General features: G+C 42.8%; 5 protein-coding genes across 9 annotated transcripts; 2 read left to right on the plus strand and 3 right to left on the minus strand.

Annotated features, from left to right (window-relative positions):
* Window positions 1-1306: 1306 nt before the first annotated feature.
* CKMT2 (creatine kinase, mitochondrial 2) lies at window positions 1307-25311 on the plus strand. Its single transcript, XM_005529457.3, has 11 exons — window positions 1307-1415; window positions 5809-5882; window positions 8800-8957; window positions 10593-10791; window positions 12361-12456; window positions 14874-15095; window positions 17936-18021; window positions 19846-19969; window positions 21624-21758; window positions 22039-22164; window positions 25082-25311. The coding sequence occupies exons 3-11, from the start codon at window positions 8806-8808 to the stop codon at window positions 25199-25201; spliced, it is 1260 nt and encodes a 419-aa protein (XP_005529514.1). The 5' UTR covers window positions 1307-1415; window positions 5809-5882; window positions 8800-8805; the 3' UTR covers window positions 25202-25311.
* A 6489-nt stretch (window positions 25312-31800) lies between these two features.
* On the plus strand, window positions 31801-36981 carry ZCCHC9 (zinc finger CCHC-type containing 9). Its single transcript, XM_005529480.3, has 5 exons — window positions 31801-32091; window positions 33276-33426; window positions 33650-33742; window positions 34628-34696; window positions 35997-36981. Exons 1-5 carry the CDS (start codon window positions 31816-31818, stop codon window positions 36110-36112), a joined length of 705 nt encoding a protein of 234 aa, XP_005529537.2. The 5' UTR covers window positions 31801-31815; the 3' UTR covers window positions 36113-36981.
* Window positions 36982-37118: 137 nt separating this feature from the next.
* Window positions 37119-60625, minus strand: ACOT12 (acyl-CoA thioesterase 12). 4 transcript variants are annotated; one of them, XM_088054498.1, is made up of 15 exons: window positions 60462-60625; window positions 58009-58078; window positions 54775-54835; window positions 54062-54163; window positions 52011-52143; window positions 50043-50193; window positions 47243-47362; window positions 46473-46623; window positions 45319-45374; window positions 44906-44966; window positions 43508-43591; window positions 41603-41736; window positions 40535-40663; window positions 39405-39531; window positions 37119-38642 (listed from the first exon to the last, which is right to left on the minus strand). In XM_088054498.1, the coding sequence occupies exons 1-15, from the start codon at window positions 60568-60570 to the stop codon at window positions 38508-38510; spliced, it is 1623 nt and encodes a 540-aa protein (XP_087910624.1). In that variant the 5' UTR covers window positions 60571-60625; the 3' UTR covers window positions 37119-38507. The 4 variants fall into 4 exon arrangements, with proteins under 4 accessions (XP_087910624.1, XP_087910623.1, XP_087910626.1 ...); XM_088054497.1 differs by lacking the exon at window positions 60462-60625 and adding an exon at window positions 59604-60151; XM_088054500.1 differs by lacking the exon at window positions 60462-60625 and adding an exon at window positions 58707-58758.
* Window positions 60626-64170: 3545 nt separating this feature from the next.
* SSBP2 (single stranded DNA binding protein 2) lies at window positions 64171-200705 on the minus strand. Of its 2 annotated transcripts, XM_005529451.3 has the most exons (17): window positions 200572-200705; window positions 168312-168384; window positions 164199-164260; window positions 162337-162421; window positions 108973-109062; window positions 96699-96758; window positions 94965-95031; window positions 94727-94797; window positions 92596-92663; window positions 88456-88504; window positions 87443-87478; window positions 85337-85391; window positions 83762-83832; window positions 82945-83023; window positions 81756-81784; window positions 78872-78970; window positions 64171-76511 (listed from the first exon to the last, which is right to left on the minus strand). In XM_005529451.3, the coding sequence occupies exons 1-17, from the start codon at window positions 200628-200630 to the stop codon at window positions 76482-76484; spliced, it is 1083 nt and encodes a 360-aa protein (XP_005529508.1). In that variant the 5' UTR covers window positions 200631-200705; the 3' UTR covers window positions 64171-76481. The 2 variants fall into 2 exon arrangements, with proteins under 2 accessions (XP_005529508.1, XP_005529511.1); XM_005529454.3 differs by lacking the exon at window positions 108973-109062.
* Window positions 200706-225272: 24567 nt separating this feature from the next.
* On the minus strand, window positions 225273-230985 carry LOC148184391 (uncharacterized). Its single transcript, XM_088054480.1, has 4 exons — window positions 230365-230985; window positions 228176-228357; window positions 226608-226814; window positions 225273-226184 (listed from the first exon to the last, which is right to left on the minus strand). The coding sequence occupies exons 1-3, from the start codon at window positions 230555-230557 to the stop codon at window positions 226767-226769; spliced, it is 423 nt and encodes a 140-aa protein (XP_087910606.1). The 5' UTR covers window positions 230558-230985; the 3' UTR covers window positions 225273-226184; window positions 226608-226766.
* Window positions 230986-235814: the final 4829 nt, after the last annotated feature.

Below are 235814 nucleotides of genomic sequence, written 5' to 3' on the forward strand. Positions count from 1 at the left end.
ACAATTACATTGGAGATGGAAATAGGCCATTATTTATGGATGATCCTTGGCATGCCAACTGCTTCAGTAGCTGAGTTTCTCACAAAACAGACCACAGTCCAGCAGCAAAGCCGAGCTGTTTTTTTAAGTATTAATGATGTGTTCTTCAGAAATCATTAGGGAACTTGCTAACAATGTTTTTCCAGGGGTTTGTGCTGTAAATGCACAGTCTGGGGTTTGTTTTTCTCTTCTGTTCTCCCCGACTCTCAGCTGGAAAATAGCTGGAACTTCTGCATAATCCAGCCAGGCACTCGATGGCATCACCTGCTTCCAGGGGAAGTCCTGGTCTGTTCAAGGCCTTTACAAAAAAAAAAAGGTGAAAAGGGTAAAAGTAGGTGTGTGCCTCCATCACGAGCCATGGATTTGCTGTGCCTATATTTCCTTACTCAGGTTACCTCAAAAGAGCCACAGTTGGTTTTTTTTCTTTATCAACCCAACAGGAGCACAGTGTTGGGTTGGTAAAAGAACTGGTGTGCTTGAGATGCTGTTTCTAGATGCATTGATCCTGAATGGCTGTTTTGGTTTTAATTACTGGGTGTGCATGGCTCCCATTATCCAAAAACGGGCATGGCATTTTGGGGGAGAGATGTCCGTGTTTTGTAAAGTTCCAAAATTCTGAAGTGTGGGTTTAGGAAACTGATACGTAAAATTAAGAGAACAATAAATGTACAAAGGGAAAAGGACTTTCAAGTCTTGTATTTTTAAATGCTGCACAGTGCTGGTCTCTGTGCTCCTCTGTCAACCTTGACACATGTTCAGCTCTGGAGCACAACCAGGTGAATGAAATGGATTATTCTTTCACACTTCCCAAACCACGGTGTGTTATCTCTGTCATTCACTGAGACACAGCAACTCTCAATAAAACTGAGTAATGCAATAATAGTAATTCCAGATGGGAGGCCTCAGAGGCCACTGGATGTTTCTGGGCCCCTCTGCCTTACGAGAGGCCAAGAATTAATGTCACATTAATTAAGAAGTGAAGGGGAGGGTGTGAAAAGCCCCAAAATCTCTCTGTGATCTCAGCTCCTGCCCCGCTCCCAGCCTGGTGTGAGCAGCTGTGGCACTGCCCTGCTCGGGGCTCTCTCTGGAGCAGCCCCAGGCAGGACCAGCCTGTCCGTCTGTCCGGCCGTGTCCGTCTGTCCTGGCCGGAGATGCTGCTGCCACATCCCGCTGGCAAGGGCACCCTTGTGCGGGCAAATGCCGCTGATGTAACCCAGCAGGGCAGGATTGGCCCCTGCAGCAGAATTATTTTTGTTGCCCTCACCTCCTTTTGGCCGTCTCGGGTTTCCTGGGCTGCTGTCAGTGCCCAGCCTCCTGCTGCCTTTACACTCTGGGCTCGCTGCAGGCAGCAGGACGTCCCTACCTCCAGCTCCAAGGTCAGTGTGACTACAAATATATTGCTTTTCCAGACTCAAACCCTAGCATTTCAAATGGAAGGGTTATTAAAAGCGGATTCAAGGCACCACAGGGTGGTGGTGTTAATTTGGTTATAATTTATTGACTCGTGTAAGTGCTTGGTGCAGGGAAGTATGTGCCAGCCCCCGCTGTGCAGCTGCTTCAAATAATGGGATCACAGGATTATTAAGGTTTGAAAAAGACCTCTAGGATCATAAAGTCCCGACATTAATGCTGACCCTTAAGTAACAATTTCAGTCAGACAAAGATAAGAGTCTTTGCAGATGTGTGACAAGGTCAGAGAAAATGTCTCCTATTACATGAGTTTTTTGTGGTTTTGATTGTAGCTCTCTGCACTGCGAAGATGAGAGGTTTATACTGCAAAATGGCACCAGATTGGCTCAGAAGGGTGAGCGGTGCCTGCACCTTGGCTGGGCTTTGGCAGGAGAATTTGGGCGTCTGGGTCTCACCTGGTCGGGTCTGACCAGCCAGACCTTCAGCTTCAGAAACCAAAAATCATGGTGGTACCAAGGGGTTGTGGTCTGATCTATGAAGAGTTACCATGCCTTCTCTACTCACACGAATCTGGTCACAGGTTCATAGCTTGGAATTTTATCCTTTTTTTTTTTCCTTTTTTCCCCCCCAAATTAGTAAGTTTTTATAACCATTGGCTGCCCTCTGGAATTACAAGGAGGAAGACCCTGAAATGTGGTTGGTATTCTGTGTTAGAGATGTTCCACGCTGTGATTAAGGCACTGCCAGGATGATGTCTGCACTTGATGCTGTTTCTGCACATTGGAGGCTGTATCTCAGAAAACTCAGATGAGTCAAAGGGGTTTGAGTGATGCTGAGAAACTGAAAAACAAAAAATCACCAGTATTGCTTTGTGGGGCTGGATGTTTCAATGTGTGTCTTACTCTCCGAGCTGGAGGGTGATGCAGCAAGCCAAGGGAGATGTAAACTGATTTCTGGGTGTCTAAAAATGGCCTCTGAGGCAAGCAGTGACTCATGACAGCCGCTGCAGATGTTTCTGAGGCTCCAGAACCTTCCACGGGAGGGCGGGGAAAACTTTCCACTGCCCTCTGTAGGCTTTAGCTGGAGCTAAGGATGGCTTAGAGGAATTACTTCTCAAATCTAAAAGGCCAGGCTCCCTGTCCCTGCACCACGTGAGGGTCCAGCTCAGCGCAGGGATCCTCTGGCTAAAGAGCTTTGTGGGGTAAGACGTGCACACACATCCCCCGTGGTGCTGAACTTTAGCTGTGACTCTGCCATTCCTCCCAAATGTCACTCAGGATCACATGGCGTGGCAATTAATACCACCCATGACACGGCTCAAATATTTAATCTGCCTCTATTTCTAGAAATGTCACTGTAACCCCGGCACTTGCCTGCCCTCCAGGCAAGTGTGAAATATTGGATAACCAATACCTCTGTTTAAAAGCATCCAGGGAAAGATGGAGCTGGAAACTCCCCATTTAGAAGAAGTTCAACAAAGTGATGAATTAGCAGGAAAAACACTTTTTTATATATATATATATATATAAAATATATATATAGTATATAGAAATATTATATATTATTATATATATTATAATATATACTATTATAATATGATATATCTTTCTTCTTTTTTCTTTTTTTTTTAAATATTAGAAGGAGTTGTGGACTTCCTGGGGTTCCAGCTGTGGTCACAAGGAGCCCCTCCACCTGCAGAAGTGGCACCTGCAATGCTTTGGGCTGTTCTTCAGCCAGCAGCAGATTTCCTGCAGTGGCTTCTTTCAAGCCTTGGTGCTGGCCTTTGTGTCCACCTTTTGTGCCTGGCAGGTGGCAGAGATGAGAACATACCTGCATTTAAAGGTGTGAGAGCCCAGGTGCAGTCCTGGCAGGGTGGCAGTGTCCTGCAGTGTCACAGCTAGCCCAGCAGAGCCAGAAGGGCTGTGACCTCCAGGGCTGTGACCTTTTTGGACACGTGCTGGCTCCCTGGCCATGGCATGTGGGAATTCTGCCCTGGGAAAGGCAGAGCTGGCTTGGATCCACGCTGGCTCGCCCTTCCTGGAGCCCAGGGGGTGAGGATGAGGAGGGTGAAGGAGGAGCCCTGGGCTGGCCCTGGGGGCCACCTGCTGCACTCCCACCCCGCAGCCCCACAGGGGGGGATTCCTGTGGAATTAACCCAACCTGGAATGAACTCCCTCGTGCTGGAGGGAGCCTGGCTCAGGGAGACTGCTCCTGGTGCAGCAGCACTTGTGCCTTCCCTGGGTCAGGCTGGGCAGGACTTGGTGACAGCCCCAGCACCGAGCTGTGCCCCATCCCCTGGGCTGGCCAGGGGCACAGAGACATCCTGGCCAGCACTGAGGGACAGCTACCAGGGGAAAACGCACAAGGCAAGTCGTGGGGACGTTCTGTCAAGCTCACAAACCCTCAAACACCCGGCAGAACGCTTGAGGAATAAGAGGAAAACCCAAAGCCAGCCCTGGCTCCAGGTGGAATCACCTGTAGAAAACAGCCCTGGTGCAGAACACGGGCTGGGACACGAAACTGAGCCTCCCTCCAGGACAGGAGCCCGGACAGAGGACAGCAGGGCAGCCCAGCCCTCACTGGTGCTGCAGCAGCTCACTTTGGGACACATCTCTGAGCATTTCTTACACAATGTGCCAGAATATCTGCATCATTAAGGTGCTGATGGAGGAGCTGCCTCTCAGTGTGCTGACCCATTACATTTTGGAGAAAGAGTTTTATTGCTGCAGAGCATTGTCAGAGTGACACAAGAATGAGACCTTGCACCAGGAAGTCCTGTTAAAAGTCTCAAAAATAAAGTTGTTAAGGTTTACACCTAAAAAGGTGTTGTGTCTAATCACACAGAAATCAGATCTCTCTTGGACAAATAACACAATAATAATTGTCAGTGTGAGTTTAGAGGCAGCTAGTCCTGTTTAAAATAAAGCCAAATTCTCAGGTAGCTTGGGGTGGACTGAAAGAACCTGAAACTTCCAGAAGTTAATATTATGGAATTAATGAACCACTTACCACAGATAGAAATTTAGGTAGAAATCAGTAAATCATAATCAAGAACCCTCTAAGAATTTTTTGTCAGTGCCTTCAGAATTCCACAGCAGAAGAGAAAACTCCTTTGCCTATGAGGAGATATTCCAGTTTAAAGAGAAAATTAAAGTAATAGCAAAAAAAAACTTGATGGGACTGATAGAGTTGCAAGACAACCCCCATCACAGGCCATTGATTCAAACTGAACAGATGTGCAGGCCAGGAATTGGAGGTTTTTTGTTTTTTGTTTTTTTTTTTACCTCAGGCTGATTAATCCTTGCAATTTATTTCTCTTTCCCAGACCATGCTGTCTCTAAATGGCTTTGAACACAAAACAGATGTTTTCCTTCCAGCACACCTGGGCAGCTCAGGCAAACACTCCATTCCTTCCCAAGGGGTAGAAACAAGACCCTCACAAAATATTCTGTTTGTGAAGCAGAGTTCATCCCCACTCCCAGCTGCACCAAGACACTCACAAGAAAATGGGTTTTCTATGGTGGGCACAAGGGAAGGCACTCAGGAAACTCCTACAGGAGGAAAACCTGCCCTTGCGATTTTTAGGCTGTGCCGTGGTTCAATTACCCTGATGAAAGCGAAATCCTTGCAGTGGAGGCTTAAAGATGGTCTGTGCTGAATCCTGAATCACAGCACAGTAATTCTGGTAAAGTGCTCCTAGGACAAACACACTCCTTTAATCAGAGGTAATGATGGAGCAAACCTACTGCAGAGGCAGGCTGGCAATTTCTGTGGGGAAAGAACAGCTGAATATATTAATGGTTTGAGGTCAGACTTGACAAAAAGCTTTGATGAGGATCTTTCCTTAGTCTGGGGCCTTTGCATTCGGACTCTTTCCAAATGAATCTTTCAAGAGGCTTGTTTTGAGGCAATGCAGTACTTAAAAATCATGCAATCTTTTGAAGGGAAAAAATTGGCCTCCCATCCCAGATAACATTGTTTCTCATCAAATGAAGTTTCTTTTTCAATTTGTGCCCTCATTTCGTAAGAACTTTTATTTTTGCCAGGCTGTACAGCGTGTTTTTTTCTGCTCCTGCTGTTTTTGTGGCTCTGCAGCACATTCATACCTGGGACTAGAGCCCACCCGTGTGGCCAAAGCCGAGACTGAGCCCGGAGCCAGAAAGGACCACACTCCCTTGCCTTCTCCTAAATTTCATCTTCCCCTGGCCCCTGGAATTACCCAGACAAAAATGATGGCAATTCCATGCTGCCATCACACCTGCCACCGTAAGAAGAGACGTGTAGTTGAGCACTGTGGGTTTTTTTTTTTTTAAAAGAGGGTAGAAAAACCCTGTTTTACTCTGGTTTCTGTTTTTTTAGGTAGACAACCTGTGCAGTCTGTGGTGTCTCCTGAGTGGGAGGCTTCTGGGAGCTGCCAGAGAAGTGTCTGTCAGGTAAAGCAGAGTCTTTTCTGTGACCCAGCAGTGCCAGAGTGCCCTGGGACACAAAGGGAAAACGCTTTGCTCTGGGACATTGCAAGGCTGGTGTGATAAAGCTGCCCGTGCTGGGGGGTGAAACCCAGCGAGGCACATCCAGACATGTGGACATGGACAGACAGACAGACACAGAATCCCCCTGCCCTGGGCATCCCTGGCAGGCCACAGTTACCCTGCTGTGCCCAAAATCCTTCCTAAGCACACCCTGCAGGTGATTCCTCCACTTTAATCACATGTACAGGTACATGTCCCATAAACCACACAGGGCTCCACAGCTCCCAAAAATTCCTCGCTGGAGGGGGTGCTGGTGAGTGCTGGGGGCTGTTTAAGTCATAATATCATCATCTGCAGTGGGATTGTGATGTGTCTGGTGGTTTTCAGGACAGGTTTTTGACTGCCAGCCAGCTCCTTGCGATGGTGACGCAAACTATAAATACACAGAGCTGTTGTGAAAATACATATGGTGTTTCACAGACACTAAGGTGTGACAATAGTTCTGAGCAGATTAGTCATAAGGAAATATTTCCAGAGTGTAGGATGAGGGTGCTATACAGTGAAAAGGCACAAGAACCATCTGCTAAAAACACAGAGGCGGAATCATCAGGAAAATCTCCATCAGAAACCTCTGACTTGATGTTTATTTACAGTCAAACACTGCATTTTGGGAGGGAGAAATCCTGCTGCAGTCACAAGAGCCTGTCCTGCAGCTCACCTAAATGAATTCATCGATTCAGGGGGGATCTTTCAGTGAAAAAATACCAAAATTTCTGTCAGTCAGCACCTGTCTCTGGAAGTGACATTATATTAACTGTGTGTTGTGTTTCAAAGGCGTGGAGGAGGCAGAGGGAAAAGATTCTGATAAAAAATTGCTGAAGCACAATAGAGGACATGAAACTCATGACTCCAAATGGGAATGCTGGGAATTTACTCACTAAAATTTTGCTCACTAAAAATAAAATCAAATGCTTCGAGGAGTTTAGTATAACCTCCAAAAGGATGGTGAAGAGGTTGCAAAAAAAAAAAAAAAAAAAAAAGTCACTCTGGAAAAAGCTTTTGGAAAAGCAACTGAAACAGCAGAGCCTGGAAGAAATGGCACGGTTTTTGGCAAATCTTCCATGCTCATTTCGCAGAGGTGATCTACCAGAGCCCAGTCTGGGAAAAAAGCCTCTGTCAATTACACAAATTGGAATTTAGATTCATAGAATTGTCCTTTATTTGGACAGTATCTTGCTAAGGAACTCAGCAATCCTAACCCAAACTTGATTCTTGTAAGGAAAATCATGGGCTGCCTCCTTCTGACTCCCAGAGAAATGCCAGATCCTCGGCCAGCCTTAGGCCTGGGACACTGTCCACATTTATCCAGAGTGGATAAATCCACTCCTACATGGGATAAAAGGGAGTTTTACACTGCTGGGTGCTGGTAAACTGCCAGAGGTTAACTCTAACAATTCCTCTTATGTACCCTTCCATGACATTGGTCAAATGCATATTGATGAGGATTGCACATAATCCAACATTCCTTGGGGTTTACATGTCCTGGGAATTCTTTTGCTTGGTTCCAGCCCTGACCCCTCTTCCTAAAGCACACCCTGCAGATGAAACGTGTGGATTTTACATCCTCACCAGGCCCCTGCTCTGTGCTTTGACAGTTCTTGACAGGCTCAGTGGTAAATTCCTCTTTGCATTCCTTCTACCACTGTTTATTTACCTGCTTCTTTTCAGTGTTATCCTACAGATAAGATACTCCACCAGTGCATTAAATCAACATCAGCTCTTCCACAAAATTATCTGAGTTATTATCACCACTGTCACTTAGCCACACAAATAAAGGCATTAGCGAGGTCTGCAACAGTTAATGTCATCATACACAGCAGACAGACTCTACTTGGATATTCTGAGAGAGCCTAAACTGCAATTTTTAAATATAAATATGTATATTGCATATTTTTATTTTAAAATAGATAAAATTTTACTTATAAATTATTTCATTATCCATTTGTAAATTATATTTATTTATAAAATATAAAATATATAAAATTTTAAAATTTATAACTGTTATAGTTTTATACTTTTTATTTATCTTTATATTAATATTTATCTTTTATATTAATATTTATCTTTAAATAAAAATAGAAATAAACAGAGATATTTGTCACACTAAAATATATAACCCACTCAGTGAATGGGTTATTAACAAATTGTGCTACACCAAAAGTAGTTAAAAAGTAATTATGAACTATACTAATAGTAGTATATTATATAGTATATAATATATTAGATGGTATTATACAGTAGTAATAGGCATCAAATATATATTATGTATATAAACTATATATTATATATAAAATATATATTATATTATATTGTAATATATTGTATTACATTATATTACATTGTATTATATTACATTATATTACGTTGTATTATATTACGTTGTATTATATTATATTATATTATATTATATTATATTATATTATATTATATTATATTATATTTTATTATATTTTATTATATTATATTATATCATATCATATCATATCATATCATATCATATTATATTATATTATATTATGTTACATTACATTACATTACATTATATTATATTATATTATATTATATTATATTATATTATATTATATTATATTACATTATATTATATTATATTATATTATATTATATTATATTATATTATACTAAATTATACTATATTATTTATATATATTGTATATTATATCTATGGCTATATATATTAATATATATATACACACGGTAATAATTGATATTGAAATAATGGTTGAAAGCGGATCTATCAGAGTGAGGGCCAGCCAGCAGAGAGCTGTTCCTGCAGAGCTGACCCTGGCTGTGCTCCTTGCAGAGAGGAATGGCTGGCACCTTCTGCCGTCTCCTGGCCGGGCGCGCGGCCCCAGCGCTGTTCGCCGCCGCGGGCACGGGGGTGCTGGCCACGGGCTACCTGCTGGGCCAGCACAACGTCAGCGCCGCCGTGCAGGAGAAGAGGAAGCTCTTCCCGCCCAGGTGAGCACACGGCAGCTGGGGAGGGAGTGGTGCCACCTCAGCTGCACACCTGAGCTGGGCTCCAGCATCTCCAGCACCCCCAGGTCTGCTCCAGCCTGCCAGGGCTGGGATGGGATGGGATGGGATGGGATTGGATGGGATGGGATGGGATCCATGGGATGGGATGGGATGGGATGGGATGGGATGGGATCCATGGGATGGGATGGGATGGGATGGGATCCATGGGATGGGATGGGATGGGATGGGATGGTGATGCCTTGGAGCATCACCTAACCAGAGGCCAGACAAGACTGAGAGAATAAAGTGTTTATTTATTGAAGGCCTTCAGTAGCTGCACCTTGGGCTGGCAGGAGCCTCCCAGGGCCTACACCAAGCTGGACAATGGTCATGGGTGTTTCAGACAGTTCTAACTTGGGTCCATTCACATATCAGGGTTAACCCTGCAATTACAGCTTCAGCTAATGAAGTCATTTAGCCCCAGTTTGCTCCCCCCAAGTCACTTTTGTTTGTGCTTTTGGGGCCTGAGGCTGTGGGGTGTCCTTGAGCTCCGGGCCCAGAGGGATTGTTGTGTGTGACCAAAGTGTGAGGACAGTGGCTGACACTCTGCATGCAGCTCAGAGCTGTGCACCAGTGCACTGCAGCAGCTGAAACATAAAAAAACTAAAATCCTGAGGCATCAGTGAAATATCAGCTCTCAAAAAATGCCCCCAAACCAACCAAAACCAACACTGCTGAACAACAGCAAGCCATATATATGCCTCAGGTTTAGTAGTACATCATTATATTTATATCATTACATTGAACTCATCACCAACCAACAGCTTTGCAGGCCCACCAATTGGACTGCTGATTGCATGGACTCTGCTCCAGCAGAATGTGAAAATATGTCCTCCATGCAAGCAGTAATAATCTCCTGTATTACTGTTGTACTGGAAATACTCCTAATTCTGGTAAAAAGTGACTGGCTGATGGTTAGAAATTATTTACAGGCCTTTTTCTCTGACTTTGCCAAAGGTAATGTGGATCAGGCTCTGACAGACTCATTTTATTATTTAATTTATACAATCCTAGCTAAAATATATTCTTAGAGAAATACCACATAAAGCAAACCACGACCAGTACAAGAGAGCTGAGGACTGACAGAGTTGAAAAATCCCTTGCCAAAGCCTCACATCTTTATTTTGCCTGTCTCCACACAGCCTGCTGCCTCCTGCGGACAGCAGTGCCACCAGCCAGGCCCTGGTGTTTCAGACACAGCTGGCAGGGCTGACAGTCCCTCTGGTGCCCACCAAGCTGTGAGAGCACCCGGGGCTGACACCTACGGAGCCCTTCTTCGTCCAGACTCCAATCTGTGTCCAGCTGCACAAACCAGAGCTGGGGCTCTCCCCTGCCTGCCTGAGATGTCTCAGTGGGGTCAGTGCCCGTTTGGGTCCCTTTGACCCCATTTCCCTGCCGGCCCCGAGCACAGCCCAAAGCGCAGCACAACACAGGCTGTGCTCAGCACCAGAACCTTCCCTCCCTCCTGAAGGGCAGCACAGCACGCAGCCCAAGGGGAATTTACACTTTTAGCTTCCCACAGAGTGGGGGATGGCTGTCCAGGGCACAGAGTAATGCCTCGGGTTCCTGTCCCCACAGCGCTGACTACCCCGACCTGCGCAAGCACAACAACTGCATGGCCGAGTGCCTGACCCCGGGCATCTACTCCCGCCTCCGGGACAAGATGACCCCCAACGGGTACACCCTGGACCAGTGCATCCAGACCGGGGTGGACAACCCTGGCCACCCCTTCATCAAGACGGTGGGCATGGTGGCCGGGGACGAGGAGTCCTACGAGGTAAGAGGGCACACGGGCCTGGCCGGGCCTGTGCTCGTGGTGCTCCCATCAGGTGGAAACAGATTCCCAACAGGGAGCGTGTTCCTCAGACAAGTTGTGTCCCAGAGGGTACTATGACTTTTTAATCTGTTTTTCTCTGATTCTGCTGCACTTCTTCTGCAATTCTCTTCACACCTGGATTTCTCAGCTTCTCTGAGCTGAGCTCCTTTGGGATCCTCCCTCGTGGGGAGTCCCGCTTATCTCAGTTCTCTGGGTCCAAAGAAAACTCCAAAGCTTGTGAGGATCTGTTTCTCGTGTTTATTAGGCTGTTATCACAAAACTTGGCAGACTTTTCTAGACTTTTGCTCAAGTTCAATTCATCCTGCTGGTTTTGGCTCACTTTAGCTTTGCAAGCACAAAATGGCCCCGAACTGCACAGCTTCTTTATCTTTATACTTATTCTTATCCAATTAACAATAGACACGTATATTATTTTTCTTAATGACCCAATGACCCATCACCTGTGTGCTGCACGGTGACATTTTCTAACCAGTCACCTCCTACTACCTAAAAACTTCTATGACAAGAAAACGAAGAAGAAAGAAGGAAAAGAGACACCACTCTAAATCTCCCATTTTGTCTTCTGCTCTCTAATCTGGTTTAAACTCTAACTTTTTCACCCAGTGACTTAAGAAAACTCTTTAATCTACACACACTTTTAGCTTTTCTAACTTTAACAGTTGTTTTCATGAAAACATGTCCATAAAGTTCATGTTGTATGAAATTCAGTGTTTTTCTGGATCTCAGAGCCAGGCACCAGAGACAAGGGCACACACACTGTGTGTCTCAGACTCCAGCACGGTACATCAGGGGCAGGCTGGTGCTCTCCCTGCTTCTCCAGGTTAGGAAAAGCAGGAAGACGTGGCATTGCCACAGGTGTCCCCTGTGCTGCAGTGGCAGGTAATGAAATGTACCCGCTTGGCAGCAGCTGGTACCCGCCTCCAGCAGTGCCCTCCTGCCTGCAACCAAACCTAATTCGTGGAAAAACAACGATCCCACTCCGAGACACGCCAAGTCAGCCTAATGTGGAAATCACATTGTGAGGCAGCAGAGGCAGAAATGTCTCCTGGGCAGTGCCAGACATCACTGAGACACAGCCTGTGGACCATGAGGAAAACCGAATACAAACAGCATTAGGGTGGACAGATCATTTAGCTCTGCGGGGAGAAGAGGAAAACAAAAGAAAGACCTCACAGTTATTGACCCTGTGGTCTGGTTGGGGCAGTGGTGCCTGTTCCTCCCCAGGGTGTCCCAGGGAGGGTGGGCTGGCACACCTGCCACACCTGGCTCAGGTTTGGTGTGCCTGTGCAGATGTGCAGCACACCTGAGCCAGGTGGCTCTAACCAGGACAGGGAGCACAGCAGGGAGGACTCAGGGTGCTCCTGCACGGCCTACAACCACGGGCTGGGGGGCTCTGGGGGTCTGTTCTGGTGGGCAATACACCCCAAAGCCCAGCTTCTGCCTGGAGCTGCTGTGGGGATGTGTCTCTGTGGTGCTGCAGACTCTCTCTAGACTCTCCTGACCCCACAGGTGTTTGCTGAGATTTTTGATCCTGTCATTAAGGCCAGACATAATGGCTACGACCCACGGACAATGAGGCATCACACGGACCTGGATGCATCCAAGGTAGGACTGAAACGGAGCAATGACACCAGAAAGGCTCTGAGCTGCTTATTCCAGTGATGATGCTGTAAGCACCAGTACTTTCATTTCCCTTGGTCCAGCTGGGAAGACCTAATTTTTTTATGTTTAAGGAAAATGGTGTGGCAGTCTTGGCCCTGTCAGCTGCATCCCTTGTTCTCAGCAGGGAATCAGCCCCAGTGGTACCAAACATTAGGAACACAGCCTCAGTGGGCACTGTGGGTCTGCTCATGAGCTTACAGGTCACAGACCCATCAGAAAATGGGTTGGGTTGGGCTGGCAGGGATCCTAAAGCCCATCTCATTCCCACGCCCATGCTGTTACAGTTAGATGACCTCATAGATTTATTCTGAGCTACTTAACCACAATCTCGCTGCAGATTTTTGCAGTGTTTGCACAATTCACTAATTTGCAGATGTCAGCAGTCTAGGGCAGTCTGCTGATGCTACTTTGAGCTTGGTACTCTTTATAGTTTTCATTTCTCTGCTCATGCTATCTTGGAGATACATTTTGCAGTATCAAACATATCTTAAAGTTCACCTTGCTGAAGCCCACTTGCACCTCCTGAAAGCCTTGCTTCTCCTTTTACACATTTTATCATACCTAAAAGCAGTTTAAAAGCTGTGGAAGCAGTAAAATCACGGACAGAGGACTCTCTAAGTATTTCAGATTAGGGAGGATATGTTTATTATGGCTGGGTGGCACATGGAGTCCTCTCCCAAGGTCGTGCATGTCCCCCACTGCCCCTTATTCTCTATTTATTTCTAAAGTATTACATATGGATAGGATGACACACCTATACATATTCATTGCCTGACTCCGCCTGCTCTCATTTTGTATGGTAATGAGCTCCACGCCCCTCTGGGCACGCTCAGTCCTTCTTTTGAAATGGGTCTGGGGTCCTTTTAATGAAATCTTCCTCTTCCTTGGGCTTGAACTTTCCCCCTGTGTGCTGCTGGCAGCTCTCCTGGTCCTCTTGGACAGAGTTCAGGTCCCTCACCTGCAGGAGGTCACTCACCTCCTTCCTTTCCACGAGGCTCCTTGTATCTTGTCTCCTCCTACAAAGGCAACTTAGCACCAGTAAATGACACATGGTTTTATTCTAATTAAGCTTTAGGACAAGTGGAGTGATTTATGTACCCTGGTCTATTTTATATATATATATATATATATATATATATATATGTATATATATCTCCTTGGTCTACTCATTGCATCTTGGTTTTTGTTGACTATGTATTCCTTCTACAAGCAGAGGGTGTATAGCCTAACCACACCTAGAAATCATTAAGCACTTACATTGCTCTTTTCTTAGATTCTTTTATTAATTTTTTTTCACTTTGAATGTCCTTAAATAATTTCCTTATTGAATTTCCTTAAGTAATTATTTATATATAATAAATATAGATAAAATATGCAATATATATTTTACAATATATAGAATATATATAAATATTTACAATATAAAAATGTATATAAATATATAAATATATTTTCCCCTTTGAATTTCCTTACGTTATTATTTATATATAATAAATATATATAATATATATAATATATATTTCATAATATATAAAATATATATTTATATATTATATATAATTTGATTTATTATATAAAGTAAATAAATATTTTTTCGTTTCGAATTTCCTTAAGTAATTATTTATATATACTAAATATACTTATATAATATACAATATCTATTTTATATATAATATATATATTTATATATAATTAGATTTATTGTATATAAATATACAATAAATAAATATTTTTTAATTTCGAATTTCCTTAAGTTCTTATTTATATATAATAAATATATTTATAAAATATATTTTATAATCTATAAAGACATATTTATACATTATATATAATTATGTTTACTAGATATAAAAAATATATAATAAAAAAATAAGTTTTTTCACTTCCAATTTCCTTAAGTTATTATTTCTATATAATAATTATATATAAAATGTATGTAATTTATATTTTATAATATATAATTATATATAATTATATATTATTATAATTATAAGGTATAAAATAAATATAAATAAATAAATGAGTGTGTATATATATGTGTGTATATATACACATATACATATACACATATACACATATACACATATACACATATACATATATACATATATACATATATACATATATACATATATACAGATACATATACATATAAATATACATATACATACATACATACATATATATATATACATACACACACACACACATATAAATTATTCCTTATTCCAGTCAAAATGTTAATTTCTTAACTCGCCTAACTCGTCACAACAAGCGGCTGCCAGCAGCGGCGGCGGCGCCCTAGCTAAGACCAGGTGCAGCGTTTAATGTGTGGTTTAAGCGAGGTTTAACTCCCGCAGATCACGCACGGGCAGTTCGACGAGCGCTATGTGCTGTCGTCGCGGGTGCGCACCGGGCGCAGCATCCGCGGGCTGAGCCTGCCGCCCGCCTGCAGCCGCGCCGAGCGCAGGGAGGTGGAGAACGTGGTGGTCACCGCGCTCTCCGGCCTGCGGGGAGACCTGTCCGGCAAGTACTACAGCCTGACCAGCATGACCGAGCGGGAGCAGCAGCAGCTCATCGATGTAAGTCCTGTTGGACATTTCAGGTTCATCCCCGCCGCCCCCGGGGCTTCCCTGCAGAGCCCAGCACCACCACCCTGCGCTCCTGGTGCCTAAAGAGGCTCCAGGGGCAGGGGCTGGGCAGGGTTAGAGGAATAAAGCAGGGATCCATTAAAAGCCCTTCCAAGGATGCACCTTGGGCACTGCAGGAGCCCGGCCCTGGCTCCAGCCAGGATGGCTCAGGAGTTTCACCCTTGGATCACTTTGGTCCATCCCCACCTCGGGGTGAACCGTGCAATTCCAGCTGCAGGGGATGCAGTCCCATCCTCCCAGCTCGCTCTCCTCAGCTCGGGGCTGTTTGTGCTTTTTGGGCCCAAAGCTGCAGCGCTGCCCTTGGTTGTGGGGCTGGGAAAGGATTGTTGTGTGTGCCTGAGCTGTGAGGAGAGCTTGCTGTCACTTTGTGTGGAGTTCAGAGCCACACACCAGGGCAGGGCACAACCTGGGAACGCTGGAAGGCAAAACTTCAGGCATTATGTCAATACTTTTAATGGCAAAGCCAGCCACCCAGGGTCTGTATTTCTGATAAGTACATCACTGTGCAGGTCTGTGGCAGGGATTTATATTCCAGAGAGTGGGGCCTGTGTCAAATCAAACACTCGAGGCTGCTGCCACCTCTCTGGACAAGTAATGAGACAAATTCAGGACCTTTCCTTGAGCAAGGATTGATAGTTTCTATATTAATAACCATTCCAACTAAAAGTATTACACTGAGATAGATATTACATGGTGTCTGTATTCTACACTGTAGGGGCTGGGGGCATTGCCTGTGATTTCTCTACGTCAAAATGACACTAATTCTAATTTCCCAAAATTTGGCTGTAACTTCATAGGTGAACACTACACAAATTCTAATTTCCTAAAAGTGGCCAGGTGACTTTTTCCCAGTCCTGTCATTGTGTTTAAGGAATTGAAGGGTCAGGCCCGTAAGAAGAGTTCTCATCGTCACACAGATGGAAACACAAGGATTTTCACCATGGACTTTGTCACAGCATGTCACATGTCAAACAAAGCTTGCATGTGCGTTTTAAGTATCCAGAGGAATGGCTGTACACTCTTAGCTATATTCATCATAGAATTTATTGACATTATTCCATAACACCAACCAAAGGGGAGCTAGGAATAAGGTAACTATTTATAACCCTGGAACCAGGTGTCTGGATTAACCAGGAGTAAAGAATTTATGTAAGGTCAGTAACTTCTTTTAATTGAATGTCCCTGGTAATATGTTTATTGACAGGACGTTGATGACCTACTGCAGGTTTTATTTTCAGCAGGAGACAGCTCCTCAGGAAGCAGAGGTTGAAACAGGAGTGTGGAGAATGTAATTCCTTCACAGTTTAAGGGAACCTTCCTGTGGGAAGAGGAACAGGCTTCATTGGTTCAGCATTTTATCTCATTTTGTTTGGTTTCATGATTGATAATGCAAATTTAGAGAGATCAGAAACTGACGTTGTAACCTGAGGTGAATTCCTTACCTCACAGCACAGCTCACCCCAGGACCTGGCACCTCTGTGGGATCAGGCTTCCTGACAGCTTTTAAAAGCTGCCATTTGAGCCCTGTAAGATCAAAGTTTATTTCAGTGAAATAAATCAGTGCTACTTGAATTGCACTCAGCACAGAAGGCATTTGGTGTTTTGGAGATTTGGGCCATAGGCTCATGAAGAAAACTAACAGCTCTTTTCTGGCAAAAAGCAGAGTTTTTGTTTCAAGCGAAGTGTCAAGTGGAGCGGGCTGAGGGAGGAAATTTTGTGTCCCTTTGAAGAACAAAGGGAACTCGACACCTTTTCTTCCTGCATGGTTGGAGTTCTGGCTGCACCGTGTCCATTACAAAGCATTCAAAGATGAAAACCTAAGTGAAATGAAGAATGTAATAATTACTATTACATTTTTCATTAAGGGAAAAAAGCCACATCAATGTGTCTGCCACGTCATATGCCTTCTGGATAAATTGCCTCACTATTTCTAGTTAAGCCCTAAGTTTAAAAATAAATAAAAATAAATAAAACCAACAGCACTGACAGCAAAAGCCCCCCAACATTTGATACGGTGGTGTTCAAAGAACTAAGAAATACTAGTTTTTAGCACACAGGTGAAAATCAATAATAAAATACTTATTTTCTTCGGGGGGGGGGGGGGGGGGGGGGCGGGGAGGAAAAACCCCAAAACAATTAATTTTTAAAAATCTAAAGTATTAGGCATAGGGAAGTTGGTGGCACAGCAAGTGCTACATTTATTAAGTCACAAATAGCATCTCTGTTAAGGAACACAACAAGCCTGTGATTCCAAAAGGCTGAGATTAGCACTGATTTAATTCCTACCTTGAGTTCAAGGTCAGAATAAATATCTCAATCTCCATGCTGGAGAAGTATCTTTCCAGACATAGCAGTTTTTATTGTTTGGGTTTTGTTTTGCTTTGTTTTGTTTTTTTTCAATCTTTATGAACTCATTGTCCTCTCCTCTGCTGAAATGTGTCTGAATGCAGAGAAGATCTCTGGAGCCAGGTCCTGCAGAGCATCCTTTGGTGTGTCCATGTGGATTTAGGTCCCACCTCCCATGCCTCCCTACATTTGAAAAATGTTTTTGGCAAAACATGTCAGCAAGAATCTGCATGACTGAGGAAAATCACCCTGAAGAGATTTTAGTTTCCAGGCAGAGGAGCCAGGTTCCCAGGCTGTACTGTGTGATTTGCTTCTGCTTCCACCTTCACAAGAAGGGTTCTGGAAAGTGTTAGAGTTCTTCAGGGATAACCTGGAGTTTTGTTTTTGTTTTCTCTGTCTCGCTCTGGCCCTGTCTGTGTGCCCAGGATCACTTTCTCTTTGACAAGCCCGTGTCCCCTTTGCTCACATGTGCTGGGATGGCCCGTGACTGGCCGGACGCCAGAGGAATCTGGTATGTTGTGTGACCTGCAGAGTCCTGTGTCCTGCCTAAAGATCGTCTTACAAACCTCCCTGCTCGTCCTAACCCTGCACAGCTCCGGCCCTGCACTCACAGCATGCACAGTTTGCCTTAAAAAGAGAAATGTTTCAGTTCCCGGGGCTGAGAACGACCCTTTCCTCCCAAATGAGCGGGATGGAAAGGAGACAGGGAATTCCTGCTCTGTTCTAGGTCTGCTTCTCCTGTCACAACACGCTTGATATTGCACCCAAATACAGTATCTGCTGTGGAGATGAAGGGTAACAGCTCTGAGATGGGTGCCCAAAGCATCAGCAGAGGATGCAGGTGCATCTGCATCCATCCTGCTGCACTTGTGAGCATTGCCAGGTGCTCTGACTCCAAAAAGCATCTGAGGAGTCACCTGGTGTGACACCTGATCACCCATGAAACACAGCTGGGAAACTGTGAGGGTTTTTCCATTTCAACAAGATTCCTGTTAGATTCAACAGGGTGCAGATTCTTTGGTCCCCATCGAAGTCTGGGGAAGAGGAAAAGGATAAAGCTTGAGGCACCTCATTCCTTGTCTCCACAAACAAACAGAAGTACCAACAGCATAGGTACTATCCAGGGTTTTCCTGAATAAAACAGACCTGGGTTTTGGCTTCTTTTGCATGTGGAATATCAGGGAAAATGGAATAAAAAAAATTACTGTGATTGGAAATTTCTTCTGAAAGCCACATCTTGAAAATCTGCCTTGTCTCCTTGCAAAAAATTGCTGTCAAAAAGGGACATTTTGCACAAATTGCAGATAATGGAAATCATTTTGCTTTTGATGGTTTCCATCCTGTCCATGTTACTGGCTGCAGGACCATTTCCACCACCAGCACAGTCAGCAGTGGCACAGTTTAAATGTGAGAGCGATGGGGACACTTGTTTAACTAAAAGGGGGAGGTGAGTTAGGCCAAATTCAGACTATTTATAAAACCCTCCCTCAGCATTTGTGCGTGACTGAGGAGGAGGTGGCTGGACCTGGCCTGACCCCAGCCTCAGGACACAGGATGTTTACACCTGCTCAGCACTGCTCACTGCAAAAAGAAAAGGAGACGTGGCAAAAGACCAGCTGAAAGTCAGGATCTCAGTGATCTTGAACTTTCACTTTCGTGTGCCTTAAACCTGGTGATATTTCACTGCTGGCACAAACAGGTCTGATCCCATCAGTCACCTTCTACGTGCTGTAGGAAGGCAGTAGTAGGAGACTGGCCAAGCAGAGAAAAAGCAGGGAAAGTGACCCAGCCCTGACTGCCTGCTTGAGGCAGGAGTGGGTCTGCAGGGGTTCTGTCCTTTCTGGCAGAGCAGGGTCACTGAGGGATCCCAGACACATCCCTTGAGGGATGCAGACATTGGAGGCAGGGGAGAACAAAATGAAGTAAGCACACATTACTTGGCTCCCAGCAGCACGTAGGGGTTTGGGTCTTGTGAGAGCAACAGAGCCCTTCCCTGAGGACAGAGGGTGCAGAGCTTGGCTTTTCCCTTGGCTGTGTGCACAGCTGTGCTCCTGATGGAGGAGCACACGTTTTCCTTGCCCAGCAGCACAGCAGCATGGTGTGAGCAGAAAGCTCTCCTCACGCTGTGCCCAAGAGATGCTGCAATGCCACAGGCGTGAGGGATCCAGGGTGCAACCAGCTGCAATCCCTCTCTCCAGACAACAGCTTGATTATGACATGTTTAACGTCTCTGCTGCTTGGAAAGACTCTGATAAAACTAAGGACACTGAGAATTATTTCTCAGGGCTTGCCTTTTTAAAGGTATTATTATTTTTTTCCCTCCCCTCTTGACTAGGCACAACAATGAGAAGACATTTCTCATTTGGATTAATGAAGAGGACCACACCAGGGTAATCTCCATGGAGAAGGGCGGCAACATGAAACGTGTCTTTGAAAGATTCTGCCGTGGATTAAAAGAGGTAGCGTCTCCACGAGTTTATTACTCCTGTTTGTTCACTGCTGTCAGCCCTGCTTACGGTGGTTCACACCGAGCTGACATCTCTAGGAGCAACGAAACGAAGTCACATCAGGCCACAACCCACATCAACACAGGTGAAGCAGGAAACATGGGCAGATTGCTAGCTGAGTTTTAGGGGAAAATAAATGAATATCCCTTTTCTTTTTTCCCCCCTCTTTTTTTGTGCCTGAAGACTGTGGGAAATCGTAAATGAATAATTTTATTTGGATTGTTTGGTTTGCTTGATTGAAGGCTTTATTTGGCTCACCCTCCTCATTTCTGAGGCTGGGAGCAGAGTGGAGGCTGCTGAGGTCGTGCACAGGACTCAGTGTTTAGGACCCACAATTTTGGGGAGGTATGGGGGTTTCTGATTAAAATACTGACAACTCAGAGCCAGGGCTCCTCGGTATTATTTTGGTCTAGCTAATCACAGTGATAAGAAAGGCTTCCTGGGAGAGGGTGTGGTTTGAAACAGTTTTACCCAGACAATCCAGGTATGGCTCAGGTTGGGTGGGGGCCCAGTGCAGCCCTCTGACCTGATCTGGCACAAAAAATGTTGAGTCACCAGAGAAACAGAATATTACTGCACCCCACAGGTAATATCAAGGAACCCTGGAATGGTCTGGGTTAGGGTTTGCAGTGGGTTTTGGGGCACAGAAAAACAAAGCCATCTGATTTGTGCTGTGTTGGCATCAAGGTGGCCACTGAGAGTTTCCAGGGTGGGTTTCCAGGCACACCTGGGAGATGGAGCAGTGCACAGGTGGTGGCCCCACCAGATGTTGCAGATGTTGCTCCCAGCTTTGCCTCTGCTGTTGAGCTGAGCTCATGGCAGCCTGTGGACATGGAAAGTGGTGGGGCAGTTTTGGGAGCTGTGCCCCCAGTGTCTGGGGCAGCAAACTGGGTCTAGTTTCCCACCATCAGTTGTGTTATCCTCACAAAATACAGAAGCAATCCTAGGAGAGTCATTTATTCTGTATCCTTCTGCAGACCTGAAGTATTCAGCTGTATTTGTAGGCGTCTTGTGAGCTGGTTTATGTATCCGGTTCTCAGGGGGAGACGAGAACTGAACTGAAACTGTATTGGGTTTGCACAAGCATAGATGAGTGAACAGGTTATTCAAAGGACAATAGACCCTTGTGATTTTCCTGCAGGTAATTATTTCACTCTCCTGTCAATTCTGGTCAGAGACCAGAGGCCAAACATCCTCTTCAAGGAGCTGTGACATCAGCTAGAAAGCTACACAAAACTCAGGTTCAGCCCCTTCTGTTTGCTTTGTGGTGTTTGAGTCCTTTGGGGTCCTGTGTTGCAAACTCGCTTCAAAATTCCAGAGTTGCAAACAAATGGCAAAAGCCACAACTCTTAGGTGGAGACGTGGCTCCAAGGGCCAAGGCTTTACCAAAACACCACGACAGGGAGTTTTCTGATGAAGTGACCACGAGTCTGCAAGATTGTGGTCATGAGAGGCTGGTGAATAAACCCTTGTGGCACCTGAGGAGTGCAAACATTTGTGTCACACCCAGACCAGACTGCACCCAGGTGTAAATTCCTGCTGCTCCACGGGTAACTTCAGACAAGACACTCGTGGATGCTGCCCTTTCTGTTTGTTTCCACCACAGGTGGAAAGGCTGATCAAGGAGCGGGGCTGGGAGTTCATGTGGAACGAGCGTCTGGGGTACGTGCTGACCTGTCCCTCCAACCTGGGCACGGGGCTGCGCGCAGGAGTCCACGTCAGGCTGCCCAGGCTCAGCAAGGTACACGGCGTGTAAACCTCACCTAAGCCACACCAGCCAGCTCTCCTGGGGTGTGAGGGAGCACAGGAGAAATGGCACTTTAGCAGGGTGTGTGTAACGAGGGATAGTGCATGCAAAACCAGTGTGGGAACCAGCAAAGATGGGCTGTAATCGAAGGAGTGAGAAAACTCTCCCCCTCTGCTTGTCCTTCTGGCAGTGCTGTAAGGATCACAGCTCTGTTGTGACTCTGCTCAGCACACCAGGAGAAAGGCAGTGAGCTCAGAGCTGTTCCTCCTGACAGGACCCCAGGTTCTCCAAGATCCTGGAGAACCTGCGCCTGCAGAAGCGTGGCACCGGCGGGGTGGACACGGCGGCTGTGGCCGACATCTACGACATCTCCAACCTGGACCGCCTCGGCCGCTCAGAGGTAACCTGCTCATCTTGGCATGTCTTTCCCTGTTCTCCCCTTGCTTTTTAGCTGAGATCTGCACTGGCATGGGTCAGTTTCCCTCTGCTGACCTCAGTGGATCTGTGGCAGTTTTTACTCCTGGTGAATCTGGTGGCAGTGCTCACTGAAAGGAAAACTGTTAATGTGCATGAGCTGCTGGATAAATGCCCCTGTTGGCAAAAACCCAGCCCTGAGCAAGTTACACAAATACAGCCATGTCATCAGGGTCTCTGTGAGGGTGTGCAGGTGCTGGAAGGAAGCAGCCACAGAGTCCTAACCCAACCTGGGACTCAGGCACCAAAGAAGTTTTGGTGAAGGGCGCTGTGCTCCTTTCCGTACCACGTCACACATTTTCTCCATGGTTACACAAGGCTGCCACCCCACAGTGACCGAGGAGTTGGGGCTGTTTCACCTGTCCTGTGTGGCTCTCAGCAGAGCACACAAGAGAGCTGTGTTTAAATCAGAGATTGAAACCAGGGCAAAGATTTAATAGTGTGCCCTGAGCCTTCCCTTGTAGGGCACAGACTGCAGCGAGTTGGGTGCACCTCAGACATGTGCTGCGAAGATGTCTCACTCCCCTTCAGGGAGAAGGAATTTGTTGTGCCAGAACATGGAAATTACCCTGCAGCCTGGAGCAGCTGCTGCCCTGCTGGCAGCTCGGGTCCCACCCCTCACTGCAGCCTCATGTTTAATATTTTATAAGGTAGAGCAGTTCTAAGGGCAGAGCTAGTGAGGATGGGGAGCAACAGCCATGCCCAGGAGCTGCAGCCTCCTCCCACAGCTCAGACTCAGCCAAGCCCTGAGGCTGTGGCAGGTTGGATATGGGTGCAGTCCTGGTGTTGCAGCCCCAGACCTGGGGCCAGACTCATTCTAGGTCACTTTTCATAACAGAAATATAACCTGGGATAATGCAGGTGACAACAGCATTCACCCAGCCCACAGTGCCCTCCTGCCACGGGGACAGCCCAGCCAGGGTGACCTGTGCTTTCTGCCTTTCCATGTCCCCACAGCCATGGACAGATGTCTGGAAACTGTAAATATTGAAGTTGGATGTGGGCACCTGTGTTCCTTTGGATCTAGAATGAAATAAGTAACAGGGGACAAAATAAATAAGAGTGAAATGCTATCAAGCTGTATCAAGTATTATTTGCCAAAATAGCCTGTGACAAAGACATCTATTAACAGACATCATCATGTGTGTTTTACATTGAAATAACATTAATAATAAAAAAGGGATTACACAGCATGATTAATTGAGTCCTGCTGACAGACTGCCTAAGCCTACAAATTTTTGCTTATACAAAGAGTTACACTGAAGTCAGTGGTGCCTCCTACAGCAAGGATCCAAAGGATTAAGGCAAGAGATAAGACAAAAGCCCTGTCTTGGAGATTCTGAAATCTAAATAACACAAGACATACTCAAGGGGATAAAAAAACTTTTATTATAGGATAATTTTTTTCCAGTACATAATTAAATAAATTCCATTATATGGTAAACGTGTTTGCAGAGCTGAATTATGTTCCCAAAGGTGCAAGATAAAACTGTTTGCATTTTTGCTCTGTTTCAGTTACTGGTCAATACAAACTTAATATGAAATTTGTTTTCTTATGGAGGCTGCAAATTCAGACCTCTGAATTCCCAACACAGCTAGTCTGCAAAAAGACAACAAACTACTAAGCCACCAAAATGCTTTGTAGTAAAAACAAATCCCTTGAAAAACAGCAACTGTCACAATAAAGAGACAATGGGATTTAGTCTTTGCATTTGGTTTTAACAAGCCAGTTAAAAAGTTAAATTAAAGGTTGCTAATGAACCATTTCATGGAGATTAAGAAATATCAGCTTCATCTTGCTGCCTCACAATGTCACAGGGTCTGTGGTCCTCACATGTCAGCTGTCTGCTGGGGACAGGGCCCCTTGTGTTCTCCAGCAATTGTGAAACAGGTTATTGCCACCACCCCCTGCTATACAGAATTATGAGTTTGGGTGCTGCTCTGGGCCTGGGGCGAATCCCACCCTGGCAAGGTCACTCTGATGCCTTGGAGTGGCTGCCTGGAACAGAGCCTAGACAAGGTAAAGAGAGAATAAAGTGCATATTTATTAAAGACCTTCAATAGATATACCTTGGGCTGTCAGAAACCTTTGAGGGGCTACACCCAAGGCGGACAGTGGTCACGAGTTTTTCATAAAGATAAAGGTTTGGTCCATTTCCATATCAGGGGTTAATTCTCCAATTACACCTTCAGGTAATGAGGTCATTTTCTCCAATCTCCCCCCCTCAATTCTCTGTTGTTTACATCTCTCGGGACCTGAGCCAGTGAGGTGTCCTTGAGTTTCGGGCCTAGAGGGGATTTGTTGTGTCTGAATAAAAGGGGAGATCAGCAGCTGACAGGGCATGGAGTTTTAGGGTTACACACTGAAGCAGCACAGGATCTGAAAAATATAAAAGCTAAATCCTGAGGCATCAACTCAAAATCTGGGAACAAAAGAGAGCTGGGTGCTGCAGAGCAGTGTGAGTCCTGAGCTGTGAGTGCTGTGCCCAGCAACACCTGTGGAGTACCTGCACAGGGGTCATGTTTGAAACAGGTCCCTCAGCTCCCTCCTCAACACTTCATATAAGGATTTTTGCCTGGTTGGCTTGTTCCTGTGGGAGCACAGTTTGGTGGAAGTTAAGGGACTTAATTGAAGGTTTCTGCTGCTGGTGGTCCAAACTTGGGGCAAACAGAAGGGAATTACTGTGGCTTTGCACAGCCACTACTCCCTGTGCCAGAGGAGGTGTGATGTCTGTGACCCTCCTCACTGACAGCTCTGCTGTTGTGACAGCACAACTTCCCACTCTTCTATTAACAGATGTGCTAAACCTTCTGTTACTACAATTTTCTTGTTGTTGTTATAGGTGGAGCTAGTCCAGATTGTCATCGACGGGGTCAATTACCTCGTGGACTGTGAGAAGAAACTGGAAAAAGGTCAAGACATCAAGGTGCCACCCCCCCTGCCCCAGTTTGGCAGGAGATGAAGCTGCTGCTGATGGCTGCAGCTGAGGGTAAACGTGGCTGCCGTTCTGATGGAAAGGCACCCCTGTACATCTCTGTATAAATTCATTGTGTAATAAAACACTACCTGACACCTGAGGTCTCCTCCATGCCTGGCTGCACTGGCACAGACTGGCCTGGGTGCAGCTTTACTGGGGTGTGCTCTTTTTGGGGGCACTGCTGCCCTTTCCTGGTTGGTGATAAGAAAAGTGCCACTTCAGCTGTGCAAAAGGCACAAATCTCTAATTCTGTGCAGCACTTGCACTTCTGGACATATTTACAACATCTCCTATAAGCACCCTGCTCATTTCTGCCCTGTGCCCTTGGGCTGCAGCAGACTGGCCCAAAAACCAGCAAGCAGATCAGTTTGCTTATGTTCTGCATCCCAGCCAAACCAGCACAGCCTGCTCCAGCCCCCTCCTGCACCTCTCAGCTTCAAAGGCAGCGGGGTCTGGCTCAGCTGCCACTCCCCAGAGTGCCTGAGGATGTGCTGCCACTCACATCTCCATGGTCCCATGTGCTCAGCAGCACAGTGGAAAGGAAAAAAACCCAGCAAGTGCTGAAAGTGCCACTGATTGCTTCTTTTTTGCACATATGGAAACAGGGCCAGAACACCATTCCCCAGGAAGGTCCCTGGGTGAGTCATATCTGCAGAGCTGTGGCTGGATAGCTGGCCCATAGCTGGCTGCAGTCTCTAAAAGTCACAATTGGAAGCTAATTGAGAGCTAGATGGTGAATTAGCTGCTGTTGAAAATCAGCAGCATGGTGTGCTGGCTCAGAAGGGAAGCTGCTGAGTGTAAAGCAGGCTGAGCTCCCATGTGACTGCTGTTACTTCCTCATCTATGCTGGGCACATTCACCAGCATTTTGCTGCTGGCTTTCCAAATGATGGTTAATAATAGTAATTCTGGGGGAGGGAAACAGACTTTTGCTGATTTTACATAGAAACAAAACTGGAAAGGCTTCACTGTCGGCTCTCCAAAACTCTCAGCTCAACACAAAATCCAACTGTGGGCCCTGAGATTTTAGCCTGTAATTTGCTTTTCTGCTGCTGAAGGGCAGCAGCACACTGTCCAGCAGGCTGCCACTTGCTAACAGAGCTCCTAGGGGCTGGTGTGGGGCTGATGGCTCTGCTCCAGTGCCTTTAAGCACAGCCTGAGGGGCATCACCCAGCCAGCCAGCCCACTGATGGGGCCACATAAAAGCTGGAGAGCTGAGCTGCCCTTGAGAAAGCATTTCACAGTGGAAATGGGCTGCAGGAAACCTCATGGGGTTCAGCACAGGAGGGCCTGGGAGAGGAAGGCTAAGAGGATAGCTTAATGATGTCCACCACTGTCTGCATCAGGGGAAACCAGGCTCAAGAGTCTCCTTGGGGGTGCAGAGTGACAGGACAGGAGACAACAGACTCAGGATGGGACACTGGGAATTCCTTTTGCCCTGCAAGGGTGCTGAAAAGTTGGAACAGACCCAGAGATACCCAAAACTAGAGGAACAAGGTTCCAAAAAATCTGATCCAGGCTGGGGTGGGATTGGTGGCTGTTTTGGTAAAGAACACCCTCAGCCTACACAAAGGTGTGATCCCTGGCTGAACCAATCACTGCAAAATGCCTGAGATGAGCAAATAACCCAGAGCAATCCTGTGCTCTGAGCAGACAGGGAATTGTAAGTCTGCACAAAATAGGGACACCCAGGTACAGCTCACTCCCTGCTCTGCTCCAGCTGCGGCATTCTCTGTACTGTTGGCTTCCAAGCATGTCCTTCACAACCAAAATACTCCTCCTCACATGGATTATTTTGCAAAGGCTTGTTACCACCTACATTTTCCACTCCCGTGACCTTTCTCTCTCTCTCCATGACCTCGAAATGGTCAGCAAGAGCAGGTCAGCTGCTTCATAGGAATGACATATTTTCATTCTTCACATCACTGATTAATGTTTTAAATCAAACTTGGGCAGTGACCTACCTATTAAATCAATGCAGGACATCTGTGCTCAGTCCTACTCCCTCATGACAATGCTCAGGACAGTTTTCTCTTTGCTTGGAGCCCATTCTCCTCTGAGTGGAGCAGGGTCAGTGCCCCTCAGTGCCTTCAGGGCCAGCTGGGAGGTGTCTGCACTGCTCCCGACGACAGAGAATGGTGCAGCAGGAAACAAACAACCTCAAACGTTGTGTGCCCACACGAAGAAAGAAATGCACACAGATTAACAGCTCAACAAGAAAATATTAAAGGTTCAAAACCCGAAAAGCTGGGTTAGTGCACTAACTCTTGACATAAAATGCTTCTTCTTGTTTCTCATATTTATGGTCCCCACGCCACAAGTACTGCACTGTCGAGATCCTTTTCTTCCAAGCAAAACTCTTTCCTGATGGACACTGTTTCTCTATAAATCTTTGAAATTTATTTGATTAAGTGCCTCAGGAGCTATGTGCCATGCCTCAAGCACTTCTCTAATGCTCCTGACAAAGCAAGTAGGGATCAGCAGAAATAATCTCTCAGGTCGAGCTTCATCTAAGCCCGAATCTGCCAAAACCCACCTGTGCTCCATTAGGCAGTTCATGCAGGGTGGGAACTGGGCAGGAATTTCCCATTACAAAACAAGAGAAAATGGTCACTTTAGATGGGATCTTGGGCAGGAATTGTTCCCTGGCAGGGTGGGCAGGCCCTGGCACAGGGTGCCCAGAGCAGCTGGGGCTGCCCCTGGATCCCTGGCAGTGCCCAAGGCCAGGCTGGACATTGGGGCTGGGAGCTCCTGGGACACTGGGAGCTGGCCCTGCCGGGGCTGGGGTGGGAATGGGGGGGCTCTCAGGTCCCTCCTAACCCAAACAAATTCTGTGAAGTGCTTAGCTACAACAACTTATCTCACATGTGACACTTCACACCTGAAATCCTTGTCTGTCCCAGCAAAAACTGACAACAGACTCTGCAGGTTCATGACTGTGTCACTCCTGCAGGACCAATGCACACCTGAGCACACCTGACATAAACATCAAAACCAAGAGGAGCAGATAACATGAGGAATGAGTTACAGCTAGTATTTATAGACAGAATTATTTTACTAATAAGATTTGCTGCAATGCAATTGAAGACCTGCATGCTCATCTTTCCCCTGCAGTGCCTCTTACAGTTTGCCTTTAGCCTAAGGTTTAATTAAAAGATTAAAGACTTAAACAGTCACTTAGACTGCAAAAATGCCTGGGGGAAACACCAAAATGCATACAGAAGTCCTACCAAGCCAAATCTTCCAAGAGGGCATGGAGTCACCTACTGCCCAGCCTACTGCTGATGACATACCACATTTTTAATTCATCCTAAATTATTATAGGAACATATTGGGCTCCTAATGAGAAAATATCAGTCATATTACAGTAATAAGTCTATCAGTAAACAAGGGTAATGAAAGTATTTTTAGTTTTTTTATATCCACACACTGTTCAGGGAATTCAGGTGAACCCAGCAGAGCAGAAAAAGAAGTTGATAAATTATGCCAGTTAATTTTTAGCTCATTTTATGTGTATTCTGGTTTGAAAATGCTGTAAGTTTTCAGTGTACACCCTTAAGAAATATCTGTCTCAGCTCTCATTACTGGCATCTCTACTTTTTTTTTTTCCCCTGTAGAAATGAGAAATTTACCCTTTTCTTCACGGAGAGAAATACAAGAAATTAGTAATACTGAAAAGATGAGAGCACTCTCCTTTGCTGATCCCACTGCCCGAGGAATCTGTACCTGTGCTGCTGCCTTCAGTTCCAGCCAGCTCTTTCTCCTCTGCTCTGTGAAATGCAGCAGTTTTTCCAAGTACAGCCAACACTGCAGAAAAGACCATTTTATCCAAACACAGGAGGATAACCCATTCTTCCTTTGCTCTTTCAACCATAGAAACTACAAATTTGTGATCTGAAGACACAAGCTTAAGTGAAGTGCTATGCAAATCAAGTTGAAATTCATTCATTTCCTCACTATGGGTTTCTGAAAAAATAAAAAAGTACATTTCCCAGTGAGAAAACAGTGATTTCTGTTTAACAGGCAGCCACCAAAAATCAAACCAGGTAAAATTCTTGTGCTATCCTGACAGTGCATGTGTAACACTCCTACTCGAGCCACGTTTCTCAGATTGTCACTTTGATATAAGAAAAACAAACAGCAGCTTTGCAGTGTAAAACAGCCAAATAAAATAACTGACCACAGCCCTTAACCTTCAAAGGTTCATTCAGGCACTTAGACGTTTAATAAATACAAAGCAATCAATATCTGAGTTGATCCAGCAACAAAAGTTGATGGAGCAACTTATTTAAGCTCTTGTTAAATATCCTGAAGGAATCACAGCTGTGAGCTGCGGAAATGACATCCAGTGCTGGTCAGCTGAACAGGCTCACTGAAGGGGTTGCTGCCCTGGTTGGAGCCATCAGAATCCAAAAATATTTAAGATTCAATATAGCATAGATAATCATTTAACACTGACAAGAAAGCAGAGCAGTAAATGCTAAGCAACCTGCTCATCTTATGGAGAATAAATCAAAGTGAACCTCCTGCACAGGAGCCTTGTAGTTTTGCAGACATCATTTATAACATTTATAACATCATTTAAGAGGGAACAAGGTCTATTTTTTTCTTTCTCTCCCCAGGCTTGCATTCAAACTAAAATAACCAGGAAAAAAAAAGTCACCCTGACACTCTGCCAAGTAGTATTAACTACCCAAACCATACAGGCAAAAAAGAGTGAACAAGGATAACATCAGTTGTGTGTGTGCACAGCCAAAGCTTCTGATACCCCTTCAGCAGGCAAAACCTCCTTTTGGGGGTATGAGGATTTTGAACATATGAACACTATGCTGTGTTCATACAATTCGCTGTTTCTAAGGAAAAAAAAAATGATTTTTTTTTTAAAAAAGCAAAAATTGATGCAATTATTTGCACTGGTGCTCATAACTCACCTGGTGCCCAGGTACAGGGGAGCTCCCGGCCCAGTAATGTCAACTTGCAACAAATCCCAAACCAGTGCAAATTAAAATTGGTGTGGCCTCTGCCAAATAAGTGGTATTTGAGGTAAATGCTGTATGATTTATCAGGAAGGTGTCCTACACCCTTTTCCACTGCTGGCAAAGCTGGATGTTAAGGACGGCTGATCCTGCCTAGACACACATACAGATAGAATTTCGGCTGGAAAAGATAGGACGGCACATTTAGGGCTTCATCAAAGCAGAAAGCAGAGCAAGCTGCAGCAGCAACTGGGATCCCACGCTGTGGCCGAGCTGTAACTAAATACACCAGCAAAGGGAGTGTTTTTATTTTTAAAAAGACATACTGGTCCCTTCTGGTTTTCTTTCCTGGGATTTAAACAGCGTTCATCAGTTATTTTTATTTGCAGTCAGCGCTAATTCCTGTCCAAGCCCTGCTCGTTCTGCCTGGCGCAGTTCAACACACGCTTTGTGCAGACCTCCCTCTAGCGGGCTCAAAACCCGGGAAATCGGCAAAATCCGCCAATTCCTCCAGGGAGACCCAAGTGCTAGGGATAACTCCTAGAGGAAGGACAATATTCTGTATATATTTTACACAGCGCGTGTATAATGCATATGTACCTTTACAACATCAACCAGGGACCGTCCCGGGGCTCTGGGGAAATGCGGAAAGCACAAGATGCACCAGCCCGACGTGGTGGGGCGGGGGAAGCATTACTTGGCTCATAAACATTTATTTAGGCTGCTGAGTGGCCTCCTGCGGGAACACAGCCCCGGGGACTGTCCCCGAGGCTCAGGTCAGCCCTCAGGCGAGACCTCACCTGCAGAGCTGCTGCTGCTGAGGGACGGGATCCCAGACCCTGTGCTGGGCTGGGCAGAAGGAGCAGCCCCGGAGGAGCCCTGGGAGCCCAAAGGGCTGTGCTGGGCTGAGCCCCAGCGTGGGCAGCAGGGCAGGGGGGATTGTGCCCCTCTGCCCCTCAGCTGAGACCCCACCTGCAGAGCTGCCCCAGCCCGGGCCCGGCACAGGGAGCACCTGGAGCTGCTGGAGCCGGCCCAGAGGAGGCTCCAGGATGAGCAGAGGGACGGAGCAGCTCTGCTGCCAGGAAAGGCTGCCACAGCTGCCATTGCTCAGCCCGGACAGGAGAAGCTTTGGCCTCGGCTCCCTGGGGCCTCGCAGGGCCCGAAGGAGCCGCAGGAAAGGTGGAGAGAGACAATTGCCAAGGGCTGCAGGGCCAGGAGCCAGGGAATGGCTGCCAGTGGCAGAGGGCAGGGCTGGATGGGATCTTGGGCAGGAATTGTTCCCTGGCAGGGTGGGCAGGCCCTGGCACAGGGTGCCCAGAGCAGCTGGGGCTGCCCCTGGATCCCTGGCAGTGCCCAAGGCCAGGCTGGACATTGGGGCTGGGAGCTCCTGGGACACTGGGAGCTGGCCCTGCCGGGGCTGGGGTGGGACTGTCCCCACAGCCCCTTCAGGCACCTCCTCCCCCGGCATCCCCATCCCGTCCTTCCCCACGGCCCCCGGGCCTCCCGCTCCTCCTCTTCCTCCTCCTCTTCCCTTCCGTCATCAGCGTGCGCGGTCCGGCCGTGCCGGGGCCGGAGCCTTTGCCGGGGGCAGTGTCTGTAGCGGTGTCGGTGCCGGTGCCGGGCCATGACCCGCTGGGCCCGGCGGAGCGCCCCGCCCGGGGCCCGGGCGCTGTCCGCCACGCCCGGGGAGCAGCTGGCGGCGGGCCGGGAGCCGGAGCCGCCGCCGGCAGCCAAGAGGAGGAGGAAGAAGAAGGAGTACGAGAACCAGGACGTGAACGGGTTCGCGGAGCACCGCGGCGAGCAGCGGGCTGGGGAGGAGGAGGAGGAGGAGGCGCGGAGGAAGGACAGGCGGCGGGAGAGCAGGAGGCTGAGGAGGCAGGACAGGAAGAGAAACGCCATGGTGAGTCCTACCCTGCAGCCCCGGAGGGAAAAAGGAAGGAACCCTCCCTTTTTGCTCAAACCCCTCACGTTTAGGGGGTGTGACCAGTGGGCGCAGTTACACCTTTTGTAATAAAATGTGAGGGGTTAAGGCTCGAGGGATGCCGGTGGCAGCTTCTGACTGCGAAAGTGTGTCCAGAGCAATCTGTTCAGAGCAAAACACAAGTTCTAATTCCTAGTGAGGCTCACACAGAGCACAGTCTTCACCTCTTGGGGCCCTCTGGGATACAATAGGTTCAGCTGGTCCCACAGGTTACGATGGAGTCTTCCCAAACTTCTCCCCGTTCCTAATTCACTTTTATACGGTTTTGTTTTCATTTACATGGGGATTTGGTGATTCCAGTCACACGTCTTTGTTAGGGGTGGCTGTACCGTGGCAGTGGGTGAGTCAGGGCAGTACCTGAGGTAGCCCTGGGGTGCGATGTGGTCAGTCCAGACAGAGGGATTTCACCACAGCTGCTGATCCAGAACATCCTCCTCCATCCCCCTTGACTTTCAGCTGCTGTGTGGCTGATCAGCTGCAAGGTACCACCAGGTCCCTTCTTCTGCAGGGATTTTGGGCAAGCTGTGGGGTCTCTGCCCTGCTCCACCCTCCTGGTAGTCTTGCCTGGATTGTGCAGAGGGGGTCCCATCCACTGTATTTTCCCCTGAAATTTCCCCTTTTAACTCCCAATCACGTTCCCACAATGTTGCTGAAAGAGAGCCCCATGTGGGAGGCTCTCCTTGTGGTGCTGCTGCTGTGGGGCTCAGCAAGAGCTCAGCCTTCCCCTGCCACAGGCACAGCGTGCTTCAGATGGAAGATGAGAAGTTTGGAACAAAAGATGACTTTCAGCCCCAGTCGTAGCCTTTAGCGTGGCTCTCCTGGCTTAGCACTGTTCCCCCTGCCCCTCTGAGGAGTCCCCAGCCCCTCTTGGTTCCTGGGTGAAACTAAGATAATTTCTGTGTGTGATTCATCAGACTGTGTGTTGCTGATTAAAGGAGAAAAGTGCCCATAATAATGTGGTTAGATGGCAGAACACAAAGTCTCATCCTGGCTGCTTTTTCCTGGGGACAAGATTGCGTTTACTCTTTAGGCCCAGTGAGGCTGGGATTTCCAGGTTTGCCAGGATTGCCACTCACAGAATCACTTGATTTTCCTCTTCCAAGGTGTGTTTCCACTGCAGAGAACCTGGCCATGGTGTGGCTGATTGTCCTGCAGTGCTGGAGAGCCAAGACATGGGGACGGGGATCTGCTACCGCTGTGGATCCACGGAGCACGACATCAGCAAATGCAGAGCCAAGGTGGATCCAGCTGCTGGTGGGTCTCAGGAATTTGTGCTGTTGTGAAGTGCTTGGGTCTGAATTGTCTGACTGCTGACCCTGAAGCTTTGTCTGCTAGAGATTTAACTTTTGCAGTATGGTAATGAGGAACCTGACAGTAATTTGTAGCGTGAAGTGATTAAAATATTGTCATTGCTGTGTTGGAACTGTGACTTCACAAAGGTTTTGATGTGGACCATAAACCCTTTGGGATTTTGCAGGGCCATTTCCCTATGCAAAATGTTTCATCTGTGGTGAGATGGGGCATCTGTCAAGGTCCTGTCCGGATAACCCCAAGGGGTTGTATGCTGAAGGTGAGTGTACTGATTCACTATATTTAGTAAAATTAAATTTATGTGTCCTTCTTACCTGATACAGAAAAAAGTAACACTGCAGGTGAATGAGAATGTGGCTAAAAGGAATTCCCATTATCTTTCAGTAAAAGCAGAGTAATTCTGGGGAATTCATTGTCAAATAATTACCTGGGGATTTCTATTTTTATGTGTAGGTTTATATTAAATGTCAGGATGAGGTGCAAAGTGTGGGACTTTGCACGTGCCTCAGTATCAGGAAATGCACAAAGGAACACAATCCTGTGTGAATGTGTGCAGTGTGTATTTAGGTGCACCCAAGGAGGTGGTAAGAACGTTCTCACACAGTAGCTGAAGATTCTGGGAGGTTGTACTACAGGGAGAGTATCTCCAGTCTGAGTAACTTCAGTGAGAAATGGGGTCTCACACTGAAGGTTTCACTGCTCTGTTGGCTCCAACAGCCAGCATTCTGTCTCCTGGTGTTTCCCAGCACAAAGTAGGGTCATGGCAAACTCCGGAAGGTGATCCTGCAGCCCAGTTAAAGTGTAACAAAAATCACCTTGCTGCCAAGTGTTTGTATTGTGGAATTTTGTGGTGTATAGAATTTCACATCACAGTACCTGCAGTTGGATTACCTCCCTCAGGAGCCCCTGTCAATTTTTAAAGTTCCTTTGAGTATGGATTTCAGCAGAATTCAGCCCGTTTCTCAAAGAGAGAGCTTCCAGCAAATCAGAAATACCCAGTGGCTGGAATTTGTGGTGTGTGATGCTGTACTGAACGGTGTGACTCCAAACAGCTCTATTCCTCACAGACATGGGAAGGGTGTTTTCCTGGGTGTTTTGTGGTGGTTTTTCCCCTCAGATGAGTAACAACTGTCTGTGTGAACAGGTGGGGGCTGCAAACTTTGTGGTTCTGTGGAGCACTTCAAGAAGGACTGCCCGGAGAAGCAGAACGCAGGTGAGCTGCAGAGGGTGTGGGGTGGGTGTGGGCCCTGCTCTGCATGGCTGTGGGCAGGGAAAAGGCTTTGGGAAGAGAACTTGGAAGCAGCAGAAGTGACCTTTTGTTGGGACACTCGGGCAGGATGTGGAGGAGGCAATAAGGTGCAATGTGAAACTAAGATAATTGTATTTTTTTTTAAAGAAAGTTAATCTTGTGTGTATCTGAAGGCCATATGAAATAATCCTTGCTTTTTTGGCCTGTATTTGTGCTGCTGTTCACAGTTTGGCAGCTGTACAGCAGAGGTGGCTGCTGCTTTTTGCAGATTTCAGTGTGAAGTGCTGGAGCTGAACCCGATGCCAGCTGCAGGGTGGTGCTGTGTGCAGGCAGGTGTGTCAGGCACCCAGGACAGGGACAAAGATCTCCAGCTTTGGATTCACAGCTATTGGAACTGCTTTCTTACCTGTTCTTCGGCTTTCCATCTGGATGGAAAAACTAAATTAGGTTCGCCAAACCCCCACTGTGCTACAGGAGGCAAAGTATCAGACAAGGGTTTGAGAAGTGATCCTCTTACAGGAGTGGTGACATACCTCTGCATTTTTCTACTTTGTTTCTATGATACTTAGTTAACGTGCCAGTAAATAATTAGCCACTTCGGTGAAATTTATGTAAGAAGTATTTATGGCATTTTCTATATCTGATCCTATGACATTTTTAAGGTCTGGGACCATATGTAGGATTCTAGGTGTGTGCTGCTTTGCCACTTTAGAATGGGTCAGACTTGGTATGAGACAAGTTTATAACACCCAAAAGACAGAAGTTTCCCCAAACTGATCTGCAAGTAGTGAGGCTGTGCCCACTTGGGTGACTGATGTTTTAGAAGCCTGTAACTAGATTTTTTCCACCTTTTTCTGGTAAATTTAACATCCATGATGAGGACTGTAAGTGCTGTTTGTTTTCCAAAGGGACTTCTTTCAAAACTAGCACTGCTGTTTATAAGCAGCGTAGTTAATTGGAACTGTGACACCATTGACAAGAATTGTGATGTTCTTTGAGATCAGGTGTGCACTGTGCAGAGTATGTTCAGGTACAGGAGGCCAGGTGAGAGCTGGCAAAGGAGCTGCCAGTTTCCTCAGGCAGGCTGGGCCAGCTGTGGTGTCCAGAGGCAGATGTGGGTACTGTGGCATTCCCTGTGTGCAGCGCTGGGTTCTCTGCCCTGCTGGGTTCTCTGCCCTGCTGGGTTCTCTGCCCTGCTGGGGCAGCCCCCAGGCTGTGCAGGTGGCAGAGCTGGCCCTGGCACTGCTGTGTTGTGCCCCTGCAGAGCAGGTGACAGTCGGGCGCTGGACCCCCGGCCTGAGCGCGGACCACGAGGACATCACGGCCGCGCCGGCGCCGCAGAGAGCACAGCCCAAGCGACCCAAAGTTGTCACTTTCTGAAGGACTCCTGGCTCTCCATCAGCTCTCCTGCACTGCTGCACTCCAGATTGGTGATGACAGAGAGCAGATCCAGAAAAACAAGCAGGCTGCAGAGGACTTGCTGGGTGTTTTCCTCCCCTCATTTTCCCCCTTTGCCTCCCAAACTGGCCTGTCTCACTGTGAAGCTGGGAACAACAGGAACACAGCAAGTGGCTATTTTTATTAAAGCATTTGTGGGCGTGTTTTAAAGGTTCTTTTTGGATTCTGGTGTGGATTTGCCTTTTCCTTGTAGGGATAATGAACTTACTCTTCTGTATGTTCCAGCTTGAGCAACCTCGTGCTGAAGTTACAGATCAGCCCTGTGGGCTGCTGAGCTCGGGGTGCAGTTCCTGATGGCAGTGCTTGTTACTATCAGCCATTGATTGGTCATGCACACGGGGTCATTTGAGTCTGTTCACTAACAGAATCAAGCCCTTCCTCTGAAACCTGTGGTGAAACACACCCCTAAAGAATTGGAGAACAAGTGACGAGCTTTCTTAGGTTATTTACTTCTTTTTCAAAGAAAATGCTCAAAAATCTGCAGTGTTTCCATGCCTTGGTGAGCTTGGTGAGCTGGTGAGTAAACTTTTCTTTGTAGTGCACCTGCCTGCTTCATGGCAGATTTACTCTTTTTAAATAGAGACTGCAGCCTTATAAAAACTGATGGATATTAAAAGGAAACATAAGGAAACCAACTCCAAACACAGTTCCTGCAGCGTTACTGAGAAGTGCATCCTGAGCTCCCCTCACACCCTTTTCTTGCAGCAAAAAACAAATATGGGGAATGAAATTGTGTGGAGATATTTTATATTTGTACAGGTAATTGTTTTTAATAAAATGCTGCTAAAGAATTTCAGTGGTTAGAGGTCTTATTTTGGTTTCTTGGTGCTGCTGTGGAGACTGAGTTAGGGGGCGTATGTTCAGTTTGTACTAATCTGAGCACATTTTTAGATGGGGAAGAGGAGTGCATGTGCATGAAACCAAGGATTAATTATGGAGTTTTAATTAAGTATTGGATAAAAACTCAAAGCTATCAGTTTACTGCGGACATTTTGGCAACAGACATTTATCCCAGCTTAAGAAGTGCCTCCCTTTCTATTCTAAGAATTAAGTATATTGTTTAAAAAGCATCTTTTTAGATAATTTCCTGTCTCCTTGGCTTTGTAATGTGTTCTTGCAGCCTTGGGGCTCGTCCTGTCCCCGTGGTAGCAGTGCTGCCCAGGGAGGGCTGGGCAGGCAGTGGGGTGTGCTGTGTCTGCAGGAAGCTGGAACGCACCTGTGCAGGTGCTGCCTGCAACGGTGTAAATGCATTAATTGACAGTGCCTGGTGCAGGCAGCATCTGGGCTCGTCTTCCCGCTGCCTGTGTCCAGAGCCAACATTAGGGGTCTCTCTTCACCAGCACAGGGACCCAGGGCTGCTCTGCCATTACCTGCAGGGCTCGGGGAGGGAGCCGGACCCTCCCGAGCTGGCAGGTGGCAAGCACGACCTTGGTGGCCTCCGTGCTCCCAGAATGAGGTGCTGCACTTGATGCAGGGGAAGGGAATCTGATCCAGACGTGGGTGTGTGGTGGCTGCTGCTGAGTCAGAGGCCAGGAGCTGTCTCTGCCTGCGCTCCTGGCGAGGCACAGCCCGGTGGAGTGGCTCAACAGGCAGAGCTGGGCCAAGCTGAGCCGCACGACAGGGGACACCGGAGAGGTGGCACCGGAGAGGTGACACTCCCGGCGCTCCCCCCGGTGCCTCCCCTGCCACCAAGAGAAAACCCACCAGCAGTGCAGGGCAGCCTCCTGCATCCCCAGATACTGTGATGAAACCTGTGGTGAGTCTGTAACCTCAGGAACAACAATCCATCCAGTCACAGATAAACGGAGGGGCACTGAGGTACAGACATCAGCAAACACTCCTTTACATGGGCTGTAATCAATTTATAAATAATGGCTGTGCAAGGACGTGCATGGCAAGGTCAGAGCACTGGCAAAGCTACTTGGTAGCACTGGTTTCTGCAGATTACAAGGGATGGTATTTTAAAACTGCCTGGATGTCTCTCTGTTCAATGTAACATTAAAGTGGTGAAATAGTCTTATGAACTATAGCTCTACTGAGCCAAGTTCTGCCTCCATTTATATAAAATTCATTAATGCAATCAAAAGCAAAATCTGTTCCTTAATCTTTTTTAAATTAAAGGTTGAATTGAGAGCCTAAGGCCTAAGCTTGGTTTGATAGAAAATGCTTGTACCAGGTATTTTCAGGCTGAAGCCCAATACTGACTACATGATCTGAAACAAGTAACCTACAGAGAAATGACTGACACCCTTGCAGGAATTCAAGCCAGAACTGCTTGGTAATCTTCAGATGTCCCTTCAGAAATCTGTTTTTAACTTCAGCACTTGCTGTCTTCCAGCTCCAAGAACTTTATACATTCCAAAGCAGTGTCTTCAATGGATTTTGATGAGCCAGTAAGATTTGCAGCTAAGTAAGGCATAACTCCTGATGTCACTTGATTGAAGTAACACACCTGTTTGAACAAAAGTAAATGAAACAAAAGAGCCTATGGATTGCAAGTTAGCCATTTTTTTTTGCAGAGCCTGGATGAGTACCACAGTTTTTATGGATGTGAATAGAAGCACACAGTGCTTCTGAAACTGAAGGCAGTAATTTGCAAAAGGCATGCCTTTTTCACAGCACTCCAGTGATGTGGGTGTCCTTGCTGCTCTCACATCCTCCAGCATCTGCAGGTAAATGTACAGAGCAGTGCAGCAGGAAACACTGTGCACAATGTGTTAAATATGTGTGCTTTGTGAACAAAGCTGTTGCCTGAAAAAAGGAACTGCAGCCACCAAGAGCTGCTTAAAGTTTTCAGAAAAGTGTTTTCTTAAATGGAAAAGTTTTAGCCTTGCCATGGCAAAGAAGATTGGCATGGGTCCAGAGATGGGAGTCAGATTGTGTGATTCCTGGCCATATGGAAGTTCAAGCGAGGAATTTAATTTGAACTAATTAACTATGGCACACCACCAGGCACCAGTGTAATGCACATCCTCTAGAGGTGTATTTTAGGACTCAGTGAAGGACTCTGGAGGGGCAGGGCATCCTCCTGTGCTCGGTTTAGAGCCCATTTCTAACACTCAGATTGGCCAAATCTGGGCAAGACAGACTCCACACACCCAGGATGAGCTTTTTTTGGAGGTATTTTTCTGTTCCCTTTGCAGACTGTCAGCTTGGGTGGGGTAACAGCCCCAGCACAAGGGCACAGGGCAGGGGCACAGCACGGGATACTCACGGTGCAGGAGCTGCTGCTGTTGCTGTGGATCTGGAACCCAGCGCAGAGGATTTCACTCCTGCAGAACTCCGGGCTCGGGGGCGCCGTCCCGAGGGTCACCGACCTCACAGCCACCGTGTAGGGCTCCCTGCAGGGCAGGGACAGCCGTCACACCCTTCCTCTTGTTAAAACCGGTCACCAGGCTACAACGTGTCATTTTCACAGGAGGGCAGAGGAGCTCGGGTGTGCCCAAGGATCCTGCTTCAAAGCCTGGGCCCTGCTGAGTCTCAGGCTGGAGCACAGACTCCAGTTCAGGACTCTGTGGCAAACAGAACAATTCCCCACCTTTTCTTTTTAATTCACCCTGCTCTCCTCAGCCCAAGTTTACAGCATCAGGGAACAACCCTTACCCAGAGGCTTCACAGTGTGGCCACAGTCCAGGTATCCAAATTCATTCAACCCCCTCGTGCAGGGGGAAAGCTAGCACAGTACAGAATATTGCCTTTTAGTGTTAACTTGAAGAACTACTGAATGTGAGAAAAGAAACAGAATAAAGAAGGGTAAGATATACCAAAAGGTTCCATTTGCCTGTGTTTCACTGTGTAAAAACAAAAAGGAATCTAATAAAAAATAATAAAACTTTAGAAAGCAGGTGTGTTAAACTGAGCAAGGGACTTGGCAGAATTCACAGGTACAATAAATGTGTGAGGTTTCAAGCACTTCCTTGACTAAGTAAAAACTCTGCAATTACATGGAATAGGAGTATAAAGTCACTTCAAACAAACAGGAAACAAACTCCCAGCTAGGTGCTTCAGCCCACTGGCAGGCTCTCTGGGACATGAGTTTTTACCAATTTCCCCATTTGAAATTCTGGCCTATTTGCCCTCCTGGTAGGCCACTCCCAAAGCATCACCGTCAAAGAATCAATACCAGACCATGCTAAAAATTTATGATGATCTGGATTTACCTCACTGCACCTTCACATTGCAAAGCAAGTCTGGTTGTACAAACTCAGGCATCAACAAAGGAATCTCACTCCTTAAAACGTGAAATGCCATCTTTATCACCCGGAGACAGATCAAGGTCACAGGACTCCAGAGCTTGGCTCCCAAGTGCTCAGAGTTGAAATCAGAGCCTAATAAAATACTCACTGTGGCCTGAAGGGCTGCCTTTGGGACACCAGAATCACAAAATCTCTGGGTTGGTGGCCTGTCATGGGGGCAGAGGTGACGTGGTAGATTTTCTCCTCCTCACTCACAGCCTGCAGGAGCTCGCATGTCCTGTGAACACATTTATCACAGACATCAGGCCCTGGCATGTGCAACAGCACCTCCTCCAACAAACCCAGCACAAACAGGCTCCACCCTGACACTCAACCTCTGATTTTCATGTTCCAACAGCAAGGCAGAGAGAGTGAAAAAATTAAGGTTTCCTGCAACACCCCATCAACAGTATTTCTTTAGGTTTCATTTGTTACAAGCTGTAAATTCAGTAGAGTTTGGATTTTCAAATATCCCTAAGGTTCCACTTCCACCCTCTGGTAAAAATCTCCCAGGGTGTAATAGCTAACTGAAAATGCTTCACCAAATCAAATTAGTATAATTTCAATCCAACTGTCTCTAATCACTATTCTACACCATAAAAAGTAAATAATGAACCTCAAATACCTTTTAGAGCCATTCCAAAACCTGTGCCAAATCATACAGACTTTCAAACGTTATTTTTGTGAAAATATGCATTTTGAAGGACCTCATTTCTTGATTCCTCACTTTGACTGTACAGTGAAACTGAGCATCATTGTCCCCAACAGCACAAACATGATAGAATCCAGGTTTTTCTTGATTTTTAAAGCTAGCATGCACAATATATATCCACCACAGTTAACTTTTCCTTTTTTTACTTGTTTTGGGTTTTTGTCACTTTGAACATACACATGTCCAGGATTTGAACTGTGCTCATTTAAATGGAGGATGACCTCTGTCCTACCCCTCTCTTTTGACAGAGCACTCTGTATTTTGGAGCCAGACTAAGCACAAACCAAATTTTACTTCCACAGTAAAACACCAAAACCCATGCTTTGACCAGGGAACACTTGATGTCAAATTCTTGCAACACTTTCTTGCTAAGGGAGCAGCCCAGTGCCAGCACATCAGGGGGGTGTGTGTCAGGGAAGAGGGGTGGTCAGGGGGCTCAGAGCCCAGGGAGGGGCAGGGTCTCACAGGAAATGTCTGTCCCAGCGCTGGCGGAGGCTGAAGTCGGACAAGAGGGAGAAGGCGACGTGGGATGGGACCTTCACCTGCATCTCCACCTTGAATGACAGCACAGCACCCTCCTCGTGGGTCCAGATTTTCACCTGGAGGGGAAAAAATAAAAATAAAAAATAAAATAAAATAAATAAATAAATAAAAAGCGTGTATTAAAAACAAAGAGTGATGACTGTAAACATTTAGATGCATAAATGCCACACATTTAGGACTTGAGCAGGTTTTCTCAGGAGTTCCTGGGAAATGCCACAAGCCTTTGTTCAGGCAAATCAGCCACACCTTGGCCTAGCCCCCCTGCCCCTAGAGCAACCCAGCACTTCCCTTTCCAAAATGGCCTTTTTTTATTCCTGCTCTCTTCTGTGAAGCAGAGCACCCAGAACTAATGATACTCTAAATAACTACTAAAATTCATAGTTTTACACTTCTTACCCCACACCTGTACTATCTTGCCTTGGTTATTTTGCATCTACTTCTACTTACAGGCCTAAAACCCAAGACAGAGAATTCAAAAGGAATAACCTGTATGTAACAATGCACACACAAAAGAAGCGTTTGGCACCTCCCACAAACCCCATAAAATGGAAGAAGATGGGTACAACAGAATGCTTAGAATTAGAGGATTTTATCCCCAAATTCGCGTGCCTTATTGCTTCTCAAATCCTGAGAAGTTTAACAGAGTTTCATTTCCAAGTGATGCAAAATTCCTAAGTTTCATCATCACTGTTGAGGTTTTGCTGGGTTGTTTTGTTGTTTTGGGTTGTTTTTTTTTGCTGCATCAAAAATGAACAATCTTTTGGTTATACTGCATTTTGAATTTCTCTGGATCTTCCTATCTTGGAAGAGGAAATAAACCCCAACATAATCCAGCAAACACCTTGCTGAAGTGAAGTCTGGGGTAAAATTAAACGTTGAAGAGCTTTAAAAACCATCTACAGGAGGTCTGCATCGACATTCCTCTAAGGCACAGAACAGAAATCATGTTGTTCTAGGAGACTTGAAAAATCACAAAACAAAGCAGGAGGTGCAGCTGCCAAAGTGAACATTTAAAAAAGCTGTTAAGTGAGCATTGGCAAGGCTGGATCATTTCTACAGGTTTTCAAGCCCTGTGGTTTTGTGTCAAAGACATCAGAGTTCCATTTTTTAACCTTCAAAAATGGTCAGTCAGCTTGGGGTCATTCCAGCTGCAGAGAAAAGGGAACAAACCCTCTGCACTTTAGGGTCATTCTCCCTTGTGCTGTCCCTCTCCAGACTACTTGAAAGCCCCCTTTAGGTATTGGGACGTGCTTCAAGGTCTTCCCAAAGCCTTCCCCAGGATGAACAACCCCAGTTTTTCTCTCTGCCTGTCTCCACGAGCTGGTTCAAGCTTGCTTTTCCCAGCACCAGTGTTGTCTGCTGTTTATTTGGCACAGCAGTGTCTTTAACCACTGGAACAACCTATACATGGCACTGGCAGTTTTGCCATCACTGGAATTCATTATGATTTGTATCTGCCCTTACTCAAGTATCTTACTCAAGTACCTTACAGTGTTTCATAGCCTGTCAGGCACAGGAGGTCAGACTAAAATATTGCAAAAGTCTTTTACTGTCCCAAAACACCTCTGAATCCACATGACCTTGAAGTCAACTTAGTCAAGATAGCCAGCCACTATCCACATTTCAGAAACTCAGCCTTGGCAGATGCCTGATGTCTCTCCATTGTCTGGAAAACATGCACTGCCACAGGGTTAACACCAGGATTTTCCCCTCTGCTAGAACTGGTTTACATGAGTTTTCTCACTGATTTTGGGTTTATAACACAAATTTCATGAACAGGGAGGTGCTTTTGCTTTCAGATCTCTGTAATTTCTTTTCTGCACTTACATTATCCAGAGTCTTCGTTATGTCCCACCCTGGTTTTCTTGCCAGGTGTGTCAGTGCAGCTATGTTGCTGTAACTCAAATATGCCTGAAACACAGGACACATGTCTGAAAATGGAGGGGTAAAGGTACATTTCACTGAACATTGCAGAAATGAGGTGTCCTTTTTTCCTATCATTATGCTCCAACTGCAAACAAATGTTTATTTTCCTTGTAAGTGAAAACACACTTCAGTAGTTTCTGAATTAAAACACTTCCAGTGGCTTCCTGATGCACTCATATGGCTGTTGGCAAAACAATCTTAATTAAAGGACAACAAAACACTATTTTCAGCTTCTCCAGTTATAAAGCTGTGAAGAACAACTTTGACCACCAGGGAGACAATACAGATAACCTCTCAGACCACTGAATTAATGGTTTTGTCCATCTTCCTCTTAAGTAATTAGAATCGACTCAAAAATTAACCTCTTCCTTGCTACCAGGCTGGGTCCATACTGGCAATTGCTTTACACAGCAGGCTCACAGCAAAGAAAGTGCAAATACATCCATTCTTTATGCTTGGCTACAGTGGATGGAGTTCTCATTTAACCACTCCATAAAGAGAATATGGCCTTAGAGCCTTTTACTGGCAGGTTTTGATTTCATAGGAAATAAATCTTAGACAAGCCACTTTTATCACTGTATGCATATTTATCTTATATGTTCTGCAGGGGGAAAAAAGAAAAAAAAGCAAAAAAAAAAGCTACTTTAACCACACAAACTGGACACTGAAACAACATTTAGCTTATCTATAAATCCACCTAACTTCAGGTTCAACACCATTCATTGCAAGACATGGGCACAGTACAAAGCAAAGACACCTGGTGAAGGGTACCTGGGAATGAACAGGATTTCACTTTTCTTTTCCACAGAAACAAAGTTGATGCTATTCCAGTGTTCATATCTCTGTTGCTATCTCTCCCCTCACTTTTAGCACATACTAAATGGCTTCCTCACTGCAATTTTTCAGACATCCCGTGGCTGGATAAAGCCAAAAAAAAAAAAACAAAAACCCAAAAACCCCAAACTAGTTCCTCTACAGGAGAATTCAGCTTTTACAACAGCTGGGGACATTGAGGGATAAATCTGCAGAATCTGCAGGAGACCTTAAGGGACCACTTGTATGCATCTGTTTTAAAAAGACTTTTTTTTTTATCCTTTGTATTGAACCTACTCTTAGATCAGTAGTGAATCATCTACTCCTTCCTTTTAGAAGAGAAATGTCACTGTCTTACACATCCATCCATTCCTTGTGACTACCACAACACTTCAGAGGGTCCACCTGCACTGCCACAGCCTGAACAGCTGCTTCACACACCCCAAAAGGTGCACAAATACAGCTTTTTATGCACCTACAGATTACCTGGTTGCTTGTCTCCCAGGCATCAGAAGGCTTGTCTCCTCTAGCAGATAGCATGCATTTTCTAAAACATAATTAAAAAGAGACATAGCAGCATAAATTGGTTCTTTACACATCTGTGTATGCTAGGAAAAATCACTTTCTATAGGCTTAAGTGTCTTCTAAATACAGGTACTTAATCAATTTTTGGTTTGCAATAACTGCTTTTCCTATCTGAGAAAGACAGTGAGACAGAGTAACGTCCAAAGCAAAGTAATTTTGAGACAAGTAGCCTCTAACAATTTTAGTGCCACGGAAACGAAATTATTTGTAAGTGTAAGCCATGTAACAGTCATACACACATTAAGGAGAGTTCAGTTACTTTATTTAGAGGACTAGAAAATTAAGTTCAAGGTCTGCCAGTGACCCAGCTATACCTGGTGAGTCGAATCCTCCTCCGGGCAATAGCTCCATAGTACCTCCTCACACAATCCTGCATGAAAAGTGAACCAGAGAGAAACACATCTCACTATTTTAGAACAAAGTCCGAAAAAAGACAAGTAAAAATTACTTATTGCAGATGGGCAAATGTCAGAGCAGTAATAGAAGCAAATAAAGAATAATACTTTGTGCACTGGCCTTTCCACAGGCTGGTGGTTTACTTTTTACCTTGGCAATATTTGAAATTTAAAAAAAAAAACCAATGTGATAGAAGAGTGGTATCATTGTAGCATCCTCCTGGTGCTTTTTGGTCCTAAAGCAGGGGCAGCTGGGCAGTGCACCACACACATTCTGCTCTTTCTAAATGTGCCACCCACCAAATAAACTATTAACCCACTTTATCGTCATCTGGTGTTGAAAGCACGAAGGAAAATTTTATTTTTCAAAGTCCTTTTCTCCTCTTGGGGCAGCCTGCAGTGGGCAGTAGTGAAACTTATGCCCCAGTGAGTACGTAAGACGCCTTGATCCATTTGTCTAGTTCCCATCCTACAAAAAGTAAGGTCCATGATGTAAAAAAAATAATTTCATTTCTGCCTGAAATGGCTGAAATACTGGCTCTCTAAAACTCTTGTAACTGGAGCAGGAAGATTAGTGACAGGTGTCACCACAGCAAATAATTTAACAATAGCATTCAAACTGCTTCAAGTGCTCATGAACCACTTTCAGGGAAACATGAAGTGAGATCTCCATGTCAAAGGAAATGAAAAGCCCACCCACGTCATGGCATTTGATTCCCACAGACTTCTTTATTCACTCCATTTCTCATCTTTGTTAAGGGTTTATAAAAATAACTATTCACTGAATACTTATAAATTTCATCTGCAGTCAGAGGAACTTGCAAGAGACGTAGACAAGTGGAAAAATCTCCAAACACATCAGATTCTTCTTCTCTACCCGTCAACCACAGAATCTTCAGTCACGAGGACTCTCCACTGAGCCTCCCAGTTTGAAGACTCAAGCTAACAATAACAAACCTCTCACTCAAGGGCAACCACTTCATTTGGAGCTTTTCTCCCCTGCAGAAGACGCACTGCATGGTCCCTGTGTCCCCAGCAAGGCTGTGCTGACCACCCTGCTCCTGAGAGCTCACCTGTGTCCTGGGCTTGACCTTGGGGAAGGTCAGCAGCTCCCCTTTGTCATTCACAGCATTAAAAATGAGGAATGCACTGTTAATGTGCCGTGGCTGGTCCTTGATCCACTCCTCACAGTTGTAAGCCTCAACACGGACACCAACCTCCACACTGAAAGGGAAGTTTAAACAAATTACTGAACTGCTACAAGTGATGCAGAAGCAGCCCTGAGACTTGCTGAAAAGGACAGCAGTACCTCCAGGTGTGCAGGAAGCCTGACTCAAATACCTTTTGTAGCATAGCAAATCAATTAATCAATCTGGACAGACACACTTCTGAAATAAAATAAAAGATGGCAGTAGCTAAATAGCATTTAAAAAAAATTTAAAAAGCAATAAATAGGACCCAGATCAACAAATGCCCAGACAGGAAGATCCTGGCAAGAATCTGGCATCTTCTGAAGAATCAGATCTTGGGGAGCAACTCAGCCCTTGAAAATCCCTGTATTTCACAGGAATATTTATTGTCTGCCTTTGCAGGAGTGGAATTTGGAGACAAATGATCTTTAAGCTGAAAGTCAGAGAATAATTTTTTTTAAAACTTCCACTGATCAAAGTAAACAAAAAAAAAAAAAAGGCACCTATAAGCAGTTACAGTTACAGATACACCCCTCAAAGTCACACCTGAAAAACAATTAATTCACTAATGAAATCCTACTGATGGAACCCGAAACACACAGTGTAGGCTGGTGCTGGGATTGCCAAGGGGGACAACAGATGAGGAGCTTTACCTGTTGTGAAAAGTGTTGTTGACAATGGCATTGAAGACGAGGCGGTCACCCACAAAGGATGGCCCCCAGAATTTGAACATGTTAACTGACTTCAGGATGGGGTGAGAACGACAGAGGCGGCTGAAACAGAAAGCCAGAGAGACCAAAACACACAGTTGTGCCAAAAGCACAGCCAGGGTGACTGACCACAGAAACAGAGTGTGCAGGACCAGGAAGGTCACAGAATTACCCTGATCTACTCCATGTTAGCATGTTCAGCTCCAAGAGTAGGTAACTCGAGCTTCAACCATCACAATACCACTTATGTCATGCTGTTTCATTTCCTACACATTTTACAAACACCAATTAATTCTCACTGCTTGAGACTGCCCTCTCTTAAAGCCAGACCATGAATCCCTTACCTACAGAGTAACCACTTACCTCGCAGTTTCATTAATTTCTGCAGGACTGCACGGGGAGCAGGCTCCTGAGCAGCGTAAAAATGCCAGACCTCAAAGCCTTTAAACAGGTAAAGGAAACCTGAGCAGAAAGGCTGAGCACCAGGGACAATGTCCAAGCAATGACATGCCAGTTTATCTAGTCTTAATATTTGTATTTTTGCTTTTTTTAAGATGCTTTCTACTAGTGGGATATGAAATGAGAATTTAAAAAAGCCTCACATGGTGACCAGATGCAGTCTGTGTAAACAGAATCTGGCTTCCAAGCTCTCTGGAGCAGGCAAAAAAATCAGGTTTCTCCATCGGTTCTGCATGTGGTCAAAGCCCCTCACTTTCTGCTGGGATGTTTGTGCATCAGAGGAAGAGGGGGCAATACACAACACACACCATTTATTTTTAGCCTCTGAAGCAGCACACTGCTCTCAGCAGGGAACCCATGTGCACATCTAGCAGAGACTGCTCCACGGTGAAGTTTCCTAAATTTGAAAATACAGTTTTGTGGCACTTACAGCTTTTAACTCAACTGCACTTTGAAAACTAATGTACCGGTATTGTTAAATGCACACAATTATCTGCAGCTAATTAACTGACTGGTACATCTCTTCAATAGTCTAATACATTTGAATTACTTTGTAATTAAATTAAAATAATTTGCTCTTCTGATTTAAAATGCTAAGCGTTGATTTTATTTACAATGCTTACTCTAAAGATGCAAACACAATAATGATGAGGAGAGGAACAAACCAGAAATCAGGCTTAAATATTAATTTTTTTTCCTGGAAAAGTACACCCCGATTGCTTTTATTGCACATGTAAGGAATAAGAAAGTATACATCAAGTTCAAGCTAATATTATTAATATTCAAATGGTTTTAATGCTATCTGCAAGAGTTTCTTGTATTGGCCAGCCAAAAAAAAGGTGGTGGGGAGATGACAAGCCAGAAGGAGAGTGAGTAACCTTTAACATGCCCTTAGAAATTTATTTTTCCACAGCTATCCCCTCCTCTTCCATTCCTCCATCACTGTCTGTGGCCATAGAAACTCTTACCTGGCACCTTCAAAGGTGGGGTCTAACTCTGAGTGGCCTCACAAAGGGTTCTTAGTGAGAGTAGTTGTCCTCAAGCAAAAACTACAAAATCTCTGTTTTCAACCAGCCTGTGATGCCAGCTATTATTCCTGAAATTTTCCAACGTGAGTAATCATGTTTGACATTAATTAGTTCAAAGAAAATTTGTTCAATACTCCGTTTGCTGATGTTTCCCTTCCTTTTTTAAATCTAATTGTGACTTCCACTAAAATTTGTCAGGTGAAAACAGGTAAATATCCTGAGTCATATTATGGCAAAAATCTGCAAAAGTCCCTTCAAGCCACTGTAACTGCACGTGGGGGAAAGGTCAGTGCACTCTGATGTTACTAAAACAAGTTGTTTATCCAACCACTACAGAAAATCTGTTGTTATCAGTACAGCCACTGGCTACAAATCAAAACCATATGAATAATGAATGGAGAAGTCATTTAATTATTAAAGATAAAAAGGGAAAACATATCTAACGTCCCTGCAGTGAATTAGGTCACTCGGTATGCAAGGAGAATTCAGACTGAAACTTGAGTGCTGCTCACAAAGAAGCTTTGTACAGTGTCCAGGAACAGGAAGGGAGACAAACAACAGCTTGACTCCAGGGAACAGGAATTAAATGGTTATGTGCCTGGGTCACACTGACAAGCAGCATCACAAAACATACTTTGTTCTTTTTACCTGAAGATGCCCGAGCCCTTTAAACTGCTAAAATTGATGCAAGCCATAGGATGTCCAACTCAGAGGGACTGAAAGGTCAAGTGACTTGCTGAGGGTTATGCACCCATTTGTGTACACACCAATAAAACAGAGCCTGATTATGCAGATCCTTTTTCTCTGACTTATATTTCTTCTGCCATCATGAGGATCTGAAGAGTAAGTTCTAGAAGGCTGTTCATTTTTGGATGTCACTTGATACATGGTCAGTATTGGTTTTAACCTGATTAAGCAACTACCTTTGTTTTTTAAACACTGCACCAAGCACAAGGAGGGCAGGTTTCTGCTCCTGTATCCAGTGCTGGCTTTCTGCAAAGATTCCCAGGAAGGTAACACAGTCTCTTTTGCCTTAGGGTCTGTATGTGTAACAGAAGAATGTCTGAGTCTCAGTGGCACGGCATACTGTGGGAGATGTACCCTGTAAATAGTTCAAAGCCCTTCTGTAATGTGAGGAGGAAAAGTCTCAAAGGCCTGAGTCTGTATTCTTCATACAATAAATCCCTGTGAAACCTTTAACATTAAAAGCACATCCATTTAGAACCACATGCAGAGACAATGCTATAGGAGAGTACCTTGCTGAAATGCTTGCCACTGTCTGCATCCAAGCCATGATCTGGCCACCGAAAGTGTTTCCATGATGGTTTGCATGAGGAGGCAGGACAAGCTCAGTGCTCTGTACGTGAGTATGCTCAGTTGAAACTGCATCTTTCTCTTCACAAGTGTCTGAAACACAGCAGCAATGTATCAATGAACGCTTTCAGAAGAAAACACACCCAGTGAAGCGTGCAGTTTGCTTCAGAAGCGGTGAAAAGAAGAGGAACAGGCACAGAAGAGCCTTGTGGCTTGCAAGGGAAGCAGTAAGAGGCTGACCATTTGCTCTGCTCTCCCAGGAGCTGCTGCTGCCAGCCCTGAGTGCATGGCCACATCCTGTGTCAGGGGCAGGTGCTGTGTCCCTGTGTGAGGGGCAGGTGCTGTGTCCCTGTGTCAGGGGCTGTCCCAGCTAGGGGAGCAGCAGCCGAAGCCCCAGCATGTGCTGGGCTGTTGAGGGCTCCCAAAAGGGGCTGTCAGAGCAGCTCAGCACCAGCTCAGATGTCTGTCACAGACTGCCCTGTGTGTGATGGACACCTGCACACACTGGTTAATTAAGGTTAGAGCAGGACACCGTTATTTCAATTTGTTACAAATCTTGTGATTGTCTGAGACAACAGCAAACAGATGAGAGAAATGAGGATCCGAACCAGTGGCCACCTTGTATTACCAGAGCATTTCTGATGTCACTTTCCAGGGTTTAGCCATGCATCCTCACCCTAATCTCAACACTTTTTGGTGGTGTTTCACAGGAAAAGGTTTAGGCAGGAGATTACATCAAACAATTTTAAAAGTGCCTGTCTGTGCGATGACCTGCTTGACCCGAATGGTACTTTTGACTTATGCCATAATTAACTAACTTTGTGGTTATGTAAGTGTGTGGAAACCTGTGACTAACTTGTACTTTGGACCTACTCAAGGTGTTCCCTAAGATCCACTCACAAATAAACCTCACTTTCAGGGAATGATTTGTACCTAAGTTGCTACCTAGCAGCCTTTACACATAATGTTCTCTCCTCTCTTCTCCCATTCTGCTTGTTCTGTCTCCTTGAGGAGGTGAATTAGTGCCATAATAATATCCTTCAAAGAAGTTTCCAGGAAAGGCAGTGGAGACAAAGCCCATCGACCTCTGATTTGTCACTCAGGTTATTAAACTGTACCCCGTGAGACAGTTTCCATGAAGACAAATAGCATGTTTTCTTGTACCAAACAAGCCTCTTCAGTTCTATGAAGTCTTACTAAATTGTTAAGGCTAGATCTTTGTTTATAACAGGTTTAATCTCTCCTCAGTAAAACCACATAATGCCTGTTATTTATACATGGCGCTACAGCTCAGATTTTCCAAACACCAGCATATTTTCTTAACTGCTCTGAGTAATTTCTTTTGTGGGGGAACACAACAACTTTAGAGCACAACTTTCTTCAAGAACAGAAATTACTGCCATAAATAAAGAAGAACCTCTTTCTTCACTCAGTTTTTCTAACTTTTTTACCTGTTTTGACCTCCATGTAATGAAACTTCAGCTTGTTGGGAATCATCTCGGGGCATAAACGTAGTTCTTACTTTGCTTTCTGGAAAATACACGGCCATCAGCCTGAGTGAATTTCATGCTTCTGCCTACACCACAAGCAGTGTCACAGCAGCTCATTGCTGCAATCCACAGCTCTGTGTGACCTCACTCACAGAACTTTTCTGAAGATCTGCATTTCACACCTAATGCATGCTTGGCTTTCAACCCTGTGTTTTTAAATCTGGAATTTCTGAGAGACAAAGAAATACCACTCTATTAGAGTAACTCTCTAACACACCTCTGGCACTTCTAACCTCTAATCTGGCACAGACTGTTCTACCTGATACCATAACCCCAAGGAGATATTTTGTCTGCTTTTTTCCTTCCTTCTGGCTGCCCATAGGTGTTTGTTTCTCCTTCTATGCTGAGTGCAGAAATCACCTTCCTTATTGCTCTCCTGCATCAGCTTCTGAAAGACCTGGACATAGCCCAGACGGATTCTTCTCCTCTCAATAGCCAGGCTGTGCTCCAGGTGGTCCTCTGCAGACAGCAGCTGTACAGGTTTTAACTCAACCTGTGCAAATGGAGAGGAAAAAACCACAACAGTTCTGAATTTCACAATCATAACAAAGCACACTTTGAACTTAAAACGCCATCAGCACTTTCTACAAATTTCTCCTACGAGCTGTCCAAGATGGCAGGTTTAATAATACAACAGAGTATAAAGTTCAAGAGATTCTGCATTATCCTTTCAACATCATTCATTAAAACTCAGTGACAAACTGCTTTTAGCTTTAAATACAAACATCAGTGAGAGGTACACAATGTTTAAGACAGCTCTCATTTAAAAAAAATAAAAATAAAAAAGACAGGAAAAGATGGACTTAATATCAAGGTTTTCAGGGTTGAATTTTTGAACCCGAAAAATAATTCAGTGGCACTGGCCAGTGGTGTCAGTGCAAATTCCTGTGTATGTCAGTTCAATGACAAACTGCATCCAAACCTGTACTGGCTTAAGAAAATTACTGCATTTGGATACTTACAGCACAGGCGTCACTGGACAACCACCTGTGAGATTTGTCTAGAAGGCTAGCCTCAGAAACGTTAAAATTATGCATAAAGTAGTAAACCACGGACAAATTCAACGTTCTGTGTCTTGCAGTGCTGCCACTAATATTTCTCAGCTTTTGACTCTTCCTTCTAACCCTCTTGCAGATTCATTGCCTCCTTTCCAGTCCTTTTTAAGAGCTTCCTAGATTTTCCCAGATGGCCCAGTTAAAAAATTAGGATGGTGGGTATGTTGAGATTCTCTCTGTACAAATTCAGAAACACTTGTTCAGAAAAGTGGAATTGGAAAAAATATTCTTCATTATCTCTGAGACTTTAGTTTGTGATGGAATTTGAACTGAACTCTCAACCTCCCTCTGGAACATTCCTGTCTTAAGCCTAATCTTAGTTAATCATCACCAATTTAATCCTGAATTAATCTCCCCAGAAATCTGGGCAAAAGGTAAATAGATTGATGTTATGGGTATGATATCAAACTGATAACGACCAGTTCTTACTTGATAATATTTTAGTGCTCTCAGGGTAGCAATTTATCCATTAGCCTTTCAGAGACAAGAGCTGGGCTTTACTTTCAGTAAAACTGCTCCAGAGTGTTTCTCCTCCAGACTGTGCCACATCCTCACAGAAGAGAAAGCAGCAGTGACTGGATGAATTAATTGCTCATGGGATGACTCTGCCAATCTCCAGTGGATGTTTGACAGCCAGATGTGCGGTTGTAACACATCCAGAGAGATGGGAAACTCAGATCCAGTCACATTCAAGAAAGCAGAATTTCACATACAAAGGGAGTTTATTACGAGAGCCTGAGGAGTGTTTGGCCTTCCTCACAAGAAAGCTCTAGAAGGAGTGTGCCTGTCTGGCACAGTGATGGGAAGGCCAATGGTACCGTGACTGATGGCCAAACACCTCCAGAGAGCCAAACTCTGGGGAGAAGAAACAGCCCTGGCGTGAAAACTAATCAACATAAATGGCAAAAAAACCAATTTAGATTGGAAGTGAGCTTAAAAATAATGTATTCTGTCTGAACAGTGCTGTCTGAACAACCTCCCCAAGAGGGGAAGTGAAGGATGAAAAATCCCACCCTGCAATCAACTTCTGGGAAGGAGAGGGACTCAGAAGGGTCCCACTTCCACTGCTTGCCTCTGTCAATGCTGTGGCCCTCACAAAGACCCCAGTTCTATAATGAAGGAAAGTGCAAAAGGAAATGGAAATAATTACAATATCAACAACAACAACCTAACCATTTCAGAGCAGCAAACTGGAAAAAAACCCCAAAAGCCTATCTTATAAAGTCTGGACTTCGTGTTTTTTTCCTGCCACTGGTCAGAATAAAGAGTGTTTCTGCTGTGTTTCACAACCTGAAAATTTGGATTATTTCCTAGGAACTCAGTGACTCCAAGCTTAGGAGAGAACAGGAAAAATACCTTTCCAGCACCAACTGGTTTGGCCACGTACGTTGCATATGCCACACTCACAATCTTTTCAGCATTAGTCAAAACATCCTGTACTGTCACCTTGATGCCAACCTACAAAGAAGAAGGTGGTGGAGGAAGGTATTTGCATCATTGTCAATTTATTTGAGATAAAACAGTGTTGTTTTTATCAGGCCCTTGCATGTAAAAGGCAAAAGGTAAAAAACCTGCTCTAATCACTGATACATCCCTGGTCATCACAATATTAACTCAGCTCTGAAAGGTTTTTTAGTACAACTGCTTTTATTTTTGTTAAGCATCACTAGTAGGGTAAAATTACAAAGCAGGAAGGACACTTAGAGGTAGTTTTGTAGGTATTTCCTTCCATTTACTTCTATGGAATTTGCAGTTGCCATCTGAAACAGTTTCTAATGCAAAAAAAGTGTGTTTAGAGGTGCAAAGCACAATGAAACATTTGAATGTGACACACTGGATTTGATCCTGTGGCATAGGCCTCATATACACCAAAATTCTGACTTCTTCTAATTCTTAGAAACTTTTGGAATACATCACCTGTGAGAAGCATCACTCCCATGCATAATAATGGGAATTGGACACAGGCACAGTGCACAAATATCTGGAACAAATAAACCTGGACCCATGCTGTGTTCCTCTACTGCTCCATCCCTTCAATATCTTTAGGAAAAAGAGTGATGATATCTTACCTCCATGCTGGTTTTGAATGCTCTGTTCACCTTTGTTCTGATGGCAATAATTTGTCCAACCCTGTTAAGAAGAGTAAGACCTTACAGCATGAAAACATGCAGCTTTATAAGGGCATTAATTAGTCTCTGTCTTCCACACTGCACTGAAAATGCACTGGAAAATGTGCATTTTTCACTGTTTTCAATCAATGCTGTTATTCACCAGTCAGACCTGGTCAATGAAATTACAGCCACTCAGAGATCTGCACACCCTTAATGGTCACATTCCTTCTCTCTGCTGGTGTCTGTATGACGGCAGGTGTGCTCCAGGTACACCCAGAAATTTTGGCTTTTGCTCAAAGGCACATCCTGCACCACATCACTGAGCACACTGAGCTGCAAAAGCTCTCAGATACCCTCTGCATGCACCTCTGGCACACAGGTACGTGCACAAGAGGAGATAACCCAGCCCAAAAAGTGCTCCTGGACATCTTCAAAGGATGGGGGAAGAGTTCACATTCCAAGTCTTGGCCAGGAACTGGGCTGCTTGTCCATTCTGTGCTAACATCATCCCTCTGAAGACTACTCTTCCCCACTGACCTACATAAAATATCTAAGCAGAATGTTTACTTCATTATCTAGTGTGATTTTATTATAGTATGTATTATTTTTATTATAGGATTACTTTTTATTATATGATTTGTTTTACTATATTACTTGTTTTTTATTACATTATTTGTTTTTATTATATTATTTATTTTATTCTTTCTTATCTTTTAAATTATCTTTATTATATCATCAAAACAAATTAAAATGAGGAAATCTTTTTCTTTCCTTCTGGAATTCCTGAAGCACCCGCTCCATGTTGCTAACAGGAGCAAAGCTTGTTTCCAAACCCCTCCAATCCCAACCCTAAGCAGAGCTGAGAGGGTGCAAGGAAGGCAGTTTGCCCTCAAGTTCTCCCACTGAGCAGGAAGTAAAAGGACACAATGTGCAGGGTAAGCCAGAGCCACAGCCAAAAGAGAGGGGTGTCAGGCCACTGCCTCCAGGGAATTCAAACTGAGTTACAAATGCTAAAGAGCAGTCCTGGGGCAGGCAAAGTGGAGCTAATTACAGCCAAGACTGAAGTAAAATGTAACTCAGAGCACTTGGGTACTGACAACACATTCACAGCAAAGGATTTCCTGCAGTTATTACCCCAGTTTATTTAAAGTAGTAATAATAATAATTGCTCCCTAATTTAAACTAATGAAGTTTTGACATTTAAAGGTAAAGGTTTACTTAAGTTGCTTATTCCACTGCAGAACTAGAATGGGAAATAGGAAACCCGCTCCTTCAGAGGACCTGACAGGACCAACAAACCACACCAAATTTTCTCCCTCTTGTTCACATCCAAGAACACGGGTAGAATCCTTTGGGCGGACAGGGCAGGGGAAACGGTCAGTGGGAAGAACTAAGAGCATCTGCAGGTGCACAGCCCTCATCAGCCCCTGCAGAAGATGCTCAGAAGCAGTTTTTGCATTATTCATTGCAGAGAAAAAGCAGAACTGTTAAGGCAATGTTCCCAACTGCACAGCTAGAAGAGTGCTCAGAACTACAAATATGCAGGGGCAGAAGTCACACAATGCCACACCTCCACTTGGAACTGTCAGAAACTTACCTGAATTCACATACAGAACACTAATAAAACCTAAATAAATGATGTAATTGAAAATCAGTACCACTGAACTGCTGTGTGTTACAAGAAAAGGAAGAGGTTATCGTGGTATAAAACTAAGTTTTTAACTATATAGATTTTTGACAATTTCTGTTTACATCTCAGCTGAAATAAACACAGAAGTCTTAATCCTTGCAGAAGATTTAGTAACCTGGTTTAGGCAAATAAACCTGACAGTAAGTCACTTACTTAAAAAAATGTCTTATTAATTTACCAGAGAGAGCAGCAAGAACTCTTTTATTTATGCAAGATGTTTGTATAATGAACTAGATTTGGCAAAATTTAGGAAATTGCACAGTAAGCTACAATAAGGATGTTAGGGATGACCTGACAGAGAAAAGTAATTTCTTAAATAATTTCTTTCACAGTTACAAGATTTGAACCGGAAATTCTTGTTACAAATGGAACATCGTTATTACAAGTGAAAGAATAACCAGAAATACTTGGAAATAGATTTGGAAGGAAAAGTATTTTCATCATATTTCAGAAGCTTTGCTCTGCTCTCAAGAAACTAGACAGAAAAGTGCTCTGAAGCTACCAAGTCTGAACTATTACATCTGAAAGGGAAATATTACTCTGACTTTGATTAGTTTTCACAGACAGGATTTTTTTCCTAAGGACAAAATTAAAAACATGGAGCAATTCCAGGCAGAACAAACACTGCAATATTGTGAAACAGACCCATAAATTCTCTTTTGAGTTCCAGATTTGGTATGGTCACGTTCTCTTCTTTGTCACTGGCTCTAGTTCTTACTCTGATGGACACTGCTCTAACAGCCTCAAGTCTGACTGGATGCTTATTTCACACTTATGCCGTGAACAGCTTTAAAGTGACCTCAGCTGCACCTCTGGCAGTCGGTGTTGCCCTGCTCACAGCCACAACAGCTGCATGTGCACTGCTCTGTGCATGCAGGTCTATCCCATCTAACCACTCATTAACTCCCAGGCTGCTCCCTGTAAAACCACACAAATCCCACAGAGTAATGGCTCCAGGTTTCTGTGAAGATATGGCATAAAGGTCCTATTTCCTCTTACAGTGTCTTTGATCCCACTGAAAACCATGAAAAATGGCTAGAACAAGGCCAGCCCTGTGTTATCTTGTAGACTCAGTGAATACAAAACATTTCTCTTTTTTTCTAAAGGAGCTGCAAGAAAAAGATGTTAAGAAGTGAACCAAAACAAAACTTGCCACAATAAAAACACTAATAGCAGAAAGTTCTGTAAGTATGTATTCCTTATTTAACAGAGATAAGCAAGGGCCTGCAGCAATTCAGTAGAGCCAGAGACCATCAGTTTCTCACCAGGCACCTCGATTGCCAGGTCAAGGTAACAACAGTTTATTTCTGCCCTGTGAAAAGGATCTGCTCTCTGGGTGGGTCAGGCTACCACAGGCAGAAGAGAGCCGTTTTGAGACCTAGCCCTGTGGCTGTGATGAGTTCACAGGTCTGCTATCCCCCATTTAATAACACCTTGGTTTATCTCTGCCAAATAAAAACCTACAGAAGGAAAACACCTGACTGCTGTCAGCCGGTCTGTACCTGGCAGCCTCTTCAAACTGGATGTCATCCATGGACACTGTCACGCAGGACACCCCAGCATGTTTCTCAGCTTCAAAAGAGACACAGGGGCACACAGTTACCACTCTGCACCTGCAGGGAGCTATTCACCTGTGGGCTGGAGCCTGACACACAGGGACTGCGCACCGCAGGTCCCGCTTCTTCCTGTGAACAACACAGAGCAACTCTGCAGAGCGCCCCTCGGGAAAAAAGAGAAGCTAAGTAAGGTTAAAGTTAACACTTTTTATCATGATTTTGTTGTAAAGGGTGTTTGTATTAATGGGTAACATCAGAAGACGAGACTAGATGATGCTACTCCGTTTGAAAACTTCTGCCTAAGGTCTTTTCCTAAAAATGAACATTTTGGTAAAAGAACCTTAACAAGCATTTTGAAAGACAGAAAGAGTCACAAAGTGTTAGCAGGCTCACAGACAGCTCATCATTCTTCTCAAAACAATGTGTCATGAGCATCAGCTAAGGTAATCCAGTTTTATGTCAGCTGAGGATTCTGAGATGCAGGAGAAAAACCTACTTATTGGTAGATAAAAGCCTTAGTTTATTAGTGCAGTCACAACAGTGGAAAGCAGCTAAGTACAAGTCCTTAGTGCTGCACCAAAAATGCAGGAATTAAAGAAGAACAAAGACAAACAAGATTTAGAAAACTCAAAAACTGAATTCACCTGCTGTGAAACACTTTTACCTAAATTTGAACAGCTATTCATCTCCCTGGGATGCATTAGACTGCAAAAAAGAAAGCACAGTTTTTGTATTAATTATGAAAGGTAATATGGAAAAAGTAAACATCTTATTTACTGTTAGTATTTAATCACCTGATAGTTAAGTTTTTATAGCAAGTTAATATATATTATTTATTTGACCATGGCACCTAGAGCTTCCAGTCAAAAGGCAGATGTCCAGTGAACTAGGAGCTGTACAAACCTCTGCTCCAAAGTCCTAAGTGGCAGAGGCAAGAGAGGGGACCAGCAGGAAGCTTGGAAAGCAGCACTGCACAACAGGCAAGAGCTCTCGCTCCTGAGCAGCCTCCTGTGATTAGTGAGCATCACAAGATAAGCTCAGAGAAATCAGAGGTTTTGTATCAACATCTGAAGAGTTCCCTTTAAAAATATGAGGGGAAATCAGAGTCTCTCCTCAAGAAGCACTGCTGAGGGTAAACACACTGCAGGGCTGGAATCACCCCTCCACAAAGCTGAAAGGAGAGGCAGGTTTGTTTGGAGCAGCTGCCCCAGGCCAGGCAGTCCCGGGTTACGCAGGGCAGGCAGGGGGGGGAAGGCAGCTCGCTGCCAGCGCTTCCCCTGCAGCTCACAATAGGCACACACACCTCACTTCTACAAGTTACCGAGGCGGCTTTAGGAGCTTTCAGAGCCGAGATAGTCAGACATGGAGTGCCCTGCACGCTGATTGGATTTGTGGTTGTTTCACAGAATAGTTAGGGCTGGAAGGGTCCTCCCGAGACCATTTAGTCCAATCCACTGCCACGGCAGTGGCACCTTTCCTTCTTTTTGGCACACATGTCCCAATAATCTTAAATTAGTACTTTCCTTCCTTCTCTTACTTACCTTTTCTCACCTCTTTTTTTCCCTTCTGCTGCTCCTTTTTAAAACTCTCCTCATCCTCACATTCCCTTCCTCGCTCTGCCGTGCCATCTGACGCCTCATCCTCGTGGTGTCTGTTCCTAACTGGACCCCAGATCTCCTGGGCTCCTCGAGAGATGTGGAGCTCTTGGAGCGGGTCCAGTGAAGGCTGCCAGAATGACTGGGGGGACTGGAGCATCCTCCTCGCTAGGGAAGGCTGAGGGAGCTGGGTCTGCTCAGCCTCGGGAAGAGGTGAGTGAGAGGAGACCTCATCCACGTGTATAAATGTCCAAAAAGGGTGGCACAGCACGGATCAGGCTTGGTGGTGCCCAGCAATGCGACATGAGGCAAGGGGCAGAAAGCAATGCCCAGGAAGTTCCACCTGAACACGGAGCTGTGTCAGGGAAGTTCAGGCTGGAGATCGCTCTTCCCTCAGAGGGTCGTGGGGCCACTCAGCAGGCTCCCCAGGCTGACAGAGCTCCAGGAGTGCTTGGACGGGGGGGATTGTTGGGGTGGGACTGGGCGATCCCTGTGGGTCCCTCTCAGCTCAGGATATTGTGTGATTCTGTGATGAAGAACTTCAGTGAGCACTGGAACACACTGCCCAGAGAGGGTGTGCAGTGGAGCTCACCGGGCCCGTCCCAGCAGCGTCCGCAGGGATCCCGTGTGCCGTGCTCTGGGATGACCCCGAGGCGGCACAGGATGACCACTGTGGCCCTTCCTCCCTGCCCCACCCTGTGACCCGGCGCAACCCGCAGAGCCCTCTCCCCGTTCCTGGGGACGAAACTTTCCCTCAAGCCTCCCGCGCCCCAGGGCGGGGGCTGTCCCCTCCCGCTGCGGTACCTGCGAGGCAGGCGGCGGCGTCCATCCATCGCAGCAGCGGCCCCGCGCCCAGCTCGCCGCGGGGCCCGGCGTGGGCCGGCAGCACGGCCTGGCACATGCACACAGCCATGGGGGAACGCTGCCCCGCTCGGCCCGGCACCGCGGCCAGCGCCCGCCGCCGCCTCCGCCTCAGCCATGGGCGGGACCGGCCCGCCCGGCGCCGGGCCCGGGGCGGAATCGCCTCCGCCGGCCTCCCGCGGGGGCGGGACGGGCTGAGGGGAAAGGGAGCCCGGGCTGAGGGGTACCTGGGATGGGCGAAAGAACAGGACAGCACTGAGGGTAAAGGAGGGTCCGGGACGAGGAGAAAGGGGTGTGTGAGGATGCGGAGTTCGGGGTGAGGTGCTGAGGGAAAGAGGCTGCCTGAGATGAGGGGAAAGGAGTGTCTGAGGCTGAGGGGATAGAGATAGCAGGGGTGAGGGGGAAGGGATGCCAGTTAGGAGTGCTGGGGATGAGGGGATGGTGTGCCATTCTGAGGGGAATCAAGGAGTGGTTTGGGTTGGAAGGGACCCCAAAGCCCCCCCAGTGCCACCCCAGCCCCGGCAGGGCCAGCTCCCAGTGTCCCAGGAGCTCCCAGCCCCAATGTCCAGCCTGGCCTTGGGCACTGCCAGGGGTCCAGGGGCAGCCCCAGCTGCTCTGGGCACCCTGTGCCAGGGCCTGCCCACCCTGCCAGGGAACAATTCCTGCCCAAAATCCCACCTTCACCTCAGCCTGCAGCCATTCCCCCCTGCTCTGCCACCTCATACTCTGGTACAAAGTCTCTCTCCAGCTCTCTTTAGACCCTTGAGGTACTGGAGGGTGCTCTGAGGTCTCTCTGCAGCCTTCACCTCTCCAGACTGAGCAGCTCCAATGAAGGGGGTGCTGGTTGTGTACAGGGCACCACGGAATAGATGTTACCGCCACTCCAGCATTCCCAACGTCACCTCATGGCCTGGCACCAGCCGCTGCTGGGCTTGGTGTGTCCATTGTCACTGAAATGTCTCAAATCTGACTCATATTTTCATTTTTATGTCTGTGTTGGAGCCTTGCCCTCTCATGTTGTCACCAACTTGACAGCCCAGCAGATGTGTCCAGGGCAGACACGTTCCCATTCCAGAGGCATCGGAACCACTGGCACTTCCAGCATGGATGTTTTGATTCCCACCTCTGTGGCCACGGCCCTGATCACACAGTCTCACAGCAGTCAACAGCTCGAGAGCTCACAAATAACTCCTCTTACCTTCTCCTCAAGTGGCTGGTAAGGATATTGCTGCTCTTGCACGCTGTGAAAGTATAAGCACTGCTGAGGAAGAGTAGAGCAATCGCTTCTGAGCTGACAGGAGGGTCAAAGTTTTACTATTGCCACGGATACAGTGCTATTGCTACTGAAGGCTCAGCCAGTTTGGGGATGCTCAGTGCCTGGGCTTGTCAGCTGTTGGTGAGGCAGATGTGTTACTGCAATGTAGCAGAGAGTATAAACTGTAAATGGTTTTCAGGAAAGAATGCAAGGCTTGTATTTGACTGCTCTGCTGTTGTGCTGTGTGCTTTCAATGCAGCAGCAAGTCTGTTTTCTGTATCCCTTCCTTACAACCTTTCCTCTTGGTAGTTACTGTTCCAGAGAGGGCTTCCCATGTTTCTCAGAAACATATATCCATGAGCTTATATCGTGAACACTTGTTCATTTAAACATTGTTAAAGATCCAGCTTTAGCCTACAACAGCCAGGAAAATTTGAATTTTAACCAAGACAGAATTTCTCAGTGCAGGAGGGGTTCTCTTCCCACACGGTCTGTTCCTGTCACTGCTATAGCACTATCTCTGTTTCTGTGCACATACTCTTTTTATCAAGCAACACCATGGCTGTACCATCTCACTTGTTACATTTCAGAAGAGTCTGGCTCTGAAAACCAGCATGTTGTTCTATTCCCTACATGTAGTTTCATTCTGTTGCTTCAGAAAAAAAAAAAAAGTATTACTGGTATCTCTCTCCTTCTCTGGTATCTATCTCCTTCTCCTTCTCTCTCTTCCCCTTCTGTAAGGGGAAAAACCAGACTGTCACAGCAGTGAGACACCTTGGCCTTGCTTCCTGAAGAGTGTCTTTAAAAGGTTTGCACCCAGTGTTTTCTCCTTCCTCACCTGCTCAGTCCAGATGACAAAAACTCAGATGATCAGTTTCTCACACTGTGGATCCTAGAAGTTAGAAGAAGTCTGTAAACAGAACCGAACATTTCCCTATTAAAAAAACCCCTAACTTACATTTTGCCTGCCTAGGCCAACAATTTGTAAATTTGTTTTCAAGTTTACCATGTCACACTCAGGCATTCTGTAAGATAATGCTGTTTGCTGTTCCACAGGTACTGTTAAACACAGTCCTGGTGATCGTGTGCCTGGCCTGTTATAGATCTCTTGTTTGCTGCGAGATGAGGAGCTATAAAGCTGCTGGGATCAAATTTACAGAGGGCAAATTTACTTTGCTGGGGGGCCAAGTAAAATCAAAATCTGCTCACCTGAAAAACCTGCAGTGTTGGGGGGGAGCACGTGCTTGGGGTCAGGGCAAAGAGAAGCACCTGGAGCAAGGGAAAGTTGTGGTTTCAAAATCACACCTCTGATCTGCAGGTAGCTCCTGGCCTTCGGGGAAGGATGTCACTCAGGGGTGTCCTTTGGGGAACAGGGATACACAGAAGCAGTGCCCAGGGAACTCACACTCCAGAATGAGCTTTCCCAAATGACTCTTTGCTTTCACAAGCTGCATTTCCTCTGCCCTCCAGCTACAGGAGACAGAAGCTAAAGGAGCATAATGGACTGCAAAGGAACCCCTGAAGCTGACTCCTGTAGTTTCTCACTCTATCTCCACTGGACCAAAGCAGTGTTTTACAGGTAATACCTGCCAAGGTGGTACTGTTCTGCTTTCACTGCTGAAAAAGAGAAATCAAGCTGCTGGCCCCAGTTCAGAGAGGACACCTGTGCTTTCCAGTGCTTTCCCAGTGGAAAAGTACTTTGTGTGGCACAGCTACAGCAGCACTGTGGCACCACCTTAGCAGGATCTAAGGCAGCCTTTGTGGAAGTGCCTTTGTGCATCTTTTCCACTTAATAAACAACAAGCTCAGTCTTAGATATGCGTCCCCCTGAGAATCAGGCCTTTCGGTATTGTTTTTCACAAGTTCTAGCCACTTTCCCAGGAAAGTAACTCTAAACATAGGTGTTTATACATTCCATTAAAGATTTGCCTTTTGATGGATGTCTCTCACAGCCAGTGTGGTTGGGAAGGTGTTAACCTGACTATCCAATTCCTGGTCATGGTCAGAAACCTATAAATACTGAAAGAACAAATTAACAAAAATTCTTCTTTCACCACACCTCGAGCTGCGTCCGTGTGAATCATTTTGTGTCCAACAGTAACAGATATGAATAAATCTTCTGTGAAATAAAGCCATTAGAGCTAGCAAGAAGAGTTCCAAAATGCATCATTTTGGGAACGTTTTAAATACAGATGTCAGCTCCTGCAGTAAATCAGCTGCAGTATAGAGCTGTGCATTTCTGTAGGCAGCATACTTTTATGTTCTACAAACAAATGTATTACTGCCTGAAGTTATCAATGTGTTATGTATGCTTCTTTCATAACCCTAGTTATTTATGGAAAAAAGGTGTTTGGTTGTGGGGTTTCTTTGGGACACAGCTTGTGAAAATACAACTACTTCTTGTAAAATGAAACTTTATTCTAAAATGTATCCAAAATTGCAAGACACAAGCACCATTAAACAGATAAATAGACATATATTTATGTACAGAGAGCATCAAAACACAAAACAATTGTTAATATAATTCTTATACCATTTTAATGAGTATCCATCAATAAAACTTTACAATTTAAAGGAGACTTTTCAGTTGCAAAACAGTTGTAAAATCATATGTATAAATTATGTTTACTACAATTCCAATAACAGAGGCAAAGTAAAATACAAAAATAATAATCAATCAATACTGCAAATTCAAATACAAACCCCAAAAGTAATGCTGCACAGGTACGTATGTACACTGGATGAATTCATGCAGCCAGGCAGTGCAACAAATTAACTGCTGAGTTTAACTTATCACAAAATGGAACCACCATGTCGGCAAACAGAAGAAAATATACTTTTGTAATAAATCATAGTGCATTTTGAAGTTAGACTTTATAAAATGATTGTTGAGTGATATACTTCTAATATTCCCCATGTGATCTGAGATCCCCCCAACTCCTTTTTTTCACAAAATAAAATACAAATGACAAAAGCTAAAAACCCCACTGTAGAACAGAGTCTGATGTACTGGTACCATCTTGAACGCATTTGTTTTTAATTCTCGGTATCAGACTTGTTTGCAAGTGTCCATGTCCACAGGGACATGTGTTTTTCCTTGCTACCAGAAGTAAATCTTTCACGCTCCAATGCTATCTCCATAAACTGCATCTCACACGATGCTTAGACTGCACTGGTTTGAAGAGACACAGCTGAGCCTTGAAAAAAGAACCCTTAAATCCCTATGAAGCACAGAGAGAGTAAATGGAGGATAGAGAGACCTCATTATTCCTGAAGCTCCTATCCCTAATTGCTTTAATTACATAAACAGAGATTAACATAAGAGGCTTTTATGGCTTGGGTGAAATTTCTGCTAATTTGCTGGGCAAGTGCGAAGCCCGTGTCTCTCCACAGGGCTTTGCCTTTCACAGTGCAGAGGGCTACAGACTTTTGGTTGGTGAAAGGAAGCCTCAGATAACTATATAGAAAAATACCTCTGCAGTGAAAATGTGGTAAAGAAACAAAAAATCAAAACAGGACCTCTGGAAAACTGTGACTTCTTGTGTAACAAAAACATGGCTGTCACCTTTCAGGTCTGTGTTGGTTGGTATAGCATGAACACGTAGATAAAACTGGTTAAGTGTCAAAATTATATGATACAATTACACAGTCTGACACTTTTTTTCTTAAAATCTTAAGTGATAAGCACGCTCAGTGTTTTCACTAGGAAGTTACTGCTAAAATGCTACATTTCGTTGCTGAAAGGACATTTATAGCAGCCTGTAAACTACTGAAGAGTTGCTCCCTGCATCCTTCTTGCTTCCAAAACCTCCCCGCTTGAGCCACGGCTAACATCTAAGTTAATGGGAGTTTTGAGCAAAGAAGGGATGCGGAAAACCACCTGTATTGGGTAAGTAACGTAGCAATTTACACAGCAGCTCTTCAGATTTTCCAACATGCAAACACGTGTAGAGAGAAGCTAAGAGACAGCATGCACTGCAGCGTTATGTCATTGTGCTTATGTCTGCCGAGGGCACTATGGCGTTTTCACTCAGAAAAACAGAAATGTTAGCCCCAGAAGACTAAAAGAGCCAATATTAATGAAGCCATCAGCTACTGTTGTAGTAAAGAACACCCCAAAAGAGGGAGGAAGTTCGTCTGCTCGTAGCGTATATATACTGAAGCTGAAGAGAATTACAAAGGCACAATACAAGCCTATATTTCTGGTAAATTATATATATTCATAAATTTCTGCTCATACCACCTCAAGATAGTGAATGGTACAATAATAACTGAAGGTACAAATGTTAATTGAAAGTGAAGCTCTACAAACAAAGGGATGCTGGAGAACAGAGCTCATTACTTGCTACATTTCTTCTCTTTCTGGGTGGTGAGCTCATCCACCTTTCCTCCACTGGCTGACAACAACATGGTGACCCAGTGAGAAAACTGGAACTCTGTCAGATGACAGACAGCATGGCTTTATGCATCTGAAAAGCCATCAGTGAGTGGCTGCCACAACAATCTTTCCCACTGCTTTACCTTTGGCTCAGAATTCACAGAGAAACCAGGAACAGCAACTGGAAAATGCATACCCATCTTCATGCAGAGCTGAGGCTGAGATAATCCATGAAGGTAGCATTTTGGTTAACTTCAGCACTCAAAAATATTGAACAGCAGAGCAGGAATTGTACCAGCTCATCATAAGAAACAAATCTCTATTTTTCTATTCATAGCTACACAAGATCTGTATAATTTCCAACAATGAATGACTCACAACTTAGGAAATAAAGTGAATGGATCAATACTGCTCCTGTTAAACTCCTGGAAAGTGGCACCCACTTCTGTGTGATGAAATTACAGGGCAACTGTGGAGGCCACTGCTGTCCCAGCCCAGCTCTGAGAACGTGGACGCTTGATGAAGGTGAAAGGTGCAGCTACAACATCCGAGTTTCAACCTTGAGCTGCTCCTCAGCTCACCACAACAACCGGCACAACTGCTGTCAGGATTTCGTACCAGCAGGGAATGGAGGAAGGCATCAAGGGGAACTAGAGGAGGAAGCCGCTGGAAGCAGGCTCTGCTAACCCACAGGAACGCTGCCTGCAAATCTGATCTATCTGGCATGAGATAGTCCCTCATCTCCAAACCAGCACATCAAATCCCAACATGTTTATCACAAGTTTCTCCCAAAAAAAAACTATCATAAACTGCCATTACTACATGTATTCTCACAATCCTCAACCAGGACCTCCTAGATTTATTCCTTAAAGCTCTCAGGAAAGGAATCTTTAGCCACACCTGGGCAGTATGAACATTAATACCTTAATTAATTTATTTGAGTTACAGGCTCACAGCTGGATTTAAAAGCTGCATGTGCTATTGCTGGTGTTGACTGATCTATGCAATGGTTTCTCCCTGTGTTGCTTCCAATGAAAATCAGTGCAAGTAACAAGGAAGCCCACGAAACTAATAAAGGTGAGGATTCCTATGCAGGGGCAATCCCTCCAGAAATGTTCCAACAAGTTGCAAGTTCAAGCTACAGCTGCTCATTAAAACTGAAGCAAAAATAAAGAAAATAGCATTACAGGGCATAAATCTCATGGTTGAGATTGAGTTCAGAAAGTCATCTGTAAGTCACCTGGATTCAGGTTCAAAGGAGCTGCATTATTTTCGCCCATTCCAAGCTCAAATAAATACACTTCTGCACAGAGGTGTGAGAAGCCAATTGTGCACACTTGGATTCATCCCACCTAATTCCAGCCGCTCATCACTGGTGAGGGCAAATAATGCCATAATGCAATCTTCCAGAGGCAACTCCACTCGTGTCCCTCCTCTGATTCACACACGAGACCCAGGCTGGTAATTTTCAGCCAGCTGAAATTAGGGCAGGATGAATGAGGCCGCAGCATGGAGCGGAAACAAGTCTGATGTGGCGGCACAGTATCACCACGACAGTGCAGTCTGTCAGCCGTGTCTGAGGCTCCCAGGGCTGGGTCAGTGACCCACACCATCCGTGCCTTGGCAGCTCACAGGCTGGCAAGGAGCTCATCACACTTCAAACAGTGAGGCTGGAGTTCATGACGATCCCCCAAAGCAAGACCCAGAGCCACCTGGGATGAGAGTGAGGCAGCTCCGGGGCTGCAGCCCTCCCAGACATCCCAGAGGCTGCCCTGGAGAGTTACACACAAGGTCTGGAGGGCTTTGCAGCCGCAGTGGTTACTCATCCTAACACAACACGCACACATGTCCACGTATCCATGGTGCTGTGGGAGTTCTGCATCCCCACGCCTTGGCTATGGCATGGGCCGGCTCTCTGCAGGAGCTGTCGGTAATGAGGATGAAGCACACACTGAGGAGAAATACAGCGTTCTGAAACACACATTTGTGAGATCCCCAATAGTATCAATAGTAACAATTAAGGTCAGAGGCAGTATCAAGTTTTGCATGCACTTTCTACATTAGTATTTATATAGACAAGTTTCATTCTTGCTGGTTTGCAAAATTACTGAGGTTTCCTTTACTTCCAGAGACTGGAACATTAAACATTAGTTTCATTTACGATGTTTCGTCATTCTTTGTCTAAAATACACCTACAAATACTTGGGATTATGGGACTGGGATTGCCCTGTTGTTCCCTGTAAAGGGCTGAAGTAACTGTAGAAATATTTTTTCATCTTAGAAACACAGGGAATTTATCTACAAGTTGGACTGTAAGCATGAGGAACACTTATTGCAAGTTCTCAAAGTCTTACATGAAAGGGCAAAGGTGCAAAGTCATTAAGACTGCCTTGATTCTAAAGATTAGCCTACTCATTTTATTAAATTATCAATAGAAACACAGAATTTAAAATAATCCAAATAAGAATCCCCTTCAACTTTCCAAGTTTCTTCATTTTCCCATCACTGCCTTTCAGACTAGACAGGACTTGAAATTCTGACGTCAGAAACCAGCAAAGAACGCACAGACATTTTCAGGTCTTGTATATCATAAAATACTGTAAAAAAGAATGCAGAGTCCCAGAATTCAGGTTATTTTTCTCTCTAGGTAACCAGACAGAGAGTTCAAATCTCCTTAAAACACCACCTCAGGTAAAGCCTGCGGTGTGTGGGGATGAGGACACAATGCAGAGGCAGTGCCGTGCCTCCCTTAGAGACGGGCTTCTGTCTTGGCACTGCTGCAGTTTGTGGGGAGTAAAAAAGACACCAGCTCACACACCTGGGTAAGGCAGCAGCCTGCCCAGCTGCTGTGCCTGGGGCACCCCTCTGCCAGGGGACACTGCACAGGTGTGACACCCCTCAGGTGTGCAGGCACAAGCACCTGGGATGCCACAAAACCTGCAGCTGCCTGCTCAAATCCAACCCCAAGCTCTCAGAAAAGGGTATGAACTGGGTTGAATTCTCTTACATTACATTTAATATTCCTGTAAATGGCTTATAGATCTGCTGTTTGAAATAAATTCTGAAACCACTAAGCGTGCTTAACAGAGCTCCAACTCTATGTGGACAGCGAGTTCAGAGGACAGAACATGGACTGTTGCAGTATAACACACATGACTGTACAGTCAAATGCCACCTCTTGCTTCAAAACAAGAATTTACAGTAGCAAGCAGTGGTGGCAAGATTGCTTACACAAAACCTACAGGAATTTACAGGATATGCATGGATCACCAAAGTTATAACACCAGCAGCAGACAACACAGAGTATCTTGTGCAATGTGAACAGAGTTGACAGTAGTTTACCAATGCTGTAATTAATTCACATAAATATGCTAACCCACCAGCTAACAAATCTTCTTTCTCTTCCCACCAGAACCAGATGCAAGTACAGCAATGCATTAAAAAAAAAAAAAAATGGTTTGTTTTTGTGGTTTCAGCCAAACATGCACAAAATAGATGCACTCCAAGGGGATACTTAAAAAATAAAATAAAAAAATCCCTCAAAACTGGTGTCCAAGCACACACAGCAATTCGATTCACACTTCTCAAACAGCCATGACAGAGCCCAAGTTTATTGTATGGGTGCTTTTTGTCCTGGAAAAATAGTAATATAAAAATTCACTTGATTTTTAACAGAAAACTCCAGCTTTACTCACACCACACTTCCATGTCTCTAATTCCAGCCCTGAATCATTCCAGCCCTACTTTAAGAAATGTGTTCTCTTCCTTATCCATTAATGCAAATGCAAATCAAATCAAAACTAAAACATAATCAGAAAACATAAAAGAGACTAGAAAAATGAAAATGAAAAGAGCTTACACCTGCTTTTGGATGTTATGTTTATTGATAACAATTTAGTAACACCACTTTGCTTTCCCACTAAACCACTGGATGTGCTCCGTGCCTCTGTTACAGAGGGCTTTAGTAAATTTCTACCTCAATTAAATATATCCTGTATTTGGAATTTTCCTCCAATATGCATGACAAGAATCAGCTTTTCTTCCAAGCTATTTCCTATCACTGTTAGGAACCATCTCGTCTAGCTTGCGAGTATGCAGGATGCTAACTTCCCTGATCTCGAACAGTGAGAGCTCTCAGGATGTTGCAGTGCCATTCCTTATCTGCTGTTATACTCAATTTCTAATGAAATAAAACTCTCTACAGCACAGCTCTAGTTACAGGTGTCAACAACTTCCTGCATATTTGTTGGGCAAAATGCTCTTATTTTTGTGTGAAGATCTGGCATAGTACATTTAATGGGGAGGTCCAAGTGAGAGAGGGTAAAACATGAAGATTAAAACAACACAAATAAAGCCTAAAATATCCAATTCATCCAGTTGACAATCTGACTCCTCAGGGATCAGAGCAGTTGTTCCACAACAATAATTTTTCCCACCAAAAGCAATTACTGATGATTTCAGTATCTCCGTAATAGCCCAAACTCCTAGACTGTACAGTCTGTTTCCCAGTTAATCCCAGGCCATCAAGAACACACCACCTTTCAAAATCCCCATGTTTTGTGCTGTTTCCTTATGAAAACTGATGCTAAAACTGCCAGAATTTTCTCATAGCAAAATCCAGCCTCTTGTCTCAGCACTGTAAAGTCTTGAAAGGATCCCCAGAACCTAACGGCAAGAAGAGTTGTGCAAGTTCTCAAGAGAACAGCGAGGTAGCGAACGAACACCTTGTTTCTGGTGGATAACTGCCCAGTCCTGAGCCACCTAACCCTGGGAACAAGCCTGCTCGACCACCTGGTCACTCTTCTGAGACCACAGAACCTTGAACCATCCACGAGACACACTGAAAACACTGACCAGGCAAAGTAAACAGCTATTTGTGAATTAGGCTTTGTACAACGTCACACAAATCAGATGTCAAGCAGTACACTTTTGGAGATGTGGAAGGAGCTTTCAACATGAAATCCAGCTGTATGATTTACAGCAACTAGGTAGCAAATATCTCTTTGATGTCATCTCCCAAAACCATGTCTTTCAGCAAATATTTACAATGCTGAATTAAAATAAAGAAAAAAAAAGGTGGTTTTTTTTTTTCTCTCTCCATTTCTTTTGCACACAAAACTGAAATAGTGGCTAGAAAGTGACCATTTCAAATTATAACTGAAAACTGCATTTATTAAATTTGAAAACATGTACCCAAGAAAACCTTTATACATTTTTATGGCAAGTTGTCCTATTACATGAGAGGCTTTCTTACACATTTTAAGCTTAAATGAAGAACAGCAACCAAACAGAAGTTTGGACTAAAACTGCAAAGCTGTGGGCTGTGTTGAGGAAAACTATGGCTGCACAACTCAAAACAAGATGGAAGAACAAATTCACAGAAATAGTTCATGTAATAGTGAACAAAGCTCTAATAAAGTAAGAAACAGAAGAAAGCCAAATCTGCTCTGCATCTCAGTACTGTCGATACATAAACATGCTCCTGCACTGGTAAAATCTGTAAAATAATGTATGCTTTGGGAAGACTTAATTTGAGCTCTAGACTGTCCACGTTCAAGCATGGGTTTAGATTATTTCAGTCCTACTTTTTTAATTCCCTGAAGGATACTACCTGTGTTCTTAGATCTGTTTAAAATTAACTATGTCCAGGCTGAGTTTCAAATCAAGGTTGGCAGGATCAGAATTTTCATGTGCTGAGTAGATGATCCAGTTATTTTTTCTAGATTTGGTACTGTAATTTGTTTCCAGGATGTAGAGCACTCAAAGCAGTATTTTAAACTCTCTTTTCTCATTTTTCAGGTTGAAACATCGTTTTGGTAATTTCAACAGACCCTCTGTATTTTGCTCTGTGTACTCAGTTTTGACATCTGCCAAATAATGTTACACCACAGGTAAGTTATGTATTTGACCCAGACTAGGGTGAAGTCCTACCCAAAAACGACCTTATGGAAGTGGTTTCATCAAAGTTTCCGCAGAACTGGCACGAGCAGCAATTTATAGAACTGTGCCAGTAATTTCTGAAAAGTAGAGAGAGCTGCATACAGCAAAATTTAAACCTAACTAATTTATTTCTGAACTTTTGCAGTTGTTTTGAATCACTAAATCCTGAACTGGATCCTCAGTGTGAGATAACAGTATTGAAATAGTTTTAGGGATTTATTTGAAAGATGTGCTCTGTTAGGATTCCCATCCTTAAGTAAGCCTGAGCAAACCCAAGTGTGTCTATGACAGCACCCACAGTTACATCACCACTTATACTAAATTAAAGAAAAATAAATTTACCTGTACTTTTTACATCATTAAGGTATATTTTGCATTCTTGAAATGCAAATGTGTAGAGTCAAATACTGAAGAATCCAGTCCATACTTAGCCACGACAACAACAACAACAATGGATCAGAGCTGACTAGGAACAGGGGAAAACAATAATTAACTGATACAGAAATAGAAACCTGTGCAATATGTATCAGCTGAAAAGTCATTTTGAATTAAGTGATGGACACTAAATATTGTAACATCTGGTCCCTCATTAAATTTGATTCCAAATCATTTGCACATGCAGTATTGCATTTGCTAGCCACAGAACAGAGGAAAATTCAGTTGGTTTTAGGTGGTCCAAGAAGCTGTCCTTTGATGCATCCTTAAAGAAGCAAGCTTCTGTTCACTTCTTCCCAAGTGGAATTATTTAAAATAAATGATTAGCCGATAAATTTCTCACTGAGCACTCCTGTTGGAAGGGAAAGGAACAGCTGGATGTCCCAGGACATGGAACATTAATCCTACATTATGAGGAACGAGCTGAAAGCCTGGAAGTTGTTACTGCCTCTGAACACGTGACATGTTGGACAGCCAGGGCTCTGCAAACAGAGGGCTTCCAAATAAAAATCTGAATTTTGGGCGGGTAGGAGGTGCAACTGCAGTTATTCCTCATTCTCAGGTAGCTAAGAATTTAATCCCTCCATGCAAATATCCAGGTATTTTGTTAATGCATGCCAGGCCCCACGCTTTACCTGCGATTCAGACAGCTTCCTCCTTACCTCAAGCCCTGTTCTTACACATGGCAGTGACATCTGGGTGATGTGGAGATACTCCTGGATCTGCACGCTCCCTTCCATAGGTTTAAGCAGCAGGTAAGACCCTGGTTCCACTGTGAAGTTCACAAGTGAATCCAGTTTCAGCTGATTTCTACAAAGCTGGAATATTTGCAAGAGTTCCCACAGCGTAAGAGATCCCTTACTCTCCATTTCTGCTGCCCTAAGATTTAATCGCTTCTGCTTTTAAAAAGGCTTACTTCAACTTTGCCTGAAAGACCCATTTACAGAATTCACCTTCCATTTATTTCTGTACTAAAGAGCAAGATCTAACTAAAAACCCAGTGTGAGAAGATCTACCCTGCACCACTGAAAACAGAATTCCTACCAGAGCTGGACAAGTTCTGCCATTATCAACATTGCTGTTGTGTAACTGCAGAACCAAACAGCAGTTACATTGCTCCTGGTATCTGGAGCATAAAAAATGTAAGTGGCAGCAAAAACTGAGTGCTTGGAAACAGTTTCTTCCCATATGGATACTCCAGATACCATGGAAATCCTAAAAGGATTTGTAGGGAAAAGAAAGGCAAATCAACAAGCAAAAAGCCCCATACATATTAAGAAAAAAATAATCCAAAGGTGTAATTTTGAAGTTGAGTAATTAGCACATAAGATTGTTTTCTAGTGGTTCAGCTGCAGAACCTGGCCTCTCCAGGAGCATGACTGAGGCTGGGTAAAGCCTTGGACAAAGCATGAGTGACATCAGCTGCTGCCTGTGGGGCTACGTGGGTATGAGAAAAGCAGGGCACGGTGACTAAATTATGTGCTGAAGGGACATTATGCTCCTGTATAAAAGAGAGGATAACATGTTTCAATAATGATACCCAGTCTGTGTCAGCACTTCCATACACAGGTTTAATGGCCAGACTTCCATCCTTCCCAGGTGCCCAACAGCTCACCTGGGAATGGGCTTTGGCACTTGATGTTCCCATCTACCTCAGTCCATCAGCAGTGACATCACCCGACTGAAACTGGGCCAGACAGAGCTCTTGGGTCCCTGGGAGGCTACCACAGATAACACAGGTGGCAAACACAGGCTGCAAGGACTCCTGCACTCTGGGTGTGATGGGGACACACCAGTGGTGTTAGTGACAACAGCAAAGGGTCTGAGGAAATCACACCTGATTTTGTGTTTGTGACTCAAGCCAATAGCAGGGTCTTCCAGCATCTTTGGAGACAGCAACAAAGTGTTTTCCAAAGAGAAGCAAATGAATGTGACCTTCATAATCAATAAGAATACAGTCTACAAAACCATATAATAACTGTCTAGGTCATGTTTACATCTAATCATGTAGTTCTTACTAAAAAGTAATGCTACCAAAATCTTTGATACTTCAACATAATTTTAATCCTCTGAGACTTTCATCTTTGAACAGCCCTAACAGGAAAGTGTTAAATGCTTTTATTTCCATATACTATACAGATATAATACATGGAAATAAAAATGAGTTAGGAGATTGTAGTATTCCTTACACATCCTGTTACATTCAGCTACCATCACAAGCCCATCATGTATGTTCCTTTATCACAAGTTCATGAAAGAAAATCCACTTGCATATGGACGTACCACATCCCAGAACTGCTCCTCCTCTGCAAGTGGCTCTTCTGGATTTAAGTTCAAGGAGAGGAATTTGCTGTTTGTGGCACAAACATCTGCTGAGCCACTGTGCCTGCGTTGCTGATCATCAGCCTTTCTATCACTAAAAACTCAGAACTTTTGTTTTCTTGGGGGAGGAGTTCAAAATCATCAGGAACTAAGTAACTGTACCATAATCTTGGTTTCAGAGCTCTGCCTGAAGAGAAATGGGAATGTTCCAGAGGCGTTTCCTTTAGGCCTTTTTCTGCATTCTGTCCCCAGCTTTCATACCTCCTTATACCTCCTTATAAATGGGCCCAGACCTTTGTTCCTTTTCTGTTCATGGCAAAAGATAACACCCTCACAACAAGGCTAGTAGTCATAAAAAGTTTACTGCGGCATTTTGGCTCAAAAAAAAAAAAAAAAGAAAAAAGAAAAAAGAAAGAAAAAGAAAAAAAAAAGGCTGCTGACTGTAAAGTTCTGTGGGAATTAATGCTGGCAGATATGGCAGAAAACACACACCCAAGCAGCAGGGTGACCTGATTTTCTAAATGAGCTTGGGAAATTCTGTTTATAATTAGGAACACAGATTGCTCATATTTGTTTAAGAATCACTGAAAATGGGAAACATAATTGTGATTTGTTAGAAAATGTTTTGGTGATAAGGACTCTACTGTATTTCCACTAACTACCACCCCTACAGAAGACCATGCTAAATAGAAAACTCAATTCCAAGGGCAGGAGAAGCCCTGACACTTTATTGCTAGATTCTATAGCAATTGGAGCTCACTTACAGTAACCTTATAGTACTCTATATAAACTGAGAAGCTTGTATCAAATTCAGGCTTCCATTTAAAATAGATATTGCAGATATTAGGCTTCAATTAAAGAAGAAAAATAACCTTCAGTGCTTTTTTTTTTCTCTTAAAGGCAAAGTATCAAAAAAAATCCCCAAACTAGGTGGAAGTTATTAAATTTCTCCAAAAAAATTAAGATGAGCTTTCTTCTATTTCTTGAGACAGTACAATTTGTGATTCACAGGGTAGCTGGTATCAAGCACAAGGTAATGAAAGCTCGTATAAGCAATTTTATTCCTATCCATAATTGCAGACACTAACAAAATCAAAAGAATTTATCTTTTGAGTTCAACTTAAAAAATAACTTATAAAGCAGTGATATATGCAACATAAAACAGTTCAGGATGGGAGAGGGAAAGCAAATTTTAATAATTAAAATGTAAACGTGAGAAAAAAAAAAAATAGAAATGGAATAGAAGTCCCTACTTCTGATTTCTACGTAAGATGTCATGTGATCCTACTTTACAGTCCTGGGGTCTGTGTGTGTGTGTGTGTTTGGTGTGCCACACACACACACCCCACGCCGACCCACACATGTACACACACAGACAGGCGCTGGCAGCTCCACCTCGGGCACTTCTCTCATGCCACTCCTTGCAGTTGTCTCAAGCATGTTTGGGACCCACTTTCTTGACAAAACGGGGGAAGATGGTAGGAAAAAAAAAAAATAAAAATAAACAGGTGGGTCTGATTGTGTCTGAGATCCTTTAGTTAAACTGTACACTGGGACGAATAGTTTTCTTCTGCAGTAGCTCTCTGGAGAGGGCCAACTCACTGTGGTCTTCACGGCGACACTTGTGAACAGCTCACACACTCATTGTCATGCTAGGGGAGTACTGGAAAAGAGGAATCCACATTTTAACAAACATTTCTCCCCCCCTCCCCACCATCCCCAGGCAACTACATCCACACCTGGACTGCAGCAATGGCTTCAGAGCTGCTTGAGCTCCCTCCTGAATTTGTGCTGCAGCCTCTGTTGGGGCTGCAGTTCAGTTTGTGTCCCCAGAACTTCTGCTGTGCTTCTCTCATGCAAGAATTCAGCCAGTGCTGACAAAGGCAGCTCCCCTGAGGGCTGTTTTGGTGTTACCTGGGTGCTGTGATGAACCAATACCTCACTGAGGCTTTCCACACCCCTTCCTGCCCAGTGCTGGCTGCTGGGGAATCTACCTGGGCAGGTGCCTAGTCTGAAGCAGACTGGCTGCATTCATGGGGAGCCGAACCACACAAGACTTTGGGGAGTTTTTGATTACTTTACGGGAAGAAAGGAACAAAGATATGTATGACTCTGATTAAATTAGGTCTGTATTATTTTGTGTTAGCAGCTTTAGGGGGCAAGCTCAATCATTGACCACTGGTCACTCTCCTTTGTGTGAACCAAAAATCCAATCACCACATCATACTGGTGATGTCACAGCGTGACACAAACTCAACTGCAGCCCTCACCCAAGCTACAGCTGCCCTCAGGCGAGCAGTGCTCATTAAAGTAATCAATGGGACACCACAGTGCCTACAAGAAATGCACACCTATACACATAATTTGCTTCTAAATTGAAAACTGTCGACTGCAAAAAACACTTAATTTGGTCTAACATCCTCTAGGTAGAGGAAAACGTTCAAATGCCAGAAGATCAGCATTTTGAAAACTGACAGAAGAAAAAGGAAAGATAAATTTGCTTGTGCAAAGTCACATGTGCCCTAAATACCCTGCCAAGTTTTAAGCTCCAAGCTGGCATTTCCAAGTGTCCAAGCATTTAGAAAGAGTATTTTAGATGAGTCGTCCCTGTCAGGTAAATTACACAGGTCCAACTACCAGCTCTGAGGCCTAAAGCAGAGCACTTGCTCAAGTCACATCTGAGCCAAGGTATCTGGGGAATCACTTTGGGAAAAGAACCAAAGCATGGTCTCAAGGGGTTTAGGATTTTTAACTTGTTATTAAGCCCTGCATTTCTATCTATCTCTAACCAAATCCCTGGTGAACCGAACAGCCAATCTCCCTGAGAAAGGAGTCCATGATAACACCTATTCTGAGCAGCCAAGTGGCAAAACATGGACCAGAAAGCAAAGCAGTTCCTCAGGATGAGAGAGCAGCCCATGTTACAGAGACAGCAGTCCCTGGGAGCAGGCAGGGACACCCCTGGCATGTGTCACTCCTGCCTTGCTGGCACACATCTCAACAAAGAAATCTGAGTGCCTGGCTCTCCCAGGCAGCACACCAGCACCCAGAACCCAGGGAGTGTCTGAGAGCACTGATTTTCTCCAGAGTACCACTGTGTCTCTTGCTCCCACGGCCCTGTTTCAGTGACCCTGCCTGCCCTCAGCCCAGCAGAGTGCCAGACTGGGAGCCAAGGGCTGCCAGGAACAGGGACCACATTTCATGGAGGCTCTGTGCTTGCTGCCATCTTGGCAGATAATAAACATTGCTCTTTTTAGGCTGTGTATGACAGTTTTCTTCAACACTCCACACAACCCGAATGTGTGCCCACCAACAGCTAACTGGCAGAAACTCTTCCTTTTCACTAGCTAAAAAAGCTCCCAAAACCCCTCAAAATATGATTCCCAGGGAATTTTCCATGGGAATGGAAATTTCCAATTTTCAGCTATGCTGTTATCTAACAGAAGCTATAGGTCATCAGTGGCACAGGTAATGAGCTTACACTCCTATTTAGCGACCTAGATGTGGATTTAGAAACCCAGCTTCAGGCACGTTATGACAATACCACAGTCTTGCTCTGTAAAATGTTTACATGTTTTGCTGCTTCGAGCATTCCATATTTTAAAAAAAATAAGTATATTTTATTTTGCCCCAGAATGAACACTAGTGGGAACCTCTGCCTTTTATGGATGTAACAGCACACTATTACATTATTGTAACATGCAACATGGAATCTACTGGTGCTCTCATCACATACTTCAGTGTAAACCCTGCTTTTTATTGACCCCGTGGCCCAGAGCTTCTGCACTAAATCTATGCCTCCCACCTATTCCGGTTTCAGCCCTCTTTTGCACAGCATTTTTTATTCAAATCAATACTGTACTTCCAGAAACTATTAAAAAAACATGCAAAAACTATTAAAAAAACATACAGTGCTGCACTACAAGCACATTACAAAACTTGTACATTTTCTTATTCTAAAGAAAAGGCCAGAGATACAGGTTCACCTTTGCCATCCAACAACCCAGGTAATCAAATACTTACACTCTCACTCTGGAAAGGGTTTAGGAAGTTTCCACCCATCTCACTGTCATCCCTGGGAGTGCCAGGCTGGTTGCTCATGCTCATATTACTGGGAGAGTTCTGTTAAATAAGATTGCAACATAGAGATTCAGTGCTGAAGGTTTTGGTTCATTTCCCAGCCTCACCAGGTGTGCCCAGGGCATGCTCCACAACTTGGTGCACTCAGGTGCACAGTGCAGTGCACTGGGCCTCTCAAGGATGAAAAATCAGCCCCAGCAGGGTTCTGCATGATTCAGTCACTAATTTTAGTCTGTTAAGTAATTCTCTCTTCCCTGAAGCAAGGATTATTTACCTGTGCCTCATTTCCAGGCTATAGCCAGCATCTGCTTCTGCTGAAGTGAAGGAAAGCTATGAAAGGCTGCAGCAGGGCTGTGAGGAAGTTCTGTCACCACATTAAATCATGTGGTTGAATGCAGTCACATCTGTGAGCCCTGACATATATGAGTTATGGGTATGTACTTAGACAAAAGATGTACTTAAAGGCAGGATGGATCAGGTCTGCACAGACCTTTGCATAGGCCTGTGCCTGCGGGCTGCTCATCACGGCCACAATCTACTGAAATATTAACAACCTAAAGCCTTCCAAAATTTAATTGTTACTCTTTTCCTTACCAAAGTGCACAGTGGCCTCTGCAACTTCAGAAGGAGAATGGGTGAAACAAGGAATTGCCATAGAAATTGTTGTGCACCCACAGCTCACACATGGTTATTGTACACACTTTCATTAGTCAGGTGCTCTTACAAAGCTGCTTTGCCTGGACCATGGGCAATCCTCTTTCCATCACTGCTACATCTGCTCAGAATACTCATGATGGAAGAAGAGTAGTCAGGGAAAGGGAGGAGTGAAACCATGGACCTGATTTTGAAATCCTTACATCTATCACAGTTCTTTCCTCAGCTTTTATTTTATTTTTTTTTTTTTTTTTACCCAGAAAAATGGAATGAAATATAAATATAAATATAAATATAAATATAAATATAAATATAAATATAAATATAAATATAAATATAAATATAAATACCAAACTAATTACATACATGACGTGTGAACAGAAATTCTTCACCAGCATCTGAAATGCAGCTCAGAGAGCTGGGTCAAAAGCTCTTTTGCTTTTAGCCTTAGCCCTTCTGCTTTCCTCAGTCTAATTCACTACTTCCAGAACTGTGATCCTCAGGGCCATTGGACAACACGTCCACCAAAGACAAGGAAAAGCCTAACGAGGTTACTGACATCAGTTAATCAAGGCTGAGTACACCAAGCATTCAGGGACCCAGAGCTCAGAGGGGCTGAACCTGTTGCCACTGCTGCTGTCCCTTCAGCAGGCATTAATTGAGGGGAGCCCTGTGCTACACAGGTCAGGCCACACAACCACATCACTCCCTCTGCCCTCAACACCCAGGAATGTAAAGACCTTGTCACATTTATTTTATATCATGCACTTTTGCTCGCTCCTGGGGGATTTCCCCCTATTTTATGCTGCTCTGTGTAGAATTAAGCTTTGACATCCTGACATTGCTGCAGCACACCAGTCCCAAAGGGCCAAATTCCTGAAAAAATTCCATTTTAGTGAGTCCCCCAGGCTGCTTTTGTGGCTATTTGGGGTCCAGCACTATATCTGCCACTGCAATTCTCCAAAGCAAAATGCCCCTGATGCTTGCATAATTTCCATGGGCATTGCAAAAAAATGCAGGTTATTAATGTTAATTTAACATGCATAATTTCAGTTCATTTACTGCCCTCAGCTGAACTTCATAGAAAACTTTATTTTCTGCCATTCAGCCAATTTAGCCAAAATCTTCTCTAGAAAGGTATGAATTCTGTGAGCCAGGACTAGATCCATTTTCTATGGACAACTATCTTATAGGCAAAATGAACAGCATTTTTCTTTTAGTTATTCAAAAACAACATAGATCAAATGTGATTTCCATGAGTTATTCATGCAGGTTAACATATTATGAGACTTCAAGGTAAATTTTTGTTTAGGACCCAAGTTTTCAGAGCTGCTGATACCTGTACCAGCACATACTGAACAGCTGGAAGTGGAATATTGGCTTTAAAAATTATACCATGGGAATGAAAATGTTTTGGCTTTTTTCCCTTAAAAATGCTGCAGTTTGCAGTAATATACTGAAGAAAAGATACAGACTTTGATTAAAAATGTGCTGTATGCTGTTCATCTCACAGGAGGGTTTTATTGAATCCCTCACTGCACAGCCCAGCCCAGCACAACTGAGGCAACGTGGTCTTTTCCATCCATCACTTTACATCGTGCAGAGTCTGAAAATGTTATGAAACTTAAGAACACAGGGTCCTCTCTATTTATGCCCCTTTGCCTACACCATGTCAGCTCATTAATTTCTAAGTTAATGATGATCACATCCACAGAAATTTTATTTTTACAGAAGTGACGCATTCAAGTATTATTTTTGTAGATACAAAATCCCTGCAGATTAAACTCATATCCTTTTCCAGCTATTTTATGGTTGTGATATCAAAACAGTGCTCCTTCTGAAACTACTTCTTAATCTAGTTTTTGGAATTTAATCCTAAGGATTAAGATATTAACATTACCTCACAGATGTGACAAACACAATCCTGCAACACCCTAAGGAGACTGTCCCAAATTTACATTTGACTAGAATTGATTATTAGAACTGGCTTCATTTATTTTAAGAGTATCAAACACTACAACATGGTCAATCAGATTATGAACTGGAGATGATTATATATAATACAGATATGATATAATAAAGGTGCATAACAAAAAGATTCGTAACAGATACAAAGGAAATGAGTATAGAGTGAAACACTCTAAAAATTCCAAATATTTGATTAGATACTCACTTTGGAAATACTGTCCATGTCTCCTGAGCCTGAAATTTAAACAGACAACTGCTCAGTTAGTTTTGAGTTGAAGCTAATCCAATAATTTTTTTCATAGGAAAAGACATAGTGCAACATCAACACTTTAATAAATAACCAACTTAGAAAAAGTTTACAGTTGGTACAGAATAATCCCCTCAATCAGTCTGAGGCTCCATCAACTTATGCTGCACTACATGTACTGAGTATCTCTTAGAACAAAACAGACCATCCTGATGAGCAGAGTAATGGAAACCGAATAAAATGAAATATAATGAGTGCAAGACTATTGAAAACTAATTGAGGGTTTTTTCACATGCTGTAGCTCTCACCTCAGGTAAAGGAGAGAATAAAGGAAATGCAATTTTAGTGTGATGAATGAAGGAAAGCATTTTTTTTAGCAGCAAAAGACAAGTATTTTCAGGAAAGACAAATTCTGGAAGAGCATTGAGTAATAAACTAGAAGAGTATCACAGCCAAATGATCAGAAATGGAGCTGTGGGAGAAGACTGAAAAAGCTATTTCATACAGCCAGGCAAATTAAAGAAGGAATATGATTTCTCTCCCTAAAAACATCCGACATGTAGATGTTAGCAGGAGTTATTTTGTCATGGCCCAAAAGGATAAATTATGTGCTAGGTACATGTAAAATCCTCCTGAAACTGTTGCAATTTAATTTTTCGTTTTAGCTAAGGAGGAAAAATTCTCAGGCTGTAGAAAGCAACAGAAAAAGGTGTGGCTGCCTCTCACACAGACTTTCATTGACTGGAATGCAATCTGCATCCTCAGTAGTTAAATCAACTATCCATTTTAGCATTGTAGTAGGCAAAAAAAGGCTGTAAAAGTGTCCCTTTAAAACGTAATCTAAAATTTCAGGGACATGCTTTCCTAAAAAAACAAGTAATTCTCTTCAGGAGCCAGATGCCTATGCTGAATTGTTCACTGAACAATTGTCATTGTTCACAGTAACTCTGCTCACTGAGCTTCAATGACTTCTTCTTTTTCATTGCCACAGCCTCTTCAAATCATTCCCTTCATCTTACTGATCTATATACAATTTTTTCCATACATTTTAACAAACTGTCTTCCACAGAACTCCAAGGATTAGTCACAGGAAATAGCATGGCCACTGAAAATTCACCACACTGGCAGTATTTACTGTTACTTTTACCTAATGATCCATTCATATGATGTGAGTCCATTCCACCCAGTCCGCTCATGGGTCCATCTGAGCCTGGCCCCAGTGGAAACTACAAAAGGAGCAGGCATTAAAAACTGAGCAATTGTTTTTCACACAACCTAATAAAGAGAAAATACTCCTCAGGAGAAGGGGAAACAAATTAAGAACAAATCCTCAGCTCTGAATCAGAAGAGACTCTCAAGTCCCACTCAGACCTTTATGAGAAGGTCTCTCGTGAAGACTGAAAAACAGATTTTTTTTTTTAATTTTGGTCAATTTAATGAGTTTTGGAGACTGCCATCTCCGTAGGCTGGAATCCAACACAGTAATAATTTATTATTTACTTCAATGCTTTTTGTACAACTTTTCAGACCACTGCTGGCAACTCAGCCCTATCCCCACTGAAGTAATAGGGAACTTTTATAACTCTCTTAAATCCATCAGTGATTAATTAACAGCTTTCAAACCATACCTGACCTATCCTAAGTCAAAAAGCTCCTCATCACCTTCACAACTTGAGCAGTTTCTGTCCAATCACATAATTAATCTTAAATTTAGCTCTTCATATGTTTGTATGACATTACCATTATAAGCCAAACAATATGTGATTTACTACACAATGACTTAGCATATCTACATATATTTATTTTTAAGTTCTACTGGCAGTTTTTTTCCCAGAGGCCCATAACTGAAGAGCCACCCATAAAAATGGAAAGCTTAGCAGTAATGACAGCTGCTGGAAACACGGTGCTTGGATAAACAAAAGGCTGCACTACTCAAAGAAAGGTGTAAGTAGATTCATATTTACATTAGGTCTGTTGGGTCCAGGTGGCACAGCGTTCATTAAAGTGTACATGTTGTCTCCAGAGTTGGTTGAATCTGTAATAAGAGATTATTCTAAGTGCTAAAATACACTTTTCAATAAAATTACTCACCTCACACATTTCCTGTCTTTTTTCTTCATATTATTACTGTGCCTCAATCCCACACACAGTGGCAATATAATGGCAGATTTTATTCCCTTTCTACCCATTGCTGCCACACAACAGGGCTATGAAAAGAAATAATTGCCATGGTCCCCAAGTGACTACTTCTGGGCTCTAGTTTTATGCATGACTGTTAAAAGGCTTATAAATCACCAAGAATCTGTAACTATTTAATTCCTAAAGCCCCGTTTCCTGGAGTTCTAAATTTATTCACTCATCTTTGATATTATCCATAGAACAGGAGCTTGTTTCTTATCAATACTTCCTGTAATTTGTTTTCCATCTGTAATAAATGATAAAAAGCTTCTCCTTACACAGGCCTAGGAGTTACAGTTTTTACTCTCATCCTTGTCAAGCCCATATGATTTTGAATATATCCAAGTCTTCAGTTAGATCACAGTGTAAAGATCCTTCACTCCTGAGGAGGCTTTAACTGATGTGTCTTCATGGTACAGCTTGGTGCAGTGCTTGCAAAAAACCCCAAAATGACAAAAGCTGGAAGGAGAATGACCTGACAGAAGCCTCTACACATCCCTAAGTGGACAGTGGGATTTCAAAGAATATATTGGCAACTCTGGGAGATCAGTATCTTCACAAAGAGTAAGAAGAATTCAGTACTCGGTACCCAGACCCTCCACAAGCCCATTCCACACCCAATGGTCTTGTGTGTACAACAGGAAGATAAATCAAGGGTTTTGTCTACTGATTAATATTTCCAAGATGATTTTCTAAGCATTTATTCAAGCAAATAATTCCATTATATACAGAGCACTACGTTATCAGTAGAACATTCAAAGATGCTGTCTGAGGAACAGAAAAGCTTTCAGCCTAAAGAAAAATCGGCCTATAAAGTTATTTTTAATATCCAATGAGGCAGGCAAAAGGTTCTTTATTCACCAGATGCTTTTGCAACACACATCCCTGGCTGTCCCCAAGTTCTGCTGGCTCATGTCAGAACACACAGGGGATGGCTGGCCTCTGGAATCTTTAAGTTGCTGGTCTCAGAGGTGAGTAAACACCTTGGCAAAACTCACAAGTGGCCAATTTCTATGTGTTTTCATGCTTTGGAAAACAGAGCTTCAAACTATCTTTACCTCAGGTTGCCTTTTTTCATTTGTTCATTTTTTGAGGGTTTTGTTTTGATGTTTATTTTTATTTATTTGAATCCCTGGAATTGTATTCAGTGAAGTTATTATACTGGTGCAGTAAGTTTTTATGGCCAGTCAGGAAACTTCCCTATCCTCCTCTGCTGGAGAGGTTAGCAAGCAGGAAAAAAACAACTGATACAGAAAATATAGACCAAGTAGCTTAGTTATCTGATTCTTTCCTAAAAAAAATTATTTGTGTACCTCCTAAAATCCCTTATAATTTTGCTAATTCCAAGTATATTTCAGTACCTGCAGGACTAGGCATGATGGGTGTTCCTGGTGGCCCTCCACCTCCTGGAGGACCCTGGGGAGAGTAAAAATTGTTAGTTAGCATGAATTAAAAGGCTGGAAAAAACCTAAAACAGACACACAAAAAACCCACCCCACATCAGGGAACATTTTTTTTTTTTTTAAAGTTTTGGGTATTTCCATGTCACAAATCTGACCAAGACTAAGAAAAATGGAAGTTAAATAAGAATTTCAGGATTCTTTAGGACTTCTCCAGAAGTTTTATTCTAATCACCCTAATCAATTACTAAGAAAAGAAACATAACATCTTGCTTCCTATGTTTGTTGAACCCCTTCAGGTAAAAACCACCAAGTTCCACTTTGGTAAAAATGCCTACAGCAATTAAAGCCAATGAATATTGACTTCCCATAATAAAACATATACTAGTAATAATTATTATTTTCATTGCCATATGACTCTGACTGTACTTTATCTCTTTAGTTATAACTTAAAACAGCAGATATTCTGTTTTAGACAGGGATATCTTTTCAGTGGCAGTGAGTACAAGGGTCTGGTTGTGCTGTCTGCTTACAGGTTATCTGTCCATATGCTTTTTACTTATAAACTTCTATCCACAAATTAACATCTAAATTTTATTCATACCCGTATGACTCCCTAGGCATGACTTTTTATCCTTATATCTGTGTTTTAAGCTCCCTTACTTGATTTTTCTTAAGGGCTCTCTCTGCATATTTTTCAACATCACATGAGAGATGTAGGAACAACTAAGTGATCATTTATGAGAAAAGTTACTTGTCTGCATTAACTTTTGCATCTCGTTTTAAATTTGCTTTTACTCTCACTGTTGGTGTTTTTTCTTCTCTTAGAGTTTCTTGGTATGAACTATTTTCACTCTGAGAATATAATTTTATTTATTAATAAAGAATATATATTTGTAAATTTATAAATATAATATAATATAATATAATATAATATAATATAATATAATATAATATAATATAATATAATATAATATAATATAATATAATATAATATAATATAATATAATATAATATAATATAATATAATATTATATTATATTATATTATATTATATGATATAATAGAATAGAATAGAATAGAATAGAATAGAATATACCAGATAGAATACATAATATGTCAGTAGATAAGTTTATATATTAGTGTATACTAATATAGTATATATAGATTAATCTTATTAAGTTCTCAAAGTGAATAATTCCAGATTACAAATCTTTTTACCAAAAAGTTTTTTTAGGTGCTCTCCAGTCCATCCCTCATCCCTAAATGCTTGGTCCCTATGAAGCCAAATATTCACAAAATTTGGAATTTTATTTTATTTCATTTTTTATAATGTTGAATTTTTCAACAAGAGAACATGGCAAACCCACAAAGCCTCCTTCAAACAGAGAGTTCTGTGAAGTTCTGCGTTGAAAAAACTGATTTGGAGACAACAAATCTTGGCTGTTTCCACTAAGCTGTGGCAAAATGAGACCTATAGTTACAGACACTTGCAAGAATTACAACCTTTTCCACAGCTAATTGTCCAAATAAAGGACAAAATAAATTGCTTTCAATTATATAATCCTCCCTCGTCACCCTGTGACACCAGCCCTGTGCACGTGATAAAAACAGAATAAACAATCTGCCTTAGAAGAGCTCCTCAGCCACACAAATAACCTGGGTGCAACAGCAACAACAATAAACAGTCTAAAATAATAAACACAGTTTAGTGACAGAGACAAAATCCAGCACTACACACAAACACTTTTTTCCTGCAGAAGCTCAGAAAGTCTCACACAACATTTCTTTTCTGAGAAAGCTGAGGGGCTTTCTGTCCTTCATTATTGCAGACAATACACTGTATTAGGTAGAGAAATATTTTGTGAAGTGAAGCAGCACTGGGGGCAGTTTGGAGCAGGCTGATTCTGGGGAGGAACACCCTCACCAGAGGTGGCAGGGAAACCTCTGGTGCAGGCCAGATGTTCAGCTCCCAGCCAGCACAGGGGGCTTCCCTCAACATCTGGGCAGCTGTTTCTCTGCCTAACCAAGACGCGACACCCAATAAACACACACAAAGGTACTCACCACGTAGTTCCCAGGAGAGGCTGAGGAATAAGGTATCTGTAACACCAACAGAAAACACAGTGATTTCCTCTGCTGGGCTGGGCTCCAGGCAGCTGCAGGTGAGTGCTCATTCAATTCAAGAGTAACTACAGACACAGCTAAAATCACGGGGGAAAACACCTCTGCTGTCAAAATCAACACCTCTTTTCAGCAGTTTTAAAATACTGATGATAAAAATAGTAAAGTATTAAAATGTTAAGGTATAAGATTATTAAGGCAATGTAGTTCATAAGGTTTATGAACTCAGGCAGCAGGTACTTGCATTTCAGTAAGCAGGACTTCAGTCAGCCAAGAATGAATTGATTTTGTATGTTCTTAGAGATACCTAATTTTGATTACAGTCTTGACCATAAAAGGAAAAGAAGCTGCCATGTCTTTCACCTTAAGAAGATTCTGGTATTTATTTCTAAGGGCAGTGTCCTGGAGAAAGCCTGTGAATAATCTGGTTTTCAATTCCTTTTCTGTTATTCTCTCCAAAGGAACATGGGCCAGTGCTCTTGTGGGAGTAGCAACTGTACTGAGAACGCCACATTTCTCTACAGGCAACTTGTCAGCCAAATGAGTGTCACAAATAAATGTATTATTGAACTTGCCAACTGATTTCAGGGATTGAAAAGACTTTACATATCAGTTAAAAAATAACCATTTTAATCGAGTACATGCAAAAGAAAACTGAAGAAGAATTTCACTAATAGAATTAAAAAGCCAAAAATGAGAAACCAGGGAGAACTGTTTAGCAGGGCAAGCCAGACACACCTTATCCATCTGCAAGTACCAAAAATGGACATTTTAAAAATAATGATATATGATCCTGGAATGAAAATGAATATTCTCTGCCTTGTGGACAAATAGCAGACACTGGTGTTCATGTAGGATCCCTGCACAATCTTTATGTTACGGCAGTGCTGGGCCTAGCATGGAGATACTTCCCTAAATACAAGAAAATGTCAAATACATGTGTAATAGTTACTTACAGAATTGGCATTGGTTGGGTTTGGCCAAGGTCTACCACCCCCAGGACCCCTGAAACAGAAGAAGAATGATGAGACACAGAACCACCCCCAACCTCTGACCAGCTCTGAGGAAAAAAAATCTGAATAACCTGTTTCCAGAGGAAGGAAATTGCTTTTTTCAAACTAAAGCATGTTTACAAACCATAACTACACCAAGTTAAAATGCAAGAGCAGAATGTTTGTTGTTACACTGCTATTCAATCATTTGGTGAGTTGATTAATTTATTTACTACTCAGAAAATAAATTTAAGTCATAAAATAAATAAATGTTCAGTCATAAAACCAGTAATCTTGCTCACATAATTAAGCACACGCCTGAAGTACTGAGGATGCATTAATTTTCTGTGGATCTAGAATACTGCAGCATAGTCAGGTTTCATTAGTAAAACTTGTGCAATTAGCTAATCAATGTTTTGGGAACACCTAATTTACAAAAGAACATACAAAATGTGTTGCTCTGATTCCTCTATGGTGATGATGATGATGATGATGGCCATGATGATAACAACAGCAGCCATGACAATAAATTTCATGTATTAAACCCAGGAAACCCTTGGAGGGTTTTTCCTCACAACTGTTGCTGTTATTTTAAGTTTCTCACTCTCAGCTAAACCCAGAAAAATAACTTGGGGGTGAGGCTTCATCTCTTAACAATCCAGAGGGGACTCAGACACACCAGAGGTAAAATCTCCATGTTTGCAATGCCTCAAACCCATAATTATTTCTGGGAGCACCAAGAGCTCCTGCTTGTTTATAAACAAGACTGAATCACTTTCTGATGGCCCTGACAATGGAGAGGAAGAGCAGATGACAAAATTTCCACATTTTCAATGGCATTTTGGCCTCATTAGCTGTAGAAAAGAACATTAACCAGAACAGCTCACCAGGCATGGGAGAGACTGAAACAGAGAGAAAGAATCACCCCTTATTAATGAGTTCTAAAAGTTTTCTAAGTCTTTTAGAAATAAAAACTATTACGTGCACACGTTGCCTGAGGGATTTAATACTGAATCTTCTTTTTTTATTACATTGTTGATGAAACTATAAAGGAACCCTCAAAAAAAAAACCCCAAAAAACAACAACAACAACAAAAAACCACCAACAAAAAATCAACAGGAAATTTATTCATTTCCACTGTCTTTATTGTTGCAATGCTGGAAATCAAGAGTGTTGGTATGGTCTTTTCTGCTTCGTTTAATGAAAGACTGAGCAAATAAATGCTCCTCAGGTCATTCATAGTCAGCAATTTCTCCTCTGCTGATGATCACATGGTGAAATATTAAGGGGTTGGTTTTTGGCTTTTTTTTTCCTTTGTTGCTCTTTTTCTTATTTTCCATTGGTTTATTGGATCCTCCCTTTCAGAAAAATCAGAAATAATTGTAACAACACTTAGAAGTCCCTTCCACTCATTTCTGTGACATGTACTGACTCAGAGACACAACTGGGTTAAGCCACAGGAATAAGGAAACTCAGACCTTACACTCAGATATGGGAACTCACCTTTCATCTAAAAAGCTGTTGGAATTTTCAGATTTATTGGACAGCTTTCAGTATAGACTTAGAAATCACTGCAGCAGATTCTGCTGGAAAGCCACATGGGTTTTGTGGAGCCAAACGCTTACAAAACACACATTAAAAACTCTCAAACTGCATTTTTTTCCCCCTCAGTTCTATGCAGGCAGGTCTTTTGTGTTTTCCTAAATGTTTATTCTGGAAGCACCAACAAGGTCATAAAACATAACCATACAAGTACCTATTCCAATATACTTCACAAAGTATCTGTTGCTATGACCAATTTTTTTAGCTGCAATTCTTTTTTTTAGAGTTTGTCCTGTAAGTGTCAATCCTGGCTTGAAAAAGATAAAAGTCTGAAATTTTAGTTTTCCAAGAGGCAAATATATTCCATCAGGAAATGAAACATCTAGACTCAAGTTTGTGAATTGAAGTTAAAAGACAAAAATCACACCTTTTTTTTTTTTTTTTTTTTTAAATCTGAGGCATGACTGAGATATTCTTAGTGCTTGAGACAGCACTGCAGGTCACACGGGGTGTTAAAAATCACCAGTGAAATGTAACACTGCTCCCTGAAATCTGCCTTTTTGTTCCAAAAACTGGCAGAGACATGAAATCTTCCTAAAAATGGCTATGTCAAGTTTCAACTGAAAAACTTACAGCTAAAATGAAGTTATTCTGTGGAAGAATATGGGCTGGGCATCAGCTGTGCCCAACAGAAATCCGATGCTGTTATTGATGACAAAACAAGGAATTACCCAGCAGTGCTGCATTTGTGGATTGTATGGACTGAAATGCTGCCTTTATGAGCCCTCAGGCTGCCATTTCTGACCACAAAGAACAATCTCTCACCCAGAAAATTTGTACATTTTAATTGGCAGATAGTCTGCTCTTAACCAAAGCAGCTTCCCTTCACACCTTCCAAGGGGGAAAAGCTGGATTTTAAATGGCAGCTGTTTCTGTGGAGCACACATTTCTGTACTTGACACTGCCAAAAATCCAAGAAACAGAAGAACAGAACACTGGGAAATTGTCATGTAAAGCAAACACTCAGGTACCAGGGTACCTCATGTACATTTGAAGTGTGATTTCCCAGCTGATTTTCCCACACTGCTGCTTCCTGTGCTGGGATAAAGGGTGAGGGAACACAGGGACCCACTTGGGTCTGTGCTCTGCCCCTGACTCTGAGGCCTCACCACAATTTCAGAGACAGCAGTAAATTTACAGTAGGAAAACACACTCATGTCCTGAAAACACAATTCAAAGACTCCAAACTCAGAGAAACCTTTTGATGAGATCTATTTATAAAAAAGCAGCAATATTAGTACTTCAATCCATCTTCTCTCTTCCTGGTAGGCCCAGGAAGTCTTTTTGTCATCCAGAAAACTCTTTTCTTATTTGTCCTGTGCAAACTCTCATTTAGGTGAATAAATGGTTTCAAAATATCTTATCTATCCCTCAGTTTTACTTCTGGAAAGTTAATCTGCCTTTTTTTGTAATTCAGTCATCTGCTGGTGAAAACCTCTACAGTGCTTATACTTGACTCACACTGAATCTCAAATGTCTAAGTATTTTTTCAACATCAATTTAATTGAAAAACATAAAAGCCTACCCTCAGGAAGGCTCCTGTCTGAAATCCCCCGATGTGATGTCTGTGATAGAGCAACACACAACTTCAGATTTTATTTGCTTCAAGAATTCAATGTATGTCTTGAAATCCAAACCAATTAGAGGTATGGTGGATTTTTAAAATTACATTATCTATTTCTGTACCTCTTTGACTTCTTCAGGTGGTAACTTTTTACTTGAAATCAAAATTATCATTTATTTTTGTTTTCTATGAAAACTGGAGTAAAAATGAGTATCTATGATATAATGAGAAAATCATATAGAAATCTTTACTGCTTTCTTAATGTTACACCTGAAGTATTTCTACATGCTTTAAAGTGGGGCTGTCCTCAGGGATACAAGGTGCAACACCCTGCCACAGCTAAATCCATGTCCGGAACAAATCTGAACTCAGGTTATATCCATTTTTACCAGATGATTTTCCAGGCCCAGAAATACACATAAACACTGACAAAAATACTCTCATATCTGTAAAGATACTCCATCTGTTTAGACTGGAAATAGATGTTATTAAGGAAATAAGAACTGCAATTGAGGAAGACTTTAAAATCAATTGTGTCTTTCTTTTTCTTATAAATAGTTCTAGACAAAGGCTATTTTGCTACAATTAAATACTGACTTATTTTGAGGAGAAAAGAAAACATTCCTCACAAGATATTTAGTAAGTAGAAATATAAAGAGTGATATATATAAATATTTTTTTTAAAATGCATACAAGGTTATATCAGTGATTATATTGACAGAATATTCCCAGTAATTGAAGTTTGATCTGTGAAAGAAACTGAGTATTTGTACAGACTTGTTAGGACAGCCAAGGCTCCTGTAGGACTGGGTTCACTTTTAAAATTGCATTTATTGATCATCAAAGCATGTTCTCCTTCCCTTATCTTTCCCATCTGCTCCTTCTGCAATGCAATAATGTCATTTCCTAGGTACAGTAGGATTTATGTTGTGCTTACATGTTCATCCCAGGCATCCCCGGGCCACCTAAAGCGTTCAGAGGGGGTCTCATGGCACCTCCATAGTTCTGCAACGACAACCAAGGGTCAGACTACCACAAAACAAAAAAACAAAACCAAAGAGGAGGGGGAAAGAAAGGACAGCAGGTTAATGACATCCCTGTGCAACTGCTGCCAGGACAGGCCATGCCATTCATGCTCTCAGGATTCCCTGACTGTTGACTAAAAAACACGGGATCATTAACCCCAAGGAGAAACAATACAAACAACAGATATTGACTAAGAATGATTTCAGGAGAGATTACATAACTTACACATATTAAGCTCAAGTTACTGGACAGAAAGGGTCAGGTTTTATAATGATTCAATTCATTATAATGAATTCTAAACTGAGGCAATTCAAAATCAGCACCGCCTACTAAGATTCTGAGATACCAAATGGGTATTATTTCTACCTAGACTTCATTATGTTTGTACAAAATTAAACCACATGATATAACTTTTGTAATGTACTGTTACATTTCTCTTCCCATTATTCAATTCTAATAAATCACAGAATCTCAGGATGGGACCTTAAAACCCATCCAGTGTCATCACTGCTCTGAGCAGGGACACCTTCCACTATCCCAGGTCTGTGATAATCAAAATGAAGAGTATTTAACATGGCAATTAATGTCCTAGCAATGTTAACAAATTAAATTCCCATCCCCTATAAAATCTGAGTTTATGCCCTGATATCATGACCAAAGTTTGACTGCACTACTTACAAAAAAAAAAATAAAATAAATCACTCCTATTTTTATTCAGTGGAATAGAAGCAGAACAATCTGTCTCACCTGACAATCTACCTTACAACTGTAATTACTGCTAATCCTAAGCAGATGCACTGCTTTGCCCTAAATAACTGCACTGCCCTCAGGGCCACCCATACAGGTGTCCTTTCAGAGCAGTGATGCTCTCTGCAGAGCCTGGTGGCCCAGGTATTTGGTGAACCAATTATGGAGTCATTTGTGAACTTGAATTTTGTGTAGGTTAGGATGTTGAGCACAAGAAAAGCAGAAGCTTACAAAAACATTGGATCTTAAATGACAGCAAAAATGGAAAAATTATCCTCATAAAAAGTGGCATGAGATTTGCCTGCTGTGTGACTAATGGTGCTGCATAGAGGATCAGCTCATTCTCATATGGCAGCACAGCAGAGCTTCTCTTTCTACCTCCAAAAACGGTAAATACATTTCAGGGCCACATAAAAAACCAGCAAATACATTTAATAATGTTTTGTTGAACAAAACTCAGCAGAGATTGTGAAGAACCGCACAACTGGTTTCTAGCAAGAAGACCCAAAATTGTACAGACAGTTGTGAACAGGCTTGGAAGGCAAAGCTGTTCAATCATTTGGAATTTAGTTGTTATTCAAACAAGAAGCCACCAGAGAGTTTATCTGAAACAGGGAAGCAAAAATGCACAGTGTGGGCACTACAAGCACACTGCGAAACAAAACACTGTCACAGCACCACGTGCTGCTCGCTGGCAGCGCTGACAAAACCCAGAGGAGCCTCCTGGACCTGTGTTCCAGGGGTGCCCAGGACTGTTTGTCCCCTGCCCTGGAGCTCTGCTGGGACAGAGACACCCAGATGCTCCAGGTGGACACAGGGACAGTGGCAATGTGGCTGTCTCATTTTACACCAAAATCTCTGCTGCATGCACCAAAATTTAGATCAACATGGATGAAAGAAAAACTTGACAGAATTTGGAGAGGTATTTTTGGCAAAGTTGGAGGGTATTGATCCTTCATCCTAAGCAGCATAATCAGTGAGGGGGAGGAGGAAACACCTACTCGTCTCCTGGTCTCCCTTGCCAGCGTCAGTCTTTGATTACAAAATATACTTTGATAAAGAAAGCAAGTGAAGGGATTCCTCTTTTAAATCCAAATATTAATGAAAATGACAGATTTTTCATTTAGATTTTGTACAGCTGCAACTCAGAAAGGATTTTTTTTTTGTGAAACAGGAGGTTTGTTTTAAAAATGGATTATGGAAAACAAGTCCTGGGCCTCTTCAAGCTACACAAAGAATATAATATAGACTAAGTACAGGCCCGTCACTAAGGATGACACATTTGTAGAAAGTACCTGTGGTCCTAATGGCACCATTCCCCTTGGAGGAGTCATCCTCTGCATTGGCCCACCCATGTTTGGATGACCTGCAAATAAAATATAAAATACACAATTAATTTAATTATGCGAGACACAAGCACCTTCTACAGCTACTTTTAATGAATCATCTCTTTCTAATTAAGAGAAAAGACTCAGGATCTGCAGAAAGGTGCCAGTTTGTGAGGACAGCACTGTGGAGAGGTCCCACACTCACCCTGCTGCCGTGTGGGGTCCATCCCGCTGGGCAGGAGGGGCTGACTCCCTGGGACACCTCCGAGGGCCTGAGGCAGGGAAAACACAGCATAAAACCACAGAATGCCTTGAAATTCACGTTAAAAACACAACACACACGTTTCATTCCTAATTGCTGGATGTTTTCTCTGAGTCAAGAGTTAAGACATTTTTAAATCCCCACATTAATCTGCCCTCTGGGTTTACTGAATTAGGTTTAAAGCTCATTTTTACAGGATTTTACCTGTAGCTGGGTCAAGTAGAAAAACACTTTATGAATGGATCTTTGTAGCTGATCCATGAGGTGCTATTTAGCGTTTCAAAGCACCATTACATCTTCAGTAAAAATGTATCCTGAGCGAGCAGGATATCAGAATGGTTTGGGTTGTAAGGGACCTTAAATCCCATCTCCTTCCAACCCCTCTGCCATGGGCAGGGACCCTTTCCACAATCCCTGGACCAAACTATCCCCCCTAATCAAAATTTGGGCTTTAAAGCTGTGCCATGATAGTTTATTGCTCGCACACCTTGTGCATCCACGCCGTACCTCGAGTTATGTCAGTGCTGCTAAAGCAGCAATTCGTGAACTTGGCGTAATGTGGATGTGGCAAGAGCTGCAGTTCACTGGGATTATGTGATTATCTTCCAGTCTGGAATGAAAGTACTGCAGTTTGCAGACAAAATCACTCCTGAAACCAAACCTGCAGGCTGGCAGCACTTCCAGCCACCACATCCCACCTGCCAGGATTCACTGAGCTCAGGCACTGAGGGTGTGAAACCCAAACACTTGGCTCAGGGGCTCAGACACCTCTGGCTAAAATAGTGCTGGGAAGTGCAAAAATCAGGAATGCACTGAGTTACGGCAGTAAAGTGTTATCAAATGAGTGCAGCACTAATGGCACTGCAAAGGTGATCACTTCATCAATGTTAATTTAAGTCCCCACTGCCCTGGTGAGAAAGCAGCCCTGGTTCAGGTAACTTAACCTGATCCCAAACATCAACCAGGTAGAGCAACACCTGGAGAAGTCTTGCCACCTGATACATCCAGCTCACTGAAATTTAGATTTCATACCTTCTGGTGACAGTGTGTCAAAAGGAATGACAAATTTGTTGAAACTGTGTTACACAAATATAAAAAATAGCCATAAATGAGGCTAGGGCTGTAGTGTGACAATAGAAAGGCAGTTCTGGAAGCCAAAGCTGAATGAAACTATCTATTCCATTTATCCTTTCTCCCTTTCCCAATATTGTAAATGACCTAGTTTTTCTCTCAGAGCTCCACTGATGTTTTTCTGTCTGCTTGTCTTTAACTTTTCATCTGCTGAAAACTCTTTCTCCTCCTCTATCTGCACTATGGAGAACTTGAAAACACAAATGTTCTCTACTTCCAGAACCCTCTTCTCACAGATGGGCCAAAAAAGGTCCCTGCTGATGAACAGCAGCTCATTACTCATCCTTGTCTCACTGGCATTACACATCCTTTGATGGAAAATTGGGAATCCAGCACTTTTAGAAAGTGCTCAGAGTGTCTGTAGGAGCCACTGAGCACTTCATGAGACCTATTTCTCAGCAATAATCCCCATATTTACTGTGAAATAAATACAATCTGTGTGTCCAACAGAGATGGGCAGAGACTGATGTGCTTGACACAGAAGTGAGTAACACAGGGACAGAGCCCTCGCCCTGGGCCAGCAGAGCAGCAGGGATGAAGCCTCACCTGGTTGGGTATTCTGAGAGGTGGCCTTGGACCTCCAGGGTACCGGGGTGACATGAAAGGCTGCAGGGAGAAGAAGAAACTCTTGAATAATCCCACCCATCCTGTAAAAGTCACCCTGTGCCGCTGCCACGCTCACACCCACCCGGCCTGAACACTCACACAGAGAGCTTTGGACATTGTTCCACAATGTTTAGCAGTACTGCACAAATTCAGAGGATAGATTATTTAACCATTTGTTTCAGCACTTCTAAGTGCAGAATATAAAAAACTTAATGCATTAATAGGGACCAATAAACCATCATCAGACATCTCTAGTTTCCACTGGAGAAGGGGGAAAGGTGGGAACCTTGAAATAGAAAACAAAGGTGTTCTTGGGAGACTTCAGAGGCAAAGAAGATCAAAATAACTCACAAATACTTTTCATTCACTTTTTCATAATACAGCAAAAAGCAACACAAGATTTAACCTGCGGGGGCACAGATTCTGAGTTCATGATGCAAATATTTAGAATTTTGCTGGTTTCAGCTGCCATATCAATTCAGTGCTGCACTCCTGCCATCCCTCCCTGTTCACACACTGGCTCTCCTCTCTCCCACCTCAATTTATACCCAAATCTGGCACACCATCCACACTTTGTGAGCTTCTGGTGGCTCTTGGCTACTCCTGAGCTACCTCACAGCTCTCAAACAAGGTCAGGCCCCCAAATAATCAAGTGGTATTGGCAGCAAAAGCATTTAACTTCCCTGCTCGTTCCACCCCAAAATGTGGCAATAGCCTAGAAATCTAAAAGGATGAGTGGCAAATCTACAGGAAAAAGGCATAAATATCTGACTAAACAGAAGATGAAGAGGATGGCTTTGGCAAGCAGGAGTACCTACAGCTCCAGAAGAAATGAAGAGATAAAAGTATGCTGTGACTGAGCACAGGGACAAAAAGACTGATTTAGACTAGCAATAGCTAGAAGAGAAACTGCAATTATTTTACCAATAATTACTACTGGAATTTTTCCTGTGATCTTACATCAATAAATTAATGAAACCTTTCACATCCTGGAATCAGATGAAAGCTGGAGTAATGTAACCTACATAAACATGCTCTCAAAGTACTGCTAGAAAGCAATTTAAAGTACAGAGGGTTTACAAACTGGAGAAGAAAGTTCAATAACAATTGTGAATAGATTAATAAATTACTTGATGTGCTGTAGAGGAGGGAGGATCCTTTGTGCACTCTCTGATGGTGAGAACCTCTGATAAGAAAGAGAAAGGGCTGTGCATGGGGTGAGGCCCCTGTGAAACAGTACAAGTATCAGGAAATTAGAATTTCAACCATTCCCACAAAGGTCAACCAAATGCAGCCACTCCAGTGAGGACCCTGGGTTTGACTTGTCTCCTCCAGCAAATGAAACTCGACTTTATTTACATCTGTGCAGTGCAAAAAAAAGGAAATCTGAAGTGTTATACGAATATTACGTAATAGTAATAAAAAACCTGCTCCTTCCAAGCTTACGAGGCTCATGTACTGTAAATATTCATGTATCTCTGTTTCCCCCTACACCCAGGTAGAACTGCAATCAGTGACAAGCAGATTTCACGTAGTTCCTGGTTTGGTTTACCACAAAAATTTTACCATTACAAACTTAAATATTCTCATTTTTGTGTCAATGACTGAACTTCTCCCTCTCCACTACCAATATTTCGCTTGTCCACTAAAAGGTTCCACCAAGATGTTTCCAGAGAACAAAGAAGTTGTGTCCAACGTTTTAATGAAAACAGATTAAATACTCTCAGCTTTTCATGACAGTGAGAGTAGTTTTAAAATACACACACACATTATTGAGCACTGGATTCTGAAAGACACAAACTCACACAGCAGGAACTTTGTGTCATGTGTTTATTCACCAGTTCCCTTGTCATTTCCAGAATACCTGACATTTAGTCTCTGAACTAGTTTTACTTTCATTTTCTACCCTTTTTATTTTATTAGGAGTTGCTGGAATGCTCATTAGGGAAGAACCACTGTGGGCTTCTGTTTCTTACAGCAGGCATCCCTCTCTCCTCAACAATTTCTTCTCCTTCTCTTGCAGCACAAACACTCCTGAACTTACTGGGCTCAGAATACTGCTACTGAATTAAAGCCAGTGCCCACACACCCTGGATTGGGCACTCAGATCTTGTTTCTCAAGGTGAAAATAAAATGTTTGCATGCTGAAGACTTGGACATTTCTGCCTGTTGTCTCAGCCTTGTCTGAAAAATCAAGAACACAAAATTCAGCATTTTAAATGCACCTTAGATGGATGCTCACACTGAATTTTCAGGAAGACAGACTCTTTATCTGTATTGGGTTTAAGCTGGAAAAATACCCAATAATGCAGCCAACTGCAACTTTAGCCAAAGCAACTTTAGCCAAGGGGAAGGAAGAAGGCAAAAGGGCTAAAATCAACTTCTCCAATGGAAGTTCAAGGACTGGCAGACATGATAAGGTGCTGGGAAAAGCATAAAAAACCCACTCCAAAACAAACAAACAAAACCCCAACAACAATAACAACAAACAAAAGAACATCCAAAAACCCAAACAGAAACCCCCAACCAAACCCCAAACAACAACAACCACCAGCAAAACCCAAAAAAACCAGCAAAACACCAGCAACCAAACAAACAACAAAAAACAAACCAAAAAGAAACAAAGGACACATGGAACCCAACCCAATTAAAAAAACAACCCATACAAACAAAACCAAACCTCCTCCAAAATCCCTCAAACCTAAACCAAAAAACAAGATAAAAAGAAATGACCAACCACACAAAAAAAGGAGGGAAACCCCCAAACTCAAAACAAATCCCAATCAAACCCAACCAGCAAACAAAAAAAAAAAAACAAATAAACGAACAAAAAAAAAACCAAAAATGAGTAAAACACAGTAACAGGCAAGCAAGCCAGATCTAAGCCACAGCTGAGATGGAGATTCCACCAACATCTGTTGACAGCAATCTATTGTAATTCCTACCCACAGGTATGAAATTCACTAATTTGGTATCACAAAAAGGATCCTGAAGGCTGCCATCCTGCAGCAGAGAGCAAAGGAAGAACCTTCTACTAAACTGGGTGAAAAAGAAGCCAGAAAGGAAAAATCTTTTGTGTAGTCACTGTAGAATATTTGCATTTAACAAATTACAGTGAAGGTTAAAAAAAAAAGGTCAGAAACCTAAAAGGAGGAATTTATTAGAATACTAGAATAATAAGAGATGACACAAAATAAAATCAAGATGTGAAATGTTAAATTTAATAAGCTTCCTTCTCTTACAGCAACATTTCATGTTGAATTGTTAAAAGTATTTTAAAGAAGGGCGAGTTCAGGAACTTGAATGATGGTGCCAGAAATTGTAGCACTTTTTTGTTATCCCTCTGCTCAAGAATAACCCAGCTGTGTACAGGGAGAGCAAAGGGTGTCTCTTAACCTGTGTGTTTAATGCAAGTCTGAGATGTGTAACATCAAAATATTGAAAATTCCTGTTTTTCTCAGTTCTCAACACAACAGAAAATAAGTTTTCTCAGTGGGAAAGTCCTTGAGAGAGCAATGTTGAAGCACAAGGCCCTCACTACCCACATTTTGGTGCCAGAAAATGTGATTTTACAGAAAGTATCCACAAGGAAGCTGATGCCATAAAGGCACAGAGGCTGGGATGTTTCTCTGCCAGCCATGCAATTCTAACTCTCTTTTTTAGCTGTCCAGGAGACTCTAAAATGTGATGTGGATTAGTTTTCACTTCCACCTAATAGCGGTGAAATAAGGAATTCAGAGGGTGGTGCTCTACTAGGCATGACATATTTGAATAAATCTATTGCTTCTTTAAATTTACTTCCCAAAGCTGGGAGTGTAATTTACTTCCTTCCAGATACAGGCTTCTTGCACTGACATTTTTATCCTGCTTTTAACTCATACCTTTGCATTTATCAATCACACTTTGTCTCACATAAATTTGCAAAACTTACAACAATGACTAGTCCAGAGAAGTAATCCTGAATATTTCAAATCCTATTGAGACTCAATTGATATTGATCACTAACAAAAATCACATGGTGAGACACAACTTCACACTTGGTGTGGAGAAAACCTAAATAGCAAACAATTGATTTTTATAACTCAGCCACCTACAGCACAAACATAAACACCACTTATCCTAGCAGCTGAAAATGGAACCACAGACCTTATTTGTACACACTACAAGTGATCTTAAATTAATTGTGCTGCTACTTGAGGTGCAAGTACTGGAAAACAGTTCAAGCTGCAAGAGACAAAGATCACACTTCCTCTTGTAATTCTGAAAATGACCCAATCTTTCCATCTATCCATTTAAAAGTTCTACATGATCACAAGTGAAACAAATCAAAAATCTTTGCTCTCGTCTCTGATTAAAAATCAGTCGCCCAGTTACACATTCTGTGTAAAATACCATTCATCTTCACCTTTTTTGTTTCCAAACTCTACTCTGGGCTAAAAGGTTTGGCATCACTTACTGCTATGTATTACTAGTATTAGTATCCAAAATATTAAAAATAAGACTGCTGGCCATTTTTATTTCATTTTCCTGTAAGGGAAAATAATATTTCAATATATCTCTTTAAGACTCCAGTGTTTTAGGAAACACTCTAGAGGTGTTTTACACCTACGTCTTCCATTCCCAAATCGAAGGGGGTCTGCCCTCCTAGGAGGACCATGGGGAACCATTAAATATGTGTGAATTGAATTTATCTGAGTTAGCCTGCAATTCATTTTTCATTTCATTACTTTTCATTTTTCAGTTTCCTCTGTGATTTTTTTTTGGTGGCATCTCTCTCAGCAGTAACAAATCACTCAAGTTTCAGGACACTCTTCATTAACACATTTTAGTCTTAACTGGGACCGAACACAAAATTATTTTTTTTCTGAAGTATTTAGGAGATGAAATTTGGGTTGTACACTGCCCATCTTGCAGTTTACCAGCGCAAACCAAAACAGCTGATTTTATTTATGGTATTTCATATAAAAATGTGTTATTCTCAGCACTGAGAGAGGAGTTCTCTCTATATTGGCCTTTCCTGATGAACAAACCTATTTCCGTGAGCAAGTTCATCTCTGTGCTTCAGGGAAAGATCCCTAAAAAATAATTCCTGTATTTATGGTTTTCTAAGAGCAGACTGACAACTTAAAAATAGCACCAGTAAGAGGTCTGATTTAATTCATAATACAGAGCAAAAGTGGTTGTTTTTTTCCCTCAATTGAAGAGCTCCCTCCCTATCCAGAATTCCAAGTTACAGCAATACCAGCTTTTTAAATAAATTTAGTGTTTTATCCCTGGTCAAGGACATCATATGGAAGGACACTGTAACACACACCTTGTATGGTATAGAAAAATGAAGAAACAATTCTGTACTTAACAGAAAGAAAGAAAGAAACAAAGAATCAGAAAAGCCCCAAACAAAACCTCTGGTCCCCAGCTAGGCATCTCTCTCTGAGATGCTGACAGCCAGATCTGCTTTTAGATGATCTGTAGGAATTGTATTGTTATTACATTTATGTCACTTTGTGGGGAACATCATTATCTGAAGCTCAAGATTTCATAACTGGGACAGAAAATTGCTAAGTTCTGCACATAATGCTTAAAGGAATTTTTGAAAGAAATTAAAATTTTATAAAAAGCATTACTTAGATGAATTTTAAACCAGGTAAACAGTTTTTACATTAATTTTATTAAATGCAAATAGAAGGGAAAACAGAGTATTTCAAACACGACAAGCCAAAACATTCGAGATGTAACACCTTAAAAACCCTCAAAAATAAAAATCCCTGTGTTTTTAGAATTTAGACATCATCCAGACAGATGACTGAAAGCATTTTCCCCAGATTGATGAACCTGATGATGATACATGGCTGACTCTTTGGAACAGCTGATTAGCTCCTCAAACTGAGCAGTTTTAATTTGTTCCAACAGTTACGAGCAGTAAAAGCATTTCCACATCTGCAGGGTGGGATTATTGAGGCCAGCAGGTTCTGGATAACTTCACTTTTTAGAAGTTGACTTTATTGCTGGTATTTAGGGAAAGGAACCCAAACAGGAGAAAAACACAAACTACTTATAGATCTTTCTAGATGATAATACCCTCTCACATAGTGCAACCAGTTAAAGTAATTTTTAAAAATGGAATATTTAAAAATGCAGTGTGATACCGCTGAGGACAAAAAGGCACATATGCCAATTCTGCAAAGAATTAGACCTATCATTTTATGAATTTGAAGATTCCCAGACTGCTCTACTGGGGTGGGTGCATCGACAAACCATGGAGATTCCAAAAATACAGTAAAGTTCTTCCTACCAACATGAATTATACAAATTATATAAAGGGGAAAAAAGTCCCCTTTAAAATCCATTTTCAAAGTTTCTCAAGGCTACCAAAGCTGCTATCTTTGCTCACACGCTGCATGTGCAGCTCTGGTGACGTTTCATTCTTCCATCACCACGTTTTCACAACCCAGGATGGTTCTCAAGCTTCTGGCACTTCCCTATGTCTGCCCTGCTCGGAATCTTTAACTTTTCACTCCTTCATCTGCAATTGCCCCACTTGCTGCACTGGAATTGAGGCTGGGTGTGGACACGTGCCAAATACAGCTAATTCTGCTGTTCTGCTACAGTTTGTAACCACCTCAGTTGCACAGAAAAGTCAATGCTGCAAAAATGGGGAACACAGCGGGAGTGTGATGGATCCTGGGACAGATAACGAGGTGAGGCTGCAGGAAGTGGGGAGATAAAATACGGAGAAACTCTGGAAAACCTGGAGACTGTGTGAGCATTAAGGGGAGAGCTGAAAGAGTTCAAAGGGGTTTAAAAGGAAACAAAACTTTATTTTAGACAGGCAGAGATACAGGTGCTGGTTCTGCACAGAGCAGGCTGAGCCACAGCACTTCCTCTGGCTCCAGCTGTGCCATTCTACAGCTGGAACTGGGATTCCTCATTCCCTGCACAAATAGTAACCCCCAGTGGAAGATTCATTCCAAAATGGCTTTAAAGAGGTGCTGAGGGATTCCTCCCTCCTCGTCTTCCTTCCTTTAACTGCTTTAACCAAATGCTGCATTTATTTGCTCTGGAATACAAACTCTATTTTTTAACAATGTGTCATGCCATGACTTCACTGTAAATATGGTCAGTATTAACTACGAACTAAAATATTACATTACAGAGATATTTTACAGCCTTACACTACACCTTACAAATCCATTTTCTTTCCATCTGTACATAGTTCACCATTTCTGCCTCAAAATGCAGGAGATGCATGTTACTAATTTTTAATTTGCTGACTTTGCTTATTCTCACTTAACTAGGTGATAAATTTTGATTTATATTTATTTACATATGGTAGACATATATTTGTAATGCATTCATATATAATAAATATAAATGTTTATATATACATATTTATTTATTTATTTTCCTGCCCAGCCTTACTGTTTGAGATATGTATTTATATCTCAAATAGTAAGGCTGGGCAGGAAAATAAAAGTCCTTTCTGCTCATGTGCCTTACTGTAATAACACTCTCCTGAAGCATTAGGTCAGCTCTACTATGGCAAACAAGGCTAAAAATAATACTTGAGAATAATATGTATTGAGCTAAAAAGAGCAGGAGCAGCTGCCACTAGATGGCAAGGCAAGCTCACATAACTTTTCAGGGCTGGGTTTGGGTTGGGTTTTTTTTCCCCCTTTATATAAGAGGAATATGTAACATTTGTATTTCGAACATGGTGTCGACACTTCTCTCCCATGCCATTCCAAGTTTATCTGGTGATCTGAAGTTGGTGAACGAAGCCAACCACTTGAAAAGCCCTTTAGAAAATACAGGCACCACAGAAATAATGTTTAGTGGTAAGTTGAACTTGAAGAGATTTTAACAAATGTGTTGAAAAAAAGAATGTGTTTAAAAGAACGGGCGCTTCGCTTATGTGTGAAAAGGTACAGACAAGTGCTAGAATTTGACTTTTAACAGAATTACCAAATTAAACAAGTGAACTGTCAATTGGAAAACAACCTGCTTCCCGTACAGCTGCCAGCAGGGTCTCCAGGTGAGTGCCTCTAAAGGCAGTCACGCTCGTCACACAGCCAAACCTTTGGGCAGCCATGGAATACAGGAGCTGAGGACAACTGAGGTTTAATTAAACATACATTGAAGTTTCTCCTAATTGCAGTGCAAAAGCAGCAGCCAGGGTCAGGCTCTGGGCAGCGCTGGGAGTCAGTAACTTGGAGAACCAGTGAAGGTAAGGTGCCCCTGCCCAGACCTGGGGTTGGAACAGGAGGGGCTTTAAGGTCCCTTCCAAACCATTCCATGGTCCTCTGTTCTAAACTCTGCATTTAGGAGTGCTAAAACTGGAAATTTAACTAAAAGGCAAACAAAATCCTGTGAAATCAATAGTTTACATTCTGTTTAAAAACTCCAAACACCTCAATGAACACACTTCCCTCTGGCCTCCGCTCATTTGCTTACTAATAACAACATTGTCCACAAAGATCAAATAAACAGTCTGCAAAAACACAAATGTGACATCTCTCAAATTATTTAGCTGCCTTAAAACATCAGTGAAGAGAGGGATGGAAATGGTCCTCAGTACCTGAAGAGCAGCAATTGCAAGACTGGATGTGGAAAGCTCAAAGACTCTGAATTGTATGACCTGAACTTCTTTGATCACAAGTGGAAGATTTAACTCACTGTAAATGAGTTTGTAAGAGCCTTGTGTAAAGCTGTGGCTGCTGACATTATATACATCCACTAACATTAGACCCAGAGGTAATTATTTATTATGATCTTATTCAACCTTTCAGTTGCTCAGTTACTATGCCAGGGTCAGACAGGACTCCAGAACCAGGGACAGAGAGCACAGGTCATGCTGATATCCAAGACTGGCCATATGAAGAAACTAACAAATGAAGTGGACTAAAAATGTCTAATAATGACACAGAAAATGTCCCAAATTACTTTATTTTATTATCACAGTAGCTAAGTGCCTTCCTCACACCTTAGTTCCATGTCCAGAATGTTACAGATGGGAAAAAGAAGACTTTTCCAGACTCAGGCTGGGGCTGGTTGGGCATTTCAGACATGCACAAATAAAATCATCTCGCTTGTATGCAATCTAGTATAGTTTCATGACTTCTGTTGCCCAAAGCAGCTGTTTGGGTTATAATACTTGGGGTTAAAGAGTCCTGTACGGCAGAGGTATTGTGCCCCACACATTCAAGTGCTGCTGCTAACGAACCAAGAGCAGCTTCAGGCTCTGTTTCACACCGAGTTATTTCCAGAGTCCCACTGCTGCTCAGTCTGAGAGAAGATGAAGACAAAAAGTATGTGTCTATGAACTTAAAGTTACATTCAAACACAAAGACAGCAGTGAGGGAACTGAGGCACATCCTAACTCCACATAAACACTGACTTTCACATTTGACTTTTGACACTGCAAACAATTTCTCTTGAAAACTAGAAAACCCACAAACAAACAAAACTCCCAAAAAACTCATTTATTTGATGACAATAGCTGGGAACAACTCCACCACCTTCCCTGCACTGGGCCATTTTTTCTGGACAGTCAGCAGTGCAGTGACCATCATCCCTCACCTGAACTGAAGCATTAAAGTTCAACTACAGAGAGATACAAGACAAATTCAGCTGCTGGCCTCAGAACTTCTACCTCTGTGGACCAGGCATGAAATGCCACAGGTTGCTAATTAACATCAGTGCTAACGCTCTACCTGCATGAGAAAACCTTTTACAAAGAGCAGAGTTTTGCCACATACTGTCTGAGAAACAGCAATTCTCCAGTATTTCTCTACCTCCAAGTGCTATACCAGCAGACAGCATTATTTTTAAAAAATAAAATATCTTTATTTTGTTCTATAAAAAGTAAATGTCTGAAAAATCATGTTAGAGGTCAACAGTGCCAACCAAAAGCAAAGCCTGTTGGTGTTTCTTCATTCCCAACACATTTTCCCCCCTGGACTGTGACATTCCCCTGATCTGGTAAGAACCCACTGCAGCAGCAGTGACCCCACTTTGCTTATGTCCCTGTGGGTGCCCATCCAAAACAGGAGTACAAAACCAAGAGGGAAGAAATTGCTTCAAATCATTTGTGACCCCTGAGTTCTGCAAGCAGAGCTGGCAGGTGCTGGCTGTCAGCAGCTTCAGCTCAGCCTAACCCAAACAACTCCCTGAAAGCAACAACAGGCACCCTTATCATTCCAGGGTGACCTTCCAGATAAATTTTGGGTTAAAGGAATTAAAATGTTACGAGGCCTTTGTGGAGCAAAGTCTCAGTGCACTAAATATAGACACAAGCACCTCTCTCCAGCTCTGCCCATGTGGTCTGACTCTGGAGAACGAACTGTTTGCTGTCATAAAGGAGTGAGGGGCAGGTCTCGGCTCCAAACTGCTGGGGGGAGAAGAATAAAGGCAGCCAGCTCTCAGAGCAAGAGAGATGAACCTGTTCTCTGGGGTTTGTTTTACCCTGGGACCAGAAGAATTGCAGGAGAGGATGGAGAAAGTGCCTCAGGTACAGGTCTACAGCAGCACCCATGACGAAAGGAGGAGGATTTCACCGTGAGTTTCCATTTCTTGCCTGTGATTTCACCTGTGTTTCACAGCAGCAGATGATAGCCCTCCATTTTCAAGTTTCACACACGCAGGCTCTGTCTGCCAGCACATTTTCTTGTCTTGAGGCGAGCTGACCTTGGTGAGGCTGAGCTCTGATGAAGGTTTCAGAGCCTGGCACTAAGTGCTGCCTGACAACACTGCAGCAGCAGGGCTGTCTGCACTCACACCTCAGGCTCTCACTGGGATGGAACCCTCTGGATTCTGGCTGAGCTCCCCTTGCTGGGATTGCTCCCGAACACATCAGCGCATCCACTACCACACCTGATTTCCAAACTCGTGTATTTTTAGGCACACAACTACAGCAAGGATTAACAATGTCTTGAAAAAATGTTCCTTTTCACTCTCAGGCCTCGCAAAAAGAGCAGGATGTCATTGTGGCTTCAGATCAGACTCAAGCCAGATACTGGCATACAATGAGATTTTACCCGCACTCAACTTTCTATCAGCTTGTCTTTCTTACATCTTCAAAGATCTGGAGTGGCTAGAAGTCTATTCACGCTTCTAAAAACAAAACTCCCACATCCTCCTTCTGCACAACCTTTAAAATAGTTACTCTCTCCTCTGTACTTCACACACTTGTCCTATCTGTGCCCCTTCCCCATCCTAGTAGTCGTCATAGACAATAACAAAAAAAGTTAATTCCTCTGACATCACAGCTGAAGTGGGAGGCTGAAGTAAAAAAAATAAAATAAAATAAAATAAAGGCAAAATATTGATATGATCTAAAAATTGAGACAAAAATTATGTGCAAAAGAGCCTCCCTAACCAGCTGCTCAAAGCACTAAAAGCAGAAATAAATTAATTAATGAGTTCTGCCAGCTCCCGAGAATTTTGTGACTGGCAGCAGCCAGATATTTTCCACTTCACTTCCAAGTATCTTTTCATGTGTTACAAATCAAACCTCAGTTTGCCAGTGTGGAGGAAAACAACCAAGTTTTGGCGAGGAGGAGATGTAAGCCCAGCCTGGGAGCAGTGCAGCCTCAGGTCACAAACACCACGCTGGCCTTGCACTAAAATGTCATTTCTGCCACCATCGTATCCTGTGCTGTTACTGCCCAAAGTCATAAATGGGTGTTCAGCTCCACGTAGGACAAAACTGAACAGAAGCAGCACAAGGTGTAAATGCCTGATTACATCCCTGATTTAATCCCTGATTAAACTTTTTAGGCACTTGGGCTGAGATCTTCAAGGTGCAGGGCAATGCTCACTGGGACATTCTGCATTGCTCAGGCTGAATTCCCACACAAGCTCAGGAACCTGGCCCGTGGCTTTAGCACAGAGCTGAACACAACCAACAACATTCTGACTTTAAAATTTCCATGGAATGTTATGTATATTATTGCAAGAAATTATTTTAATATTGTACTCAGGCATTTTCAATCTGCTAAAAAACTGGCACCATTTCTTGTTCTGTACTATTTCATAAATTAAATGCTTGTCAGTCAGGTCCCTTCCTTCCCACCTGTCCACTTCTGTTTAAAAATAAACTCTCAAATATTGCACCACACAGTGAGACATAGTTCAGAGCAGGACCTTTTCTGCAAACAGTATTACAGAGGATTTTCTATCCTAGAATTCCTGTAATGATAATTTTTTTTCTGAATACCTGAAAAAACCCCGGTGGTACTGGACCTACTGGCATGCCATCTCCTGGGGGAATGTTTCCTAGCACTGGGCTGGGAGCTGCTGCAGCACTCTGAAAAGAACAAAGGGAGAATAAACCTTTGTCATTGCATGGTAGGCATTAAACCCCCCCCTCAAAAATCCCCAAACCTGACCAAAGTGCAGAAAGTAATTCTCTGGATATGTTATTATGCCATTGTTTCATCTGAAGGTAAATTCAAAGTGTTTAGCCTTTTGTCCATACAAGTACCATGATTTGTTGAAATAACAAATGTGTGTTGAGAGGAGGGGTGCCAGAGATAGCACAGGCCAATTAGACAAATGTTGACTATATTTTAAAAATGTTGTATCTGAGTGTTTCTACATGCACCAGTAGTGTAACTTGCATTGCTTGAATGTAACTTGCATACTTAAGTGTATGAACAGTCTCACACATGCACAAGGATATACACAGAGCATAAAGAAAGTAATTTATGCATTTTATCAGCAATTTCTAAGCACTTTAAAGATAATTTCAGCAGCCTGTAATATTTTTCCACAACAAGAAGAAGCTTCAAAACAGGGCTCTGTTATAAACAGTACAAGAAGGGAGGCTCATGATTCTGCTGGTAATGCTCAAGATTTTACCAACCCCAAAAATAACCACCATGACAAATTAGAGGAATTCAGGTTATGTTTTTGGAAGGGAAGAGAAAAAAGGGATTTCTAAGGAATGAATCAGAGGATGAAATTAGTTACCTTTGCAAATCCTTCAGCTGGAATAAGCGAGTAAAGAATATTGCTCCTGGCAATTTACACGCAGGAGATTGTCACAGAAAAGAGAAGCCAAACTGCTTCTGTTGTCATGTGTTGGAACCTCAATTACTTTTAATTTCTAGCATTCTTCCTTCCTGCAATGTGTTTCTGTAGGGCATGAGGCTGAATCACCTATAAATGCTCAAAATCTTGTGTGAAAGTACTGGAGCACACAGAATGCTCCCAGAGCCACTGGCAGGTTACTAATGACCTGCCAAAGCCTGCCCTGCAGAACACACAGATATTAAATGATCACTCTATTTATTGTGCACTCACACTCCATACCCTAAAGATGCAGATCTGGAAATTGCATTTCCAGGTGTTTGGCACAATACCTAGGAAAGGAAAGAATAATGCTGGAAAGATCTGAAAACTGGCACAAAAGGAGGGATGACCTTTTTCAACGAAGCAGAAAGGAAACACTCAGTTAATCACCACAGATTTCTTCAATGGCTTAAGCTGCGTTTTAGAATTAAAATTCTGAACAACTAGCAGTAAGATATTTAGCATCCAAGCTCAATGTTCTTTGGAAAAGTCCAGAATGTATCACTCAAATATAAAGTCTGCAAAAGGTGCTGGCTTTCAAAACCTTTTTGCAAGGCTTTGATTCACAAAAAAAAAATCCTCTCATAAAGGGTATTATCTATTCAAGGATCAGTGCTAGAACACTGTGGAATTGCAGCTGACAGGGAAAGCCAGCCAGGTGAGCTGGATGCAGCAAACACTTTGGAATCATAATCACAGATGATGCAGGGAGAGGCCACCACAAAGCAGCCAGAGCAGCCTGGGAAGCTGGGGCCAAAAAAGCTGGTGCTCTGCCAGCCACTGCCACTCATGTCTAATCATTACTTTGCTATCATACCCATTTCTGAAGGAAAACAGGAGTAAAAGCTGTTGGTTTGCTGTTGTTTGGTTTGGTTTCTTTTTGTTTTGTTGTTGTTGGTTTCTTCTAAGGAAATACAAGCTCTTTAAGCATCAACATGCAATAAACCCACGACAGGCACAGTCTGAGTGGAGCATGTTGGATGCACTTCTGCAGGTTTTCTGGATGAAGGATGACAACAGCAGCACCAGTGATGGAGAAAATCGATGATGTTAAAAGCCTGAGCATCTCCAAATGCCCAAAAGAGCCTGAGCTGCAGTGGCCGACCAAGGAGGAGCAGCTCATTAAAGGGGCACTGATGGGCTTTATTACAGCACCATCATCCCCGAGTGCCCTGGGCTGAGCCACCTCACTGGCCATGGGACGTGTCCTTGGGATGAAGAGCTCCCACAGGGATACAGCACCCTACCCTGCTGCTGACACCCTTTCCCACTTTAAAATTTATCTTTTAAAAAATAAAATGGCAAATTTAGTTTAAAAATAGAGGGGGAGGGGGAAATAATGACTATTCCAACATGCAGGGAGAAAAGGGTTAAAGTTACAACTGTTAGCCATTTGCTGTCATAAAATGGCTTTGTAAGAAATACACCTAAAAGTAACATTTTCATTTCATTTCTGCATCTCCCCTGCCCTGCACCTGTGAGAGGAAGGAGGGAGGGCTCAGAGTCTGCGTGGCCACAGCAGCAGGGCAGTGTCACTGACAGCTGCAGTGCCTTTCCATAACTGTAAGAATTCTGCAGTTACAGGCATTCTGCAACACTCTCAGGTGTTACAGAAACCTCCATTTCTGCCCTTCATTATGCAATTCATTGGGGCTTTTTTTTTTTCCGTTTTCATGTTTGTTTGGGATTTTCTTCCCTGATTGGCAATGAAGTCCCACAGCCAGAAATAAAGTATTTCCAGTGTTTTGGGTATATTACATTTTCTAGCTTGTGCTAAATAATGAATCTTTTAAGAACTTCTACCAGGTAGATCAATAAACAAACCTGCAACTGCTGCATGGAAATATTCTTATTTATTCTATCCTGATGAATTATTCATTCTTTTTCCATAGTCCCATAGCAAACCATGGCCTCCTTTTGCATGCCTTACAAGTTGTTCATCATTTATACTTCCATTAGTTTGACATTTTAAATATTTGCAAATTGCTTTCCCTGCTTTTCATAAAAAGATAAAATTGGAAAATTTAGATGGTATAAACTCCTTGTACAGTAGCTTACCTCCTTAAAAATGGAAATCTGTATTTGCTTTTGTAGCTAAAATAATGAATTTATACTAATGAATTTATAATAATTTACAATTATTAATTAAAACTGTGTACTTGAGTGAAAGTTATTATGGTCATTTCTTCCCAAGCTACTCTTAGCAATGCAAAAATAGATTATTATAGTAACTAATAAAACTAGCTATGGTTTAGAATGGATTTTATAATAAAGAAATCACAAAGTAAATAAAATGTAAAGTAAAATAATTTAGCTATTCCACTAGAAGAGTACCTGAAGTATAAAATTCCAGAGATAAACCTGCAATGCTCGGTTTTTGAGGCCATCTCAACAAGTGGTTGATGAGGGAAGCTTCCAAAGAATTTCATTTGAAACCAAAGAATTGTACAAAGAAATTACTTGACTTTATGAAAATCCTCACCTGGCTCGTTCTTTCACCAAGAAATTCAATTTCAGGTATTTTGCTTACAGTAAGACTTCCTTACTTTTAACAAAATAAGCAGTTTACTGCATGTTACCAAATTTGTCCACTCAAGGGAGAGTTCTGTTTTTAAGAAGTCTCACTGCTGGTAAATTATGTAATCTACTGGATGATGGAAGGGAGGAGTTAGACCTTAAAAATAAAAGTGCTGGACATCCAATTCCCTAATCACCTCACCCTCCTGCACATCAGCCCCAAATCTGCTCTTATAATTTAGGAATATAGTGTTTTCATATATTCAGACAGACAACCAAAGCATGCTGTCTCCAGACAAAGATATTTCCATTCTGCCATGGAAGGTACAGACACAATCAGCTGAACCAGAGAAGAAGGCATAAACATCTCAGGATATTTTTATGTACACTGGTATTGGGTTAATGAAAGAAGTTGAACAGTGAATGTGGACCATGAAAGACAACCACAACCATGTTTGAAATGCTGGTGAGAGCAGTACAGTCAGAAGGAAAACCAGAAAATGTCAAAACTTAAACAATTGCTGCTTTTTTTTTTCCTTTTCTCCTTTTCTGTTCTGGGGAATAAATATCTGGTACAATAACTCAGGAAGTTATGGGAAGTAAGGAATTTAAATGTAGTTGGTGGCTGGTTTGGGTTTTTTTCTGGACAGACAAGTGATGGATGATTACTATTTCCAGTCATATTTACCACATGTTTAATTTCTGGTCATTGATAGCTTTGAAGCGCCAGACATACTGCAGCCGTTAAAAAAATACCAAAATTTACTTTTGTAAACATTTCAACTTGTAACTTACCAAGTTTCTAAGACATCAATTGGTTCCTGTAACAGACCTTCCCTATTTGTACCCATCACAAATTAAAGAAGTATTAAAGGAACTACACTGATTAACCACTAGCAACCCCCTCGCTTCCTCCAAGAGGGAACATAAAACTACTTATCACTCTGAACAAAAAAATAAATAAAATTCAAAAAACTCCCCAGCACTCTGAACAAGTCTCTGTGCCTTTCACAAAGCCTTTGAACACTTGGCTGTACACCAAGCAACCAAAACCCCCAGATTGAGCAGCCTTGGTTTACTCAACACAGATTGGAAGGTCATGGCCAAAAAAGGTGGATTCATCACACTGAAAGAGGCAGGTAATTTGAAAGATCTGGATCATGAGACCTAATTAAATCCTGGCGTAGCTCCACTGATATATATTTGTCTAAACTGCTTAATTTCTGTTGTGTAACAGGAAGGCATTCACATGACAGCACAAGTCTGAGAAATGGAATTGTGGAAGGTCATTTCTTAAAACTTCTGTGTTCCTCTAGTCCCAGCTCCCTATGGTTTCATCTGGACTCTGGTATTTTATTTCTCTTCATTCCATCTTATTTACGGGTAATAGAGAATAATAAAAATAATGATGCCATCAGAGCAGATTAAAAAAAAATCATATTTAATCCTTGGAAATACAAAAAGGGTTGCATCATCAGACGTGGTCAGTTAGGGAAGAGCAGACCTGCTGCTGCTGCTGCTGCTGCTGCTGATGATGATGATGATGGTGGTGAAGGTGCCAACTGAGATTTCCCCCATCCTTCTTCCCCAAGAAAAAATTCCATCCCCAAACCCACCTCACATCAGCAAAGCTTCCCCATATCTGAAGTGGGATCAGAGTTTGTATCCCAGTGCCCAGTCTGGGGATTTCATCCTGCTTAGCTGAGACACAGAAATTGCATTACAGTGCTGAAAACTGGCTACTGGGTTTGAATATAAATTAATTTTGAGCAAAGCTTTGTTATCAGTGAATAAAAGGACTTCAAATTTCTGTTAACAGACAGCATTTCCATCCTGTCTCTCAGCTGCTGCTTCTTGTATTATTTAGAACATAACTTCCAGACAAGATTTTCTCAAAATTATAGTTATAAAATAAAGTTATTTAAAAGAAACCTTCATTACTGCCCGGAAGTTAATAAAATCAGTACTTGGAGTAGGTATCAATGGACGGTTCACTGACAAAAAGGTGCAAGAGTAATTTCTGTTGTAGATATGGAAATAAACCTATGCTATTCTTTTCAATTTCTGCCCAGTCTTCTGGGTTATTTTTTTCCAAAACAGACCTGTACTGAAAAGCGGAATACCCAGCTTTCCTCAGTCAGAGGATCACAGAATCACAGAATGAGCCAGGTTGGAAGAGACCTTTGAAATCACTGAGTCCAACCTATGACCCAACACCCCCTCATTAACCAGACCATGGCACTCAGTGCCACGTCCAGTCTTTTTATAAACCCCTCCAGGGATGGTGACTGCAGCACCTCCCTGGGCAGCCCATCCCAGCGCCCAGTCCCTCTTTCAGTGAAGTTCTTCATGAAGATTCATAATCATGAATTAATCATAATGAAGTGATACTTTGAGCAATGCTTCCAGCCCATTTTCTGTGAAGGCCAGGGCACTCATCTGAGGTGAAGCCAGGCGCGTCTGAGTGCAGGGTCCCGGCCCCGCAGCAGCGCCGTCAGCCCCAGCAGGAACCACCACACTGCTGACAACAAAAGGCACTTGAGGACACAAAACGCTGCTGCTGTTGAATCCTGGAGCCGAGTTGCAGTGATATTTCAACAAAATGACTTCTTTTCCAGAAGTGACACTTACACCCCTCCTCCAGACTCCCTGGAGACCGAGGCAGCTTTGCTCGGCAGCCGCAGAATCCTCCGCACGCTCCCCGCACTGCTCTGCTCCCGTTTCCCTCCAGGATCGCAGCAAGGGCCACTGCAGACCACGGGTCTGACCCCTGCCTGCCCCTGGAACACGCTCCTCCTCACACAGGGAACGGCTCAGCCCCCACACGTTCTGTCTCCAGCTGGGGTTTTAAATTCCAGATATTCCCTGTGCTTAAGACATGCCCTGCTGCACAAAGGGGGCTGATGGCTGCTCACCCTTTCCTCCTTCTCCCCCAACACACTCTTCCATTTTTTTCCATGCTGTACAGATAATTCATGGTTGGTACAATTGTGCTAATTGGACTAGTATGACAAGACTATCTCATACCCTGACTTCCCCTAGCAATTAAGTGGTTGGCACACTGTCTTTTAATCATTTAATTAATCTAATTGTTAAACCCACTTTATTTTCCAAAGATTTTAAGATTGCCAGAGTATTGTATCCTAGTTCTTATGGCCCAGCACTCCACATGAGTCAAGTGCTTTTCCATTTTAGGAATACAGTGATTATTAAGATGAAAGTTTTTCTGTATCTCTCAGTCCTTTCCAAGTTATGAAACAAATGAACAAATATGCTGTGAGCTGAAAGACTAAAATTTGATTATGAAATGCAAAGTAGCCTGGTTTGGGGTTATCCTCAGGTCGCCTGGGAGTGATTCAGCAATGCTGGCAATACATGCACAACTTCAGAAAGGAAAATACACCAAAAACCCCTCAGTAATTCCCTCACAATTCAAAATGGATTTTTGTCTCCATATGTAGCTGACTGGGAAAGTCATATGCACAAAGAGCTAAATTTTACTTCAGAGAGACCCGAATTGCAAAATTTACTTTATGATGAAACTGCTTTTCTGCTTCTCCAGAGTCTGAAAAATTGTTCATTTATGTGTTCTTGTCTGGACCTTCATGTCATGAAATTCCTTTTTAATAATTTTTAATAATAATATAAAATAAAATAAATAATAATAAATAATAAAAATTAATAATAATTAATTCCTTTTTAACCTGTATTTAATAGCTTATAAACATCAATTTACTAAGATACCAACCATGGATTCATCTCTGCTTTCCAAGTCTGTGCTCCCTAAGTTATTCCTCCATCCTAAAATGTGAAAACATGTGACTTCAGAACACTAATTATGACAGCCCATTTTCATAGACAGAACTTACTGAAGCATCCATTTGGGGGTTTTATTTGAACATTAGCTCCATTATCACTGGAATTAGTGGTACACAGCACACAACACACTACACACTTCAGAGTCTCTGGACTGAATTTTATTGCTTTAAAAACAATTGTATTTCTTCTGTGTGCAGGTGCTGATGATTAAATACTTAATTCCCTAACAAGTATGTGTTCATTCGAAGAAAAAGAGGATAAATTTAAAACTTATGGAAAGCTAGCCTCTAAAGTATCTCATTTTCTCATGTTGCCTGAATAGCTATCTTTGGATAAATGTAACTTGTTGAGCAGAGAGTTAACACCTCTAAGTGCTAAACCAGAATTAGGCACTGTGCTTATGGAGACCTCACATTTTCATGCTGGTGACTATTTGCTATGAAGGAGTTATAGGGCATAGTCAATGAGCAACAGAAGCCTCTCAGCCCACCCCAGGGGGTACCAGATATCAAGGAATTTCCATCCATCATCCATCCATCCATCATCCATCCATCCATCATCCATCCATCATCCATCCATCCATCCATCCATCATCCATCCATCCATCCATCCATCCATCCATCCATCATCCATCATCCATCCATCATCCATCATCCATCCATCCATCATCCATCTATCATCCATCCATCCATCCATCCATCCATCCATCCATCATCTATCATCCATCCATCCATCCATCCATCCATCCATCCATCCATCCATCCATCCATCATCCATCATCCATCCATCATCCATCATCCATCCATCATCCATCCATCCATCATCCATCATCCATCCATCATCCATCCATCATCCATCCATCCATCCATCCATCCATCCATCAACCATCCATCATCCATCCATCATCCATCCACCATCCATCCATCATCCATCATCCATCCATCCATCCATCCATCCATCCATCCATCCATCCATCCATCCATCCATCAACCATCCATCATCCATCCATCATCCATCCATCCATCCATCCATCATCCATCCATCCATCCATCCATCTATCATCCATCCATCATCCATCCATCCATCATCCATCATCCATCCATCCATCATCCATCCATCATCCATCCATCCATCCATCATCCATCCATCCATCCATCCATCTATCATCCATCCATCATCCATCCATCCATCATCCATCATCCATCCATCCATCCATCCATCATCCATCCATCCATCCATCCATCCATCCATCCATCCATCCATCCATCCATCCATCCATCATCCATCCATCATCCATCCATCATCCATCCATCCATCATCCATCCATCCATCCATCAACCATCCATCATCCATCCATCCATCCATCCATCCATCCATCCATCATCCATCCATCATCCATCCATCCATCCATCCATCCATCCATCCATCCATCCATCCATCATCCATCCATCACCCATCCATCATCCATCCATCCATCCATCCATCATCCATCCATCCATCATCCATCCAACCATCCATCAACCATCCATCATCCATCATCCATCCATCATCCATCCATCCATCCATCCATCCATCCATCCATCCTTCCATCCATCATCCATCCATCCATCCATCCATCCATCCATCCATCCATCCATCCCTCCTCCCATCCTCCACAGACAACAAAGGCAGAACAAGGCTCAGGCCCCCAGGAACCTGTTTTTTGGACGTCCTTCTGAAAAGAAAAACAAACTTTAATTCCTTTTCTTTAGGAATTTGATCCAAGAAAACCCAAGCCTGTGAATGTCCAGCACGCACCCCAGGGCTGGTGAGCGTTGGGGCAAGGAGAAACAGCCAGGCCAGGAAAAACCCTGGCTCCAAATATGATAAAACTCGCTGGTCCCCAAGTCACAGAGCAGAGCAGGTGAACCTGTCTCAAGTGGCTCCTCCCCAGGGAACCAATTATTTTACACCCTGTGGTGTGAAAATCCATAGCAGTGATGAGAGTTTGAATCTTTCAGGGTTAACTACCTCCAACAGCTCTTAAGCACACATTTAAAATCTTATTGTCCTGTTTATTTTATTATTATTTGGGTTTTTAGGAGGTGCCCACACGGACACTGAAGGGATGGATCCTTGCACAGCTATTCCACCTGGCTGGTCCATGGACTACTGGGTCACCCACACAGGAAACAGCAGCACTGACAGTGTATTTTTAAATACATTATGTTATACAAAGAACAAGATTCAAAATTCAGCTGATGCAAGAATGATTGCTGAAAACTTCTGCTTCACCATGTAATTCTTCATTGCACTTCATTTAAAAAAAAAATCAGCTAAACCCAGGAATATTGTATGAAAAATTGCCTTCATAAACAGTTTTATACATGCACAGATTGCATATAGAAACAGACTGGGTTTAAATGAGAATTATGTGTATATGTATCTTCACTAAAAATGCACATTTTGCAGTGAAGGAACCGTTATAAAGTAAAGCAGGTATAAACCCCCTTGTTTACATAAATAAATCAGGTCACATTACACAGATCCAGAACAAAAGCAAGCCTGTTTTCCCAAGGTTCCTGAGTCTGTGAGTGCAGACCTGTCAGGGTCACCTTCACCTCAGCACTGTGTCCAAGATGACCTAAAACACCCGAGATTAATGTGAGCACTTAGTGGTTGCAATAATCCATATTTCACTATATATAAAAAGCTGGCTTCCTCCTCAACTATCACAGAGAGGCTTACAGAAGGAAAAGTACAGACAGATCCAGTTTAGCTCTGTAATTTAAAAAAATTAACTACAGGAGAGCAGCAGTCACCCATGTGCCACCTGAACAGCCCCCGGCCCACAGTGTCTTTGGAATTAAGTTTAAGCTGAGGTTAAATCACAGAAGAATGAGAACTATGTAATGTACAGGCTGGAAACAAGAGAAAATGAGAACTGAAGTCAATTTGAAGCATTCTCCCCGTACGACAGAGGCATTTTCCAGGAGGAGGAAAATGTGGCTTTTATTGGGTTTGCTCTAAACAGCAGCCAAGGCACAGAACTCTGAAGCTCTCCCATTCCACCATTTCCTCTTCTTCACTTCCAGTCCTAAGCCTTCCAATCCCTCAAAACAACTCCAGCCTTTTCACTCTCTGGAGACTGCAGCCCATCACACAAAAATAAGCAGGTTTCTGCAGGCAGAGGGTCCCAGGGGAGGGATATTCTGCTTCCTACAAAAGCTGACAAAACTTAAGTGTCAGGTAACAGTGGATAATTGTAGTATTTCATTTAACTGCCTCATCTACCCTAACAGCCTGCACAGAGCAAGCGCCAATGAAAGGGACTGCAAATTCCTGGGATGGTGACGTTTCTTTCCTGCAATTACCTTAGAGCTGCTCACCTGTGTGATTGACGTCCCTTGTGCCTCCAGCTTCATATGAAATAAACAGAAAACACTTTTGATTTTCCCTGCAATTACCACTCCACAGAAGGGACTTTCCAGGATCTCTTTTCCAGAAAACACCCTTTTTCCTCATTCCTTATGGTTATCGTTTGCATGGGTATTTTACTAATCAAGACCATATCCATCAGAGGCTGTTCTGCTTTCTATGAACTCAACTTGGTACCTCTTTAGAATGTCTGGAGTGTTTCATTCCTACTCAGGTCTATTTCATCTGCTGCATAATTAAAATGTTACCATTCCAACCTGAAAATCCAAGAGAAATGTGCAAAGTTTATAGAAAAGGACAATCAAGGGGTTATTTTTAACCTTAGTGGCCCCACTTTGATGTTATTCCTGTATGAACTTGTATTTGCAGCACACTTTGTGCAACTGTACACATAGCAAAATTCACATTTAGCTCAACTACTTCAGGTTGGTGAAAGTCTAGCTAGAGCAGACTGCATGAAACAACTTGTAATCTTCAGACTGAAAACCACCCTAAAACACAGTACAATGTGTGAAAAGGTGACAAATATATGAGTTTAAATATATACAATATGAAGCTTGGAAAGAATTTTTTACCTCTCAGGTTAAGGCAACACTATCACAAACTGTTATCAGCCACAAGAACGAACTTGTACAGGTTTTGCAATTATTTTTAAAGTCCTTCTTTGTGCCCAGGATAGTGTATGCATTTTCAGCATGACAATGACAAAGGCACACTTGATAAAGCACTGAAGAAAAAACCCAAAACAAACCAAAAACCAAACCCAAAAAGTGTCTTATTACTTTTCTCAGTGTCATTGTTAAATCCTTCTCATCCTAACTCTACCTGTGGTGCCCATTCCTGATGTGCTCCTCAAGCACTCAAGTTGTGCATATATTGGTTATTTTGGAGCAGGAAACAAGGTTTTTAAATAAAATTAGTTTTTGCTGCAATACAGTGCCAAGACAAAATTACAGGAGGCAAAGAAAAGCTGCTTGGTGTCTTCCAGTTGAAGTTGTGCCACGGATGAAATGTGAAGAGAAAGGTGTGTGGTACCTGCAGGGAGATCAGGGCATCCCCAAAACCCCAGACCTGGCCAGGCTCTGACCCAACAGGTCCCACCAATGCCTGGAGCTCGGAGAAGGTTTTTGGGGTGACCTCTGGGGGTCTCAGGAGGATGGGAGGGTGGGGAAGGTAAATGCAAATGCTCCCATTAGTGCAGTTCTGAGTCACCTCCATCCCCACAATTAAAGAAGAAAGGGCAGGAAGTTCAAAATGCGATTGCAAAGGGCATCTTAAAACTGCCCACAGGTCTCAGGATCCTTGTAACCAGCATTTCACTCCAGAGATGGGAACATTTTGCACAGGCAACCCTCCCCCATGCACTTTTTAGGTTGTTGCTTTTGGCTAAGGCTGCTGCTACAACAGGAAATAAAAATTATATTACTCAGGAAGGAAGCTAATGAGTTTCCCCTCCCCCCAGTGCCATTAGACACTTCCTGAATAAAGGAGAAGCACATTAATATAAAGAACGGCCCTACGTGAGCAACCAGGGGATGAACAGCTCCGGGATTAAAGCTGAATTCCATCTCTGGATGGACAAGGAATACCAGGTCAGCTGCCCTGAGGCACCACCTCACTGCCCCTGCCTTACCCACCCTGCGCTCAAAACACCCAAAATCAGCCTCGATTTCATCACTTCCTCTGGCAGAACATGCCAGGAGATAAAACAGCTCCTTGTAAGGAGTGTTTTCCATGCGCTTACTCTGTTCATTTTGCTTGATTGTTCTGAATTTAGGAGGCTGCTTCATAAAACCCCAAATCTGGGCTTTTATTGTTCGGCTTGTCTTGAGAGTTCTTTAAGCTGAGGGATCTCCCAGTCTGGGAAATATCCAGAGGCTGAAAAATAAACTGAATACCCAGTGCCAGATTCATGGAAGCTTAGTGATTGACCCTGCAGTGTTAATAACATTCAGCACTATTTTAAAGATGCAGTAGCTTTTTCAGTGATCAGAATGTAAATATTTTTGTGCTGATATTAAGACTTGTGTCAAAATCAAGTTTTCCATGTAGTTCATCTGTATTAGGTACTTTGCACTGTAGTTACCTCAGTTCATTCTTGACATGTTGTTTTCTTTTTTAGATTAAATTAAAGATTAGATTAAATTACAGTAAGCAATTTAAGGGGCAACTCTGCAAAAATATAAGTGAGGGCCATCTGAAGTTAAAAACAAAAAATCCAGAGGAGTGAAGTTTTGCACCTGTTGTCAATCTTCACAGGAGCCAGCCTTCCCAGCAAAGGAGCACCAGTCACACAAAATAAGGGAGATTAGAGCTATTCAGCACGAGCTGGACTTTTTTGACCACCCCAGTATGACCAACTGTGACTGCTGCAGTACTTGGAAAATCTACTTTTTTTGCTTTGGCTTACTCTGTTCTCACTCTCTTTTTTTCCTGTCCAACAAATATCTTGTTTTCTTGCCTTCTTTAGGCTCCTCCCAATTCCTCGATCCACCAGTCCTTTTTACCTCTTTTGATTTTAGTTGCTAAGACTTAATGGGAGCCTGGAAAAACAAACCACATTTTTGAGTTTAACTCTTACTGGCAAAAATGAATGGGGAATAAAAGCGTCCCTCCTGGTACCCTGTCTCTGCCATAGGCACAGTCCTCATCCAAAAAGATAAAACTAATGAGAACAGAGGGATTTCCTGCCACAGTTTCTCCAGCTTCTGTACTCTGTAACATCTTACGTATCTAAACTATGGCTCAGAATTATTCTATGTGCCAATCAGAGAGCTTTAATTTCAGACAAGACCTAAAGGTGTAGAAAACAAAGTAATTAAAAGTGTAACTGACATAATTTCGCCTTTACACATCCTCTTCCTAGTGTTACAATACATCTGTTGTTTTATTGTGCTCATATGATAAAACAGGATAAAATTTCATGATCACAATGAGACATTTCAGAGTGTGTCTGACACGGGATGTTCGCTTTCCACCAGGAGCTGAGACACTTGGATTTTTGTGTTCCAAGGAAATCGAGATGTGTAAGAAGCCCACCGTGACATGGGGCGTGTGGAGCCTCAGGATTTAATTACAGGATCCTGTGTTTTTAAAGAGAAGCCACACAAAACCACGTTTAGAAGCAACAGGAATGAGTGATTTAACCTGTGTGGATTAAATTCCTTTGCTCCTCACTGCGAGTAAACAGTGTGTTAGCAATGCCCATGTACAACACCTAAAAGGCAAAAAGATGGGGAGGCGAAAAGAACCCAAAATATTTAATTATAATTTGTTTACCCATTTAAGAAGTGCAGCTATTCTTTGCAGCCAGAGCCAGCAGCCTTTGGCCACGGTTCTGAACATACCTATGTTGTTGTTGTGAACAACAAACCAAGTTTAAATTATTGAAGAGGAATTCTCCAGGAAGCAGGAGGATGAGCTGGGCAGATGCCAGAACCGCCAGCCAGGTTTTGTCATGGGGACCCTACCTAAGCTGGAGACCTGCACAACACAACTCTTGGACAGAAACAATACATCGTTCCCAGCAAAATAAAAAGGACACGCGTGCACAAAACCTTCCATGTCTCTTCCTCCCTGAAACTAAATGTTAGTGAAGGGTTAAATTTCAGCTTGTTTTAATTCCACAGAAAGGCAGGATAACTCTGCAAGGAATTAACGCTAAATGAACCAAAATTCCCCCTAAAAATAAGAGATTTGGTGGTTTTTTTTAATTGTTTGCCACATTCAAAATGGTACATACTCTAAATTTGAGCACAAATATATCTGAGTGTGTTTTTTTCACACTCCTCACAGAGCCTGTCATTAATCACCTGCCAAACATGCAACAGTTCCCAGCTTCTCCCAGCACAGCCCCTCTGCATCTGGGGCTCCTGATACCAGCACACTGTCCTAAGAGCAGGCCAAACTGTAAACTCACAGAGCGTTTACCCACAGTTTTTCTTATCAGTTGCAGCTAAGCAAGAACAACATCTGACCTTCACACAGCTCCTCCAATTGTTGCCCTGCTACTCAACAACCACCTTTTCCTTCATTTAGGAGGCAGTGAACATTACATTTAAAATCGAAGGCATGAAATCATTCAATTTCTCTGCTTTTGTTTGATTTATTTGGGTTTTTTTTTCCTGATAACATGTAGCAAACACTGCAAAAGGGACTAAATATCATCCTGAGATTAAAAAAAGGGTTTTTAAGTAGCACAGGAATTTTTCAACTTTGGCATTCCCCTGGGCACAGCCCATTTATCTGGCCTGCAGGTGATGGCCTCTCAGCATGCCAGCCCCAGCCCAAAACACAAACTCTGCATCCCTAGATACAGATAAAATGTAAGTATTCTAAAAGATGAGGATAAAGACAACAAGAGACCTTTATTCTACGGGTTTTTTCCCCTCCCTGGAAAGAAAGGACTCCCAAATAATGAAGCAATAATTACTCTCACACCCTTATATTAGCATTCATTTCACACACCCTGTCGTGCTTTTTGTTCAGAGAATTACTCCACAGGCTAAAAAAAAAAATAAAAAAATCAGAACTGCTTCATATCCATTTGTAATTCAGTAAGGTTTTTCATTTTTGGCATATCATACTGACACTGTCACTTAATATCCATATGAAGAGCAAGTTTCCTTTCACCTGGAGATCCCCAAAGTGCTGGGCACAGAAATCTGTTTATCTTGATGGTATTCAACATCTTTGAAATTAAGATAGGAATATTCAAAGAATGCCTCCCACACCAAGCCTAAAGATAGAAATTTTTCATTCCCATTGTATATTCTGAACTCCAGAGCTGGCAGTTTCGGAGTTCGGAATTTCTGAGTGCACCATTTTTGCTTCAGAAGAGGGAAAACACTGAACAATGATTTCATCAGAGCTCAAAAAATATTTTAACCCTTATTTAAAATGAGGTTCATTTTGTCCTCAGGGAGAGACCCACCTGTTCTGCACCACTTTGACTACTTTATAAGGCATAAGCACCGCATTTATGTAGCTCTAAATCACCGTTTCAGAGCCACATGATACAGCAAAAACCTTTTGAACTGAATTTCCAGAAGTGAGACGACTCAGTTCCAGCAAACTGAGTCAAGTTGTGCTTCACTGGTGCAGTTAAGACTTTAAATAATACCACTGAAACATAAATTTTAGTATTTTCAGCTAATACAGGTGTTGCACAGGGCTGTTTTGAAGCTAAATCCAACACTTTGAGGCACTGGTACTTAACAGTAACAACTTTTTCAGCTTCATGGCAGTGGATATCCAAAATTGAAAAAATTAAATAAATAAGGAAGGGGGGGGGGAATAACTACCATCAAAGTAAAACAAAAGCCTTCCCTGACACATCTCTTCAAAAAGAGCAGATGAAGCTTCCCTGAAAAGTCACCTCATTATTTAATGGTTCCTAACAGTTTCCTACAATCTTGCACAACCATTATATATTTAAATAAATAGCAGTTTCTTTGGTGTAGTAATAACAATGAGGAGTATCTTAATAGAAATCAGCAGTCTGTACTTGGGGGGGCAAAATAACTCCAGACCAAGCAGGATATAACTTCTCTGGGGACTGAGGAGACCTTGTGTGTAAACTGTCAACTCCTTCCTCTTCCCTCAGCAGCAGGAAAGGAAACATTAAGGGTGGGACATCACTTGCTTCTCTTACAAAGAAATGCCAGGGATCACAGACACCACACAAAAAAATACCCGTATCATGAGCAGAAATGATTCATTTTATTCAGCAGGGAGAAAAACAAAAGCCCTGTAATTGCAGTATTGCTAGCTAACACTGGAGGAGAGAGGTGGAGTAAATACAAAGTATGTACAGCTGGACTCTTTTTACTGCCTGGTAGCAAAGAGGGAAATAAACCCCTAGGATAAAGTTATTTTTAAGAAACGGAGCAAGTTGAATTGTTAAAACCTTACCAGAATTTAAGGGAAGAGAATGCACTTACAGGCATCTACAGTGCTTGCATCTGTCCCAGCTAAATCTCACTTGTTGAGATTTATGTCAATTTCATTCAAAATTAAGTTATGTTGGAAGAAGAACTTCTTACTCCAAAATTATTTAATTTATGACTTACAAGTCAGACAAAACTGAGGTCAGACAAAACTGAGGGCAGGGATCATCTGATCCTTTTTACTGCAGTGAGTGACTGAAATTAAGAGTTTTGAAGGATGATTTTAGGAAGGTCCAAGGAAGAAGTTGACACTGTCAAAAGAGAAACTCTTGGTTTGTCTCCTGGTGCAAAATTTTCCGTTATTTTTCACAAATGTTAACCCCAGCTCCTGCCATTTCAGAGATTCCCTCTCACACCAGGGTCTGGAGAAGAGCTGTGAAGAACGCATTTGTTTCAAACACTTGCTTGAGGACTGTGTTGGTGGGAGGAATGTGAGGGCTGTGGCACGAGTCTCTGCAGCATGAGAAGCCCCTCCAGCTGCACCCCTGGTCCCCACGGCCGTGCCCAGCTGTGAGCTGGCCTTGAGGGGCTCCCAGCGAAGTCAGAAACCACACGAGGGTCTTGGTCAGCATTAAAACATCTTACACCTCCCACCCAGGCATCTCCAGATTTCTTTTTTTGTTACTCCAGAAACTTGGAAGTAGCCTCATTTGAGGGGATTAAAAGACAAACTTCAAGGATTATGATGAAAAGATAGAAAGACAAGGCAGGGTTTTACCCCCACTTGGTTGATCACCACAACCACAGGAAGGTACCATTTCTCTCCTGGAAGAAGCAGCTGGAGTCACATTTAATTTTTACTACTGCCACAGTGATGCCACAGCTTTTTGTGATGCCCAAATGGAATTATCTGTATTTTGGTCTGTGCATTGTGCATTAACTCATCTCAGTTAGCAAGATCTTGTATTAATTTTGCTCAATATTCAATTCACAATAAACACACTTTAAAAGGAATTAAGCACTGCACATGACTCCTGCTAGTTTCAAAAGATATTTCCAATTAAATGTGCGGTAACACCTTAAAAAAAAAACAAAAAAAGGTAAATTCTACATGAATAGCTCTCATCTGATGCAGAAAACTGTGGCCAATGTTAGTAAGATAAACAGTCCTTAAAGAGCTTCCTTGGGTAATGGGCACAAACCAGAGAGATTTTAAGAAGAGATGGTTTTCCACCACTCTCGGAAATACATCAAATAGATATATTTGTTGGCCTCACAAAGACATTCCTGGGCTGGTCATGCAGCTCAGAAGTCTGTGAAGCCAAGCTCAAAAACAAAGTGAGGCTCTTTGTTTGAGAATATTCTTCATGTTTCTTCCTAAAGATCCTCTTATTTCAATATTTCCTTTTTGAAGGAATTCACTGAAACTCCACTCACTTCAAACTTTGAAGATACCAAGATGACCGATAAATAATTAAATACTAAACAGTCCATTTTTAAGAAGAATCCTACTGAGCCAAGTTCCAATTCAATACCATGACATGTTCTGAGGATCTAAACACAGAGGAAAGAAAGTAGCTGGTAAATAAAAATATTTTTTCAGGAAAATATTGTGAAGTTATTAAGTTTATACAGGCCTGAAAAGAACATGAAATAACAAGTTCTTCTCCAGATCCAAAGAGAGGAAGGCAAAAATAACTCCCTGGAAATGTAAAATACAAAGGAAAGTATAAACATGCCCATGATTATTAAATTATCAATAGTGCCTTTTCTTCATAATTAAACCTAATTTAGTGTTCGAAGACATGTTTAAGTCTTTAACCGAACAGGTATGAAAGTGAAATTACACAAATCAAGTCCTAAAAACAAAATTATAAAACATTATATTGTTTTTAGATGACTTAAAAAATGAGCTTTCAAGTATCACCTACTATTTGGATTTCTCAGAGGCTGCAGAACTATTTGAGAGCACATGAATGCTTGATAAATAACTGAAGTCAGTCTCATCTGATGCTAAAACATTATCACATTCTGCCAATGTGCTGTGCTAATGGCTGTATGAGAAAAGTAGAAAAATCAATGAAAATCTATTAAATCTAAAAAGTGCTCTTTTTTTTTTCATCTGAAGAAGCAATATTAAAAGCACGTCTGCAATTCACACCCCCCATGATCAGATTAAAAAAAGAAAAGAAACTGAAATCTTACAACCCATGACAACATCTGAAGAGTCTTCATAATGAGAAGGGATACACCCCCAAAAATTGGATTTTACACAAGAAAACTTGCACAATGACAGTCTGCAGACTCATAGGTGGTGAACGCCTTCTGCAGCAGTAGAAATTATGGATTTGTAACAAAACTAAAGCATGTGGAAGTCTTGTTCTGAAACATGGCAAAACAGTTCTCCACCTCTGAACTGATTTAGAAAATTAGCATCTTCCTCTCATCAAATGAGGTCACTTGCATCATTATATTTAATATATTTTACAGCCATATACAAAAAAAACCCTTAATGTCATTACATTATATATGGGGACCTCACTAACAACAACAGGAATTTCACAACCATGGGGAGAAATAAATCAATGGAGCCAGGAGGATTTGGGAGAATTCATTGTGGGACCTTCTGTTTTTGCAATATGTGTGTGTGCACAGGATATGACAACAATTTACAGTAGATTAGCAAAGACTGAAAAAAAATTAGAAGGCCAGAGATTACAAATAAGTCTGGGTCATTAGGATATTTGAAAGTAAAAGCCCAGGCTCAGAGTGCTTTAAGGCACCCACAGCACTCAAAGCACCTTGGACTTGACTGTTGCACTGGCATGATTGATTAGATTAGCACAGAAGTGGAAAAAGAAAGATTATCCATTTGTTTCCATGCTGAACAATGATCATTGCAAAACTACTGCCAATATTTAGCCAATTCCCTTTAGGATTGGGCCCTTCCGATCCATTTCTCTGCTGCAGACAGGTTACATGGAGGCTACAAGACAAGCAATTTTGGGTATTCTGGCATTGTTTAATTAACCAAAACCAAAGACTGACCTAATCACTGCTGAATAAAACAGTTTCTGTCCATCATTTCTAGCCTAAAAAATACAAAAGAAAGTGTTGCCATGGAAACCAGACTATCCCAAAGGTATACTGCATTTTTCTTGATCCAAATTATACCAATGTCTGTATTTCCCTTACTAGCAGAGATAAAATCTTTGTCACATCACACTGAGCATGGCCTCCATTCAGCACAACTAAAACCAGCCTTATTTTTAAAACAAATTACTACGTAATGGTAAGAAGTATATATAAACTATAAGTTTGCTAATATGCAAAGTTATAAAATCACTGGACAAATATGACAGTGAATAGCAAATCACACAAGAAGACTGAAAACACCAAGTAGCTGAAAACAAAAAAAAAAAAAAAAATTAAAATCACAAAGTCTCAAAAAATTGAGAAGGATCTGAGTGTTGATGTCAGCTTTTGGCTAATTTTCCAGGACTTTCAAATGCACACATTACCCTGATTCATGTCTGGACCTCAATACTTATATTTATTTCACTTATTTGCTGCACCAAGGTCAAAATCTTTACAACCTACAGAGCGTCCAGTATGTTTTGCCCAAACACCGCTGAAGATTAATTCAAAATAGCAAAGATCTTGCTCAAATCCGGCAGATTTAAAGCAAAATTAAAGCTTTTCCTTTGCACTTTCGGAGGCACCGTGCAAAGCTGTGATAGAAACTGCCTGGATCCAGGTCAGTCATGGAGCAGCAGGAAACCAGGCTGATGGAAAAGAACACCAGCCTCACTCTTTATTGAGCAGATAAAATAGGAACTGCTCAAGGATTTTAACTAGAGACTGTCTTAACAACATTCCTGCAGCAATGTGCTCATAAAGAACCTGGTGAAAATGGGAAATGAAAGATGTCTGCTTGCTCGACTCCCAACTCCAGCAGACACAACCTCAAGACATATTCCTCTCAAGGAAGAGGACTTTCAGCCTGCACCAAGCTGGAGGAGAGCAACTAAAAAACTGCCAAACAGAATAAGAGAGACAGAAGAAGATTCTCAGGTCCCAGTTTCAACTCTTATCAGCAACCATGTTGGCTTGTTGACTCCAAGACACTCAAAAAATACACTTGGACTTGGTCAACCTCTGTATGGTATGGCCCACTGAAAAAAAGCTTCACAAAACCAGCCAAAATCTAAGAGGATTTGGTACAACAGAACCTTTTTGCTGCTAGAGGAGCAGTGGTGATGGGACTGCAGAGCCATTCAAGTCTCTGATGGTGCTAGAGAAATGCTTGTTAATCATATATGGGCAGATAAGCCTAGAAATTTATTTTTTTTTTATTTTTAATATGTTAATTATGTTAATAATTAATATGTTTTAATGTAATTTATTCTGGTGGCCCATGCTGCATCTAGAGCTGCTCACAAGGGTTTGAATCTCTGCTGAAAATGCCACAGAGAGGGAAATGGACCTGGTGTTCACAACACCCCTGTTCCCATGGCCACACAGAACCTTTCCTGTCTCACAAAAATAAAGCTGCTAGGGAGCACAGCTTGGGGAAAAATCCAGGCTCCCTCCCAGGGCATGAACCTCTCACTCTGCTTTCCCATGGGAGTTTAGGCAGTACATGGTTCTGCTGCACTGACAGGTATTTTATCCAGACACGAATAATCCAAAGGTGGTAACGAAGCTGCTGCTAACCTGGGGATTGATTTGGACCTCCATTTCAACTTTGAATTCCTATACCTGGCTAGCAATCCAAGCCTGCGATTGTTTCAAGTGTATTCCTCTCAAATCCACACTGAAGCAGCCCATGAGGCTGTCCATGGTTTTGGGAGGCCACCTCACCTCTTCTGAGCTTCACTTCACTTCCACAATTTATGGAAGGGGCTCATGAGACACAAACACTCAGTACAATTGTTTGGGGTTTTTTTATAATAACTGTAATTATCAAAATGAATAACCATAATGGTGGTTTTCTGCTCCACAATCTTCTCCCCTCTCTACAAACTTTCAAGAAACCCCAAATGATGTTGTACATGCAATAGCAGACTTCTTGGGCATGGTTTAGCTTTTTGGTTAAACAGCATTTTGGTTGCTCAGTGAGAACATGAACAGAAATGTAGTTTTAAATAACTTAAAAGATGAAAACCCAACACAGTTCACTGTCAACAGCTGACTTTTGTGAGACTAATAAAATTTTTAAAGTGTAAGATATATCATGGCCAAATAACACAGATTCTATCCAAGTCCTGCTTACAGTTCTTCAAAATTAGCAAAATAAAACTTCAAATCCTTTGTAATTTCACAAGCCTGTCATGAAGCAAATTGAAACTGGAGAAAATTTTACTTGAGATTTCTACTGAGTTTTATAAAGTCTATAAAGTTCACTCACAGGAATTTCCACCCAAAGACTCTAGGATATACTGCAACTAAAAAAACATCATGTGTTTGTTGTTGCTAGTCATCCAAACTGGATGTTCTTTAGGTCATACTTAAACAAATGACAACTTTTTCTAACCCCTCCCCCGTCACAATCTTTAAACCTTTTTCTAATTAATTCTAATTCTAATTAATGGCAACTAGCATAACTAAAATAACCCACACTGAAGTTTTTTGAGTTACGGAAAATAAAGTTCCAACCTGGGCCTTCCCAGTAATTATAAATCACTCTAATCTTTCCCAAAAGGATAAGATAGATAACCTAGTTTATTTTTTATTTTCTGAATTTCGGCATGCACACTCTGAGGCATGTGAAACCATTAATCACATATGGAAAATCCATTTCTTTATTCACACAAACAAGACTTGAACACAGTCAGTGTGTGGGACTCGTTACATGGACTAGAACCTAAAAATTGATGGTATTTAGGGTTCTACATGCACATTACTGGCCTTGGAATAATGTGTGGTTGGGCAATTCAGAGTCTGTATTACTGCCAAACCAAGCCAGTGTCACTGACTGCTCAACAATACCCAAAACTCTTGTCTTCAACAGCTCCACATCGAGCACTGCAACATGACAGGGAACAGAGAACTCTGACATTTCCCCACAAATCCAGAAGAAGCAGTGAATAAAAGAGAGCTACCGTGAAAAAAGCACCAATTATCTGGAGCAAAGGAGTGTTGACGGCAGTCGGATTCCTCTGACTCAATCCTTACTTTTATTTAAACGGTTGAAACTTCTCAGCTCGTATTCATTTTTCTGCCTTCTGCATTTAACTCCATCTATATTTTCAGCTTTCTTCCCAGCAGTCTTTTTTTTTTTTTGTCCCAGGCTTATTGTGTTTCCAGATCACACCATACCTAATGTACTCCTTGTACAATTTAAACCATTAAGGTAAAATGTCATTATATTATGCAAGTATTAAAACCAAACCTCCTTGTGCCTTTACCCAATAATCGAAAGAACAAATCTAAGCCCAAAATCCAGCATTTAAACCTCTTTGTGTCAGATGCTTTGTGGTGGTTTTTTTCCATACTGGTAAAGCAACAGCTGTTGCTGAGTATTTTTAAACACAGGAGCATTTCTTTTTGTGTTGCTGGATAAGATAGCCAAAATTTAAAGTGACAGTAAATTAAAGCTCATTATTGTCATACCAATGGCAGTGTGATGTGTTTAAACGGTACTTAGAGATTGTGTCTTCTGCAGTTGAAATTAATCACACCTGTGCTACCTATCATTGATTCATTCAAGAAATTACAGCCCTTGGTGAGGCTTAAGAAAATCCTGAGTTGATCTCACCTGTAACCTCTGTATTTTTAAATAAAGGACATACCTAGAGACGAAATACAATGAATATAATGTAAACCATCACCCAAAATAACAGAACATGTGACAGGATGGCAGCACACAACATTGCAGCAACTCATTTTACATCTCCTGTTTTCAGGGAATTGGGTTTATTTCCATAATAAATGATTACTTAGAAGATTTATAACTCTGTTTCAAGGTAAGTATGGTAGGAGTAGTTCCCTGCAGGAAGGACTGCAAGATTACATCAACAAGCAGGTCCCTGCTGATTCTTTTAACCACTTAGGACTTGATGTTCTGATATCCAAGATGATTTCATATCAAACTCAGCAAATACCCTTTTTTGGTGTGACCTCAGAGAGATTTCAGCAGCCAGGCAGCAGAGCAGGGAGCAGAGGCAGAAATGTGCATTTGGATGCTGTTGCTTCTGCTCCCTCTAAATTTTCATGGATTTGATTTGGAGGAAAAATCTCCAACAGTAGTTAAATGTAAGATTCTCACAAATACACACTTCCCGGGACTGTAAAAAAATTCTACTACCCAAACTCAATAAAGCAGCTGTACTTTTACGGGAGTACAAGAGAACATTTCATGGCTACAATCCTGCAGATCCACCACATACTGATATTTTCCCTGAAATGTGCTACCTAAGCAGATGAAACACCACTGAGTTTTGGTTTTTGTTTTTAAAAATCATTAATCTTTAATGCAACCAAGGTGTCCTAGTACTTTTTGTCACCCTTTTCCAAATTTCAGGTTCTTACGAATAGGAATCTATCTTGAGCTGATGAAATGGTTGAGGTTTTTAATCGTAACATCGTTTTATGTCTTTCACATTCAAAAGAAGTTGAATCTTCAAATCGTAAGTGTGTAGAACACAGGTGAGCAGCATTGTAGCTAAAGCAGAATGGTTTAGAGAGCTGGAGATTAAAATGAAGAAGGACTAATGCAAATATTTGCAGCAACCTCAATTAGGATTTGTCATTCTGGCATAAAACATTACTGTACGAATGGTGTGGTTTTCATGCAATCCAGCTGTGATTTATGATGCATACTTTTACATTTGTATTTTCATTTATATATTCATTTTAAAATTCACATATAATTGCATTTATATCTGTGTATAACACACTGTTCAACATGACACTGTGCTTTACTCCTAGGAACACACTACACTGAAAACTTCAGTAATTATCTGTGAATTCTTCAGAGGTACTATTTTACTGTACTAGTTGTTTTTAATGCCCAAGATGAACTGTAAAAGTGTCCACTTTAAGAGCTATTGCTTTTTAACCCTTTTCTTACACATGTAAAATCATGTAAAATCCCTCAAAATCAGACAAGTTATCCCAGAAGCATCAGTTTGGTTACTGTGGGGCAGCCTGAGACAACAGGAGAAGATGGCAGTAAACCAATTCCTTCTGTGCCACAGAAGGAAAAAAGCCAAATAACACTATTACCTGGATTTGTCTTTTAAAAAAGAAGGAAAAAATTTTAAGTACTTCCCTTTGCTTCCATGAATTCTGTATGGCTTGGAACCAAGTCCCCAGTTTCTTCCAATTAGCTTTGTTCTTATCCTTAATATCTGTCATTTTTGACCCCTGCAAAGCTTGCATTGCTAGCAGCATTACTGGCACTGAGAACAAATATCCCCATTTTTAGGAATTACTTATCACCAAGTAATTTAGGTTGGAGGAGACTTCTGGAATTCCTCTACTCCAGCCTTCCCAAAGCTGGTTCAGGTGAGCAGGGACTTGACCAGACAAGCTCTGAGTATCCCAAAAAATGACACCACAGCTTCTCTGGGCAACCCGTGCCAGAGTTTTGTCCAAGGTGATGTAAAAAAGGTTTTCCTTATTTTTACCTGGAATTTCCTATGTTCTGCTCAAACCTTGTTCAGGTCAAATCGCCCAGCAGAATGGATTTCTGAAATAATTTGCCCATTTAATTTGCACTGTTCATACAACCTGAAAATATACAAGACATGTTCTCTGTGCATTTCATTTACACTGTCATTTTCTTTTTCAATTAGAGGAGGAAATGAATTGTTATATAAGAATCTTTAGACTCACGGAACACACTGCATTTGAGAGGCAAGATTATGATCAAAGACCTGGAAGGAGAGTTCCAGAGTGCAAAGTAAAGTGTAACAAACCCATTCATATATTTCAGGGTTTTCATGGAACTAACAGAAGGCTTCAGCTGCACCAATCCAAAGTACAGCAAACGGAATTTAAAACCCCATTTCACTGGGAAGAAAGGAGCAAGATAAAAACATTGGAATAAAATTCATAGCTACAAATTAAATAATTAACAGACATCATTTCTTAGGATAACTTACTCCTGAACCAAAGCTGATTTTCTTTTATAAAACATAAAGAAGTAAAGTTAATGGCTATTTTATGCAGTGGAAAAAATATTTTGAAGCATGTAGAAGCTGTGTAAGTTAAAAATGATGCAGAAAAATGAAGTGCACCCCAGAATCTCCTGTGGTTCTGGTCCCAAGAAGCTTTAATGCTCCATAATGACCCCTCTTGTCCCACCATATGCCAGTTTTGGCAGGAGTTCCCCAACAACCACTGTCAGTGCAGCTGATCTGACCCAGGAGCTCACTGGTCATTCCACCCCAACAGCCTGCCAGCAGTAACTGGAATTTTCTTTTTATCCTCTTCAAAGGCTTGTTTATGGGTTGTTTTTGTGGTCTTTGTTTTTTGGGTTTTTTGTTGTTGTTGTTGTTGTTGTTTTGAGACCATTTAATGAAAGGGACAAATTCAATGGTTCTGTCATGAAAAAAAACTCGTAAAGGAAGAGCTTTAAAACCTTATCTCACTGGATTTAAGGACTTTTATACTCAAGGACAGAGCTGTAAGAATTCAGTACAAGATCCTTGTAAATTCTGAACTTAGGGATGTAAGGAGAAGTCTGGATGTGAGACTGGCCAAGATTTTCTCTCTTGATTTTGTACTAAAACCTACTTTGAATGAAGAACTTACAGGCGGACATTATAAACCAGATTAAAGTACAGTATAAGCATGTGGACAGAGAGACAGATGTCAGAACCTGCAAATGTTACCATTTGAGTAGGAGCAAAACAAAATTAATTAATTGTAGCACCCTTTTTTTGTATTTTTTGTAATTTGTAAATATTAGGCAGAACTTTAAATTAAATTACAAATAAAATTCACATATATTTTTTTCTGCCAACAGATATAAATACATAGATTATTAAGGCCTTACTATTCAAACTCCGCTAGTATCTAAACCAAACTATTTACTATTTATTATTACTAAGAAAATAAACAACTCATGCTTTGAAATCCATCATTTACTGAGATACCAGGAGCCAGATCTCAGCTTTATGGCTGAGGCTTTTAAAGGACTAGGATGTCAGCAATTTTAGAGGAAGAAACCCTTTTGCCTCTGTCAGAATTGTATTCCCTTCTATTTGTGACACCTTTCAGCTTGGGAAAACACTGAGCATTTGCTCTACTCTGCTTATTTTTAAGTTATTTTCTTACTAAAAGCTCAAAAAACTGTCACAACTCTTCCAACCCAAGCCTGTCTGTGACCTAACGAGGTTGATCCTATAAGGGCCTGTGCAAACCCTTCATGGAACACTGGGAAACACAGGGAAAGTGAAAAGTATTTGTACATTTTTGGGCATTGAAAGAGTGTTAGAAATAAAATTTGGCAATTTCATCAAGTTGGAGGCCTCAGCAGTGAAGAAGCTGAACATAACTGGTGAGGAAACAGATGGACAAGACGACCCTCAAAGGGATAAAATTTATCAAGTGTTAACTGGATAGCATGAATGAACAGAATATATATTTTAATCAATCTATGGCAGAACAAATATATAACAATAAAGAGTGATTATAAGACCACAAAAGGAAACATAAATGTGAAATTTGAAGTAATTTTGGTAAAGCACAGGAAAACACTGATGTCAGCCCAGAAATGATCTGTGAGATCCCAGATGGGACATGGAAAACTGTGACCATCAAGTAAAATTTATTTGAACTGTAATAGAATTAAAGAAACGCAGTGGCAAGAGGTTTGATCACTAATGGTGGTGGAGAGCTCATGAGGCTTATATAGCCATTTATTAACCATAACTAATTTCACAATGGACATTGGCAGAAAAAATTGAGGATGGAGCATTTTCATATTGAGAATATTCTTTTGACTCTGACATCTTTTGAAACAAAGTTTTATACATCTGTATAAAATTAACCAAAAATTAACAAATGCACCCCCCTTTACAGTTTTGAGTGGGAGGGGTGAGGTTGTTACAACTTGTTTACCCAAATTTTAATACAAAACCATCAATTAAAACAAAAATGTGTATATATATTAATAGAAAGTTTGTTCCAGCTTCCGGATTTTTTTTGCACAAGTCTCTTTTATATCTGCAGCTCTCCTAAAAGTTTAAAAAAATGCTAAAGATGCTCATGCCTCTGTTCCCACACCACAGTATTTTGCAACACTCTTGTGCAACATGGTCAAAGGCTCTTGTGACCAAAATAACTCCCGATAAATTCCTAGCAAACAGAACTGTAAATATTGCTGTACTCCTTTTGACTTTGATCAGGGTGCACTGTGTTACCCTGGCTGAAAACCTGACCCAAAATATTAATGTCAAACTCTGGTTCCAGCAGCACAGAACGGAGTGGGGGGAAACAGAAGACTGAGAAAACAAAGTGTTTTTTGAAAATTTGACCAGAGCAAAGTTAGCACTCAAATTAGATTGTTTCCATCAATTTCTATTTATATTGTTAATAATATATGTTTAATATTTAAGACATTAAAAACAAAATGGAGATAGATGGCAATATTCACTTCCCCCATATTACAGGACAGCAGGTTTGGGGAAAAAGCGTTAACAGGACAAGGCAATGACAACAGGAGGTGCAGGTAGGCCCAGACCCACATCCAACCCTTTTTATCACATTATTTCTTCCAGAAACCACATGTTGTACTCATGACTGGATATAACTACAGCAGGCCTGTGTGTAGGATTGATTGTTATTTCTAAGGTCCCAGAAAACTCTTGCTCAATTTCAAGGATCCAAGGAAAAGCAGAAAGGAAGGGGGGGGAATTAGGGAAAAGGCAATCATGTTCAGAAATAAGCAAACATTTTCTTGACATCATGTTTCATCCACCGTGTGAGGAGGTGGCATCTGGTCACCTTACCCTGCCCACCTGTGGTGCAGATTGGGGGAAGGTACTTGAGACAAAACAGCTTTTTCTAGTGCCCACCTAGAGAAGTAGAAAATTCCATTTCAGCAAGAGCCACTAAAGAATTGTCCAAAATCAAGAGAATATCCTTGATTTTCAATACACATCTATGATCTGTAAAAAACTGTCTTCTAAAACAAGTACAGATGATGTGATGCCAGTAACTAATGGTTTCTGTGTTAAATAGAAGTATCTTAAGGAAGACTTCCATAGGGTTCAAGAGCTGGTGACCCACAGGAGCAAGAACCTGGCAAGGAAGGCAAGGGCCCAAGGAGCAGGGGCCTGCTGGACACAGCAAAGGGACAGAAGCAAATGCACAGGCAGTGGGAAAGGAGAAGTGACCTGGGAAGAGTCTGGAGGTGAGTGTGGGTTGTGTAGGAACTGGGGTGAGGAAGGACAAGGCAGAGCTGGAACTGAACCTCTTAAGGGACATACAGAATAACAGGAAAGGTTTCTACAGGTCTGTCAGACAGAAGGTCAGAGTTGCCAAGCCACTCTCCAGAGCACTGGAACTGTCCTGGCACACAGGCAAAGCCCCAGGTGACTGGAAAAAGGGAAACATCGTCCCCTTCTTTAGAAAGGGTGGAAAGAAGTGTTGCCTCCATCAGTGGACAAGGGAGGGCTGCAGATGGCATTTACCTGGACTGCTGTAAAGCCTTTGACACAGATCCCCCATATCCTGCTCTCCACATCGGAGAGAGATGGATTTGGCTGTTATGTGGATTTGGAACTGGTGGGATGGGCACATCCAAAGGGAATGGAAAACAAGTCAAAGTCCTGATGGACATCAGTGGCCACTGGTGTCCCTCAGGGATGTGCTGGCACCAGTTTTTAATGTCTGTGTCAGTGACAGACTCAGCACCCAGGGCACCCCCAGCAGGTGACAGCGAGCTGAGGGTGCAGTGACAGCCCTGAGGGACAAGGATGGCATCCTGAGGGACCTGGGCATCCCAGGAGTGCCCCAGGGGATCTCAGGGGGTTTAACCAGGCCAGGGGCCGGTGCTGGCCCTGGCACAGGGTGCCCAGAGCAGCTGGGGCTGCCCCTGGACCCCTGGCAGTGCCCAAGGCCAGGCTGGACATTGGGGCTGGGACAGTGGGAGGTGTCCCTGCCATGGCTGGGGTGGCTCTGGATGGGCTTTAAATCCCCTTCCCACCCAAATCACTTTGTGTGTGACTCTGTAATTCTGTTTTATGTAACAAAAGAAAATAAACTCTAATGAAATAGTTACTTGTTTCTCAAAGATAGGACACAGAACACAAAACGATGCCTTGCTTCTGTTCTTTTCAGGAAAGAAGCCCTAAACAAACAAACTCCAAAACCTAAAATTTCTGTACAGTGGGTAAACGCAACAAAAATTTCTGCTCTAAAATGCTGGTGAATTAATGTACTCAAGCTCTTACTGAATTACATTTTCCCATAAGTGATCCAAACATCAATACTCAGGGATATTTTCTTTCTCTTCACTCTTACTGCATCATCTAACATTTATTCTGGAAGAGACTCAGTCTTGAAGACATTGCCTTAAATATTACTCTATACAAGGAGTTCTGTGCATTAATACTACCCTAAAGAAAAACCAAAAAAAAGTCCTTTCACTGACTAAAAATCTCATCATTTATTTTCCACTGAAAGCCATCTGCAAGTATCAAATTTAAAAGAGTATTTTAAAATGTAAAAATATCTTAAACTAAGGACATTTCCACGCGAAAACAAAATTATCAGACACTACTTTTGGATAGTGAAGAAAAGTCTGGGCACTGCTACACAGGAGTAATGGAATGACTGAAAATATTACTGTATTTTATATTTTTAGAAGATAGGTTTCAAGAGGCATCAGCTGTTGGAACAACTCATCAGTGAAGGGGTTAAATGAGAAACTATGTCACAGCAAAGCTATAAAATTTGTTTTCCTACATTAAAAATGAATTTTATGCTAAGGTTCTTTGGTTGTGCCCTGGCTCAGAGCGTTTCCACGCCTTCTGTGAGTTCAGGCTCGGCACTGAAGAGCTTCCCATGGTGTGTACACAGGCAGCCCTGAGCACACCCCAGCCCTCCAACAGCAATAATTTAATGAGCTGAACCACCACCAGCAACAGGCACTGCATGCACAGTTTCGAGAACATTAACCTCCTCCCTCACCATCTGAAATCCAATTACCCACCCAGCCTACAAGCACCACAATTACTCTTCATTTTTTTAAAAAAAATTAAAATTCAGTAACATCTAATATTATAAATCTAGCTCATTGTGCAATTATTTCCCGTAACAAATGTACCATTGGAAATAATTGTTCAGAATCCTTTCTGGAAAGCAATCCCAAACCAAAGCTGGTTCTGTATAGCCCAAAAAGCACTTTTATCATAAGAGTATGGGCAAGGCGTTGGAAGGAAGAAAACCCCTAGGGGTTGCAGTGACCATTATTACACACAGAAGCCAGATGAGGCTCTAACACACATTTTTCATGATGAGATTATAAAATTTTCCATACTGATTCCCACCCTGTTTATTATGCAAGCCTTACACAAGCTTATTTTCCTGTGTTATCATAAATAATTTGAAACTGAGAGATATGCTAGTTTTTTATAACTAAGGAGAGAACTTACTCAAATCCCAGTTTCAGAAATAGTTTTTGCAAAAACAAAGTGGAAAAAAAAATATCTCACAAATACAACATGAGAGTGCTAAACACAAGAGGTTTGTGTCAGGAAAGCTGGTTAGTTTGAGCCCTGTATTTATACATCATGTGTACAATTAAGCAGGGTTTTTTACAGATGATGTATTTTGTCTAACTTAAAAACAATTATTTTCTACATATATTAATTTCTATATCAATTGTATTAATAGATATTGTTTATATATAAGCAGGATTACACATTTCAGTGGTAGGAGTGCAAAGCAAACAGCAGTATGCTGACAAGTAGAACACTTCACCGAGCTCTGGAAATACTGGAATTTTTCAAGAACAATTTTAAGAAGTGTGCAAGATGCTGAAGCACACAAGTTCTGAACCGAATTTTTATGATACTCAACACCCACTTCCTAACAGAGATTGTTTAAAATTATTCCATCTGTGGATACAGGCACTCAAATAGATGAAAATCTTTGATCATAAAGGGCTCACCAGCATTACTGGAGCCTCACAAGATCCAATAGTGGAGGTTACAGTTATGCTGTTAAACCTGAGAATTATTCAGCACTTAAGTGCTGTTTCCAAGAAGCCAGGATTATTAAACATGGAACTCACTCACCAAAAGAAGTCATGGGCTTATTATTGCCTGGCAGTTGTTCAGGCAAGGCTTTTTTTAAAGTTATGTTCCTACCCACTCTGAGGATAAAAATCATCTGCTGTGCCCAGAGCCCCACTTTCTCTGCTTCTTTCCTTCTTTTGCTCTGGGGAGAATGGAGATGCTTCTACTGCCCCAGTGTGCTTGAACAGCTGTGACCCTGTGTGGTGGCACCTCCTCAGTGAACCTGTTGTGGTCCAGACCCTCTCCCCTGTGGTTACACCTGCTCTGACAGTGCAGCACTTCAGGGCTTGGTCATGCTTTTTAAACAACAGACTGTTCCAGGCTGGTTTTTATAAACGTATTATTTTCTACATTATTTATTATTTTATATATTCTTTTATATTTTCCAGGCTGTTGGTTATAAACTTAGAAAATTGGTTTAGTTCTCTTTTCCCTTCTTATTTTCCCTTGAACACTCCTTGCTGAAATTTACATTACTTACTATTCACCTCATGAAAATATTCCAGAATTACCTGTGTTTTCCTTTGAAGAGCGTTTTACACTTTACTGGTTAAGCATCCCATCTTACCTGTCCTTGCAGTTCAGTGCAACACTGACTTTTAAGAAACTGCTGGTTTCTTCCTCAGACCATGCCTCCACTAGACCTTTTTAGCTTTTAACCTCACTGTCTCTCTGATTAAATATCTGATTTTACTTCCTCTAAACCTTAGTCTCCTCTTCGTTGCCTCCTGGTTCTCTATCTCCTCCTAGGATGTTGAATTTAATTATACTGTAATTATTATTAAATTGGTGGCTCAGCCATTCCACCTGAAATTAACTTCAGTTAGGTATTTAATATTAAATTGATAATAATGTTGGCTCTCCAACTAACTGTTCTGGAGAAGTTCTTTAATGTGCTGAAAAAACATACCTGAAGTTTTGTGCTATTCACCCACCTCATTCCTAACTGAAGTCCTCCATTATTGTAAGAATTTAGACAAGACTGCACAGACTCTTCACCCTCTCTGCTGGCACACCAGTATCCTTTCCTTGGCTCATGTCTGCATTATGCAGTTTATTTAGCTTCTTTCACTTCGGAATGAAAATCTGAGAGGCTTTAAATCTGCCAGCTGACAGTGGCTGTGTAAAGAAATAAGTGAAACTTGAATAAGCATTGCTGGAGCTATAGACTGACTGCCACTCCTCACTTCCACACAGAAATACACAGCACATCTGAAAATATGCCCCAAAACATCTACACTCTATTCAACCTTTGCCTGCAGGTGCTAATAAATTTCTGCCTGTCTTAAGGCTTTGGTTTTTTTTTTAATTTGCAATCAGCTCCCCATGCCTATTATCACCTACCATTTGCAGTTTGATAAAAAAAAGACTCAGGCAAATCATAATTGATTATGGGGGACACTGTATAAAGAAAACGAAGGAGGTAACTTTTACTACAGGTAATTCATGATTTAAACAGAGACAGGAGATCTGAGAAAAGGACAGTTATGCCCAGTTTAGAGATAAAAACCTGAGGCAGAGAAATTATCTTCATACAAAATTCTACCTCAGAGGTGGGCATTTTCCTCAGTACTCCCTACTTGACTCCCATGTGAAGATTAAGATGTTCTACAAGGTTATCCTTTCCCTCTGCATTGTAAGGGAAGGAAGAAAAGGAAACCACTGGAAGTCTTCCCTCTACCTCCGAGCCAGCTGATGGAAAAGGAGTTCATCAAAATACACATAACCTGAAAACCACACTCAACTTCTGAGTGCTCTCTTTTATGGCTTTTAACATTAACTGTTTTGCCTTTTCAAGAACTTTGTGAAATTCTTACACCCAGACTACTTGAAAAGACCAGGAACAACATTCACTGTCTGTGTTTACTGTCTGAACTTACTCCGACATTCTTTGATTAAATAAATGTTGTAAGTGCAATCATACCTGTTCTTTATTCTGAATGCTGCCTGACAAATATAATTTCTGCAATGTATGAAACACAGTGATTCTGATACTTAAAGGTCTGATGGTGAATTATGAAAGAAACCAGTCACACACACCAAAGAGACTGACTTTGAAAGTGGAAAATTCTGTGTCATTGGCAATGCCAGGAATAGCTTCCCAGAGGACTTTTTAAATTCCTGTATAATGTAGCTTTACTACTGCTTTTTCTTCTGTGGCAGAACAATAATTAGAATTGTATTAGAATAAATAGAAGTTTATTTCCCTCTCCAGTGCAGCAACAGAAAACTTTTGTTGCTACTCAGGTGGGTCTCTCCTTTGGAGAGCAAAGAGACAGAAAGCAATGCCCAGAGAGTAAAAAAACTTAAGAATGTCTTACCTAAAATAAATTGACAATAAGATATTACCTGAGATATAATCTTCCAGAAGCTATGGGCTAGAGTTTACTTTCAGGCTGTATGATGGCTAATTGAAGAGGTTAAAGCTAGGTTCAAACAATCTTATATACCTTTTTTATCTTTATCATTATTATTATTTAAAAGTTTTGATTTTCTGCTATTACAGAGTCCCTACTTTACTCAGACAAGATCTTCCAAATCTGCATAGAGATGGCAACAGCTCTTTTTCTTTTCAGTGATGCTGAGTGGAAAATATTTTCTCCTTTGTTTATTCTATTTTTCCTGTGCTGTACATGAGGATGAACATCCAGAGTATTAAAATAACTCAATCATTGTTTTAAAAAACAAACATGTGCACCCGAGGGAAATAATCCTTCCTGAATTTCTTCCTCGGATCTATCCAGATCCAATTCTGAGGGCTCTTTTTCTCTTACAGATGAGAGAAGAAGAGATGCACACGCTCTTGCTTCTTCATGTTTAAGGTTTTCTTTTTAATTTCTCTTTGATATTTTGAATTGCGTGACGAGTTTCAACTATAAACTTTAAAAAATAGGCTTCTCTTTTCTAAGCAAGGGGGATTACTCTTCCTGCTGGGAAGGACAGAAACCAAACTAATAATGCTAAGGTTTTGTGGAACCTCTCCAAAGTTTGGGATGCACTGAAGCTGCACTGATAAGGGATCATCTCACTTCCTCTGCATGGAATAACCATAAAAGTGGCAGAATTGGTACAAAAGTGGCAAGCAAAGATTTGGGGGGGAAAAAATGGAGAAAAACCAGTTTGTCCTTCTACAGTCAGAGCAATGAATTCATAACCAAGACACTTGAAGCTGCAAAAAATGAACTGAGAGAATACTGCTGAATGCAAATGCAATCAGCTTCAGGGGAAAAAAAAAAAATCCTAGTACATTTAACAGTATCTTTTGTATTCTGTAATGTTAATGGCACTAACAAGACTTTCTTGAGAAATCAGACTACTTTACAGTATTGAGAAAAGTTTCTAAATCTTGAGCAGATACCAATGTATCTACAATAAAATACAACAAATACAATAAAATTCCAAATCAATTCCATTACCATATTTGAACCCACAGCACACAGCACTGAACTAGTATGCAAGTTCCTTACACACACAAAAAAAAAAACATACTAAGGAGCACCTAAAATTCTTCAAACTCAAGTTACATTGGTGTTTTGGAATTCAGTGATTTTTCAAAAATCATACTAATATAATAGGGCATGTCTTTGACTCCTCTGATCTGTTTTAATTCAATGTCCTGGTTTAAACATTTTCCATGTACAATCCTGGGCCATAAGGTCTTATTCACTCTCCAGCCTAAGCTGTGGCTGCCCCTGGATCCCTGGCAGTGCCCAAGGTCAGGCTGGACAGGGCTGGGAGTAGCCTGGATAGCAGAAGGTGCCCCTGCCTATGGCTTTGAGGCACCTCCCAACCCAACCATTCCAGAATTCTGTGATTCTAAGGAGTTGCAACATTAAACTCCAAAAAGCTCCCTTTGAGGAGATTGGGTTTTTCCTCCCCATTCACTGCCTATGACATAATCAATTACAAAGCCTGAATATTTGACACTAACAGAACTACGAATATCTGGAAAAATACATTCTTTTCTGCAAAAACTGAAAATGGTCTATACTCCCTTGGTTTAAATATAAATAGAGCTTTCATTACTTACAATTATGTGCAGTGGTTTTGGTCTTGCTATTGATTTATTAGGCAACTGATATGTATGAAGGAAAGAAAGCAAAATGAACATTTTTTTAAATGACGTGAGGGAAGATTGAGGTATCTGTACAAGGCTTGTTCTCAGGGTACAGAGGGGCAGCAGCTGAGAGGCTGATGTGGAACAGATCCTACTTGGATGGGAAATTCTGGGAAAAGAGTACAAGCTCTGCAAGTCAAGACATCCTCGTGTCAAGACCAGAATTATTTTTTGCTCTGCCAAATATAATGAGGACTACATTGCACCAAACTGAACATACTCTTCCTAATGACTCTAAGCAGGACTGTTTCTGAAGAAATCCCTAATTGGTCTTCCCAAGACAAGGCAAAAATAATTACAATGTCAGATAAATACCCTGAATATTTCAGCTACCAGAACATCCAGGACTACAAACAGGACACAGAAAAACAGGACAAATCAAGCAGACAGGCAGCAGACAAACCATATTAGCAGTCACTTCTCTGACTTTTAATGTGTAAAAAACATTGAAAACAAACAAAAACCTGAATCAAGACACTAGAACCAAGTTGAAGGATTAATCTGGAGAATGGTAACAAGTGAAGCCTGAAAATATTGAGAGAGCTTCTCTTCAACAAAAAGGAAAAGCACAAGACTGGAATGATGCTTTGAAAATCTATGCAGGAAGGGCAAAAATAGCGCTATAGCAGGTAACTAACCTTTTATTGGTAACTGGTGACAGTAGAGTGTGATCTCTGAAGCACAGAATCAACAATCAGCAGTGGAAAGTGGAAGGGAAGTGAATACCAAGGTAGAGGGAGGATTTTTACAGAGGTGCTCTGGGTGCTACAGCAACCGCAAATTTTTGAGGGCCAAAGAACACAACTGCATCATCTCCATGAATATAGTGATCAAGCACAGAGACAGTAATTTCAGCTCTACAGAAAAACTGGAATGAAAAAATGCATATATGGTGACTGGGAAATACCTGCAGATCTCAAAGCATTCATGGCTATGGTAAGAACAAGGAAAAGGAGATACCAAGTTTAAAAGGCTGAGGGCCAGGCAGTCAAAGAAGAGAAGAGGAATCTTAATTATCCCATTTCCCTCAAAAGGAAAGGTGCAAGAGAAAGGCTAGGATACTGATTTGGATAAAATAAATTTCTGAAGATGTGACTAGGAAAAGTTATGAAGATAGGAGCTGTGTTTGGAGCTGACCAAAGAGTGAATATACCCAGAGGAAAAGGGGCAGAGAGATGACAGAGGTTAAAAGGTGAGGAAAAGGCACTGTAGGAAACAGTGTAGGAACATCTGGCAAGTCAGAAGGTGAACACACAGCCAAGCCATCAACGGCACTGAAGGAAGGACAGGATGAATGAAGTCAAGAATAAATCAGATTTTTCATGTGAATAAACAGGTGAAATCTGAGTTGGAGAAAGTCCCGCAAGGCTGTGAAGGAGAGGTACCCCAAACACACACAGTGAGGGGTGAAAGCTGGTGACAGACAGTGACATGGCTCAAGGAGAAGAAAACCAGAATATTTTGTGTGTGTTTGTATGTTCTTATAGAAAAGAAGGATTAAAAACCTTTAGTTATAAATCAGGGGGGAATAGCAACTAATAAGAGAAAGGTGAAGAACTATGCAAAGAATGCAAGAGAAGGAAGCTGAACAACTGGAACAAGTAGCAGGAGAGCTACAACCCCTTCCTGAAGCTGTGACAGAACAAAAGTGAGCAGGGAGAGGGGAGAAGGCAGACCAGGCAGACCAAAGGAGGAGAAAGGTCACACTGTGTTACTGTTGCTCTGATTTTATTATTTGTAAGACATCAGTGAAATTATAGAGAGAGAAGGATGGGAGGGCGATGGCCAAGAGTTCAGCAGGATCCAGAAGCAGGGGAGAGCCAAGGGAGCTGCTGGGGGATGTGGAGATGTGAAGCTGCCCCGTGCAGGGATGGCAGAGCTGTGGAGAGAGAGAGGAGCTGGATCTGTGTCCAGAGGAAGTGGGGCTGGCCACAGGATTTCCGCAGGGATCCGGCGCTGCCGCAGCCCGTGGGAGGAAGCGGATGCTGGGAGCCTGCCAGGGACAGCAGTTGGTAGGGGGGAAAAAAGAGAGAGGACAGCACAGTTTACCCAAGAGCTCTGTTCAAATATGTGCTTAGAGGAGGACAAACCCAGGAGTCAGAGCAAACAGGGTGAGGACCTGCAGTATTTGCTCCTGCAGAGCTGGGCTGGCTGGGGATTTCACTCCTTGCTGTCAGACAGCACAGGGGGGGAAAGCAAATGATGGATGTGCAACCAGAAAACCACAATGTTAATTACCTTAAAATATCAATTATCTCCAGAAAATCTCCCCTTTGATCTGGGGAATCCCAGTTTCTCAGTGGTATAAACACGCAGAGCTGAAGGCTCACGAGCTGTTCCTGCACATCTGAGCCACCTTGATCTAGAAGCAGTTTTGATCCCACACTCACTACCACAAGTTCTCAATAGGAACAGTGAATTTTCCATCTTCAGTTTCACATTCCAGCAGGTCAACATTCAAGCAGTTCCTGTTCCCATCCACCACACAGTTGCAGGCTTAAATAACCTATTCCTCCTCCTGCTTCAGTCTCTGTGAGAAGCAGCAATATAAAATCTGGAACATGGGATTGCTTTCAGCACCAGTGCTGCTGAAAGATATGGGTGGGCCTGACATTATTTCACCAACCCAAAAGTGAAATTAGGGACATTTCTGCTGTGAGACATATGGATTATAATGCCTGCATTCATCAGATATATTTATGTATGTACGTTTACATACATTGCTGACATAATTTCAGTTTCACTGCAGTGCAATCCAGCAATCAATGCGACCTTTATTGTGGGGGGAAAAAAAGAGAAGAAAACATTCTCTAAGACTACCTCCAAAAATTATTTTTTCAATAATGACATGGAAAATTAAACTTTAGGTGCAACAATACTGTTTTTCTTATAAGGGGCTCTATACATTATTTCCCTGTGGAAAATATTATCTTGGGTCTTGATCAATTATTCTGGGAGTTTAAATTGCAGGTTTTTTAAGTACTCCAAATCTTAAACAACCTTGCAGCAGGCCCTCCAAATGTCCAATACAGTGGCACAGAAGTAGTAGACTTACAAATCAGGGCCTGACAATTTAGGTCCTTGTTTTTCCCTCAGTCCTCCTGAAAATCCCAGGAAATTTGCTACAGTACACAAAATCAGATTTTGCTGGAGAGCAATGAATTTACAGATTTTTATGTATTAGACTCCATGCTGGGAGCAGGGTTTGACGACCATGTAAAGACAGTGCAACTTAATATGAAAAAAGGGGTTTTATACTAATCAGCAAATGAAAGCTTGGTTCCAGCACACAGTACAAAAGTACCACAGCACATGAATTACTCAACACAGTTCAGCATTTCACTTTGCATCTACAAAAATAAAAGTACTACAGTGACACAGTGTGTGCTGACTGCATATCTTCAGAAATAAAAGAGAAAGAAAATCCCACTGGAAAAACTGAAATACAGAAAAGAATTCAGCTACTTTAGGGCAGCAGATTAAACTTTCTGGATATAATAATGAACTCTTAATTTTGGGGGTGCTGCTTAATTAAAAAATACCAAAAAGACCACGGATACAGGCAATATTGGTTGGTTTTGATCAATACCTAGCACAGCTATTAAAATGAAAGCCTTTTCCACAGTCTGACACTGGATATGGGGCCCATTTCTAAATTTCTTCTATTCCATAACAAGTTTTGACTTCAGCAGCTGCTTCAGTACAAAAACCCTTCGACAATATTAAGCTGCAAACTGCTGAGCAACTGGAACAAAGAATATTGACAGCACTGCTTGGGTCCCCAAAGAGAACATTTAGAAACCAAGTAACTGGAAATGAGACTTGAACCAATTCTATGGTTCATCAAACATCTGCAATAATATTTGATTCTAGTGCAGTTACGGGGAGTGAATTGGAATGTCTGTCAGGCTGGGATTAAAAATTAAAGCAGAGGCCTTGGCTTGTCAGGAATTCATGTTGTTAAGGGAAAAAAAAAAAAAAAAGGAGAAACACATATTTTAAAAGCAAAATCACTGATCAGTGGAGGATCACCACCACAATGTGACAGTGGGTTGAGAAAAGAAGGAGAAAATGTGTGTATTTTGTCAAGGCTGATAGCCAGTTTGAAGTCTGACATTTCAGCATGCTTGAAAGCAATACTTGAGACTTTTTTTACTGTTTTGATAAAGATACAAGTGGTTTGTTACATCACTAAACTGCATGATGGGATATCTGCCTGCACACAGCAAAGCTGACATAAAATAAAAAGCATCAACTAACTTACCTTAAAACAGCTTCAGAGAAGTCAGGACTGAGCTCTCAAATAAAGGGTCATAAAGCACAGGTCTGGAATGGGGAGTTATGCAAGGAAAACACAGCCAAAAGAAGAATCTGTGCCTTGGCTTATTTACCACAGGCAAACACAGAGAAGGGTTTTTAGAGAAGTCACCTCATCTGTGTGAATATTATCTAAGTTTAGATAAATAAAACAAATAAATTTTAAAATAATAATAATTTAAAATAGTTATTTAAATAATGTTTTTCCAGATCTGCAAAGGAAATCATGGTGTTTCAGTACTTCATGGGAATGGGTGGAAGGTGCAACCAAAAGCAACTCCTATAATTTGTGCCTGTTAGTTAAATCAGAATTACAGCTCAATTCTGGCAATTTGTGCAAAACCAATTAACCAGTATGGAAATGTCTTTTTATGCAGCAGCCAAATGCCTGTCAGAGCATGTGAGCCATGGCACTACCAGAAACAATAGGTTCAAAACCTCTTTCATACTAAGGACATACCCCCAAATGCAAGAAGCACTACAATTTCAGATAGAATGATTGGGAAAACTTGAGGAGGCTCTAGAACACACCTTCTGTGCATGAAAAGGAATTGTAAGAAACTCCTGTATTTTTAATTCTTTATAGATAAATATGTTTGGAGATTTCCAAGTTTAATTTACTACAGGTTGGTCTCTAGAAAACAGGACAAATCAGCAATGGCACTTTAAAAACATTGTCCTGTCACTGTTTTTTCTTTTGTACTGAACTTTATTCTGTTTCATGACCAGCTCTATTAATTATAATAATTCACAAAGAGTATTTCTGCACTACTCTTACTCTCATGTAATGTAATTCCTGAATCAGCACCAGAAAGGGTTTGCTAACCCTTTTTATTTCCACGAAAATCACACTTTAGGATTAACAACTCCAACAGTATTTTGTGTTTTAGGGCATCTGAAGTTTCCCTGAAGACAACTACAGGAACAAAGTATTACCACCATGACCTCCAAAAAAAAAAAAAAAATAAATAAAGATTAGAAGCCCCAGGGTGAAATAAAGCACCAAGCAATGGCACTAGAGTTAAAATGTTCAAGGAAATGTGTTGTCCATGAGACAAAAATGGACACATTCTACTTCTGCAGCTCCAATACCTCACAATTTGCCTACTCAGCAAAAGTGCAACACAGAAATTTCTACCAAAAAAAGACAATTCTAACTTTCAGAATTCTTTTCTTGTTTAGGCAGTGTTTGTGCAGAAGTGCTTACACCGCCACAAACAATAATTCACTTTCTGCTACCAGGCAATATCTTAACAACTGCTGCATTTTCCAGGCCCTGTTTAATATAGCTGGAACACATTTTCTAAGGTGGCATCTAGTCACTAATAAATCTAGTATGCAACTGCATGTTCATTTCTTGCAGTATTTCCTTTGACCTCAACCTGAAATTCTGAAAATGGCGAGCAATCTAATTTGAATTACTGTGTTTTACTGTAACTTTTCTAAACTAAGAAGTTCCTGACAAAACCAGAATATACCACCTGTTTTATGTGACTGTCTTACAGAGTTTGATTAATCCAGTATCAGGCCTGTATTAAAAAAAAAATAAAAAAGGCTCTTTGTTAAGAAAAGAGATTATTACTACAGATAAATACTCTAACTCAGCCTCTTGAGCAGGCAACTTGATTTATGGCAGCTGGAGCACCTCTGGAGTTCATCTCATGTCAGGAACAGCTGCTGCAGGCTCCACATTTTTATGTCAAAAAAATGAAACAGGAAAAGAAAAAAAGAACTGCCAACAGGGTACTTACATTAACATGTACCAGTAGTTAAAACTTAGGCAGGCATAGCTGAGATTTAATTCATGATGTCAGAATCATCAGAACACAAATTACTACCTGTTTCAGCTTCTGCTCTCTTTAAATGTATTTTTAAGGCACAGAACAAGCCCAGAGGTTTTACCACCTTTCAAACCTTATACTTGATGTTGATAATGTTAACTGGGCCATTTCCAGTGGACACTATTAACAAATCATTGCTGTTTTGCATTTGGGTAGTGGGAAAATGGAGAAGAAAGCAGAAAATAAACATACCAAGGAGATATTTTTTTCTCTTGTATTTTTCTTAAGTCACAGGCTGCTTAAAAGTGAATAATGCACTGTTTGTTGAGGGCTTTCTAATCCAGAAACATGGATTAACCAAAAAATTGGTTGCAAAGACTGAGGGGGGGTTTAAGAGACTCTTCTGAAAGGATATGAAGGTTCTGCACAACAAAATTTGTGTGTCTACATGGGATTTAGGAGCAACACAGCTGAACACAGGTATTTAATAAAAAAACACCTCCATAAACCCCCAGCTCTGTCACCAGGTAGCTCAAAAGGTGCCTGAGTGCCACAGCAGCACCACAGAGACATTTAATGGACAGGTATCCTGCACAGACAACTCTGCTGAGTTGTCAGACAACTCTGGCTGCAACTGATGAAGTTTAGGAAAATGTAAAGCAACCAAAAATAAGCTTTTAAAAATAATCTTAAAGTACAGATTACTCTTTGTAAACCTATTACCCATACTGCACAAAAATGGAAAGTTACACAGTTTGGTGTGTTTAAGTGGCAACAGAATATAGATTTATAATGATAAATGGTCAAGAACTACCCCTGTGGGGTAGCTAAAAACTTATTAAAATCCTCCTCTGCCATCACCCTCTTGGATACCTTAGCCTTCAATACCATTTTCTTCTGCCAATTTGGAATTCAGGAAACTGAATAGAAACAATGTCAGCTTTACTGACAAAATTTCTTTCTTTTGGTACCTAATTATTTTCCACCATTCACTCAGGTCATGTTTTTTAAATAATCAGGCTAAAAATATTTATTTTTAAAAAAAAAAAAGGCTGTCAAGTAGCTACATTTTTGCCTATTAAGAGGAAATTAAACACATGTTCTCCATACAGCAATGGGGGGACAGCACCTGGATCAAGAAAAAGAAAACAGTTGACAGTGGGAGTCACAAAACATTCTGTGTACACAGAGTAACACAAAAATATGAAAATACAGGGAAAATAAACAAAATACTATAAATTAGATTGTAAGATGGAGCAAAAAGCTTTAGGGATATCTAAGGGTTGTCCAGCAGCCACCCTTTAACAACTTTGTCCTTGTAAAAAGAAAATTTTAGATTTTCTTCACAATAGAGAAAACTGGAAAAGGGTGTTTTTGTCTCAATACATAGAAAAAATGGAGATGAGATAAATTCATAGTTTTGGTAAAGAGAAGTAACTCTAAAATTGAACAGTAAACAGGAATGACCCAGTGCATTGGTACTGTTTTCTGTGGCCCTGCTACTGCAAACATGTGTGACTCTAATCAGAGTATTCACACATAAAATGCTACTCGACCATGAAATTGTTTGCCAGGCGAAGGCCAGAGTCCCTGATCCTGCTGTCAGACCAGTCCAGGCAGATCCCAGCATCTGTGCAGAGCTGGGATCAAGCCAACGGGGTCGTGCTCCACAGGGACTCACTGCCTGCTTTTACAAATCTCACTGAAATCCAACTCATGTAAAACTGATTTATTAAGTAAAATGTCACACTCAGCTGTATGCATATGCAGTCTTTTCCTGCCACTCTTTTAAAACAGAAAAGATATTAAAATTCACCTCAGGGGTTAAAGTATTCCCTTAATTATCTACTACTTAAGATCTCAGTACATTTCAGACTAAAATTTAGGTTTGCAATATGGAAATTGGATCTGAAAGCAGAACTGAAAATGTTTTCAAGATCCTCTGTGTCTCAGAATGTAGTATTTATTATCCACCTTATAGAGAACTTTGTTTTCTGCTTCCTGTGTCAGAGAAAACCAGAGATAGGTCATGCACCTCTTCTGGTGTGAATTATACACAGAACTACTTTCTTGTGTAAATGAGCCTCTGATGGGTTACAGACTGCTGCATCTGAATTTTGTTACAGGTATCCTCCCTAAATGGCATAAATCCAGTCTGTGGATGTTGCTGTGACAACACTTTAGAGATGTACACTGAAGTTAAGGAGGGGTCACAATAAAACAGACTACAAGGACAAAGTGCAGTGCAGACTTTCACCTTAAGTCAAGTTTAGTATTCTTTATTCTGAGCTTTCCTCTAAATGCATCAATCTGCAGCGCTCCACGTTTCTTCCCAAGCACCACATCCTGTGCAGGCCCAAGGATCCATGTAAACACGAGTGTCTGTAACACCCAGGCCTTAATTCTGCAGAGAATTCAAAAAGACCCATTATCTGCTCCCTGTGACTCGTGTTATGTAATGTGCATCTCACATTTAGTGTGGTGTTTGGATGTGACAGTTCTAGTCAGCCATGGATATCCGTGTTCCCTCCAGAGGCCTCCCTGCCTTTCCTCCTCATTACTTCTCTTTTCACCACCTCTCACAAGGCATTTGTTGTTCAGCTGTTCTTATTAAGAGCTGCACGTCTCCTGCAATTTGTGATCTTCAGGATTCATCTTTCATCATATTAGAGAGCAGATGGAAGTTGTAAGTCCTTGGATTTTCCAGAAATGTGCTAAGCAAGTCTGAAATGAGTCACTTAGATGTATTAACGGAGCAGTCGAGCTGATAACAAAATCTGTGTTTGGCATATTGTGCAGACATAAGACTCTCACTTTCACTTTTGCTTTTCATGAGGCTAAAGAAGATTGCATTTAGGTGAAGTGCCTCCAGCCTAGACAAACAGAAAAAGAAAACTGCTTCCCATCAGTGCAGCTGTGCTTAACCTGGTGCAGACAAAGGCACAGCCATGCACCAGAGACAGCGCTGCTGCTGCCGCCTTTTTCCCAGCCTGGAAATGAAACTGGAGGTAATTTCAGTAAGGAGGCAATAAAAGAGTGGGTCTTTATTTGGAGGCTTTGGGGGCAGTTATGGAAGGATGACCACAAAAGCCCACCCACACAGGGGTGAGTACATTTTTACAGGCTTTAGGAAATGGGTATCATTGATAAAAAAGCACCAGTTAGGAGGACAAGCGGTGATGCAGTTCCCTTCCGGACCAAGTCCCTTCTCTGGAGCCTTCCTCTCGGTACTGGCTGGGCTTTGTCCGTGAAATGCATCTCCAAGAGCTGCTCTCAACCTTGGTAGCCAGCAAGGACTAAGATGGGATAGGGGCTTTGTACCTTCTGGGGCTTGGAGCTGTGGAATTTGTTTTGTCTTTCTCCCTAGGGAAAGGGAATGGAAAATGACTGGGAAAGCCAGCCACTAATACAACAGGACTGCAAATGTATGTGTGAAGAATGCAGAGAACAGAGAAAAGAAAAAAAGCAAAACCCAAACTGCATCACTGCAGAGCCACAAAACCTCATCCTCAGCCCTAGGAGATCTGACCAGCTAAAGAGGGACTGCTCAGAGCAAATCCCTGAACCATAAAAATCAGGAGGGACCCTGGTATGGAAGATGAACCATCAGGAGGAAGAGCACAAGAGGGAGGAAGAGTGTGCAGAGGCAGTGGGCCCTGGCGAGGCTTCACCTGGTACTTGCTCCCTATTGATCAAATGTTTGTGCAGCACTCTATTGATGTAACGCATTATGTACAACCAGTGTTAAATATTAATGCCAGAAAATCTCTGACTCTAAATTCAGAATTAGTCCATTTAGCATTCCCAGTGTTACTAAACTACAACCTGACCTCCTTTAGTGATGTTCTGGAGCTCTGTAAGAACATACTATGTGCACTCTACCATGAGTGAGGGTGATCTGTATGTCAACAGTGACAAATAAAATGTTTTTAAATACAACTGCTAAAATAAAAGCTTGGAAACAGGATGTTTCTCAATGTTACTTAAGCTTACAATAGCCTGTATCTTCTCACTCTTAAAGGTGAAATAAATTCAAGATAAAAGAAGACAACTTCTACAACTTTTGAGGCAATGTCTAAAATCCAGAAGGTTTACACTTGTGTATATTGAATTATTAGATTATTAAACACACTCCATGAGGTGCATATATGTGTACTTTCATTTGTGAAAGAAAAAATATCCTCTCTCCTCTGAAACCTTGATTTTAAGTTCATTCCAAATGATAAAGTTTAAAATTTAAATGTAATACGGCTTTCACTATAGTAGAATAAATAATCTATTAAGAGCAAATGAAAAAATTAAAGTTTGAATGAGCAGAGTTCATTCAATTGCAAGGCATTTAGCACAGGATACATTTAACAACATTACTGTGAGAAATGGCTGAAGTTGACAGCTGCTCATCAGGACTACCACACAGGAAAAGAAATTGCAGTACCCTGGGATTTCCATTGAACTGGTCAGCAGTTTCCTGTGGAACCTTCTTCCAGGCAATGACACATGCCACAGCTTTAGAGCAGCTTTTTTATTTTAATTACAAAGAAAGCTGTTGACTTCAGAACACAGAGATCAATCCATGGACACACCTGTCATGAACTAAAGTATTCAGTAAGTTAACAGCCTGTCTGTCAACATTAAAAAACAAAAACAAACTTACAAACAGATTTTACCTTTTTGAAAAAAACTAATCTACTCTAGAAAGCAGCAAAGCAGCCTGAGCATTCCAGCCACTTCCCTTCTGTCTTTCAGCCTCTAGCTCCTCCTGTGAATTCCATGTTATCTCTTCAACCACTCACTTCTCCCTTAACTTCCTGAGCTTTCACATCCCCCTCCTCTCCTCCAAGCCAAAGAAAACCAAATTTTGTCCCATTTCATAAATTTGGCATGGCTCTGCATACAGTAATCTTTTTGGCGTACCACTTAAAATACAAACTATTTTTCACACAGAATGTTCCCAAAGCCTGCCCTCATTAAAATGGTTGTTATCTCCCAATGTTTTCAATGAAAGTGAAGTTAAAATGGTTGTTAGAAGAGAGGAAAAAGAAAGAAACGTGTCCACTGCCTCCCTCTGGGAACCATGAAAGAGGAGCTAAATTACCTTTGGGGAAATGGTGGCTCCTTATCCTGTCTGAGGCTTCCACTGAGCTCAAGCTAATTAACCATTTTACTTCTAAATTCCAAGGAAATTAAATATTCACTTGAAGAAGAGCAATTGGAATTTTGAGGAGGAAATCTCTCTGGAACAAGTGGCTGAGTTCTCACATTAAAAGAGAAACAATGCACAAAATTACCTGGGAAATTACCTCTATAAAGAGAAAAATTATGTTGTCTGTAAGAAGTAACACATTTCTGTACCAGAGCTTACAATTAACATTTGTGACACACAGCAGTTCAAATCCAAGCATTATATTTTCAACTCATTTATGGGAAGGAATGATGAAGGAGGATGGTATGAGCAGAACGAGCACATCTTCCCTCATGAAAATGTGAGAACGAGAATTCAACTGGGGGATTTCTTAGCAGAAAACAGGAAATTAGTCCTGATTTTCCTGCAAAAGGAGTCTCTGCAATCCAAGGGAAGTACAAATTATCCAACTCAGAAAAATTTCTAGTGAGCCAACAAAAGGTTTCATACTCTTGAAGATCCAGTGCAATATTTTGATATTCACTTACATTTGACATGAGTCAATGTTGTTTGCAGACTTTGGGAGCTGGAGCATGCTTTTAACTAATCCTTTCCACAGCAATTGCACTAATGAACAGCTACTGAGCAATAAAATTAAGGAGCTGGGAGACTGAAGCAGCCCAGCTCACCTGTGTAAATTCTATGTAAGACCACTGGGCGGTGACCCACCCTGTGCTCCCCAAACCTCCCAGTGAGCACTGGCCTCCATGCAGACAAAACAGTGCTCCTACACCAAGGACAGGAATCCTAAACATTTATCCAGCTTTTCACATTCACAGCATTTTTGGCTGCACACCTGAGAAAGCCAAGGATGCACCACCTTGTGAGACTACACCAAACAGCGTTCTGCAAAAAAATATGGCTTGTTAATTGTTTATTGTTGTGCAAACTTCAACCATATGGATCTACTTAATGTGTTCAGGTATGGAATTTCAAAGCGAATGCAAATTCTTGGTCTTCTTCTGGGTTCCATATACCAGAACACATTTTACTGCACATATATCTGAACAGTGTGAGGTATGATCTTCACAGAATGAAAAGCGCAGAAAGGAAAGGCATTTCATTCAAAATTAGATATGAATGCTACTTACACAAAAGGAAATAATACAATTTTAACAATGAATGTATGAAAGGAAATGCTTTTCACTTCTCTATTAACTACAAAAAGAATGCTACGACCACTTAATAAATCTCCTCTTTGAGGAAATAACCTGTTCTCTACCTGGACACATGAACTACCTACATAGCAGACAAATCAATTGTCTGAGGAACATATTCTGAAGGTGAAATCACTGACTTAGTGATGACAACTAAACATGCATAGGGCCTTCCAGAACTTTGTGGAACTCGGGTAAGGAAGTAACAGGTAACTCAGATCTGCAGCATTGCCTCTGGTACAAAAGGCTGGGAGCAAAGCAGGACAACTTGTCATCTTTTGCCCTTTGATGGGAGGATGAGGATGATGGGGAGCTTTTTTTCCTCAGTTTCTGTTTTTAACAGGAGTTTAACATCCATTCTCCACAGAAACTGACAGCTGGAAACCAGACCTAGAATTCCATTTTCAGCAATAAACCTAGAAGCAAATGCTAGGCTAGCTAGGCTGCCTGCAGAAGAGTAGCAAGAGATGGGTCAGGCAATCAAGAAGGAAAACGAGCTCCTCCATCCCTGATGCACAAAAGGCAGAGAAGGAGGACAGAATTTTATGAAACCAGAAGCAAAGCAGTCCTTATGGGAGAACAGTCTCACAGGCTTTTCATGTAGCCTAAAATTGATATAAAAGTATTCATAACTCCTCAAATATTGAGTATTGATAATGATTAACTAAGGGCACTTGGGGCATTTAGGGTGTGCAAGTGCCTCTTAGTTCTACTGAAGGGAGATGGGTCCAGAGAAGAAAGCAGTAATTTCTCTCCCATAAAACAGAGAAATAAATGCAGAGACACAACTTTTCTGAAGAGAGGTGCACAGAGATTGATCAGCCATATCAAATGTCCAAACACTCTGCTCAGTAACTTCTGGGAAAATTTTATTTCTATAGTTATGATCGTTAAAAGGAATGATCTGGCCAAAACTGAGGACAGCATTGTCTTTGGTACACTCTACAGCCCTCTGTCACAGAGCTCAGCACTGAACTGTGCCAACAGAGCAGAGGGATGTGGGCCCAGCTCATGAGGCTTTTCAGTCTCTGGGGCAAGGAGTATCTCTGGTTTGTTACCCTGTGCATTACCTGGAATTCTTCTGGGAAACACAAACATAAGCCAGACACCTTTGCCCATACCAGAAGATCTTGCGAAGAGCTAGAGAGAAGAACTAATCAAACCTTAACTGGAAAATAATAAAGATTTTAATACAGATGCATGTGAGAAAAGTCAACCCCCCTTCTTTGCACCAGCACCACATAGAAAAACTTCCAGCGCCAGGAGTGTGAGATAACAGGAGCACAGGAATTTCTGGACAATAAAAATATCTTAGCTGCTATGTACAAAAATCATCTTGTAAGGAAGGATTTTCAGGTACTTCCCCTTCAAACCCAGAGATGGGGATGAATGGCTAGCCCTGAGGAAGAGGAGGATGGTCACTTGTGGCCATCAGAAGAAGAGGTGCTGCTAAAATCCAGGTCTTGTTTCCTCTTTTGAACCTAGTTTTCAGATATGAAAAAAGTGGAAAAGAGATACATGTAGGAACTTGCTTCTCTCAGCAGAAGATCTCAAAATGTGGAAAAATGAGCTCTTAACTAGAGAGGTGAAGAGATCTCCTCAGGACCATGAAGAATCACAAACCATTCCACACTGAAGACTGAATTTTGCCTCAGACCATCCATGCACATGATTTCTCAAATGACTTCAAAGCGTGTAGAAGTTTTCCTCCAGGAAAAAGTAAGGTAACAGGTACCTGGGAAAGAATCATGGGGATTTTTCTGCTTCAAATGAAGCTACTCCTACTGAAATGCCTGCAGGATTACTAACAGGCTGGGTGAGCAAGCAACAGTTTTCTTTACCAAGTCACCTGCAACAATTTCCAATTCTACATCATATATCTCAAAACTTCCAGGCCAGGACCTATCTCCCTGATCCAGCACATGCACATTCATGACATGCATCTTTTCAAGCCTAACAAAATGATAAAAATGTACCTAATCAGAACCCTTGTTCACTCAGAAGAAAACATATCCAGTAGCAAATCTTGACAGAAAATAAACATACAATCCATTTTAAATACGGGGAAGCTGGAAATATTTAAACTCAGAATGAGCATGGAAAATCTTCTTTATAAAGCCAGAATAGGGCTTTGCTTTTTCTATTTATTTTTTAGTAAGATGAGCACTGTAGGTGCTGCAAGCGACAACACACTGTGTGAGGAGGGAGAGAAATCAAACAGCATTAATCCTACAGCTGCAGTTCAAATAATGTAAAACTTTTAAGTAAACTTGAAGAAACTCAGTCTTTCTGCGTATTCATTTTATGAGTCAACCTGTGTGTTCCTACCTGACTCGCAGCTATGTAGAGTGAGGCAGCAATATTTCCAAACCATTAAATCATCTGCAAGTGCTTTCCTCCTCCATCAAGCATTCCTAAGCCTTTCTCTCTCCACAAGAGCAAAGACAAGATTATTTCCTCTCCAAACACAGCCCACTCAGCTCCAGCTGCCATGTCTGCAGCAGCCAGACCACGCGCCCCTTCAGCAGGAACGGTTTTTCTTAGGTCAAGTGGAACACATGCCTAATAAAAAATTCTGAATTGCTCGTATGAATTAATAAACAAGCCTTCTGTGCCGTTTTGTACGTACAATAACAGTTTTCAGATATGACAGCTCAGCTACAAATGCTGTACTACTTGACCTGCAATGTGGCAGCAGAGTTTGGATTTACCAGCCCCCTCAGCCTCGGCAGGAGCCAGAACCCAGCAGCAGCTTCTGATGGTCCCCACTGATGGTGGGATTTTAACCCCTCCACAGTCAATGGCAAGACACTGTGCAGATCAGGATTTCACTTCACACATGTTCATCTCCCTCTGCTGTGAGATCTGCTTGGCTATATCCTAATACCATTTTCTTGTTCCTTGACATGAGCTTACAATGCTACCTTAAAATACCACACACAGAAACCACAATGAAGACTGTCCTAATCGAAACCTAAGTGATAACAAGAAGCATCATGAGTCTTGTGAAGGATTAAATGAATTTGTCCCAACTGTGACAAAAACAATGCAAAGCTTTTCCTGCCACCTTAAAATATTGAGAGAACAGATTTTACAAACACCAGCTGAATTAATTTTTAAAATAAATCAAATTGTTTCTAAAATAAGTGTTCATCCTGTCTTGATGGGCAAATAGAATCATATCATGATTTTATCTTTTCTTCATCAAACATGCCTTTACACAGTAAGTTAAATATTCAATCACAAATTTGTAGAACACACAGAACTCACATTTTCTCACTTTTCTTGAATTATGACAATATATATCAAAAATGAAGACAGAATTGAGCAATAAGGCCATGTAATATTCCAAGGCCTGTAGGAATCAGAAATGCTAATGGAACATGCTAAGGATGTTCCTAACTATTGCGATTCACCTACCAAGATTCTTAGTATACCTCTAAATTTGGACTCAATAGTGAACTTACTGAAGAGTTAAACTCTCCTGAGCTTAAAGGTTTGTGGACTCTTTCTAGACTCCAAATACTTTTTCACTGAAAATTCTCTCTTGCTGATTGTTTTGTTTCACAATTTTGTTTCACAGCAATATTTACATTTTTTGGATTTTTGGCTTTTGTTTCACACACTTTATTTTCAGAACACAATGTCCCCCCACTGAAGTCAACTGCTGTGCTTTGGATCCCTCCAGATTTAAATCTCTAATGTCATTCCTCACAGTCTTGCATCATTCCTGTAAAACAACTGCTCGTTCAGTGGGGAATTAAATCTTCCTCTAATAACAAGGAACCAAAATACTAAGTGGCTAATACTAATAGCTAAGTGTTCTATTTTTCCAACAACTTTATATTTAAAACAGATTAGGACAAAATGACCACAGCTATTGTACTTGCAAGAGATACTTAGTTTTTAATTTGAGGAATGTGCCTCACTAAGTTGGCTGACCTTAACAACTCTGTGGGTACAAAATGTCCTTAAACTTTGTTCCTCTCTCTGGTAATTATTGCTTTCATTAATTATGTTCAGTGGTCAGCATAGCCTGGACATGACTGTGCAACAATGTCCAAGCCCCGTAACTAGTCTCCCTCACAATTTAACCACCACTACAGGGTGTTAAAGAGACATTGGTGAAAGATGCTGGACATCTCTGACTGTGCTGATGGTGCATTCACAGTCTCAGGTGTTGTTAACTGCAAATAAGGCAAGATTGCCATTAGCTCACATGTTGTAGGATGTCAAGTCTTTACCAGATTTTGACAACAGAAAATGGAAAATTATCATTTTGCTAAATGTTGTTCCAATCTGTGTTTGTAAGACACTGGGCTAGGGCAGTCTAATTTCAGTTATATCCATAGAAATATTTTTTGGCAGTAACTAGACACTATTTGTGAGACAGACCTGGAAAAGACTCAAGGAAAGAGGTTTCACAGTTGTATTGTGAGAACTAATCTCAGTCAAGACCCTCCCTGTTGTGTTTTGAACTAAGTCTCAAAGGCAGTAAAACTGTCATGAAACTTCTGCCCTTTATTCCTCCTGTTGTCTTGGACCAGCTGGTTTTTCATTTAACTGATTTATTGATACCTGATAGTTTATTAGGATGAAAAACCTTCAGGTTACTTCAGGATACAAAAATATATGAACTACCCCAGTTTCAGCCAGGTGGTCCTGACAGAAGCCAGAGATCAATTCCATCTACAGAACAGTCTTTTTTTTGTAGCACTGACAGAGCACAGGTATTTGGGCAGGTCACATCCATGCTTCCATCTGTCCTGTGCCTTCGTGACCAGCCTCACATGTCCATGGCATGGGGGACAGAAGGACACTCTTCATTCTGCCTTAACAAGTGGGACAGCACCCTGATCTCTGGGACACATTCCAGGAGTCACCTAGATTGTGCTGGTAATTGAAGAATTAGGAGCTCCTAATTCTAAGGTGTCCCCAGAAAACTGAGAGTTACGTATGACCAACACCTGTGTTTTTGAGCCACTGCAGTGCAGAAATACTTCTCTATCACATTTACACATGCAACTAATGATTTTAAAGACAGAGAAAACTTACGTAGTCATGAAAGGCTTTTGCTTCACTCGAGTGTTCACATGTTTCTCTTCTTTCTGGAGCTGCACAGTAGAGATCCCAGAACACACTGCCAGGGAAGAGGTTACAGATGGTGAGAGTGTCACTGTGATGCTTCTGTGCATTTTATGGCATACACACACCCCACATGGATGTTCCTATACAGAAGCCTCACTTCCTCTCCAATGGATGGGAACACTCACCTCTAAGGAAGAATTAAGATTTGTAAATCATCTGTGAGGAACCCAGTCCTGCCATCTGATCTCTGAGGCAAGTAGTGCTGTACTCCTCAAATACCACTGCATTACAGACCAAGAATCTGGTCTAATATATAATAATATATATTATAGTATATAGTAATACAGTATATATTTTATATATATATATAAATACAGTAATTATATATATAATATATATAAGTTATGTAGGTTATATATACACAAACAGTAATATATATAGTAATGCAACTTCTATTTAATCTTAACCCTCTGAGAACTGCTCGAATGACTTCCATAAAGCATGGGAAAGAACTAATTCATTATAATATGGAAAGAAAAAACCAAAACAAACAAAAAAACAAAAAACAAACAAAAAAAACCACCCACAAACACCTGGGAATTCTTCCGTGGTCAAGATTCATGGAATCACAGAATGATTTGGATTGGAAGGACTTTAGAGCCCACCCAGACTCCACCACCTTCCACTATCCCAGGTTACTCTGTCCAATGTGGTCTTGAACATTTGCAGGGATGGGACAGCCACAGCTTCTTTGGACAAATGTCCAGTCCTGTGCTTAAACCAAAGCTCCCTGAGGATCTGGTGCCTGGTCAAGCATAGAAAATGGATGGGCATGTTCTTAGGTCATAAAGAGTGAAAGGAAGGTCATTATGGAACATAATGCCATTGGTCTTCCCCCACAAACTCCTTCAACTAGAATTATATACCAATCAGCTCTACCACAAAGTTCCTGGAATGAAACTGTGTGTATGGCAGAATGACTTAAAAATGTATTTGATAATAAAATTTGTTGGAGCTTCATAATGGTTTTTAGTGGTTTAGACTTAATTCTCTGTAACTTAATCCAGCACTGTAATAGGGATTTATGGACAATTTGACCACTCTGCTGCAGACAATTAAAATTAAGGATAATACAGACATTAGAGATAAAAGGGACACGTTCTTGTCAGGCTTCCATCACACAGCAAAAGCTGTGGAAGAATGGTCAAAGAAGGATACCCCACTTCCCATGCAGCTGTGCAAATCACTTGGGTTCAAATGGGACCGTTTCAAAACCTGTGAATTCTTGTACTCCTGACAGCTGGGCACATTCTCTCCACTTCTGCATTGCTTCAAACACAGGCTTGTTGGAAATATTAAAATAATGAATAAATACCATTGCTACACAGCAGTGCCTATGAGCACTCTTCTCCCCTGGGGAATTCTACACGTGCAGCCATGGACTGCAGACTGAGCAAGCTCACATCTACACAGACACTCTGTATTTACTGTGTTTCCTTTCCAAATGCAAGTATTTATGATATGCAGAATGATCCCTCAGCTCCAAAATATGCTGGAAGGTGGTGAAGAAGGAAAGCCAGGCCACCTTCTTTCTGCTTGATGCACTATTTCTTTTTTTCCTGCATCAGTAACTTTTTCTGTTATTTCCTTTTCTGTATCTAATTTTCCTGTATCTAATTTTCTGATATTTCATTCCTGAACAAAAGAATACTTCTTAATCCTGATCCTCTCGTCCTTTTTACAGTGTTCACCTGAACTTCTTGCCTCCAGCAGCTGGAACTGCCAATCAATATATTCTAAAAAAATCAGAGAAGAAAACTGGTACTTACCACCACCAGGAATGCAAGAATCCTGGGGGCTCCCCCAGTGTGATGTTTTTTTCCCATCTTATCTAAAACAAAATGATAAAAACAGATGTGTACATTCTTGTGATCATTGTGACTAAAAAGCGTAAGAAAATAAAGATAGAAAAAGGATGAGGAAGAGAAGATTTCACGGTTATGAGACACTTTATGGTCATCAATTTCGACGCCTCTATGTACTTACCTTTCTACATTTACTGATAGCTGATACTTAAAATTAGCTCTTCTTATGCTAGGGAAGAATATTTTAGAATTTTATTCTTTGGGTTTTTTTCCTGAATATTCTCAATTCTGAATATACTGTGTATTACTTTAAGGTCAAAAACGCATGATTTAAAAAGAGATGATAAAGCACCCTTAAAACCTGCAATCTTTTCCTATTTGCACAGGAGTGATGCTGTGGATTCAGCAGGTGGCACTCTTTCCCCCGCAGCCAGGGCCAGCAGTGTTTTGTAATCCTCAAGGAGCGCTTGAGTCACAGGTAATGTGGCAAAAGCAAGGCAGCACCACTGCCATAACCCAGCTCCCACCACTCAGGGAAAACATACAGCTGCTCTGCCTTGCTTTCCTGTGCTGTCGAGCTCTCCTCAACACCTGAACTGCCTCAGACTTCCTTCTCACCAAGGAAGCTGGGTTTGTTTGATGCTGTTCTCAAAGGAAATGCGGTTTAAGAACTCTCAACTCCTGAATTCAAACTTTTGCTGTTGATCAGGGAACCCATCAGACTGATGGGTTTGCTGTTGTAGCAATCACAGCAACAGCATCTGTCTCTCCGCAAAAATTCCCAAATGTTGTACCTTAACTATAATCACACAACCACCTTTTCAAAGCCAGTCAGTAGCTTGTCCTTAACACCAAAATTAAATAGTTTGGGCTATAATAAAGCCCACACAACACTGTCCAGAAGAATATCTCATGTTAGAACTTCATGGATATAAGGCATTGTGTGCAATGCAAATTCCTCCAGTTATATCGACACACAGCATCATTTCCTGTCCAACTCTGTTCAAAAAGGAGTTCTTAAAAGCACAAACCATATTCTTCTTGAGATAGAAGAAATGGCAGACAAGAAGAGGGTTATTTTAATTAAATGACTGAACAGCCCTAATATGAAAGGAATTTAAAGAGACAGATCCATATACATATATGTAAAATTATATAAAAGCTTAATATTAAAGGTAGATATAGTAGATTTAGGGGCCTTCCTAAAGCTGGCATTTTTCAAAGAGACTTAGGATTGTCAACTCACATTTGATTTCCACATCCAGTTCTTAGGAAATTTAAACACATACAAGTTTTGTCAATAGCAGAATATGTAGCTCATACACCTAAAAATGTTGTTTGAACTTATGTGAAAATCCATATAGAAAATCTCAAACATGAAGAAAACTAAAGCAATTTTGATATATTATATGAACTCAACTATTAAAAAATAATTTTGCCATTTTTAAATTGTTTATAAAAGATAACTTTGAGCCACTATCACTTGAGTTGGTAAAGCTAGCAGAATGAAAACCAGCATCCCTCATACGGTAGTTAATTCACAAATAACGTATTTTACAAAGTTCCTGCTTAAGTGCTGGCAGAAAAAAGTGGTGAACATTTGAAAGCCAAAGCCACTACAAAGACATTACACACTTTTCAAATACACTTTTCTGAGGCACAGCTGCTCTTCATGTGCCCTGGGAATGTCTTGGAAAGGCTTGTATTAATAATCAGGAACACACAGTACCTCTGAGAAGGTTCAAAATTACATAATGAAGAGACGCATTGTACAACCAGAATGAAAAAGTGGCTCCTGAAGCAGAAATATCATTTGCTTAGGAGTAAAAATTATGTCTGTGAAGAATACCCACATTACGTCTAAGCAGTGATTGTTTTCTTCAAAGCAGGGCCGGGTGAGGAAATTACCCAGTTCAGGTATTTTCTGGGTCCTGGGACATATGTCCTCTTGAGAAACTTATTGGGAGAAAGAGACTGAAGGGAATGTGGAAGTCTGGGACTCTTCTCAAGGATTTTTGTTTTTTCAAAATATATGTACTTGTGTCTAACATAGCAGATGTAGTCTGTCTGATCAATGAGACTTATCAAGTACAATTATTTATAGGAAAAAAAATCTTCGTTGTCATGTGTACTGGTTAAGCTCATAGCCAGGGAATGATTAACTGGGAAATGCCCACCAGCCTGGTCCAGCCAGGCTAATGGAATTATCCAAGGCTGGAATCTGACTTCCAGGATGGAAAATACATGGGATAAGGATCAGCTCTTCAGAGGAAGCACACAAAAGCCAAACTAGACACAAAGCATGATGCTCAATACAACCATCCCTAAGTTAAAGAGTATCAGTGGATTCATGGATATCCAACTTCTATTTTCCTTTAATTTGGTTCCATTCCTCTGAGACACAGTCCCTGGCAGATCTGTGAGAGAGGGCTCTTAACCTTTAGACACCACTGGCTGCCCTACAGCTCAGACAATCTCTGTGTGCTCTTCTTTTAATCCCCAACACTCAGCTTTAGAGTTACTCTGAACTGTTTAACTTTAAAATGAAACCCACCCAAAGAGGCAAGAGCTTCCAGCCCAGCAGTCACAGAACCATTCACAAGAACTGTCAGCATGTTTACCCTCCTGCACTGCTAATTAGTGAGGGAAATAAACCCACAGCTCCTACCTCACACCCACCCTATGCACTGCTAATTGTCCCTGACCTGTGCTGAGCATCTTTTGATGAGTACAAGTCTTAATTTTGAAGATTTGATATATCCTTATGTTTCATTGTTCAGACCTGAGAGCTCCCCTTTAACTCAAGACTGAATTAGTTTTAAAAGCTGAGTTTCAAGACACTGTATTTAATGTTTTCAGGAAATCCAGATGTCATACCAGCTATGTTTCTGCCAACTGCTCATTTTGCAAATACATCATAAAAACAAAGCGAGCAAAATTTACCTTGTGCAATGCATTATTTACAAATGACAGCTGTTTTGGAAAAGCCAAGATGATACTCTACGTTATTTTATCTCTTACTTTTCCAATGCTTTACCACAGAGATAAAACAATTGTCAAAAACATCCTTTACTATATATATAAACTGATCCTGCTACAATTCTACCCTTTTTCCTTATCTCTGCTTTGTCAGTTCTGTGTAAACATCACAAACAACCCACTGGATTTTCATTTTCACCTCTTCCATCTCCAAAATGTCATCACAGCATAATAATTTTATTAGCTTTTGGAGAAGGATAAAAAAAAGCAGAAAATTTTCCTAGGACAATATTTTGCCTATTTTTTCCCAATTGTTGCTCACTACTCCTATTACTACTACTACTACTACAACTACTACTACTACACTATTGTTATTATTATTAGTTATTATAATTGTTGCTATTATTTTATATGTTCTTGTCAAAGATTAGAAACAATAATAAACCCAGAGGACTTCAATGTGTACAGCATACATCTGTATCCTAGGGCAAAATTAAAATGCCGAGGAGACGTAGTTTACCTCAACCTTCGAAAGATGCACACCACGTCTTTGAAAAGACTCTTAAAAAAACCCCCCAAACTACTATGTACAGGTAGAAATTCCATTAGCAGTTGAAATTGTTTAAAAAAGCAGAAGCTAAGTGGTGGTGGCCGTCATTGATTCAGCAGATGAAAAGAAGTGAAGTGGTTAAAAGCATGGTGAGAGCACAGAGAGATCAGCAGTGCTTCAGAGAAGGAGAACTGATAGTGTATGACAGTGGGATGTACAATACATTTAGAAGGGCTCATCATTCACAATTGGAGATATCAATAGTAAGTTAAAAGGTCATCAAAACCAAGTACCATTGAAGTGTTCTCCAACATGCCCACTTACTAGAGAAAATAGAATAATCTTCCCTATTGTAGAATGGGGATAACAAACCACAGCAAAAATAGTTACACAAAATCATGTAAAAGGACATGGCAGACTGGGTTCCAGAGGATGAGAAACAGTGGATTGAGGCAAACTGATACCCAAGGTTCTCACTGCTTTTATTCTAGACCAAATCATATTTATTTCACTTGCAGGCCCCCAGAAGTCGTGGAAAAAAAACTCACCTCTGATAAAAATGTCTGGGCTGATTTCTGTGCTCCTACATGGAGCAGATATTCATATACGTACAGTGCTAATCTGAAAAATAAACAGAAAGGACAATATTTAGTATTGTGTATTTATTTGCTCCTCTTCTTCAGAAATAAAGGATGAGCACAAGTTTGAGGTACACCCCACTGCCTTCCACAAACCACAATGTACTGAATGTGCCAAATCTATTACCTCTGGTAATAGATGTCTTTCAGCTAGACATGTAGGTCAATCTGACCAGAGGTGTTTAAATAGTCATTAATTAAAACATTATTAAGCCCCCAAATTACTTACTGTCAACATTTTTTAATATTTGGACAAGTGCCCAGTTAGCTAACAAGTGACCCAGAGCCGCTCTGACCGAGCGTGCTTACTGTAAATACAATATATTCATGCAGCATCACTGATTACTTTTCCAGGTCAACTTTTTTCACATGTGGAATGTGCCAAGCTGTTAGCACACTTGAAAAACAGCCCTGTGGTTTTTCCAAAAAACATGGAAACCTCAGGCTGCCATCAGGAGAAGCAATGGCAGCCTCAATGCACAGCACGGCCAAACAACCACAGCTTTGCAGCCAAGGGAAAACGGATCCTGAGGTTCATCCACACCTGGGCTCTGGTGGCACCAGAGCTACAAACAACTGCCACAGCTCCAGCTGACTCCCTCCCCAGAGCCTCCTGTCTGTCTGTCTGTCTGTCTGTCTGTCTGCAAGTCTCCAGGCTTTCCAGAAGGTAGAGAAGGGGAAGGGGAAGGGGAAGGGGAAGGGGAAGGGGAAGGGGAAGGGGAAGGGGAAGGAGAAGGAGAAGGAGAAGGAGAAGGAGAAGGAGAAGGAGAAGGAGAAGGAGAAGGAGAAGGAGAAGGAGAAGGAGAAGGAGAAGGAGAAGGAGAAGGAGAAGGAGAAGGAGAAGGAGAAGGAGAAGGAGAAGGAGAAGGAGAAGGAGAAGAATGTCTTTTACATTAGCTACCTGCATTGTTTCTAAGAAGTAAAATGTATCTGAATACACCTAGTGATACACAACTATTCTTATTTGAAATATTCTTACTATTCATTTTCAAAAACCTGTAGGTAACTACACAAAGAAGAGAGGGAGAGGATCTGTCTTCCTGTTCAAAACCCCATGCCATGTTCTGTGTGATCACTGTCATCATGGCTCTGATGGAACAGTAATTATTGCAGTGAACAGGACACCTATCAAGTGTGAAATCTTAAAATCTCAGAGAGGCCTTCCCCAAAATTTTTTTTCATTAGTTGTCTGTACTTTGTACATGCAATACATACACATATTACTTTATTCTCTCTCCAAAAGCAAATACGTACTTTTTTTCTTGGATTAAATACATATAATTTAAACATGTAACTAGTTTTAGTTTAAACTGTCTTAAGTACTGAGATGAGAAAGGATCTCTTAAGAGTTAACTTAATTCTTCCCAGTTTAACTACCATGTAAATTTTAAGCAATAAATGTTGTAGACTAAATTTAAGCCAGATGTAAAAGACAGAGAAGAAATACTTTTCTGCCACTACCAATACATCCTGAATACCCAGTAATGCTTTAAAGCACCTCATTTGTCTTATGAGAGTCCCGTTTTTGTTCTTACCCAAACATGAAGCCTGCAGTCCAGATAAAAGGGTTTGTGTGATCACATCCTTCCTGCCCCCTATGAGGGAAAGCAAAGCAGCACAAACCCCGGGTTTGCTGTGGGGGCTTCAGCACCCCACGGGTCTGCCATTGACTGAAAGCTCTGGCACCTTGATGCACACTTGGTGCACTGACAGCACAAGACTTTGATGCCCAGAGACATTTGTGCTTCCTCTCAGGACTTGGCTACCTGCTCCAGCACAGCCCAACATCCCTGCCTGTTCCCACTGCCTCTGCTCCAAAAACACAAGATATTTCAATACTGCAACAAAAAGACAACCCTAAAACTTTTGACCTAAACAGAATGTGCTAATTAAACACAATTCTAACTGTTAACATCTCCAGCTCTGTGTAAATGTAAATGTTACCTCTTGGGCTAAACAAACCAGCAGTGCAATGAAACGGTGTTTAATGAGTGTGTGGAGCACAAACGTGGCTGATTTCAGTAAAAGACTAGCCAGGCTTTAGGCCTCCAGGTTGATCCTGGCCAAGGGTTGTGCCAGGACAGCTGGGACCACCTCCCAGCAAGAGATGTGGGTCAGAAGCACAGCACAGCATAAGCCCGTACTAGGTCTGTATGGCCGCCCCAGCCCCTGTTACTGTGCTGTCAGGAAGTCTTTACAGAATGCAACAATGGTACGGGTTCATTCGGAAATAAACTCGCCGCAGAGATCAAAAGAGATACTAATGTTTCGCTGTGTCACAGCCAAAGGATCAATGGGAAACTGATGCTCTGGGGAAAGACAGCAGAGACACAGGAAAAGGTGCAACACTGTGTAACAAGAAGGAATACCAAATATACAAACTGTAACGACATGCGAGGAATGGAGTAAGACGAAAACCAGGCTACAGTTCAAGTGTGTAACAAGAACAAACTACTAAACCATTTCACATCCTGGCACAAGACTACGAAAGTATTAGTGAGGTGGTCTTCAACACCAAAAGACTTGGGTTTGAAGTGACATTTTAAAAAGACAGTTTTTACTCATTAAACTGGTGTGAGAAACCGTGCAGAAGCAGCAAGCAGACATATGTTGAATTTTCACATTTGCATACTTGTTGACATCCCATGAGTAATGTGAGGAAAAAATATTTCCAATCAATTTATGACAATGCTGCAGTAATTTCTGTTAAAGACATGACACAGGCCAGAGCTTCCCCCTCCCTGCCAAGACAATTAGAGCACACATTCATCTGTACCCTGATGACACTTTCACTCCATTAACAAACAAAAAAGGTTACTGTCTGACTCATGTTGCTAACCTGGTGCACTTTGCCTGAAGTTCCTGCTCTAATTGGACAAGGCATTCCTACATCCCACAAGCAGCTACTGAATTCCACAGAAAAGAACCATTTAAGTGGTTCAAGTCAAGCATTTATCAGACTATTGCCAGGAAATAAACAGTAATCCATCTAACTGTAGTGTGGAAATTACATTCCTACATTTTAATGTAGGGGAGATGCAATTAGCTTAATGAGAACTTACAACTCCAGCCTTGCAGCAGTATTTCCATTGACAAAAACATGGTGAACTCACCCCATTCCAAACCAAAATACTAACACACCACACAAGTGTTCCCACCACTTCCTCTGTCACCAAGAGCCATTATACTGCTAACATTCGACGCTGGATGTAAAAAGTAAAGCATCTATATTGGGAATGTTCCAGATCTGAGCATCACCAAGATACATTTGTAGCATTTTTTGATGGTTAAGATGAAATTTTTTGAAAACTCTTCCTGTATGAAGAGTTCAGCATATGGCACACCATCCATTTAACTTTTGGTGGGTTCAAAACAGTAATTAAAGAACTAGAAAAATCAATATCCATACATAATTGTAAGTCTGAGTGAAGCAGCTGAGCAAGAATGAAAAGCAGCCTCATTGACGAGATCTTAAATGTTCCTCTCCATGTTTCAGAAGACCTCATGTACTCCCAAATTACTACTCTGAACTATACAGAGAAGTAGCTTTTCTGTTGTTTTCAAGAATGTTTACAGACTTCAGTTCAAATCCATATTTCATTTCAAATCCTAGGAATCTCATTCATCTCACATCCAAATTACAAATCCCATTCTCTAAAACCAGGGCAAGTAGCACTGAATCTTATCACGTTTTAAGCAGGGTTTTTCTTAACAAATTTTCTTGAATCCATCAATCCAGCACTTCAAAACCTGCTCCAAAGCTCCTGGAGGTGAGCTGGTTTTACCAAGTTTCAACAAACACAGGTAAACAATCCTTCTAAGCAAGTTTATTTAATATGCCAAACCATTCTTTCTGGCCTATTTGATCATACTGACAGTCATTTTTCCCCCCTTCTCTCCTCCTGATTTTAGCATATTTATATGGTAATTTGTTCCCAAGTATTTATTTTTAATATATTTTTGATATATATATATGTGTGTGTGTGTGTGTATCTATATATAATCTTTTCCTACTCATCTCACCTGAGATTTGGGCAATTCAGTCTGCTGTCAACCACCCACCTGAGAGAGGACTGGACAGGCGACCAGATAAGCCATGGTTCTGGACCAAATTCAAGCACTACCTCAGAAGCCCATGAAACCTTTTCCCTGTGCTTAAGCAGTTCCATGATGGGCCTTGAGGCTACAGGGATTTCCCTGCACCCCCAGCACATTACATTTATCCAAGCACACAGGGCTTGCACCCAGTGCTGTGAGGAATGGAGGCCTTACATGAGGCTGGTGGTACCAAATAAGCCGATACCTCTCCTTGTTCACCCCAGTTTCACAGACAGGGAAAGCTCTCACCCAGCACAGTTCTGGGCAGGGAGACCCACCTCTTGTCTCTTTTCCACTTGACTCCTTGCAAGATGTCCCAAAAATTCACCTCCTGAAGAGTGGCCACCCCGCCTTGGTTACTGCTCTGACAGCACCATAAACAACAGCAGGGTTTTTCAGTTCACCCACATACCTGCAGCTCACTTTTTTGGCGTGTGTGCCCTAATTTCACACACTTTTGCTACTTAAACCCCTGTAGAAAAATGTAAAAAACCCCTGTAGAAATGGCACAGCCATTTCCAAGCACATGTTTAGCTGAGCAGTAGTGTGTAACTAAACACTGAACAGGTATTTGGCGTCACTAAAGGACAGGAAATGATTCACATGAACACTTCTCCGTGTTAGAACAGAAAAGAACCAACCTTTATTCTCTGACTCCAGTATTTATAGATTCTCAACAATGACCAGGGATTGGATAATTCAGTTACCACCTTCCCAAGCACACTGGTCATGAAAGATATCCATCAAAAGACATTTCTTAGAAGGAACATGATAAACAACTTACGTTTATAGAATTTTCATGGGAAAGTAACTAAAACTATGAAAACATTTATCAGAAGGCTTTAGTTTTCAGGGTGACGATTTGGTGCGCACTGATCTCTCGGGAAAGATCAGAGATGCATGCCGTGGTAGTGTCTGCAGTCTCCCCCACAAACAATTGCATGGTTTTACGTATTTTCATCTGCTACAGATGCCTTGGTTTGTGCTGTCACACTGCAGCATTCCCCATTATCCTTTTATCTGACTCTGGTTGAATTTCGTATTTGTTTTTTGTCTCAGGTCTCAGTTTGTAGAAATTACTACAGATCCAAACTACTGCAGAACCAAAACACTCTTCTGAAGGCTCCATCTTGAATGGGACAGTTTTCATCCTTTCTAAATACTTCATCAAAAGGCAAGTTTTCCTGATGACCTCTAGAATTTCAAATAAAAAAAAATCTCATTTTTACACCTATGTTTGGCACATATATTCCTTAAGACTTCCAGTAGTTTCACAGGCTTCCTACTCCATGGTTCTGGGAAAAAAGTAACACATTTTATGATTTCTAAAGGTAGTCTCTAACTGGTTTCTTGGGCTTAACCCATATAAACTACACAACTTACCATAATTATAAAATATTCCAAATGGCAGCTAAAAAGTGATTACCTAACAAAATACATTTTAAAGTGGAAGCTAGACCTTTATAAAAATACTTGAGGTTCCATCTCTTCCTGACAGTAAAGGTGGTAAGCTTGGTTTTCCCTGCTGCTTTCAATGGGATAGTAATGGGTTTTTTCATGGTATTTTGCCCCTGGTATATAATTTGCAGTATTTAATGATTTTAAAGCCATGCCCTGGAAGTAAGCAAAGGCAGCAGCACAGAGCTGGGATGGAGAGGATCACAATCAGAGAGGAAAGCAGAAACACAAAATCCAAATTTTAAAGCTCTAAAATCACAGAATTACTGATTGGTATATGACGTGTTAAAATATTACAGCTGTTCCTGAAGCAGCTGCTTGTTCTGAGTAAAAAAAAACTGTCTACAGCATCCCCTGGAGAAGGGTGAGGAGGAGGAGGGAGCAGGAATGCATAGAGCAGCTCCCCAGGGATGAGCTGGATCAGCACGGACTGGACATGCAGTGCCCACCAGCCTCAGCAAGCAAGCAGCACCTGATTTGATTTTCATTCATAGAAAGAAATTAGCATTTCTGAGTATCAGGCTCCTACAGAGATCCATGGTTTTGCTAGTAGCTTTCCCAGTTCTTCTCAGAGTGTACATTTAATATCCTGTCCAAAGAATCCCAGGATATTTAGGACTGGACTGCTGGTCTCCCTTGTGTCATCAATAATGTTGGGCAAAAGAGTTTATTCCTCTTTTACAGCAGACCCTGGTTAAACCCAGATGCAGATGTTAAATACAGACTGTACCTTTCCCCCTACTCACTGCATGCCTCAATCGTGTCTTTAGACTCCATAAAATGCAAACTCTGCACTCAGAGCTTGGTAGGACACTCTGAAGAGACAGTAACGAATCACCTCATGAATTTTATGGGAATCATACGAGATGGTGACACACAAGATGAAATTCCCTGAGTATCTACCTAAAAAGTAATGGTGGAAAGTAATTTGTATGACTTATTATGTAGCAGTAAAATTTTCTTCAGAGAGAGTAAGTTCTGAAAGGATCAGAGTGAAGCTATCAGACCTCAGAAACCAAAGAAATTCAAGGAACTGGTAGAAAGAGTTTCTTCAGAAAAACAGATAACCTGGAGAAAAGAAGTGCAAGACAAGCATCAGGTGCTTCAGGCTAAATTAAAAAAACTGATGGTAAATATCAATGGAAGACAAATAGGGAACAATAAGAGGTTACTCTGGCTGCATCCAAAAATTCATCAGCGATCTAAGAAAAGACTGCAACAACAATGAAGTAAAGTCATATAATAATATTAACACCATTCAAGTATTTGGATCAGTGATGACAACTGAGCCTCTGCCTGTATCTGAAACATTAAGTATACCCCCAAAACAGGGAGCTGTGATGCTGTTCCTGGGGACAAATAACCACCCATGGCTTTGAGACTGTCACTTGTGTGGGGTGGCAAGTTCTGCACTGGGGACTGAGGTGAGGAACTCAAGGCATTTCCCTACAAAGCAAAAACAAAGCAGCAGCCACCCCAGACAGCAGATGGTGTGTGTGTGTGAGGGCAAGCACACCTGTGGAGGTTCTCAGCACACCTGAACTGGAGGTGCAAGGCTTGAAGCGCAGATTTCTCCTCAGGTCACTGCAGTCTGTACCCACAGGACAGCTGCACACAGCCTGCTCTGGCCAGACCCACACCTGCCTGTGGAGCCCCCACACATCTGGCTGAGCTCTCACCTGCAGGGGTCCAACACATCTGGCTGAGCTCTCACCTGCAGGGGTCCAACACATCTGGCTGAGCTCTCACCTGCAGAGCCCCCACACATCTGGCTTTGCTCTCACCTGCAGAGCCCCCACACATCTGGCTGAGCTCTCACCTGCAGAGCCCCCACACATCTGGAGGAACTCTGACCTGCTGAGCTCCCACACATCCAGCCACCCAGCTCCAAGGATTTACACCCTTGCCTGCTCCTCGTGCCCACCCCTGGATGACAGAGGGAGCTGGAGGGAGTCTCCTGCTGCTCCCCCAGACTGGACCATGGCCCTGAAGGATCAGTCAAGACCTCCAATTACTCAACGTTCCCACTCAGCAACATCTCCAGATAAACTGGAGCACCCAACCTGAGCTACACCTCACACATGATGACTTTGCTGAGCCTCCAGTCCTCTCAGACTGCCCAGGGGATTCAAATATGTGTATTTTACAACCTTGGAGATAATTTGCTTAGACCCTGAACTGGAAGTTACCAGAAACACCTTCCTTTTGAAATGCAGGTCATAAAAAAACCATAGTGGTTTTCCATGTCCTCCCACAATTTCTTTTTATAATAAGAATACTTTCCAAGCAAAGAATCCCAGCAAGAGGAGGAAGATATTTGAAAATCAGGCTCACAAAGAGTTTACCCACACATTAGAAACCCCAAAACTTTAAAAAACCTTACCAATAATAAAACCTTGCAGTACTGAATTTCTACTACCAACTGTTTGACTATCAGCCTAGAAAATCTGAATGTCAGCTCTCTGAACTGCTACCACTGGCTAGTATTTGAAAGGAAGAAACCAGATACAAAAGAAAAGGGATGGGAAATATTTGATTCTGCACTGACAGCTGATGTTCAGTAGAACTGACAGTGTTGTATTTGTTTGTACATGAAACAGGAAAAACAGGCAAACCACTTGTCACACAATCTCTGGCTGCGCACTTATTGCTAAATCAAAATTTAAGGGGCATAAGCATCCAAAAGACTCCAGTTCTACTGTATGTAGGACACAACTCAGACTGGTAGTTCTGCTCTGAGCAGTTATAAATACATTTCTGTAGAGGACATATTCAGTTAAAAAAAGGGTTACCTTTCCTCTGGTTTACAGAGGAAAATAGAAAATTCTCTATTTTCTTAAGTATGTATTACTAGAATAATAAACACTGGATTCAGTTATTATATTAACTTCATGGATAACTTCACAAGCAGGCAGGGCAGTAAATGCAGGATATAAGTCAATGTCATGTTGTCAAGATGCAATTTCTGCAGCAGGTAAACAGGCAAATGGGAGACCTCGACAGGGCATGGACAGGTTTTAGGATGCCAGGAGATGGCACTGAAAAGTAAAAATAAACATATAAATAAATTAATGAAGTTTTTTTTTTAAAAAAAGGGGCAGGAATAAAAATGAGAGGGAGAAAAAATGGAGAAAATAAAAAGGAAAAATAAATCCAGATGGGCTGCTCACAGCCAGACAATTTAAGGTTCCAGAAGTTTATGCTTCAGTGAGCTGATGTGCCCCAACACTGCAGCCCTGTTAATGTACCTGACTAAGCCAATACCTGACCACAGCCACAGCACAACAAATCCAAGCACCAAGACCCCCCTGGGGATCACCATCCCTGGCACTCCAGGCATAGCAAAGTACTTAAAACTCTCAGCTTGTGATCAGAAGGAAAAAGATAGTGAAGATGTCTTAATGGCATCAAAGGTTTACAGAGATTAAAAATACTGGTGAGCTCTATGCAAGAACTTCAGTCAGTTTTGCTGAGGAGAGTTTCAGAAAATATTTTCCAATATATCATGAGTGATAAACCATTTCCTGTAAAAATCCTCTGTAATAATAGTGCAAAAAACCTTAACCTTCAAGATGAATTCAAAAATGTTTTATTAAATATAAACACCAGTTTGCTTACTGTTCATGTGCAAACTCCTGGCTGAGCACAATTTTTCATTTCTTCTCAGTGACATTTTAAAAAATTCTGATCAAATTGCTTGAGAACACAGAAAAGTTCATTAAAAAAAAAACTTACACAACTTTCACATGTTTTTCACTTCTCAGTTAAATACAAATAGAATATTAAGGTTCAGCAAATATTTGTATTTAGGATGCTGTTTACACACTACCCAAAATTGACTTGAGATATTTACGTGGTATTAAAGAGATTCCGATCTTGAGCCATGAAAGTACACACATAGAATACCAGATTCATGGAGTGATTTGGGTTGGAAGAGACCTTAAAACTCATCCTGTCCCCTCCCCGTCATAGTAGGGACACCTTCCACTGTCCCAGGTTGCTCCAAGCTGTCCAGCCTGGCCTTGGACACTTCCAAGTACATTGCAGTAATTACACTGCTATTCCATGCTTCATTTATTGCCTTTATCCTCCTTTCTTCATTTTCCCTCTTTCTTAGCAGTAAAAGAGAAACTAATCTTGCATTACTCTAGAAACTCTCAAAAGCAGATTTCAGTGTAAGAAGTCGGCACACGGGAATTACAAACAGCAGAGAACAGGGATTTGCTGTGCTGATCCTTATCTTCGACAAGACTCTTACCTGCAGAAGGAAGGGGAAAGAGACTTTCTTTTAATGGCTGCTGCTTCTGCAGCCTGCCAGCATTATCTCTGCTGCGTTGTGGCAAAAGTGCTGCTACTGCCAGGGGTGGGAGACGGGAGGGAGAGGTTCCCAGACCCCACCAAAGACTCTGCACAAGCCACTTTCAGCACCAACTGATGAACAAAAGCCTCTTAAGATCCTTTTCCTCTTTCTATCAACTAGATATGTTTTTATCAGCATACACAAATAAATCAATTTATGCCTCCCTGTTTCATCTTTTATACACAGAAAGGCAGAAGAGAATTTTTCAGGCACAACCACTTCAGTTTTACAATGCATAAAGCTCAAATCATTATGAAACTATGTTTATGCCACATAAAGTTTTTATTAAGAAAAATTATGAATCAAATTGTAATATACACTTTTTTCAACAAGAAATATTGATTCAGGATTCTGAACAACTGCAAAAAACTCTGAGTGAAGAAAAAGGTATTAAACTTGCAATGAGTATCATTAAAGTGAAAAGGAATGAACTTGTGATTTACTAAGGAACTCTCCTGTTTCTGCATTAACTGTTAATACTGAACAGAGTAAAAAAAAAAACCACAAAAATTTCAGTTCTCAGCTAAGTGGTGAATATCCTTCAGTCCTATCTCACATCTAGCAGAGACAGATTAAAACAGAGAAAACCAGACTATACCTGAAATGAGCAAAACCAAGTAGCTACCATCAAAGATAAAAGGACAAGGAAAGGTACACCAGAAAGACCCATGACTAAAAAAAAAAACCTTCCCAATATATCTGTCATATTAATTCAGTATTATGTATAATGTACCTGCATGAAGTTTCTTTCTTCAAAAGAAAAGACAGAACTAGAAAGAAAGAGATCTCACAAGAAATTGTACATATATACAGAAATCTGCATTAAATGCAACATTTTTATTTGCATCAGCAGATGGCTGCACTAAAACCAAAAACAAAAGAAAATCCAACTGCTTGTTTTAACACAGAAATTATTTTTCATTAGGAATACTATTTCTCACTCTCAACATGACTCAAACTGAGACTTGAATCTCAATCTTGTACTCAAGTTAAAATACTCTGCTTTATCTTCCAAATTACTGATGCTTGACTTGGTCCTGTGTGTATCTAGAAAACACACATTAGTTTTTTAAAATATCCTTTTATTAGTATATTACAAGAAGACAGCTTTTCAGCACAGCACCAGGCATTCACAGCTCTGGATTTCAATTTCACCTCAAAAAGCCATTCCCTCCTCAGCAGGGTTTTACTAGAAGGCTGGAGTCAAGTCCTGGAATTATATTTAGTACTAACTATAAAGTATTTATAAATCTGCATTGAGTAAATCAAATGTTTAATATATATTTTAACAAAGGGTCATTTGTTATGTATTTTAGGGCAGCAGTTAGACAAAACACTGTCTTTAACACCTTCTACTGTGTGCTTATTGCCATACATAATACACACTCTTCATGCCTGTAACCTGTTTAATAACAGACATTAATTATTTATTAGCCCTCTATAAACAATTTATAAATGTACTCTTACTATAAAGCATGACTGGACTGGCCTTTACTCCCACAATGAAGGCGTCTGCAGAATTTTAACTGCTGCATTAAGAAGCAAACCCCACTTATAAAGAACTTAACAGCAATACACATTCTGGGATATAAACAGCAAAACAGCACAGCCCGCCATTTATCTCAGAATTCAGTATTATGCAGGGGATTTCCCAGCAATTTATGTGAAATGGTTATGATGGCACTGTTAACAAAACTGAAGTCATGTTTAGGTGCAATAGAAGGAATTTTTTCATACCTCTGTCATGCATCTGTTGGAGAAGTTTAATTTTTCACCTTGGGTAGGCTGGAGTGTCTTAAAAATACTCTTTTTAACAAGATCACCCCAGGCACGGCTGCCTAGGGTGCCTTGCTTGCTCAGGAGAGAGCGAAAATTTTAGGAAAACTGTGTATTTTACCACTCTAGTTTTCAACAGCTTTGGAAATAATGATGTACGTTAACTGAGGGTCAGTCTTCTCTTTCAGACCAGCTGACGCTCTTTATATTTTTAGTATTAAAATCAGTTAATAGTTTTAGCATGTACAAGGCACTTTGTGGCTCCTTCTGGCACAGCACTGGTTTGATTTCTTCTATAAATGTTAATTCTTCTTGTGTGAGAACTGCATTAAATTTAAAGCAAATACACCATAGCAAAATGCAAGGAAAGTTCCTTAATGGCAAGACACAGGGAACAACACTTCCCTCTAAGTTTTCAAGTCTGCTGTTTGCACCTCTCCTCTCTGGGATTTTTCTCCAGCTCAGTGAGTAATCAACCACAGCTTTGTAACACTGCTAAAACTTGTGGCATTTTTCTGATTAAACTCAGAATTTTCCTTATGGAATTTTCCGTATGGGACAAGTTCTTTTCTGAGCAGCACAAGATCTGAGCAAACTGGTGAAACATCAACCTCACAAGTATCAGCGGTGCTACATGTGTTGCCTGTGCTGCTCATCTCTGAGATCATGTTGAGGAGAGCTGAGCCCAAGTAGGGCCACGTGCAAAAAAAATTCCTAATTAGGAACAAAACAGCACAGACTGTTTAACTCCATGCTCCCAGTGGTCTGGAGTCATTCAGGAAAGAAACACTGCACCAGGGAAATATAAAATACAAAAAACCCAAGGGCTCACAGTGTAAGATTAACTCATGCAGTTCAAACTACTCATCTATTTAAAGTCAATGAGAAATATAAATCACGGTCAAGGCTGCTCTTTGTGCCTGTGAAAAACGCCTATCCTTAACAATAAAATGCCCTCTTCAGATCTCATTTATGCCTTCTATGTATCATCTCACTTAACATGGATACACAAACAGAAAAACAAACCCAACAAGTTCTTGCCCATATGAAGCCCATGGGAAAGATGACACGGGAATAACTGCATAATTTGAATAAAAGAGAAGCTTTGAGTTCACATATGAAGACAAGACTAATAGTTACTTTTTAAGATGTGTAAGGAAAAAGTAAGCAGAGCTAACGCAGAACATTCAGGTAAAAGAAAACATTAGGAAAGACACAGAAGAATAACCACAGGGCAACACACATTATGTGGCATTTAAGGTCCTAGGCAAGACAGCCCAGAGCTGGATGGACAGAGATACCAGGTGGGAATTTGAGAAACAGAGCTGGCGGTGAGAGCAAAAGGAAAGAACACAGCTGTAGTGACAACACTGGGGTGCAAGAGCTTCAACACCCCTACGAGCTGCCTCAGGTCTCTTTCTAGCAAGGAAATGGAAGTGCCAACACAGCAGAGAATTTCCTGGTGTTTCCATCATGCCTGTACATGTGATGCAGTCTTTCCACTGCCTGGTCAACAAGACAAGCCCACGCAGGATCTGCAGTCACTAAAAAGGTCTCAAGCACCCTCCAGGGTGATGAACACAACCCCTCCAGGACTCTCATGCAGCTATCCAATCCTTTGAAGATTGAGTCCTTGGAGATGCACAGCTTTGAAGGTGTCCTCAGACTACAAAGCAACAATCTAAGGTGGAGAAAAAATGCATGTATGGGAATAACAACTGAACAAGCAAACCTGAGATAAAGATCTTTTGTAAAGTCCAAGGGGAACCGAAAAACAACCCTGGCCAGATCAGCACAGTTAAAAACTGCTCATTACTTCACAATGTGTTCCTTTCCCAGTGCCTCTGACCTAAATAATGTCCTTGCTTCTCAGGAGGTGGCCACTCTGTGGTTCCTCACTGCTCCCTCTCTCCATGAGAGTACAAGACTTACTGTGACCAAAACCTAAACCCAGGGACTCTGCTTCTCGTGACCCAAAGGAAATGGCAAAACCCCCAAAATTAAATGCCCTTGAAAATTAAATACCTCTTGTCCCTACAAGAGGTGGGTAAACATTGAACTGTATCAACCATGAGATGGCATGACATGGAGACGCACTTGAAAATGTTCATCTCTGTGGTGTCTGTCAGACTCTCTTCATCCCTGGAAATGTGGGACTGCAGGAAAATGGGAGCATCTGGAGGTACACGAGTCTTGCTGCCACAAAAGTGAAAGAAATCTGAGCCCCATGCAGCCTACCTTTATAAATTACTTCTGTTGGGAATTCCTGCAATTTCCCCAATCCTCCCTGAGGATGCAACAGCCATGGAGAGATAATTTTTCTTAAAATATATTGTAGCTTGTCATGGGCATCAACCATCAGAACAAACTGAAGTCCTGTGAGAGCTCTGGGACTGATGGTGAGCGAAGTTAAGAGTGCTTAACTCCTGACAATGCAAACACCCAAAAACCAAACCTTTTACTAACCAGACCTGTTATCGCCAAGAAGGGAAAAGCAGCATCTCTGACAAAGCCCCCTCCTCCCCTTCACACACAGATAACAGACACCTGGCTGGTGCACAGGAAGAGAATCCAGGTGGTTATCACACCTTTTTTGTCTCCTGTGTTTTTAGGAGGAGAACAATCTCCTCCACAGGACACAGGAATGTGTCCAGGTGGGTTTGGAATGTCTCCAGAAAGGGGGATTCCAAGCCCCCCCCACCCCCCTCCACCTCCCAACCCCAGGCAGCTGTCCCAGGTCTCTGCCACCCCAAAAGAGAAGCCAGACCCTGCTTCATCTCCCTTCCAGAGCTGTGGGGACACTGGGGACAAGCTACTCTCCAGTGCTGACCATAAACACACCTCAGGGAACACAGCCTTGCCCTTTGTGTCTTCAACTCTCAATGCCACACTTAAAAATCTAAGCCAAAAGAGTCACTGCCACCTCCCCATTTCCCTGGAAGGCCACTCACTGAAACAAAGGAAACTTTTCTCAGTACCTTTCACTGTTTAAGTAATCTTACTCGTTCACTTTAATAAATATGAGCCATTGCCTGTTTGTTAAAACTTCACATGGAATTAATGAAGGCACCATTAGTTGCTCGTTCATGAGTTTGATCACACCTCTACAGTGATGATCTCATTAAACCATCCAAATATTAGTTTTGGGTGCTTTTTTGGGAAGGAAAATACAAGGAGTAACAATGATTTCTTTTTATATTCAGCCTCAGCCAACATCACTGAAATCATTATAAGGAATGCAGGAGTAAAGGTTATCTCGAGGCTGCATTTTTTCATCATTCATTTCATTTGCCTCAGATCTGAATGTACTTTCCTGCTTTTTTCACTCAAAAGCCTACGAAACGGTTTCATTTAAAACAGTAGAAGAAAAATACTGTTCTCATTTCAAGATACGTCAGTTGTTTCCACAACAAAAGTTGATAAAGTATGTGACATTTTGATTCAGAAAGTTACTAATCTGTTACAGACTTCATACACCTGCACTATTCACATATAGAGGCACCAAATGCCTGGAGAGGGTTTTAAACTAATGTGGATTTGACCATGGCATGGAGAGATGCTGGAGGCAGTATCACCCTCTTCAAAACAAGCTAACACATGCACCCCAAAAAACTCTAAAATACAACAAACAAAAAAACCCTCAAACCAATTTCTCCCCACAAAAAACCAAACAAAAAAAATAAAAAAAAAAACCAGACAAAAAAAACCCCAACCAACAAAAACCCCCCACAAAACCCAAAAGACCCACCCAAACCAAATCCAAACCATCCAAACAAAAAAATTGCCATCCTTGAAATCTCCAATCAGTGCTTGTGACTTCAATTTCGAGCTGAAGCATTCAGTACACACTACCCTAACTAGGAATATGTTCCCCTGATGTTTCGGAGTATTTGTGTGTTAAAAACAATCTTTCAGAGCGGCTCCTGAGGCTGGTGCTTTTCCCTTTCTCATGCAACCTGTGACCTTCGCAGGTGAGAGGTGGAACATCAGCCCCCTGAGGTGTTTTTCACACTTCCCTCAAGGTGAACAATGGGTGGGTGCAACCTTTACAACAGCAGGACTGAATTTCAAAACCAGTAACCTGAAGATGGAAGATTAAGAGGAGACACTCGATAACAATGGTTTGACAAAGCACTGGGAGTTCCCCAAATTCCAGTGCGTCTTGCTCCACCTGGCCCCTGGGAGGGTGATTGTCTCCCATTCATCCCACCTGGGCTGAAGGGTTTTGCTGATACCCGCGTTTTATGTGCATTCTACATAAATACATATTTATCTGTTAAAATCTCTGCTGCTTTCAGCGCCCAAGTTGCTCTGGAGGAGGGAACAACTTCGTTCCTGCTCCAGTTATCTCCCTCCCCCGGGCTGCCATGAAAACAACAAATGAAATCATATGGATGATGATCTTGTCAGGTCTCATCAGCAAAGCAATAGCCGGCCTGGTCATTATCAGAATATGAGATTTAAAATATAAGCTTGAAACAAGACTACCGAACTTTTATACACCGAGTTGAAGTCGTTCACTACAGCTTTTCTGTAACAAATCCCTTTCCTGCAAGGATTTTACACAACTTTTCATGCTCATGAAGGAACACTGGAAAAAATAGTTGTACAAATGGCAAAAATAATGAGTCAGCTATTCAGTTTATTTAGTTTCTCTGCGACTTGCAGGGCAGTTTAAAACAAATTGCACAGGAAATTCAGTCAGCAAAATATATTAAAAAAAATTTTAAAAAACTTTATTAGAACTGGATTTGCAAAGAGAAAGAAATTTCCAACCAAGATGCCAACAATGTGATTATATTAGCCTGCTACAAAACAATTAAAAGTAATGAAATTTTGACTTCTCACTAAGTGTTAAGAAGCTTAAGCTTAGTATTTGGTTAATCCTTCAGTCCCACGGAGAAGCCCTCACACAGGCCAGACTGCATTCTGTAGGTGGTAGTGTTGCCCCACAGCTTCTCAGCAGCATCACTAATCCTGGAGCAGGACACTGACAGCTCCAAACAACAGCAGCTTGCCTAAAACCACCTTTTATAATGTAAATATGTACTCAAAGGTGCTCAGAGACCGCCTCAGCCAAAAGGCCGAGGTGATAGCTAAGGGTACAACATGAACCTGTCATTAACAACAAAACTGGTGCACCTAGAGTGAACTGCATCCTCTAGCAGAGATTTGTGTCTGAGGAAGGACTCATGACTGCCTACTATTAGGGAGGAGCAGGGAAGGAAGGACTAAACAAATTTATTTTTTTTTTTAATATATTTTAAAAATTTAAAAGCCTTTGGGCACACACCCCCCAAAACAGCCCCACCACCCCACACTATTTTAGGTGCAAACTTTAAGGCTTCATTCGGCTTTGCCAATGGCTACTGGAAGGTTTAGGGTGCCTAGAGGAATTGCTGGGTGGTGAGGTTTAGGGTGCCAGTGCCCAGCTGGTCCCAGTGAATGGGATACATCCTGGTGGCTGTGGCAGTCTTCGAGTAGCTCCAGCTCCTGCCACAGACCAGGCTGGAACCAGAGCACACAGACAAAGCTGCTGCAGAGAAGGCAGTCATCTCCTCACTCTGCAGAGCAGGGGCCATGGGATGTACTGTCCAGTATGAACGAACACCTGGGAGGGGATGCACAGAAAAGGCACCATGGTCCATTTATACTCAACAGCAAATGCCATTTAATTCTCATTTTAAACTGAGCATGGTTCCCACCACCTGCCCCTCTCGCCCCCACCTCCCAGGCTCCACAGGGACAATGCTGGAGCACTTGCTGGAATCACTACACTTCACTGAGACAAATCTACAGATTTTCATCTTGAGTCTGAAACTTTGTTGGGAAAGGGGAAAAGAACTGATGACAGTAAGATCTGTGAAATTATGGTTAAATAGGCCAAAGTGGGTCTTAAAGGCAAAAGCTCAATGTGAGTGATGTTTAATATTTTCTTTCAAAACAATGTTCATGTGGCTTTCAGGGAAGGCTAAGGTTATTCAGAGGCTTGAAAATGCTGTAAGATGTGCCATCAAGTACAACATCTGGAATTTTGAAGAACTCCATCAGACCACAGACCAGACAACCAAAAAAACAGAAACTTTAGTGAAACGACTGAGGATTTTGCTGCTTGGGAAAAAAATTCTAAAAAAGAAAAAAAAAAAAAAAAAAAAAAGATATTTCAAAAGAAATTACATTTTTTAATGTAATATCCCATTTTATGATTCTCCACTTTTTAGTTTATATACTTTTTCGTGTTTTGAAGCAGAAATCAATTATGTCTCTTTTTTATACAAACACCACCTCTTAAAATAAAAAGGAAGCTTCAGTGAGAACACAGTTATGGCAGCATCAGTCAAATAATGGAGTAATGAAGCTGATGCAAATACTTCAGACCAAGACTCAAACTTCCCCCCAGCTCTGAAGTGTTCAGTTTCCTGGGACTCAGTGTGGGCAATTTGGCAGGCATGCTCATGAATATATTAACTGACAAGAACCATCCTCCCCCTCCAGTTAATATATATCAGTAGGAAAACATGTAGAGAGGCTCAAATAGCTAAATATCTCGGGCTAAAAATATCAAGAACTCCCTCAGCTGGAAGTTGTTAGCAAGAGCTTTGATAAAAAAAAGGAACCAGGACAGCATAAATTCTTTCCTTTCCCTGCAGAAAATAAACTACATTTGGGAGGAAAGTATTCAAAACATAATAAAAGAGGTGACTCACCCCTTTCAACATGCAGCACACAGTGCATGGAAGGAGGGGAGGTGGGACAGGGATGCAAACCCAGTGGAGGAGTCCTGCTGGGAGAGCAGCAACTCCCAGCTCCAGCTCAGCTCAGTGTGTGAAGTTCAGCACAGCAGCTCTGTCACACACGCCCCTGCCCTGCGGGACCCCTGTGCCTCCTGAAGGGCTCCAGAGACACTGAATGACCACACTGGTAAACGGCTGCTCCTGGAGCCTTCTCCTGAGGGTCGTGGGATTCTCCTCTAGAAGGTACCAACAGCTACAGCAGGAAGGGTGCAAGGCTATGGATATTTTAGATTCACCACTTAGCCAACAGTATTTCCAGACATGGGCTGCATTCTTTATTTCTTACATATTTCTCAAACTTACCTTGACGCAGTCCAATGAGAAAACCCAGAACTAGCAGAGCCAGCTTGGCAAGCAGACACATGCACATCACCCAGTTCTTTCATTTTTGGGCAGGCAGGGTATCAAAAAGCAAGCCCAAACCACCTACATTTAACAGCCTTCTACACTCAGAAGAAAAAAGGAGCTGAGCAGGGTGGACTTGTCTCAGCTACAGACATGTTGCCTGCAAACATGTTGTCTTATGACTACTAAACCAGAAAATAATTTACAACGGCATCCCATTCCTTCATTTTGAATGGAGCATCTCACATAAAGAGAAATGATCTGGCTAAAGCACATCACATGTCTTACATTTCATAATCACATAATTGACATTTGTGTATCACACTGGGTCACATGCCAGAGACACTCAAAAAGGTTTGGACCCTTCTGAGTCATCTCCAGTGCATCTCTTCTTCCCTGCAGTACCCCATGGCAAGGTAGGACGCCTGCACACCAGCATCTCCATTTCTTGTAGAAATAAAAACTCAGGAAAGAAAGAGAACACTGTGAAAATAAGTGAATAAGTGAAAATCTGTATCTGAACATATCCTGAACGCCCAAGAGATTGATGAAATTTACTTAATTTTACAATCTGTGTGACATAGGTAAAAAAATGTAACTCTGCAATAAGGAAATAGTCAGATCTCAGCCATCTGAGAAAGAAATATTCTTGGACTGTAGAATACAAATACAGAACAGTAGGAGTAGGCTGGAAAATGATTGTTTACTGAACTTGAATCTTGCAAAGTAAAGGGAAAAAACCTTGACTCCAATGTAAGAACACCTCAACATCTTCACTGAGTGTCACAGCATAACTCATGGATTGTATCACGTCCCTGAAAGAACTTTTTCTAACAGTAATTTTTCAATTTTACATGATGGATGAAGGCACACAGAGGTTCCAGGAAGCTTGCTGTACTGAGCAGTGCATTGAGGGAAGAGGCAAGGAGGTTTGTCCCAGCAGCACACCTCTGAGTACCCAGGCACATTGTGTGTTAGCTTAGAACACGCAGAATTTTTATCTGTTACCATTACAGCTGGAAGGCTGTGGGGCAAAGAGGGTTCAAACACACTTGGATCCTTGAGATGGCTCCTGTATTATTTCAAAATGTGCTACACCTGTCCCGTCCGCTTCAAATTCAGCTAAAATATCTGACAGCTGGCTTAAGAGCACCAGCTTTCCACCCATCTGAGATCCCTCCACCACCTCCAGAACAGAGCCCTCCATCCTGGTTTCATGCTGCTTTCAGAGCTCCCCCAAGCCCTGGAACCAGACTGTGAGGTTCTGACATACACCTACGCAGAATCAATAGAGCTGGAGGGAAAAAAATCCCCACAAACCAAAAAGTGGGCAAATGAGAAAGAATAAAATTTTGGAGCACAAAAGCTTCTGCATGCCACTTGGCCTGTCAAAGGGTAAGAAAAAACTCTTTTCTCTTTTTGGGTAAACTTGTGTTAATTGCTGGAGGTGCTGTCCAGGGAGAAACATGGATGGAAGCTTGATGGGGGAATTAAAATCTTGATTTAACTAATTAACATTAGGGGAGTAGTGCATTTCCAGACAAAAAAAAGTTACACATATGGACTGCTTTTGCTGTTTTCGGAGGCTTTCATTCACACTGCTCTAAACAAATACTTTGCTTTAAGAAGCTGGATTGTTTGGTAGTCCTTTTGTTGGTCCTGAAGATAAGTAGATAGAGGTGCTGAACATAAAATCAGCCTTGGTGAGGTATCTACAGTCATTACACAACCAACAGTAAATTTTGTGTTTCCATACCAGGCAACAAGACAAGGGTGTAGGGCTGACATTGAACCAGCTCAAAAGTGGACCAAGAATGCAGTTAAGCTATTTAATCTGAAAAAGCCCCTTTTAATTTTATTCCATGTTTGAATCGAAACTGTTGGTTTGTCTTTTTTCCCCACCAATCTCCTTCTGTGATTCAAGACATGCAAGTGATGCCTGTTTGCCTGTTCTAAAGAAAGATATCAACCCTTAATACATAAATGTTGTTACATACATTCATATACACCTATAAACACACACAAACACAGTGAGAAAAGCTGGTGCTGGGAGAATGCAATGCTCCTCTCTCTCTTTCAGCCACGTTAACTCTAAACACGGTCCTGGACTGGGAAATGAGAAACACCAAAAAAGTAATGGGCTTGTTAAAAACTGCCTCTCCCAGAACTGGACTGAAATTTAGCTGAAATCCACAACTGAATCACAAAGGCAGGAAGAACATGAAAACATTTCCATTTCGAGGCTGCAGAATACACAGTAACTACTTTGCCAAGTTGCACTGTTGGTCCCTTTAATCTCGTTTCTTGGTTCCTTTCACAACACCCTCGGAATGCCTCAGAATAAGGTGTCGGGAAGCCTGAGGCACATCTGACACTGCCATGGGTTAGGTTTCCCTACACTTCCCTCAATTAGTTTTTCACTTGTGCCCTGAATTACTGAGGATTTCCAATGTTTGTGCTGAGCATTAAGTGCCTGTGCTCACTTCAGCCCACAACCATTTGCAGAAGGCAAAGCTCTCTGTAAAAACACACCACACCAGAGAGCCCCTCTAATTATGCCTTGCCCATTGAATGTGTACACTGTGCAAAGAGAAATTAAACAGAAACTAATACCAAAATACTTCCACAAGCTCTGTATGTTTCCCTGCGGCTGCAGCTGATCATCCCCACTGCTGCTCTATCAGGGAGCCCCTTATGCACGACTTGCTCTCTGAAATATGGAACAGGTACTCCCACAAGCTGCTGCAGGCATGACCCTGCATTTTCAAACGCATTTATTTGGCTCACAGCCCAAGTATTGAAACCACAGAGCCCTTTTTTGACTTTCTGAAGTATTTCGTAAGAGTTTTTCTAGATAGTGATATGAATGAAAAACTGCTCAATGCACTTACATTGTTTTACAGGAAAAATACTTGTGGTTTTATGACAAGAAAGCCTTCTCTTATTTGTAGGTTTTTTTCCCCTAAATGAGTAACCCCACCCAGAACTGGAGACTGACACTGGGCAACTTCCATCTTTCTTTTTTTTTTCCTTCTAGCTTGGAATTATTTAATATATACTTACAGGTCTGTTCGGGGAATATGGGTAACATTTTAAAAACAACTTCTTTTAATTAATGGATTTCATAGGAATACATCTGCATCCAATACTCCAGTCTGGTTTTGCTTCTAATCATCTATTTAGGATAATCTCTGCAATCATTCTACATAGTTTTTTCATTCACTGTTTCTATGTTTCCCAACTGTGTCCCACCAGTTTGGACATACTTTTTGTCTTGCATCTTTGAAGCAAAAGATAGTTTTATTTGCATTTTGCTTATTTGGGTTTTGCTGCATTATAGTACCTCATATTATTTCTAAAAATATTTTGAAGTATATATAACTAGGTTTGTGTATGCACATGTCTACACATAATGGTCTTGTGAAAGTAAACATTGTTTCTTTATGAAGAATCAGAAATACATTTAGCAAAATTAGAAGTGACACTGGATTTGAGGAGCTGCATCAGAAGTCAGGAACACCAATGTGTTTTACCTTTCAGATCTGCTTGTCAAGCCCATTACCATCACCAGAGGCACATTTCCAAACTTCCAACACTGCTTTTCATCTCCTGATCAGATCTCCTTCATCTTTTCCAGCTTCGTATTTTTGTTAACCAACTGTCCTGTGTGCAAGCTCTGTGTGTTTATTCGTTGATCATGTACTTCTACTCCAACCCAAAAAATCAACCTACATTTGTATTATTTTACAATGTGCATACTAACACACAGGAAAACCAAATTACTCAGGCTGGAATATATGCCTTTTAGTTTTTAAAACATCACCTTTATGTACATGTATCCTTTCCAAATTCAAATTTCAAGGAATATTAGACAATGACAATAAACAATTAAAGGAGCCAAACAATTCAAGAGATACAGAATTGGAGTCATAACCTTCACTTCCAGGCGGGCTTCAGATTTGGCAAGGGAGCTTCATTATTCCTGATAGACCTGATGAAATTTCAGTAACTCCCCCACACTCCAAGCACTCAAACACCTGCACCTCCACTCAAAGGCTGACCCAAAGGGAAGCCATCCAAGGCTGGCCCTCACTCTTTGAGGGTTAACTGGGAGAAGAACATAAATAACATGTCTAACATGGAGAAATCAGGTGGGGCTGTGGTTTCTCAAATCCTGTTGTTGCTGCTACAGGGGTCTGATAAAGCAGCACAACTTCTGAAGAGCATCAGGTGGCAGCCTCGCCCCGATCCTCACAAATCCCCCCAGTATTTATGACACAATCACACACCCTGTCAGCTGCCTGATCCACTCTGCCCCAGCACTGTCAAGAACAACATATTTATTAAGGAATTACACTTCCAATTCTCCAAGTATCTTACTCAGAAAGCACAACCCCTCCCAAGGAAAGGAACACAGGCTACAGTTTGCTACTGACACTGCTGAATTTTTTCCTAACTTCTAAAACAGGTTTTCAAGACTAAAATCCAACACTTTTTTATAAGCATTAAGGTGTTTATCACAGAAAACATAGACAGTATTTTACTTTCTTCTACTATTTGTAAAAATGCTTAATTCCAGCAGTGGAACATTCTTATTAACTTTCCTAACTCATTATATCTATAATGTTTATATATTATATAAAAATGCACCTGCTAGTAACAAGACATTATCAATAGCAATATAAAAATAAAACTGCATGCACTGGAATTTACATATACTGGTAACTCTTTAGTACTGATTACTTAGTGCTCCTGTATTTTCAAGACACTGCATTCTTCCTATGAAAATTAGAGTGGTTTGGTCTGAAGGTGAAATCTCTCCCAAGACTCAGAGGCATTGGAAACAAAATGGAAATAATGTAATGCACAGGGCATTGAGTACTCACTAGCTTCTTAAATTTCTTCTTCACGATGGAAAATTTCTTTCAAAGACAGTATTTTATTTCGGAATAGGAGAAAGGAAGAAAAGAAACAGTCAAGCCTAAGTATCAAGTTAGGAATTCACTGGCAATGTAGACCTCGTCAATCCCATTAAGAGTCTGGGGTTAACATCAAGGGTTGTACTTCAACCAAACCCACACCACCTCCAAAAACCACCAAGACGTAAGTCCAAAGTCAGATTTAAAGCCTAAAAAGGACAGGATAAAGCAGCACATGAATTCAATGAACAGACAAGCTAAACAATCTTCACTATCCACAACCACAGCTGAAAAACTGTACCTGCCCCAGGAAATGTGATTTCTGAAATCTGGATTTCCTCAAATTGTAATTTTCAATTGATACTTGCACAGGAAACAAAGCAGGGCAAAAAAAAAGTGTGGTGTCATAGTGTTCTTCCACAGGTGGCTCCAGCTTAAAAATAACCCCTCAAAAACTCTGGTACTCTTGCCCAAAGATTGAGAGAACTCTGGAAAGCCTAGAGAAAAAAATGGGCAAAATAAATTATATTGATTTGAATTTTTGTTCTTTTATCACAAACTAGGCAGGTTTTCCTAGAGAGAATACGTGTATGTCAAAGCTGAGTGCAGCTGGGGCTTGGAGGAGCCAAAGGCCTCTCCACAGGAGGCTCAGGTCACTCTGGGCACAGGGAATGGAGGGGCAAAGGGAGGGAAAGGAAGCACTTCAGGGACAGAAACACCCTCAGAACAGAAAGGGAAGGAGCCAACATTATCTGTCAAGAAAAAGTAATGTCAGCTCAGTTTAGTTCACGTGGGAGAGTGGGCAGTGGGCAAGGAGGAACAGGTGGAAGTTAGAATATTAGCTTTTGACTCTTAGCCTGTCACATGATGACTGCATCAGCAAACATTTTCAATAAATGAAAAATGAGGGTACAACAACAAAATAAAGGAATGATAGAAGAGTCACTAACAGCATGTTTCTACAGAAGAGAGAACGTTTCAGGAAAGCTCTTCCTACCCTAAGCCAACTCCACTAAAAGACTTTCATTAATGAGTGGTATGTAGAAATACAGAAGTGTACATGACAAATCAGGAAAGATTACAAGCCCTTCTGGGGACAGGAAAAGAATAATGAAAGTTAATAACAGAAAATTCAATACAGGCAAATGTGCAGTACCTTGCTCAGGACTAAGAAATCAAAGACACAAATATGGAATGGGGAATAATTGGCAAGGCAGCTGTGCTGCAAAAAGAACCTGGAGGGCGTGTGACTGCAAAAATGGATTATTTAAAAAACAAAATAAAACAACCCCCCCCAAACAAACAAACAACTACCCCCCAACAATAACAACAATAAACATGCAAGTGTTCCAGGGAGCATTAGCAGCATTGTTTTATCTGTATTATGTCAAATGAGAGGTAATTATTTCATTCTGCTCTGAATACGCTACCAACAATATGGAGAAAAAACAAACAGTCCGGAGGCAGGAACCACAGAAGGTGTGAAAGGGAAAAAAAATGACCCACCACAAAAATGTTCAGTTTATTTTTATATTTGATGGAAAGTGAAAAGCTAGGACTCTATGGTCTAGACTACTACTGTATTTCAGTTTCTTAGAAAGGGACATTTTATGTTCTCACCTGTTCCCTTCCTGGAACCAGAAGTGAGAAATACCTCAAAGACTAGAGAAGCATGAGCAGAGGTCATCAAGATTTCTGGATTAACACATTTGTTTGTATCTGAGGATGATTTTCTCTCAGGAGCTGCAACAACACCTGCCCACTGCCTGAACAACCTGATGTTAGGGGTCAGCAGCTCAACTGAGCAGAAAAAAACCCCTCAGCCTGTGACTCAGTCTGGACCAGCACTCCTTCCTGGAATGTTTGTGCACCAAAAAAAGCAGGAAACAAGTGGTCCTAACCTCAAGCAACACAGGTGGAAGGCTCTGTAGACGTAGCTCCTGAACACTGACGGAGAAAAAATGTCATCTGGTTTTGCCCAAAGGAGCCTTAGCAGAAAATTCTTAAAAACAAGGTGTTTTGAGCCATTGCTCAGACCACACGAGGCTGTGCAGGGCAGCGACCCTTCCATGAAGGGTCTCTGCTCAATCAGCCACCTCAAACCACAGAACCACACATTTGTGAGTCTCCTTCCCTAAGAACAGCAGCCGTGGAGAGGCCCTGCTGCAGGTGAGTCTGCAGCTCTCCACCCTGGATAACTGTGAGTGCATCTTCCAGTCTGAAGTGTATTCACAAGAGAGATAGCAGTTTCACAAAAACACTACATTTCTTCAAGTTCCTTTGGCATCTCCTCCTGTGGCAAGAGAGACAGTGGAAGCTGTCTATATGCATTTCTGGTGTATGTGATACTCCAAAAAAGAAAAAAAAATAAAAATTCAGGGCTGCATAGCTCAAACTGGGCACCCAATAACCAATAAACATTTTTGTCTTTTACTTTTCTGCATCTTAGTTCCACTTCCAAACTGGCTGTCGGTCAGGAGTGGCTTGATGCCTATTTTTAGAGGTGAGGCTCAGACACTGTGGAGCTGGGCACCAAAAAAACAACACAATCTTCCTGTAGGAACAGCCGTATTATGAAACAGCAAGGCAGCCATAAGGCACAAACCGCAAGACAGCAAAATAGCAAATTATCAAATAGCTGCTCATTACCAAAACAATGCTCTTCCCTGCACAATAAAAACCCCAGAGCTTTTTTTTTTTTCTAAAAGGAAAAAAAAAAAAAAAAACCAAACCAAAAAACAGTGAACATGCAAATGAGGGCAAAGTGAGAAATATGTTCAGTGTATATCTGCATTTTCCAAGTTAGGAGAACATTTCTGGGAATGCAAGTACAGCACCCAGACACTGCAGAGACACACTGTTCCAGCTGCTTCTGAATGGCAAATCCTAGCCTTCCCTCCCGGGGCTCTGACATCCCAGAGACACAGCTCCAAGACTGCCACACACCCCTCAGTCAGCTGCCATCTATCTCATAGGTGTGGGTCGGTTTTACAGTGGAGACAACAAATTTTACACCCCTGCTCTCTCAAGTCCTTCCTGGCAGCAAAGGAATGGTTATTTCCCAGCACCTGGAGGGACAGAATGTTCCTCCTAACTCGACAAAAGCCTCCCACTTCCTGACCTGCCTCCTGGCTGTCCTGGCTCGGTGCCCTCTCACCAGGTCTGTGTCCCTGGTCCAGATGCTGCATGCTCCTCCCAGACCCCCAATTCCAGGGCCGGTTCTCTTATGGAGCAATTCTCTGCCTCCCCTCTCCAGACTAGCCATTTCCATCCCGTTTCCTCCAAGCTCCCTGTTGTCCCTGTGTCCTGGCACCTCACAGCTGCAGGCTCCAGCTGCTCACATCTCCACTTTCCTTCCCACCCAGCCCCAATTTTCCTCCCCTCTGATCCCAGGATCTGCTGCCTCCCAGCGAAGATGAAATATTCAGCGATTACAGTCAGTAAGCCCTAAGCATATGCAAATGGATCTTTCTGAAAAGCCTTGTATCCTGGCTAAATTCAGATGCTTTGTCATGCAAATGGCAGAAAGACACATCTCTGGAATCAAATCTGTCATCCTTTTCTTTTTCAACCAGATTTCAAGTGTTTCTAACAAGAGGGGTATCATTGGTCCTCCACGGCAAAAGTTGAGAAAACTTTTAGAACATTGGAAAACACATATTGCCTCCGCCCAATTTTCAAATCGGGCCACATTTCAGCCAAACTTGTACACACAAAAATGGTTAAATAAATCAGCACAAGGCTTAAATATCGCACTGTAATTTTTCCACCCAAACAGTGGAAGTCTGGCAAAGCTACTAAAATCTTGGCTGCTTTAATACCTGTGACAGGATCATACGCCTGTAATTTAAGCAGAATGAATTTCTTCTGTGTACCTGTTTAATCGGAATGGCAGCACATACATTACCTGAAACGTTTTCAAGTGCTCCTAAGGCACCTGTGCAGAGTAAGGGAGCACCTGAAGCACATGCCAATAATATATTCTGATAAATAGCTTCTATTTCCAGAGCCCTTCCCTCTGCAGAGTTTATTATAAGGTATATTCTTCTGAAACACCTCATGTTCACAGACTCCATGAGCAGCACTATTGCAACTTTTACAAGTTACACCTGATTAATAAATGTCAAGCCCAAACTTTCTAAAACAGGCAGGATTAAACTAACGGATTTGTCTTGAAAAGGAGGGGAGGAAAAAAACATTAATTTATCTTTTACCACCAGGAACTTCAAAAACTAGCTGGCCATTTCCCAGGGAGGAGTAGCAAACTCATCACTGAAGCCAGTTAATTTTTTATCTGAATCTTATTTTTATGTACCTTACGAACATTGCGGTGGAAAAACGTGACTTAACTGTGTAAATTCATGCAATGCAATCTTTTCAAATCTGAGGGAAAAAACAAAACATGAAAAAAGAAACCAAAAGAACTCCACTCATACAAAGAAACTGAACATACAAACAGCCGACCTCTCAAAACACACCTGAAAAGAAACAATATTTTGATAAGGCATCCTTTTATAACAAATTAAGTCACAGTCTCTAGTCATCCACTTAGCTTTTAACCTAAATATGAGTGTCTGCCAAGCCCCAAGAAGGTTAAGGGCTTCTTGGGAAGAGGACTAGTTTGGAAGACCACTGGAATATGAAGAAAGCTGAATTCAAAACATACATTCCCACCAGAATTTAGTTTTCCTTGTATGTTTTTTTTAGAACTGCTTTTCTACAGCATATATATTTTCAACTTGAAGCATTATTTATATATAAACAGATAGTTGCACTTGCAAATGGAATTTGTGTGCTCTGGTCCCTTTTTTTTTTTTGTTTTTCTCAAAGATTAAAAGTTTACAGAGTTTCACCATTCAGTGAAGTGCTGGCAGGTCCAAGATCCTAATCTGAAATAGTCCTGTTTTAAGGAATAAGGAGGGGGGGAAAGATTGTTCACAGTTGCTTCGAAGAGATAACAACGGAGGACGCATGGATACTTTCTAGTCTTTTTTTCCTTTGACAATGTAGTCAGGTCTGAGGTGGTAGCAGCACAGCAGTGTGGTGAAGAGCTACTGTATAATATATTATTATATGTATATTATTATACAGTACTGTATAATATACAACTTTTCCATCCTTGAGCAATTGGGATGGACAGAGCCCAAAATTAAGGCACAGCTGTTCCAGAGTGAGAGGAAGGCGCACAAAGACTCTTGTGATTTTCGTCTCCTCACCTTCCTCACGGCTCACAGGCATCGTGTGCCCTCACCTCCAGTGTCTCACCCAGTTGTTGTGCTGCGCTGCATCTCTCTGGCACAAAATTCGGTATTGTTGCCCCCAAATTCAACCACCCACACCTCACGCATGTTGTGAAGCTAAGTAACACAGGCGGTTTACCCCAGAGGTCAAGCAGAAAGGACAAAGAGAGGGACCACAAAACAAATGCCATCTTGGAACTGAAAATTTGCCAAGGGCTATTACAAATGGCAGGCAGAATTTGTTCGTTTTTATAGTAATTACATAACCTCAAAGGACACAAACACTGAATGCAGCACACAGCAAGACACCGTGCTACAAGACACACTTGGCACTAGGTTAGCTCTGTGAAATATATCACAACAAATATCACAAACAGCAGCTGAACAACACACATCTTTTCCACACTTGGTAAATAAGCTTTTCACACCCTGGTCCTCTCACAGGCACACATCCTCAAGGGAACAGAGACACGGTCCACATAATCAGGCCATTAAAAACTGAGGGAGTGTAATTTTTTTTTTTTTTTTTTTAAATTATTTCCTCAATTATTAGAAGTGTATTTTGGAGATTGGTTATTGGCTACGTATTTCAGGCACTTAAAATCTTGAGGAGACACGCCAGCATTCAGTTGAATATTCTGTTCTAAAAACTTTGATATTAAACATAATTACAATCCCACTCTTCCTGATTAAATAAGTACTTATTGTATCAGTCAAACATATGTATTTTTCTCTGTGGTTTCCAAAATAGCACAATCTCAAGCAGCAGTCAGAGCTATATTTTTGTAGAGATATGTAATTGGACGGTCGCTTCTTTCAGAGCGGGACACAGACTCATGCATTACCTTGGGACAAGCATTGCATGGCTGTGTAACAATGTCCTAAGAGGAAAAAACAAATTCAATCACAGTTTTTTGGATGTCAGGAAGAAAGCATATGGAAATGGCAAGGATGTGATCTGATCAGAAAGAAGAAATTTTAACAGATTAAATACCAAAAAAACTTGAACGTAGACTATACCTAATGGTATTCTACATCATAAAGCGAGTCTCGAAGCTCTTTTATTTTATTTTTTCTTTTTTTTCCCCACTGGAGGAAGGAGGAGGGGGGAGAAAGAGGATGCTTCTAACTCCCAGCTGAGTTCAATTGTAAGTAGATGCGGTCACGAAGTTTCTGAGCTGTCAGGTCCACGATCTAAAGACAAACCATTTCGGTGTTTTGCATAAAATAATTTACACGTGAGGAGCCCACATCTCCAGCTGTTAGCTCCAAGTGGGAGACAACGTGTATTTAAATCGAACAGCACCATCTAGCAGGTCCTCACAACTTTACTTAGGAGGGCAGTTGCTACTTGGCAGTAAGTCAGCAGGGCAAGCTTGCCCAGAAAATTATTAAGCGTTTTCAGAGCGGACGAAATATTAGGTGTTTCACAGCACCTTTATGAACCCCGAAGAAAAATAAGCTACAGTAAAAGAACACGGCTGAAAACCATTTAAAGTTTCAGCTCCGCGACCAGAGCACTTGTCTGTGCGGCTTGTAGTGGGTAGCTTTGGCAAGGCAGAATTAAAACAACATGATCTTCATCTGAGCTGACGCACAGCAGCCCTATGGATTTGTTTTTAGTCCCACTGTGAGATCCCACTGTGCCCTTCAGTGATTTACCGAGTGTATTGACAAACACCAGCAACCGTGTAGCACGAGGAAATGGTTTAATTCCCTAATTTCGCTAAGACAAATAAACAGTGCTTCCACTAGGCGGTTAAGCAATTATTTTTAAAATTATCCCTCCACTGGAACTAAGAAGCGCCACTAGTTGATCAGATTTCAGAGCCCAAGTTGTGTCTCCCGCTCCATCTCGGCAATTAACGCTTCCCGTCAGGGCTGCCTCCGTCTCCCTCCACTTTCCCGTGGCAAAGTTAGGTGTGAAATTGTCAAACGCCTTGAATTCCCCCTACCACCTCCCTCTCCTGTAGAAACGGAGATGCCTGGCCTGCTGCTGTTGCAGGGAAGCGTGCATGCCAGCCTCTGGAATTAGGAAGTCTTTAAAAAAAATTAAAAAAAAACAAAACAAACAAACAACAAAAAACCCCACAAAAAAAAAAAAAAACAACGAACAAAAAAACCCCGAACAAAACCACAAATAAAAACGCACGAAAAGAACTGACCCAAGATTTTAAAAAAAAAAAAATATTAAAGAATGAAAAAAAACCAAATAAAACCATCAAACCCCAAATTCCTAAACACACACACACCACACACACAAAGGAAAAACACCCCAAAAAAACACCGAAAAAATCCGAAAACTTTTAGGTGAAGGTTCAAGACAAGCTGCCTGAAGGGAAACTCCTCGGCCGTGCCCGGAGCGCAGATCCCGGTGCTGAACCCGCGCTGGAGCGATGCGATTTTTGCAAGGGAGATGTGCGAACCTGGTCTGTGGACGGAGCTCTCCGGACACCCTCAGCAGCCTTACCCCAACCTTCCCACCTCCGCTACTCTTCGTCCCCCTCCTCCTCCTCGCACGGGCTTTTCCTCCCCCTCCAGCCCCGCCGTGCCAAACCGGCCTCGGTCACGCCAAGTCAGGACAACTTGAGGAGACGCCGTCGGTTCCCCAAATCCCGGGTTTCGCTCCCCGCTTCCCCGGCGGTGCGCGGCTTGCGGGCACCCCCAGCCCTCCCCGTCGGGCAGCGGGCAGGAGGACGCCGGAGCGCGGCTCGGCCGGGCGGCTCGTGCGCAATCAGAAATAAAGAAATTAACAAGAGACCGGCATGAGTTTGGGCAGGCGGCGGGAGCCCGGGCGGGGGGGCGCGGTGCCCGCTCCCCTTTGTGCGGCGGGGCGGCCGCCGAGCCCCCCGAGAGCGAACAATGGGGGGCCGCGGCAAAAGTTGCGAGGCGGCGAGTTGGGACGCGTCCGCGGCGCCCTGCCCGGGCTCTTTGTTAGCGGAGGGGCCCCGGCACCTTGCGCCGCCGGGCTGCCAGGCGGGCACGGCCGGGCAGCGTCCCGGGCGGGCCGTGGGGACACCACCGCCGCCCCCCCCGCAGCCCGGTCGGCGCGTCCCGGCGCGGGGGCTGCTCGGAGCCGGAGCGGGCGAGCCGGCGGTGCCGCGGGCCGGGGGGGGGGGGCGCCGCAAAGTTTGTGAGGGGGCCGCGCGCGCGGGGCCGGCGGGGCGGGCGGGCACTCACTTCTCGCGGGCCTGGCTGTCGGACGGGACGCTGCTGTTGCTCTTGCCTTTGCCGTACATGCCTGCGGAGAAGCTCCCGACTGTCACGCACCTGTCAACCCATCACCGCCTCCCCGGGACCGGCCCCGTCGCCACGGTGACGGGCGCCACACGCGCCCGCCATTGGCCGGGCCCGCCCCCGGCGCGGTGATGGACGGGGCGCGCATCCGGCCGGGCGCGGCCCCGCCCCCCCCCGCGCGAGGGGGAATTAGAAACGGTTCGAGAAGGATTTTAAACAACCGGCTGTTCCCGGCGCCCGCCGCGCCCCCCGCCGCCGCGCCGCCGAGCGCGCCGGAGAGACGCAAACTGCGGACCGGACTCGCGGAGCCGCGGCACTGGCCCGGCCGCGCCGGAGCGGGCGCAGCGCCGGCCCGCCGGAGCCCGCCGGAGGACGCGCCGCTCCCGCAGCCGGGCCCCGTAGCCGGCCCCGAGCGCACCCACGGGGGGCTCTTCACACCTCTCACCCCCAGGGGAACGGACATCCCCCCAGCCGCGGCGGAGAGCGAGAGCCGGGACCGGGATGGTGGTGGGGAGGAAACATTTCCTGAAGCAGAGCAGCGTGCCTTAGAGTAGCTAATTTTTTTTTTTTTAAATTAAATTAAAAAACTAAAATAAAAATAAAAAAACACCCACGGTCTGAATAAAATTCAAGGAAATGTGTTGGGTTTTTTTATTATTATTTTTTTTAGTTACACGGCAATAATTGCGTGCTCCGCAGAGAGGGGAGAGACAGAGAGCAGCCACTGGGGCCATTTGTTACATGATTTCTCTTTTTTTTTAAGTCCCCGGAGCTCTGGAATTTTTAATTTTTCCCCTCTTCCTCCTCAACCACAGTCCCGAATTTTGCAGATATTGACGCCTGCCTGTGTTTAAACTACGGCTAACCTTGTTAACCCACTCCCCTGTATGACCCGTGGGAGGAGGGCTTTCAGTATTTTGATGTTTTAAGTGCTTAATGCCAAGCCCTTTTTTTTTTTTTTTTTTTTTTTGTCAAATGCACCCAACATCTATGTCCCCGTGGTGTTGGCAGGCAAATGTCGGGAACAAGCAGGGCCACGAAAAGCCCGAGCAAAATTCGGGCAGGGAAGTTGTGCCAGGCGTAGACCACCAGCATCTGTTTATCATTGTTGGAGCTGCAAGGGGAAAAAAACATCCTCTGGATTCTGAGCTGCCGGAGCGAAGGGAATGGTTGGTGAGGTGAAACTGGGGAGGGGAGGATTAGGAGAGTATTAATGAGCGGCTGGAACAAATTAGCGAGGGAGTAGCAGAGACAACAGGAAGGAGTGCGAGAGGCTGGAGGATCCGAGGTGCTTGTGGCAGTTCCCTGCCCGGCGTGGGATGTGTGTGCTCTAGGAACCCGCCGCAATAATTCATCAAATTAAAGCACACGGCAACAAAAGCCGTTCTGTGACAAAGTTGGCTGTCTTGGGCTTTCACCCCATGATATGATTTTTTTAAAAAATAATTATTTAATTTTTTTTTATTAACAGCGACAGAGTGTGCTTGGAGTGGATTTAGGGAAAGAAGTAAATCAGGCTGACATCATTCGCCCTGGTTGGGACCGAGGCTCCTGCTCCCGAGTTACACCCAGGAAACCAGAGGAAGAGGGTTATGGTGTGAGGAGAAAGTGGGAAAGGGGAAAAAGAGGGAGGAAGGAGTGAGTGGAAGGGAAGGAGAAGCCGGCAGAGGGAATGAAGGATGAGGAAGCCAAGGATGCGAAAACGAGGACGCAAAGTAAAAGCGCAGTGCGCGGTGAATTTGGGGGCTAAAAGGGGGATGAGACCAGGGAGAGAACTGAGAAAACACCGCAGGGAGGACCAAAGGGACACGTTTTGCCCGCGTTGGGGCACAGTGATCCTCACACTCGTCGTGCCCCGGAGCTGAGGTGGCGGCCTGGGCTGGTGGCACTCGGGGCGAGCACGGACAGCAGGACACAGGGGCACAGACACAGAGCCAGAACACAGAACAAAGGAGGGCTCGGGCTGTGGGTGAAGAAGAAGGTTGCTGAGGAAAGGAAAGGAAAGGAGTGAGCGCGGACATCCTTGGTCAGTCTGGGATTTGGGTACCGATCACTCAGAGCAGAACTTGGACCCGAATGTTTCCTTGCCCTTGGGGAAGGGCCGGGCTCGCCCATCAGACACGAGTGACTCCTCTCCAAGGCTCCGCTCTGCCCCCGTGGCGTCAGCAGGGCTTTCACACGGAACTGATAGCGGTGGCGAAATCCTTCCCGGGCAGGACAATCCTCCAAACTTCTCGTTTTGTTCGCCTCAGTGGTTTTGGTTGATTTGTTTGTGGTTTAAGGGTGGGGGGGTATTTCCAGGAGGCGGCTGTGTCAGTGTTGCGTCAGGGCTGTAAGGGGAGAATTTTCCTTCTTGAGAAGAACAATGTCGAGGTGTTTCCTAAAGATGTGATGGTCAGATAGCTGTAATGTCCTTTGGATAGGCATCCCAGGACGGGACTTTCGCAGCTAAAAATGCTTTGTTCCCGTTTTTCACGTGATTTATTTGCATCCCTGTGGTTTATTTTGGCCTGAAGGACCGCCAAACGGGTTGTGTGCTCGCAAATCGAATTGTGATTTGGGGCAGAGCAGGATGAACGTGGGGAGGGAGGGGAAGGGCCCTGGGACACCAGCAGGACGGCCCCGGTAAATGTAAAATGTTACGTGTTGAAACTCATTCTCTTCACAGGCCTGCCTCCCAAGCCACCATTAACATTCAGGTGATGACTTTGTAATTTTGCTTGGAGATCCTTGGGTGGAAATTGCAGAAACGGCGCTAACCCTTATTTATCCCATTTTGTGTGAAAAGCGGAGCACAGAGGGGAGCGAGGACGCTGCGGGGAATGCCACCCCCGCCTTGGGAGGAACCAACAAAACCCGATGGCAAAAGCTACCTTAGAAAGGAGGTAAATCCAGGCTGAAAACCACCCGAGCCGTGTGCCCAAGTTGGGCGCCTCAGAAATTCTTGCTCTGGAGGTGATGCACGTCCAAGCCCCGCGCACCCCTGCCCTTGCTCCAGTCATTCCGAGCACAAACACCGCTCTCAGCAGGAGCAGTGGCATCTCAGGAGGCCAGCGCTGTAATTAATGAGATTTGAGGCGCAAACACTGAGGCAGAATTCGAGTTGCCAATATCAGAAATGAAGATCCAGCCTTTGTTACAAAAGGGGATGAGGGGTGGCAGTACTTTAAAGCTTCTCAGTCCGACACTGGAAAGGAATTCACAATGTATTTTTAGAGTGTTATAAAAATCTCTTACATAATGCTGATTAATTCTTCGGTTTTAGGGAAGAGCACTGAGCTTTGTGTATGAGTGTTGACCAGCTAAGCCACTGAAAAGGGCTGGTTTGGGCTGGATTTGGGGGTTTTTTTCCCCCCTTAACTTTTTCTTCTATAGGGAAAGCTGCAATTATTCAATTATTACAGGATTTTGCTTTTGTTTGGGCGTGTATGAATATTATTCTGGAAACTGTGTCTTATTCTTGGTAGTCTTTATCATTTTAAAACATATGTTATGTTACATCACCCTGTCTGAGATACAGGATAGCTCCAAACCGGGTGGGGTTTTTTTTTCCCCCCTCTCTCTTGCTGCAGCTAGTTACGGTATGGATTAATGTTAAGGATATCTGCAGTGAAACATGAAACATTGCTTGTGTGGCTGTGCCAGACTGACTTAAACAATGTCACATTACAGGACCACAATTTTACTGATACAGTAATATGTACAATTACTTTGTGTTTCTGCCCATTCTGTTGATCCTCCAAAATCATTGATTAATCTAACTGGCAGGTTTCACACAGCCCTTAACAAAGGGCTATTCAGGAAATTAAGTCAGTAAATGCTACTCCCTTATTTTAATTCCAGTTATCTATACTTATTGCTGTGTAGCTGGGAAGATTTTTTGGGCAAGATATCATGGGAGAGAGACGCTTTTGTTTAGTCTTTTTCAACAGAAACGTGACCGAGGCAGCTTTGAAGCCTTTTCTGAGGACTCCTTCGTCCTTCTGTAGAATGTTTAATCTTCCTGTGGAGTGTCTAACTATGAGACTCGTTCTGCAGCCTTTCATTCTTGTGCCATACAGATGAGCAGGGGTTGCTCAGGTGACTGAACGAGTCCTAAATCATTACTGGAGAATGGAGAGAGCAGGAACGCCTAGGTCAGAACAAAAATCTTTATTTGCCCCTCTTTTCCACCAGGGAGGGGAAAAAAAAAAAAAACCCAAAAGTAATTATAGCTCAGGGGTAGGGAGGGATAATCCTTGTGGGTCCCTTCCAGCTTGAGATACTCTGTGATTCTAGGTCTCAAGGAAAGGTTTACCAATAACCCAACAACCCCTTGCACCTTCTGCTTCCAGCAGGAGCCACAACTCCCTCCAGTCTGCACAGAAGGAGCCAGGATGATTTTGTCACACAGTTCACCCATGAAGGGGCCAGAGACAGCAGAAATGCCATCAGCTTGGAAGCAAAACTTGCTAAGAACAAACCTTCCACGGGCTTATTGCTCCCACTGGCTGTGCTGTGCCTGTTCACACACGTGCAGTTCACCACGGGGAAATTGTCTGTACAGGGCACCCTGTGCCACATGGTCTGAGCCTTACAATGGAAAAAAAACACTCGTTTGTGTGTACTGGTTTCCTCCACGACTTCTTTTTCTGGTGTTTGATGTGGTTTCAGGCCTCCCTGGTGCTGTTTCCACTGCAGGGGCTGTCACAGCCTTTCTCTCACACACAGACACTCACGTGTGCGCTTTTGGTGCTGGTAAAGGGTTGAGCTCATTCTGCCTCTCATGAAGAAAAGTTCAAAACCAGTCTTCCTCTTCTCCCCAGTCACGTATTTGTACTTCTAGAATGGGATTTGGTGCTTTCTTTGGTGAAATGTGTTTGATAACTGGGTTATAATTATGTCTAGATATGCATAAACACCCTTTAGCATCTCCGTGATTTCATTGGTTAGCTGGTGGTTTTAAGCCATTTGATGGAAATTATATTTTACCAGACAACCCAGTCTGTGGGGAGAAAAAAAAGTATGAAAAAAGTACATTGCCTTAGCTATTAATCATTTGAAGGATAGCTGAAAGTCACCATTGCTGGTGCAGTGATGTGTCACATCAAGAATGTGGCTCCTTGTGCTGTGTGTGGCAATAAACAGAAGAAAAACAGCATGAAAACTGGGGATACAGGTGGATGTGAGGCTAAATGGGACCCCAACCCTGCATGGAGCTCCACATGGGCTGATCCATCTCTGCATGGTGTGGGTGCAGGGATTTGTGACAAAGGGCTTTGCTGCTCTACTGCCTTGGCTGCAATTTTTAGCAGTTAGTGCTGTGCTTAAAAAAAAAAAACAAAACAAAAAACAAAAAACAGCCCAGCCAGAAATCACATTAGCAGCATCAAAATTGCTTTTATTTTCAGGGTCAGTACCCTCAGCAATATGGTGCAGGAAAAGGTTGATCCCAGTACGGAGTTGCTGATAATTCCCAAGTTGGTTTGACATATGCAGGCTGCTGTCGACTTCAACAGGCTTATTTAACACATTTGTTTCTTTTGGGTTTAGGATTAGCCAAAATGCAATTTTGTGGAGCTGCACTGACGAGGTTGCCTGCAGTGGGCTGTGGGCCTGGCAGGACTCAGGTTGCACAAGGATGACAGCAGAAAGTCTTCCCCTTTAGCCTGGAGTTAACTGTGGATAGGGCAAATAACCTCTTCAGAGCACTCAAGATTTTTACATTTATTAAAGCCTGCTCATAAAAAAGAGACTCCAAAGCAAGCAGTGGCGCTCAGAGTGAAGATCTGGGAAAATAAATGGCCAAAGCTATCGCACTGTGACAGCTTTGGCAAACCTTTGCACAGTTTTATAAAACAAACACCCGTGATGTTCTATTCTCTGGGTAGGTCTTTGCATTAGAAGTTCATACCTGACTCAGAAGAAGAATAAAATGGTTCTCTCTCTCTCTCTCTCTCTCTCCACATATTTACTGAGCACATACTGGTGAATTAAGTGCCATGCCTGTGCTGTGCCACATCAGCCACGCTGTCAGCGCGTCCAGCCCCTCCGCAGCTTTCCTGCCTTCATCGGTGTGTGCAAACCACAGAGGATGGATGGAGCTCTGGGGTCTTAATGTCCCAGGGAGCTAACTTATCTGGATCTCAAGAATCACAGAAAATGAAGCAATTGTCTGTGGGCTTGCTCTGCTATTTGTACAAAAGTGGTGTGAGAGTGCATCAGTGGGCCCTGATAACCGAGTGTCCCCCCGCCGGTTTTCCACACCAAGATTTCAGCTCCTTCTGCTTTTTGTGAACCATCCGAGGTCTTCGTGTTTGGATAAGAGTGTATGGAAAACTTGAGAGGATTTCACTGTTTTTGGACCCCAAGGAGGGGGTGGTGACGATAAAAAGCAGTGGCACATGTCAAGTCAAAGTGGTACCGGGTCTGGCTGATTGTTTAACAGCTGGCCCAGAGCAGTGTGAAATGCCAGAAAGGAAATCACAGCACTGTCCATTAATTTATGCTTATGTATGTTTTGTTTCTCTCAACACACACACACGTGATATTGTTCATATATATTGTTCATCTGGAAAGGAAGAAATAAAAAAAGAAATTGATACCGGTCTGCATATGCGTTCAAAAGCTTAGCAAATTCTCCGAGCTCTGCTGGGGATCAGATTTCACCAAACTGCAATAAAAAAATCCTTTTTTACCTTGTCTTTGTGTGTTCTGAGGTGGGTTTGTAAGGTTTGAATTACTGGGTAATAACCAAGAAGTCTCCTTTTCATGAGCCTGCAGCTGGGAAATGGACAGTTTAATATTAATGGAAAGAACAAACTCTTCTCCTTTCTCCCTCCTTTCTTCTCTGCACTTCTGCTTCGTTTCCTTTTCTGAGGTCCCTGTCCTAAAACTGCCTTTGTGGAAGCCCAGGATGAGCTACAAACCAGGAGTAGAGCCAAATTTTTTCAATTTTTCACTTAATGACTGCAGCGGGAGTCGACTGACACCAACTTGTGAACATTTAGGATGGAAAAAATCCACTTCACTGACACATCTGCAATTATTTATTTAACTAACAATCCAATATCACATGAATCTGCAGACTTCCCTTCTGAAATGCTTATTAGGTGCCCTGATATCAGCATGCCAGGGGGAGGTATGGGAATATGGAAATGGGAATAATCCCTCCTGGCTTCTAAGAGAAGAAACATCCCAAGTGTTTTTTGAGAATTACTTGGCACAAATGATTGAATAGAAGCAGCCAGCACCACCAGTCTGTATCGTGGTGTACATCCACTTCAGGTCCATCCTGGCTGCACTTCCAGACAAGTTCATCCAGAAACTGAAGTTAATTTCCAAGATTAAGCAGATTGCCTTTTTTTTTTTCCCTAAAGGACTTATTCATATCCTTCTTCCTTTAAGCCAAGTGCTGGGAATTCAGTGTGATGAATGAGAGAGGATAACCCCAAATCAGGGTCTCCAGGGACTGCTGGGTCTCAGGTAGACATAAAGTTAACCCTTTTGGGGATTTCTGGCACGGAGGAGCTCTTGGCACCCAAAGGGTGGTGGGAGCCTGTTCAGAGCTCATGGGACTGAGCTGAGAGCTCCAAAAGGTTTCTTGCTTCTCCATTTCTGGGTATAAATGCTATACTTGGGAAAAAAAAAAAAACACCCAGACTTGAGCTGTCCTTCCCGTGCCTAATCCTGGTGCTGTTTTTCTCAGGGCTGGACACAACGAGCTCCTCTGACCTCTTGTTTGGTCCCTGAGAGTTGTGTTTACACAGGCAGAGCTGTCCCCGGGGCTGAAGGCCCTGGGTTTCTCCCCAGGTGGCCTCTCAGTCCCAGGAAATGTGGTGCTGGGGCTCTGTGAGGAGAGCCCAGCCCTGCTCCGAGCGGGGATGGTCCCAAAAACCTGAGCAAGGGAACCAGGATGCCTTAGGGCTGTGAAACAAACAGAGCCTTCTCCCATCTGCTCTCCCCTCTGGAGTCCTCCACACACTTGCTGCCTGGCATGGTGTTTTCCTAGGATATCTGAGTGAGGAGGAGCCTGAAATCTAAGGCGAATTGTGTTATTTAAAATATCCTTTCATGGTTAAAGTTTATAGCCCATCTTCACGACACTTGCCTGACCCATGGTACCCTTTTTCCCCTGGTGATTTAAAAGTGGCAGAGATGCTTTAATTCCTTCCATCTCTTTTCAGTTTCTGGGTTTTTTGCCCCCCTCCGTTTTCTCCCATGCTTAAAAAACCCCACAAAACCCAAAATATTCTCCCAGCAGCACAAGATACGCCACACCAGTGCATCCCAAGGTATGGGTTTCAGTGATGGAGGCAGATGTGCATTTTTTATGTGGCTGTTGCCAGCAGGCAGGAGTTCAGGGCTGGGGTGGCAGGTCTGGAAAGGTTCCCCCGTGGTCTGGGAGGGCATCGTGTCCCACGGTGACAGCTCACCCCATTCCAGACACTGACCAGCAAACAGGGATGTGGAAGGGCATGTGGATGGAAGGGGAGGGCTTTTTTTAATCTCCCTCCTTGGCCTCTGGGGTTTTGGCCTGGAGAGAGGCAGGAGTTATATAGAATTCCCAGCATACAGCTGGTGCACCCTTAACTGCATTGGCTATAATAGGATTTTTTACTGTGAGAGGAATGAAATATCAGGCTCCCATTGTTATCTTTCCTCGTGCAGCTGTAAAGAATTTATTTGTGAGTTTTACAATATCCAGAGGTGGTTCCTTTGTACCCTTTTTCAATAAAGTTGAAATGCCAAAAGTTCCTCAGTTTGTTATTGCTCTCTTTGCCGGGCACAAAACCCTTGTAGCAATCCTGGGACTGGCACCTCTGCCTGATGGTGAACCCTCTCTTAAAGAGACCATCCTGGTTTCCCTGGTTTCTCTTCCAATGACACTTTCCAGCCTGCCCCAATACCCAGGCTTTCCCAGCACCTCAAAATGTGTATTTGTGGTTTTGGAGACTCACATTTTTTGATGTCTCCCCAGCAAGAGTCTGGGTCATATTTTGGATTTTAAGCATTCTCTGTTCAGTGTATTTGAATTTCTCATAAGCCCAAAAATGCCCCACCTTAGAATGGAAAAAATTGTTATTTAAGATTGTGGGAATAAAAATGCTTTATTAGGAGAAGTTGCCTGGAATATGAAGGAATCAGGGAACCGGTTCATTTCCATCTGCCAGCTCATGTTACGTGTGCCAGCTCACTCCCTGGCCTTCCTTTCTTGCCATTCCTTAAAGAGTTTGGTCCTGATTCCTTGCTGCCTCACAGGGAATCAGGAGTGGGCAGTGATGTGGCTTCCCAAGCACTCCACTTCTCCATCATCAGTCAGTGGCTGCACCTGAGGATAGTTCTGGGTTTGTGTCCATTTAATCCTGACAAACACAGTCCTTCTTTTAAAAAAACACTCTCAGAATTAAAGGTAACTTGCATATGGATGGAAATGACAAATTAATCCAGCAAAGAAATGCACAATAATAAGGAGATTCCATTTATATTATATTTCTCTTTCTCCCTACGTGCTGGCTCTTTAAAAGTAATTTTAATAAATACTTTTTTTTTTTTTTTTTTTTTTAAACTGGGGGACTTTTCCCTCTCTTTCAATGAGTTTTATGAATCCCCTTTCACCTCCATGGGTGGTTGTCACATCTGGGGAAACAACACATGTTAAATTCAGCTGTAGCAGGTCTGACTGTGTTGTCTGCTCAGGAGCGAAACCAGGATGGTTTGGAACAGTGTAGGACTAGGACAACAACAAACTTCAAAATTTTTTTAAGGCCATGAGGGGAACAGTGAAGAAAATTGTTCTTTTAGACCCTTCCAGCGAACCCCACTCATGTTTATCTATAGATTTTGAGCAGGCACTCCCCAGCTGGAGAAGTACGTGGACAGACGGATGTCAGAACAGTCGGGGACTAATAGTCTGCTTAGAGGTTCCCAGATTCGGTCTGCTTGGAAATTAAAAATAGATTTATAGATATCAGCATCCAATCTGAATGCTGTCCGTGATTTCCATGGTTCCAGCAGTATCTGGCTCCCAACACAAACACAAGTGTCATAATTTGTTTTCCATCCTCTCTGATGTCAATGTAAACAGTCTTTTGGATGGGTCTGGATGTTCCTCTGCATGAGGATGAAGCCCAGCTCTGCAGTATTGTGTGAGTTTATGAGAAACAGAAGGGGAATCTGACAAGCTTGGTGATGTTGTCCAAGCTATCTGAAACACAGAGAATGTCTTACACAAAGAGAAGCACACCAGAGTTAAAGATATCTGCTACATTCCTTGTTCCAGTCCTCACTGGAAGGCAACCGCGTCGAGACTTGAGTTAAAATGACCAAAGCAAAAGGCATAGGAATGGTCAATGCTTCACACAATTCCCTAACTCCTGAATCTATTAACATGTTCCATGATGGAATTTTTTATTCTTCAAAATTTGTGAGGAAAGTCAGTTCATACAGGGCCATGTAAAAACTCAGAGAAGGCAAGACTCACTCCATTCTTTCCTATTTGTTTCTATTTCTTTGCCCTCTATTCCTATTCCTTTTAAAAATAACCTGGTGCATCTTTCCTGGAACACACAGATATATATATATATATATAGATATAGATATATAGATATAGATATAGATATAGATATAGATATAGATATAGATATAGATATAGATATAGATATAGATATAGATATATGCATGTCTATATATATGTGTGTGTGTGTGTGTGTGTGTGTGTGTATGCATATGCAGTCTTGGTTCTTGTCTTGCAATTTGAATTTGAATCCCATCAACTCCATTTCCCCAGGAAGTCTTGCATTCAGACCCAAGTTACCAAAATCATTTGTTAATTACTTGCAAACGATCTTTGCCTGTTGACAGAGGACTGGAAGCCCCTTTCTAAATAGACATATTGGAAAAATTTTAGGGCTTATTTTTCAGAAAAGACTTCAGGCAAGCAAGTGAACATGGGTGAGGACAGCCCCTCCTGCTTTTCCAAGAGCTGCACTCGGAGGGGGAATTCAGGGGTCAGTGCACCCCGGAACGAGGGATGCTGGAGCTCACCATGGGCACTGTGCTCTTCCCACTCTCTCTTTGGAAGTTTTCTTTCCTTTGGAAGTCCAGTCACTCTGTGCTGGGCTAACAGTGCTGTTGGCCACGAGGGGTCCAGCAAAAAACTCCTGCTAAAATTGCTCTGTGGCCAGTTGTGCTTCTGGAAATTAATTTCCAGGCTGCTATGAGGAGGTTTATGGCAGGCTGTCTCTCCTCACTGCCAGAAGTTGCCCAGGACATTTTCATTCACCAGCAGTGGGTTTTAAAATATGCACTTGATCAGGCACATTATTATTCTAAACATCCCAAAGTTATGTTCTCCCTCCTTGTCACCATAGAAATGATTATACAATTATGTTTCTCCACACAAGGGCTGCCTGCGTGTCTGGGGAGGGACACAGTGGCTCTCCAAGGCAGTGAGAGGCAGACACCTTCCCTTCTCTTCCCAGGGAAGGAGCAGGCTGACCAGACCCTTTTTGGGAGGAGCAGGCAAGGCAGGCTGTGGGCAGGTTCCCTCCTGCCCATCTTTGAGGCAACTCCTACCTCACTCCATAGCACGCTTTGTATTCCCTCCTTTTAAGCCTCTTTCAGGTTAAGTTTTTATTCCTGCCCCACTCTTCTCTTTGGCAGCGTTTCTTTCCTACAGAAATAATCTTTTATGGATCTTGAGTTCAGCGTCCAAGTTCCCAACAAGTCCTAAGAATTCCCTTCCCTGAGTACATTCCTCAAGGACTCTCACTAAAGAGAGCCCTTTTCAAATCCCAGACCCTGCTAAGACTGGTTTGTTCCCCCATGTCCACAAAAACTGACACTGAAGCATTACATAAAATATTCTGCTGTGGTTTGACATCTTGTTCTGAAGGCATCATCCTGGAAAAAGTATTGACAAACAGAGGTAATTTTAGAGAAGGAGCACAGCACAATGTCCAGATGCCAATGTGAGAGGATTTATGTTTTTATATATATATATATATATATATATATATGCAGTAAAAATAGCTTGGTTAAAAGGCAGCCATGGGGGTTTGGCAAGGTCCCAGCATTTAGAGGCCATGAGAATACAAACACAAATGGCTTTTACCAGTCAATTCAGGGATATTGCAGCTGACTCCAGTAGGAGCTTCCTGAGGGAAAGACAGATCCTTGGGGCTTGCACAGAATAGCTGACTGCAGAGAAAATGGCATAACTAGGCAAACTGTGTGGAAATCAATAATATACATAAGTCATTGAAATAAAGGGAAAACTCCTCGCAGCGAACGTCCGACAATGTTCTCAAAGGAAATGGTGAATAGCTCATCCATCAGAACATTTACATCTCATTTGGATAAAAAGCTGGGATTTTTTCCACATGGATTCCCCTGGTCTCTGCCAATTCCTTGAAAGCTCGTGGGAGCCTCAGTGGGGTTTGGTTACACCTCGGCAGAAGACGAGCCCTTATCCACCCAGTAGAGAAATATTTCTCCTGGCCATCTGCCACCAGAAACCAGACCTCAGTGCTCATCTTGGACCTTTTCTCTGCGTTTCTTGTGCTCTGCCTCTCCTTCCCCCCCCCGGTTCTGGTGCCTCTTGCCCGGCAGGTGCTGTGCCCTACCAAGCCCCACAGCAGGAGCTCCCCTCCCCACTGCTCCACCCTGCAGCAAGCACAGCTGGAAGTGGCAGCATCCTCCACGCTCTGGCTGTGCAAAGGCCACTCTGCTTTGAGTCGTCTCACCTGGTCAGGGCAGATTTGCTCCTGCAAGCTGCCAATTTGTTTATCTCTTGTTCAACAGTTAAGTACTAGAAGCTTCAAATCTAAAAGTCCCCGGCTTTCCTAAGATCTTTCAAGTCACCTTTCAAAGGCAGTCTTTTATTGCTGGGTTGTAAAACCCTTTACAGAGAGAAAGCTTCAAGTCTGAATATTGAGGTAAAGTGTTTAAAGTTCCTTTTTGGATCGTGAACCTATTATTAAGGGAGGATGGAAACCAGTTTGCAGCCTGTCTTCTGCACGGAGCATCCACAACACCAGAGTCCAAAGTGAAGTCGCTTTTTTGGACTAGGCACCGACCACAGGAGGCTTAGAAATGCCACTTGTAATTAAAAACATTGTGCCTGGATCCTTCTGTCTTTATTGAGGTGAAATGGCCACTGGAAGCAATACAAGTTGAGGCTGAAGAACAACAGCAAGCTCTTGTCCTCTGTTTTCTAATATATTTAACTGTTTATGGATGCTGGGGAAGCTTGGTACGTTCTGTACGTTTCACCAGTAAAATGGATGCAATTTCCTCCAGCTTTGATAGTGATTGCAATAACAGCCAGTGCTCTGTGAGGCCGAGCAGAGCCACCTCTCCTCGTCCCCTTCTCCGTGCCAGGTGAGATGACTGCCGGCCCCTCAGCCTGCAAAAACCTGTGACCTGCTGTCCCAGCTTTCTTTTGGGGTTTTTCCCAGCTTTATCTCTTCTATTTCTATTAATGCCTTGTCTACTTTATGGGTCAGAGACTTTTATCTACCCGTCTGGAAGGGCTTAGCACAGAGCAGCCCTGACCCTGCCTGAGCAATCACACGTCAGCACTAATTGCACAGTGCTTCAATTCCTCAAACCCTGCTGTAAACTGGACGGGCTCGATTCGTGCTCGTACCCAAAAAAAAGGCTGTGGATAGGATGTCCCCTGCCAGGTGGCACTGGGTGCCAGGCTCCCCTCCCGGGGGTGGAGCTGGGGAGCCACAGAGGTGCTGGTTTCCCTGTCACAAACACTCTCAGCATCCCTGAGCTCTTGGCAATCGCATCTTTTCTGAGGGATCCCCACTCTGCCAAAAGTCTTCCATGCCCAAGTTTAGATTTCTTTCTGATAAGGGCTCCCGAACGTGCTGATCTTGGCACGAAGTTGTTCTGTGCACTCAGCAGACCACAAAGAGGAGGAGAAATGCCAGCAGCTCATTAACCCTTGCATCCCCTCCTTTTACCATGCTCATTATACCAATCCACAGAGGCACTGTCAGGACAGACTTGAGGGTCAAGTGTAGCATCCCAGCATCCCAGAGCTGCCTGAGCGAGCAGTAAGAGGGAAATTCATCTGCTGGGACGCAGCTCCAGCATCACCTCGCCAATCCATAATGCATCCCGGCAGAACGGCAGCCTTTAATTTTTACCTTTGTTTTCTCTGAAATGCATCTGTAAATCTGGATGTCACACTCCTCACCGAGTTTCCCATGGCTCCCAGCCCACAAACAGGAGTGAAGTGGTGGGTGAGAAGCTGCTGGTGGTTCCTGCTCCGGGGTGGTCACTGGGCAGCGCAGGTGACGTTCAGCTCCTGTCACCACAAGAGGAGCCTGGAAATATTGCAGCCTGCAACAGGGGTGGGAGGGCTGTGATCAGCTCTGATATGGTACAACTCAATTCTGGCTGTGCCCATGAATCAGCAGGATCTGGAGAGCTGTAAATCCTGGTGGTTCTTGCTCCCTGCCTGCTGACGGTGCAGGACGGTGCCGCGCTCCACGCTGAGGATGTGTTCAGCCAGGCATTTGGTGCCAAAGCTCTGGATTGCTGCCATCCCAGCCAGGGTCAACAAAAACTCCTTGGCGAGGTAAAATGTGATGTGACATCACGTGCAGGGCACGTCTGGGTGTCTGGCAGTGGCCAGCAGTGTGACAACACAGGTGCCTGGCTCCCCTGAGGGTGCCGCAAGGTGTCCACATTTTGGCTCTGCTCTGCGTGCCTCAGTCACAAGTACGGGTTTTTTTAGTCAGTTTCAACTGAATGTGAAGGTTTCCCTGCTGCCTTTTGGAGTGCAGGATGGAGACAAGGAAAGCACTAAAAGCAGGGATTAACCGAGTCCCTGTAGTCTCCAGACAGGTAGGGCAGAAATCACACAGGAAATTCGTGTGTTATTAGCCAGCTTGGTTAGCAAAACCTTTATTTGATTGACACATTTAACAGTTTAAATATGTCTTAAAACATTTTAGTTGCAAAATCTGAAAGCCATAGGTATTTCTGCACTGAGCCAAGGAGCTGTGAAGGAGTTGTGTCAGGATGTTTTGAAAATGTCAAGAAAGGGAAAAAAGGTATGGGAAATAACGGGGGGGGGAAAGACCCTGAATATGCTGATAATTCTTTGTAGAAGCACTTACACTTGCAAACATCCGGACACACTCTTGGCTCAAGGCTGTTTTGTGCCAGAGGAGTAGGGTGGGATGAAGCTGGGAGAACAGGCTTGGAGGACAGGGAGAGGAGAGCACAAAGCCAGGGACACTGCCGGGTGTGGAGCCCAGGAGGAGATGCTACAACAAACGCAGGGGAGTGCAGGAAGGGTGGTCTTGTGGTCTTGGTGGCTCCCAGGGACGTGTCCAACCTCTTCCCAAAGGTGACACCAGCAGGTGGCCAAGGGGAAGAAGGATCAAGTTTCTCTACCCACCACTGTCAGTGTGCAGGCAAATAATTCCTGGTGGGTGGGGAGGAGACTGGAATCACACAGGAACCAAAGCTCACCCTCATCCAGTAGGAATGTGAGTGGCTTCCCTGCACCACCTCAGCAGGAAGGGGCTGGAGAGCAGCCTGAGACTCACTGATAAATTATGGCCTGTCTCCTGCTGCAGACACTGCCTTAGCATCTGAAGAGCATGATAGAAATCTGTCCTTAATGATCACTGACCTTCAAACAGGAGGGGGAAGAAAGCCAGACCCAACTTGACAATATCTTCTCTGAAGTAAAAACAAAAGAAAACAAAACCAAAAAACCCCACCCAAACAAACCCCAACCAAAACCCCCTGTATTTAACTGGATTCTCATGAAAAATCACATGTGCCACAAGAGGATAAATTTGGAGCATTCTCTGTTTCAGAGTGAATATTTTATATAAACAGACTAAAGAGTATAGGAAAAATACAGTGCTGTGCACAGCAGCAATGCTCAGTGAGCTAAAAAACCAGACTGGGCCAGATCTTAGTGATAATTCCCAGTGCAACCTATTCTTGAGTCTGAAGTCTCCTGAGAGATACCTTACATAACAGGAAATTGTGGATAATCACAGAAAATACATCAAAGCCATTTCAGATATTTCTAACACAACACGTACTAAATGTTATTGGGGGAATGGCGGGGTGGGGGCTGGGGGAGGTTTGGAAATAAATGTGCAGATTAGCATTTAGGGTTGCAGGTTCTTTTTTATCTGGAGTTGGTTGGAATATTTCCTCCAGGAGCAGGGGCTGAGAGATTTTCCAGGGCGTGGAGTTCTGCCCGGCCTGTGTGTTCCATCCTGCCCGTGTGATCTCCACGGGAGAGCACAGGGAGGGAACAGGCACGGAGGATCAGAGGCAGTCAGGGAACATTAACTGCATACATGCATAATTATTACTACAGTGACCTGATGGAAATTTTGCAGGGATTTCAAAACGCGTGCGAGGAGCGGAACCTTCCCCGAGCCCTTCTTGTGTTTCCCCTGGCGGGCTGACAAAACAGGAGCAGTAAATAATATCAGGGGTAGGTGTTGATTCACCACAGCCCCTTGGAACTGCAGCAGGGCTTGTCAAGAGACGGCAACTGCGTGCTTTGGAAATGGTAGAAGACTGCATCAAATTGGGTGTTATATCCATCCCTTCCCTGCAGGAAAATAATGCCAGAGTGACTCTGGCTGCCACCATCCTTCAGCGTGGATCCATCCACCCATCTCTACCTGTGCTGATTTTCTGTGTTGTGGGGGAATTATGATAACCTAAAGGTGGAAAAATCCAGATTTACCAATTTTTTGGGGGGGGAGTGGGGTGGGTTTTTGTTTTCAACACCATGGTGTTGAACACTGTGTGCTATCTTAGCCAGGGCTGGGGACTCTGGGCTGTGGAGTTTCAAAATATGCTGGAATTAATGACACAGAATCCACTGCTCCGTGGTTTTATACCAGCCTGTCTCAGTCTAAGGTCAAACTGGAAAAGTTTCCTGACAAGAGCTGCAGGTCTGACTCTCTGCCTCGCTGCTGACTGAGCTGGGTGGCTGCATAAGTAAAATAAAACCCCCCAAAAATCCTCTAACAGAGGGGGGGGGGGGGGAAGAAAAATCCACAAATTTAGGTTAAAAACAAAAGTTATGGCAACGTAAGTGCCTCTAAGTTTTGCAATAATCCTCCAGTACTTTTTGCATCCCAAAAGGCTCCAGATGTGACCAGCCACTGCGAAGTGGCGAGTTGTTTATCAGCATCCTGCTCCGCAGACGGGCACCTGTAATTTCACTCGCGCTTCGCATCAGCAGAATTAAGAGATCCAGAAAAAAACCCCAAAAAACAAATACAAAAAAAAAAAAAAAAACCCAAAAAAACAAAACAGGAGGGAAAAAACCCGCAAAACAAACAAAAAAACAAACAAAAAGCTCTGCCAAGGCAGGTTTCTGTGTTTTAAGGCAAGAAGCAGGGACGGTGCAAAGCCCTGCCAAGGTGAGATGGGCTCCTCCCGCGGGGGTGGGTGTTTCCCTCTGCTGGGTGCTGAGGGTGGCTCTGCCCATAGAAAGAGTGAAAATTAATAAAATCCGTCTGCTCTGAGGTTAAACACTTGGGTTTTGTTCCCGTCTTTCCCAGCTGTGGTGGCTGGGGCTGCACACTGCCCACGGGCTTGCTGGGTACCTGTGTGTTTGAAAACTGCCTAATTTCTGTCGTGCTCCCTTCCTGATCCCTGCTCTGTTCACCGCTCCATTTCCTTCTCTTCAAGAGGAGCAAAACTTCCTCTTGATGGCCTCTTTCTAAAAACGAGTGCCACCTTCTCCTTCATTTTTACAGGTGGTGGATTCGGTTGTTGGCAGAAGCCACCAGGTAAAATTCCCTGTACTCAAGGGGCAGGTCTGTATTTTCAGAAAGTCACCTCCATGTTTGTGTGAAGCACCTGCCAATTAATATGCTTAAAAATATCACTGGAGTTATGTAAGATCTTTAAAAATCCTTCTGCTTCTTGACTCTGCGGCACTTCACCTATGACTAAAAGTCATCAAGCTTCAGTGTGCTTTAAAATAAACTCAAAAGCCAAGCAGCCTTAATTTAATAGAAGCAAGAAATTATTAACTCCTTCCTCTTGTGCAGGATTATTCAAACCTGTCTGTAGGGAGCACAGTCTGATCTTGGACTAATGATCTTGGGGATCTGTGTCTCTTGTCTGGCACTCCCCAGCCATGGTGCCTCAGTATATGACATTCTTTCTTATATATATACATATATATAAAAGTATGTATCATTCTCCATTAATGATGCACAAAAACCATGGCACTTAACCTTTTATTGGCATTGGAATGGTGATGGCTGCGTAAACTCCAAGCTCAGCACACCAAACCAACCGCCCAGGGTCATTCTGATTTCCCCATCCTTTACACTTCTAATTTTTTTAAAAGGAAAGGGCTCAACGAAAGTGAACCCCCAGGGGCAGGTTGTGGCAAATAGATTTTTTTTTCTGGCTCAGTTTTGAAGGTGGGTGTTTTCCACCCAATCACCCAATGATTTTTGGGTGACGTGGGTGCGAGGAGTTACAAACGCATCCAAGCCAAACACGAGCGTCAGGGCTGAGTGAACGTGCTGCTTGTGGCACCTTTAAACCCATTTAAACACAGTGGGATTTGTGTAATATAAATATTAAATCCTTCATAGCACTGTCTACTATACAGGGCGTTAGAAGTCATAAAGGTTTTCTGGTTTAGAATTATAGAAGATACTGAAAGCGGTACGTGGTGTTTTCTCTTTCAGGAGCTGATTCGGGCTGCTGACGTTAATGAGAATTTTTCCTTTGTGAGCTCTGGATGAGGCTTTAAGGCCAGACTTATAAATAAATAAACAAATGGATAGATAAAGCCTCTCCTTTCTCATTTTGCTGCCAATTTAGAGATTTTTAGGACTGGAGCTGCTGTTGTTCACCAGGTACCAAGGGCTGGGCAGCGCCTGCTCTTCCTCCAGCCTTGCAACTCCAGTAACCCCAAATATATTTAGACTGATGACTCGATTCCCTCACCAGAAAGATATGTGAGTAGGAATTGTTGTCTATCTTGTAAAAACAGTGCTGCACTTGTGCATGCATGTGCGGGGCTGTTAAAGGTTTTACAGGGAACGCGTGGCTGCTTATCTGGGGCGAGGAGCGACCCGAAACCCAAAAAAACCCTCCCCGGCCTGCCCAGCCCCGGCTCGGGGCTCCCCCTGTAAGGCACAGAACTCTCACAGCCTGCACCCAGAGGTGAACGCTCCCTCCAGCTCAGGGGGAAGATTTAGGAGCAAACTCTACTTCCATTTACATCATTAAAACCCTAATGAGGCTGTAAATCAGGGTAAGAGTACGGTGGAGGTCGATAGGGTTGGGTGGGTTTAGATGGCTGGGGAATTTCTGTGTTTTAGGTGGAAATACAGAGCAGGCAGGCCAAAGCAGAGCTGAAAGGAAAAAAAGGTTTCATGTTCTTGTTGAGATCTGAAGGGAGTAACAGCAACTATCAATTTTGAGTCAGACTGCTTCACCTCCTTTTGAAAAGAGATAATAGTGGAAGTGTTTACTGTCCTAAATCACAGTGGCCAATAACAAATACATTAAACTGGGCCAAAATTACATACAAAAGTTTGAATTTTGGGTTTTTTTCTGACATATCCTTGGTAGGGAAGTAATTAGAACTACTTTTGTATACTTCACTTAACAATTTTCTTCGAACTATGAAGAAAATCTGATGTATTTCCCAAGATACATGAACACATTACATTTTCCATTGCTTCCCTTTTTGTTAGCAAGCTTCAGTATTTCAAATATTTCAAGCTTTCAATATTTCAAATATTACATAATGTGGAATGATCTGGAAATGCATACATTCACCGAGAGCTCTGGGTTGAATTTGAAGTTTTAATTAACATGTTTAATTAGCGGTTCAGTGTCAGAGGGCAGAGTTTAGAGGCTGGGAAAGGCAGCCCATCCTGAACAGCCAGTGCAGACCACTGGTTTCAGTGGAATTCTCCAGCTAGCACAGCCCATGGAAGCAGCCTCTCTTCTGAGCTGCAGCCAACTTGTTTTTCTGTTCCTTAAACAGTCCTGCAGCACTTGCCAGGAAATGCAAGAAAATAAAATGACTCACTGAAACAGTAGTTGTTTCCATTGGAAAATATTAAAACAAATGGTAATGTTATCATATATTAACTTTAATATTAACGTTCTGCAGCACAATTGTTTCTGATGATGACTGGCAGCACCACAACAAGGACCATTTTGTCTTAAAAATTATATTAATGTGAGCTGATGCAAGGGGTGAGGTTGCCTAATGCAGTAGTGCTGACACAAGACACGGAATGACAATCTGTGGACCATGGAAAAAACCCACTGTCTGCTGAGCCAGGCTCACATCTTCAACCTGCACAGCAGCAAATCTGTGATTCAATTGTGAGGCTCCTTGCTCACAGGCAGAGTTAATTCCATATACCACCACTGTTAATTGTGTTTATGTTATAGACACAGAGGCAGGATTATTATTTTTTATTTTTTTTTTTTTTCAAAATGCAAGAGGAGTGGCTCTGAAAGGCAAAATTCTAGATAAGATTTGGAGGCTGCAAGAGAGAATTTGTGTCACACCACTTCCCAGGGGTTGGAATGCAGACCTCAGAGGCGGCTTATCCAAAGGGCAGCATCCCAAGGAATGGGAAGATCTGGGGACCTGCATGTTTTTTGCATTGCTGAAAATGCCTGGAATTGCTGGGAGTGATGGGGGAGATCTGTGGTGCCCTCTGAGCAGTTGCTGTTTAACCAGGAGCTGGTAGCTCCTGACTAAAGATAAACCCAGGTGTGCACTGACACCCTTCCTGACGTCATGGTTGCGTAATAGAACACACATAAAAGCCAGCAAGGCTTGTAATTAGGGTTCTAGTGAGAACACTTGCGTCTGACAGTCTAAAATATACGTGAAATTTCTGAATTATTTGCTTAAATTGTGCAGTTTCTCTAAACAGTCCCAACAGTAAACCTATTAGCTGAAATATTCACACAAAGTAAACAAAAGGAAGGCGAACCTAGCCAAGTCAAACTCAACTTTCTGTCTTAGTAAACACTCATGGGAGTGTTTTCAGAAGCACATTTCTGGGTCTGCCTCGGTTTTCAGAACTTCCAAATACTGGTCTTTACAGAATTAATAAAAGTATATGGAAGTATATAAATGTATATAAAGGTACATCTGGTGTCAAACAACAGCAGAGGAACTTCTCTCAAAATAAAAGGACAAAAAGCAACGAAGCCAAGAGTCTTGCCCTTTGTACCTGGACCCAAACTATCATTTTTCCACCCCAGCCCCTTTTTGGCTGCTTTCTGCCCCAGAGGCGCCCACAGCAGAGAGAGGTGCACAAATACTTCTGGTTACAGGGGGTTTGCTCCTGGGTGTAGCTGCAAACACACCTTGTGTCCTCACCCCTATGCTGGGCACATCAGAAATTGGAATTGTTGGGTAAATGTGTGTCTGGAGTGCCAGGAAGGCGCTCCTCATGGCCGATTTGCCATTTTACAGCGGTTTATGGGAGACGAGGTGATGGATGGGAGGGCACACAACGAGCTGGAGGCACCTTCCGGTGCCAAAAATCTCGATTTTCTCCGGCTCTGGTGTGTGAGGGAGGACAATGGCAGGTTGCCTCCTAGTGCCACGCTCAGGAAATGACTGAGAGGCCAGAAACCACCGGCAGGTATTTCAGCGTGGATCCCACACCTCAGGGACTCTTAATGCCTGCCTTTATGACTGGATCGTGATTTTCAAATAGAGGGTAAAATTATCTTAAGTCCACTTAAAAAAAAAAATAAAAAATAATAAAAAAAAAAAGCTAAAAAGGTGGTTTTGTCCACCACAAAAAAATGTTGCTTCTGGTTTCTGTCATGAGTTAGAGAAATGCCTGTTTTTTGAAGTTTGTACCAGAGACATTCTGCATGTTTTTCCTCTTACTTCAAAATTTAGTTTAGCTCAACCAACCATTTGTTTCAATTTTTGGTGCAACAAACCATTACTGCCTGCATCACGTATAGGCTGAGAAAATAAAGCAAATATTTGTCCTAGCTCCTTTTCCTTTCCTCCTGAGGATGTCTTTTGGACCCACGGCTCCTCCATCCTCATCCCAGAGATGAGATCCATCATCTTTGCTTCTCCTTGCTCTCTTGCCAGAAGTAAAACCTTTATTTTTTAGGGTTTTGTTTTTTTTTTTTTTAATCGTCTCCCAGGGTTCCAAGCCTCCCAGTGAGAGCAGTCGAGCGAATTTCACACCTCACACAATTGCAAAGGCATTAGGGGCACGCTGACAACGCCCTCCTCGGTTTCCTTCCAGGACGATGCATTTTTGGTGAGGAGCAGAATTTAGGGGATATCAAACACACCGGAACGGGGCAGGATAAGGGAACATTTTTATGTATTTTTGCAGATTCTGTTTCCAGCAGACACCCCAGGAAACAGCCCAGCAGCCTTGAGCAAGGTGGGAGGCGGGCACGACCAAGGCATCACCCAGCCGAGCCCAGCTGGAACGCTGGCTATGGAAAGCCTGGCTGAGCTGGCTCGCAGAAATTGCTGGAATTGCTGCATTCCCGGCACTCCGTGTGCCCCAGCTCCTCCGAGGTCTCCCCGAAGGTCCCCGAGGAGCAGCACCTACAGTAAAGTGGATTTTTACCGACGGTGTGGCCGCGCTCTGGGCAGACCCCGGATGGATCGAACCCCTCTGTCTGACACAGCACCAGAAGCAGTGGGAACCAAGAGTATCCATGGGAATTCATGTTTATCTTCGGAAGGTCAAAACCTACCCCAGTTTCGGTTTTCAGCTGAACGTGGGGAGGGAGTTGTTATAAGGTTCAGCTCTTAAAAAAAAATCTGTAATAAAATTGTCTGGAAGAAGAAGCCTGACTCGCTCCTGCAGGATTCATTACTTCCACAATAAATGCAACATGACATTTCAACATGTTTGTATTGTGACTTCACTAGCTTTTGTTATGTATTTGAAATATAATAATATTCGATAATAGTTCATGGCAGAGTTATTTTAAAAATGTATAATAGTGACAGCATTCAGACATATTACAGACTTCATTTGAATGAGAAAAAGTTTATGATTCACTTGCCTTACAGAAATTGTATTTTACTGTCATTATCAAAATTACATTATTTAAGTACTGCACGATTTTCATACCAAATTATCTTTTCACAGAAATAAAAAAAAAAAAAAAAAAATCACTGCGGTAAATTACAGTGTATTAAAATTCTGAACACCATTTTCATATTGCATTACAAACATTCTTTGTGCATTGTTTCTTTCATCAGATGTAACTCAACATGAGATGCACAGAACTGGACTGAGTGGGGAAGAACACACAGGGGATGCTGGTGCTGGGATCTGCTATGCTAAATGTAAATGTTAATTAATTTGTGTTCCATTAGGCTCATCTTTCCTTGGATTTTTGGCTAATTTTCCAGCTCCAGGATGTTGCCAGTGTTTCTTTGGTACAGATTAGGTTATTGTGTCAGGGCTGGAATGGCTGAGAGGGTGAAACCAAAGAAATGCAGTAAAAAGCTGCTGTTTGTGGAGTTGTAAATAGTTTCCAGCAGAAACGTGCCTGCCCACTCTGCTCAGCCCCTAAGCCTGGGCAAGGAGATTGGTTTGTTTGCTTGAACTCCGGGGTGGCTCCTGCTGCTCCAGGTCGGTTATTAATGAGGAAAAGAAGGCTAATGGCAGGAGGAGGTGCTGACAGCCCAGCGTTTACTCCGTGGCACCAGGCGACACCAGACAACAGCAGCGCTCACGCCACCCTGACTGCAGAACCAGCAGCTTTTCAAACATACCTGAACCTCACCAGGCTGCTTTTAGCAGATATCACTCCAGGCTGTGGCTGGGAGAAACAGTAGGTAGTCACCCAGTCGGCCTGATTTCACTCATTAGTGGCTGATTAATTAATTAGTTTAGAGACGACTTACCAGCCCAGCTGAGGAAGCCACCTCTGCCCTCCTCAGATGGGACATCTCCACCTTCCGAGGGGGAAATTTCACCCCTATTCTCTTCCCTGGTTCCGTGCTGGACTCTGGGACAAGCCCTGCTCGTTAAATGCTGATTATTTGTCTGATTTGTTTTATTGGGAAAGCTGCACCACCAGCCAGAGAAAGACCAGGTGAAATAAGCAGGGGCTGGGGTGGAAAAGATGCAGCCAAAGGGCAGCACAGGGCTGGTCTCTGAAACAGGGCACTGAAACTGCGACCCCATGAGAGCAGCACAAGGAGGGCGGACATCCACACCGATTTTTGTGGGGTTTCACTCAAAAACAAACCCAAGTGTGGTGCCACGGAGGGAATGCTGCACTGGTGCAGGTTGGAGGGGCTCAGAGGCTGTTGGATACACTGAATTTCAGAGCAGCAATTCCATAACTGCGCAAACATCAGAGCGTTCCTGGTATCTCCCATCAAAGGGGCAGCTCTGCAGCCACTGGAGAGGCAGAGCTCCATTTGCCATGAGCCAGCACAACATTTTAGTGTGGGCAGGGCAAGCCAGGGGATGGACACGGAGCAGCAACAGCCTCCTGCATTTTTAATCCTAATGTGTGTGGTGTCTGGGCAGATACTGAGACAGGAGCACAGCTGAGAGCAGGGGCAGTGCGCAGGTAAACCTGCAGTGACTGGTCATCCAAAAAAACGGTAAAATCTAGCATTTAGAGGGGAAAAAAGTGGTTTGCCATCAGGGACAGCCCTAACTGGAATAATCACGTCCTTGCTAGGGAGGCCCACGTGTTCCTGTTGGTGGAATTAATGGCATTTCTTCGGAATAGAGAGAGCAGGCACCAGATGTTGGGGATGGGAATATATTTTGGATTAAACTGTACATACTGTGTTGTGTCCACACACTCTGCCTTTTACCTGGTATTATTTTATTACTATAAATTAAATAAATTCAACACATAGAAGTACTGCACTGCCCCAAAATCCTCATCACCTCATGCCCAGAGCTGTGAAATCACAGATAAAAACAGGACTCTTGTCCCAACACAATGGGAGATATGTTATGCCTCAATTCTAAATAAAACCCAAGCTTTAATACAATTCTATAGGAAATATAAATTTTTAGCATGTATGTAAAATGATTTAACTTCTGGCAATTTAGGACGCATTCCAATCCAACCCTCCAGACAGGCCAAATTATACATAATAAATGATTGTTGGGGAAGAGGTATCATGTTATCTGTCTTGTCCACAGCAAATTATAAAGCTATTCTAAACCACAAATGTTGAGTTCTTAATCAAAGAAAAACTACTTCCAATAATTTTGCTGCAGGTTTTTTATATAGCTGTGAAGACGTACGTCAGCCGGGAAGATGATAAAATGTTTTCAGAAGATCAAACGTTATTTAAAAATTCATATTGCTTTATGTCCTGGAATTGCACTGGCAGGTCTTTTCATTTTCCTCCGGCACGGCCATCGGGGCTGGAATCTGTGGTCTTTGCAGGCAGAAATAAAAACACGGGGATGTGTTTTTTCACCTGAACATCGGGTGACATCACGGGGGGCGCAGCGCCATCCTGCCTCCTTCATCCCGGCCCAGGCAAGCCCGGCCTGGGGAACGGGGTTAGGATTGGGTCCCTGGGAAAGGGAGATAACGAGCCATAAGCAGGGATAATGGGGTGATCAGAAGACGTGGAAAGCGTCGGCTGAATATCATTAAAATCTTCCTGACAGTGAGTTCTATTGTGCCGGGGAATAATCTCGGCGGCTCCAACGGGAGCGCTGCCAAGGGAAGGTCTCGGAGCAGCCCCGGTGCCGATCCAGAGCACAAGAACCTCGGAGGGGACATTTCCCCACCCTTCAGAGGGGTCTGGGCCCGGCCCGGGGCGAGCAGTGCGGGAGAATTCGCACAATTCCCAGAGATTCCCCCCAAAATCGCTGCCAGAGGCTGCGCGGGGCTGGTCCCCAGGGGCAGCACCCGCTGCCCGCCGCAGCGGCTGAACCCGGAGGCTCCACAGGCATCTCCCACGCCCTGCAGACATAGAGAAACTGTAAAGAAACCTGTGAAAATCGCCGGCTGTGGCTGAGCAGTCGGGTAATTCCAGCGGTGGGGCCGCTGTGAGGAGCAGGGATACGGACACACGGCTGGATGCTCCTGGAGGGATGGTGGAGGTGGCACTGGGAATCCCCCATTCCTGCTTTCCTGACATGGGCACAAAGTCAGGGGAGCTGCGAGCAAGGAAGCGCCAGGCACACGGCATCACATACCTGAAACAAGTGAGGAAACAGTATTTTTAATTTGTTTCTTCCCCCCATGCATCTCGTGCATGCCCTTGGTAAATAAACTGGATTGGTGTGGGAGCTGGCAGCCCCTGTGTCTGTTCTCTCCTGGCAGACAAAACGTGCAGGATTATGAACTTGAGCTGCTACCTGTCTCCCAGAAAGGCAGCAGGACAAAATATTGGTGGGAAGTGTCTCTGCACAAATAATCTCACTCTTATGTCACTTGGTAGGCACCAGTGCTTAAATGCATTTTAATGCCAAAAATCATTTAAGCGCCACAAATGCCAACCATTAAAAATCAGATTTTTGATTTTTACTAGATTTTTACTATCAGTAAAGTGCCACAAGTCCCAAACATTAAAGATCAGATTTTTCCCCACAGCAAACATGCTTCTGCCCTGGTGTGAATCCCCTGCACCTGGGTGTTTTTTTCAGCACCTCATCCAGCCCTCCAGCCTATCCATTTGTTTTATACTCTGCCACACGCTGGCAGAGGCTGATGTGAAAATTTCTGTCTCCCAGCAAAGTTTCTGTAGCTCACTGGTGGAGTTGCTGGTGGGAGAGAGGAAGGGGCTCATCCATTTTTATTCATTACTACATGTACCACAGTCAATGAGATGTAGAGATCTACAGCACTCATCCGAGGCTGGTAAAACCAGATTAAATAAAGTTCCTAGGGTTTTTTTTTTTAAAGGTGAATTTATTAAAACCTAAAGATCTGTGTGTGGGGAAAAAGAGCTACACACCTCCTCAGTTTTTAACTTGCAGCACCTGCTGGTCTGTTGGAGAGGGTTAATCCAGTCACAACAACACCTTGTGATTATATATTGGTTTAACCCAAAGCAGAATGACTCAGTGAAAGGAGTTTCACAGCTACTTTTCAGCATTTGAAGTCTTGGGCTGTGCTTCTCTACGTCTTTTCCTCTGTATCCCTGAGTAGTATCCACCTCCTCCTGCAGCACTCTGAGGTTTTTGAGTTTTGTTTCACTTTGGGTTCCCACAGCTCCAGCACAAAGTCTGTCCTTACCCTGTGCACTTCCTCGGGCTGCAATTTTGAGTTTACTAATTGAATTTCAACTGGATCTTCGGAGTTTCTCTAACTTTTAACAAAACTTTGAATTATCACCCTGCCCTTGAACCTCCACTCGCTGCTGTCTTCAGAGGAGAGGAACTTTTTGTATTCTATCAACCAAGCCATTGCTAAAAACTGCTCGACAGAGTTGGACTGGAGAAGAACCCCCAGTGTGAAATCCCATTTGATAATCTGTTTCTACTTCGATAATGTGACACCTGTGCTCTCCAAACACATTCTCACTAAGCTGATTAGTAATTTCATGTTTCCCTACCTTGCACACAGGAGCTCTGTGGCACAGTGACACGAACCCACTGAAGCCAAAGCTGCGCCACGTCCACGGCTTCCTCCTGCTCCTGATGCCTGTGACTCGGTCGTGGGACAAAATCAGTTTGTTTTGGCATGATCTGCTCTTGACAAATTCATCTTGGATGTTGCTTGTCTCTTTGTTGTCTTCTAGAAGAGTATAAATATTTTAATTAATCGGTCCACAGCTTTCTCCCTCGATTTTCTTCTTCATACTACAATGCCTTTGAAATGCCTAGTTGTATTTAATTTTTTTTTTTTTTTTTTGGTCCTGGCCTACCTTTTTTTTCCTTTTTTTTTTTTTTTTTTTTCTCCTTCAGTTTGACCTAGTTTCCAACTTCCTGTACTCTCTTCTTGTGTTTTAAGCCATTGAAACACGCCTGATTTAGCTACATTCATTTCTGGCCTGCTTCTGCATTGGCAGAGTTTATGGTTCTGCCTTTAATATAGTTTTTTAAAGGAGCTTTCAAATCTATTGGCTATCTCAGACATGTTCCCCAGAAAACCTTTCCATTTCTGTGCATTTATTGAACAATGACTTCTTGACGATCATTTGTTTTGTTTTGCTTCAAACTTCAAGACGATTTTTCTCCTGTTCTCCTACCTCACCTCTGGAGCAGTTAAATTTCTGTATTTCCCCGGGTTTCACACAATTCACACAAGTTTACAAAAGCATCGTTCACCTCAGCAGTGCACAGAAGCTGTGATTTTTCCTGTTACTCTCACCCACCAGCTTATAACCCATCCATCTTCTTGGGACAGCCCTTGTATCTCCTTGATATTTAAGAAAATGCTCTCTGCTGCCCTCCCCACCCTTCCAGGGAAAGTTGCACCCTCGCAAATTAATATTCCAGTCATGTAAATCACTTGAACAAGTGCCTGCTATGCTTATTAACTTGCGGTTTTGATCGTGCACCAAGACTTTCAGCCGTTCCTGTTAATTCCCCCACTTTTTGCTGCACAAAATCGTAAGATACTGAGTAGGTGGCTTCATCCTCCTGCTTGTCCCTCCCCTAGCCACAGATATCATAATTTTTGGTATTTTTAAATACCATAAATATCCCAAGACATTCCACCCGTGGCCCTTTGAGCAGAACTTGCCCAGCGCCACTGCTCTGACCTGCCACAACTACTGCCAGGCATGTGAAATCCTGAATTCTGGCATTGCCTTTTTTCCTGCATTTTGGAAGACGGACGATGCTTTTTTCCTTTAATTATTTTTTTTCCCCCCTGGTATTTGCAAAAGGAAATAATCACAAAGGCTCCCACAAAATAATGTGATGTTAGCAGAAGTCATCAAGAGCTCCACTGAAAAAGACTGAACTAGGGGCTAAATTGAAAGGTGGCTTTCTAAATGCTTTTTAAAATAAAGCCCAGTTTTGATGAAGTTATGCAAAATTGTGAAATTTTCTGCTATTTAATAATATTGAAATTCCCTGGGTTATACTGAAGCTCCGGAGATACTTAGAGGAGCTATTAGGGAAAATTTGGCGGGATTTAGGAGAGTCTTTCAGCATCTTGTGAAAGCACATTTTCTACCAGATGTTTGTAAAGAAAGGAAAAAAAAGCATATTTTGATTCCATTGAATCATCAGCTGCATGAGAATCTTTGTCTTCTGAAAGCCCCTTAAGCACTTTCTCTGGATCAAATATTAAGAGAAACTTCCATTAATTAATTTTTTTATTTATTTTTTCAGTAGATGACAGTGATTGGGTTTGGAACTTCCTCAGGAAATTTTCTGACGGTTTGTAAGACAGGTTCTCATTTTCTGTTGTTCTTTAGTTCTTTCCAGAACATTACTAGCTGGAGAGTGGTGGAATTTTTAATACTAGCAGAAGACGTTGTTTATAAGGCAGAACTCTTCCTGCCACAAAATCACGTGAAAAAACATCAAATTAATCTATTTTAACGCCGCCGATAATTACCATCACTTCATACAAGCAGAAGCACATCATATTCCTGCGGAGGAATTTGCTCTCGCTCTGCTCAGCCTTCGCTGAAGCACGATTTCCGAACTCTCCGGGATGATCACATGCCTAATTGCTGCTGATTTCCAGCACTCCCGATTACCCCGTGGTTTATTCCACGCTCCCGAGGAAAGCCGAGACCTGCCACTCGCCGCCACCCAGCCAATATTTGCACCGCGGCCACCAAACCTGCAGCTCCTGCGGCTGGCTGGGTGTCGCGGGGGTCTCTCCTGAGCAGCTGTCCCGCCGCTCCAGATGTTGGTCCCCGGGCGCGGCACAGCTGGGCTGGGCTGGCCGGGAGCTCCGGGGATGCTCCGAGCGCCGCAGGAGGGCTCGGGGTGGTGTGGAGCAGCGCAGGTGATGTGAAAATCTCTCGGTTCATGCACCCAGAGCAGTCCCTCTGCCCCTTGTCCCCGTCTCCTCGTGGGGACAGCCCCCGGGGGGAGCCTCCTGAGCCCGGCCGTGACTCTTGTGCCACCGCCAGCTGAGCCTTAATTAAAGCCCAAGACGCCACAGCGCCGAGGCCAGCGGGAGAGGAGCTGCCCACGGCTTCTGCTGGGGCACAGGGAATTGCCTCCCGGCTGCGGGGCTGTGTTTGGGTTCGTGCTGAACACGGGTTTGACCATCCAGGGATGTTTTTGTTATTGCTGAGCTCACCCAGAGCCTTCTCGTGGCCCCGGTGTGGCCGTGCCGGGAGGGGCTGGGGGAGCTCGGGGGGACACAGCCAGGACAGGCCACCAGAACGGAGCACAGCGCTGCTCCAGAGCGTTCGGCACTAATTACCCCGACTGCTAATTACTAATTACACCGGTTTGGGAGTGGGAAGGGGAGGAGGGAGGAAGGGGATTGAGGGCAGGGCTGGTGTTTGTCTTCCCAAGGCACAGGTGAGGGGGCCCTGCCCTCCGGGAGGTGCTGAAGGGGAGGCAGGGAAAGAATTCCTTGTCTGGCTTTGCTCGTGTGCCTGGCTGAGCTTCCCTACTGAGCTGGCTTTATCTCAGCCCAGGAGTTCCCTACATTTTACCCACCCAGTTCTCTCCCCAGTCCCACTGGTGGGGGAATGAGCGAGTGTCCCCGAGGGGCCTGGCTGCTGGCTGGGGTGACACCGTGACACACAGACACCAGTGTCGGGTCTGAGCTGGTGGAAACCCAGAAACTGGCAAATTCACAGCCCAGCTCAGCCCACAGCCACTTGTCCACATCTTATCCACAGGTGTCCTGGCTTGGGAAAGTGTCCCAGAGGCTGCCAGACTGCTGCTGTCCCAAAACAGCAGAATGATCCTTCCCAGCCAGCAAAGTGAGAGCCAGTTTCGTAAGACAGGGGTTTTGGTGGGTGTACAGTGGGTCAAACCCAGTCTCCCAGCCTGGGAAACCCAAGGCACCAACAAATGACCAACAAGAAATGTCCCCACAAGTGCAATTGACAAAGCATGCCTCCACTCTGGGCGTTCCCCAGCTGAAGGAAGTGACCCCGCAGTTTGGAACAACTCATTAATTTGCAAATTCTCCTCAGTGCAGAGCAAACATAGGTGTATCATTCAGGGGTAGGATCTCATGCTCTGTCTGGTGCTTAATCTGTTTCGGTAGCTGCTGGAACCAGATGTTTCCAATAAAAGTTCAAGGAGCCCTCACTAAAGATGTGCAGTGATCTGCCCAGTATCTGTCCGTATCTGTCTTGTTTGTTCTAAGATTGAGGGAAGATTTGGAACCTAAGGTTTTATGTCTCCCTCTGTACATGTTTGCTTTAGTTTATCTGCTCTGATTTTGAATGTTCTTGCAGCTCATAAAAAAACTCTGCTTTCTTTTGTAGTTTGGAAACTGCTTGACCTCAGTTATCTGCTGTGGCAATGTGTTCTCTCATCTGAAGTCATGTGGTTTGATAAAATGTTTTCTTTCATTGGTGGTGAGTTTGTAAATACTGATGTTCCACTCTCCTTTTGTATGAAAGAGGGGGAGCAGAAGCTGTCAATATTTTTTTAACCTGCAACAAACCATGAAATCAGCATTGGCATGGCAAGTCAGGGCAGAGTGATCCTTATGCAGACACACTGCCCAAAATGCCCTGACAGTGCATCAACAAGATCATGTATTTTTTGGAAACAGCACCTTCAAAGTATTGATTTTTTAGTTAGGATTTAACTTTTAGAGGCTCAGGGGAAAAAAAAAAAAACCCAAAAAACCTCTAGAGTAAAGACCTGACGAGGGTCCTGTGCTTAGAAGTAGATTATTTCTTCTCATGACCTTCACTTCCTTTGGAAATCTTGGAGAGATCCTTGGAGTTTCTGAACCAAAACTCTTCCATATCTGAGCTCCACACAATTTTTCCGTGTTATTTGTGCATGAGAAAACTTTGGACACAAGGTGGCAAATGCTTGAAGCTGCCTGAGTGGAAAAAAGGAGAAGATGGCTGAAAAAGACAAGGAGCTGATTCTTGTGAGCTGCAACCTGAAGCAAGTCTCTAAACAGCAAGACCAAGCATGTTGAGTCTACTGAGGTTGTAGAAAAACTTGGAAAGATAAACCTAATCCAGTCTTTTATAGATTGCAGTAGCAAGGGTTTGGCTCAGAAAAACCCTAAGTGAAATATGCATACAGATGTTTCATCAGAGCTACAGAATTTTAACAGGGAATCTGAATTAGGGTAGCAGTGGATCTGAAACAGGATGTCTGAATTAGGGTAATCTCTTTGGTGAACCTGGGTTAGAGGTATTAATTCTGGGTACCACACGTGAAACCCCCATCCCACTGAACTCCTTGGGAATTCTGAGTCGATCCTTCAGCATCTGGATTTCAAGCCACTTATTCTACAGAAAGAGTTAATGTTCGTGTGTCTGTCTGTGTGTGTGTGTGTCTAATCAAAGTGCTATCTTTTTTACACAGCAAAAAATCAGGCATTAATTAGCAGGAAGTAGTGGAGCTGGGCAGAGAGCCGTGTGGAGAATACAGCTGAAGGAGCAGGGTGGACCAACCTGGAAAAAGCAGGAGACAGAGCAGAGTCCACCGAGTTATGTAAAGCAACAGACTGGAAATAGCGAGCCATCCTGAGCAGGGAATTTAGCAAGGAATGAAACAGGCCAGCTAGCCAGGAGGCAGCAGGGCTTACTGGGCAGCTCTGCTTTTAATGAGCCCTTCACAAGCCACACTTGCAGGATGTCAATAGTGCTCATACTGCATTTATTTTATTTATGAACAGACAGGTTCTCTGTGGCAGTGGCAGAAATACCCCAAAGTCACCAAACTGTCCGTGCAGCCGTGTCACGACAGGGTGGAACATGTCACGACAGTGCTGAGGTGGTGACGGATGGGTACTGAGATGTTGCAGTTCTTGACGAGGGTGGCTCTGCTGATGGCAGGGATGATCCCACGTGCACCGAGCGTGAGCTGAGGTTTCAGCCTTGTTTGTAGTGGGAAAAGCAAGAGCGGCTCCTGTTACCGCTCCCCCCCAAAAATGAAGTGCTGCCCAACCTCCTAAGTGTTCCCAGGGAGGTCCTTCCCTCCCGGGAAGGAGACAAGCAGCTGTGCCAGTGGGAATTCTGGGAATCAGGCATTCTTTAAGACAGAAACATGCCTCTGAGCATGTACCCAGGGAAGCATTTTTGGAATCCAAAGAGTGCCGTGTGCTCGAGGAGGGCCAGCACAGCCGACAGAGCACGGGGGGCTGTGCTGGCCCCCCGGGACTGGACCCGGCTCACCGGGAAGGGCTGGGCCGGGCTCCCGGCTCTGGGGCCGGGTCAGTGGTGCGGGGTCCCGCGGGGACCGTCGGAGCCCGGGCAGGACCCACAGCGGGACCATCCCGGAGCCGCCGCGGCGCCGAGCCCGCTCCCGAGGGGGGCCAGGGGGACACGGACCCCACTTCGGGGACATCGCTGTCCCCGGCCCGTCCTGCATCCCCCGGGCCGAGCCCGAGCATCGCTCCCGCTCCCACTTCGCCTTGGCCGGGCACCGCCATCAGCCGGAGTGGGAGGAAGAAACATTAACTCCAGCAGCTGTTTCTTGACCCCGGCTGTCAGCCCTGCCCCCGAACCGGGCGCGCTCGGGTCCTGCTCTTGTTTATTATTTTATTTCTCAAAAAAACCCAAAATAAAATAAAAATTACATCTATGTATAAAACCGTCAGACTGGCAGAACCCAGCCACGGGCACTCAAGCACGCGAAGGCGGGTGAAGTTTTCGGGGGGTTCAGCGGGACGTGACCCCCCCCTCCCTCCCTCCCTCCCTCCCCGGTCCCCTCCCGCGGGGGCGCGCCCCCGCGCTCCCGCACCGCCGCTGCGCGCCCCCGCGGTCCCGCACCGGCGCTGCCGCGCGGAGCCGGCGCTGGGCGCCCGCAGCTCCGGCAATTCCCCAGCATGGGCGGCTTGAAACTGCTGGGGCTGAATAGCATTTGCTGTTCCGTCCCCGCGCCGCCTCCCGCCGCCGCCCGGCGCCTGGCGCGGTTCTCCTCCCCCCCCAGGTGTGCTGACACAGGCGCTGCCGCCGGCTGCGGCTCCGCCGGCGCTGCCCCCGCGCCCCGAGACCCCCGCGGCTCCCCGAGACCCCCGCTGCCGCCCTCGGGCTCTGCGGGACCCGGGCCGAGCTGCGGGTCGCGGCGCCGCTTTGCCCCGTTAGTTGTTCTGGGGGTTTGGTTCCATATTTTATTTTTTATTTATTTAATTTTTTAATTTTTTTTTTTTTTTTTTTTTTTTTGGGGTGGGGGGGTTGTGTGCGTGTGTGTGTGTGTGTGTTAATACACGTGTGGAAGGCGACTGTCACTCGCCTCACCCCGGGCTGTGTCACTCGGGCTGAGGTTTCACTGGAGGCACCCCGCGCCGGCGGTGGGGCCAACACTGGGAGGAGGAGAGGTGCCAAAAATGCCCGTCCTTGTCCCCTGGGAGCCGGTCAGGGCTGAGAGCGGCAGGAGCAGGGAGGCACACGGTGGGCGGGCAGGTGTGCCCACACCTGCAGCGCCGGGCAGGCCGGGGATGCGCTCGCTGCTCCCCGCCCGCACCCGAAGTTGGTTTCACACAATCCGAGGGGTTTGGGAGGTTTCGGGGGGCAGTGGTTTAAGTGGTTTTCTGGAGGCTTCGTGTCCTCCGTGCCCTCCGAGCCCTCGGAAGGCTTTGTGGAAGGAGCGGTAACTCTTGCCAGGGCTCAGAGCGCACATTCCCCAGCGGGGAGCAGCGGGACCCTCCAGCCTCGGCCGGACGCAGCCCGGGGTCACGGCCGAGGGAGGAAGGGGAGGAAGAGGAGGAAGGCACAGCCGGAGCTCTGACGGCTGCCGCCCCTCATTGGGGTCCGCTGTGCCTTCGGCTGGGCTGGAGGCACGCAGGAACCGCCGGCTGCTCCCAGCTCGAGCTGAGCATCCCTCCGCGCCCATGTCCCCGAGCAGGGAGCAGCAACTCTGAGGAGATGGATGCTGGAGAGAACGTGCCCGTGGGTGTGCGTGCGGCGGGGGACAGCGGGTGAGGAGGAGGAGGAGGAGAGCTCTGAGGGCTGGCACCCTGGGCAGCCAGTGCTCCAGGGATTGTGGACAGCAGGAGACTCATCCTGACCAACTTGGTGTATGAAATAGCAGTTGTATGCTAGCCATAAGAAAAATAAAAATCTTGAGCACATATGTCATAGATTGACTGAAGGGTATTTATCTTAAACTAGCAGGGAATATTCT

This window comes from Pseudopodoces humilis, chromosome 4 (assembly GCF_049639895.1).
Source record: "Pseudopodoces humilis isolate 2021_Gansu_Grassland_sample_001 chromosome 4, ASM4963989v1, whole genome shotgun sequence".
Classification (NCBI taxonomy): Eukaryota; Metazoa; Chordata; class Aves; order Passeriformes; family Paridae; genus Pseudopodoces; species Pseudopodoces humilis.

What these genes read in the sequence shown, in the direction of transcription:
- ACOT12 (XM_088054497.1), bottom strand. Translation starts at nt 59,817, where the DNA reads ATGCTCCAGTCCCCCCAGTCATTCTGGCAGCCTTCACTGGACCCGCTC. An exon ending in CAGTTTGAAGAGGCTGCCAG is followed by an intron (nt 54,836 to 58,008) that starts GTACAGACCGGC and finishes TCTTCTTAACAG; the next exon opens with GGTTGGACAAATTATTGCCA. An exon ending in AGGTCAAGCCCAGGACACAG is followed by an intron (nt 45,375 to 46,472) that starts GTGAGCTCTCAG and finishes CTTTTCATGCAG; the next exon opens with GATTGTGTGAGGAGGTACTA.
- SSBP2 (XM_005529451.3), bottom strand. Translation starts at nt 200,630, where the DNA reads ATGTACGGCAAAGGCAAGAGCAACAGCAGCGTCCCGTCCGACAGCCAG. An exon ending in CAAAAGCCTTTCATGACTAC is followed by an intron (nt 109,063 to 162,336) that starts GTAAGTTTTCTC and finishes TGTTCTTTTCAG; the next exon opens with AGTGCTGCAGCAGCTCCCAG. An exon ending in CCTCTCCTGGGAACTACGTG is followed by an intron (nt 85,392 to 87,442) that starts GTGAGTACCTTT and finishes TACTCTCCCCAG; the next exon opens with GGTCCTCCAGGAGGTGGAGG.
- LOC148184391 (XM_088054480.1), bottom strand. Translation starts at nt 230,557, where the DNA reads ATGAACCGAGAGATTTTCACATCACCTGCGCTGCTCCACACCACCCCG. An exon ending in GCCAGCCGCAGGAGCTGCAG is followed by an intron (nt 228,358 to 230,364) that starts GTTTGGTGGCCG and finishes ATACTCTTCTAG; the next exon opens with AAGACAACAAAGAGACAAGC. An exon ending in ACAGAGCTCCTGTGTGCAAG is followed by an intron (nt 226,815 to 228,175) that starts GTAGGGAAACAT and finishes CACTTGTTTCAG; the next exon opens with GTATGTGATGCCGTGTGCCT.
- CKMT2 (XM_005529457.3), top strand. Translation starts at nt 8,806, where the DNA reads ATGGCTGGCACCTTCTGCCGTCTCCTGGCCGGGCGCGCGGCCCCAGCG. An exon ending in GGGACGAGGAGTCCTACGAG is followed by an intron (nt 10,792 to 12,360) that starts GTAAGAGGGCAC and finishes CTGACCCCACAG; the next exon opens with GTGTTTGCTGAGATTTTTGA. An exon ending in TCTGCCGTGGATTAAAAGAG is followed by an intron (nt 19,970 to 21,623) that starts GTAGCGTCTCCA and finishes TTTCCACCACAG; the next exon opens with GTGGAAAGGCTGATCAAGGA.
- ZCCHC9 (XM_005529480.3), top strand. Translation starts at nt 31,816, where the DNA reads ATGACCCGCTGGGCCCGGCGGAGCGCCCCGCCCGGGGCCCGGGCGCTG. An exon ending in CAAGGTGGATCCAGCTGCTG is followed by an intron (nt 33,427 to 33,649) that starts GTGGGTCTCAGG and finishes GGGATTTTGCAG; the next exon opens with GGCCATTTCCCTATGCAAAA. An exon ending in CAAGGGGTTGTATGCTGAAG is followed by an intron (nt 33,743 to 34,627) that starts GTGAGTGTACTG and finishes CTGTGTGAACAG; the next exon opens with GTGGGGGCTGCAAACTTTGT.